General features: G+C 40.9%; 9 protein-coding genes across 14 annotated transcripts; 3 read left to right on the forward strand and 6 right to left on the reverse strand.

Annotated features, from left to right (window-relative positions):
- The first annotated feature begins 13,495 nt into the window (after positions 1–13,495).
- Positions 13,496–32,375, forward strand: mbd6 (methyl-CpG binding domain protein 6). The gene is made up of 13 exons (XM_072684762.1): positions 13,496–14,010; positions 16,554–16,751; positions 17,527–17,666; positions 18,227–18,329; positions 19,859–20,027; positions 20,328–22,391; positions 22,909–23,744; positions 23,926–24,085; positions 25,215–25,354; positions 27,199–27,921; positions 30,028–30,077; positions 30,170–30,233; positions 31,165–32,375. The coding sequence occupies exons 3-13, from the start codon at positions 17,551–17,553 to the stop codon at positions 31,222–31,224; spliced, it is 4,485 nt and encodes a 1,494-aa protein (XP_072540863.1). The 5' UTR covers positions 13,496–14,010; positions 16,554–16,751; positions 17,527–17,550; the 3' UTR covers positions 31,225–32,375.
- A 2,074-nt stretch (positions 32,376–34,449) lies between these two features.
- On the reverse strand, positions 34,450–52,186 carry dctn2 (dynactin 2 (p50)). 2 transcript variants are annotated; one of them, XM_072684763.1, is made up of 15 exons: positions 52,013–52,186; positions 50,527–50,596; positions 45,460–45,473; positions 42,769–42,865; positions 42,596–42,657; positions 42,392–42,490; positions 41,057–41,217; positions 40,564–40,714; positions 39,689–39,754; positions 39,434–39,472; positions 39,179–39,256; positions 38,733–38,804; positions 37,288–37,390; positions 35,373–35,464; positions 34,450–35,256 (listed from the first exon to the last, which is right to left on the reverse strand). In XM_072684763.1, exons 1-15 carry the CDS (start codon positions 52,046–52,048, stop codon positions 35,170–35,172), a joined length of 1,227 nt encoding a protein of 408 aa, XP_072540864.1. In that variant the 5' UTR covers positions 52,049–52,186; the 3' UTR covers positions 34,450–35,169. The 2 variants fall into 2 exon arrangements, with proteins under 2 accessions (XP_072540864.1, XP_072540865.1); XM_072684764.1 differs by lacking the exon at positions 45,460–45,473 and having other exon boundaries at positions 50,528–50,596.
- Positions 52,187–58,129: 5,943 nt separating this feature from the next.
- On the forward strand, positions 58,130–122,603 carry kif5ab (kinesin family member 5A, b). The gene is made up of 29 exons (XM_072684766.1): positions 58,130–58,611; positions 77,722–77,809; positions 79,876–79,949; positions 80,039–80,143; positions 81,826–81,874; positions 84,289–84,344; positions 84,716–84,803; positions 86,256–86,380; positions 87,603–87,707; positions 87,829–87,977; positions 88,171–88,319; positions 89,049–89,230; positions 92,683–92,751; positions 92,878–93,084; positions 93,826–93,972; positions 94,252–94,440; positions 98,020–98,137; positions 98,731–98,780; positions 98,937–99,031; positions 99,115–99,216; positions 112,677–112,737; positions 112,857–112,928; positions 114,551–114,655; positions 114,997–115,213; positions 116,138–116,312; positions 116,428–116,504; positions 118,266–118,293; positions 118,423–118,550; positions 119,592–122,603. The coding sequence occupies exons 1-28, from the start codon at positions 58,483–58,485 to the stop codon at positions 118,535–118,537; spliced, it is 3,126 nt and encodes a 1,041-aa protein (XP_072540867.1). The 5' UTR covers positions 58,130–58,482; the 3' UTR covers positions 118,538–118,550; positions 119,592–122,603.
- A 1,329-nt stretch (positions 122,604–123,932) lies between these two features.
- On the forward strand, positions 123,933–139,444 carry soat2 (sterol O-acyltransferase 2). The gene is made up of 16 exons (XM_072684768.1): positions 123,933–123,968; positions 127,663–127,805; positions 128,695–128,753; positions 128,909–129,060; positions 129,345–129,395; positions 129,984–130,091; positions 130,193–130,475; positions 132,547–132,622; positions 133,300–133,384; positions 133,504–133,549; positions 134,277–134,406; positions 135,471–135,568; positions 135,715–135,813; positions 136,948–137,083; positions 137,189–137,334; positions 139,186–139,444. The coding sequence occupies exons 2-16, from the start codon at positions 127,706–127,708 to the stop codon at positions 139,234–139,236; spliced, it is 1,620 nt and encodes a 539-aa protein (XP_072540869.1). The 5' UTR covers positions 123,933–123,968; positions 127,663–127,705; the 3' UTR covers positions 139,237–139,444.
- A 5,689-nt stretch (positions 139,445–145,133) lies between these two features.
- On the reverse strand, positions 145,134–159,849 carry igsf8 (immunoglobulin superfamily, member 8). Its single transcript, XM_072684767.1, has 6 exons — positions 159,335–159,849; positions 153,764–154,144; positions 152,058–152,510; positions 149,929–150,342; positions 149,366–149,791; positions 145,134–147,520 (listed from the first exon to the last, which is right to left on the reverse strand). The coding sequence occupies exons 1-6, from the start codon at positions 159,384–159,386 to the stop codon at positions 147,387–147,389; spliced, it is 1,860 nt and encodes a 619-aa protein (XP_072540868.1). The 5' UTR covers positions 159,387–159,849; the 3' UTR covers positions 145,134–147,386.
- A 23,510-nt stretch (positions 159,850–183,359) lies between these two features.
- On the reverse strand, positions 183,360–186,347 carry sp7 (Sp7 transcription factor). Of its 2 annotated transcripts, XM_072683153.1 has the most exons (3): positions 186,206–186,236; positions 185,482–185,489; positions 183,360–184,697 (listed from the first exon to the last, which is right to left on the reverse strand). In XM_072683153.1, exons 1-3 carry the CDS (start codon positions 186,234–186,236, stop codon positions 183,360–183,362), a joined length of 1,377 nt encoding a protein of 458 aa, XP_072539254.1. The 2 variants fall into 2 exon arrangements, with proteins under 2 accessions (XP_072539254.1, XP_072539255.1); XM_072683154.1 differs by lacking the exon at positions 185,482–185,489 and having other exon boundaries at positions 183,360–184,700; positions 186,216–186,347.
- A 19,537-nt stretch (positions 186,348–205,884) lies between these two features.
- Positions 205,885–228,480, reverse strand: helz2a (helicase with zinc finger 2a). Of its 4 annotated transcripts, none has more exons than XM_072684769.1 (21): positions 228,344–228,479; positions 225,115–226,191; positions 224,821–225,004; positions 223,944–224,051; positions 223,647–223,782; positions 221,644–222,037; positions 219,238–219,876; positions 218,335–219,127; positions 218,154–218,229; positions 214,618–218,071; positions 214,444–214,529; positions 214,217–214,360; positions 213,843–213,998; positions 213,347–213,491; positions 213,071–213,187; positions 212,700–212,892; positions 210,268–210,402; positions 209,381–209,593; positions 208,342–208,495; positions 207,316–207,483; positions 205,885–206,167 (listed from the first exon to the last, which is right to left on the reverse strand). In XM_072684769.1, exons 2-21 carry the CDS (start codon positions 226,185–226,187, stop codon positions 206,055–206,057), a joined length of 8,481 nt encoding a protein of 2,826 aa, XP_072540870.1. In that variant the 5' UTR covers positions 226,188–226,191; positions 228,344–228,479; the 3' UTR covers positions 205,885–206,054. The 4 variants fall into 4 exon arrangements, with proteins under 4 accessions (XP_072540870.1, XP_072540872.1, XP_072540873.1 ...); XM_072684772.1 differs by lacking the exon at positions 205,885–206,167 and adding an exon at positions 208,118–208,184 and having other exon boundaries at positions 207,390–207,483; XM_072684771.1 differs by lacking the exon at positions 213,071–213,187.
- A 4,102-nt stretch (positions 228,481–232,582) lies between these two features.
- On the reverse strand, positions 232,583–238,651 carry stmn3 (stathmin-like 3). Its single transcript, XM_072684774.1, has 5 exons — positions 238,536–238,651; positions 235,389–235,484; positions 233,635–233,813; positions 233,270–233,461; positions 232,583–233,032 (listed from the first exon to the last, which is right to left on the reverse strand). Exons 1-5 carry the CDS (start codon positions 238,552–238,554, stop codon positions 232,973–232,975), a joined length of 546 nt encoding a protein of 181 aa, XP_072540875.1. The 5' UTR covers positions 238,555–238,651; the 3' UTR covers positions 232,583–232,972.
- Positions 238,652–242,774: 4,123 nt separating this feature from the next.
- arfrp1 (ADP-ribosylation factor related protein 1) lies at positions 242,775–247,251 on the reverse strand. Its single transcript, XM_072683155.1, has 7 exons — positions 246,850–247,251; positions 246,382–246,469; positions 246,195–246,277; positions 245,444–245,525; positions 245,264–245,334; positions 243,925–244,025; positions 242,775–243,416 (listed from the first exon to the last, which is right to left on the reverse strand). Exons 1-7 carry the CDS (start codon positions 246,940–246,942, stop codon positions 243,329–243,331), a joined length of 606 nt encoding a protein of 201 aa, XP_072539256.1. The 5' UTR covers positions 246,943–247,251; the 3' UTR covers positions 242,775–243,328.
- Positions 247,252–276,571: the final 29,320 nt, after the last annotated feature.

Consider the following 276,571-nt stretch of genomic DNA (forward strand, 5'->3'; position numbering starts at 1 on the left):
AGAGTGGACTGAAAAGAGTGGAGTGTTTTTGTTGTAAGCTAACCTTTCCTTTCTTTTCCTGGACTTTATTTACGGGCTGTGCCCCAAAACGCTGCGTTTGGCACTGCTGGATTGGCTTATCCGAGTTTTTTACAGTTTTGCAGGCTTTAACGCACTTCACGCGGCTTGATCTGGGGCCGTGCGGGCTGGGTGGGGCGTGTGATCTCGGGCCCCACTCGAGAATGACCTGTAAAGCTCCTGGCCCGCCGCGGTGACCGGAGGATCATCTCGTTAGTATGCTGAAACTCGTCCAAAAATCCCTGAGAGTTGGTTTTTTTGGAGCGCCTCGGCACGCGCGGCGCGGCGCGGCGCAGAGCGGAGCGGAGCGTGCGGTGTATTGCCTAGCAACAGCGCGAGTGGAACGCGCGCGAGCCTTTAGCGAATGGGAGCCTCACGTACTGTTTCCAGGAGCTCGCGAGCAGACGCGCCGTCCACGTCACGAGCGGGGAGGCTGTTGCTGTGTGTCCGCGCGCTCTCTCCCCGCCGCTAATGGTTATCACCTCCGAGCGCCGCACGCGATTGGCAGCTTAAGCCTTTATTCCCCAAAGTTGCGCGCGCTCTCTCACGCGCGGCGCGCTCTGGGCACTCCGGGCGACTCCTGCATGTATGTGTGTGTGTGTGTGTGTGTGTATGTGTGTGTGTGTGTGTTTTTCGCAAACTTTGAGGACACGGTAAAGTAGCGAGGTGCTGAGTGAACACCTACACTGTATCCAAATCCAGCTGGACACAGTGTAGAGTAATAAACGTCCCCATGTCCCGCAGCAAGGTTTCCATATAGCTGAGAGGAGAAATGCCCCAGAGCATGTTCTGATTGGTCTAACGTGATGAAACGGGGTCTAGGTTTCCTCTGCATGCTTATTTGATTGTTTTTATACTTTTATATGAGTCAAATCCTGACTTTCTGTTGCTGTGTTGAAAGTCAGTGGCCCCATGCATAGCCTAACAGACTGCATTCTTAGCAAAGAGAGGGTGGAGGCTTAGTACAGCCTCGGAATTTGGAGTTCACTGCAAATGACAATGGTCCTTTAACCATATAAAGAGCAGCTTGAATGCTTACATGGTTCCTCATACCTGTTTACACGGGATATGACTGTATAAAGCCCTGGGTCCTGCAGTGTACTGCAAAAGGGGTACGGCTTGTAACAATAGAGGAACCCGTTTTGGTGCTGTACAGGACCATTTTAAAATGTTCTTTAAAAATCACATGCAACAGGTTTACTGTCACAGAAAATAAACATTAAAGCAATGGACGGGTTCTGCGGGTATCATACAGCAGTCCTATACAGCATAGAACCCTTTGTTGCACAGCGGGTGCGCAAAAAGGGTGCCTGTTCTTTGAAGTGTGTGTATCAATATTAGAACCCATCTTTGATGCTATTTTAATGCACCTTAAAATGTTCTTTAAAGAACCGAATTCAACAGTTTCTCCACCTTGGAGAAGAACCTGCCCAAGAACCATATAAAGATGCTTCATGCTGTTATGAAACCATTGCTTTTACTGAGGAACAGCTGAAGAACCCTTTTTATAGCACTGCACTATGTAGAAGCTTTTTTAGGAGATACGATGTACAAAAAGGGTACAGGTTCTGAAAAAGGGTCCGTCTTGTAACAATAGTGGAACCCATTTTTGGTGCTGCTATATTAAACCATTGTAAATGTTCTTTAAAGAACCTATTCAACAGGGTCTCCACCTCGGAAGAACTCCTAAACGTCAAAGAAACACCTAAACATGCTTCATGCTGTTTGTTGAGTTATGAGAGTCATGCTTTGATATGAAACCATTGCTTTTACTGCAGAACAACTAAAGGACCCTAAAGGGTGCCATATTTTTTGACTCGACAAATAATAGAACCCTCTTGGTTTATTAGAACAATTTAAAGAACCATACATAGCAGTTTCTCCATCTTAGAAAAGAAGCCCCCAACTTATGGGTCTGAATAGAGCCCTTCTCAGGACCTAAGCACAGAAAAGGGTACAGATTCTTTGACGTTTACAATAGTGGAACCCTGTTTTTGTGCTCTACAGAACCACGTTATAGAAGTGTTATATAGAACCTATTTAAAGAACGCTGAACAGCAGCTTCTCTAATGTAGAGAAGATCAATCAAAAGCAGTCATGCTGTTCTTTGAGTTCTCATGATTCTACACAGCGCCATTGCCTTTACTAAAGAACCCCTAAAGAACCCTTTAACCCTTTTTATTTAATAATAACTGGTAATAAAACATGATAAAAAAGCACCCTTTAGCCGTATGGGTTGATTGATTTGAGAGACCCGTATTTGTACTCAGCTGAGCTCGGAGAAGGCGTGCACTAAAGGAAAGGTACATGCGCAGATTTGGGCATTAATGGGTTAAACCCTGTAGGTGTTCATACGGTATGTAAGGAACCTCTGGGGGATTTGTTTGTGTCCGCCTTTTTCTTTCCTTTGTTTCTTTTATTTTCTGAATCAGTGCAGTTTACGGTGTGTGTGTGTGTGTGTGTGAGAGAGAGAGAGAGAGAGAGAGAGAGAGAGAGATAGAAAGAGAGATAAGTGTGATTTTAGGTGATGATACTTTCTAACCTGGTCAGATTACTGATAAACAGCACGTGCCAGGCGATTTACCCACAGCTTCATTAGGGTTTAGCAGACGTCTGCATTCAATGGCATCACTGCCCTCCTTCTCCCCCTCCGCTTTTCCTCTGAGTTGGTTCATGCGGGCTGGAGAAAAACATCTCAGTGGCACAGAATTCCAAGACAGTGGAATTTATATGCATATAGTTATATATAAATTGATATTAGTATTTAACAAGCAGACAAGCAGATCCATTATATAATACACATAATATACTGAGGAGAGGGTTTAGGCACCTAAGCACATTATTGAACCCCTCTCTCGCAGCAATACGAGAGTTCCTTCTGTAGAAGCTCCAGATCACATTAGAACAGAGGCAGATAAACATAAAAACTGTCAGAAGGAGCAGGATTAGTGAAGACAGAGATCTTGGGAGCTAGTCTGAAGAACAAAGCTCTGTTGCAGATTTCTCCTGGACGCCCCCAGCCCAGCCAGCTCACCTGATTTACCATCATTAAGCCCTGATTTACCAAACCAGGTGTTGGATGATGGCTGTAAATAATACTACACCTCCACGAGGAGAACTTTGGAGACTTTCTGAAGGAATGTTATTAGTATTTATTCTAATATTAGTGTTTAACGGAGTAATTAAACACTTACTGCCCAGATAAGCAGATTTTCATGCTAATTTATACAGATACCTACAAGGTTTGCACAGTACTGTATATGCCTGTAAAGGGGGAGTTGCCCTAATATGGAACACTGCCTAATGTGGGACCCCTAAGCTGTATGTGGTGTAGAGCTTCCTTATAAATCTATAGGTTAGCAAGCTTAGATTGTCCACGTATGGCTTCATTTTCTCCCTTAGTAAAAATATAATAAAAAAATAAAATAATAATAAAAAAATATAATAAATAAATAAAATAATAATAAAAAAATATAACAAATAAATAAAATAATAATAAAAAAATATAATAAATAAATAAAATAATAATAAAAAATATAATAAATAAATAAAATAATAATAAAAAAATATAACAAATAAATAAAATAATAATAAAAATATATAATAAATAAATAAATAATAATAATAATAACATTCAACATGGCCTGGAAAAAAGCCCAAGCTCCCAAGGCTGGTTTTACTTCATCAGTGAGTAACTTCACTACAGACGACGAGCCCGCACTGTGTCGCTTATCTCCATGTGTTTGATACCCTTCCTACACTGTCTTATACACACTGAAGGCCTGTGTGTTTCATTAGTCGTGTTTTTATTTTATTTTATTATTTTTGCCGTGACCCGTGTTTTCCACCTCGCTCCTCTGGAGTCCACAGCGACGTTACACTCGTAAGCGAGTCGTTCTTTTGAATCGATTCAATGAATCGATTGTTTTGTAGCGTCCACGCGTTGTTTACGTCCCAGCCAAAGCACAAACAACTCCCCACCGTGTTCAAATCTCCTCACACCCTCAGCATCAGCCTGGGTTACCCTTAAGGTACGAGTGAATCGATACTGAAATATTGATAAATATTGATACATACTGGGAAATATTGATAATTGATTAATTAATGCATTTTAGCAATAACTGGATATATATATATATAGGTCTACATATCCATTTAAATTAAATTGCACAAATATGTTTTATTTCTACTGATTGTTAAATTTAAAACAAATATTGTAATCAATACACTGATCAGCCATAACATTAAAACCACTGACTTATCTGGTTACAGTGGCATCTGTCAAAGGGTGGGATCTACGTATCAGACAGCAGGTGAACTTGAGTCAGTACTTGAAGGTGATGTGTTGCAAATAAGAAAAATGAGCAAGTGTAAGAATATTATGGCTAGACAACTAGGTCAGATCATCTCCAAATGTTGTCAGTGGTCAGTACCTACCAAAAGTGCTCCAAGGAAGGACAACCAGTGAAGCGGTGACAGGGTCATGGGCACCTAAGGCTCACTGGGGAAAAGTTAGCCCGTCTGGTCGCCTCCGACAGTCACGACAAGTGCTGAAAAAGGTCATGCTGGCAAAGGTCATGCTGGCAAAGTCCAGGCCTTCACGGGTCAGAGCTGTTTTGGGTGCACAAGGGTGACCTACACGATGCTAGGATGGTGGTTTTAATGTTGTGGCTGATTGTTGTGAATGTGTAGAGTAGGATCTACTTTTCCTACCAGCCGCTCCCTCTGCCACACACACACACACACACAGAGACACAGACACACACACACACACACACACACACATCGCCATATGAGACGCAGTGAGGGCTCTGTAACGGCAGATCTGGTGAGATTGTTTCACTGAACAGTCAGTTTACATGACAGTAATGTAAAGGCATTCAAATGTACATTTTAATATCTGCATTTTTACTGCAGTTTTACTCTAAAAAGCCTGAAGAATTCACCTTTTTATGTCCGCAGAAAGGCTTTTAGAAGTATTGGAATTGCAATATTTGGTATTGCATGCAATTGGATCAGAAAAATTGTGGCGTTCCCATTCCCACCACCCTCGACCATCTGGGAAGCGTTACGGTACCGGAGCACCAGAGCCTGAACCACCAGACTAAAGAACAGTTTCTACCCTCGTGCTGTGAAGCTGGTCGCACCTGCATCATCACTCATCTGACTGCGAATAGACAAACACACGCACACACACACACACACACACACACACACACACACACACGCATACACACACACTGCTTTTTCCTCCTTGAATGCCCCCCTAATAACACACACACATCAGCAAGCCACATAATTGACTGTTTGTCATGTTTACACAGCATACTGTGAACATACCACACTGCACTGTACCTATTAATCTGTGTACAGGGGTGATTGGACACCCCTTATCAAATAAGATGTACATTTTACAAGTAAAGATAAGCAAACAAATACAAGAAATACATTAAACTGAAATATTTTGCTGCTGATCTCCATTTTTGTCTGTTTTTATTTGTCTCCATGGGTTGAACCCTGTAGCTGCTTCTGTATACTGTGTGAATAACTCTGGATGAATGGACCAATAGAAATGCTCTAAATGACTTGGAATAAATTCTTATTTTACATTGACCTCCATTTAAAGTTAAGGACATTTTTGCCTTCTCCTGTAAAGTCACTGTTTTGGAGACACATGTTTTTTATTGGACAGCAAAAATAGGTTCCTGCTTATTTTGCTATTTTAGGGAAAAATGAACTGTAGGACACATTTTTGGTTCCATTTAAGAACCATGTTTGTATGTAAATGTAACAATGTACAACAATGTAACAAACAAATGTAATGTTAACATGAAAAAATGTTTACTTTTAGTGATAGCCTTCACTTGATGTGAAGGTTCTTCACCTGGTTCTTGTAAGCGGTCCTTCTTTAACTTTGCGCAAAGTGTGTGATAGAGTGTATGCAAATAGAGCTGAAAAATTTACAGAATCTGTGGAAATGTACTGTATTCCCATAGAAATATATCAGATTGGTGTGAAGAATGGAAGAATGATATATTGTGGAAGATACACTATAAAAAAGGACAAAAGTATTGGGACACCTACTCATTCATTGTTTCTGCCAAAATAAAAAAAATAAAGTTAACTATCTCTACTGTCCAGGGAAGGCCAATTTTCTCCCTAATTTAGGTGAGCCATTTAACCCACCCACTTACTAGGACTCCCACTATCATTTGCAACAGCATGCATGCAGCAGCATGTTCAAGGATTTGAACTTGCGAGTGTCAGCCTCTTAGTCTGCTGAGCCTCTCTGAGCCCCTTTCTACTAGATTTTGGAACATTGCTGTGAGGATCTGATTGTATTCAGCAACAAAAGCATTAGTGAGGCAGGGTTAGGTCAATATTGAGCTCAATGAGCTCAGTACCTCTAACCCAAGCCTGGCATTATTCACGGTGCCAATAAGTTGATGTTTATCTCCTCCAGAGTCCTACTCTATTGGCAATACTACTCCACAGGGACTAGACATGCTGTGTGTATGTGTGCAAAACATTTCCAAAGTTCTCCACATGGGAGTACAAGATTATTTATTTATTGGTTTGGTAAATCAGGTCTTAATGATGGTAAATCAGGTGAGCAGGAGAAACCTGGAACCAAGCTTTTTTTTTTCAGACTAGCTCACAAGATCTCCACTACTTTCTTCCGAATGAGAAACTCTTCTTCCTTTTTACTGTATTAATGTTTACCTGCATCTATTCTAATGATATCTGGAGTTTATTTACTTCTGAGAGAAATGCTTGAAATGAAATAATGTATCTAGGTGCCTAAATCCTCTGCGCAGTAATGTCACAGTGATGGAGCAAAAGCTTTCCAGCATTGCTCTTGGTTTTGTACGTAAGCCTTTATTTCTTCATCTACAGTTTCTCTGACACAAGTTAATAAATAAATTATAATTGCATTATAATAAATGTGCAGAAAAAACAAACATTTAAATGCATTTTAAATATTTTGTTGTTCTATGGATGATGGCATTCTGTGTTACAGTTAAGTAGTTTATCTTGTAGTGTATATGATAACATCTTGCCAGCAATATCTTGTGTATAAAGTGTGTTTGGTGTACTGTTTAACACTGTTATGACTGTCCAATGGTAAAATCTGGCTTTCTGCAGCAATAATTAGCTGCAATTCAGTGATGTTTAACATTTAACTGAAACTTAGTAAGGTCGGGAGTAAGGTCTATGTTGGAGTTCTGTATTGATTGTAATGAAAATAATATTAGATTAGGCAATTACACTACAGTGCACTCTATAAGAAAGTACAGTATTACCACCTTAAACTTCTAATACCAAAGAATAGCCCCACAAGTTTGTACAGAAGTCCCTGTAGTTAATGAGTAATGCACCTTAGTGTGTAATAAGCCTTGTTGTGTTAAGGGGTTAACACTAGATTGTATAAACATAGTTATGTACTTTCAGATTGTAAATTTAATCTTTACAGCATCACTTTTAACAGAATGCTGCTATCACTGCTTATACCATTATTATTTCTGTGACCTCTGTAAGAGAGATGTCATGCAAGATGTCATTGTACCTGAGTATACTGAGAACTGAGTATACTGCTTTCTGTTCTACAGCCAACCATGTGCTGTATTTACATATTGTAAACATGTAGCTAAAATAAACACCACTATATTAGAGAAACTGTTGCCAGTGATTTACTGTAACTATACAGGCCTTATTTTCCAGTCTATTCAGTGTATTTCTGCACAGTACTGTATATCTGTCCACTTTACCCTGCGAAGACACTGTAGTTCTAAGATGACTTCCAAACTGTACTCTTTACTGCATTATCTTCATTGCAACTACTTATGACCTTCGGTAGTCAGACAGATGTTTCTTAAGATTCAGCCTGAAGACTGAATATTTTCCATAATAAGCGTTTTTGATCACTGGCTTGTGTGTATAACTCATAGAATTCCCTCCTATATTATTTATAACCTCTCTCTTGGAGGCTGAAACGTAGTATAATTCTAAAGCATGTTAACAACTCTCAGTGAGAGCTAACCAGGCTCAAACACAGCCTCCACACGGCAGGGTTGGTCCATTCCACCAAATAAACAATCAGTTCAATCAATATCCTCCCACATAAATTCAGACAGTTTGAATTCAGACTTTTTGGATGTTTTTGGCCTCAGATTCACCAGAAACACATAACTGGAGTCACTAATTAAACATGTAAAAAATGTGATCATGCTGACATTTCAAATGACAGTGTTGATCAGCCTTTTTATATAAAAGTTATTATAGTATGTATATATATATATATATATATATATATATATATATATATATATATATATGTGTGTGTGTGTGTGTGTGTGTGTGTATATATATATATATATACACATATATATATATATATATATAATTTTATTGTGATTCAGATATTTTCATGTAATCAGTTTCAAATAACATTGGGCCTAATTCACCAATATCTTATTATTATATTATTATTATTTTCTTTTATTTGTTCTTCAGAAAAGTCCTAACACTCTACGTCAGATTAATGATGTGTTTTTAAATTGCAGAACTGTTCCCAGCTCAGCTCTTATAATGATGGATCCCATTGTCCTCCTAAACTGAACAAATCCCACATAAGAAACACTGGTGAATGTCAGAATCTTCGGAAAAACTGTGCAAGTGGGATTTTAGGAGAAATTTCTTCTTAAGAACGGTTGGTGGGTACGGCACATTGAATTGTACTGAATTATGTGTGTTTTGCATCATTTTACCCAACTTTTAGCAACCGGTACAGCGAGCTCTTCAGTCTGTTCACTCCCCCTTTTGGCACTCACTCTGCTTCCGAGTGAATTGTTCATAAATGGTTGATGCTGTTATATTTGTTTTAGAGATGTGCACATTCTCATACAGAAATAAATATATTGGCATATTTTATAGTAAAGAAAATATCTGATAAATATATGGTGAAATATTCACAGGTATTTCAAATACATTATTTGGATTGCAATGTATTCCCAAGGTGGATGTGTGTTTCCCATGAAATCCATTTTGGCATATGAGTGATTCTTTAATTAGGGGAACATGTATGTCCCCAGATTATAAATTAATGTTAAAAATACTTTAGGTTAGGTATTAAATATATTGTTAATTGTAAAAAAAAAATGGACCAAAACCATTAAGATTTCTTTGTTTTAATAGACTTTAAATCTTCTCTGCTCCAATAAATGATCAATTAATTTAAATAAACGTGTGCTTTTATAATTAAAAAACAGAATGTATTTTTTGTATGTTTATTTATTTCTAACCTTTGTAATATATCCATCACCAATTATTCATCTAAACAGATGTTTAGTGTAGGGATGCACCGATCCGTTATTATGATCAGATGTCGGTCCTGATATTAACAAAATTAGCTGGATAAGATGGATCTGATAATTCAGCTGATCCATGGAACCGATCCTTTCACTTTAATTGGTTGCTGTGAGACTGCACTAAATGTTTACATGTTTGCAATTTTTGGTTGCTGCTTGTATGTTTGACCAAGTTATTTATTTATTCTCAGCTTCAGCTGCTAGATTTTATTTCAAATAATTACTGTTTACGCTAAATATTTAAAAATAGGAATGATTACAGTTTGTGTGTGTGAAAGTGAAGCTACTTATTTTCATTTTGGCTGATACATTTTATGTACTTTAATATAGTTTGAATTTGAATGCTGTGTCCTGCACAATTGTTTATTTTAGTGACAAATAAATAGTAATTAAGTACATTTATAACTATGTATTAATTTGTTATATTTTGTAAAGTAATGTTTAACATTACATGGTGAGGTATATGGTTTATTAATTCATCAATGGTATCGGATCTGTTTCGTGTATCGACCAACGCGCAAAGTTTATGCATCTGTTTCGGATTTGGAACTGAAAAAGCCGGATCGGTGCATCCCTCGTTTAGGGAGTCATTTAATTATGTATCTCTCCTGATCATGGAGTAGCTTCATGCAACATCATTACCAATTTATTATTTTAGAGCAATATTAATTATCTTAATTTTAGTGTATTGTATACTAGCTGTTGAGTAGTGTAAGGAAGTCCATGGCCCAGGGTCTTTTCCTAAAAAACAGAAGTGATATCATTACCACAACACATCATTACCAACACAAAACTGGCTGTGATGGTAATGAAGTTTCATTCTTTCATTCATTTCATTTTCACTATGATACTATTATTTAACCATGCTAGTATACTACTTTCAGCATGTATACTATTATTATATGTTTTGAACTGTTTAAAATTATTTTTCTTACTTCATAAAAGAAGGTTTCACTGTTTTTCAGAAAGAAAGAGAGAGAAAGGGAGAGAAAGAGAGAGAGAGAGAGAGAGAGAGAGAGAGAATATACAGAATAAAGTAAATAAAGACAAAGCAATCTAAGTGACCCCTTTGGAATTATCTGGATTTCTGCTTGGCAAATAAAATAAAAAATATAAATATTAAATATGTGAATTCTATGTGAGTTCATTTCTGGTCATCACTGAGTGTTTAAGGCTTGTAAACACTATAATTGCCACAAAACTATTGCTAATTTTATTTTTACCCCCAACTGAAGAATCCTCCATATTCACATGTGTAAAACGTTCAGTTCTCACATTCAGTAACTGCAGGACACGATTCTGAGTTGAATATCTCAGCAACATCAAAATTCCACAAGGAAGGAAAAGAGACCAAATATGTGGGGGAGATCGTTGGGCACAGCCTTTAACTCATGAGCTGTATAGGAACATGTAGTCCATCCCATTTTTCTGTGTTGCTGAAAAAAAAACAAGCCTGACTAGCATAAGCTGGTCCAGCAGGTTAAGCGAGTTGACCATCTTAGCTCTTGACCAGCATAGGGTCTGCTTGTTTGTTTTAGTTTGATGGTTTAGCTGATCATCCTGCATGACCAACCTGACCAGGGTAATCAACTGGAATTACCAAACTTATTGGCCACCATGATCGTCTGACCTGTACTTGGTCAAGCTGGTCATGCTGATAGACCAGCTAGTCTATTAAACTCTAATGAAAACATATGCCATGCTGGTTAGGGGCAGTGGTGGCTCAGCAGTAAGAGCTCTGGGCTATTGATTACAGGGTTGTGTGTTTGATACCCGGGCTTGAGAAGCTGCCACTGTTGGGCCCTTCACCCTCCCTGCTCCCAGCAATGGCTGCCCACCCCTCTGGCCATGTGTGTTCACCGTCCACTGTGTGTGTTTCACTGGTGTTCATGTGGGTGCAAGGATAGGTTAAAGGCAGAAGCCAAATTCCATCTGTGTCCAACCCCAATTGGGTAATATGGTTGTCTTGTCCTGTCAAGACCTAAAATAATGAAGTAGCTTCACCAGAACATGATATGTTTCAGTGCAGTGTTTAGTAGAAATTGTATTTTTCAGTTCATTTACTTCAAACAATCAGGCTGTCTTTAATTTCCTATTTTTTTTTTTACAATTTTTAAAGCATGTTTACAAAAATATTTGTTTTTAATCCATTTTAATATTTGTTTTCAGAATGTTTCTGCATACCTAGCTAGCCATCAACACTGATAGAAGCAGATATCTGGTTTAATGTGACGTTAAAAATGACGTTATTTGACCAAAATGTAATGTCAGGGTAACGTCCACTTCCAACAATAATTTGACATAGCCAACATCATATTGACATAAAATACAAATATTAGTAATGTACATATATATTATGTAATGCATACATATTAGTAATGTATGATGACCAAAACCCATCGTCTGCTAAACTTCATAATGTGAACCAGGGGGGCCATATTTGAGCATTTTAGCTTTGGTTATGGGGTCCCTGGTGTTAACATCCACACAACCTGAAATTCTAATGTTATAAAGTGCTTTTATATTGTTTTTTAAGTAAACTAAATTGAATGTCTGTCTAATGGTGAAGTTTTTAATGGATACATAACTTCCAACAAAAAACAAAAATCAGCGTCAGTATGGTGTTGGGTTTTGACATTGACGATTTTCATTTTCAAGTATAATTCTGTCTGAATGTCAAATTGACTTCCGGTGACTGCTGGATACATCTGACTGACATATTGTGGGATAACTGCACATACTTCTCACATGTTAGAAGTCCTATTTCTTCTTATTCTTCTTAAGTCCTTATTTCTTCTTTCTTCTCTGTCTCTGTCCTTTATTAAGTACTAGCTTTATTAACTTTATTAAGCGCTATACAAATAAATCTGACTTGACTTGACTTGACTATTTCAGATGTCTGGTCCAACGCGACCAGACTCTGCAATAGCTTCTTCCCCCAAGCCATCAGACTTCTCAACTCAACTCAACTTCTGAACTGATGTCTTTTTTTTGTTACATGCACACACACACACACACACACACACACACACATACACACTCTCTCTCTCTCTCTCTCTCTCTCTAACCATTTACCCCAGATAATATGGGAAGCATTTTTACACAAAGCATTTTGCACAAATAACTTTACTACCTCACTGGACTCAATATTTATTGTACACTGCATACTTTGCACACTACCCCTAATTATTTATTATTCTCTGTCTGTACTGTACTGTGTTGCACTTGTGTCTGTATGCAGTGTCTATGTTGCACCATGGTCCTGGTGGAACGTTGTTTCGTTTCGGTGTGTACTCTGCATGTAGTTAAAATGACAATAAAACCACTTGACTTGACTTGAAAAATTCTCCACTAGCGTTATTAACTTTATTAAGCGCTATACAAATAAATCTGACTTGACTTGACTTGACTATTTCAGATGTCGCGACCAGACTCTGCAATAGCTTCTTCCCCCAAGCCATCAGACTTCTCAACTCAACTCAACTCAACTTCTGAACTGATGTCTTTTCTGTTACATGCACACACACACACTCTCTCTCTCTCTCTCCCTCTCTCTCTCTCTCTCTCTCTCTCTCTCTCTCCAACCATTTACCCCAGATAATATGGGAAGCATTTTTGCACAAAGCATATTGCACAAATAACTTTACTACCTCACTGGACTCAATATTTATTGTACACTGCATACTTTGCACACTACCCCTAATTATTTATTATTCTCTGTCTGTACTGTACTGTGTTGCACTTGTGTCTGTATGCACTGTGTCTATGTTGCACTGTGTGCACTGTGTCTACTGTGTCTATGTAGTTAAAATGACAATAAAACCCACTTGACTTGACTTGAAAAATTCTCCACTACATGGAAAATAGACAGAACACTTTTATTATAACATGCACTCGTGTGTGTGTGTGTGGCGATAATAAACTGGAACTGAATTGAATAAAACTCCCCATTGCATTAAAAACAACCGCACACTCGATTCCCTGAATCGGACACTTCTACTGAATCGGTTCGCGAAAGCTGAATCGAGCTTCCCATCACTCCAGCCAGAGTGCATTGTGGGTACGGAATTCCCTGGGCCGAGGGGCGCCAGTGCGCAGGTCCGAGAGGAAACTCCATGATTTTTTTTGGCACGGAATCCTAAGGAAAAAAAAATAGGAACTTGAACTAGGGATTAATTGAAACGGCGCATCACAGAACCGCGATCCGAGTCCGGCTCGTCTCCAGCGGTTCCGCGGGCGAATGGCTGCGTTCGAAGCGCTGGATTGAAGAATCGCGGTCTGCTCGGCCGACGGCGGAGATCCGCTCGAAATTAGGATCATTTCGGGGCGACAATGCAGCGGGCGCAATAAAACCCAGCTAGCGTTATTGCTCTTTGTTTTTTTAGGCAGGACGGACAGAGGGAACCTAGGAAAAGGAGGGGGGAAAGTGACCAAAAATCGTCCGGCGGGGTGGACAGCGCTCGCAAACAATCGGCGGCACTTGCGGGGAAAGTCTGTCAGAAAGCCCTCCGTGCTCCCCGGGTCCTGAGCGCTGCAACGCGGCTGAGAAGGAGCAGGAAAGCAGGAAACTTCATAAACACAGAAGGTAGATAGATAGCTAGCTAGCTATGTGGTTAGCCTGCCCTGCTAGCGCTAACACGGGCTGGCTAGCGGGCTGTGCAGCTCAGCTCAGCCCAGCCTGATACTAGCTAGCTAGCTAGCGTTATGGCTAGCTATATCCACCTCGGCCTTTATCACACCTTATTTTACACTTTTATTCCCTCACTTTCTTCCCTTTGTTTACCCCACACTTTACACCCCACACCGCCTTTTCATTTCGGTCACCGTTTCTTCTGTAGCCTCTTAGTTAGCATGCTAGCTAGCTAACTAGCCAGTAGGCTACTTGTTATGGGGGCGCTAGCACTCTAGCTAGCCAGCTAGCTCCCTGTTTTAAACTGACTGATCCGCTCCTTCTCCTTCACCCTCTCCTTCCAGACAGCACCAGGTCCCTCCCTGGAAAGGCGAATTCCTAAAAGCACGTTCACCCCTCGGAGCAGGATTTCAGCTGCAGTTCAGCCGCTTTTCTGAAGTCTGGTGGAGGTGAATCCTCCTCTGAAGGGAGTGTGCTGTTTGTTTTCGTCCAGGCTCTCCGTGTGTTAACTCAGCTAGCCAGCTACTTCAATCTCATGTCATGCAGTGTTTTGGTCTTCAGATTGGGACATTTCCAGCCAATTTAGTGAGACCTAAAGAGTGAGCTTAGTGGCTGAAATGAGGATTTATTAAACAGAGTCTGATTAAAAACAAAAAAAAGTCAAAATTCAAGTCGGATGTATTTGTATAGTGCTTTTTACAACCAGCTGTAGCTCCTTCATTGCTGTGTTTGGAGCTCCTAATTCAGATCTGTTTACTCTTCTAGCCTCTGAGTCTTTTGGTTTTTATCTTCTAGGGTTTGAAAGCGTGAGCTCACGTTGCTGAAATGTCCTGCCAGGAAAGTATCAAAGTATCAGAGCCTGACTTGGACTCCAAAAAGTCCAATTTCAAGTGAAGTTTATTTGTATAGCTATCATACTTGGTCACTGTATGATCACTGCAGCCAGGGCTGTAAGTGCAGTTCTGCAGTTCGGACTATCATCCTAACTAAATCATCCCAGGGAGAGCAGTGCAAGGAGAGAAAGGGCGAGAGATGAGGAGAAAGAACTGAAAAGTGCTACAGCAGTCAATTATTAGCAGACTAATAATAATAATAATAACAACAACCTGATTCTCTCGCAAAGCAGCATGACAGAAATCTTAAGACGAAAAGAAGCCAGATATGTAATAAAACTTGTAAAACCAAGTGAGCCAGTGACGAGGACGGACTTGGGGGGGGGGGGGTAACTCTGCGAGGAACCAAGGTGCACCCATCCTCTATAGAAACCACTTATAAGTGATATTAAGTCACCTTAACACCACACAAGTCCATTGTTACACACAAGAGTACCGGTATAAGCATTGATGATGTCCAAACTTGTATCTCCAAAATGTCAACTATGCAAAAATGTAACTTTTAATGGAAGTCAGTGTAAAAAGCTTTTATTCCAAGTCCTTTTTTGAACTTTTCTGTTGGTCTCTTTGTCGTTAACATTTCACACAGTGTAAAGGAATGGAGATACAAGGTTTTTGTGTGCCTGTATATATGCTATGCGATTACTATTACTACTAGTGGTAGTAGTAGTAGTAATAGAAATGCTAATTCAGGCACAATATGAACCCAAGTGCTGGTGCATCAGAATGCATCCGAGATGTAATGTGGAGTATAGCAGATGCTGGGAATGGTGGGCAGGCAGCTGGTGTTGGGGCAGGTAGAAGGAGACCCCAAACCATCAGCTTTCCATCAGCATCAGATTGGACAGGTGGGCAGTTGTTAACTTGGTTCTGTTTGGATTTCGAGGGCGTAAGACACTCCCTGTTACTGTTCTTAGGGTCTCTTTCTGCATTTCTCCCGACTCTGACATGTAACGTAATCATCATCCTCATCCTCATCATCAGTTCACCAGCGTTTGCACTGCAGCAAATGGAGACCGTCACTTCTTCCTGCACTCCAAACAGGAAATTCTGTGACACATTTCACACCTTCGTTTTGCCACACTTCTCCTCACGCTCTTCCCTGTGTTCCTTTGTGAAAGCAGCCGCTCCTTAGAGTGACAGCTCACAAGTCTTTTACTTTTCTACAGCAAAGCACTTTCCTCTTACAGATCCAGTGTGTTTTAAACAGTTTGTGCTTAAGAAAAGGTGCCAGTTTGATTCTTTGAGGAATGGTTCATGGAAAAATCAGATTTCACAGTTCTTACCGCACTCCAAACTTTGTCAATTCACAGACTTTTAATGACCCTCAGATTTGGTGTCCCAAAAGTCTGTCACCCAATAATTTGTACCCAGAAACTTTGGACACATCTTTGACATTGGGACGTTGGTAACATCTTTGTGGATGTCCTGCGTTTGGAGTAAGGAGAAATGTCTAGAAATGGGGTTTTCAAAGAACTAATGCCTTTCTAGTCATCTTTTTATAAGAGTTACAAAATCCCCAAGAATTTACATAATTCGATAATTCCTCTCTAATGTGAAATCAATTATTATGTACTATAATGAAGTTAATTCTCTTTGTTTCAGATTGCCAATCTCAAGACCTCATTTCAAAACCAAGACGAGACAGAAGATCCTGAGCTCCGAAGAGAAGAGAAGAGAGGAGTTGTTTGTTTGGCTGGATTTGTGTTCAGTTGTCTGCAGCTCTGGTAACGCTATTTGAGATGTCCTCACAGGGGTGGATTTCATGGACGGTGCTGACCCAGGCTGTATAAAGATGAAAAGGTACTGTAGGAAGTAAACTACGCTGCTTCATAGTTTACTTATTCAGGTTGAAGAAAGGATTCAGCAGATTTGCAGAATTTTGAGTCTGTAACTAGGTTTTGTCTCCACTGTTGCAGTATATATGTATGTATGTATGTATGTGTGTATGTATGCAGGCAGGTTTCTAATCAGAAGAGTTGGGGTGAACAGTGCTGTTTTCATTAAGTTAACAGCCAGTTTAACAAAAACTGGGTTTGAAAAAAGACAACCTTCCCTTTAAGACTGGAATGCGGGACTCTGAAGTGGTGTTTCTCCGGTCTGACAGTTTGGCATTGATTGATTTAGCTTGAGGTCCCATACTTGGACACAGGCGTTTGTGTGTTGCTCTCGTTGCGTCTCGAGCTGTTCATTTTTGACTTTAGTGCAGGCTGAACTGAGCCACAAATTAAGTGTTTGAGTTACTGTTCGTCCGGAGCATTCATGCACATGTATCGTATTAACCTAGGGTATCATGTTGTAGCTCATTGATTTGGCTGCTGTTGCACATTTTAGTGTTATCAACATGCTTTTCTGATGAATTAAGACCTCTGCGTACTTCAGAGTTGATTTGTGTGTGTTGATCTTTTAACATGTGTGTTTTGTGTGTTGCTTAAAGAGACCCTGATCATGATGAAACGTTTATACTATTCACCACCTTCACTGGAGTCAGTGTTTGCAGTCTGCATAGCTGCTGATCTCAGAGAGGGTTTACACATATTTGGAAGACTTCTGAGTTGAATATGGTTTGGATCTGCAGGAGCTGGATGCGAGGTAGCCGAAAATGACGGGGGGCAGTGAGAATGCAGCAGGAGAAAAAGATGGTGGTCCGACGCTCACCGCTCAGGTCCCTGTTGGCTGGCAGAGAAAAGTGGAGGATGGGGCCGTCGCTTACGTCAGGTAATTTTGCACTTCTGTTGCCCTTCTTTCAAGTTCTTTTTGTGGCATCCTTCAGAGAGCATGTGAATTGGCAAACAGATGTGTGTGGAATTGTATGTGGAATAATTTCCATTAAATTATTCATGGAATAATCATGAACTGCTGAAAATAGAAGGGCAGTTTTTAGTACAGCAGCAACAAAGTGTTTTGCATAACAACAGGGTGCCCACTAACACACTGTCTGTATATATTTACCCAGCCTTCTGTTCGAGAACTCTTGAGTTCTTTACAAATATATTGACTTTACTAAATACTAAACACGATTCAGAAAGGACTGCAGCTCTGAAATATTAGTCGCTTTGTTCTGAAATTGCCACCAGTCAGAATGAACTATTTTCACTCTCAGTACAGCAGTGGTGTTGCGAGGCAGCTGTGATTACACACAGATGTGTGTGGCTGTTCAGCAAAGCAAACTTCAGTCACACATTCAAATGCATTCACTGAGCTGTCAAACTGACACACTCTCTGCGATCACAGCCGTCCCAGCTAAACATCTGTGCCTTTCTTTACCCGTCTCTCAGCCCAAGTGGTACAGTCCTGTGCTCTGTGGAGGAGGTGAGGGTTTATCTGTTGACAGACAGCACCTGTAAGTGCGGACTGGAATGCCCACTTGTCCTCCATAAGGTGAGATCCCTGTTTAATTTTTTAAAACGTTGCAAAAGTCAAGTCAAATTTATTTGTATAGCACTGTGGTCACAAAGTGGCTTTTTAAACAAGCAGTAATTAGTAAAAGACAAAAAAAAGAAAAATAAATAACATAAAAAGACATGAAAAGACCCCCAGTGAGCAAGCCAATGGCGACAGTGGCAAGGAAAAACTCCCTCAGAGCTGGAGGAAGAAACTTTGACAAGGGGGACCCATCCTCCTCTGATTAAAACTATTTATAAATTATTGATAAAAGTTACCAAACCATCTATAATATAACATCAGTCATAATATAAGAACCATGGTGTAGTATAACTTAATATAGTCATGGCATTGATGGTCAGAGTAATGATAGTTAATAGTGGTAATATTAATAGTGACAGATAGTTAAGAGTCCATTCAGGTTTTAACACAGTCATTAGGCAGGTAGCAGTGGTACAAAAAAGGCATAAGACCCCCTAAATAAATCTACACAAACCCCTTACTTTAACAATCCCTTTGTACTCCCTTTGTAATCCCTGTGCACAACAGCTGTGTGTGTATTCCAACAACACAAATACTGAGGTTAAGCCAGCTGACTTTTATCAAATAATGGCTAAACTGGCTAGAAATAGAAGAGGAGAATTAGCTGAGATTTCCCTTCCTTAAATGCAAAGATATTAACCTTAATGAGACATAATGAGGAGTTCTGGTATTACTAACTGAAGTTTTACTTGGTAATACCTAACCAACCCTCTTTTTAAACCCTGTGCCTAGGCCCACACTTCTTCCCACAGTTCTTCACTCTCATAACTACATTACTGCTACAATTAGCATAATTTCATAGACCCTAAAACAGAATCCTGTAGGACTCCAGAAATGTGCCAAAAAGACCAAATATTGATTTCTGCATAAATATTAATGGGTGAATAATAAATATAGGGTTTAGTGTATTTATTAGCTATTAGCCAATCAGCCTGTAGTTCATTATTGTTTTGACTTAAAGCACAGACTCGACATTTCCAATGTAGACATCCTGAATCCTTTGTGATGCTGTGCGGTAACTAAAAAAAAAAAACAACAGATACAGAGAGGTAGAACTTGCCCTCTTCCTTTTGTGTGTGGTAAGCACTGCCAAACAAGTCTGTGCCAAAGGGAAATTGTACCAGATCCAGGCGTCATTGTTATTTTATAAAGGAAGCTCTGGAGCACACACACAGCTCCAATCGACTTCCAGTAGTCATCAGGTTACTGCTAGTTCATGTCTAAAACAGCCCTGTCGAAACAGTACTGTAATTGGATCTTTGGGCCAAGTTCTACTACGTATTTTAACTGATTCACCCACCTATTTAATCTTAAGGCAAGTTTTCAAGCACCAGAAGCTTCATTGCCAGATGTAAAAAGTAACGTGCTTCAGTGTGTTCAATAAAATTTGTTCTTCGACAAGTGTTTTGGCCTAAATAGCTTTCAGAATAAATGTGTTTTTGCAATGTTTTGCAGCCTTTATATAAATCTTCCTTTATATACAGGTGTTCAGCTTTGACCCTGCTGCAGTGGTTCAAGCTCCAAGTCACCAGTCAGGGAAAGTGGAAGAGGACATGACGAAACTTTGCAACCATCGTAGGAAAGTGGTCGCCATGGCTGCTTTGTGCCGGAGCATGCAGACCTCCCAAAATCCACTGTCTGCTTATGGCACAGGTACGCCAGGCAATTCTACCTCAGTCCTGAACTTATGTTTTCCCTAGTAAGCTGACTATTGTGCTGTAATGTGCAACAGCTTAGTATAGCCCACAGCAACAGTTTATTCCTTACATAGGCTGAAAATGTAGGTTATAGACTAGCAATGGGTCAATTAAGGGGGGGTTGGTTGAATTATCCAACATTTTTAAGTAGTAATGGTCTGTAGGATTCTGGCAGTTCCAGGAGTGTTTCAGGGTGCTTCTGGACAAGGACTGAAAATCTGTTCATTCATCGATCTATTAAAACTGTGTGTTTTAGGGAGTGGTGTTTGCTCAGTGGATGGCAGAGAGCCGAGAGGATCCATAGCGGCTCGTGGAGACATTGGCCACTGCACTTACCCAAGCCAGCCAATACTGAACCAGCCTAGACCCGGCAGCAGTAGCAGCTTTCCTGTTCCCTCCCCTGTATCTGTTCTGCAAAATGGATCTGTCTCTCACCCTACCTCTGTACTGGCTGCAGATCAGAGCTCACCTTTAAAGAGGCCTCCCTCCCAGTCACCGGGGCTCAGCATTGCTGCTTATGGGAAACAGCAGTGGAGCCCCCATCTTGCCATTACCCAAGCCATTCTCCAAAGAGCACCTCACAAGCCCCCTTCTCCCAGCACTACAAAAATAGACACACATCCACATGCATACCAGCAGGATTTGCCTATTTCATTTTCTTCTCCCCCTTCCTCGTCCTCACCTGTGATTGGCAGGGCAGTGCAGCCCCATCTGCATGGAACGATTGTGAAGTCTCCGTCTCCTCTTTCTGTCTCTTCATCCCCTTCTCGTGCTCTGGACTCCTTCTCTCCACGTCAGCGATCCCGTCACTCCTCCACCTCCTCTCTCTCCGAGGGAGGTATAGGATCTGTTCTCAGTCATTCTCAGGGGGTCAAACCCCCTGCATCTCCTCTGCACTCCAGTCAGCCATCTGCCTCCTCACCCAAACTTCTTCTGCCCCATAGTAGTCCATGCATCCGTCAGGAGGGTGTTTTGCAGCAGTATAAAGAGTGCAGCACAAACACCAACATTAACTCCACCCAGCATCATAACGCACTCAGCAACCAAAGCAACCTTCACGCGTCGCAGAACCCGCAGCTGGCCCATAGCAGCCACTGTGACAGGAGGAATGGGTCGGGGGCCAGTACCCCTTCCCCAGGTCTGCTAGGTCTCCCTTTGGGTCAGATCCTCTGCCAGCAGAAGAGCCAGCAGCAGCACATCAGCAGCTCTTTTCCAGCCAGCAGCCTCCTGTCAGCAGCCGCCAAAGCCCAGCTGGCCAGCAAGAAAAGCCAGAACCAGTCCAGTGCTGCTGAAGCAGTGGCTGCACTCCCTCTTCTGGACAAGGACCAGCAGTCAAAGGTATTGATTAGCACTTTAAACAGTAGCCTCCACGCCCCTACAGGCCGAACTCAGTCTTTGACGGCCTTTTTGCTCCCCCACTCCTCTTCCCACATTGCCCCTCACACTTTGACGGATAAAACATTACGCCGTAAGCGCCAGCGTCGCTCACCTACCGTGCTTAGCATGCTGAAAGAGTCGCAGATGAATCGGGCCACAGGAGACCCGCCTGCTTCTTCTTTGCTTGTTCCTTCCCCCTCTTCGTCTTCCTCCTGTAGTTCCCCTCCTCCCGTCCTTCTTTCAGAGAACCACCTCCAGAACCCACGACTTTCTGGTGCGCTTCCGGCCTCCTCCAACAGTGTTTTGAGGCAACCAGAATGGGAGGAGGGCAAGAGGACAGTACTTGCCAACTCCCTTCCCCTCTCTTCCCCCTCTGCTTCTTCCCAACCTCTATCTGCCCTGCTCCAGCTCCTTAGCATGCAGAGTGCCCAGAATGCCACCCAGTCCAGCAGCACCACAACGCCTGCTGTGCCAAGCAGACACACAATCGCATTGCCTCCTACTTCGCCCACTCCCATCAACTCGCAAACACCCAACTATGACAGCCAGCCTGCCCCACATGCACACATCCACATGCAGCAGCCCCCGCACCAAAGCTTGGTGCCTACTCTGGATCCTCTTGCTCAGCTGCCAACTCCTCATCCCATTCCTCTGATGTGCGAAGACTCGGAGGGAGCCGCAGTAAACCTCAAAACAACAGTGAACAGTGCCGTTCTGAACCTGAGCCAGCCACACGCAGGCAACAGTGCAGGAGCCGAGCCTTCCGTTAGCAGCCAGACTCTCAGTGCGATGAGCCAGCCTCCCTCAGCCAGCTGTCTGCATGTGTCCACCCACCCAGAGAAAAGCTGTACATCCAAACTGGGGGAGACGGGTCCAGATCACAACATTTACCAAACAAATCAGCCAAACCAGTCTTGCCACAATCAGCCTATGGAGAATGAGGGTAAGTGTGTGTTTTAAGATTTTAGAGAATTATCAGTTGACATCAGTTTAATATTACATGCTTTTGAGTATGCCACTTGCAGACAGTGGTGAGACTAGAATACTAGACAGAAGTCTTTTGACTTATAGTAGAAACAAGCAGTTACAAGACAGCCATTGTTTTCTTAAGATGCCCTTATCCTCAGCATTGCACTGAAGGTCTAGTGCTGTGGGGAGTTTAAATCCAACAGAACTGGCTCTTACATTCAGACCTTGATTAACTGGGTGAGATGTGTTTATTATGTTTGGAATTAAACATTGGAAACACTCCCTCCCCTTCACCACATTAAATCCTAAGAGCCCACGCGTCAGCTTCTCCCTCTCATAACTTAAATTAGATATTGATTGAATAGTAGATACCACACTGTTGACGATTCTGAATGATACATCTTAATTGTAGTTACTGAATTATATGCAATATAATGTGCCTGTGGGCTCAAGAGAGTGAACTGAGCAACTATATCTCATCTCCCCTGCAGGTCCTGTACTACCAGAGGAACCTCAGGACTTGGAGACTAGACTGCTTACTGGCTGTGAACCAGACTCTAGCCTTCCCCACCCCCCTGCCCCTACTGCTTCCTCAACTGACCTCCCTAGCTCTCCTACTGACCCCACGAGTGCCCTGCAGTTGGCTGAGTCTTTTCCCTTCATGACGCAAGAACAGTTGCTCCAACTGCTCTCCTCCACTGCGGGCCTGCCCTCGCTTCTTCCCCCTTTCTTAGGCTCTCTGCCTCTGGGACTGTGGACAGGCGGTCAACCTCCTACCACGGGAAACGGCACCCAGCCGCCGCCACCAAACAACCTCCTTAACCAGGCTTCCCCTCTTAACATTCTGACTTCCACTCTCGGAGCTCAGGGGGAGTTCCCGTTGAACCTCATCAGTCTTCTCAATCCGCCTGCGCCTGCTCCACCAGCTCCGGCCCCAGGGCTCGAGGTTGGTGAGAAGAACCCCGGGCTGCAGGCTCTGCTCATGGCGTCCTTGCTCCTTGGACAGAACCCTGCTGCCATACTGCCATTGCCGGGACTCAATCTGGAGCTTCCTCCCCCGCAGCAGGTATTTGGGGAAGGAGTGTCTCTAGAGAAGACCCCTGCTCCTCTGCTGGACTCTGTACTAATGGGGCCAGGGCTCCTAGAAGCTCTGCAGGCTCTAGCGCCCTCCGCAGATGGCCAGTCACTTCTGCTCTCCGCCCAGCTTACTCCTCCTCCCCCTCCTCCTACTGCCTTCTTGTCCCTCAACCCCACCTTGCTGGCTGCAGCTCTCGCCCAGGCAGAAACCCTTCCCAACCACACACCATCCCCCCCGCCTCACACTCAGGTACACTCATGCGTGCACAACTGCTGATTGCATGCCCCGTGTACACGCACACACACACACACACACACTGTTGCACGTTTGTCTGCATGCTGTAGGTATCTATGGTATCTTTTTCAATGTGTAACCTTTTATAGGTCTAGTGCTTCATGATAAAATGGATCTGTGTGTTTGTGTGCTATAGGGGAGTCTTTCCAGTCCTGCTCTGGTCTCTACCTCGGTGTCCTGTACCCCTCTGTTGCCTGTCTCTGGGCAGGAGGTGTGTGACTCACTGACCGAGCAGGAGAAGACCAGCACCCAGACACCTCCGTTTCTGCCGCCACTACTCCCTCCAGGGGTCCTGGGTGAGTGCTAGGGATGAAGCTAGGGATGTGCACGCACAGCTTGTCTATTCCCTTGAGAAGTATTGCTAATAGAATAGGACATTACACAGATAACCATGAAACTATTGATACCATTCCTGATGCCAGGCATGGGCCAGAGAGGTATAAATCCTCTGAAATGATGGTGCTCCATCCAGTACTTTTGGAGTGAGTTGGGTTGGTGGTGATCATCCAATATCCTGACCTCACGAACGCTCTTATTGCTAAATGCAATCATATTTAATTAATTTGATCATGATGGCAGCAGTTCTGTTTCCAGAACTCTGTGGCTCATATTTTATGGGCAGTAAAGCCTTGAAGATACAGTATCTCAAGATAGTCTAGTGGTCTGATTTCAACAGCAAGTCAACCCTAACGGTTCTGTAAAACCAAGTGGGATTGACTTTTTTTGCCCGAGATGTAATGTGGGATGTGAGCTTGGCCAAAGGGTCATCAGATGGAAAGATGTGGGTTGATATGTGGGAACTTGGTGAGCTTCCAAGTTTTTCAGCTTTGATATGAACTTTATTTTATTTGACTCCCGCTTCACAGTGCCAGTTTCAATACTGAATACTGTCAGTTTTGACATGTTCTTGAAATGACGAGATTGCCCTTTCAACAACGCTGTCAACAAAGAGAAACTCACAGATTTTGCAAGTAGTTTGCTCAGAAATACTTATGCAGCATAACTAGTTTTAGAGGTTTGGTGTTCCTCAGACAGAATGCATTGCTATCGAAAAATAATGCCATAGGCAGCTAATGCAACTTTAAAGACTTTTCAGGCTTTGCTATGTGTTCTGCTTTCAACCCCTGTTCGTGCTCTGTAGAAGTCATTTTGGTTTATTTATTTTTTCCTTTTTCACTGTAAAAAGCAAAACAGTTTGTCAAGTCAGTGAAATTCTTTAGTATTCTCTCAATTTTATTGGACAATTTTGAAACGAGGGAGTAATGTAATAACAAAGAGAAGCATGGCGAATGTTGCTTTGCGTGTATTATAGTCATGTAAGCACTTCTGCTACTCGAGCAGTGAATAGAGCAGTCTGCTTTACATGTTTTAATGTTGGTAAACATCATTGCATTAACTTGCTTTCTGTTTTGCTCCTGTGTACAGGTGATCTGACTGCTCTGGGCAATATTAATAGTCTTCATGGTTTACTTGGAGCAGGACATTTACTGCTGCCCCAGGCTCCCTCTCTGGGCATGCCACTGGCACAGAACCAGGCTGGCCTCAACCCTCTCACCTGCCTGCAGGTAAACCCCTTCAATTAATGTTATATGCACAACACAGGCTACATGAACAGTGCTTCAAATAGCTGCCATGACTTGTGACTGTACACAGTAAAGAGATTTACAAATGAAAAGGAGAAATTACGCTTTCGGAGTTGCTTTAAAATTTGACTGACTATTTTGAAGACCTTCCCAATATCCTACACTTTGGCGACGTCTGCTGGTCAAATGCATGTAAATTCAAAGTCATGTGCAGTGAGATTTGTCCGCCAGTGGGATTTGTCTTGGTCGGTTCCTGGTAAGTATGGTCCCACCCGTGGGATTCACGCGTGACGCAGCAGTTATCTTTAACTCTACTGATTCATCAGATTTGCTGATTAGTTTTCCCACAGAGAACAGCATGTCCTAAAACACAGCCAAAACACAGCATTGCCTGCAGTCTGTGTTAATCAGTGTAAATTGCATCTCATACAGACAGCATATGGCTGCTCTACTCGTTTGAGCTACCTTTGAAAAAAGCAATGCTTAAATTTCACTAGTCAGGTTTAAGGTAAAGGTGCACGTATTTGTCACTGTACAGTGTACAGCGAAATGTGTCCTCTGCATTTAACCCATCTGGTAGTGAACACACACTCACACACACACACACACGTGTTAGGGGCAGTGAGTACACACACACACACCCAGAGCGGTGGGCAGCCAACTCCAGCGCCCGGGGAGCAGAGAGGGTAAAGGGCCTTGCTCAAGGGCCCAACAGTGGCAGCTTGCCTGCAGGTTTGGGCTTCTGGTAACCTAACCGATCTGGTCATATAATCTGTGTGAATTTGCCAATTTGAATGCAGTGTTTTTATGACACTGTAAACAAACAGCTTGGTTTGTTATTCACTAGTTTCCATAACCCTTTAAATGATTATTGATTAGTGCATGGTTTTGTATTTTTATAATGTTATTTTAAAACACATCATCAGTTCCAGGGAGTGCGCTGCTTTGCAGCTGACCTAGAGCTGAATCAAGACAGAAAAGGGGGACCCATCCTCCTTTAGTCTAAATTACATATACATTATTGATGATAAGCCACTGTACCACCACATAAGCCCATGTTCTTCTGCTCAGGTCTGCTAATAGTTGTATAATATAATCATAATGGTAAGAGAAGAATGGTAAGAATACTGAAAGTAATGATTATGGTTAATGGTGGTGGTGATAAATTGTAGCGATTAGTCCATGAACACTTCATCATAGTAAGTAGTGGGGGGTGGGCAACTCGTCTGAAGCAGAGCCTGGCGGTCCTTCAGTCTTATTGGATATTTTCATGATCCAAAATATTTTCAGAATATTTTAACACACAGACAATATTCATTGTGGTGGATTTAAAAAAAAAAATGCTATTCAGATACTTTCCTCCAGTTAAACATGGCTAATTACATTCTCTGTAATAAAACAAATTTATCACTACATGAGCATTTTCCTCATTGCCTCAGTCCTAGCTTAAACTCTGCTCAATAATATGAATGTTTGTCAGTGTGAACCTGTGTTTGAATACTAGCCATGCGTTTGACAGCAGGTATGTCCCTTACCCATGTAATAAACACATGATGCATGCCTAGAAGCACTGTTTCAGAGAGTTTTTAGATAACTGTTTGAAATGTGCCCAAGACGGTGTTGACATTTTTTTTCCTCCATTTGTTCTGCTGTTAAGCATAGTGTAATGCATAATAATGAACTTATGAATCCCTTGGAGGAAACATGTTCGTATTACATCATATCAGTAACTTGTTTCTGTCAGGAACGTGTGCGGGTGTGTTTGTTCCAATACTTCTTAGCAAAATTTCTAAATTAGTGAAAATATTGATATTTTTATATTCCAGCTGTCTATGGCTCCAGCACTCATGGGGGAGAAACCACTGGCTCTACACGAGAGCCCCCCGGCCCAGGAGGACCTTCCTCCCTCTCAGCTGGGCCAGGACTCCCTGCTGAACCCTGGACACATTCAGACGCCCACTCAGCAGAGGGATGAGTCAGCGGGGACGACAGATTCTGGACTGCTGGACCCTTACGGTTCCTTCATGAACACCATCTACACATCCTTTCTCCAGGTGAGTGGGCGTAGCTCTGAGGGAGGAACGGACTCCACCCCACTCTCGTACCCAGAGCTCCCACCCCTCCTGCAGCAGCCCAGTGCCCCACCTTCCCTCAGTCCACGGCGAGCGTGCTCTGTGCACAACCCCGACCTGTCCCGGCTCAGCATGGAGGCAGCCCAGTCACCGGCTCGTGGAACACCTAAACTCACAGAGGACCCCTCCACCCCACCGCCCAGTAAACCTGCAGGAGCGGACGCGTGTCCTGCAGACGCACCCCTTCACCTCAACTTTATGGAGGAGGCCAAGACCGACGGCTCTTCTAAACTGTGCGTCTATAGTAATGGGATCGGTTCAGGTGCCGGAGCAGCAGGAGGAGGAGGAGGAGGAGATGATGATGAAGAGGATGATGATGAAGAAAGGCAGCCACAGGGCTACTTAAGCCCCAGAGACAGAGTGACTGGTGACACAGTGGACGAGACCATGGGTAACGCAGACACAGAGCAGGGCAGGGTGAGTATTTGTGTGGGGATTTAACCACAGGCAAAGTGCTTTAGGGCTGCTGGTTCACATTATTTACGTATTTATTCATAAGACGTTTAATTTTGCAGTGCTGTGTAGCGATGTAGCCTAGTGATGCAATTAGACAGTGGTGTTTTGGGCAGACACTTCTCCTTGACATGCCTCTCCACTGCTTCACAGTTTAACATTTCAGATTAAGCCGATCAGATGTGTTTAACGTATACATTCACTATTTTAGTTTAAGGATATTTGCATACACTTCTAATATTTGCAACAATCACTTTTTTGCAAACAGTCCCTCTCACATCAGGGCACCATAATGTTTGGGACATTTTGGCTTCACAGGTATTTGATTATTCAGGTGTGTTCCATTGCTTCAGTAGCGAAGGTGTAAGTTACCTAGACTTGCTTCTAAGCTTTCAAAGTCCTTTGGGGCCTGTAGTCACCGTTGTACAGTGTGAGGGCAAGAGCTGTGCCAATGAAAGTTAAGGCTATTATGAGGCTGCTAAACCATTAGAAACAGCCATTAAACCTTGGGATTACCACAATCAACAATGTGAAATATCATTTAGAAGAAAGAACACACCAGTGAGCTCATTAATCAGAAGGCCAGGGAGGACCTCCACTGCTGGTAGCAGAAGAATCATCACTAATCTAAAGAAAAATCCTCAATTATCTGCCTGTCAGATCAGAAACAACTGCTATCCGCAGAAGACTTCATGAACAGAAATAAAGAAGCTACAATGCAAAATGAATACCACTAAACAATTAATCCACTAATCAAGGAAAATTGTGTCTTTGTCCTAAAAGTTATGGAGTGCACTGTAAATTTCCAGGGGTTTTGGGGGTTATTAGATCATCTTCCTGAGGTAAAGAAAGGTCCTGGGGAAGAAAAATGGTTGTTGCTCCCAAAACACCTCAATTCAGTTTAGATTGCCTCACTGTAAAGTCTTCTACAGGCATTCGTAATATGCTTTTTTACTAATTAAATATTTGGTCACCTAATCAAAGTGTTTTTCATCAGCCGCACAGCATTGCTCATCTTAACCTTCCCAGTCTAAAAGGTGCTGAAACCCTGCAACAGTTGATACAGAACTCTTCACTCACATCAGAACCGGTCCTCCCATCTGTCATGGTCCTTTTTCTTTTCTTTTATTTTATTTTTTACTTGGTAATTGGAAAGCAGCCTTGAAGATAAGAATTAAAGTGGAAAGTATTACTAATTATTATCATGATTATATAATTAGTCTATAGACTATAATGATGAACTTGATCCTGAAGTGTCAGTAAAAGTATTTTAATAGGTAAAAAACTGTAGAAAAGAGTAAAAGCAGCAACACTTGATGACTAGAGAATTGCACACTATTTACACACATATTTATTTATTTATTTACACACTATTTAGTAATCACACTATTCATATATGTTTTTTAAATTATTAATTTATTTGAAAAGTTACACTTTATAATTACGCCTTCATAGTAACCAGGGGCGCTGTACAGTCAACACACTCAACCAACACACGCCGGCCTAAAGCGGCAGTGACTTGGGCACTCATTCAGATTCATTTTTAGAGTAACCAGTTTGTAGGAGGAAACCCACGTGAACACATGGAAAACATGGAAACCCAGATAGGCACTCAAATACAAGACCGCAGCGCTGAGCGTGCTAAACCTCTGAGCCGCCCGAACTAAACCGGTGAAATCTTTTCAGTGGTATTAAGACATGGTTGCTGGAGCTATTTTATTGGGGGTTCTTCATGTTCTTTGTGTGTTTAAACAATACAACCACTGATTGTCCTCACCCCTGACAAAGGCCCACAAACAGAAACACAGTGGTTATTAATATGTGTGGAATTCTTCAGTCAGGTGTTGCTGGTGTCACTCTTTTCTACAGTGTTTCCAAACTTGCCTGCTTTAATTTGGTCATTCAGAGGTTATACCGACCCCGTACTAGTTAAGGTACTAGTAGTTGATTTGACTGGTCCTGTCCTGTCTTGATAGACATGTTTAAACCGGATATTCAAACTGCACAGTTGATTACTAGCTGATCAGTGAGCATTCACTGTAACGGACCTCCGTTTTCCCTTTGCCACAGGCTACAGAAATCCGTACAGGCGCCAGAAGGGGGAGAAAAAGAAAGCAAACGTGAGTGTGATCATAAATGAGGACAAGAAATCTTTAATTGAAGTTTTTTTTCCCGCTCTGTAACATTTGTCTCTCTCCTTTTTTTTTGTTAGGCTGCAGCGAGGACCAGAGATTCCAGCCGATATCGACAGCATCATAGAAGAGCCAGCAGCTACGGTAAGCAGCAGCCAAGAAACACTGACATTGTGTGTGAATGAATGAATTCATTTGTTTAATGATTGAAAATACACAGCACCGCCCAGCAGCCATTAGGCATACTTTAAATCCTCGAGGATTAAAACATTTATTTGTTTATCCTGCTTTTGTTGAAGTTACTGTCTCTACTCTCCAGAGAAGGCTTTCTGCTAGATTTTGAAGCACTACTGTAAGGAATTCATTGCATTCATTGTCAAGAACATGAATGAGGTCAGGATGTTGGATAATCACCATCCTACATCACCCCCAACTCCCCATCTTGTCTCAAAAGTATTGGATGGAGCACCATCCATCATTCCAGAGAACACCGCACCTCTGCTCCACAGCTGAATGCTGGGGGTTCTTACCCCTCTAGCCCATGCCTGGCATTAGGCATGGTGCCAATAGGTTCATGTTTATCTGCTGAATGCGTCCAGAAACATTTGGACATGTAGTTAATATCAGGCTGTGTAAGATGTTTGTTACTCTCACGGATGTTCTTTCTGAAATAAATAAATAAAAAAAATAATTTATATATATAATATAAAATCTCAACTTTACAGGAGAATAAAAAAAAAAAACAAGTCCAAGTCATTTTGGAGCATTTTTATTGATCCGTTCATCATGAAACTTTGACACAACTGCCAGATTCACATAAAAAAATGGAGGTACAGGGTTTTTGCATGGTAGTGACTATAAGCAACTCTATCCTCCACTGTTAACCAACAGAGTGTGCCTATAATAAATAGATAGACACAGTGGGAAGAACTCCTCAGCAGAAGCATTTACATGTAGCTGTATGCATGTAAACAGGATGCATCACAAACGGTTTTGACTTGAGGGGCTGTTTGTGGCTGACAATAGCAGGTGTGTCGTGATCCATTTCTAATCCTGTTTGTTTTCTGTGACACAGATTGCACTGCCAAGGCCAGCGAGAGCTGCGAGAGGGAAAAGGCGGCGCGTAGTCAGATAGACGCTCGAACTGGAGCCCTTATCCTACTGTACTTTACCCGCCAACACCAGCACTGTCACTATGGCAACACCACAAGGGCGCGTCAGGGGCGACTGCGCCGCACTGTGAGGACCCGCAGAACAGAGTCTATGTCTCCAAAAGCCCTGTTACCTCACTTCCATTCTCTTCCTGCCCTCCTTCTCTATCCTGTTACCATCCTGTTTCTGACCTCTGCCTTCTAGTTACACGTTCGTAGTGACGGTGACGTGAACAGTGCTAGTTATGGAACTGGCTTGTGAACACTACTACATGCAGATTCACTCCAGCTAACCTATAGTGTGGCGAATTGTGTGAGAACATCTGTGTGTATGGTATGTATGAATGTGGTAGTGTGTGTACACATTTCATTTTCAGCAGAAATTGGAAATTGGAGTTCAAAAATGTTTATTATGGGCCTACACCACCCTCTATCTGCCAATCATTGTTACTGCACTATAGTGTCCTTCCTATTAGCCATTGTGCTGCAGTAGGTTAGGGTTCCACCTAAACTTTGACCAAAAGGATATATGAATAACTGGCTTTTGCTTTTGCGATAATCTTCAGAACCTCACACTTCTCAAAGGACAAAGACTAAAAAAAAAAAAAAAAATACAAGTCAAACAACCTCATGAGTCGAATTTCAGTCCCACATGGGAGTAATGTATGTACTGTATGCGTGTGTGTGTTTGTGTGCGCATGTGTGTATGTTAAGTTGCGGGGTCGGAGTCTGATACTGTGATCAGTGGCAGATTCTGCACGTATGGACAGAGCCGTAACTCTACCGCTCCGTTGAGTCTGAAACCCGGCTGCCACTTCATCAACGCAGGCACAAGAATATTTAAATAATGGTTTAAAGTAATAATGAGGATGATTATGCAATTTTACTAATGAATTTTATGTAAATATGTACAGTTTTAGTATTTTATTTTGTACACTTTTTTAGGAAAAAAATGATCAATTTGTAAAGTATTTCTTCCTCTGAAAAACTCCTTTCCTTTCCCATATTTACGTTTGATTTGTAAAGAGAATACTTTGTAAGTTGTGAGCAGTAGCATTTCTTTTCTTTCTTTTTTTTTTTATGGGAGTTGACTTTTTATTTAACAAATTAAAACGTTTACCAAATTCTGAGAACATATATTGGTCCTGAGTGTTTGTATGAACTACACTGTGTGCAGAATTATTTGGCAAATGAGTATTTTGATCACGTCATCCTTTTTATACATGTTGTCCTACTCCAAGCTCTATAGGCTTGAAAGCCAACTACCAATCAAGTAAATCAGGTGATGTGCATCTCTGTAATGAGAAGGGGTGTGGTCTAATGACATCAACACCCTATATAAGGTGTGCTTAATTATTAGGCAACTTCCTTTCCTTTGGCAAAATGGGTCAGAAGAGAGATTTGACGGGCTCTGAAAAGTCAAAAATTGTAAGATGTCTTGCAGAGGGATGCAGCAGTCTTGAAATTGATAAAATTTTGAATTGTGATCACCGATCAATCAAGCGTTTCATGGCAAATAGCCAACAGGGTTGCAAGAAACGTGTGGGGAAAAAAAAAGGTGCAAAATAACTGCCCATGAATTGAGGAAAGTCAAGTGTGAAGCTGCCAAGATGCCATTTGCCACCAGTTTTGCCATATTTCAGAGCTGCAACGTTACTGGAGTATCAAAAAGCACAAGGTGTGCGATACTCAGGGACATGGCCAAGGTAAGGAAGGCTGAAAAACAACCACCTTTGAACAAGAAACATCAGATAAAACGACAAGACTGGGCCAAGAAATATCTTAAGACTGATTTTTCTAAGGTTTTATGGACTGATGAAATGTGAGTGACTCTTGATGGGCCAGATGGATGGGCCCGAGGCTGGATCAGTAAAGGGCAGAGAGCTCCACTCCGACTCAGATGCCAGCAAGGTGGAGGTGGGGTACTGGTATGGGCTGGTATCATCAAACATGAACTTGTGGGACCTTTTCGGGTTGAGGATGGAGTGAAGCTCAACTCCCAGACCTACTGCAAGTTTCTGGAAGACACCTTCTTCAAGCAGTGGTACAGAAAGAAGTCTGTATCGTTCAAGAAGAACATGATTTTCATGCAGGGCAATTCTCCATCACATGCCTCCAAATACTCCACAGCGTGGCTGGCCGGTAAGGGTCTAAAAGAAGAAAAAATGATGACATGGCCCCCTTGTTCACCTGATCTGAACCCCATAGAGAACCTGTGGTCCCTCATGAAATGTGAGATCTACAGGGAGGGAAAACAGTCCACCTCTCTGAACAGTGTCTGGGAGGCTGTGGGGTCTGCTGCACGCAATGCTGATCATAAACAGATCAAGCAACTGACAGAATCTATGGATGGAAGGCTTTTGAGTGGTCACAAGGTGGCTATATTGGTCACTGGTTTGTTTTGTTTTTGTTTTTGAAATGTCAGAAATGTTTATTTCTGAATTTTGTTATATTGGTTTACCTGGTGAAAATAAACAAGTGAGATGGGTATATATTTGTTTTTTATTAGGTTTCCTAATAATTCTGCACAGTAATGGTTACCTGCATAAACTGACATCCTCCTAAGATAGCCAAATCTAAAAAAAAAAACAAAAAAAAAACACCCCAACTTATAAAAATATTAAGCTTTGATATTTGAGTATTTTGGGCTGATTAGAGCATAGTTGTTGTTCAATAATAAAAAGAATCCTCTCAAATACAACTTGCCTCATAATTCTGCACACACTGTAGATGCCCCGGTCCGGTGAGTCGACAGATCAGTGGACGGTCAGGGCATTTGCATGTAGTGCTGTTCACTTTCTATCCTTGGGGTTGCTGTGGCAGTGCAGTGCCGTCTGGCGTCCTTTGGGTGCCATTAATCCTCTGGTTGTGTTCATTTTTTAGAAAATGAAGACTTAATCTATTATCTTTCTACCTGCTATAGATAGATATATAGAAATATGGAGAAATACATAAACACCAGTAAAATCACTTTTAGTAAGTTACTATTGTGGATAAGCAAATCTTACCTAAACTTAGAGACCTGATTTACTTTGGTAGCAACCTATCTCTATATACAGACAAATATAAACATTAATGATTTTACTGCTGTGGATTAGCACATCTTACCTAAACTGTCTAAAGATTTGTTTTATTATTTATATTAAAGGATCAGACTGATTATCAGGGTTAAAAATCAAACAAATAAAAAAAAAAACAGTACAACAATCCTCAAAGCATGTTAAATTTATTCTCACGTCTGGAGAAAGACAACTGTAAGTCGTATGCATATGTCAAAAGCTGAGTAACCTGTGGAGATCCATTTCATAATACAATAACAGTTACAAGCAACTGAGTGTGATAACAGTTTAAAGTATACAGGCATTTATATATATATATACAGCATTGTTCAATGAGGACACATCTTCCCATAGACATTAGCCAAAGGCAGTGGCTCTTATGTGCATTTCATTCATGGACTCTCTTGGAAACTACCGTTCATAGAAAAGTTTAAACTAACATTTAAACATGGAGAGGCTTCCTACTCAAGGACGATAAATTACCACGGATCAACTTCAGTCGTTTAAGCCTAGTTAAAAATGATTTCCATGAATTGCAGAAAAAAAAATCTGGAATTGATTCTTTTAAAACTCCATCAGGAGTCAGGAGTGGAATTTAGGCAAGTGGTTGAGATGCATTGCAAACCACCTCCTCTTAAGAAAGAGAGCCAGAAAAAAAAGGGAGGTGCAAACAGTACTAGGTTTCTGTAGTGTTAAGGGGGGCATTTGCTCTCAACCTTCAACTACACCTTCATTTCCAACTTTATTTCCAACATTCAGCGTTGTGGAAGAAAAGGCTTACGAGGAGAAAAAGCACAAGATTTAAAATAAGGAAACAACCTTTTTGCACATCCCTCTATCTCTCTCTCTTCAGTTGAGGAAAAAAACAACTTATTTTGAGACTTTCTTCATCCTCTGTTCGAGTGCAGCGAAATTCTCTTCCACTGAGACCAGGTTCTCCTTCATCGTTTGCTGCACCTGTACACGGAGATGAAGAGTAGACTAATTACAGCACAGGGAAACAGGAAAGGGTCTCTGTGTAAGCTGGGGAATAAGTCATTACTAAATGCAAAGACAAGGAAACATGCAAGCACCTGTGTGAGCAACGTGCTGTTGTCCTTCAGCCCGTTGTTGATCATCTGCTGGGTGGTATCCAGATGGGTCAGCAGCTGCCCAAACTGCATAGCTGAGTGGAGCAAATGAAGTACATAAGAATCTCAGTAATAAACAACTATGAAAGTCAATGTAAAAAGATTTTATTCCAGGTCATTTTGGAGCATTTCTATTGGTCCATCCATTTACATTCCACAATGTAAAGAACAACTGCCAGATACACATTAAATCAAAAATGGAAAAACAGATAGACAAAGTTTTTGGATGACAGCGACTAGATTTTTACATAAATAAATAAATAAATAAATAAGCGGACGATGCCAATACTTAGACATTTTCATGATATACAATACACATCATCGCAGACAAAATGCATTAGTAGCACCACATTTTTAAAACTACGGCCCCATTATTCGAAACGTGCTGTCCTGTAATGAAACTGCATTTCATTGGCTTTGTACCTGTACCTGCACGCTATAGCCCAATCTAATCTAATGTGCAGCTGCTCAGTGTTCCTTAAGCACTGACTATATCCATGTTAATATATCCCAATACAATATACTGTCCTACTGGCCAATCATATATATGTATATATAGAACATCAAAAAACTCCATTACAATTATGGCATCCTGTGGCACCTGGCACCAAGACGTTAATAGCAGATCCTTTAAGTCTTGCCATTTGTCCATGACCCTTTGTTTACCAGTTGTCCTTGCTTGGACCACTTTTGGTAGGTACTGACCACTGCATACCTGGAACACCCCACAGGACCTGCCTGATGTTTTGGAGATGTTCTGACCCAGTCGTCTGGCCATCACAATCTGGCCCTTGTCAAAGCATCTCGGATTCTTAAGCTTGCCCATTTTTCCTGCTTTTTACATGTTTATAACCTTCAAGAACTGACTGTTCACTCGCTGCCTAATACACTCTACCCACAGAACGATGCCACTGTAGATAAAGATAGTCCAGCTTTTTTACTTTAGCTGTTAGTGGTGCTAATGTTAAAGCAGATCAGTTTATATTCAGTTGACGTAACAAGCATAACTGCTAGACTACACCCACATTAAGGCTTGTTATGAAATTATCAACCTGCACGCTTTCGAGACCCCTAATATGAGAGCATATTTACACTGTTAGGCTCTCAGGGCTGTTTAAAGAAGCGCCTGCCTATCACTGCCCACACACTTGTCTTCAAATGACATTTTATTCAAACACCACAAATAAAGGCAGTATCACTTGCGGCATGTGTGTCTTGCTGATCTCCAGCTACAGTGAACGCATTTCCATGAGTTAAACAGTAGGATAGATGGTTCAATGCAACTCCTTGTCCTTTTGTTTCCAAAACCTCTTTCCATGTTGCCTACTCGAACCATTTTTGCTCACACATCTCATTATCAACGCCCACGGCTCTCGCGCACGCTCTCTCTAACTCCAGGGAAGCGACTGCAGAAGTACATCATCATGTCACACAGGGAGAAAAATCCTTTTTAAAGTTGTTCACATTCTCAGTTTGGCAACTAAAATACCTACTCTAGCAAAATGTGGAGGTTTCTGTTAGGGGCAGATGTGTAACATGAGCTCTAGCCTTTATTTATCAGATGTGTTGGGTCGTAAGTTTTAAAGATAATGTCCAAATTGATGTGGACTCTCAACTTCAGCAACGTCAGCCCAAGGTGACTGCCCACTGCTCCAGATGTGGGTTCTCACTGCACTAATCACACGTGAGTGTATGTTTACTGCCCTTCCCTTGTACTGCTAAAAAATGGTGATGAACGTTTAAATTTAAAATGTTGCACATTTTCCATCAGTTGTACCCCGAGTATACACCGCACAGTGACACAAAACCCACATTATGATGAGACAGGGAAATAACCTAGAACAGGGAGGAAGAATACCTTGCTCATGCAACTCCTTAACAGCTATCAGTCTTTGGACCACCTGAGGGAGGGAGGTTGCCATGGCATCCCATTTCTGCACCACATCATATAGCTGGGACACCTGAATGAGACACAAACGATCCAGGCCCCGAGAGGGATCAGCAGGAGTTACACCTCTAAACATTTATTCATCATTCTCACTTCATAACATTTGCCTTACGACTCAACTTCTACTCAACATTTCTAACATATCTGCATCGAATATATCATTTCAGCCTCATCACTGCAATGTGCACAGTAGTCAGATCGCAGGATGTGCAATGTCAGACTATATGACACACATCATTTTACAATTATTGAAACATTCTACAGTTTAGCTGCTTGAAGGAAGACGCACACTGTTCTCATTTTCCATGCCTCATCTACTAGAGGCAGATTATATCTGCCCAATATCATTTATTTTACTCCTATATTGGCTACACAGAGTGCAATTTCTGCGTTTAATATCATAATCTATATCACTGGAAAAAAACGCAGCCTCATTTTTCCTTAATATTGTGCAGCCCTAGTACCTAATCTCACCACCTATACCAATTGTAGCCACTTTCATATTTCACCACTTCCGCATTCCCATATTTCCCGCGCCCCCCAAGACTAAGTGAAGCTGCACTCAGAGAAGTAAGACTATAAAATAGGAGTATTACATTTGTGAATTTCATGACAATAGACCTATTTTTCACGATTACATATAATCACTGATCAACTAGTAGAATTCTATCGGCGGACAAATTTAATATGTGGTAGAGAACCAGCTTTTAGAGTCTCCTAAGGAAATGTTAATAAACCAAGCTTTTCTGGAGTGTAGTGGGCGGTCATACTAACACTACAGAAGCACAAAAACATGGAAATACACCTAGTTAATTCATCCAAACACCTTCGCCTGTTAGTATACAGAGCAGAACCCACTTAATCTTATTGAATGGCAAGCAGAATCTGTAAAATATGGTAATCAGGCATAAACGCAGCTGTGGATTTTGATGATCAGCGAGTGATATTTCATAATGAGGCACATAATTACCTCGTACCCTTCTCTTTTTAAAAATTAAGATTTTAACGTACATGCTGTGAAAAAAATGGCGAGATTAGGCACAGCTACACTAATGTTTACAACGCAGATTAACACTTCGAAACACTGAATATTAAATATTAAGTGTGCAAAACAAATTCTCTTTCATTTTCAAAGCCAAACAGCAATCTGAATTTAGGAATTGCTGATGCCAACCAAGTGGAATGGAATGGAATATTCTGCAATATACACTAAAACATTATTGGACATTTAAGTCAAAAGAAGTAGCAGTCTAGATACCAAAAGACATAGTGACCTAATAATGTTATATTTTACTCTTGCTCACTTAAGTAAGGCTACTAGACAACATGTGCTCTGTTTGAGAACATAAACCCACCTTGTTTTGTGTTTCAGCATCTTCAATTGCAGCCTTGTGCTTCGCTATTTCATTCATCTTCCCCAAAACACTCTGCAACACAAGCACAGAAGCAAAACTCCATCACTCAAACAGCACACTCAGATAAACAGAAATAAATAGACTCAAGCAATTCAAAGCCCACATATCTCTACATACAGGAATTCACCTGCTCAGAAACAATCAGCGGCCAGTATATGACCACTATTCTCATATCCAACTCCTCATTACAGGATGCTTTACTGAGCCGCACACTGCGCCTTAGATGAGGCACCTTAGGTCAATACCAATCAATACCGTAGTAACTCTTTCCAGAACCTCCCAGCAGTTTCTTCCTTTCTGTAGGCAAGGTTAATCGGCAAAAGCTCTTACGAAGGATTGGGCAATTGCCCTTGTTGGGGTAAATCACTTTTAGTAGTCGTGATTACCTGCAGCCTAGCTTCAACCTGGTCCAAAGTGGCAGCGTCCAGAGCACTGACTCGAGCTTCCAGCAGCTCCATAGTCTCCTATAGGAAGGGAGAGAATGAGGACGGGTTAGAAAGGTCCCGCAGTTGTAAATGTAAAGAAACTAAAATACACCAAGAATGTGGAGACACCCCTTCTCAAATTAACGGGAGCCAAACAGAACAGTTATAGGTCACAAGTTCTGTACTAGTAGTAGTAGTAGTAGCAGCAGTACTCACCATTACACTTGCTCCCTGAAGCCCAGCATTGAGAGGACCCTGTCAGAGAAAACACAACTGTTCACAGACAAATACTTGAAATGTGCTTAATATAAAATTTGCTTAGTCATCCTTTTAAAACGCAGGACGAGGATTTCAGATAATGGTCCAGACATGACCCAAAGTGATGAGCAAGTACTTATCAGAGCGATGCTACTCAGCTTGAGAGCAGACGGAGTACATAGAGAATGCGTGTGACGAAGAAAGTTAACGCACCTGTTTATCTGAGCCTGAGCCCACAGCAGTCTCCAAGTCCGCCAACCGCCTCTCCAACTCAGCTATCTGCTCACGGGGGGGAGAATTAATGAGACCAATAACATTATTTAACACGGCTGATAAAGTTAGAGCATCAAAGCAGGGAGGCACAATAATACTGAAAGCATATCAATATAAAACTATATGGCTTTAATAATAATAAAAAGAATAATCAGCATCAGACAGTCATTGAAATTTGACCAATATTTCAACTGACATTCACCAATGTTTCCAATGATTTGTTCAGTTTAGGAGGATAACAAGCTCCATCATTATAAGAGCAGAGCTGTGAACAATTCTGTGCTTTAAAACCACAATGAATCTGATATAGACACCTGGTGAGGACTTTTGAGGACAAATCTCAGAATGCTGATCCTAGTAGACGGCCTAAATTGTGAATTTTATAAACGTTTATATTAGGGGTGGCACAGTGCCACTTTTTCCATCTTCTAAGCCAATACGGCAACCTGAAGTATCTGCCAATACTGACAGCAATCCGATACCATCTTTGTCCCTTCTCTTAACCCTTATGCTAATTTGTTGTCATAGTTTTTTTTTTATAGTTTGCTGTAACTTTATTCGCCTAAAGATCCCATAGAATTAATAAGAAAAAGTGTCCCATATATATATATATATATATATATATATATATATATATATATATATATATATATATATATATATATATATATATATATGGGAATATTGGTGCACCTCTACTTTACATACAGACACATAAGCAAGGATGAACTAATAAATATTGGCAAAAATATGATCAGCGAATCCCTAAATGCAGTTGCATTAGTTCTAACATTGTAGTGAAATTCGTGTCTTACCTTGGCAGACTCAGTGAACCGTTCATGTTCAGGCCGGCTGTGCAGTTCGTACAGCACAACTCCATCTGGCCCTTTGGGTCCTGATCCCTTCCCCTCTCCCCCTGAACCAGTACGGATCCCTCTCGCCACCTCCAGCTGAGTCATCAACCGCCTAACAAACACACACGCAGAGGTTTTTTAAAAAACATAAATAATAAAATATCAAAGGAAAGACTCAACCTTGTTGAACACAAGCAATCACAATCAGCAGTGATAAACTCAAGTGAATAAAACACCACCTCTCAGTTTCTTCCCTTTTTCAAGCATTCCATTTTTTTTATTGTTTTTTTGCTTCATTTGCTAGCTCTCAGCCATCCTCAAACATTCCCACCTCTACTCATGGATGGTAAGAATTTATTTTATAGTGATCCGAGACCAGTGTGTCCGTTTCTGAAACGATGGCTAATAAAACTGTTCCTGGATTACCATAAAAAACCCACCCCTAGGTACTCACTTGGCGAGTGCTCCATCTGGGTCAGCCAGGTTGATGTGGGCATTTGGTCCCAGCAGCGAGTCCAGGTGGGCTGAGACTAGCTGCTGTTTGAGCTCAGCAGCTCGCTGGGCCAGAACCACAGGGGTGAGACGCTCTTCAGCACTGCTCTCCTTAGTGCTTACCTGAAAAGATGCAGCCACACACAGAATGGTAAACACAGAGCACTCGTTCACACAGACTAGAATATGTTTTCGGAGAAGAACTCCCAGCAATATACAGCTAGGGTGGAGTTTTTAGGTAAATTAATGCTGTAGATCCAGTGGATAACAGTTAGTTCTTTTGCACATTTTTCTTGTGTTTTAATTTTTTTCTTGAAGTCCACGTACACCACTTGTTCCAAATACGGTTATTCTTTCTAACACCAACATTTTTCAAGCTCCAGAGCTGAAACACTACAGACGAACTACAATGTATAAGGATAGGCTACACTACGGTAAGCTGAATAGGTGGAGATGTGTACATTAGTGAAAACAGGCTGTTTTTGCAGCTTAGTTTCCATGTTTGTAGTTTCTATATGCACTGGGGAGTGAACGGCTTGTTTTGAAACTTAACAGAATTTACATACTACAAACGTATTTAAAAAAGCAAAGGACATTCAGTTGATAGGGGCTCCTTAAGCAACTAAGTACAGAATGTGTAAACACTATGTTTCAGAGTTTAAGATAGATGTGCGTAAAAACCAGAGTTAATAATGTTCTCCTAAATCAAGACTGTTTTGGGAGGATCATACCGTATCATATGTTTACCTGAGAATGAGTATCTGTACATGGTAGTCTAAATGTGTGTGGGGGTGTCTGTATTCGTGCACATCAGAGGTTCTACTTTTCTTGCGCTCAGCAATTAGACTTGAGACAATTGGATGTTCTATCAAACACATATACTCAAAACAAAAACTCTATTGGGACACCTACAGGCACATCCCATTTTAAACCTTACTCTGTAACTTTAAGTGGTCTGCCACTTTGTGCCTGAGTTGCTGTGGTTCCTAAACGCTTCCACTTGGTTGTTAATAATACCACTCACAGCTGATGGTGGAATATCTAGCGAAGACATTTCACCACTTTTACATCCTATTACAGAACCATGCTGGAATTCAGTGCGCTCCTTAGAACCACCAATTGACTGTCTGTCATGGTCAAATTTTTTATAAATCCCAGTTTTCAAAAATAGGTGTGACTAATATAGGGCTTTGGCCCCATATAGTCCCAATACTATCGGATCCACAATGAAAAATGAACAGAAAAAGCAAATGATGTGGAAAAGGTAGTGTTGTGCATTCATGTGTTGAACCCCAACCTGAATGTGTTCCACCTCCTGTGTGAGCTCCTGAATCTCGTTAAGAAGCCGCTGGTACTTTTGCTGAGGAGTCTCCTTCACCCCACAGCCCTCTGCTAGCTAGAGAGAGAAAAAAAGAATAAGAGAGAGAGAGTGTTAATGAGAGGACAAGCTGCAGTCTAACAGGGGTCAGCTTTAATAGTAAACACTGAAAGGTAAACTTACAAGCTCATATTCTCCAGACTCGTAGCCCACTCTGCGAGCCTTGCTGATGCGGTCCGAGAAGTCTGAGGCCAGACAGGTTACAGTAATGAGACGGACACAGGAAACACAACCATTAAGATTTATGATTTCACATTACTAATTAGATGTGGACGTGCAGCAATTATCTTTCTTACCGAGGCCCTTTGTGCCGACACGTTTGTCTTTGAACTTGTCATAGGCAGCGTTGGGGTTGACCACAATGCGCTCCACGCTGTCACTGCATAGCTCTTCCTATTAAAGGATTGAAGGGGGGGGGGGTCATACAGGGATGGAAAAATGTGTGTTAAGAGTTGTTTCACAGCAAAAGGAACCCCAAAGACCATTTTACACCAGGAATTAAAATGCCTTTTAGAGAGTGTATATGCTACTGGAGTGCCAAGCCACTTAAAAGTGGTTGTGACTACAAATAAAATTACCTACATCCATGCCAGCAGTCACTATTGTCCTTTTGTTAAGCACAAATACACAGAGAGGCACTGATGATCTCATCACAAACCTGTCTACCTCAGGAGAAGGCTAGGCACAGTGTGGATCACATTAAGAACCTTAATACTATTCTTCTTGTTCAAAACTGGCATAACCATGTTATTAACGTTGCTGTTTTTTGTGCACAGGTTACACAACTCATTTTAATTCCAGATATAAAAATGAGCCCAAAGGTACAGGACACGAACACACACACACTTTCAGAACGATTTGAGCATGCAGTGGTTAAGCCAAACTGAATTTCACATAGTGATTTTGCAGAGATCACTGAGATTATGTAGTAATTGTGTAATGAGGACAACTGTGTAACCTAAGCCTGGGAATACTGATTTACTAGACAAAGGTAACCCTAATCAAGATGCTGGTCTCAGCTGATTTCACCTGAAATAATTATAATAAACAGCTGATTAGTTGATTTCAACATCCAATTCCCAATCATTCATTCCATGTCTCTCTCACGTTTAGACACACACTGAGGCAAAGAGACCTGTGGGAATACAAAACTGGATTCTTGGACTTTATCACTTGATACAGGGTTCAGTTTACTACTGCCCCACGCTGAGCAGACCAAAGGCCCTGTTCACACCTGGCATCACTATATGTCCTGGGTGATCCGATCATAAGGGGCCAGCACAAAGTACAGATGTGAACGAGGTGCAAAGCGTCTTGAGGACACACTGCAATACGATCACTCAGAGGTGGTCACAGACGCACCTGACCACATTATTCTTGTACTGCTAGTCATTTCGAATGGAGAGTGACAGCACTAACGTGCACCATGCCTCTCTCCTAGTGGAAATAATATGGTGAATCCCGGTCCAGAGGAATAAAGCGTGTAATAAGGCGTTTACTAGTTCGAATCCCGGTCATACTGCTTGCCATAGGCAGCTGGAGCCCTGAGAGAGCACAAATGGCCTCGCTCTCTCCAGGGTGGGTAGATAGCACTTCTACCCAGTTCGTAAAAAGGGCGATGACTGGCTGGAAACCTGTCGGAAGAGGTGTGTTTTGGTCTTCACCGCCCCACTGTCGCGAGCAATGAATGTAGTAGGGGATAATATGAATCGGTTGGGTAACTGATGATCCAAATTGGGGAGAAAATGGGTAAAAATCTTAAACGTAATAAGCGGCCACATGAGACCCATTTGAAATGTCAGATGTGAACGGCTATGCCCTCGTCTATGCGATCACTTGTGATCAGATCACCAGAGATGCAGATACCAATACCAAGTGTGAACGGGGTCAAAGCTACTTCTTAAAATAAAATGAAGCCGATCTACTTAGTTGAGGAATCCAGTTTTACATAGCCCAGCAAGGACAGGCGCTGGAACAAATCTCACACACACACAAATTTAGGGCTCAGAGAAAAATGGATATGGTGTGCAAGGTGAAGACACTGACTGCACAGGTATTATGAGCTTTGGCTTTGCACTAGGGATGGCAAGATACCACTTTTTTCCTCCAGCAGTATAGGTTTTCTGTTTTGTCTTGCTTTTGTTGTTTCTACTCGATTTTGGAGCACTGCTGTCAGGATTTGATTTCATTCAGCAACAAGAACTTTGGAGGCAGGATGTTGGATGATTACCACCCTGCTTCATCCCATAAGTATTAAACGGAGCACCATCATTCCAGAAATTGCAGTTCCACTGCTCCACAACTCAATGCTAAAGGGCCAGGTGTGGGCCACTATAGCATTAGATCAGGTGCCAATAGATTTGTGTTTATCTGGTCAAGAGAGTCGGTATTGGTAATATTTCTCTACAGGGACCAAACAAGCGTGTGTGCATTTGCACATCTGTGTCAGCAACGGGCACAATTTCAAAGTAGCTGAAAGCACTCATTAGAAGGGCTGTCCACAAACATTCACTTTAGGTTTTGTGGCTCCGTTCTATTATTTTTTAATGCCAGATTTGTTTCAGAACTACAGAGTGCAATCTCCCCCCCGCCCTCATATCTGCTGATATTGACCAATAAGGATATCTGTTACCTGATCAGTGCCATCTCTAGTTTGCTCTCAATTACAGGTTAAACGGTGAAAAAAAAAAAAAAACAGCCTTATTTTACTACAGTGGAAAACTACAGATGCTGAGCCAAATGTGCAGTATGTCTTGGTTAGCACTGAATTGGTAAAATGAGGAAGTTTGGAAATGTGGGTGACAAACAGCTTCACAACAAGCCAGCAAACAGTACAATAATGATAGAAAGATGCACTGATAGCAAAAAAAAACAAAAACAAAAAAACAACAACTTGTACACAGGCACTCAGATAGACATAGGGGCTGATTTTGATTAGGCTGTGAGGAGTAGTTAGATGTTAGGGTTAGAATCACTCAGGCTCTTACCAGCTCCTTGGGTTCCCAAAGACAGTTAGAGAAGGGGAAGAAGAAGGAGAGGAAAAAAAAAGGAAAAGTAAAAGAGGGAGAAAAGACATAAGGGGAACATGGGGAAGGAGGGGGGAGGGATAAGGAGGGAGAGCATTTGAGGGAGAGAAAAAGAGAGATAGATAGATATTAATGTGGTTATCACATGACATGCACAACAGGAGCTGGTGACGGCGAGAAAGAGAGGGCTGCTTGTTGTAAGCATCACTGTTGTTAAGTATTCATCTATTCATCGTGTGGCCTTTCTTCCTTTCCCCACCCCCTCAGCGCAAAGAGGCATTAGTTCCAGTAGCTTCTCACACCACAGAACAAATGTGTTTGAGATTACATTGCAGCCGCGTGTCCCTTCTCTGGTCCTGGAGCAGCACTGGCCTGCATATATTCTCCTCGAACAGACCCACTTCAACTGGAGAAGGGCTTTTTAATTAACCTATTATTTGGATCAGTTGTGTTAGATCAGACAAAACATAAAGAGGTTTACTCCAGGACCAGGTGTGTGAATGACTCCGTCACAGTAAGCCGCATCCGCTCAGGGAAGTGCTTCACAAAGCAAGATTTCTCAATAAGCTAGACAACTTAACCCAAAAGTGAGGGTTGACCAGTCGGAACATCCCTAACCATCTCCTATGAGTTAGAATTGACTTTGTGCTTAAAGGAGGGGTCATCGATTTTAGCAGAAGTTAGCTCAAGCTGCAATATATGGACAAAAGTATTGAGACAATATTATATTTCTTCTGAAATCAAGAATATTAATAAAGAGTGTATTCTGCTTTTTTGTTGGAGTAACTGTCCAGCAAAGGCTTTCGACTAGATTTTGGAGCACTGCTGTGAGGATTTGCTAGCATTCAGCAGCAAGAGTGTCAGTGCGGTCTGAATGTTGGATGATCACCACCCCACCTCACCCCAAAACTCATTCCAAAGGTACTGGAGGGAGCACCATAATTCCCGGCATTACGCATGGTGCCAATAGGTTTAAGTTTATTCACTCCAGAGAGCATCCTATTCTTTTGGCAATACGTCTCAACAGGGACTAGACGAGCTGTGTCAGAAATAGTTGTAACTTATAGTAGCTGAAAACAGTGTAGCTAAAGAGATGGGAATAATACGGGAATGACATCAATATCAGCAGATTAATGATGTTTAACGTTTAATGACAGACACTGTAAAGATTACATATTTGACTAATATTTAAAAGCAATATTTTATTTAAATTATTTTCTTTAAGCAACAGCGTCGTGATGCTCGGCTGCTACACAAACATTTTATCAAATGTATTTGTAATAAACACTGCATTTATATATTACACTTACTCATTCATGCAATGAACTAATAAGCCAATCTTGTGGCAGCAGTGCAATGCATAAAACCATGCAGATACATGCCAGCAGCTTCAGGTAAAGTTTACAACAACCATCAGAATGAAGGATCTCAGTGATTTTAAGCGTGGCATGACTGTTGCTGCCAGACAAGCTGGTTTGAGTATTTATAGACTTCTTGATATCCTATCTCCTCTGACAAGAGAGGCGAATAGCTAGACTAGTTCGAGCTGACAGAAAGGCTACTGTAACTCAGATAACCACTCTGCACAACTGTGGTGAGCAGAAAAGCATCTCTTGAGGCAGAAGGGCTACAACAGTAGAAGACCATGTGGGGTTTCACTTCTATCAGCCAAGAACAGGAAGCGGAGGATGCAGTGGGCAGAGGCTAACCAAAACGGGACAGTCGAAAATGTGATATGTAGCCCGCTCTGATGAATCTTTACTTCTGCTTGGTGCCAACAGCTGGAATCCATGGACCCAACCTGCCTGGTGTCAACAGCCCAAGCTGGCAGAGGTGGTGTATTGGTGTGCAGATTGTTTTCTTGGTATACTTTGAGCCTGTTAATACCACTCATCACTTGACTGCCACAACCTATTTGAGCACTGTTGCTGACCATGTGCATCCCTTCATGACCAAATTTTACCCATCCTCCAACAGCTACTTCCAGCATGATAATGCACCATGATACAAAGCAAAGGTCACCTCAATCTGGTTCCCTGATCACTTCAGGGTTCTTCAGTGGACTTCTTTCCTGGTCTCTAAATCTGAATCCAATAGAGCACCTTTGAGATGGTAGAACAAGAGATTCACAGTGTGAAGGTGCTCCCAAAAAAATTGTCAAGATCTGTGTCTCAAATTAATGTATTCAACATCTTGTGGAATCCATGCCATGAAGAACTTAGACAGTTTTGAGAGCAAAAGATGACCCTACCCAGTATTAATATAGAGTTCCTACTAAATATGTACTATTGGTGCATTCCTACCTAGCTGTTAAAAACTCAAGAGACCAACAAATATAGCATCTTCCTTAAGAGTTCCCTTTAAAGTCTGATCTCCAAAACACCCTGTCTAACAGATACAGAGCAATGCCAATCTCCACGCCCTTCAACTGCCTTAGCTCTCTTCAGCACTTGAAAGCCACACCAATGATCCTTCTTGTCTGGTATTGTTCTTCACTGTCTTTTTTGATTTGCTTCGAGGTGTATCCAGGTTCGAGGTTGTGGTAAAATTATACTAGTGTTGCTGTTTCTGCCTTAATTTCTTAAAGAACTCACCAGCTGTTGTAATACATCACCATAATCTTCAGCAGTAAGGTTACTCTATGGCTCCTAGCTATGTGCTGTGAACATTAAATTATGGACCAGCAGGCAAGTACCTTGTCCTCATTAGTTTAATGTTGGGAGATCCACTTAGCTTGTTTTCCACTCCGTTTACAGAGCCTGGGGCTCTCACCGAGACCATGTTTTTAAATCTCTGAGCATATATTTTATTGATGCAGCCAGAACATGAAGAGAATTTTGCAGAAAAGTGTTCGGACTTAAAATGCAATGACCCCTGCCGTTAAGACAGCCATCTAGCTGAGAAATCTGTGAAACACTCCCCAGGTACGCAAAGCATAGAAGGTAAAAAAAAAAAAAAAAAAACACATACAGAACAAACAAACAAACAAATACAGGCTTCAGAAAATGCAGCAAGTTGTAGGCCGGTCCATGTTAGAAGGAGAGCCGAGGAACCTTATGTGCTGTTAGATGCAGGCTAGGCGACAGGAGACTGGATGCTAGTCACAGACTTAAACAGCTGTGTGAGCTGAAAGAGAAGGATGAAAGGACTGAAGCACTATCCCCTTCAGATCAGAGAAACAGCAGGTGCTACACATATGGAGCTTGCACTGAAGGCATGAGGCAGTTAGTGAAAGAGCATAAACACACACACACACACACACACACACACACACACACACACACACACACACACACACACACACACACACACACACACACACACACACACTCTCGCTTTTTTTTTTTGTTGTCGTTTGTTGTTTTTTTTTATACACTCGCGCTCACAAAAAGCATTCTGCCTCTGATTTATGACATGGTGTCTAGACCTATCAGGAGATGGTATCTTAGGTTTATATGAGAGTATCTCTACATCAGGTAGGCATTAAAACTGTGAAAGAAATGGTTGTCCTCCAGTAATACAATCTACATGTGCATATAATCTAGCTAAAACACTACAGCCGTTTTTTTTTTTTTTTTTTTTTTTTTTTAATTGGACAGTGCGGTGCGAAACAGTATGGTTACAAATTCATTCTGTATTGCCAAGTAACTTTGTTGGCTTAATTTGGTAAACTTTTATGCCATGGTACCACACAAACTGCCAAACATGGGTAAAGCCAAAAATAGAGAAGACCAAACATCACAGAACTGCCATTACTGAGGTAAAACCCTTTAAAAATATATATAACAGCAGCTAGTTATGTCTCTTTACATAAGACTAGATATGTCACTGCTTTAAAACCATCTAATTCAAAAGTACTCAACTAGTAAACTCTTAACTTTTTTAGTTTATTATTCTTTAATTAATTACAAACCAAAATCAAAACTGAGTATGGGGTTCTGTAATGGTGTGTTTTCTGCTTGTAATGGATTACAGACAATTACAGGCAATACAGAAGCTCTGAGATTATTAACATGCATACATGCATGAGTAAAGCCCAGCTCAGAGGACCATTTTAAAGGCCAGTAGTGGCTCTGTGATTAAGAGCACTGAGGTATTGATCATACAGAGTTGTGGGTTTGATACCCAGGTTTGATATGCTGCCACTGTTGGGCTCTTGAGCAAAGTCCTTAACACCTCTGCTCCTGGGGTGCCATAGCATGGCTGGCCCTGCACTCTGATGCTGGCTTTGTTAGCTGGGATAAGCGAAGAGAAGAATACCATTGTACTGTACATGCATGAATGACAACAAAAGCTAATTTTATGAATTAGTTAATGTATTTATTAATTTAGAAAGCCAATCGACAGGATAGATTTTGGAACAGGCATGCTTATTGGGACAGTAAATTATTGATTTTTCTGATACAAGTCCTGACAGTGTCACATTATGACAGTAGTGGGTTTTCAGGCCAGTAATGCAAGCTAATATTCAGCCATATATAAACCAATTGAGGAAAAGATGGATCAACATTGCTGCTACCGCACGGCACTGTTTACTGTTAACACAAGTGTCGCATGAAAAAATCATATGATCACCAGAGGACCGTACTCTACTTTCACAAACGAAAGGACACGGACACTCAACCAGAATACGAATACTTCTAAATTTGGATTAGTAACCATACTGTGCTGCACTGTCCGATAGAAAAGCACCATGAGTTGCACAGAATGAGAACTAGAATCAAGCACATTAGAAGAAATCAGGAAGAGATCAGAAAAGTCAGACAGCTCCACGGCTCTACGATTGATCGTCCCCGATTGAAAAACAGGAGGGAACAAGATTACAACCCATGCAGTCACTTCGGCAGAAAAGGAGGACCTCTTACTTGCACAAACTAGAGTCCAGGGCGGATCAGAACAGGGAGGGTGGGTGGGTGTTGTGACGAGGAGGGAAAGTACTTATTAGGTTAGCTGTGTGTCAGGAATGAGCATACCTTCAATAAAACAGCTCAAACGACAGCCCTGTGACTTTTAAGTGTTGATCACTCACCGACTCAAACTGTGCCTGGTCGTCCTCAGGCAAGTCGCTGGTCTCATACACATCAGGCTCGTTGAAGGCCTGTGGGAAGATGATGATGCCATTCTATTAGTGGGTAAAACTCTTTCTAAGAGATTCAGAATAAAAAGAGAAGACGGTCAGGACTTATGAAATGCCCAAAAGTACCCAGACATGCCTTTTAATCAGTGATTTAACTAACAATGTAACTAAAGTGTCACTATAACCTCACTTAGAGCTGAAACGCTGCTACCGGAAATAGGGAAATCCACTGAATACATTTGTACAGAGCCGAAAAAGGTTAAAAAAAATTATATTCAGAGAGATAACATGATCTCTTGATTTAATTATGAATTTCAATTAGGAAGTTTAGAGGAGACACTTTAGTTAAACTGAGGGAACGGTTTATCAAATGAAATGAATCATTTATAATAGCAAATAATTCATTAATATTTCCTAATAATGCTCTAAATATTATTTTCCACCTTGATACTTCAGGGACATCATGCATTTGAGATGAATAGGAGTGGTGTTTATGGTGATATGCCAGATGCCAGGTGATAAGGCCATTTCTGGAGCATCTACTCCAGAGTCACTAACGCTCTCCTGACTGAATGCAATCAAATCCTCACAGCAATGCTCCCATCATCTAGTTTAAAGCTTTCTCTAAAGATTAGAGATTGTTACTAGAGCAAAAGAGGGAACATACTCCACGGTGATGTTCTATATTTCAGGAGAACCGTTTTTTTGGACATGCAGTGTGTGGATGTTCAGCTCTGGTGAAGTTGTTGACCTCCGGGGCCGCCGCCCTTCCACAACACTGCCTGCCAGCACGGCAACTGCAGGGCCGAGAGGAGGGCTCACTTACCTTCGTGCTGTTTTAGGAATAAGGGCCCTAACTCAGAAGTTAGCAGGGAGCTTGGTTTCACGGTGTGTGTTTTATGGCAGGTACTGTTTTAGCTGGCTAATAAGCTGCTTGACCGAGGCCAAATGTACCCCCTACCCCCAGCCCTGCCAAAACAACAGCATGCTGGTTAGCTAGCTCGCAGCTATCCAAACTAAACCCTGGCACTAACACTACCACACGAGGTGATATCCGTACATTTTTAATAGGAATTTTGTGCATAATTTGATTATCATTATCTTTAATAGGTGAGGTTATCCAAGCGCTTGTCCCACTGCATTGTCTTCAGCCGGCTTTTCAGGGAGCAGACGGGCTGTCGGGCTAACGCCAGCGCTCTATTAGCTACCCCTTTTTAAAGACACCGTCTGCAAAATAACCCCCCAAAACTGCTGTATGTGTCCCAACGATATCGCCACACGCATTACGTTCATTAAACGTCCGTCAGAATTTAGCTAGCTAGCTCAGAGTGTGGGTAGCTAGCTAGCTAGCACCAGCTAACAGTTCCTTTAGCCAAACGGAACAAGGCACCGTTAGCATCATGCTAACACTGTGCTGTATTAAATGATAAGACTTACGATGCCTGGCAAGTTGGCGTATTTCGGATCTGCCATCGCAACCAAGAAGAGAGATTAGGATCGCCAGTGAATGACTCTAATATTGCTGTTTCTGATAATGTCCAGCTTTAAAAAGGGCGTTTATTGTTGCAGAGAGAGAGAACTGAGTCAGCGACCTGCTGACAGCAGCGAGAAACCCGTGGAAGTCTCGCGCGAACTGCAGCCACAGCCCACCTCGGCAAAGGCGCTGCCCAGTTTAACCAGGCCAGTCACACACACACACACACACACACTGCCCAGTTTAACCAGACCAGTCACACACACACACACTGCCCAGTTTAACCAGGCCAGTCACACACACACACACACTGCCCAGTTTAACCAGACTAGTCACACACACACACACACACTGCCCAGTTTAACCAGACCAGTCACACACACACTGCCCAGTTTAACCAGACCAGTCACACACACACACACACACACACTGCCCAGTTTAACCAGACCAGTCACACACACACACACACACACTGCCCAGTTTAACCAGGCCAGTCACACACACACACTGCCCAGTTTAACCAGACCAGTCACACACACACACACACACACACACACACACACTGCCCAGTTTAACCAGACCAGTCACACACACACACACACTTCCCAGTTTAACCAGACCAGTCACACACACACACTCCCCAGTTTAACCAGACTGTTCACACACACACACACACACTGCCCAGTTTAACCAGACCAGTCACACACACACACACTGCCCAGTTTAACCAGACCAGTCACACACACACACACACACTGCCCAGTTTAACCAGACCAGTCACACACACACACACACTGCCCAGTTTAACCAGACCAGTCACACACACACACTCCCCAGTTTAACCAGACTGTTCACACACACACACACACTGCCCAGTTTAACCAGACCAGTCACACACACACACACACACTGCCCAGTTTAACCAGACCAGTCACACACACACACACACTGCCCAGTTTAACCAGACCAGTCACACACACACACTTCCCAGTTTAACCAGACCAGTCACACACACACACACACACTTCCCAGTTTAACCAGACCAGTCACACACAAACACACTTCCCAGTTTAACCAGACCAGTCACACACACACACACACTGCCCAGTTTAACCAGACCAGTCACACACACCCAGTTCAGTTCAGCTGAAAGTATATTTGTCACATACACGGTACAACTACTGGTAGTGAAATGCTTTGATTACTGTCCAGTCACATGAAACAATAAGGATGAAAACATGTAAAATATAAGAATTTTTAAGAAAAGTAAAAATTAAATAACAATATTATACAGAATAATTTTCTGTATATATATATGGGGGGTTTAATATATTAATCTGTATTAAAGTGTCCAGAGCAAAGTCCTGTGTGTGATGTATGTGCATGGGGTAATCCTAGTTTCAAGGTATAACTGGTAGTAATAAAATGCTTGATTACTGTCCAGTCCAAGGAACCACATACCACATAACCAAGGAATAATGTATATAATATGTATATAAAATGTAAAAATGTATATAAGAATTAAAGAGATTAAAAGATTAAAATAAAATAAATGTCATATACAGGATAACTATATATATATATATATATATATATATATATATATATATATATATATATATATATATATATATATATACAGTCATGCCCGAAAGTATTCATACCCCTGTCAAAGTTTGACTTAAATTTACTTTTATTTAACCAGAAATTATATTTTTGCCTGGAAATGACACAGGCATCTCCCAGGAGATAACATGATGATGTACAAGAGGCATCATTGTGGGGAAAAATATTTCTCAGCTTTTATACACATTTGAACAAAAAGTGGCATGTCCAAAATTATTCATACCCTTCTCAATAATTAATAGAAAAGCCTTTATTGGCTATTACAGCAATCAAACGCTTCCTGTAATTGCTGACCAGCTTTTTGCATGTCTCCACTGGTATTTTTGCCCATTCATCTTTAGTGATGAGCTCCAACTCTTTGAGGTTCGAGGGTCTCCTTGCCATCACCCTGATCTTTAGCTCCCTCCACAGATTCTCAATTGGATTCAAGTCAGGACTCTGGCTGGGCCACTGCAAAACATTAATGTTTTTGTCTGCTAACCATTTCTTCACCACTTTGGCTGTGTGTTTTGGGTCGTTGTCGTGCTGAAATGTCCACCGGTTCCCAAGGCCAAGTTTCTCTGCAGACTGCCTGATGTTGTTGTTGAGAATCTTGATGTATTGCTCTTTTTTCATGGTGCCATTTACTGCGATCAAGTTCCCTGGTCCATTGGCTGAAAAACACCCCCAAAACATTAGGTTCCCACCACCATGTTTGACAGTGGGGATGGTGTTCTTAGGGTTGAAGGCTTCTCCTTTTTCACGCCAAATGGTGCACACATCATTGTGGCCAAACAATTCAATTTTTGTTTCATCTGACCATAAAACAGAACACCAGAAGTCTTTTTCTTTGTCCAGATGAGCATTTGCAAAGGTCAAGCGGGCTTTTGTGTGCCTTTTCTGGAGAAGTGGTGTCCTCCTTGGCCTGCGTCCGTGGAACCCAGCAGTGTGCAGTGTCCGTTGAACTGTCTGCCTTGAGATGTCGCCACCAGCAGAGTCCAGATTCACCAGGATGGCCTTGGTGGTGATCCTTGGATTTTTCTTCACCTCTCTCACTATTCTCCTGGCCAGCACAGGTGTCACTTTTGGCTTCCGACCACATCTTCTGAGATTTTCCACAGTGCGGAACTTCTTGTATTTTTTAATAATACTTTGCACTGTAGCCACTGGAACTTGAAAACATTTTGATATGGCTTTATAGCCCTTTCCTGACTTGTGAGCGGCCACAATGCACAGCCGCAGGTCCTTAGTGAGCTCCTTTGTCTTAGCCATGACTGTCCACAAATCAACTGCAGAGAGCTGCTGTTTTTCTCCTGTTGAGTTGATTAAAACAGCTGTTCCCAATGAATCAGGGTAATTAGGATGCTTTAAAACAGCTTGGACTATTTGGAATGGTATAGAACTTTGGATTTTCCCATATACTGTGACAGTTTTCAAAGGGTATGAATAATTTTGGACATGCCACTTTTTGTTCAAATGTGTATAAAAGCTGAGAAATACTTTTTCCCACAATGATGCCTCTTGTACATCATCGTGTTATCTCCTGGGAGATGCCTGTGTCGTTTCAAGGCAAAAATATAACTTCTGGTTAAATAAAAGTAAATTTAAGTCAAACTTTGCCAGGGGTATGAATACTTTCGGGCATGACTGTATATATATATATATATATATGGTAGAAATGTCTATTCTTTAGTAATATACTGTCCAATGCCCAGTGCAGAGTCCCGTGTGTGATGTATGTATGTGTGATATGTGTGTATGTGTGTTTGTCTTCAGGGAGTGAAAGCACTTCCCTGACCGCAACAGAGAGGAGTCCATTGTTGGGAATGTTGAGATCAATCTCCCTTGCCTTGGTCCTGGGCCGCTGGTATTAGATGGTTCGCAGGTACCCAGTTTAACACACTACCCAGTTAACCAGGCCATTCACACACACTGCCCAGTTAATCGTTTTACCATGAATGTTTTTTTATTCCTAATAAAATATAATCCCCTTGCTAAACTACTAAACAAGAGAGTGAAATAGTAAGTGAGTTACAACCCTGCAGAAGAATCCAGCTGGTTTTAGGAGTCTTGAAAAGCTGGTCATACTGGTGGACTATCAGGGACAGGTCGGTTATGTTGGTGGACTAGCAGGCTGCATCGTTAGGCGGTGGGTAAGCGTGGCTCCCCAGCTCCGATACAACAGACGCCTGTGCTGACCAACATCACAGCTAGGAGTGATTTGAGGAGGAAGTGCCATCAACCCAGCTCTGAGAGAGCAAGGCCAATTGTGCTCTCTCTGACTCTGGTTGCTGATGGCAAGCAGCAAGCAGTACCATCTACAAGTCACCTCACAGAAACACACACACACACCTATACAGAGTAGGCCAGATGTGGCCTCCACACATATCACATGTTCTCTCTTTCACAAATAGTTCTTTATTCTCAATTGTGTGAGAAGCTTACTTGCTTTTCAGACATCTCGGAAAGCATCAGACAGAGGGGAACAGGAACGTGAGGCAACACAGGGAACAACCACAGGGTGTCCACCTAGCCTTTAGATCTCAGGGTGCTGGCCTCTTACTCGTTCCCAAAATTCAGAAAACCTCAGCAGGGGGAAGAGCCTTTTCTTATAAAGCCCCCCAGCTCTGGAATAACCTTCCAGATAATGTTCGGGACTCAGACACAGTCTCAATCTTTAAATCTAAGCTGAAAACTTATATGTTTAGTTTAGCTTTTGGTAATTAATGTTTCTTAGATAAGGGCTGCAGGTCCAGGGGTTTGTGGACCCAGGGCATTGTAGTACACTGAGATGCTGGAGCTGTCGTCTCGCTGCTTACACGCGATCACTCAGGTTTGTTGACGGTGGAGCAGATAGATGCTGGTGTTCTCAGGGTGTGCCCGTGTCTGTGTTACCTTCTGGCTCTCTCCTTTTAATTATGCTGTGATAATCAGACCTGCCGGAGTCGTCAGACATACCCAGATGCTGATTCTCAACATTCTCTGCACTCCATAAAATTTCTCTTAGAACTAACTTTTCTCTCTTTACCTTCTTCGAGTAAATGGCCACCCAGCCCGACCTGCAGGAAGATTGCCCGCTGAGGTCCCCTCTACCTGCATCTAACCAGCTGCCACCTACCAGTCCGGCCAGCGGGTCCCCCCCAACCCGCCACCACCCATGGCTCACCCGCCTGCCGCTGCTGCCTGTTTGTTGGCCGTGCTGAAACCTAGATGGACTCGTGCCTGTCTGACACTATTAATATCACCACTATCAACTTTCTGTTGTATCTGCTTTGGTAATTTTTTATCATTAATGTTTAAAATAGTCTGGCCAGAGGAGGATGGGTCCCCCTTGTGAGTCTTGGTTCCTCCCAAGGTTTCTTCCTCCAGCTCTGAGGGAGTTTTTCCTTGCCACTGTCGCCGTTGGCTTGCTCACGGGGGTCTTTGACCCTTCATGTTATTCCTTCTTTCTTCTCTGTCTCTGTCCTTTATTAAGTACTAATTATGTAAAGCTGCTTTGTGACGACAACAGTTGTAAAAAGCACTATACAAATAAATCTGACTTGACTTGACTTGACCTTTATAGGATGTTTATTAAGCACTAAACACAAACAAATGTTATGTAGATGTCCAGTGCAGGTTGTCTAACATACCACCTTTAGATACATGATATGGACAAAAGTATTTGGACACCTGCCAAATCAAGTTCAGGTTCAAGGTTTTTATTTGTCACATACATAATAACACACTGTAATGAAAATGCTTTGATGTGTTGGAGTAACTTCCTCTGCTGTCCAGGGAAGGCTTTCTGCTAGATATTGGAGTATTGCTGTGAGGATTTGATTGCATTCAGAAAGAAGAGGATTAGTGAGGTCAGGATGTCGGATGGTCACCACACTACCTCACCCCCAACTCCCAACTCCTCCCAAAAGTATTGTAATTGATGAAGCACCATCAATCCTGAGAACACCGTTCCTCTTCTGCTCCACAGCTCAATGCTGGGGGCTTTACACCCCTCCAGCCTGTGCCTGGCATTAGGCATGATGCCAATAGGTTCATGTTTATCTGCTCCAGAAAGTAGATGGCAGTACTGCTCTACACATACTAGTCAAGCTGCATGTGTGTGCATTTGCACACCAGTGTCAGCAATGGGTGCAACTTAAAGTAGCTAAATGCATTCATAAGAAGTGGTGTCCACAAACATTTGGACATAGAGTATAGCCTACTCTACTCTTTTTTCTGCAGTAGGCGCCCTCGCTCACACCGCCCTCGTTTACCACACCTTGGGATTTAGGGCTAGAACTGGAGCATCTCCAAGATCCGGCTTGCTGACCACTGCTCTGTCCTGCCACGCGGCAAGCTTTTGTTTTCCTGCCTTTTGTTTTCACATACGAGTCTTCAGCATCAGTGGTCCTGATGCAAGCATCACGGTGTCGTCACGGCGCCACGGCGCAGGCCCCGCCCCCCTCGCAGATAAAGGCCAGTCAGCGTGGACCTGGGCCGAGCGCGTGCGTCCGGACTGCTGCAGCACCACACACAGACCCCACACATTGCTCTGCAGACTGGAATAGGTACAGCTGCAGACCTTCCAGGAGTAAAACCCCGTTTTACCAAGCAGTAAACAAAGGTACCGATAGCGCACGAGTGAGCAGAGAGAGTTTGCGCACGGAGAGCTGTTTTGTCTGTTGAATGTTGGAAGGCTCCTGAACTGCGCATCCACCTCACCCAGGCAACTCCTGCGTCGAGGTCTGCTTTGAATTCAGCGTCCAGGAGCGCTTTGCACGCTGAGAATCGACCGGCGTTAACGCAGTTGAGAGCTACTTTTTTACGAAACGTAGCGCAGGGCGCAATGGCTGATCCTGGCGCAGAATGCAACATCAAGGTGCTGTGCCGGTTTCGTCCCTTGAATCAGTCCGAGATTATTCGTGGAGACAAATTCTTGCCTGTTTTCCAAGAAGATGACGCCGTCATCCTGGGGGTAAGTAGCAGATTCTCGAGTATTATCTGACTTTTTAAGATTTCTGGTTGAATGTAAGCGGATTTGCCAAGAGTTCAGGTATAAATTGACGCAGAGAGGCTCACAGCACTCCCTTAGCTCTTCCCTAAGAAGTTGCCTACAATCAATAAGGGGCTATAAGTCGTTTAAGAAAAGCTACACTCAGTGACTGCGCCTCATCTCACTGGGGTATGGCACCAACGATTAGGCTCAGGTGTTTATTAAGGACCCTGGAGGCATAAAACGCACTTATCTGCACCTTAGAAAGAAATTAGAGGCTTAGAAAGATGATCTGGCTGCATTGATGGGCTGTAATGATGGGTCTTACCTAAGCAAACACAGAGCGAGAAGATGCCACAAGGAGTGTGATAAACAGCAATTGGATCAAATCGTTTCGTATTGATCGGACACTCTTACACAGCAGGCCAGAGTCACCCCTTACTGCCAGGGGTTCGGACCAATTTGCAGTGTCAGGTCAGAGTGCAAGCAGTCCACTTTGTTGCCCATCCTTAAAGCATGAATAATATAAACGGTTACAGTGTGTTATATGATGGATTGAACAATACAATAGAAGCAGCAGCATGAACAATGCTGAGGATAGGCTATTATACTGGGATGGGCTTTAAAGGGCCCACGTAATTGTTTTTTTTTTCCATCATTTTTTTACATGACCATTTTGCAACCTTAGAAGGAAACAGGATGCTGTTGTTACAGTGCTTTCAAGACGTGTATGTGTAAATGACCGCAGCTCTGACTGGCTGTCATGTATTGCACCTATTAAAAACAACACAGTAGCTCTGTATGAATGGGCAGCACTAAACTGCTGTAGGTGGTCGTATGTAAATGGCCTGGTTGTGACATCACAAAAACGATAATTTCAACATGGGCTGTTCTTGGACCATATTTGGAGTGTTAGGATTAAGAAGTGCACAGTATAGATCAGGCTTGCTGACCACTGCTCTATCCTGCCACCCGCCAATCCTCAGCTTCAGTGGTCCTGATGCGACTAGGCTTCAGCATCAGTGGTCCTGATGCGAGCATCAAGCTGTTGTCACGGTGCCATGGCTCATGCCCCATCCTTTGCAGATAAGGGCCAGTCAGGTGGAGATGGGCTGAGTGAATGCGTCCAAAACTGCTGCAGCATCCTCACACACACACACACACACACACACACACACACACACACACACACACTGCTCTGCATTTTAGTTTTTTTTTCATTTATGATATTTGTGTGCAGATATGTATGATATTTGTATCAGAAAATGTATAATTCATTTTTACATGACTGTTTTCCAACCTCTTTTCACCCCTTAGAATAAAACAAATATTTTTTGTTACTATGCTGATATATGTAAATGACCTAGGCACTGATTGTATTGTCAGTGGTTGTCATGTATTGCGCTATTTACACTATTTATAGCTCCATGTGAATGGGTGTAGCTAAACTACGGTAGGCTGAATAGGTTAATGTATGTAAATGGCATGGTTGTGACATCACAAAAACGACAAATTCAGAATCGGCTGTTCCTTCAACTTAGTGGATCATATGCGGACTGTATGGACTGGGGCAATTCTGGTTTTGCAAAATATGGCCCTTTAATGAGTGCAAATGTGCTCTCTAGGAATACACATACACACAGTGCAGCTAGAGGACAGAATGTCAGTAGTCAGTGATAATTAATTCTTTTATAAATGCTAAATGGAAGAAGTATCACAACATCTTGGCTATGTGTACAGCAGAAGCTCGCTTGGTCATGCTGTTCCTCTAGGAGTACACATACACACACACATGCCCACAGCTTGGCTTGATAATGATGTAAGCCCAGCACCAGAACTCTTCAACACAACAGTGTCTCTGTGCTGCACTGGCAAAACCCATTAGTGTCCAGAACTGGCCTGACCTTGTGTGACGTCTAAATAGATTAAGGTGCATGGTTTGTTTGTTAGTTAAGTTCAGTTGGTATTGATGGTGGTGTGTGGGGGTAGAGGTGTCTCTGTGTGTGTGTGTGGTTGTGAGAGAGAAAGAAAGAGAGAGAGAGAGAGAGAGAGAGAGAGAGAGAGAGATTGTAGGCCTCTACAGATTTCTATAGATGCAGTAAGACAGAGGAACTGACATAGCAACCTGAGACTGTTTTCTAGTGACAGGTTCTTAATGACTCTCTACCTCGTTCTCCCTCTCTCCCATCTCCACTATTTCTGTCTTTTCTCTGAGTCTCCAAGGATATATAGGTTTTTCATTAGTGTCAGTATAAAAATGCATGCGCATGCAGTGTTCTTCCACGAGCCATTAAGCTCACATACAACTGCCTGGCCTTTGGTTCACCTAGTCATGCAGAAGCAATTCCCCATTTGTTAACAAGGGCAGCAACAGGGCTGTCCGATTAAATTAAAGCAGCACTTTGTGAGAATTGGAATTTCTTGCTCCTGGGCTCCCCCTACAGTTGGGATGTGAAATTCACGCTTTGAGCCACCCTTAAAGGACATGTTTTACACATGCATTTCTGGACTTTTGAGAGATACAGGACCGTCACTGAGAGTGAAAGGGGCATGTGGACTGAGGCTATTCTCCTTATGTGTCATCAGACTTTCATCCATCAATGTCTCGCTTCATCTATCAATTAATCCACCTATCCATCCAGCTGTTTATTTATTCATCCATCCAACCATCCATCTACACTGTATGTCCAATTATTTGTGGATACACCTTCTTATGAATGAAATATGCTACTTGAAGTTGCACCCACTGCTGACACAAATGTGCAAATGCACATCCATATGCTTGTCTGGTCCCTGTAAAGAAGTATTGCCAAAAGAATAGGATTTGCCAAGAGAATGAACGCAAACATGAACATATTGGCACCATGCACAACGCCAGGCGTGGAGCGGTGGAATGAACTGTGTTCTCTGGAATGGTGGTTGGTGCTCTATCCAATACTTTTGGGATGAGTTAGGGAGTTGGGGATGAGGTGGGGTGGTAATCCTAACATCTAACATGTTGACCTCACTAACACTCTTGTCACTGAATGCAATCAAATCCTCACAGCAATGCTCCAAATTATAGTAGAATAGTCCAAATTCACAGTAGAGGCAGTTGCTCCAACAAATGCAGGAGAAACTCTTTATAAAACCCTTATGGTTCCCGGAAGAACAATGAAAGAGCAAGTGTCCCAAAACTTATGTCCATATAATGTATCTCTATCTTCATCCTGCCATTAATTAGTCTACCTGTCCACCCATCTATTAATTCATTCATCTATACATGATTCATCCAACCATCCATCTTTACATCCAGTAGTCCATTGTTCCTTCTGTAAATCTGCCCATCCAACCTTTCATCCATCCATCCATCCACAAAAAAGGCATGAGGTCTGAGGCCGTAGAGTAATTTTTTGTGCAGTTAGCAGCTTTCCAAGCACAGTTCGGCAGTGACAGAGAAACTATTCTCCCTATTACAGTCAGTGGATCATCATCATGATTCTGATGATTCTAAAAATTCTACATAATGTTGCTTTAAATTCAGTGACCGGGTGCACCGCATGGCGCGAATAACTCTCTCTGTCACTCAAGCCTTTGCAAATTAGTTTCCATGTGTGTTTCTCTGATTGAGTGTAAATCTCACTGGTCCAGTACTGCAGGGAACGGCATTTTTCCCAATTAGTTTAGCAGATCCAAACATATGGCTGGTAGTAAATAAGTGCCGAGATCAGCTGCCCATATGTCAGCACTGCTGCTGCGAGAGCAGGTCTACAGATGTTAGTGGTCGTGTTGTGGCCAGTAGGAAGAGTTAGTGTGTGTGTGGTTACATGGGCGAGGCAAAAGGTCTCTTGTTTCTTTGTGACAGTACAGAGGAGGAGGGGAGGAGAGGAGGTGCCAGTCACAGTTTAGCACAAGCTTGCCCCCCCTCCCCTCTTTTACATGACCAGCATGCGAGTTTGTGAGTCACATCACTCCCACAGCTGAGAATGAATCAGATGGATTGACCGTGGGCTTACGTGATTGCAGTCAGTCCATACCTCCATACGTTTTCTATTCATCTGTCCATCCGTCTGTCCATCCATGCTTTCATCTATCCATTCATGCCTCCATCTATACATCCATCTATTCATTCATCCAGCATCCATTAGTCTGCTCATCCATTTTTCTGTCTGTCCATCCATGTCTCCCTTCATCTAGCAATCAATTAGTCAACCTGTCCATCTGTCGATCTGTACATCTATCCATCTATCTCTCTCTTCTTTCAGCCATCAGTTTTAGTTTACCTATTAATCCATCTATCCGTCCATCCATCTGTACGTCATCCATCCAACCATTTATCTTTACATCCATTTGTCTCTCTCTCCATCTGTAATTCTGCCCATTTGTAAATCTGCCCAGCCATCCATTCATCCATCTCCCCCCTCATTCAACCACCAATTAGCCCACCTATTTATCCATCTATCCATATGTCCGTCCATCTGTCCATCTATCTGTTCTTCAACTTTAATGGTTGTTTATCTGATCATTATCCATCTAACCATTCATCCATCCATCTCTTCTTTCATTCTGCTGTCAATTAGTCCACCAGTCCATCCATCCATCCATCCATCCATCCATCTCTTCTTTCATTCTGCTGTCAATTAGTCCATCCATCCATCCATCCATCCATCTCTTCTTTCATTCTGCTGTCAATTAGTCCACCAGTCCATCCATCCATCCATTCATCCATCCATCCATCCATCCATCCATCTCTTCTTTCATTCTGCTGTCAATTAGTCCATCCATCCATCCATCCATTATCCATCCATCCATCCATCCATCCATCCATCCATCCATTTATCCATCTCTTCTTTGGTTCAGTTGTCAATTAGTCCACCTGTTCATCCATCCATACATCCATCAATTCTTCAGCTTCGAACTACATGCTCCCATCTATACATCTATCTGTTTATTCATCCAGCATCCATCAATCTGCTCATCCATTTTTCAACTGTTTGTCCATCCATCTTTCCCTTCATCTAGCCATCAATTAGTCCACCTGTCCAGCCATCTGTCGAGCTGTACATCCACCCATCCATCTTTTCTTCCATTTGTTCGTTTGTCAATCTGTGATGTATATGCCCATTCATCCACCCATCTCTCTCTTCTTTCAGACATCAATAAGTCTACCTATTCATCCATTTATCTATCCGTCTATCTGTACATCATCTATCCAACCATTTATCTTTACATCATTTCTCTGTCTCTCTTTTATCTTTTATCCATGTTGTAAATCTACCCTTCAGTAAATTCCCTCATTCAGCCACCTATTTATCCATTTATCCATATGTCCATCCATCTGCCCATCTATCTGTTCTTCAACTTTAACTATCTGTTCATCATCCATCCAACCATCTATCCATCCATCCTTACATCCATCTGTACAATCTGTGAATCTGCTCATCCAACCATTCATCTTTACATCCATTCTTCAACTTCAACTGCCGTTCATCTGGAGTTCATCTGCTCATCTATCTGTCCATCTATTCATCCGCCCATACATCCCTCCATACATCCTTCCATGCCTCCCTCTGTCTGTCTCTCTTTTCCACTTTAAAACACACTCTGTTGAATATGCCTCAGCTAAAGAAGCTCTTTTATTAATCTTCTCTTCTAAACAAAATGTTCAGATAAAACCGATAACAGCCTGCCAGACTTTATAATAACACCCCCCCCTTCTGCTTATCTCCTCCATCTCTCTTTTTCTTTCTGTGTGTGTGTGTGTGTGTGTGTGTGTGTGTCTGTGTGTCTTTCACTGAACCTCAGTTCTCTAACTCAGAATATGAATCAATAAAGGCCGCCGAAAGGGTTCAGCAAAAAAAAATAAAAGTTTATAAATAAATAAAAGTGCGTGAGCACATTTGCATGCATGTCCACAAAAGAGCAGAGCTACTATCAGAACTGAGCAGGGCAGCCGATGACTATCTCACACAGCGCTGAAAATGAGCAGCGGCCTTGGATCCTGAGTGATCGAGGGCAGCGGAGGAGCAGAGGAGAGGAGGCTGTGGAAATGAATGAATCTCATGAGGCTGGAATGATATGTAATAAAGCAGAGCCAGACAGTGGGAGATCAGAACAAAGATACGATTTCAAAGGCAGATTGGTGGAGATATGGGTTTTGTTTTCAGAGAGAGAGAGAGAGAGAGAGAGAGAGAGAGAGAAAATGAGGGTTAAAAAAAGAAAAAGAGGGGGGGAGGGAAGTAGAAGAAAGAAAGATGAGAGAACAAGAGAGAGAGAGAAAGGAGAGACAAGAGAGGGGCGAGAGAGGAGAAGAAGACAAAGAAAGGAAATGTGGAGAGAGGTGCGGGGGAGAGGGAGGATAGAGACAGAGAAGAAAGTGAGAGAGGAGGACAGAAAAGACAGAGACCGGAGGAGATGAAAGGCGAGATAAGTAAAACAAAGAAAAGTGAGAGAGCGAGAGAGAGAGAGAGAATGGAGAGAAAAGGGGTTGGGGGTGGAGTGGTAGAGAGAAGAGAGGGAGAAGCGGGAGAGAGTGAAGAGATGGGAAGGCGAGAGAATGAAGAGATGGGAAGGCGAGAAAGTTGGGTGGGGAGGGGGTTTGATGTGTGTGTGAATGTATGTGTGTGTTCACTGCACGGATAAGTTAATGGTGGAGACCAAATTCCACCTGTGTCCAACATAAATGGTGAAGGTTGTAGTTGTTGTTGTTGTTGTCCTTATCTTTAGAAGAAAAGGGGACAAATACAGAGAGAAGGCGGAGGAAAGAATTTAGAGAGAGGTTAAGAAAGAGACGAAAGTGAGAGAGGGGGGACAGAAGAGAGAAAGAGAGAGAGAGAGAGAGAAAGAGAGAGAGAGAGAGAGAGAGAGAGAGAGAGAAATGGAAAAGAAAGAGTGAAGGAGGATAACAGGGGAGTAAAGAAAGTAGTAGAAAGAAAGAGAAGGGAGAGAAAAGAGGGAAATTGAGTGAGAGAGACTGAAGGAGAGAAAAAAGAGATGGACAAGAGAAGAGAAAGAGGCAGAGAGAGAGAGGGTGGAGAGAAGAGATGAGGGAGAGGATAGAGAGGGGTTATAAAAAAAGCGAGAGAGAGGGACAAAAGAGGGAGAGACCAGAGAGGAGATAAAGAAAGAGGTAGAGAGAGGGAGAGAGCGGGGGGGGGGATAAAAAGGGGACAGAGAAAAGGAAAGAAAAAATGAACAGGGAAATGGAGTGAGAGACTGAGGGAGGGAAAAAAGAGATGGGCAAGAGAAGAGAAAGAGACAGAGAGAGAGAGGGTGGAGAAAAGAGATGAGAGGGTAGAGAGAGGTTATAAAAAAGAGAAAGGAAAAAAAGCGAGAGAGAGGGACAGAAGAGCGAGAGACCAGAGAGGAGATAAAGAAAGAGGTAGAGAGAGAAAAAGAAAGAAAGAAAGAGAGGGGGGGGGGAGGGGGCAGAGAGAAGGAAAGAAAGAATGAACAGGGAAATGGAGTGAGAGACTGAGGGAGGGAAAAAAGAGATGGGCGAGAGAAGAGAAGGAGATAAAGAGAGAGGAGAGAGAGGGCAGAGAGAGGTTATAAAAAAGAGACAGAGAAGAAAGTGAGAGAGGGGGACAGAAAAGAGAGAGACCGGAGAGGAGATGAAAGGCAAGATAAGTAAAACAAAGAAAAGTGAGAGAGCTAGAGGGAGAATGGAGAGAGACTGAAGGAGGTAGAGAGAAAAGAGAGGAGTGAGAGAAGAGTAGCGGGAGAGAGAGGAGAGATGGGAGGACGAGAGATTGGGTGGGGAGGGGCTGGCGATGTTGCAGAGGGAGCGCTGCATCTCTGCTCAGCAGCTGAACGCTAGCGTTGCCAAACTGATTTTGGAATGAGGCGGCCTGGACTGACCCAGATACATCTGAGCACCGGACACGTTCCAGAGAACACTCTTCTGACAGCATTCTGGTGCCTCAGATTAGGGTTTGATTAGCTCGTTAGCCGAGGAGGGTCACATACGGGTATGAGATCTGTGAAGCTCTATATAAGTAGACTAAAACATTAGAAATCCCAATCCCTAAAACAGACTGAAGCTGAGCATTGCGTAATGAGATTACTGCTTACATAAACATATTTTCCTATGTGTGTGTGTCGTGTGTAGTTGTTAGCCCACCTTTTTAAGACACCACCTATTTGCACACTGGCAGAACACAGAATTCACTGATACACACCAGAATATCAAGTGTGTCAAGAAACTCATTAGCGTGTGTATCAGTAGCGTACAGGTCCTCCTCCAGCCTTGTGTGGTAATGCCTCACACCACCAAACCCAACATTTTCTTAAATCATTTAAATGAACCACTCAGTCCCACACAGTCTTCCCACACATTTATCCAGTGGCTCTAGACCAGGGGTGGGCAGTTCCAGTCCTGGGCTCGGTTACAGCAGCTGTACGTAAGTTCTGACGTAGAGTAGTTGTAAGGTAAATGTTTAGTAAGATCAGGTTCACACATTACTGAATCAAGAAGGGGTTGCACCAGGCAAACTAGTATTCATGTAAGAGCTAGGAGGTGCTAGCTACCTAGAGTACACCAACCCCTAAGCAGGTGTAAGTTGCAACTAAACTGACGGCAACCAAAACATGGCTTGTTCTGAGGTCTTTGAGTGGGATGACAGGAATCACTTTCGCCGCCAGGTGTTTAGAGACAGGCTAATGGTACAATCTCTAGATAAGTTTGCTGAGATAGATAACTATGATGACGCGGATTTAAGATTTAAATTAAGACGAGATTCTACTAATAATCATAATAATCTACTTCTTTCCGACTTGGAGCTCCAGTCAGCATTAAACAGAGCTCTAAGCCAAGTGTGGATCTATAATGAAAACAGATTTTAATATAAAGTATGGGTTTTTATTTTTCTGTTTTATCCAAAAGGCATAACACTATGGCAGACATGACCTGACATATACAAGACATCTACGTCAATATAGAAATGTACTGATAATATTGCATTTTTACCTGTTTGCTCAGGTTTTATTTTCAGCCCAGCCCTATTTCCGACACCACAAAGCTACTCTAGGACCTATTAGTATAAGTATTAACACTCATAAAATAACATTAACTAATTTATTATCCAACAAGACATACCATACCCTGCTCTGGACCATCTGAGACCCCCTCAGGTGACTCTGAACAACTCATCATCTCACCTGTTTACGTAATATGACGTGTAAGAAAACAAAATACATATAAAAATGCATGTACACTCACTGTGGAATTTATTAGGAAGACTTGTACATCTACTCATTCATCTCCATCATCAGCGTCAGCTTCTAATCCATGTGATTCAGCCTCAGTTCTTCTCATTCATGCAATCTAATCTGCAAATTATGTGGCAGCCGTGCAATGCATAAAATCATGCATATATGGTCCAGCAGTTTCAGGTGATGTTCACATCGGGCATCAGTTAGAGAATTTTTTCTTTTTTTTTTTGAGCATGGCATGATTGTCGATGCCAGACGAGCTGGTTTGAGCTGGTCTAGAACTGCTGATTTCCTGTGCTTTTTAGAACAACAGTCTCTAGAGTTTACTCAGAATAGAGCAATAAAGAAAAAGCATCCAGCGAGTGGCAGTTCTGCGAATGTACACACCTTGTTTATGAAAGAGGTCAACAGAAAATGGACTGGTTGGAGCTGACAGGAAGACTTTTGAAGGTGTCCTGTGGTATCTGGAACTAAGACGTTAGCAGCAGATCTTTAAAGTCCTGTAAGTTGTGAGATGAGGCCTCCATGGATCTCAGGTGCCCATGACCCTGTTGCTGCTTCACCAGCTTTCCTCTCTTGGACCACTTCTGGTATGTACTTACCATGGCATACCAGGAACACCCCACAAGACCTGCCTGATGTTTTGGAGATGCTCTGACCCAGTCATATAGCCATCATAGTCTGAGTCATTGTCAGAGTGGCTCAGATTCTCATGCTTGCCCATTTCTCCTGCTTTTAACTTTTACCTTTATCACCTTCAAGAACTGGCTGTTCACTTGCTGCCTAATATACAGTATCCAACCTCTTAACAGATTCAACTGCAGATGAAGATAGTCAAAGTTTGCCAGTGCTGCTAATGCTAATAGGTAAATCGGTACTGTGTTTACACAGATGCACCTTAAACACAGAGATACATGACTAAATCAAGCACCTCACTGATCTGAAACTGACTCACACGTGTTCAGCATGCTGAAGTTTCTCCATAAGGGGGTGCACTCTCAATTAGCTTTACAGTGAATCTTTGAATGAGGGAAGGTTCATATCATCAAGATCTCAGGAATAAATCTGTGGTTAGTTATTAACTGTAATACTGCTCCATACCAAATACAGAGCAGTCCGCTTAAATATTTGACCATTTATGCAGAACTAAATAAAATATTGTATTTTGGGATTATGCACACTAACACACATGCCCATATGTAGTCTTTATGATCGAATCTCATCACAGCCTGTTTTTAATTCTGCTGCCTTTACTTTCCTCTCTCTGTTAATAGCCAACACTACATGATGTAAAGGGGGATTCCGCCATTAGGGTTCAGTTTGTGTAATACCAATATTACACTGAGTGTCAGCTAAAGGAAAAAGACATAATCAGAGATAAACATACACTGTGTGTCCAAATGTTTGTAGACACCCCTTCTGACGAATGCATTCATTGCATTGATCCACTGGGTGTGGGCTAGACGGGGTATAAAGCCCCCCAGCATTGAACTGTAGAGCAGTAAAACAGTGTTCTCTGGAATGATGGATGGTGTCCCATCCAGTACTTTTGGGATGGGGCACATGACCTTCCTAAAGCTTGTGTCGCTGAATACTAGTGGAAAATCTAGTAGAAAGCCTTCCCTCGACAGTAGAGACAGTTACTCCAACAAAGGCAGGATAAACTCTTTGTTTAATACTCTTGATTTCAGAAGAAACAACGCATAAAATGGTGTCCCAATACTTTTGTCCATATTATGTACATAGTGTTGTTTATAACAATGTATACATGTTTTAAATAGAGAACATTAATAAAACCTCTGTACAGCACTTGGGCAGCATTCACAGCATTTTTGCTTATCCTATCCACTAAAACAATTGTAGCTCGAAATTTAATCAGTGAAACACTTCAAAATGACTGAAAGTAAATTATTCATGGAATCGCCCAGACGTGATTAGAAGAGCTGCACTTTTGCTGCCAGTTATTAATGAGGCAGGGACTTCAAAACACTGAGAAGAAATGAAACCACACCAAGTAATGTGACTAATACAGCAGCTTACATACTCCAGGCTCAGCTCCCTTTATTTATCATTTTGCAGCTCCTGTTTTTTGCGCTGTAAAGCTTCCATAGAAGGCATTTATTATTGTTGTTTAATCTGTAAATTGCTTTTATATTTAAACCCTTGCTTTCATTATATGGATACATGACATAGTGCAGCATAGCATTAAATAGCTTTGTATATATTTTTTAAAATTTTATTAAAGTTTTTACATATAATTACATACCATATATAATACATATAATTCTCCCGACACCAGGAAGATGAGGCCACTGCCCATTTTCGCATTGCTGCCAGCGCAACATTACTGGGCAACTAGCACACTCGGATGAAAATACCCAGTACCCAGTTCTCATCTCTGATGTCTGTGATGTGGGGAGAGATCCACTCACCCCGAGAAATCAAAACCAACAGTGCTTTCTCTGGCTCCGACTGATGATGTCAGGCAGCATGATCCGGGATTCAAACTGAGGCGATCCTCGGTTCATAGTCCCCCCATCGCACACGATGCCCCCTCTGATGCGTGTGCAGTCAAGCCTCTCATTTTTCAAACTGCTGCCGAAGCCACATTCCCAGGCAACCAACGTGCCTGGAAGGAAGCGCTGCATACCCAGCTTCGGCGCACCAGCACACAGACGTCAGTGACGGCCAGCACTGCAGCAGAGCAATGTGGGGAGAGAGAGCCATCTACCCACCCTTGAGAGGGCAAGGCCAGTTGTGCTCTCTCTGGGCCTTGGCTGCCGATGGCTAGCAGCATGACTGGGATACGAACCAGTGATCCTCTCATCATAGTGACAGCGCCTTAGTCCGCTGGACCACTCAGGACCCCAGTCTTTATGATTATAAACTGACACATTTTACAACGCACTTCATATACCAACCTCTCACTGTTCAACAGTTTTGCATCCTAGAGCACCTTTGATACTCTGTGCTCTGTAGGCCCCATCATAACATCACAACGCACCAATATATAAACTTCAACTGGAGGAGGAGGTGCCTTGTTCTATGCAGGTCTATTAGTTCTCGTTGTATATTAAGAAGGTGAACCCCACCTTGAATCAGATGACCAATATAACCAACCAGCTTATCCAATAATAAAATGTATGTTTAATTACTATTTTTATTGATGCAGAGCAATAATGTGGAGGTCCCTACCAATTTGAAGGCCTTCGACAATTCCCTATTCCACCTATAGCTGGTGCCGACCTTGACTCTATTCATTTTAAAAATAAGTCATTCTGCTTTGGTTTGAGTAACTGTCTCTACTGTCTGGGAAATACCTTCTGCTGGGATTTGGAGGATCATTGCTGTGAGGATTTCATGCCAGGATGTTGGAGGACCACCACCTCACCTCAGCTTAAACTCCCCAACTCAAAAGTACTCACAAATATGTTGGATGGAGCACCATCTATCATTCCAGAGAACACAGTTCTTCCACTGCTCCACAGCTCAATGCTGGGGGACTTTATTCCCCTGTAGCCCACACCTGGCATTAGGCAGCATGGTCCCACTAGGTTCATGTTTATCTGTTCCAGAGAGTCCTATTTTATTGGCAGTACTTCTCTACAGGGACTACACAAGCTGTGTGTGTATTGCATATCTGGGTCAGGCACTTAAAGCAGCTGAATGCATGAATTCATTAGAAGGTGTGCCCACAAACATTTGGACATTTAGTGTATGTGCATCTGAGCAGTTGTTTTTGACTGCTAGTGTACAGCATAAAACGCTGCATAATAGTAGTAGTAGATCAAAACATGTTTGGTGTTTTAAATGTGCTTCTTTTAGCTTTGCTCTGGAGCTTCAGGGCTAATATAGCTAACAAGTAACTGAAGATGCCCTTAGCAATCAGCATCATGGAAACTGGGTGCCTAAATCAGCACACGCTTGCCTCAAACTATGTGGCGTAGTTACGTCATCTCAAACAGATTTGCTTATGCCTTCTCTGACACTGTTCTGTCAAATTTAGACTTCAAGCTGTCTGCTACTAAACCTTTTTAGCTATGCAGCACACACTTCTACATTTCTATACAGAACTTCTTCTGAGAGTCTATTTTAAAAGACAGCGAAAGCAAAACCTGCTATACACACTTGAGTAAAAGTGTGTGTGGGAGAAGGAACTGTCTATAATCCAATGTGATTTACTCATTTGAAATTGTACAAATTTTACATAGGGTGCATATTTCTCTCCATCAGAAGCATGCTTTAAGCAGTTGAGCCTCACTACTCGATCACTTTGTCTTAACTGTGAAACAAAGACAAGCTCCCTTACCTACTGTTTTTGGTCCTGTAATAAGATTCCAGCCATAGTGGTTGTGGATGGTGTTGCGTAGTGGATAGCAGAAGCGTCTGCTCCTTGTGGCAGACTAGGGTTTGATTCCCTACCTGGGCAAGCACACTATACTGTACTAACCCCCAGTCCGAATCCACTCCCTACACCCTCCACCTATCCACTCTGCCTTCATTTCCTTGTTCACATGCCAGGCTCGCCACATTGACCCTTTAAACAGCCTATGGCCCACCGGCGGGCAGAATGTGTTATAATAAACTTCTATTGCCCCACCAGTTTGTACAGAAGTCCCTGTAGTTAATGAGTTATACACTTGTGTGTAATAAGCCCTACTGCGTGCCAAGGTAATTAGTATAAAGTGGGAGTGGGCTCTAAAACCCACCACGGAAGTGCAGATCAGACAGCAGAATGGCGGAAACACCTTACAAAGGCAGGTTTTGTTAACATTTTCAGGAAAATTTTATATTTGGTGTCCTGAGTCAGCTGAGAAGAGCAAAATGCTGATTAGGCTGAGAGTGGTAAACAAATCAGTCTAGCCTGCATTAATCTCTAGCCTTCTCACTATTACAATCAATTTTTTGATTTTGATTTTGAAGCTGCTTTTTTATAGAAAAAATCTACATATTGTTGCTTTAAATAAAGTGCTTGTGTTTTAAACCCCTGCTCATTTTAAACCTCTGTAGTTGTTGAAAGCTGAATTAACGTCGCCGGTTTCTAGACTGGCTTCTCAGCTTTAGCAGAACAGTGTTATGGGGAGGGATTGCTACAGAAAGCTCTGAGCCTCTTCATTTCTCCCCTTCATGCTTCTATCGAGAACCTTCAGCGAGTTTACCCGTCATGCTTTGACGCTCGCTCATTAGGCCTCAGTGCTGTGCTGGGAGTGTGTGTGTGTGTGTGTGTGTGTGTGTGTGTGTGTGTGTGAGCATGAAAGTGCACATGCCCCTGCACGTGCAGAGTCCAGTGTGTTCCAAATGGCTTCAGGCTCTTCACTGCATCTTGTCTCGGTCTATGTTTGTAGCCACTGTCAGTTCAGCTTTTTCACGTTAATCGCTCCACCACCGTTCCTCACAGTTGGGTGAAACTGGATGTTGTGTTCCTGCTGTGTTGTGGTCAGCAAAATATCCCCCCGCAGGTGGCCGGAGAGTCACACAACTGGACTGTTCAATCGAGATTGAGGTCAATGTAGGTTTGAGTTTGTGAATGTGTGTGAATGTGTGTGTGTGTGTGTGTGTGTGTGTGTGTTTCTGCATGCTTGCTCAGGATCTGTCAGAATCTGAATTGCTGTCCTAGCAGTTCTAACCTCGTCTATCCCCATTCTTTCAGTCTCTTTTTCTCCTTTCTTGTTTTTTCTGCCTTGTTGCCGTCTCTCTTCCTTGCTCTTGTTTGGCTTTGGGTAAACTCTTAAGCCCTATTCAGACTGGATTGGTTTATCAGGAGGACGTCTGGACGTCAAGTGTTTAAAGTAACAATATCTGGCATTTTTACTTTAATGTCAACACTTACACATTTGCAAAAAAAATATTTATTGCTAAAATTGTGTTCCTGGAGCCTCATTTCAGTTTTAGTTTTACTTTTTTCCCCCAGATGACCCATTCAGGAATCGGATATGCAAGTCAACCAGCTGGTTGACTTGCCCAGTTAGGGTAATTCTAGACATGAACTAAGTATTACAGAACAGTCATTGTAATTAAATATAATTGTAAAATAAATGGAATATAATCTATATTAAAACAAGAGATTACTGTTTAGTAAGTTTAGTATGAAAAAACAGACAAATACAGTACATGGACAAAAGTATTGGGACACCTACTCACTCATTGTTTCCTCCAAAAGCAAGGGTATTAAAAGAGTTTATCTTGCTTTTGAGTTTAAAGAGTTTAACTGCCTCTACTGTCCGGGAAAGGCTTTCTACTAAATATTGAAGCATTGCATTGTATTCAGCGGCAGGACCATTCATTTTTTTTGTGTTTGTTTTGGGTTTTTGATTTACAGCTTTAGTGTGAATCATAAAATATGTATGTAATATCAGCAGTCGGTACAAATCAAAGTAGCTGAATGCATTTACTAAAAAAGGGTGTCCAAAACCCCTTTTTTTCCCAACAAGAGGCAATATCTGCCTGGAAAACACAGAGACGTCAATCCGGACATGTGCTGTGTTAAACCACCGCTGAGCTCAGTGAAAAAAGAAATCAGGTAATTCTGCTGTAATTTTCTCAGAGGAGAAGGGTGGCATCCACAGACATGGCTGATCTGGACAAAAATATAGGCACAGAGGAGCCACAGTGTAAGAGAGAATTACCCCAGGATCCCATGTATATTCAATCCTGTCTGATGAGAGCTTTAGAGTTAGAATGAATGACAAAACTGAGAATTTACATTCTTACAACACAATCTGGTCACACTGCAAATCACATTAGTCTCTCTCTCTCTCTCTCTCCCTCTCTCGTTTTCTCAGTCTGGGTCTGATTAATAATACAGCGTGCTCCATATAGATAGGGAGCTAATTGCTCTAGTTCTGATAAGAGGCATTGAGAAGTAATTGTGGCACATTACTGGTGGAGCTGCTGGTGGTCGAGGATTATGTGATTATTAGGACTGATGATCTTAAGGGGCTTTAAAAACAGACAAGCAAGAGACTTCAAACAGAAAATTGAGGTTGTGTAGTCAGGGCATATGGGGAAATGGGAAAGAAAATCCGTGGTGTGTGTCTGTGTGTTTGTGTGTGTGTGTGTGTGTGTGTGTGTGTGTGTGTGTGATGCTGAAAAGAAGGATGAATTCTCACAGGAAAGTTGTGTTGGTCTGAGGCTATTAGAGCATGTCCTCCAATCCCCCAATCTCAGCTCAGCTGCCCTCTTTTTTTTGTCTGCCCCCTCTCTCTATTCTCGTTCTCTTTTTCCTCTCATTTCCATCCTCCTCTCCTTCTCCCTCTCTCTCTCTCTCACACTTGCTCTTTCTCTACACTCGTTCTCTTTTTCACTCTTTTTCAACTCTGTATCACCCTTTCCTATCTCTCTTGCTCTCTTTGTCACCTCCTACTTGGTCTTGCTCTCTCTCCCTTTCTCTCTCACTCTCTTGCCTCTAACTTTGCCTTGTTCTCTTTCTCCATTTCTCTATGCTTTTTTTATTCTGTCTATCCTTCTCTCTACTCTCATTCTCCCTCTCTCCCTCCCTCTCTCCCTCTCTCTCTCCATCTCCTCTACCAGCAGTTCTCACTTTGTTCTTGTCTTAATTGTGCTCCTTCTCACAGCAGAGGGAAGAAAGTCTGGCCAAATATTGATAAGATTACACCCACAAGCTCAGGCTTTCAGTTGTACAGCACTGAGACTGAGAGTGAATGTGTGAGTGTGTGTGAGAGTGCGTGTGTGTGTGTATTGTCCCGTGACAGTGTGCCTGGCTGGTACAGTTGGATTAGCATTACTCTCTCTAGCTTTGCCCTTACGCTGCGGTCTAACACACTGTGCATGCTAAATACAGACCGAGCACTTTCTCCAGATTACACAACAATACATACCCCCCCACTTAACAACAGAGCTGGACCCCCAGAGTCCTGCTGTTACACAGGAGACATTAGAGGACTTCCCTTTAACAGAAAGCCAGGCAGAGAGAGAAAGACAGACTTAGAGACAGACAGAGCGAGCGAGAGAGAGAGAGAGAGAGAGAGAGAGAGAGAGAGAGAGAGAGAGCATGTGAAAAAAGAGAGACAGGCAGAGAGAGAGAATGAGAAGGGTGGTAGTGATGCAGAGAGGTAGAAAAGGCAGAGAGAGAGAGAGAGAGAGATAGAGAGAGAGAGACAGACCTATATTGAAAAACAGAGAGAGTGAATGTGAGAGAGTCAGTGAGTGAGTGAGAGAGAGAAAGAGAGAGAGTAAAGTAGTTTGAAAGTAAAAAATAGAATAGACAGTAGTGACAGACAGAAAAAACAGAGACTGAGAGAGAGAGAGTTCCAGAAGAGAGCAAGAGAGAAGTCAAGAGCGACAGAAAAAAAGAGAGATTGTGTGGGAGTGAGAGACAAAGACAGAGAGATGGTAAAAGAGAGAGAGGCAGAGAGAGCAAAAAGAGAGACAGGAGGAAAAGGAGGGAGAGTGATAAAGAGTGTGAGAGTGCGCAAGAAGAGAGAAAGAGACTTAGAGACCGAGAAATATCGAGAGACAACAGGGAGTTAGAGTGAGCAAGTAGAGAGAGAGAGAGAGAGCGAGAGAGAGCTTGCCCTGTAGCTCAGCTGTGATTTTGCTTTAGTAAGGGCGAGCTCAAAGCAGCTTTCCCTGTGGAGAAGGAAGTAGAGGGACTAATTAATGAGTGCGAAGCAGCTGATGAAGGGACTGTGTGTGTGTGTGTGTGTGTGTGTGCTTAGCGACCTTAGAATTATAAACACGGAGCTTCTGAGTGACACAAGTGTTTTTTTCTGGAATAATAATCAACACTGAAAATAACAGCAGTAATGGGTAATTTTATTAAGGCCTGATGTGTGTAGCTCATATCTGATCAAAGCACCAGTCTGAATCGCATGACTCTGAAGTCTGATGTTTACGTCTTCTGTGTGTGTGTGCACAAGTGTCGCCTGTCTGCTAAACTGACCCAGCAAACCCGGCAATTACCGGGAGCCTGCTTTTTTCGAAAACCTATCCATCCATCCATCGATCCTTCCTCCTCCCTTTCTTCACTTGCTTTCATCTATCGCCTTCTCCCTGGTGCTACACTCCTTTCTCGTCTTTCAGCAGTGCAGTGCCCTCGGCTCTGATCTCTCAGGCAGCAGAATCTGTGACTAATTGTCCGTGTGTTGTACAGTGTAAAGCAGAGGCTTGTCTGTGGCAGGGCTTATTGTACTGATCAGCATTTAACTGAGACTTTAAGCTGAGACTAATGTCAGAGATGAGCGATATGATGATATTTGATCTTTATCATAATAGATTTGGTCATAATAAGCTTTTTTTTGGATTGTCAGCTCTTAATGGACACTTACTGCATGTTTTATTACAAAGAAGCCTGATATACTATATGTCCAAATATTTATGGACACTGTTTAGGCTGCATTCAGTTTCCTAGTTGCACCTTTTGCTGATACAGATGTGCAAATACAAACACACACACATACACAGCTGGTCTAGACCCTGTAAAGAAGTACTGCCAATAGAATAGGAATCTCTGGAGCAGATAAACATAAGCATATTGGCACCATGCCTAATGTCAGGCGTGGACTAGAGGGGTATAAAGCCCCCCAGCATTGAGCTGTGGAGCTGTGCAAATGTGGTCTCTGCACTGATGGATGGTGCTACATCCAATACTTTTGGGATTTGTTGGGGAATTGAGGATGAGGTGATGTGGTGATCATCCAACATTCTGACCTCACTAACGCACTTGTTGCTGAATGCAATCAAATCCTTGCGGCAATGCAGTCCAACACCGAGTTGTAAGCCTTTTACTGTCCTTCTCCCTGCACAGTAGAGACAGTTACTCCAACAAAAGCAGGAGAAACTGCAGTTACTGCACCTTCAGACTGATGCATTACAACGCCCTGATGTGTTTTACACCCTTAGACTTCAGCACTGTAACCATTTCGTCTGTGTTTCCTGCAGGGCAAGTCCTTTGTGTTTGACCGAGTCTTTCCAACCAACACCACCCAAGAGCAGGTCTACAACAGCTGCGCCAAGCAGATTGTTAAAGGTGAGTGGGTAGGCTATGTATAAGGCACTGTATGTGTGTGTGTTTCTGGCCACTTCTTGTATCAGCCTCTCGTCTTGGCAGCCTTGGCTGATGGTGTAGCTAAATTATGGATTTAAAGAATGAGGACATGTCACTCACCATCAAATTCTCCTCTTTTCTCCAGCTTTTTTTTCTTTCCTGCGGAGTTAGGAGTCAGAGGGACACAACTTTCTTTTTTCCACATCCCCATATTCCTGTCTTCTGTCTTTTTCAATTTGTCTGTCAGACAGTGTTGTGCAGAAGCATATCAGTCGGAGCATGGCTTCAGCTCAAGAGAGAGAGAGAGAGAGAGAGAGAGAGAGAGAGAGAGAGAGAGAGAAAGAGAGAGAGAGAGAGAGAGAAAGAGAGAGAGAGAGAGAGAGAGAGAGAGAGAGAGAGAGAGCTTTATATAAAATAGCTTTTATAAATCCAACAAATAAAAGCAACAATGTTAGAATATAAAACCATGAAAGAGAACAGGAGTGTGTGTGTGTGGTGTGTGTGTGTTGACTGGCTGGTTAGGGGAGATAACCTTAGCCAGGATTTGCTGCTGTGTTCCACCATTATCTGTCCTTTCTTCTCTCTCTCTCTCTCTCTCTCTCTCTCTCTCTCTCTCTCTCTCTCCCCACTCCTCTCTCTCTCCCACCACTTCTCTTTTCTCTTTCTCACCCCCCCCTCTCTCAGCTCTCCTCTCTACTGCTTTCTGACAGGCTGGTTTAGCTTAAACCTCAGCACTTTAGCCTCTCCTCACTTTCTTGCACACACACACACACACACACACACACACACAAGCAATGATCAGTGTTCTACAGCCACACTGCGCAGTCTGAGCACAGCAGAGAAAGGAGCTTTCCTACACTTTATTAGCACTGATGGTTTTCTCGTATTGGCTATAAGCAGCAGTTTGTTCAGAAAGCAGTGTTTCTTTCATGAGAGCGAACAGATGTGTTTTAGAAGAACAAATTCTTTATAAAACTACTTTCCCCTTTAACTTTCATTCTTCAGCTCAGTATGGGAATGTGAGTGCTGCACGTTTCTAGGGATTTCCTGTCTGAAAAGAAATGTTTCCAATTAGGCCAGTTATTACACTCATAATCGTAACATATGGCGAATAAAGAGGTTCTGCTTTCTTATTTGCAAAATTAGAGTCGTTCAGTGAGAGCCACTGATTTGCACAATACAGTCGGCCCAGAATGTATTACAGCGCTTATCAGCATAATGAGAGGAAAACAACTAGAATGGTGGCATACATGCAGGCAGATTGCCTGTACATAGGCCATATGCCTGTCAAAGTTCTATAAGCTGTACATGGATTACTCAGATTTGTATTTTTATGTGGTTGGGATCTCAGAAAAGTTCAGACTGCCCTGCAGAACATGTGGAAATGCTGACATGCTGGGTTTAACAGCATGTTAACTGAAGGTGCCCTGTGGTATCAGGCACCAAGACATTAGCAGCAGATCCTTTAAGTCCTGTTAGCTATGAGGTGGGGCCTCCATGGATCACATCAATGAGCCTTGGCCACCCATGACCCTGGTGCCAGTTTGCTGGTCATCCTTCCTTGGTGCACTTTTAGTAGGTACTGACCACTGCATACTGGGAACGAAGACCTGCCTGATATATTTAGGAGATGTTCCAACTGAGTCGTCTTACTAACACAGTTTGGTCCATTTGGTCAGTGGCTCAGATTCTTATGCTTGCCCATTTCTTTTGCTTCCAACACCTTCCATCACCTTCAGGAATGGAGGTTCACTTGTTGCCTAATATGTAGGCAAGACAGGAGCCATTGTAGATAATTAGATGCTATAAATGCTATTCACCACCTGCCAGTGTTGTTAATGTTATAGAGGCTGATGGGCCTGTTGTCATTTTTGCTTTGAGAATGGGTCTCTTGGCAAGTGGGAACCCTAGGCAGCTTGTAAAGTTTGAGTTTTAAGAGAACTTCTTTAGTGGATTTCTCCTGGCCATTTTGCTGCCTAATCTTTCTCTATATATTTGTAATTGTTTCAAGTGTAACATGTAATTGTTTCTCTCCTCCTTCATTTCAGATGTACTGGGTGGATACAACGGCACCATCTTTGCATATGGACAAACGTCCTCAGGCAAAACCCACACCATGGAGGTAAAGAGTATGTCTATCCTTATTGCCATACTTACCCTCAAACATTTCTAGCATGGCTGAGGCATCTGTATTGTCTTTCTCTTGCTCAGGGGAAGCTCCATGATCCCAACAACATGGGCATTATTCCGAGGATTGCTGACGACATCTTCAACCATATCTTTGCCATGGATGAGAACCTGGAGTTTCATATTAAGGTAAGGAGAAATTCAAAGTCAAGCGCCAAGTGTAAGAGCCTGTTTACACCTGGCATTAACATGCATTTCGTAATCGGGAAAGTATCTGAATCCACTTTGATCTGTTTACACTTTACTAACTAAAATGCATCCCCAGTGCGATCAGATGCGATTGGATTTTACCCGCCTGCACAAAAACAACTGTTAGTTGTCACATACAGAGAGAGAGAGAGAGAGAGAGAGAGAGAGAGAGAGAGCAAGGGGGACAGGGCAAGAGGGAGAGAGAAGCCAAGATTCCCTAATGAATCCAATCACAGAAAACGCATTTAAATATGCAGAGATCTGTCTCTGACCACCGTCTCTGACCACCGTCTCTGACCACCGTCTCTGACCACCTCCCAATCTGGTTGGAGTGATCTGATGGTAATCTGATCATAATGTGACCTGTTGGTCCCACCCATCATTGTGAGAAAATGCCCAGCTAGTTTAGAAACCTTCCCTCATGCTGTGTGTCACTCAGAAATCCATTTCCAGTTGAATAGGTTTAGATTTCTAAATGAACTTCCTGCTTCTGTGAAACATAATGAAAACTGTGCAGTTGGCTTTATTTCTAGGCTCTGATTCATGGACTGCATCTAGTTTTCCACCTTCTCATCTTCTGAAGTTGGTCAGCGTTTTATAAAGGTTCATTATTTTGTTTTTTTTTGTTTTGTTTTTTTTTTTAGACAGAGAAAGACAACCCTTGCACCTTGAAAATAGTATATGTATTATGTATAGTATAAGTATATGTATATAGTAATTTTAACACAGCTGATGTTTTTCAAATAGTGTAAAAAAATGTTACACAGTGCACTCATTGCTTTTAGGGGCTTATGATAGTTTATATATTAAAGTTATATTATTGATATAGTCTGATTAGTTATATTATTAGTTGTGGTGCCAATCTATTGGCAATCAAAAGTTTAACGGCATTAATCACAATAATATTCTGTGATTAATTCTGATTAGTTAAAATGCTACCTAGCACATCCATTTTGGATTGGAGAACAAATAAATGTGAAATCCCTAATAATTCTTTTCTTTTAATATCTCAGTGTAATTTTGAGAACTTTAGCCCTGAACATGAAGAAGCTTGGACACCGACACTTTAATAGAGAAACTACTTCGACAGCCTTTTAAGAGATAAATGGATGATCAGTCATTGGGTTAGTTATGAGATTGAATCCATATTTCAGCACATATTTAATCTACCCTATACATCACTAGGCTCTGTAAACAAAGAGACCTATGGGAGGAAGTTGGAGACAACCTTGGTAAGATGATTAACTTTTAGTAAAAGGTTTGGCTTTTTAGTCAAAGCAGCAGGGAGTTAAACTAATCAATAATAAAGAGGCAGAGCTCAGGAGAAGAGAAGTTTATGGTTTTGCATTGATTGTTACGCTGGTAGACCCAGCAGATTTACACAGTATAGCAAGACAGCTAGACAGTTCCTCAGACTGCATGAAAAAAAGGTTGGGCCACAGCCCAGGTTACCATGGGAGTGCTCTCATTAGTAGCGATTAGTGAGGCTCGTAATACTGCTAATAATAACAACCCTAATTAATAAAGCACTTTGCATTACAGTCACAAACTCTCTGTGTGTGTTTGTGTGTATGTGTATTGTTTTATGCAGAACACTGACCTTTTCCCCCTCTCTTTGGCAGGTTTCTTACTTTGAAATCTACATGGATAAAATCCGAGACCTGCTGGACGGTGAGTTTGTGTATAAGAGGAGAGGGAACTGTTGAAATACGAGCAGCGGTGAAAGCACACTTCAGATTAATCCAGTTAAGCATGAGAGAGAGGGAGGGAGGGAGAGAGCGGGAGAGACATGGAACAGAAGGAAATGCGGAAATACAGTAAACGTTCATGTTGTATTATGGTAATAATGAGTTGAGATAAAGCGCTGTGACAGAGCGGAGCTGCTCATCTGCATTCTGGGTGGAGGCTTGGCTTCGAGTCACACACACACTCACTGGCAGCAAGGGAGCGAGAGAGAGAGAGTGCCATCAGATGAGTGGGGGGAGAGGGACGGGTAGGGTTGTTATTTGGAACTCTGAATCAGATTAAGATTTTAAAATATTAAAATATGTATATTTAATTCAGCAGAGGCCGATGTTCATATGCATTGCTGTGTGGCCTGATTCTGTTGAGACACAATTTTGAGGTTTAATTATTTAATGTGATGACTGTTTATGGTTTATGTGCAGAGAGAAACGTGTGAATGTCAGACGTGTCAGGATGTGCAGTTTCATCATTTATATTAAACTGCTAAGGCTTAAGGCTTCAGGGAGTGAGGATGTAGTCTGCAGTCCAGAGCTGTCACCGTCCTTTATTTCAGTAATTGAGTAGTGTACTGAATCGTTTAAGGAACATATTAATATTAATTATTGTTAAGTAGTATATTATCGAATAATCAGGGTTTAAAGTTAAACCATAAAAATAGACATAACTGAACAATAATAAGCCACACATAGCCACACAAAGGTTAATAAAAAGTCTAAGACTAAAACCTAAGCAAAGAATGCATTTACTGAGTAACTATGTATGTGACTTTGGTTGTGGCAACAAAATGCTCAGACATGCTTTACTAATCCTGTTACATGCTGATTTTCATTTTACGAAAGGCTTGTAGAATAAAATTGACTCATTTGCTCATTTACAGCACTAAGACAAGCTCACAGAGCCCTCATATTATAGCATGATTTAAACACTGTAACAAAAACACTGTAATTATTTCAGTTTCTCACAGGATAGAGTCGCTGTCCTCTCATTGTGTCCTCTCAGTGCGATGTGCTGTCAGCAAGCTAAAAAGATTGTAGCTGATTAACTTTTAGACTTGCCCCCATTCGCTTCTCCTGATTTGTCTTTGTCCTTCTCTTTCTGGAAAATAAATCTTGTGCTTTTGCTTCTGATTGTTTTTTCGAGGGTGCAGACGATGGAAAAAGCTAGGGTTACATACATCAACAACACCATCACTTTCATGGTTTAGTTTCACCAGCTTTGACGGGGGTTATTGCTAGTGAGCTGGCTTTAGGTACATTTTGTTTTCCAGCCCTGTTTTGGTAGGCTGGATTTTCTGTTGAAGGAGGAACAACAGTGTTTAAGGGTTCACAGTGTGTCAGTGTGTACTAAACTCGATTATTCAACTGTGATAGATAAGTCCAGGGGCCCTTTTATATGTGCATGATCATAATTATGCTAATAAAAACTGACAGCCATCAACAAAGTATATTTCAAGCTATTTATTTATATATTTATTTATGTTTTTTGAGGGAGTAAGGGTAAGACTAGGGATGCAACATATGGCAATGTTATTGTCAAAAATCATTGACATTTTCACAGTACCCTATATGTATCACACAATTCTTTAATAAGTTAGCTACAATAAAAAAACACAATCACCCCATTTATTTTCCTTGCTTTATATTGTATTGTATGTTATTGCAAATAAAGGAGAATAAAGAAAATAAATAATTGATCACAAAAAAGCAGAACTTTAGAAGTGTTCTTTAAGTACTGTTGATACCCATTATACACTCAAAAAAAACTGAACATGTGGCGATAGAATTTGTGATACAGCTGACTGGTGTGCTCGCTTATTTATACCTGCAGCAAACCCTGACACGTGGCGTCCGTGACTTCCTGGGGCGAACCAGGGGTGGTCATAATATTTAGAAATGACTGTGACAGTGGGCAGAGGGTGGTAGCATCTCGAAATTGAAATGCAGTGTATTGTTTTATGTTGTTGTGTCATGTTTAGTGTGTTAGCTTGAGACCAGAGTGCTAGGTCAGAACCCTATAAACCACTCCTTCTTTTTGCTGTATTGCTAAAAGGTATCCTATGAAGGTTCAGATGAAATCAGTTGAAATTGTTACTCCCCAACTGCTGTGATTCTGAAGCCTCATTATTTCTCTCTCCTTTTCTCCGGATGTTCTGTCAACTCCATTTTGTTTGCTTATTGAATTTCCTCTCCACCTCTTTTGCCTGATTTATTTTTTTCACTCTAATCTAACTCTGCCTATTTTCTCCGTAGTATGGTTGCTGTGTTTTTCTCCAGAGACTGTCAAGTGCTGAGAAATCTGATGAGTGTTCTTCCCTCTACATCTTTCTCTCTCTCTCCTAGTGAGTAAGACCAACCTGTCAGTGCATGAAGATAAGAACAGGGTGCCGTACGTAAAGGTAAGCTGGAACGAGAGGCGACAGGCCACAGGGACATTACGGACAGAGAGCATGACTAGCATAATAATGAAAATAACAACACGCATATGCTGGCTTGACTCAAATGTGTGACAGCACACACATACATACATATCAAATTCAGTCAAGCATCTCTGTGGCTGAAGAGACTCGCAGTCGCAGTCTGAGCAATGACATGACCTGACTTTTCAAGCTGTCAGAGCAAATCTAACGGCTAAAGCCGTGGCTGAGACGGACAGGTATGACCTAAGCTTGTGTTCACACTGCTCTATGGAATTCAGTTGACCTCTGAACTTTGGGTGTGTTTGTTTGTGTGTGTGTGTGTGTGTGTGTGTGTGGTTGTTAATGTGCAGGGCTGCACAGAGCGCTTTGTCTCCAGTCCCGAGGAGGTGATGGATGTGATAGATGAAGGGAAGTCTAACCGCCACGTGGCTGTCACCAGTAAGGTTCTTCATGCTCACTCATCTCATTTATAAAAACGAATCTTTAAAGAAATCCATTGAAAGGGTTTTCAGGGAATCAAAAGTGGTTCTCTAGTGCTACTTTTTCAAGTTTTTCCAGTCTCCTCAGTTTACTCTATTCCAGTTCCCATCTGGTAGCTATCACATGATGCTACCAGGCTAGCATGCACTTGCACCTTTGAGTTGTGTGATGCCAGCCAACCTCCCTCTTTCCAAACCACCACTAATGCAACCTCACTGGGCAGCAGAACACGGAGCATGGAGGAGAACAGCTAACAGAAGCCTGCACTGGCTAGCATCACGCTGAGGGATGAGATAGAGGGCCATCCTACTCACTGGGTGCTCTCTGGGATTCCTGGCTATGTATCAATTTTTAATATGTCAAAATATATTCATATCTAAATGTTTTTGTAAAGCGCTTTTTACTAACTGGTGTTGTCACAAAGCAACTTTACACAATTAGTCATTTGTAAAAAGACAAGAAATGAACAACATAAGAAAACATGAAGCCAGTATGCAACAGATAACATCACTACCTGCAGTGAGCTACCACTCCATGTGGGAGACTGGGGTTTGACTCCTGGTCTGGGTGACTATGCTGCGCTACACCAATAAGAGTCTTTGGGCAAGACTCTTAACGCTACATTGGCCCTCCCTAAATGTAAATGTATGTATGGTTGTGGCTTTACCAGGGACCTATCAATTAGTAAATACACATCAACACAAATGGCTAGATTCTACTAAACAGGTGCGGTTTCTTCATAAAGAAACTTCACAACACGTTTACAACAAAACATAATCATTTCCCTAAAATCCTATAATGTCACGGTCCTTTATGTGATTAAGTTCCTGGCCTGGCACACATGACAATCAATTTGTCAAATATAATTTTCTTTGTCAAAATAATGTACACATTTAAAAAAAATATAATCAAGAACAAACATATTTTTGTTCTAGATATGTTTATCCCCTCCAAAAAAACATATTTCCCACATCAGGCATAAAATCCTTAATAAGATTTTTTTTATTCAGACATAGGAGCCTCAAATGACTTCCTCGTAATTATGCCATTTAAAGCAACAATACAGTTACACACAAAACTAATTAGTGTGATGGGGTGGTAGATTAAACTGAGGCATACATACAAATCATAATTACTTTTTTCATTTACATAGAGGCACACATATAGGCCTGAGAGCAAAGCTGTGATATTTTACATGCAGATAACATGAACATGGAAATCATCATGTACTAATGAAAGTATATTAAAAATATACTGCTACTCTTTAATAAATTGCATTTTCTCATAAACCATGTTAACAAAAAGACTTGAGTTAATAGCTTTAAGTATTGGAAACACACTGTGACACTTTTTGGTTTTAGTTTGTATTCAGTGACTCCAGTGATGTGAGATGGGTCACTTTTTCCTCAGATATGAATGAGCACAGCTCCAGGAGTCACAGCATCTTCCTCATCAATATCAAACAGGAGCACATCGAGACAGAGCAGAAACTGAGTGGCAAGCTCTACCTGGTGGATTTAGCTGGGAGCGAGAAGGTATGAGGGGTGTTTGTGAGTGTGATGGTGTACAGAGATACACAGAGGTTCCCAGACGGATTATTGACTAGGCCTGTGGGACCAGTGCCCAGAGGCCTCGGAGCGCCTCTAAGGACCGTGGTAGCTCAGATACTCAGGACAGTCCACTGCTCGTAAACAGCAGATAAAGAAACAGCCCTTGAGTGTTTCCAACTGACTACACAAATAGAATAATTTCATGTTTTAAATGATGTGTGATGAGATTATTAAGATAGTTAAATGTGTTTTATAAAGCAAACAGCTTCTAGAAATGCACATAAACAGATACACACTGACACACTGATACACAACCACACTGATACACACTGATACCAGAAGCTGTAAAGATTCTACTAATCAAAAGTAGTTATCTGAGTTCTTACCTAATCTAACCTTGTCTTATCTAAGACAATCCGATAATCTAGCCCTTTGATATCCAACCACATTAAGGCCCTAATATACACTGCATGATATCTCTCTACACTGTAAGACACTTTTGGAAGTCGCTCTGGAAATGTGCACTAAGAGTCAATAGGACATTTTAAATACTGCAGATGTCAAGCAATAAAGACCTATGTATAAACATTTCTATGTTTAAGAGGGTTTTACGTTTTATCATATATAAGGTTTTCTACAATTCACTTGATCCACCTGACACTGCTGTTTAGTGACACAATCAAAGGAAAGACCTGACACTTGAGCTTGGAGCCTGAAGTATCAGCCACTGTTGGCTAATTTGAATACAAATGTCAATTTATTGTACTACTTTTTGGCAGCCTTGGGCTTGTTGAAGGACTAAAGGTGCACAGACTGCAGATTGTATGTGTTTGCAAGGCAAAAGCTAAAAAGCTTGCAGAGCAGTGCTTAAATACAGCCACTGTCATGCAAAAAAACTTATATCGACATTTTCTGCAGTTTTCCACTGGCAGCTGTACTTTACATTGTGTCCATTTTTTTCAAGATGAATGGGCCTATAGAAATGCTCCAAAATGACTTGGAATAAAATCTTTTTAAATTGATGTCCATTGAAGTTTTTTTCTTCTCCTGTAAAGTTGACATTTTTGAAATCTGACATTTTTGCACACTGTATATTTGGCCCTATTGTAGTTAGGTTTTTATAGATGGGTTGTTTTTTTATGCCAAGGTGCTTTTGTGCTAGTAAGCTTTTATGTGGCACATTAACTTCTCTCTCACACTCCCTAAGGTGAGTAAGACAGGTGCGGAAGGCTCTGTCCTGGACGAGGCCAAAAACATCAACAAGTCCCTGTCTGCACTTGGCAATGTCATATCAGCTCTAGCCGAGGGAACGGTGAGCTCATCTGTATCCATTCATCAATACATTCATCACATCTAAAATATCCATAATAATCCAATAATCAGTGATAATTAAAAGATTTATCTAACACTTTTTTAAACCTTTCTCCCTGCAGAAGACCCACGTGCCGTACCGGGACAGTAAGATGACACGGATCCTGCAGGACTCCCTGGGGGGAAACTGCAGAACCACCATGTTCATCTGCTGCTCCCCGTCTTCCTTTAACGAGGCCGAGACTAAATCTACGCTCATGTTTGGACAGCGGTGACTTTCCCGGACACATACACACACACAGACACACACACACAAACACACACACAAATACACCATACATACACAAATAGCTGAACATTCTCATCTTAATAATTCATGTACAGATCCTCAAGAGTACATACACTATAACCAAAGGTTACATTAGCCATTAGTGCTTAAGTGCTCTCTCCCTACCCACCCCCAGTGCTAAGACCATCAGGAACACAGCCTCTGTGAATCTGGAGCTAACAGCAGAGCAGTGGAAGAGGAAATATGAGAAGGAGAAGGAGAAGAACAAGAGTCTAAAGGAGAGCATCCAGAGACTGGAAGCGGAGCTTAATCGCTGGCGTAATGGTGAGGCCTTTAGGATCAAATGTGTGTAAAATGCACATTCCCTTAGTCTTGCTTTGAACATTACCTGTGTTAGATAAGTCACGGCATTACCTGCATTGATGAACGGAGTTGCACAGGCATGTCATTCATTGTTTCCTCCAAAAACAATAAATCAATGGTATTTTAAAAAGAGTTGATCCTGCTTTTGTTGGAGTAGCTGTCTCTACTGTCCAGGGAAGAAGGCTTTCTACTAGATTTTGGAGCATTGCTGTGAGAATTTGATTGTTTTCAGCGTCAAGAGTATTAGTGAGGTCAGGATGTTGGATGATCACCACACCACCTCATTCCTAATTCCCCAACTCATCTCAAAAGTATTGGATGGAGCACCAACCATCATTCCAGAGATCACAGATCCACCGCTCTACAGCTCAATGCTGGGGGACTTTTAGAGAAGTGATGCTACCTCCCGTAAATGAGTTTTTGCATGGTGGTATGTCTGTATACACCATGAAGGTCCAACGTGTCTGCATTGCAATATATCTGGTCTTTATGTGGGAAAGTAACTACATTGGAGCAGGCTGGTGTGGTTGTATGGGTGTGTAATGATGATATGTTGGTGGTGTTGGCCATGCAGTCTCCCAGGTGGAGCACACAGGTTTGCGTGTAACAGAAATGTATGTCTGTTATATGGAATTCGGTCTGTGATGTAGTATTTATAGATTATGTTTTCGTGATAAATATTTGTTGTAGGTGAGGCGGTCCCCGAGGTGGAGCAGGGCGGTGCTTGTGGTGAGGAGTGTGAGCTCATTGAGGATGCTGCCTTAGAGGACAACAATAGCAACAGCAGCAGCAGCATCACTGCTCCCTCCTCCATCCCTGTCACAGCCACAGACGAGGAGATGCGTGAACTCTACAAACAGCTCGATGACAAGGTGAGAACACACAGTTGTTTCTGTGAGAAATCCTCAACGATGCAATTGGTCTTCTCCTTGTTGGGTGAGAAAGATGGCACGTTTCATTCCTCCCGTTGTCAAGTGTACAGAAAGTCCCTGTTTAAGTGACCTGAAAAAATGCATAACTTTTGTTATTATGTGGACAATGGGCGCCTAATCCAGATCTCTATAACGAACAGAATTGATACTAAAATTGGGCCCAGACTTTAGTATTGACCCCACAAGACTACATCTTTCACTTTAAAGGTGCTAAGAAATGCATTTATCCAGTATTTTAGGTTATTTGATGTATAAGTGGTAAGTATATGACTTTGGTTAGAGAGAAAATTGCTTAGCTGCATTTTTACAACCCTGTTTTTAAACCTGTTATTTTGTTTTAGAATGAAACACACAGATTTTCCTTTTATGGTGGGCTGACAAAAATGATAAGCTCTGCTTTTAATGGCTGGTTTACATCACCAAGACCACCAACCTCACCAGACGCATAGCCTAGCCCAGCATGCACCATATGGACAAAAGTATTGGGACACCTGCTTTATCCTAAAGAGTTTATCCTGCTTTTGTTAACAGTCTACTGTCCCAGGAAGGCTTTCTACTAGATTTTGGGGCATTGCTGTGAGGATTTGATCATCAAGTCTCTGACTCATCTCAAAAGTATTGGATGGAGCACCATCATTCTCGAGAACACAGCTCCACTGCTCCACAGCTCAATACTGGGGGGCTTTATACCTATCTAGCCTACGTCTGGCATTAGGCATGGTGCCAATAGGTTCATCCTGATCTGCTCCAGAGAGTCCTATTTTATTGCCAATCGGTGCAGCTGTGTTCTCTGGAATGATGGAGCTCTATCCTATCCCTTTAGGATGAGCTGGTGATGTTTGTAATCCAGAATCATCCACCATCAGTACTGACCTCACTAATGCTCTCCTGGCTGAATGCAATTAAATCCTGTAAAGCCTTCCCAGAAGAGTAGATGCTGTTACTGCTGCAATGGGGAACATTTAATCCCCTTGATTTTTCAGAAGAGACATTAGATCAGTCTTTTTAGACTTTTGGACATATAGTGTAATTATACTTGCCAGGATATGAGATAGAAACTGTGTCTCTGAGCTGGAGATTACTCTTAATTCTGTATGTTCTCAGGCGATAGTGCTTGTATTAACAGATGGGTTGTCAAATGAGCTAGATCAGGATTTTTTTCCTTCAACAGTATCCATCTATTGATTTTTTTTTTTTTCAAAAGCGGACAGCAGCATTTGGTTCTGTCAGCCATGAGCTTGATTTGATTCATTGTAGTGTAACTCACTGCCTGGTGTGTTTGATGCAATGACAGGATCGTCTGAAATGTACAACAGCAGTGACATTACAGAGGAGATCCCTGCTCTTTAATGAGTGGCTGTGATATTAAACACTAAAGTTCTGACCAGAGAAACCATATTTCCTGAAAGAGAATTGAGCCAAACCAAACGCATGAGTCAGCATGCACATTTAGATCTCTTTGATTTATTTATTTATTGTTGATAATAAAAGCCTGTCTCAGTATTTTGACATTGATCAATTTGATCACTGTTTTAGTTTTTAACTGATGCTCAGAATCACCCCATTTCTCTCCATTTCTCTGCCTCTCCATCTCCTCCTCTCTACCCCTCATCAACTGTGGCTTTTGTGTCTGTGTGACTTTGTGTGATGTTCATCCATGATGCTGATGGATCTGTTACAATTCAATAGTTTAACTCACTGTACCAGGCCTAGCAATACAAAAAGTCCAAAATTACTTATAAAATCTCAGTACAATAAGATACATTAAGTTAGATGCTTTGTCCTTTTATGTAAATGACTACACATTGTGCATGCATAAAGTTAATGTAATACTATTGATAATAATATATTTATTTTTGTTATTCCTTTTTTTTGGTTCTTTATGCATTATACATTATGGTTCTTGGAACATTTTGATGCCAGCAGAGACACAGGGGCCTGTACAGTCTGTACTGCACCTGACTGTGCTTCTGAGAAATGAACCTGCATTCATCTGTTCCAATTTAAAATAATGAATATAATTACTTTGTTTTCTGCATCAAAAAAACTGCACAACAGTTTTCTAAGAATAGCTCATTCAGTTTTGCTTGAGGTCATACCAATCTTAAAGGCTTAAAATAATAATAATAAAAAAAATTATGTAATTATTATAAACGGAAATAGAATGCTAAAATAAAATAAATGAATTATCAATTTCCAGTAGTCACATTTTAATACTGTTTTCTCCACAGCTGTAAAAACTATATGGGTGAATTAACATTTATGACATTTAGCAGACACTCTAGTCTAGACACTTTTGTCATTCCCTCAGAATATCCAAAGCTAGACTCTGAATTTAAAGAACGTCTGTGGCCAGAAATGAGCCACACAATATCTAATACATACGATAGATATGATGAAATGTAGAGAGACATAACTATACAAAAACCTGTAGAGAAGAACAAAAACAAGACGCAATAAGTGCAGTTAGAGGTAATAGATTTAAAATTGGTGCTTGATTAAAGGAGCTGTATATTATTACATTCTTATGGTTTGCTACCTCTCAGTCTGGCTGTGTGCTGGGAAAAAGTCCAGTGTTCACACTCAGCCCTGGCTTTCTTAATGGGAAACAAAGACAAAAACAAAGTGTCTCAGGTCAAACCACACAAGGGGCACACAAGTGTTTATCTGGCACTTGCTGGCTACGTGCAACTACATGCATTTTCAAAGAGAGATGGCCGAAAAACAGTCAGAAGTAAAGGTCTGAAGAACAAAATCCAAGAAGAACAAAAGCAACGAAAAGGTCTTAGATCAGGCGAAGGTGAGGACACACGTTAACACAGGTGAGGTGGTTTATGGCTGCAAGATCTACCAAAACGTTTGCTAGCACAGTGGGATTATTTGGCTTTAGGCATAATTTGAAATGCTATGTTAGATAACATTAGTTGGATGAGGCCGTTAGCCAGCATTCTAACACTGCAGAAGCCAAACACAGCATCCAAATCACACCAAGTAATGGCCTCATCCAAAATTGCTACTGTGGTGTTAGCAAGGCAGCAAATTTACATCGTTCAGCATTCCTACCCAGACTTTTAAGTGTTCTCCAAAGACGTTTGGACTTCAGTTGATGTTTGAAGATAGCAAACGTGTGGTACTGTGCTTATTCAGACATTATTTTATCATCAATTTGCCAGACTAAAGTGTCCTCCCAGGAGAACCTTTTGCATAGTCTGGTAAGAGACAGCTGAGCATATGTCTACAGCCTTCTCTACTGCTGACTCAGCATTCCTGGGACTGGGATTTGGTAAAGGAACTGTGTGCAATGGGAGCAGCACATTCCAAGCAATGTCTTATAAACCAGTGTAGACATCTACCACATCTCTGATTCATGTGCTCTGCTGCCTCTTTTTCAGGATGATGAGATTAATTTGCAGAGTCAGCTGGTGGTGAAGCTGAGGAAGCAGATGCTGGATCAGGAGGAGGTGGAGAAGTTTCTTGTTACTTTCTCTCATCACTGTTTTGAGATCTTCTCTTTTTTCTTTTTTCTTGCTCTCTCTTTTAGTCTCTCCTCTAAATATTGAAGCATAAGCTTATGTGTGTGCATGCAGTTACTGGCGTCATCACGTGCGGACAGTGAGCGGGTGCAGAGTGAGCTGGGCCGCCTGCAGGCCGAGAGTGAGAGTGCAAAGGCAGAAGTCAAGGAGGTCCTGCAGGCTCTGGAGGAACTGGCCCTCAGCTACGACCAGAAGAGTCAGGAGGTGCAGGACAAGAGCCTGCAGAACAAGCTGCTCACAGAAGAGCTTACCCAGAAAATGGTCAGTCCTTTCTTCCTTTCTATATTTGAATTTAAGGCATTTGGCAGACGTTCTTATCCAGAGCGGAAAATAAAAAAGTCAGTATGCATAACACAGTACTCGGCCCTACGCTTTGCCCAAGTACTCTTGGAAGAAATGGCCCTACACTTTGCCCATGTCCGCTTGGTGTGATCCCACAGAAAAGATACTGTAGCACAAATTGCTGTCCATGCCTGAATGAGTCAAAGCTGTTTATGTGGCACAAGAGGGATTAGACAGGTGGTTTTAATGATATGCCTGAATGGTGTATGTATACACAGTGGGACATCTGCCAATTAATTGTTTGTGTGAAATTAAGAGTATTAAAATATGTTAGTGTCTCTACTGTCCAGGAATGGCTGTTTACTAGATTGCTGTGCATTGCTGTGCGGTTGTGACTGCATCAGTGACAAGACCGTTAATGAGCCAGAATGTTGGATGATCACCACCCCACCTTATCTCCAACTCCTCAACCCATCCCAAAAGTATTAGATGAAGCACCAAACATTATTACAGAGAACACAGTTCTACAGTTCCACTGCTCCACTATCTCCTTATACTTGATTAGCCCATGCCTTGTATTAGGGATGGTACCAACCGGGCCATGTTTATCTGCTCCAGAGAGTTCTATTCTATTGACAATGTATATGTATATATGCAGATATACAGTATATACAGTACATGACGGTTTGAGTGGTGGTGTATTTTATTTTTATCTCTTAGACGGATCTGATGTGCTTGGAGACGGAGTTCTGTCGGCTGAAAGAAGTGAGCGGTCAGCAGAAGAAACGTGTCACTGAGGTTCTGAACACCCTGCTGAAAGACCTGAGTGAATTCAGCATCATTCTGGGCAGCAGTGACATCCGACTGGTGCGTGTGTGTTTTTTTCTCGGTGCACAAACCTAAGCAGGACATCAGCACCAGCTCGCAGAAGCTCAACCGCTTATCTCATTGTAAAACATCTCACTTCTTCATTAAGATTCAGGAGACTGTGTGTGCTCTCGGAGCCTCATTTCGTTCGAAGCATCTGCCGGCTGCCGACATTAACAGTGATTTATGTTCGCACCAATGCACACACAGCTCATACTCCCTCCATCTTTTATGCTTCTCACTTCTTATGTCACTTTCTGTTTCTTCACTGCTGTGTAGCCCCGTGATCTCTCCGGTGTGTTAGAGGAGGAGTACGCTGTGGTGTGTGTGTACGTGAATAAGGTGAAGTCAGAGCTGAAGTCGGTAGTGAAGCGATGCAGGCAGCTGGAGAACGTTCAGACCGACTGCCACCGCAAAATGGAGGAGACCGGGAGGGAGCTGTCGTCTTGCCAGCTTCTGATTTCACAGGTGAGGAAACATGCACTCACACACACATGCTGTGTCTCATATGTATACTTAATATGAACTTTAGAGTACACTGTATAGTACACTCTCATAGATTGTAGGTTTTTGGGAGCAATGCTAAAAGGAAACACTTTTGGATCCTTTCAGAGTTTTTTAGTGGAAGGTTCTGGGACCCCTTGAAACCTACACTTAGTTTTTATTTAAGACTTATTATTCCATAACTACTCATTTGAATGATTCAGAAACTGCTATGAAACCAATATGTAATTTATATAGTCTGAGGTTGAGGAATTTGGCCTTCATTCAGTCCTTCAGGATTGATCATAAAATACTTTTAATAACGTTTAAGAAAAGTTTAACCTCCATATCAGATTCTATAAGGTTTACCTAGAACCAAACCAAAAACCAATGAAGAACTTTTTTTTTTTTTTTTTTAAAGAGTGTACACATTTGACAAGGGCCAGATTGCAATGGCTAGACGACTGGGTCAGGGCACCCCAGTGTCTCCCAGTATGCAGTGGTTGTATGTAGTATACAGTCCTGAAAAGTATTTGCCCCCTGCCTGAATTCCTGAATTTGTGCACCACTGACATCAAAACCTAAACCAAAATCTAAAATCCACAAAGGAGACCCAGAGGGAACAAAAACACAAGTGTGATAGACATGTTATGTATTTATGTAATGATATTCAACACTCAATCCCCTGTGTGAAAATGTTATTTCTGTAGTTGTTAATTAATCTCAAAACTCCTCCTCACAGAACTGCTTCAGCTCAGTGTTATTTGTAGGCTGTCAGGTCCTGCCACAACATTTCAATAAGTTTTAGGTCAGGACTAGACTATTCCAAATTTAGAATGTGTATATACACTTTGTACTGTTCTGATGAACACTTCAGCTTTAGACCTCCAGCTCATGGAGAGATGAAGAATTGCCCCAAAAACATATTTTTTTAATTTGTTACTATGAAGGTCAATAACATATCATATTAATGTGCCAGTATGATATCGGAATCACAATGTCTGCTGTACAGTAATATTTAAATCATATCAGTGCACTGTATATAAAAAAATTGTTGAGGGCTTAAAATATTAAGAACATAGTGCATTAAGATTTTGTGGTTATCTAAACAACTGCATACAGTGGGGAAAAATATTTAGTATTTAGTCAGTCACCAATTGTGCAAGTTCTCCCACTTAAAAAATTAGATGATTTACATCATAGGTAGACCTCAACTATGAGAGACAAAATGAGAAAATGAGAGAAAAAAAATCTGAAAATCACATTGTCTGATTTTTTTAAGAATTTATTTGCAAATAATGGTGGAAAATAAGTATTTGGTCACCTACAAACAAGCAAGATTTCTGACTGTCACAGACCTGTAACTTCTTTAAGAGGCTTCTCTGTCCTCTCATTACCTGTATTAATGGCACCTGTTTGAACTCGTTAACAGTAAAAAAAGACACCTGCCCACAACCTCAAACAGTCACACTCCAAACTCCACTATGGTGAAGACCAAAGAGCTGTCGAAGGACACCAGAAACAAAATTGTAGACCTGCACCAGGCTGGGAAGACTGAATCTGCAATAGGCAAGCAGCTTGGTGTGAAGAAATCTACTGTGGGAGCAATAATCAGAAAATGGGAGACCTACAAGACCACTGCTTATCTCCCTCGATCAGGGGCTCCACGCAAGATCTCAGCCCGTGGGGTCAAATTGATCACAAGAACAGTGAGCAAAAATCCCAGAACCACACAGGGGGACCTAGTGAATGACCTGCAGAAAGCTGGGACCAACGGTACAAAGGCTACCGTCAGTAACACACTACGCTGCCAGGGACTCAGATCTTGCAGTGCCAGACGTGTTCCCTTGCTTAAGCCAGTACATATCCGGGCGCGTCTGAAGTTTGCTAGAGAGCATTTGGATGTTCTGGAAGAGTACTGGGAGAATGTCTTATGGTCAGATGAAGCCAAAGTAGAACTGTTTGGTACAAACACAACTCGTCAATGCTGAGTTGCATCCAAAGAACACCATACCAACTGTGAAGCATGGGGGTGGCAACATCATGCTTTGGGGCTGTTTCTCTGCAAAGGGACTAGGACGACTGGTCCGTGTACATGAAAGAATGAATGGGGCCATGTATTGTGGGATTTTGAGTGCAAACCTCCTTCCATCAGCAAGGGCATTGAAGATGAAACGTGGCTGGGTCTTTCAGCATGACAATGATCCCAAGCACACTGCCGGGGCAACAAAGGAGTGGCTTCGTAAGAAGCATTTCAAGGTCCTGGAGGGGCCTAGCCAGTCTCCCGATCTCAACCCCATAGAAAACCTTGGGAGGGAGTTGAAAGTCCGTGTTGGCCCACTCCCTTTTCCCCAAAACATCACTGCTCTAGAAGAGATCTGCATGGAGGAATGGGCCAACATGTGTGCCAACCTTGTGAAGACTTACAGAAAATGTTTGACCTCTGTCATTGCCAACAAAGGATATATAACAAAGTATTGAAATTAACTTTTGTTATTGACCAAATACTTATTTTCCACCATTATTTGCAAATAAATTCTTAAAAAATCAGACAATGTGATTTTCAGAATTTTATTTTCTCATTTTGTCTCTCATAGTTGAGGTCTACCCATGATTTCAATTACAGGCCTTTCTCATCTTTTTAAGTGGGAGAACTTGCACAATTGGTAACTGACTAAGTACTTTTTTTCCCCCCACTGTAGGTAGTCAATTTTAAGAAAATCTATTTAGCCAACTTAGATTCACTTGTTCAATACTTATTTTTGTTCAGTCTGTTAAAATGATGTTAAGAAAACTACAAAATTCCTGTCATGCCAATGTTTTTGTGTTTATTGACCAACATATCTGAAACAATGAAAGTCAAAATCTTAATGCAACATGCATGCATTAGGATTTTTAGTTACCCTAAACTTAACTTATAAACTTATTTAGCCAAATTATTTACTCAACTCAAATGTTAACTGTTAAGTTGTCAAAATAATGTTTTATATTAACCCAAAACATTCAGTTCACCAAACAATATATTTGGCATTGTGTAAGCTACACTGTAAGCATGAGAAGTTCACTTAACTTAAAAACTAACTGCCAAAAAAAGTATGCAGTATGATCAGTGGCACTGTAAGAGTGAATGTAGCCTTCAGCTTGCATTGTCCCTCTCAGCCATACAGAAAATAGTAACTTGCTCTTACAGTCTTCAACACTGAGGCCTGGCAGTCAACATTTATAATAAAAAGACCTGCATACCTAAGAGAAGGTGGCATGGCGGGAACGAGGGACAAAGCTAGTATACGCATTTATAATATCACCGTGGATAATTGCTTACAAAGTGTTTCAGTGATGCTGAGTTACCACATTTTACTGCATTTGTAACTCTACATCCTACCCTACCCTGAAAGATACATGCTTGACAGCAACAATATCGGTTTCTCTGCAATGTTGTTCCATGTAGATGTAAATATTAGATATCGGCATTGGCCAAAAGACTTGGAACAGGTGTGGAATGTGTGCTTAATAATACGGATGAGTGGTTCTAATGTTGATCGTATTGTGGTTTATCTATGCTAGCATGAGGCGAAGATCCGTTCCTTGAGCGAGTACATGCAGAACATGGAACTGAAGAAGAGGCAGCTGGAGGAGAACTATGACTCTCTGAGTGAGGAGCTCTCAAGGCTACAAAATACAGGTAAGTTTTCATACACAAACATTGTTAGATTCTATTAGATCTGTCTAGTATTCCACCGGGCCTTAATTAACAGGTAGCACCGATTTAAAACTGGTCAAACCATGTTTGATTAATAGGGACACTCCTGTAATGTAACAAATTGTAAAATGTGATACATGCCTCAGCCAGAAGACAAGCGTCCAGGCTTTTTTGTGTCCTGGCACCAAAGTGGTGGAACGAGCTTCCCCTGGGTGTCCGAATGGCAGAGTCGCTCGCTGTCTTCAAGACCCACCTCTTCCGAGAGTACTTGGGCAAATAGCAGAGTGGTCACCTTACTGACTTGTGTTTAGTAGTGTATAAGCTTAGAGGTATCTTTAAATTATTAGTCTATTCAAACTAGCAGAGGTTTTTCTTGAGTAAATAGCAAAGTAAGGAAGTAAGTCGCTCTGGATAAGAGCATCAGCTAAATGCCTTAAATGTAAGCCTAATCAGCAGAGAAACTACATTGGAAATTGGCAGCCATTTCAATGAGCTTATTTAAAAGTGCTACGTCATTCCTGTACTAAACATAGTAATGCCATCTGTGCTGAGTTCAATGGCCTCTTTATTTACAGAAAGCCTTCAAGACAACCAACACGACTGTGAGGAGCCTGGGAATATTAAGGTAAACATAGACAGCTGTGATGGGCAGCTGTTTACTGATATTGGTTCGACTATGCTGGCAGGGATCTGTATGCTGTGCTCTTTACTAGTGCAGTTAGGTAAATTTCTGGTACTGGTTTCAGTAAAGCAAATAATTCTGATTGCGTCTGTGAAACAGCAGCGAGAAAATTATCGTGAAACGCAGCACAAGCAGCTCGGGCGCCTACGTGATGACATCAACCACAAACAGAAGCTAATCGATGAACTCTCAGAGTCAGTAATTCCAATGCTCTTTTTTCCTACTTACGTCTCACACAATTTCAGGGCATTACTGAATGCTTTCTGTCTTTCTGCAGTAAAAACCAGCGGCTGGTGTTAGAGCTGGAGCAAATGCATGCCGAGTTTACTGGATTGAAAAGCAGAGAGCATGAGAAAAGCATCCAGTTGGAGGAGCTCAAGTGAGTTTTTCATCTCATAAAAGTACTGCAGGCACTGAAGTAGTGTTTTGATCCTCTTGAGGACATTTGTTTTAGCTGGAGGTGGAATAATAGAGTAAAACAGTGGGTTAACTAATGGAGTTATGTAATAACCAAAAGTTTGGGAGAAGGACCACACCCAAACTCTTCCTCTCCATTACGCCTCTCCCCTCTTCTTCTCCCGATGGAAATTTACAAGGTAAGGTGGGCTGTGTTCTGGCTTCAGGGCCCATCAACTGTTGGATAGAGTACAGTCATTCTATAGAACACTGTTCTACAGTCTAATAGTGCAGGGACTACATTTTATGTCAGCAATTTGTACAACAATGCATCTCAGTTCATTTATTAGAAGGGGTGTCCACAAACATTGACACTGTACATGCATTATATTTTGAGTTTACTTGTACTTCAGAGTGGTTTGAGGTGCAACTGCAGACCCATCTAGGAGATCCTAAAACACCATTTCCCCCTCATTTACAGACATTAAAACTCCAATTAGAAATCACTGACACACAGATGGTAGTGGGGTAGATAGAAAATGCATTTTGCATGGTTTAGTACTCACAAATCAGCTTCCCACTTTTCTTCAGGGGTTCTATATAAAATGCAGTTGTGGCTTTTTATGGAAAATACAGTATCTTATGCAGCAAGACACATCTTGCTATTCTTTTGCTGGAAGCTGACAAATTTCTGCTCATTTCCATTTCTGAGATACCAAACACTGCAGACTTTTGTCCACCATGGAACACTGTCCTGCATTCAGCATGTCTGCATACTAGCTCACTTCGTTACATTATGAAAAATTGGATCTACAAAAAAAGTGCCCATAAATATATTCCCCACTTAAAATGCCAGGCCAGCCACTTCGTGTTTCAGCTACACCAATTCTCTCCCTCAATCTTTTTGCCACAGGGCTACATTTAACCACTTATTGAAAACCCAACTTAAATCCAAAAGCCACAACAACCACTTAATTTGACATTTATTTGCAAGTCTAGCCCATCTTTATCTGTACAAGGAGAAAACGGAGCTTGAGGTAGGGTTTATGGTGACTTAAGCCCTACATGTTAGATGGACATAGGCCTCAAAAGGTAAGACCGTAACAGGGTTAGACATTTTAAACCTCATTTGCTGTCATTTACTCTTGTAAGAATATCAGATTACTTTAAATAGTAAAGTCACCCAGGTAGTTATGGGGGAAGCATTGAATAGTTGTACTGCTACTGGTTAGGTACTGATGGTTGAGTATGGTTCCCCATCACCATTTTTCCTGGTTACTTGTCAATTGTTAGGTTGAGTACAACCTGTGTACCATCTTGTACACCAAAAGGCACTTCAACCTGCTGCAGCAAAACACAAAAGGGCACCTCATTTGTTCGACCATTTTATTTGAAAGAACCTGCAAGAGTTGGCTAATAGGTGACCATTTTTATTGGCATCTATTCCAAAAGGGCATTTTAGTACAAGGTTGTAGGTTTGATGTTTTGTATGAAGGTGGTAATACATTAAAGGGGGCTATAATGCACCAGAAAAGAACAAAGGCTGTTGATTGTCACTGCTGGAGAAGGGATGTTTTGCACCATTTGAGGTAGACATGGATGCATCTGCAGGTTGCATCCAAGGCAAGACATACGGGTAAAAAGGATGCCTACGATGGCTGTAAGCAAGTGGAGCATAAGGGTATCCATGGTGTTGAGGGTCACTGGCAGGGACTGTAGGGGCTGTTGAGGTTGTTGTGGTAGGGGCAGGTGTTGAAGCCGCTGTGCTGGGTGCACTTGTGGGGCGATGCCAGAAATGCCCATATGGGTAAAACGGACGCATATGATGGTAAGGAAAAGGGTCGAGAGGATACCAATCCTGTTGAGGGTCACTGGCAGGGACTGCAGGGGCTGTTGAGGTTGTTGTGGTAGGGGCAGGTGTTGGAGCCGCTGTGCTGGGAGCACTTGTGGGGCGATGCCAAAAATGCCCATATGGGTAAAACGGACGCTTATGATGGTAAGGAAAAGGGTCGAGAGGATACCAATCCTGTTGAGGGTCACTGGCAGGGACTGTAGGGGCTGTTGAGGTTGTCGTGGTAGGGGCAGGTGTTGGAGCCGCTGTGCTGGGTGCACTTGTGGGGCGATGCCAAAAATGCCCATATGGGTAAAATGGACGCTTATGATGGTAAGGAAAAGGGCCAAAAGGATACCAGTCCTGTTGCGGATCACTTGCAGGGACTGCAGGGGCTGTTGAGGCAGCTGTGCTAGGGGCAGGAGTTGGGGCTACTGTAGGGGTGCTTGTTGGGCTATGCCAAAAATGCCAGTCTGGGTAAAACGGATGCCCATGCTGGTAAAGAAAAGGGTCAAAAGCAGGCCCATGTGGTTGAGGGTCACTGGAAGGGGCATCAGGCTGGCCATTCGTCACATTTGTAGATGAAGCCACAGGGCAGCATATAGTCATGGAAGTACCCCACAAACGTAATGGCAGAATATAGTCATCTCCCTGTAAGGGGGGGGAGGGGTCACTTCTTACAACACCATAATTAACCCAAATAAATAAAATCAGATGTTGCAAATTCAATTACTCCCTACTCCCAAAACACCTGATTCAACTAACTAAACTAAGCCCTTTTAGAGTAGCGGGGCTGTGCTAAAGCAAGGCGGCTACTAAAGTGCACAAGCCAGTGTGCCTCCAGGACAAGGCTTGACAAACACTGCCCTACAAACCTAAGCAGGTACATGCAAACAAAGGGTACAAGGGTCTGATGTCAAAGGACAGAGGCTTTGATCTGACTATTTACTGAAGTGCACCAAATCAGTGCTTACTGAAGCTGCAGCATAGGGTAATAGGGGAAGCTTTGATCAGTGGCTGAATAAGAATAGCCACCCCAACAAGTTTACCTAAAGAAGTCTTTAGGGATAAGATTTTACTGCTCACAGCATTTTACAATGCCAAGAACCCATTTTCTTTCAATTACTGCCGCTTTTCAGAAACTACAATGAAAGTGCCACATTGAAATATATACAGGACATGCAAGCTTATGCTAAGGCTGCAGACAACTGACTACCAAACTGAAATCAGTCCACACATGGGGCACATACCTGTTGCGTAACGTGACATCCTTCATACTGAGCAATTAGAAGTACATCCCTACGGACCCTCTTCATTGAGATGCCACAGTGGGCAGGCATCTTTGCCACAGGAACTGCACCTTCTTCACCTGAAGACAAACAGTAAGGCATAACGTGGCCAACATCACCAAACTAACCAGTTATGGTCAGTTGACTATAAACTCACCTTTGTCAACCATGAAGTTGGGCATTCGATTTCCTTGAACACGCAGGGCCATGGAATCATTGCCACAATGCACAGAAGGATTCAAGCGCTGTAGCTTTGACTCTGCTGCCCTGTTTGACCCTATGTACAATATAACAGAACATGTAAGAGCAGACTTTAGACAAGTCTCAGATTAAACGTTACCATTAAACCATCTTCCACTTTGACATTAGGTAGAAAGTTAGTTACTCCAGGGTAACAGTTAAAGTACTATATCAAACTACATAGCACTCAAGTATCTATCCAGCTGAATACACCTCCTTACATTTTCTCCTTTGCCAAAGCAAGCTCTAGTCAGATTAGTGATACATGGTCACATCTCAAATAGCTTGTCTAGACAATGACAGCAGACTACCTCACACTCCATTAACAAACAGGTGCAAGAAGACTTCAGCATCTTTACAGAACCAAGTACAAAGCTTGAGTCAACTTTAAGCTCTGGATTCTGAGAAATAGATCCCCAGCTGCAAGAAATAACATATATCCAGCTTTATTTTTTACCTTCTGATTCCTGTGAATCAGACTGATATCCCTCTGAGTGGTCAGCAAGTCCATCTTGCACTTTATTTTCCTCTGCTTCACCTGGGAGCAGCCGCACACCTTTCTGAACAACCAGCCGCCCTATCCGGGCTGTTACAGTGGACGATTCAGAGGGGTCAGTACGTAGAGCAGTTTCCAGGCAAAAAGCTAAAGAAACCAGCATGGGTAACCACAGGAAAAGCAGCTTGTTCCTCATCATTTTGTGTCACACTAGACTGGACACAAACATTCAGAACAGAACCAGCAACAGACCAGGCAGTGCAGTACAGAGCTCCTGTCTCACAGAAGCACACAGTGAAATACACTCCTGGCTGCTGTTGCTGCCTTTGAAGCCTTCCTGTTAATTGGCTGACCAATGACATCAGTGGATTGGTCACCTTGTCATGTCACACCTGAACCGGCACACCAGCAGCATGTTAGTTCATTAAAGGGATTAAATTGGATGTGCCAGATAAGGGAAAGCACAAAAGTGCTGTATGGGTTCTCCATGAATGAGAAGAGTATATGCACGTTAAACTAGGACCACTTTTGGACGTTTGCAGACATAAAGAAAAGGGTCAGAATCCAAATGTCTGATTGGTTCATGATTTTCTATGTTCCAGTGCTGGTACTTTGACTGTTGTTTAAAATCCTCTTTAATTAAAGCCCATTGTGGCCTTTTATGAAAACATATCTTCTGATGCATGGAAGCATGACTTGCTATTAATTTGCTGGAAACTAAGGAAATAAATGCTTATGTATTTCTGTTCCAGATACCCTCCTCTGCATAGACATTTGTCAATCATGAAAGACTATTATGGCCTGCTATACTTCTGAAACATACTTGATGCAAGGATGCAAATACAGGCGCTTTGAGCTGCACAGCCTGGGTTTGACTCATAACTGTAATAGTAATTGTAAAATATGTCATGATGCTTTTCATAATGCAAGCTGCTTTCTGAGCGTTACCACAAGGGCACTACAGCACCAGCCAAGTTGTCTTGTACTGCTGGCATGCTTTTATCCAGCTAACTGTCATGACAGGCCAGTTTGAGGAGTCTCTCTCGATCACCCCCTGAGTACCAAGTGCTTAACCACCATAGCAATGTAGGAACACATTGAGTATGTACAGCAGAGTCGCGCATTTACAGAGCTTTGGCTGGGTGTTGGCATTTGCATACTTGCATTGAGCACATTTCTGGATGTAAATATTTTTACATGCTTTTTAACATAGCATTAAAGAAAATCTGTATTAAAGAAAGCTGTAATTAAAGAAAGCTTCTGCCCGCTCAGAATGTCCTACTGAAATCCAAAGTACAACATTACATTTTTGTACATTTTGAACACTCCATTTGCAAACAGTCCCAGTCATTGTTGTATTCAATCCTTGCCTTAACCAGGTTGCTATGGTGCCAGCATCTGGACTGGTTTTGATTCAGACAGCTGGTACAGATTACTACAAAAACATATTACTAACAACCAGTTAATTCAATGGTTGTGAAACTTACCAACCCATATCTTTACAGATGTACTTACAGCAGTAACCAGGGTTTGTGAGGTTTAGACTGTACAATATAGCCAATTTATGTACTGTCCAAAACCACCCATGAACCTGCAAATCTGCCCATTATGGTCAAATTCCAGATTAAATGATGAACATAAGACAGCAAAAACACATTCTACTTGTTACAGGTCACTATAATAGTTGTTTTACCACCCATATTAAAGGCAAACAATCAAAAATGCTCAGAACAAACTTGAGAATGATGGTTCTGTTGGAATGGGAGTTGGACTGGAGGACACGGTGCACCAAAATAGGTGAACTCCCAAAATACACTTTTCTTTTTTTTTTTAAAATATATAAACAGTTTTTCTACAATTTTCCAATAAAGGCACTTTTGTTTAAATCACTTTATTGAAAAGAAAATCTGCAAACAATTAACAGCCTGTACATAGAGGACTGACTAGTAGCACCTTGTCCAAAAGGGCACCTTTGTACAGGGTGAGGTTCCAGGTCTTGCATGATGGTGGTAATACATTAAGGGTGTCTGACCCCTTCTGTAAGGCACTTTAAGAGAAGGATGCGCAGGCTGTTGAGGTTCACTAGCAATGACTGGAGCCGAGGCACCAGTGCTGGGGGCACTTGTGGGGCTAGGCCAAAAATGACCAAATGGGTAAAATGGATGTTTATGATGGTAACGAATAGTGCCAAAAGGATACCCATGTTGAGGGTCACTGGCAGGCACTGTAGAGGCTATTGAGGCCACTGTGGTAGGGACAGGAGCTGGGGCCCCTGTAGGGACACTTGTGTGACCAGGCCAAAAATATCTATAAGGGTAAAATGGATGCCTATGATGGTAAGGATACCAGTGCTGTTGAGGGTCACTGGCAAGGACAGCAGGGGATGTAGGGGCTGCTGTGCTAGGAGCAGGAGTCTCTGTGGAAGGGACAGGAGCTGGGGCCCCTGTAGGGACACTTGTGTGACCAGGCCAAAAATATTTATAAGGGTAAAATTGATGCCTATGATGGTAAGGATACCAGTGCTGTTGAGGGTCACTTGCAGATGCAGTAGGAGCGGTCGAGGCAGCCGTGCTAGGGGCAGGAGTTTGACCAGGAGTTGGAGCCTCTGTAGGAGTGCTTGTGGGGTGATGCCAAAAACGCCTATATGGGTAAAATGGATGCCCATGATGGTAAGGAAAATATCCAAAAGGATACCATTCCTGTTGAGGGTCACTTGCAGGTGCAGTAGGAGCTGTCAAGGCAGCCGTGCTAGGGGCAGGAGTTTGACCAGGAGTTGGAGCCTCTGTAGGAGTGCTTGTGGGGTGATGCCAAAAACGCCTATATGGGAAAAATGGATGCCCATGATGGTAAGGAAAATATCCAAAAGGATACCATTCCTGTTGAGGGTCACTTGCAGGTGCAGTAGGCGCAGTTGAGGCAGCTGCGCTAGGGGCAGGAGTTTGAGCAGGAGTTGGAGCCTCTGTAGGAGTGCTTGTGGGGTGATGCCAAAAACGCCTATATGGGAAAAATGGATGCCCATGATGGTAAGGAAAATATCCAAAAGGATACCATTCCTGTTGAGGGTCACTTGCAGGTGCAGTAGGCGCAGTTGAGGCAGCTGCGCTAGGGGCAGGAGTTTGAGCAGGAGTTGGAGCCTCTGTAGGAGTGCTTGTGGGGCGATGCCAAAAACGCCTATATGGGAAAAATGGATGCCCATGATGGTAAGGAAAATATCCAAAAGGATACCATTCCTGTTGAGGGTCACTTGCAGGTGCAGTAGGCGCAGTTGAGGCAGCTGCGCTAGGGGCAGGAGTTTGAGCAGGAGTTGGAGCCTCTGTAGGAGTGCTTGTGGGGCGATGCCAAAAACGCCTATATGGGAAAAATGGATGCCCATGATGGGAAGGAAAATATCCAAAAGGATACCAATCCTGTTGAGGGTCACTTGCAGGTGCAGTAGGCGCAGTTGAGGCAGCTGCGCTAGGGGCAGGAGTTTGAGCAGGAGTTGGAGCCTCTGTAGGAGTGCTTGTGGGGCGATGCCAAAAACGCCTATATGGGAAAAATGGATGCCCATGATGGTAAGGAAAATATCCAAAAGGATACCCATCCTGTTGAGGGTCACCGGCTGGGACAGTAGGGGCTGTTGAAGCAGTTGCACTAGAGGCAGGAGTTGGGGCCTCTGTAGTAGCGCTTGTGAGGCGATGCCAGAAATGCCCATGTGGGTAAAATGGATGCCTACGATCGTGAGGAATGAAGCCAAAAGGCTGTTGAGGGTCACTGGCAGGGACAGTAGGCTGGCCATTTGTCACATTTGTAGAGGAAGCCACAGGACAGGCCATACTTAAAGGAGCACCCCACAAGCGCAGTGGCAGAACATAGTCATCTCCCTGTAAGAGACAGTCACAGCTTAATCTTACATAGCCCATGTCAGTAAAACCAAAATTTACATTTATGGCATTTAGCTGACGCTCTTATCCAGAGCGACTTACAAGGTTACTTGTATTACAGAGGAGGGCCAATTTAGTGTTAGGAGTCTTGCCCAAGGACTCTTATTGGTGTAGCGCAGCATAGTCACGCAGACTGGGAATTGAATCCCAGTCTCCCACGTGGTGTGGTAGCTCACTGGCAGGTAGTGGTGTTATTTGATGGGCCACACCAACCACACCAAAATATTACACTAAAGTGCACTCAGTGCTTACAAACTGCAGCATAGCATAGTGAGAAACTCCAGTCAACAACTGAACAGGAATAAGCCTTATGAATGTAATGCACCTTTACATTAACCAGCTTGGACATGTATACACACTAAAGGAAGGTTGTGCATGGCCAGTGGGCACATACCTGTTGTGTAACGTCACAGCCTTGATACTGAGCAATTAGGAGAAGATCCCTACGAGCCCTCTTCATTGAGATGCCACAGTGGGCAGGCATTTTGGCCACTGGAACTGCACCTTCTTCACCTGAAGACAAACAGTTGGCAAGGTTATGCCATACCATTTGCCGCACCAAACTACTAGACAACCAGTTTGCTCTATAAACTCACCTCGGTCAACCATGAAGTTGGGCACTCTATTTCCTTGAACAAGCAGGGCCATGGAATCATTGCCACAATGCACAGAAGGATTCAAGCGCTGCAATTTTGCCTCAGCTGCTTTGTTTGACCCTATGTACAATATCAAGTAGCATCAGTTAGGTTGAACATGCAAGACCAGACTTCAGACAAACAGCATTACCATTACAATGGTTATTGTCTTCCACTTCCCTGCGTCAGATAGTAAGCGGAGTGGCTACTCCAAGGTAAAATTGTTAAACCACAAGTATCTCAAACTACTGGTCATTTAAAAGAAAAAAAATCTTTCCAGCTAGCCAATTATCCATAGGCTCATTTTTACTTGCTTATGCTTTCTCCAAACAAAGATCTAGCCAGAATAGTAATGCATGGTCTGCAAGGTGACTTCTCAAACAGCTTGTCTAGACAATGGCCGCAGACTAGCTCACACTCCATGAGCACACGGATGTAAGAAAACTTGAGCATTTTGTTTATCAGTAGCATCAATTGGATAGAACAGCCAGCCCGCCTCACTTTACTCATAAGCACTTCTGGTTTCAGAGATGAACATTTGAGGACAAAACTACTCCACCTCAGTTTTCCAAAATCTTAGACCTTTCTTAAAATCAGGTAGAAGGAAGGTCCGCATTTCTCAAAATACCAGAAAACATAGAAATCAGTTATACTGAGGGACCTTTTCCTCCTCAACTGCACCAGCACTTTCAACCAGATGTTGCCAGAGTGGCAACACAGATCACAAGCTAATCTACAAATGACAATTTTACTTGCCTTGTGCAAAACAAGATATAGCCAAATCTAAGATAAATAAACTAGATATATTGATGCATGAGGCAAGGTCACATTTCAGACAGGCTGTCTAGACAGTGACAGCAGACTAGCTCACACTCCAAACACATCTGTGTGGAACTGAGGCCACCCTAATCACTGGAATCTGAGAATGGACTCTTCAAAATGATCTCCTAGCTTTAGGAAACAATATAAAAGGCACCCAAATTTATACCTCACCTGCTGTTGCCCATGAATCAGATTGAAATCCTTCAGAGTCATCAGTAAGCCCATCCTGCACATTAGTGCCATTTTTTTTTTCTGCTTCGCCTCCTATCCGGACAACCAGCCGCCCAAGCCAGACTGTTCTGGGTGATAGTTCAGAAGGGGAGTCTGTTGTTAGATCAGTTTCCAGGCTAAATGCAAAACACCCCAGCATTGCGGAGATCATTAGCAGAAGGAGCTTGTTCCTGGTCATTGTGTGTCGTTTTGTTAAAGGTGCTCTCAGAATCAAAATTGGTGGCAGACCAAACAGCACAACTTGATTTTTGTTGTCCCCTCTCCCTCTCTCTCCCTCTCTCCCTCTCTCCCTCTCTCCCTCTCTCTCTCCTTCTCTCTCTCTCTCTCTCTCTCTCTCTCACTAGCTATCTTTTTTTTCTTTCTCTCTCTCTCTTTTTCTTATTCAGAAGTGCACAAAGAAAAAATACCCTCCCATTGCTACTGCCTTGGAGCCTTCCTGTTAATTGGCTGACCAATGAAATCAGTGGATCTGTCACTTTGTCAGATCACACCTGAACCAGCACAGGAGGGGCATGTTAATTGATTGGGTGAACTGGGTGTGGCAAGGATAAGCGCATATGTATATTGTGGGTTTTCACAAGAATGGGAACCCTAATGTAATCTAATCTATGAATTCACTCATGCTTGATCTTCTGCCTTCGTCGTGAACAGAGATCATAATAAAATATATAAAATTATATAATTAAAATATATAGTTAAAATAAATAGTTTATATCTGAATATTGTTTGGTGAGGTCTGTAGTAGTTTTAGTCCGTATCTGGATGTTTAGACATATCCTAAATAAGATGTTGTAGTATTTGTAATATTGTGATATATGTTATTAGAACTAGTAATATGCCTTTAAAAAGGAGTCATTCCTCTTCTTGACTGGTTAAATAAGCCTCATTTAGTTATTCAATCAAAAGCTGATCAAGTGGCCAGCCTAATTAATCAGTGATCACCTAATGTGATCATTCTTTTATATTTACAGTTTTTCACTTTCATATAATGGTAAATGACCAAGCTAATATTTATTAAACTACAGATATATTATACTGACCTGTCTTTATAAGCACAATTCCATCTGCTAACATGGTTAAAGTCATCTATGAGCAAATACACTTGTGATTGGTGAAGTGTTGAAAACTTAGTGTGGCCAGGCTAACTGGTCTATAAGGCTAATGTTAGCTTAGCTAAACTAACCTAAATCTGTTCTCACAGCAATGCTCCAAATTTTAGTAGAAATACTTTCCTGGACAGTAGAGACAGTAAAGTTAGAGACAGTAGGTAGTAGAGTTACTGGAAAGTTTAGGCAACTTAAACACTATAATTATATGAACATGCTGTAAACGCATTTCAAAATTCAAATTCAAATTTTATTTGTCACATACATAGTCATACACAGTATAACTTGCAGTGAAATGCTTTTTAGACAGTTCGCCCACATCAAAGCTATACAATAAAGATCTAAATTTAAACTTAAACTTAACCTTAACTTAATGAAATAAAGTGCAAAAGTGCAAAAAATAAAAAAATAAAAAATAATTTAAAATAAAAAAAATAAAAGTTACATTTAAGTTAAATTTAAATAAAAAATAAAATATATAGATATATTTATAAATATAGAAATATAGAAATAAAAGAAGTAAGAAAATATACATGCTGTGAACTGAAGTATTTTCACATTGTCTTTGCATATTTTTTAAGGAAGTTTTTTTGTACCAGAAGGTGGACACAGACAAGCTACTCTAGCTGCACCTTCCTGAGAGCCATACATGTAATGTCTTGCATGTAATATATTGACTTGGCTTGACGATACATTTAAAAGAGCTGCTAAATAAAGCTGATTTTAAATGAAGACAGTGTAGCACTCTGCTGATTTGGCCTGAAGTTTTACTGTCGGTTGTAAAGGTTATCTTTCTAGAAGGGACATTTATAGTGATTCTATTAAAGCTTAATTTGGTAGACCATTTGGCTAGACTATTTTGTGTTGTATTGATGGAGGAGAACTGCTCCAGTGTTCACTTTAGTGGTGAGAGCAAGTTTAATTTAGTTGGGTCAGATGGTGTTTGACATCACACTGGGGGAAGATTGACCCTCCATAGTGCAAGAAGAAGTAAGTTAAGAACGGTCTGGTATGTGTTTTCTGCAGCAGGAGTAGGGCCTTATACAACTACATGGCAAGGCGAATTCCAATGCTCATCAGTCCCTCCTTCCCTGCCGGCAGTTTCCATAAGGCTGACAATGTTAGGCTGAAATAATGTCCAGAGTCCTGATCTGAACCCAGTCAGGGTGCTGGATGATCGCTGGTCTTACAGTAATGGCTACGAAACCCATTACAGTTACTAAACTCTGCGAGAGACTGGTAGAGGTGTGGAACAAGATCAAACCAGAGCAGTGTATGAAACTGGTGATATTCTGTGGGTCAAAAATGAATGTGTATGGTTCTTTTCTATTACATCTCTATGTTTTTCACAATATAACGTTTTTTTATTAATCTTCTTAATTAATTAAAATAAGAGAAAAGAGGTATGCCCACAGCTTATATTCCTTTAAATTTAGAGCGATAAAGGTCATCATTATTTGATCACTACTGTAGCTGTCATCAGTCTAAGGAGTCTTTCATGCCCTTGCAGACCTGTTTCATTTTTGCTTAGTTTGGATCTTAGTCTACCTATAACTTGGGCTGTACTTAAACTGCCAGCGCAAATCTGATTTTTGACATATCTACATTGTATCCAGATGTTTTCTGGACAGCAATAAAAAAATCCTTTTTTGCAAATCGGATCCAAATCGGAGGTGGGTTGAATTGTGATTACATTGCTCTGGATTCCCAAATCGAATTTTAAAATGTCATTTGCGTCACTCACAATGTGACAAATCAGATCTGATCACTTGGCAAGCTGAATTGGGGAGTTGAAGTCGCTGTCATTGTGATAGACTGGTCTAGACGAAAGCCCAAGGCTGAATTTAGTTTCCAATTCTGCCCTGGTTGTGGAGTGCCCCTGTGCTGCATGTTTTTGTGTTTTTCTGCTCTAGCACACACACGTCAGCTCAGGATGGGCTTGCTAATTAGCTGTTTAGTTGGAGCAGATGTGTTGACAGCAGGGAATACTCCAAAATGTGTAGGGCAGGGGGTCCTCCAGGACCAGGGTTGGAAAGCGCTGGCATAAATGAAGTGGAATACTAAGAGAAATAACGGACTACAATTGGTAAAACAACCTTTACCCGGCAATCTTTTCCCTATATTTTTTGTTTATCCAATACAACATTAACGACTCTCTTTTTGCAGGCCTGAAGTAACATCTGTGACTGGTGCACAAAGTAAATCTGATTTAGCACAAACATCAAGCTTTTTTCCTAACAAATTAAAACAGAACAGCTATAAAGATATGCATTGTCTAGGCTGCGTGGGCTGTTGCTAACACTTGCGGTCTATTCTGGTTGAATGGAATATGGGAATATCATACATCAATGTTGTACGCTGGACAACACACTGTGTAAAAACAGGTCCCATTGACACACTTGAACAAGTAAAATGAAATAGTTTAAAAAACCAGAAAGTATTGGGACACCTGCTCATTCATTGGTTTTTCCAAAATCAAGGGTATTAAAATGAGTTTATCCGGCTTTTACTATCTCTACTGTCCATGGAAGGCCTTCTACTAGATTTTGGAGCATTGCTGTGAGGATTTGATTATATTCTGTGAAGTCAGAATGTTGGATGACCACCCTACTTCATCCCCAAATCCTAAATTCATCCCTAAAGCATTAGATGGATCACCACCTTCATTCCAGAGTCCCGTTGCTCCACAGCAGAGGGTTTTATATCACCCAGTTCAGCCCATTGGTACACCTTAAAATAGCTGAATGCATTTATTTGAAGGGGTGTCCACAAACATTTGGACATATTTGCACATAGCATATTTAAAGTTAGAGCTGCAGAGCTGTTTTTTTATGTGATGGACATGTCTGGGATGTGCTTTCTGTGTATAGATATCTCAACGAACGCCACGAGCAGGCCAAGCAGGACATGAAGGGGCTAGAGGAGACCGTTGTGAGTATTTCTGCTTTGAAAGCATCTGAGACTGGAATCTAAATTTTGTGAAGAACAGTGAAAAAGTCTGACTTGTGTGGCAATTCTAATACTGGCTTACCTTCTGTCTTTATACCAAGGCTCGTGAGCTCCAGACCTTGCACAACTTGAGGAAGCTTTTCGTTCAAGACCTCACGACTCGAGTTAAACGAGTAAGTAGTGTGAGGTATTGTTGAATATATCTCTGATGGAGTTGTACTGATCTCTTGTTCTCTACAAATAAGAACATCGGACAAAGAAATAAGCCGTATCCATCATGTCTAACTAATACTTGGGGATTCATCCTACTTACCTTAATGTCAGATACACACAAACTCTTGATAGTTCTTCCCTATTTCACACGCTGTGTGTGCCGGTGTCACCATTTTACCAGCTGTTCCAAATTGAGATTGAGAGCTGGTGTTTTTGGTGGTCAGGCAAAGTATTTCAGTGTTCCATTATGTCTGCTGAACTGGTCACACACAGACTGTGTACCCTACAGTGAACTCATCCTCATCATCCTGGAACATGGGAGTGTCTGTGTTGGTTTCAGCTTGGACATGAAGCACAAGGTTAATAGAAGAGTGGGCTAAAATGGACAAGACCTACCTTGAGAGACTGGTGTAATTCTTACCTGACTGGATTAGTTTGTACACAGGTTTGCACATTGCTCTGTACGTAGCCTGGTGAAGGGAGGTGTTGCTCTATATTGTACCAGTATAGTCATAGGGGAGTGTAATTTTGCTCCATTGTATACAGTTGTAATGAGAAATTACACTTTTTGAATTGACTCTTGAGTTGAGAAAAAGGACAATATATATATATATATATATATATATATATATATATATATATATATATATATATATATATATATTAGTGTGTGTAAATAAGTAGAAAAGTGGACAATATGTAAAACTATTTTTAAACAATATGGAAACGTAGTTTCACCCAAGGTTATCAGTCAGTTTTTTGCTGAATTATGCCCACAACATCTCCCGGAAGGCTCAGCAGTGACCAGTTAGGTGTCCCAGACCCACTCCCCTCCAAGCTCACTTCACAGGATTTCACAGGTTTACTTACAACTTCGATAACACTAACCCTACCAACAGCATATGCACAAAGCAGCCTATATCTCCCACCATGCTGCACCTTCAATCACACTCTGCCCTAACTCACCTGTCCTCAGCCCTTCTTCTCCACAGCCACTGGTTAGCTCTTTCAGCTGCTTCTGACAATTCCTTCATGGATGCCCCTTATAATCCTGCCACACATCACATTTCTGCCCACTATCGTTTATTTTTCTCCAAGCTTGCACACATGAAGTGCTTTATTAATAATATGACCCATTGAACAATTGACTTTTTTTGGTGCGCTCTGTTGAAATCTGATAAATTCTTGTGTTTTTTAATATCAAAATATATATATTGTAGTTTTTCTCTCCGCCAATATTGTGCAGTCCTAGTTTATATGCTATGCTATATATGATTGGTGGCAGGCAGACAGTGTTGTGTTTGAACCCCGACCACTAGACAGCAGTGTTGTCTTCAGATCCCACTGTTCTGAATTGTTCTCAATTTTGTTTTACTCAGATTTTATGCATATTATGTTTTTTTAATACAAATTCTAAAATACTATAATTTATTATTTTTTTTTATTATATCGACTTGCTAAATGTTTCACAGTATAATGCAAAACAATACATATTGCATTGCTAGGTTCTTGACAATACACAGCCCTTTAAAATAATGCTTGCAACTCCAGGGAACTTATCTGTCTTGTATTCTTTCTGCAGAGTGCAGAAATGGAGCCTGATGATAGTGGGGGGTTTTCCACCCAAAAGCAGAAGATTTCCTTTCTTGAGAACAACCTGGACCAGCTTACAAAAGTGCACAAACAGGTCGGTGTGTCAGTTGTGAAATGGTTTGGTGGTAGCAATAAAATTCTGCATAGTGGTAAAGGTTTAACGGAGGCAATGAATGGAAAGATTGCTTCCCATCAGCATAAAAAAGGTCTATTATTTCGAGATGCCCAAAATACTCTCACACCAGCACGCACCATAATGCAGTGTCTTCAGTGCTCTCAGATATGAAACACATGCACATCAACATCCTCTCATCACTTCACCTCAATTTCTTTTCTTTCTCTGCTCCTTGGTAATTTATTTTCTCCTTATCTCGGGCACAACCCAAATTGATCTCTCTATCTCTTTCTTTCTCTCTCTCTCTATCTCTCTCTCAGCTTGTCCGTGATAATGCAGATCTGCGCTGTGAGCTTCCTAAGCTGGAGAAGCGTCTTCGCTCTACGGCTGAGCGAGTTCGGGCGTTGGAGGGTGCGCTGAAGGAGGCCAAAGAAGGCGCCATGAAGGACCGGCGCCGCTACCAGCAGGAAGTGGAGCGCATCAAGGAAGTCATGAGAGTCAGAAACCCCTTCCGCCGCCCTCACGCTGCACTGATTGGTCAGTAGAAATCCTGAAAAGAACTTTATTTGGCCATTTTACCCAACTCTCGATTACACTGGATTACATGGTTTAATATACCTGTTGATAAGATAATAAAGGAGCAAGTAATAAAAGAATAGATAGTGACCTGTTTTACTTCAGTTATGGGAAATTATGCAATAATGTCCAATACAGAATAAACATAACATAACATTACGGAATCATGAGGCTGTTTGAGGCTGATTTAGTCATCTGGAAGGTTAGCGTTAGCATTAGCTAGTGCTTTATGTCAGGAAAGGCTATACCTTATAAACAACAAGCCATATATTTTAACCATGTTTGTGTAAAACACACACACACACACATATATATATATATATATATATGACTGTTCACAATTACGCTATGTGTCCAAATGTTTGTAGACAACTCTTCTAATATATGTTGCACCCATTGCAGACACAGATGTGCAAATGTGCACACACACAGCTTGTCTAGTCCCTGTAAAGAAGTATTGCCAATAGAATAGGACTCTCTGGAGCAGATACACATAAACATATTGGTACCATGCTGCCTAATGTCAGACGTGGGCTAGAGGGGTATCAAGCCCCCCAGCATTAAGGTGTGAAGCAGTGCATCTGTGTTCTCTGGAACCACAAATGGTGCTCTATCCAATACTTTTGGGATAAGTTTGGGAGTTGGGAATGAGGTGGGGTAATGACAAGCCAACATCCTGACCTCACTAACGCTCACTGAATGCAATCTCACAAACTCTCACAGTAATGCTTATCTTTACAACATCTTGTAGAAAGCCTTCCCTGGACAGTAAAGACAGTTATTTAAATACCCTTGGAAGAAACAAGGAATGAACTAAATAAAGAATTGGTATTTGTGGAGTGGTGCACTTTGCTTTATGCTTTATGCTTTGTTTTCTGTCCTCAGCCAAACCAGTTCGGCCAGGGCATTACCCTGTCTGCACTCCAGTCAATCACATGTTTATGCGCAGCAGTGATCCATCAATCACATTTAGCAATGCCATGTTCCAGAGTGCTGTTCAACCACTAATTCCACCCACTGCATCAACCCACATGAAGACTGGCTTAAGTCAAACTGACAAGTGAGTTATTTACCCTATTATTCTCCCTAATTAATATTTTCTGTGCATCTATATACATTAATTTGTGTTGTGTGTGTGTATTTATATTGCCTAGCAACATTTTTACATTTTGCAGAACTCCAGAGGACAGACACAGGACAGCAAATGCCACAGAGTCTCTGGACTCCACTCACAAGCTCAACATAGCCAATGGTAAAGTACCTCTCACACTTCCCCAGCTCCTTGTGAATTTAGGTTGTATTTCTCCGCAAGTGCTATAAGTCACTGCTCCCTGGCTCAAATTAAAGCAGCAAGCCACAAGGGGCTGTGCATTACAGTGATGTTATCATGGCTGAGGGAATTTAAGCCAGCTTCATAAAACTTGGCAGTAATGGCGCTACACCACACAAAATGTGCAGCATGGTATTTAAGTCGTTTTCATAAAGTCACTGTGGCTGTTCTCAGCGCGCCAGTATCGTTTTATCACCACAGTATTAATGACGCATGATTTTTTTTAAATCATGACAGAGCAGCAGGATCTTTTATCTGACTGGGTGAGCCTTGTTCAAAGTCTTTCTGTATTAATGAGCTCTGAAATTCCTCTCAAGAAACTGAAGTGCATCTCAGTGGCAGTTGTGATGTCTTTTAATATACACTATATGTTCAAATGTCTGTGGACACCCCTGCTAATAAATGCATTCAGCTAGTTTAACTTGCACACGCAGCTTGTCCTGTAAAGAAGTACTGCCAATAAATTAGGACTCTCTGGAGCAGATAAACATGTACGTATTGGCACTGTGCCTAATGTCAGGCATGGGCTTGAGCAGTGTTTCTCAACCCTGGTTCTCTGAGCCCTGATTCCCACTGCCCGGCACATTTTAATGCCTTTCCTGCTATTAATCAGCTGAGTAGTTGGATTGGGTGTGTAGGAAGCAGGGACAACACAAAAAATGCAGGGCAGGGTGCCTCCAGGACCAGGGTTGAGAAGGGTATAAAGGGTATAAAGCCCCCCTGGCATTGTGCTTCATCCACTACTTTTGAGATGAGTTGGGGATGAGGTATACTGTGATGGCCTCCAGTAGTCTCAAAAACAGATTTCCAAATCTAATTGGATGGCAAGAACAGAAGTGAACATTTACAACGTTTTCTGAATAAACTGTATTTTTATCACCAGTCTGTTAAAACAGGTGGGTTTCTTGAAATTAAAGGGGGGGCTTTATTTTTATTTTACTGTTTTGATTTAACTGCAGTGCCCAAATAGACAAAGCTGAAACTGAATTTGACTAAAATAAGTAACTTAAAGTAAATTAAAGTCTAAGTGAAAAGAGAGAAACAGATTATTTGTGTTAATCACATGTTCTGGATATATTACCATTGTTTACCATTATTTACCATCCATGAACTGAATATGATAATGGTTAGTTTTAGGTTCTGCTATAAATTAAATTAGAAGCTCTTTTTAAAGAATTACATTTACTTTACATACATACTTATGTTTTTACTTCAGTAAAAAATAGAAATCACACTTTAACTATAGTACTGTTAAACTGGAGTATTTGTACTTTTGCATAAGTCTGGAACTTTTACTTCTACCACCTCTGAAATCGTTTATTTTTCTTTTTATTTAAAAGTCTTCCACCAAGCAATGGAGGCTATTAACAGTAGGCCAAGGCTGCCAAGCAACATAACTTTTATACATTTTTACTGTTGTGTTTAAGAGATGTTCAAAGGAGACTCTGTCAGTGAGTCTGGTTTTGGAACCAGAATAATCCATTTTAAAAGTCGGGATTTGTGACCGAATTAAAATCTGGAATGGTTGGGTGTCCTTAAGGGCTGATTTGGGAATTACATAATAACAGAAGATCCCAATGAACAGACTGCAGTTATTTATTGATCGTTTAATGTATATAACCAAAGGCTACCCATAAACTTTCAGGAAATATCAGATTTGATATGCTGGTGTTTTATTTACAGGTAATGCCACAGACATCAATGACAACAGGTAAGCTCTGAATCATGTGAGTAATTCACTGTAGTCCTGTACTACCTTGGACAATTTGTTTTTGCTGCTGAGCTGTTCTGTGTGGTACCCATTAATACTTGTTTGTGCCCTCTATTTCCACTACTCCAGTGTGCCTCTCAGGGACTGCGCTGTCTGCAGCAGTGATGGGCACTGCAGTGGCCCGTCTGACCAACTAAAACAACAGCAACAACACATCATTCAGCAGGAGCCTGCAGCCAGCTAATTACGTAGTGCAGGTAATCACATGGTGCGCTTAATACGCACAAAAGGAAAATACAGCTTCAATACGGTCAAGTCAAAAATTTGGGCACACATGCTTATAATATATATCATACTGTTTTTACAGTTGTACCGAAAGTGTTGGAACACCCTCCATTTTTTCAGGTTTCCACCGTCAGTGTGGCACGGTCCACGCAAGCCTGCTTTGCATGTTTTGTCATCGTAGCGTTGACTTTCTTACTGCCACTCCACCTGTCAGATCTGCAGCCTGGTCCAGTGATAATATGTCCTACCAGGTGTAGTCATGTGTCACTGCCATAACACAGTTCCTACACTAATTTTATGTAGATAAAGGGGTTGTAAATGATAAATTGTTGCCTAATACCCGTTGGATCTTTTTTTCCAACAAGCTACATCATTTAGATAAAAGTTTTTAGTTCATTTTACTCGAAATTCTAGTTCTTTTTCTTGAGTAGCGTTCTTTATGAGTTTTGAAACAGGCTTAATGAAATTCCCACATTTCAGATACATTTCCCACATTTCTTGTTTCTAACTCAATTCACTATTAAATTGAATGTATATTGTCGCTGCCCAATGAAAACCATGTATTTGTATGAAAATGTTTTTAACTCTGAATGAAGGTCAGAGCAAGGGAAAAAAGACAAGGGATAAAAAGGTAGATACATGTTTTTTCAGCTGATCAGCTGTGTGGTTATGATTTTATAATTCTTCTAGAACTACTTTCAAGCCTGTTGACGGGGCTTTTTCTGAACATTTGTCAGCCTCTAAATGACAACCTAGTTGAGGACACCCAAGCATCATAGTACATTGTTTACACAGTACAGTACTTGGGTCCTGATTGTGGCTCATGGGCCCTAGGTGACTACTTGTACCACTAATAGAAACACCAACATTGCTTGTAAACATGCTATTAAAATCATGTGTGCCCAAACTGACTGGTATGATAAACCCCTAATTGACAGGAGATGATCATTAAAAGTCTCGTAATCTTGAGGGTATTAAAGGAATAACTGCTTGTCTCTCTTGTCTCTGTGTAGATGGCACATTGTGAATCCTGTTGTGTATATGTGCATGCTGCCTGCGAGAAATCCTCAATGAAGCCCCTCTGCCTACTGCCCATTAACCCATCTCCCATCACGGTTTGAGATTTCATGTAGTGTGATATTCATTGAGAGGTATTCACTGTGGTTATTTGCTGAGTGACAGATTAGAATGGGATTTTACCCTCTATTACCTTGTTATGTTATTGAAATGAGTTGAGCTGGAGTTTCAGCTCTACAAATGACTGGGAGGTGCACCAAAAGGACACCCAGCAGGCGGCACCAGAAGTACAGCCCAGAAGAGTCATTTTCTAATATTTATTTATTGCACAACAAAACCAGTGCAACCAACAAATCCTCACAATTTTTCTTTTGTTTGTTTTCTACAGAAAACAGGAGTAGCCTGTTGAGTATCATGGAGCTCATTGGCTGAGTAAAGTGGTTAAGACTGACTGATGTCAGTAATGTAAAAAAGGCAGTGTTGCTAAAGCTCTTTTACTAGAGCAGTATAGCGTTTAAACATTTGGTAAAGCTGAACAAAAGATTATTTGCAAATTGATAACTGGGTAAAAAACAAAAGGGGTTTGCAAAGGTTTAGTTTATTTAAAATTTCAATATTTTATTGTTTTAGTATCATTTTCATCATAAAATGAGTCAACTCTTAAATATAATGATAATAAATAAACACTCCTAACAATGTTAAATCTTCTGGTTTTCTAATAATAAATCCCTGGGTCACTTTATTAGAGGATGCACTTTTACGTCAGACTGTGCACGGTTTCACCTTTCAATTTTAGTCCTTTAGTTAGGATTTCCAAAACAACCACAAAGCTAAAGAAAGTCTACACATTTCTGAGATGCAAAAGAGCATGGAAGTCCTAAGTCCTGCATTAATTTTGGACTTGTGTTCTAACTTCTGATCAGGCTAGAAGAAGTAACCTTTTTGCTCTGTAACTGTTAAAAGTATAAAATCCTTGAAGAACTTTTGGAGGCTTTCCAATTTAAAACTGGAGGAACCTTTTAAGATGCTTTGATGAAGGTTTTTAGAAGAAAATGGTTTCTTGAAGGTTCCTCCATAGCTGCAAACTGAAGAACGTCCAAAAGTTTCACAAGGATCTTAAACCTTAACAGTGCAGTCTTGGAATTAGAAGCCTGCTCTTCACCTACACAAAAAAATCTGGATCTAAAATACAGAGAGCACAAAGCGCCACCTGCAGAATGATCTGGGTCAGTGACTCATTGTTTTAAAGAAATAGATGTTTCTAAAATGAGTAGAAAACTATTCTCCATATGAAAGTACTTATTAGAGAAGTATCACAGGTCATGGTAGAACACTTGGAAAATTTGTGTAAATGGGGCACGAATACGTTGTCCTGCTGAAAAGCAACAGTCCGAGATTATAAGGGGGGAAAATGTGTAGCAACTATTTTTATACGTAGACTTAAATGAATACGTCAAATGATTTTTATGTACATATATATATATATTTAGTGCGTGTAAATTTATATGAATGATTTATCTTATTTATTGTGTCATTACTCTCGTAGAACATTCATATGATAGTGTTCCTAAAGTATGATGATTCTTAGATGGCTGAATAATTTAAGAGGAGTTCTGTATGTTTGTAATATTAAAATGAAAAGGCGCATGAGTGAGTAATGAATGTATAACGAGAAGAAAAGTCAGAAACATATGAAAAAACATCAACATGGCCATAATAAAACCTTTCTCTATTCTTTAATGTACGTTATTGTAGAAATATTAATTTCCAGATATTTTTGGAGCATTTCTATTGGCCCACACAATGTAAAAAGAAGAATATTAAATGAAATAAGTAAAATCTAAATTAAAACTAGAAACATAACAGGTGACACTAGCATGGATCAGGCTTTAGAGAGATAAACACCTGGGAGGCTCAGTTTGTCTGTAGCCTTGACCAGAATCTCTGCACAGAGATTAGACACATCTAGACAGTTATGATGAGAGAATAATAAGTAGGCCACAGTGCCTTACAGTCATGTGCAAAGATTTGGACACCCCCTGTTAAATGCTTTGTTGACACACCTAACTTAGCTATATATTTTTCCTGTGAAGTTTAGAGCACACTTACTATTTATTTGCTGAATTTTATATCATGGAAAAAATACAACATATGTAGCATATACAATATTCCATGATCCTTCTATATTTTACACACATAATTAAGCAAATAAACCATAATTGTGCATTAAAATGAGCAGAAGTTTGTTCTCCATAGATAATTTGTGAAATGTCCACTTAGAAAATCAGAAAGACATTTTAGTTTTATAATTTGGTTCCATATTCATTCTAAGTATTGCACATGAATGTAGTTAAGCTCCAGAAATCCAAGCTGTACATCTTGAAACACAGCATGCAAATGAACCTGAGCGCATTTATGATGAAAATAGAGTGCAAAAGGCTCAGAGGCACTTTTATGTGCAAAGCAAATAAACAAGCATTTATTTTGCTTGGTCTGTTTGGGTATTGGGTATAATGATGTAACTTGGCTTGCAGTCTGCTAAAGACATTTCACAAACTTCAGTGAAGGCTATGTACTGACCTCTGTTCTGTGCCCACAAACTTTAACCCATCGGCAAAAGTTGAGATCAGACGATTCGACTGTTTTATGAACTACATGCTTGTTTTCTTGACAGAGATTGACCTTATTGTGGGTTTTTAGGGTTTTCAATAGAATCTCAGTAACTGTAGTCCAGGACTAGGCTCTGCATGCTGATAACTGACCCTACATGTATTTTGCTAATATGATGCTAATACGCAGTAGTCACGCAACATGGGCAAATGTGATGTAGTGAAGACATACGAGCAGATGCATAACATTTACACATGTGAGCCAGTGGTTGTACAGTTGTTGTGGGGTTTTTTTGCTGTTGTTTTGTGACTAAGTGTAGTGCATGCTGCACAACATGCCTCTGTAGCAGACAAAGAAGTGCTATTCAGGTCAATGTGTCAATAAAAGAACCCTGTCTATGTGCTGTGCCTGTTTCTTCCCTTTCAAAAATGATCTGTGTGACTGGGCATGCATTTAATCAGAAGGTTAAGGTTAATCTTCTTTTGCTATTGAAGTAATCGCTCTCTACACTCCGGTTCGGTACCCTGACTGGACAGGACGGGACTGAAGTGCCCTTGGGCAAGGCACCTAACTGCTCCCAGCTAGCCTACTGTATTCACTGGACCGGATGCATTAAATGTGGAGGACAGATTCCAATGTGTGCAGCACAAATGCAGATTAGCGAGGAGAGGTCATGCTGGCCATGCTAGTCAACCAGCATGGTGATGCTGGTTAAGCTGGTCAACCAGTGTGGTTAAGCTTAGTCATGCTGGTTGTCTACCATGGTCAGGTTGGTCATGATTGTAGATCAGCTAAAGTATCAAACTCAGATCAAAGCATACCTTATGCTGGTCAACTAGCTTAAGCAGGTTGAGCTAGCCAGGCTGTGTTTTTTTCAGTAGGGGTCTTATACATTTAAAACTAATAAGTACTGACAAGAAATCTTAAAAATAAAAGCCATAAATGGTCTTTTAGAGTTAACCTCATAGAAGTTTTCTTTGAGTAACTTAATTTTTTCTGAAAGAATATTTTGTAGAATATTTTAAATGAATCAATTGCTCACCAAGATCCAGTTGTGGTACATCTAGTGCATAGGTAAGGAATGGAAGGACAGAGAGATAACAATAGAAAAATGTAGTTGGGTCATAAAGGGCAGTAACTAAAGGGAGATAACGAGCAATTAAAGTTACCATAAGTTTACAGTCAATGGCACTAAAGTCCAATGCATCAACAGCAGAGAGAGTCTGGCCTAAAACCAAACAAATATAATCCAACTTGATCTCGTTCTGTGCTCTCTTTAAAGCTTACTGCAGATAAGGCTCCTGCACAGAGTTCACATTCACATGCAGCACCTGTTCCCTTCAGCGCAGATGCAGATAGCGATAGATAATGCAATCAAGCCCTGATATCATCAGCAATCTAAACCTTAGTGTTACTGTTTAGAGAACGAAGGACTGAACAACAGAGAATGAGAGAAGAGGCCTTTCTTTCTGACCTAAAAAATGAAGTTCAGAAGCAACAAAGATCACCGAAGGGGAGTTTTGTGGTCAAGCAGATCAATAAGAGAGCACATATAACACCTGAGCCTGGAGAAGACACGGCAGCTGGAGTTTGGCTGGGATACTGGACAGCAGAGAAAGCAGGGCAAAGTTGAGTGGAGGCAACAAAGGGACAGAGTTCTTAAACACACAAGTACATCTGGGAGACTCCAGGCGGGACGCACTCCTGGCCCTCAGAGGGAAGGATGTGGAGGATCTGAGCTGCAGAAGAAGTTCACGAGAAAGGTGAGCTAAAAGAGGACGAGGTTTACCTTCATGCAGGTCTGTGAATCATGCAGTTGTATTAAGTATTAAGGGCTTGAAGTATAATCTTGAAGTTGGATTGCCATTCTTCTGAGTAGCTGTATGAGTAGCAGTGGTTTGTTTGTTTCATTAACCGTAGGTAAAGTATATAGCAGTGTAGAATCAGGAAACGTAGGCGGATTCTGTTGTAATACTAAAGTTATTAAAGGTAAAATTGAGTCAAATTGTTCTAATAATATATAACAAATATAATTTTGTAAAAGTTCCTCAAACCTGAACTGAAATGACTACAGATGTTTAATACATTAGTGCAAATGCACAAGCCTACATGTATGTAAAATATATATTCACTTAAAATGGATTACCTCTGGATTGGAGCATTCTGTTCTGAGAGAGAAAGAAAGGGTATTTCATCAGGTCAAAAGGTTTACAGCTACACAATAAACAAAGGTTTATTTATGACTGACTAAACAGTGATGTCCAACATGTTGCCCAAAAATAATAAGCTCTGACCAAGACTGTTTAAGTCATCTTTTAATTAGAATGCATTATTACATATTGTATTATTATGTATTATATATTTCATATTATACAATAGTATATAGAATAGAAGTATATAGAATTCAACTTTCAATTTTTAGGTTTATTTGTCATTTGCACAACATGTCAGAACATTTATGCATTGAAATGCTTGTGGTGAGGCTCAGGTTGATACTCTACATGAGGACAAAACTATATACATACTAAACATATTAAAATAAAGTTATAAAAATTATATTAAATAATACAAAATATACACAAATATACAAAGACAGGAGGGATCTCTAGAAATTCTCTGATATGTACATTTATGAGACAGGTATAGTCTGAGAGGGAGTGAAGCTAACTATAAATATGTATGTTTATGTCTATTCCTGTTCTTCTTATAGACATCTATTGATGTTTATAAGAAAAAGAAGAAGGAATAAACAAATACAGACAAACAATATTGTCAAAATGCCAATTAATGCTAATGAAACTTGATACATAAACTAAACAAAGAGCTTAACTGCTTAACTTTAATAATAAACATACAGTAAAACCAAATAGAAAAGATTACATATTTATTCATATTTACATAAAGCTGTTAATGTAGTTAGAAATCCATAAAGACATATTTTGTGATTAAAGTGCAGATGTCCAGATTTACTTCAAGAGCTTTAATAAAAATATTGCATGTTTTGGAACACTTTCATAATTACTGCCATTTTCACTGTGTCTCTGTTAAACAATTACTTGATAAGCAGTTAGTGTGGTCAGGATGTTGGATGGTCAATAGGTGAAACGTAAAGTAGCTGAATGAATACAGAAAAAGCTGCCAATGGAACTGGGCCACTGATGATTACTGAGCAGACTGATAGACACAGCAGGCTAAATTCTGAAGTGTGTAGAGCAGTGTGCTCTTCGCTCAGGTGTGCTCAAATGCTACCAAACCGATAGGACAGCATTTTATTGTACAGATGATAAAGGCAATGACCCATAAACATAAATGAAGGTCAGGGTCAAGGTTTTTTTGGGTTGAAGTTAATGTTAGAATTAGGGTCAGCATGAGGGTTAGGATTAGGTTTTGGGTGATATTAATGTTAGAATTAGGGCCAGCATGAGGGTTAGGATTAGGTTTTGGGTGAGGTTAATGTTAGAATTAGGGTCAGCATGAGGGTTAGGATTAGGTTTTGGGTTGGGGTTAAGGTTAATGTTAGAATTAGGGTCAGCATGAGGGTTAGAATTAGGTTTTGGGTTGGGGTTAAGGTTAATGTTAGGATTAGGGCCAGGTTGAGGGTTAGAATTAGGTTTTGGGTTGGGATTAAGGTTGATGTTAGGATTAGGGCCAGGTTGAGGGTTAGGATTAGGTTTTGGGTTGGGGTTAAGGTTAATGTTAGGATTAGGGCCAGGTTGAGGGTTAGGATTAGGTTTTGGGTTGGGGTTGAGGTTGAGGTTAATGTTAAGATCAGGGCGAGGGAGACAGTTAGGATTAGGTTTTGGGTTGGGGTTAAGGTTATTGTTAGAATTAGGGTCAGCATGAGGGTTAGGATTAGGTTTTGGGTTGGGGTTAAGGTTAATGTTAGGATTAGGAGGAGGGTAAGGGTGTTAAAGGTTAAATTTAGGGTTAGGGTTAGGGTTAGGATGAGGGTTAATGTTAGGATTAGGGCCAGGATGAGGGTTAGGATTCGATTTTAGGGTGAGGTTAATGTTAGGATTAGGGGGAGGGTGAGAGTGAGGGTTAGGATTAAGTTTTGGGGTGAGGTTAATGTTAGGATTAGGGGGAGGGGGAGAGTGAGGGTTATGATTAGGTCTTGGGGTGAGGATAGGATTGGGGTTAGACTGAGGGTTATGATTAGGTTTTGGATTGAAGTCAAGGTTAGGATTAGGAACAGGGTTAGGGTTAGGATTAGGTTTAGGATTAAAGTCAAGGTAAGGATTAGGGTTAGGTTTTGGGTAAGGCTGGGTTAGGTTCTGCTTAATAGAAGTACCATATTAAGTCTAATTGATGAACCAGATCAATAGTACAGATCAATCTACTGAATGTCAGTAATGCATCAACGGATCATCTTCATTACATTTACCTCAGTGTATGAAGATGCTTCTGGCACTGCACTGATATGCTGTTGATGTGTTACTGATGCCCTGTTGATAGTTTATTAATCATCTATAAAAGATAGAAAGTTACCACAACATTTGTCATGTATGTTTTTGCACTAAAATGTCATCAAGTACAAAAACTGAAGAAAATATCATTCAAATCTGAGGTGAATTCCCTTCTAACATTAGACACTCTTAAATGTATTAAACTCAGTTAATATGAGTGTTCTCATATTGCACTTTTATAGACTTATTTATTGTATATAACAAATGGTTTAACAAATGGTCCCTAACCTGTAAATCCTCAAGAAAAGCACAGCCTTAAGTGATGCTGTGTTCTATTGCTCTCCAAATCAGTTCTTGCTGAAGTAAAAGATGGCAGACTATTCAAGTTACGTCATTAGAAATCACAGCTGCAATAATTTAACAAAACTCTGCCAGTGGTCTCTGGCTCTGCCAGTCTACAAAATGATACATTAGATAATATCAGCTGTTCTAATATTAAATAATAAATAAAAAGACACATACAGACACATACAGCTCAAACCTAAGAATAACCATCATGCTCAATTTAAAGCAAATACAAGCTCATTAGTCAATTGGTTTGTCTTGAAAGACAAAAGTATGAATTTAAAATGAGTCATAAGATATTTCTTCTCGTTCAGTATGAGTCAGCCATGCACACAAAGACACCAGCATCACAGACTCAGGGATGGACAGAGGTTACTCTCAGTCAAAGACCCCTTTTACCTGTCTGTAAAGTCTTGTACACTCATCTATATGTTATCTGGAATGAAGAGGCAAACTAATCATTGTTTACATTGTGTGGTAACACAACTCAGTGAATGGGGGTGATACCCAGGACAAACACCACAGGTAACTGGAGGTCAGTAGGACTTTAAAAGAGTCTACAAAGTGTAGATGTTGATGCATTTGGCTGCAGGTACTGTTCTCCTAGTTCTATTATGTTCTACACTTCTCTCAATGTACTGTATAATACCAATGAACATTCATCTGTCATCTCTCTCCAACGTCTTCTTCGTTTTACCTCATCAAGAATTCATATACAATAGCTGGAACATCCTGAAGCTGTAACAGCCATGGCAACCAACAGCACAACCAGCAATTTGGTGCATCGGAAGAGTGGCAAGACGTCTCACGCTAGCCCTTCTCCCAAAGAGAATGGCTCTGTCAGACAAGGTGGGTGTGAATCTGTACATCCTGTCTGGATGAATGTGGTGTGTTTTAGTGTGTATGACTTTGTGTACTGGCAGTTCTTCTGATCAAGTGGTAGTTTTTTTTTATATCTCCTTGAGATAAAATGACGTTCTTATGACCCTAAAGTTCTGTAACCACTACACATAAACATTAACGCATTAGAAGGTTAGGGTCCTGGAAAATGTTAGTTCAGTCAACAGTAGCTGGACCTGTGGACTTGTGGGAACTGTAATGTAAACCAATTATGCTTAAATATGCCAATGCATGTCTGTTTGTGTGTCAGAAACTGTACTTAGGTGAAAGTATAAGTACTGATCTTCCAGTAAAAGTATATAAATATAAAGGCTTAAATATACTTTTAAACATTTAAACACTCACATATATAAAACTAACATGTTATATTAACATTATTTTATATTATTTTTTAACAATATGTAATTATTTAATATTACAGATTTTTTATTAAATCACATTTTTGGAGGTTTGATGCAGAAAGACACAAAGAGTAATTTGAAATACTAATGGGCATCTTTTTACCCTGATATGAACTTAGTCTGGATTTTCTTTTAAAATAAATGTAATCAAATAAGCAGCAACTTCACTGATTGGCAGGGGAGAAAATTAATTTCTGGTTTTTGAGATTTGGAGAAAATTAGAAATTTCAGGAGTATATATATATATATATATATATATATATATATATATATATATATATATATATATTAGAAATTTGAGTTTAACTAGTTGAGTATGAAGTATTCAGTTTCAGTTGTATTTGAGTAAAGTACAAATCTTCCTACATAATATGTAAGTATAGTCACACTGTACAATTACTTGAGGATTTTAAGTATGTTAATCTGCAACCTTCCAGAATCCAATAGCACAGAGTTTCATTCCGAAGACATGGTACAATGGGCAAGACATGTTGAGGTAAGCAAGACCTTCTCTTCTAGGCTTGAGTTTTGGATGATTTAGATCTGTTAGTTGTTAAATAATCTTCATAAACCTACCAGGTCACCATACACTGCTTTAAAAGCAATCAATGTGCTGCCAAACCTGACATGATTTCACTGTTCCCTGAACAGAGAATAAAATCAGAGGTCATTGAGCAAGTGAAGGCCCAGATGAGTGTAGTCTTGGACAAAGCACTGACAGACTCCCTGAGGTCCCTCTCCCAAAGCACACAGTCGAACGCAAACGGGAATACACACTCACACACTGATGAGAAAGCAAGGAGGTGAGAGCGCTCAGGCTGGAATGGTGATGGAATCTCGTCCACAATAGAAAAAAAAAACAAAAAACATTTCCACATTTTTGTAAAACCAATGGGGTAAAAACACAGGTGCTACACATTGTTCAATGGAAAGCGATGCCAGAGAAGATCCACATTTGGTTGCAGAATGAACCATGCTTTTAAAAGAGACATTTGAGTGTGAATAACCTTTTAAAAGCTAAAGGAACCTTAACATGATGAAAATGTTCTTTGCTAAAACATGCATAAAAAATATAATATAATTTCAGGCACAGAATGGAGGATGGGAAGGTGTTTGTGGCCAGACGATCAATACTCGAGTAAGTCTGAATAGAAAACAAAATTATGTCCAAATATTTCTGGACACCCCTTCTGAAGAATACTTTTAGCTACTTTAGCTAAGTTGCACCCATTGCTGACACAAATGTTAAATGCCCTCACACAGCTTGTCTAGTCCCTGTAGAGAAGTACTGCCAATAGAATCAGACTTAGTGGAGCAGATCAACATGAACCTATTGGCATCATGTCTATTACCAGGTGTGAGCTAGAGGGGTGTAAAGCACTGAGCGATGGAGCAGTGGTGTAAGGTGGGGGAGTTGGGAATGAGGTGGGGTGGTGATCATCCAACATCCTGACCTCACTAACACTCTTGTCACTGAATGCAATCAAATCCTTACAGCAATGCTCCTCCAAAATCTAGTAGAAGGCCTTGCCTGGACAGTAGACACAGTTACTCCAGCAAAAGAGGGACAAACTCTTTTGTAAAACCTTGGATTTCAGAAAAAACAATAAATGAATGGGTGTCCCAATACTTTTGTCCATATAGTGTATGAAGCACTGTTTATTTGTAACGAAATAATTATTCAGACACGCTTGTGGTTCTCTCTCTCCCCCTTTTCTCGCTCTAGTGAGCTGTTTGAGATCAATCACGTCAGGACTATCTATCACATGTTCATCGCTGCTCTTTTCCTCTTCATCATAAGCACACTGGTGGTGGACTACATTGACCAGGGAAGGTGTGCATTATTCCTATTCTAAACAATTGGGATTTTTCAGAAATGCTGGCAGCTATACTACTAGTGTGTTCATCGAACCGCTTGTTGTGTCCTAATTTCAGGCTCGTTCTAGATTTCGACTTGTTCTTCTATGCCTTTGGACAGCTGGGAACTGTCATATGGGCATGGTTCATCATGTTCAGCTACACCTTCCTGGGGCCGTACCATGTTCTGAACCAGTGGGCTGACTTGTACCACCACAGCAGCTGGAAGACGTCAGTATCAGTGGCCACAGCTGGGATCCTGTTGGTGGCTCAGATGGGCGTGTTGGGGTATTTCCCAGTGTTTGTGGTTGTGCACTACCAGCTGCCCCCAGCATCACGCCTTATCATCATCCTAGAACAGGTACTTTATTTCAGTAGCCCCCTATAAATGATCTGTTCAAACTAATCTGGGGAAACCCTTTCTGTTGAGCAGCATTAGGCCTAAGGTTTGGAATTGAACCAGGCTTAAGATCAGAATTGCATTTAGTCTTGAGGTTGAGGTTTGAATGTTGAAGGTTTAGGATTAGGGGAAATTAGGGTGTTTTTAATGCGTATAAGTGATGTCTTAGTAGTTAGAGCTCCGGGCTATTGCGGACAGGGTTGTGGGTTCGATACCAGGGCTTGTCAAGCTGCTCACTGCTGGGCCTTTGAGCAAGGCCCTTCATCCTCTTTGCTCCCCGGGTGTCGCAGCAATGGCTGCTCACAGTCACTGTGTGTGTAAAAAAAAACATTTTTAAAAACTGTAAAAACTGTTTTTAAAAATGTTAAGTAATTTTGTAATGTTAGTAACTAATGTTACTAACTAATGTTAGTAACTTCTTATAGTAAGTGAAAAGAAGTTATTGATTATTGTTTTGTTAACTATGGTCTAAGTCATTGTGCAATGCAAACTACAAGTTTACTTTGGCTAGTGTAATCCTCCTAAATCTAGTCTAAATACCTGCTATTTCTCATTTTCAGATTATTATAGAAATATTATAAGATTAATAAACTCATTATTAGCTTATGTTCAATTTGTTTTGAGTGACTATATCTACTAAAGGGTCTTATTCCTTTTGGAACATAATTTTGCCTCATTTACAAAAAATCATTTGGCGATACCGATTGTCAAGAGACTGAAACTGAAAACTGAAACAAGCAAAACGCCAGTCATTGGAATAAGACGCTTTTAGAACATAAAATGTTCTATCTATCTATCTATCTATCTATCTATCTATCTATCTAATGTTTTTAGAAAAATCTAAAAAGGAGAAATAACAGATATTTAAACTAGATTTAAGAGGCTTTCACTTGCTATGCTATATTTTCTGCAGTGTAAACACTGTCTAAAGCAAATGTTGTTGAAAAGCTGTTGTTTAAAACCTTGCTGACTTTTGCTCATCCTGGCTGGCTCACTGTTTGGTCAGGAACTACAAATCATATCAATGATCAACAAGCAACAATCACTCACCTGCTTGCATCATGCCCAGGAACCACTCTGTGCCAGCATCCTTCATTTACTGTTGGTCCAAAGTCCACTCTCGTCACCCACCCTGACACAAAAGTGCAACATTACTCACTGTTCTTTACACAGATAACGCCGGCGCCTATAGCCACCTATTACAGTACTGCCACATGAGTAAAGCAGCTTTCATCAGACATGGAGATAACAGCAAGGGAGGGGCCAAAGGTCAGCAGGGTACTATTAAAGACAATCCCAAGTACCCTTTAGATTAAGCTGCCTCCATATGTGGGTTCATTAGCTTAAATGTAGCTTGTGGTGATGTTCCAGTTTTTGAGTGATACAGAGAAATTGGATATGAAACAAAGTGAAACTGGTTGTTTTCTCTCTTGGGAACAGAATGTGAAAGTACATTGAGACGAACTAACTCACAAACCACGAAGATGAAACTTAGCAGCCAGATGAAATTTTTATATTAAAAACTTTTCTGGAACTGGGAGAAACTGACTGGAAAAAAGGAGTCACATATTTAATATAGTGTGAAAATACTGGAGAGAAGGCTTATTACAGACTAAGGTGATTTACTCAGTAACTACAGGGACGTGGTGGGGATATTATTTGGTAATAGAAGTTTGTAATCACACTTTCAGCCCACCGGCGGAACATAGGCTTTTTAAGGAGATCTGCTATATATTATAAATATGACAATGTCAAAAGTAAAGAAGCTTGGGTGATTCCAAGTAGTAGCCTATAGTTTATTTTTTAAGCCAAATCTAGCCGATAGTTAGTGTGCCAAAATGTTCTGCTGAATCAAGAAATGCAGGCATAGAGAGTATTTATGTGTCATATTTGCTGATTTCTATGTGGTTTAATCCCACATAAAACTATTGTTTTTGTCCAAAATGAAAGCAATAGATAGTAAGGTTATAGGCTATACAGACATTTGTCATGCTAAAACAATTGCTAAAAACCCGGTCTTGCAATTCCACAGATCCGACTCCTAATGAAGAGCTACTCCTTTATCCGGGAAACAGCTGTGGTGGTCCTCAGAGCCAAACCTGTGAAAGGTAATTTCACCAAGCTTACTCATTTGACCTATACACATGCTCATACTGACCGAGCCAAATGACAACTGAAAAATCTGCTGTGGAAATGTAGGCCAAGCATGCTAAGACATACACTACATGGACAAAAGTATTTGGACACCTGCTAATTCATTGTTTGTTCCAAAAAATCTGGCTTTTGTTGGAGTAACTGTTTCTACTGTACAGGGATTTCTACTAGATTTTGGAGGGAGCAATGCTGTAAAGATTTGTTTGCATTTAGCTACATGAATGTTAGTGAGGTCAGGATGTTGGATGATCACCCTCTCACCGCCTCCCCAACTTCTCCCAAAAGTATTGGGTGGAGCACCATCATTTGAGAGACACAACACATTTTCACTGCTCCACAGCGTAATGCTCCCCTTAAGCCCACGCCTGGCATTAGGCATAGTGCCAATAGGTTCAAATTTATCTATTGGCAGTACTTCTCTACAGAGGCTAGACAAGCCATTAGTGTGCATTTGCACATCTGTAAAAGCAATGGGTGCAACTTAGTAGCTTAGTAGCTAAATGCATTCGGTAGAAGGAGTGTCCACAAACAGATATATGTATAGGACACATAGTGTACGTGTGTTTGGACCCTGAATGCTATTTTTGGGTGTGTGTATATATATATAAATGTGTGTGTCTGTGTGTTCCAGGTGAAGCTTGCAGATTTCCTACTCTTTCCAGCTACCTGTACTTCCTGTTTTGCCCAACTCTTATCTACAGAGAGACATACCCACGGTAAAAACCCTTCACTCTTAACATCACCAGCCCACTCCTCTCCTCTTAGATCACTGCCATCATGTAATGAGGAGCTAATCTGCTGAGCAATTTAGTGTTCTTGCTCTCTTTATTAACAGAAACCCATACATAAGATGGAACTATGTGTGGAGGAACTTTGCAAAGGTAAGTCTGATTGATTTATCTCGCTCCTGCTAAACTCCCTAACTTTGCCAACAGTAGCCTCCTTCTACAGTCCCCCTAGTGGCCACTTTGCTGGCAGAATGGAAATCAACACAGAAAGGTGTCATTAAAATAATCCTTTAAAATAGTTGTCCATGTATTTGTATTTACAGCATTTGGATGATGCTCTTATCCAGAGTGATTTACATAGTTTAGCTGTCTTCGCTTTCTGACATAATGTGTGCTTTACTTTGTGTCCAATGTTCATGATGAATGGACCAATAGAAATACTTTAAAATGACTTGGAATTGAATCTTTTTACATAGACATCCATTAAAAGTTAAGAAGGGTTTCTCCTTCTCCTGTGAAGCTGCTATTATAAAGATACAAGGTTTTTGCAAGACAGCAATGAATAAATCATGTTGCACAGGCAGGCAAATGTAGTGTTAGGAGGCTTGCCCAAGGACTATTATCAGTGTAGTGTGGTGTGTTTGCCTGGATGGAGAAAGGAACCCTAGTCTGCCACTGGCAAGGCAGTGTTGTTACCCACACCCTACAATCAATCACGCGATACCATGTAACTCTGTTATCATATTAACTGGGACAAAGTTAGCAGTCTTTGTGCAAAATGTTGTCATTGCATTGAGCAGCTAAGGAGCGTAGTGAAAAGGCAGGGGTGAGAATTGTGAAAACCTTGTTCTGACCTTTTTGACCCTTCTCTATGTTGTAGATATTGGCCAGTCTGTTTTACCTTTACTTCATCTTGGTGCGTCTGTGTATTCCTGTGTTAATGAACAAGAGCAATCGGCCATTCAGCACACGGACTCTGGTTCTGGCCATCTTCCATTCAACCTTACCAGGTACCTTCCACAATGGAGGCTAATACATTCAGTTGTCATATTACTGGGATTTCCAACTTATAATAGCTACAATACTTACAATACATAACAATTACTGACCACATCAAAAGCAACTGTTTGAAATAGCAGAGAAACAGAGCTCCAAAAGTGACCAAATTCAGAGAGCAGGCCCACTGGCCCTTTAGCATGAACTGTTTTTATATTGCTTATAATGAGAGCAAAATATATTCCTAAAATAAATCATAAAAAAGAGACATTTACATTTAAAGTATTTAGCAGGGTCAACCCGAGCCATACTTGAAGCTCAAAGGGCATGGAGGCGCTGGTCCATTCTTGGCCAGAGTCAGGGTTTTGAATCTGATGGAGGAAGCCAGTGAAGAGAACGCAGCAGCTTAGTTACATGTGTAGTTATAGACAGTATTGATCTGTGGGAAATGAGATCCGGAATCATTTCAAATGTTCTGAATTATTGATAGATTCAATTTGTGAGTATGTTTGACAAGATTGTAACACATAGACATGTACTCTCATGCTTCCATTTATACATAATTCTTTCTGTCTCCCTCACCCGCACAGCCTCACATTCTTCGTAAAAAACTGAGCCTGAAAATATTCACCAGTCAGAAATATTAATAATAATTATACTGCCATGTTGTATTTTAGTCTTTTGTAGGCCCTTTTCACTTATCACAGTGCTCAACACCAAAAGATACTATGGCAAAGATACTTGATCAGAGAAATGTCTGTTTTGATTCAACTGCATTTTTAAAAATCAATAACACTCAATACCAATTCTCCAAATAGCAATATTGAAAAAGTACTTGAGCTATCAATACCTTGTGCAACTGTACAGAAGTGAGGATAGACAGATAGACAGATGAAATAGGGAGTGGGAGTGTTTATGTACTCGTCCAGATTAAATAGCACTGTTTAGACTGATTGCACAAGGCACTGAGCAGAAGGTGTATGTTTGCGGAGGGGCTTGGTTAAACGCCAGTTCAAAGTCCTGTAACAGCTTCCTTTCAACAGCTGTGTGGTGGTGTGTGTTTGTGGCCCTCTGTCAGGTATGCTAATGCTGTTGCTGGGCTTCTTTGCCTTCCTGCACTGCTGGCTCAATGCCTTTGCCGAGATGCTGCGCTTCGCTGACCGGATGTTTTACAAAGTGAGCGCCTCACTCCCTCACACAATCTCTCCCTTCTTTTCTTTTCTCTCATTCTAACTTCATTTATTCTCAGTGGGTTAAAGCATATCAGTCCATTTCAGCCCATAAAGCTAATCATCTATATATTATCCATTCCCTTTGATCAGGATTGGTGGAATTCCACCTCTTTTGCCAACTACTACCGCACCTGGAACATTGTGGTGCACGACTGGCTTTATTATTACGCCTACCGGGATTTCCTCTGGGTAAGATGCTGAATTCCACCCATGTTAAAATCTATTGTCAGTAAGTTTACCAAAGAACACATAGACAGAGACCAGGACTTTGGACAGAGGAATCTTGAGTCTACCCCTGAATTTATTTTAGTTTTTGACCGCAAGGTTTTCCTCCTTGTTCACCTCCTATGAAAGCCAAACTTGTTCAGTCCCTTTTTGATGGTAGATGCTATAATTTGCTATAAAACGTATTATCCAGTCTGACTCTTCTCCCTGACCAATCCTTTACATTTACATTTACGACATTTAGCAGACGCTCTTATCCAAAGTGACTTACAAAAGTGCTTCGCTATTTACTAAAGAATAACCTCTAGTTTGAGTAGACTAAAACTTCTAAGATACCTCTAAGCTTAAACACTACCAAACACATGTCAATAAGGAGACCATAATACTCTACTATTCGCCCAAGTACTCTCAGAAGCGGTGGGTCTTCAGTCTGCGTTTGAAGACAGCGAGTTACTCGACACCCAGGGGAAGTTTGTTCCACCACTTCGGTGCCAGGACAGAAAAAAGCCTAGGTGCTTGTCCTTTATAAAACTCAGCTCACAGCTCCTTTACAACTACTGATGTGAAATAACTGGTTTATAGTGGATGAATGTGCAGTGTGTGATTTGGGTTTCTATAGCGTGTGTAGGTTAGCTTTAGCGTTAGCCTCCATTCAGTTCTGAATGAGTTCTTCAGTGCTGGTTTAAAAACAGAGAAATGTGAGCGGTTCTCCCGCTGGTAAAACAGAGCGCTTCATTGAGAGTTTTCTAAAGGTTGTTTAAAAATGGCTCTCACAGTTGCGAACACAGTGGTTAAAATAGACTCGGAACTGGATTGGGATTAAAATAGCTGATACCCCATCAAATACCCCATCATTAAAATATGCCTGGACAGCCCCCAACCCCAATGAGGACATCAGGTTTAGCAATATTACTTCTGTCTCTCAGTATTGTTCAAACTAATGTCCATATAGTTAAACATGTTAAACATGCAAAGGCCTTCATGGGGTGTCCATGGCTTTTTTTTTTAACATGACTGTATGATCTGGCTCAGATGGGTTTGTGTAGGATCCCCAGGACTGTTACTCCCCCACTCAACATTCTCTCCTCTCCTCTTCAGCTATCGGGCCATCGTCTCCGTTCAGTCGCCACAATTTCTGTGTTTGCAATTTCGGCTTTTGTTCATGAGTATGCTTTCACCATGGGCTTCGGCTTCTTCTACCCTGTGATGTTCTTTCTGTTCGCGATTATTGGAGGTAAGAGACCCCTTCTTGAAAGGGCAGCTTTGTTAATAATGTGAGTGAGTCCTGCTCTCATTAAATTTCAAAGAAGGAAACATGGTGTCATTTTTACTCCGTCAGGGGTGTTCAACTTCACTCTGAACGACAAGCGCAAGGGTCCTGCCTGGAACATCATCATGTGGACATGTCTGTTCATCGGCCAAGGTGTGCAGGTGTGCCTGTACTGCCTAGAGTGGTACGCCCAGGTGCACTGTCCTCGTACAGGGGTAAGAGTCTCGACCTCTTCGTTCATGCGGGTGTTTCCACTGAGGCTATGTTGACATTGCAAGCCTTATTAATCAATGAACATTTTTTGATGGTTCCTGATGGTTCACATTTATAAATGTAAAAATGAGCTGTATCTGTTTCTGGGAACACTGCCTATGCACGGACTGATGCGTTTATGTATATTGCCTCTGTCAGCTGTTCCTCTCCTCCATTGTTGTTTTGCCACAATGCCGGTGCTGGCTGATGACAACAGCACTAAGTGCATAAGTACAGGCAAATAGACGCGTGAAACCTCATCCAACATTGAATTCATGCCGCACGCCGGATACATATACAATGTTGAAGCACATATGAAAGTGACTCAAATCTGATTTTAAAAGATTGGATGTCCAACCCTGAAAACGTCAGATCTGTGTCACATATGTAATAACACAGACACTTCAAGCTACGCAAACTGGGTTTAAAAAATGTGTCACGGTGCATCTGATAATGCAACACAATCATGAGCTGCAGTCTGAGCGATGCCACAAGGGACACTATAGCAACAGTCAGGTGGCCTTGTACCGCAGGAGTGCTTTTATCCCAGTCTACTGTCATGGCGGACCAGTTTTGATTGATTTGTCCTCTATCGCCCCCCTGAGTGCTGAGTGTTTAACCACCACAGTAACATAAGAACACAGGTTCAGTTTGTACAGCAGGGCCGTGTGTTTGCAGGGCATTCTTGCATTTGTATACTTGCGTTGAGCATGTTTCTGGCCTAAGACCAAAAATCTGATTTTTACAAAGTGTGTTTTTAAAATGCATTAATACACTGTGGGCACACCTATATATATATATATATATATACACCTATATATATATAATTTGAATCTAAGCAAATATAAGATATAATAATTATTTGATATATTACTAATTAGGTATTACCAAAGGTTTTTGAAATACTTTCTCCATTGAGGTGATAGATTCAACTTTATTGTCTTTACTCAGTAAAAGTACAAGGCAACAAAATGCAGTTAGCATCTACCAGAAGTTCAAAGTAGCACTGTGAAAACAACAGAGTGCGAGAGTACAATGTGCATAAATATGAATACTAGGAATATGAACATTTTACAGAAATATGCACAGTGTTTCCAAGTATACAACGTACAATTCACTGTGTTTTAATAAATGATGGAAAGACGTTGGTTGTGGCAAGGATGCTCCCATATATTCTCCCAAAACTTTGAAGGTCACACAGTGTGGCACAGAACAGGATGAGTCCCTGATGATGCTGAAGCTGTGTACCAATAATGCGCTTAGCATTCTCCACCACTTTTGCTGGAACTTTCTGTCAGCCACAGTGGAGCTGCTGTATAACCCTGTCGCACAGTTGGCTAGGATGCTCACAGTGGTGCAGCGGTATGAAGGTGTCGTCACACAGTGTATTAATACATTTACCGTCATTCTGAAATAATAAAACACCTAAAATCTTTGAGAAGGTGTGCCCAACCTTTTGTTAGTGTAGATCAGCTCATGGTAGATTACTCAACCAGGGTATAATGTATAATGTTCTGCTGAGGATTTAGTCATGCTTTAACTCTTTAAGACCAGCTAAGCTCCAGCTGTGAGCTGTATGACTGAAGTGACAGATGGTGTTAGAAGTACTTAAAGCTCTGATGGAGTTCAAAGGCCCAGGAGCCAGAGAGTACAGAAAGCTATAAATAGACATGAGCGCTCCTGTAGGAGAAGTTAAACTTAGAGCCATGTTGGCCACTTGGTGGAGCTGCTGGAGCAGAGTTCCTTTGGAAATATATGAAGAAGCATCTGTTCTGATGTTCTGATCCCTATATGTATGTTTTCTCTACATGCAGACTGGATTCTGGGAGTTGGTGACGCCAAGATCCTGGACATGTAATTTATGAGTGAAGACATTAAGCGCCACAGTGTTGAGGTTTTGAGAGTGCTGTCTGTGATCTATATACCTCGATTGATATAGAGGTGTTCCTCTCATTTAAAAATCATGTGTCTGTGCTGTTCACCACACTGGACACACCACATAAACATGAGGACCAAATCAAGACTGAATAACAGGCCCAGTGAGTCATCAGGATCACTATGGGCAACAGCGAGATGAGCTGGAGTTTATTTATAAGACTGAAAAGCAGCGTTACGTGTTGAACTGTTTGCGTAATCAATGCTTAGAGCTTTTTTATGATATTCTCTTATATATAGTATCTTCTTTTTTCAGAATTGTTTATGATGTTGTTTATTGTTTATGTGTATCTGTAATTAAAATAATAATTTCACTTCTGAGAAATCTGTTATTTTTAGATTGTTGTGAATACAGTTGGATCCAAAAGTCTTAAAATGCCTCTATTGTGCCTTTTTTTCTTTTCTAATGTAATATGGTTTTATTTATTATAACTGATATTATCGGGGGCTCCCAGTGGCTCCGTGGTCTAATGCACTGCCTCTATGGCCCAGGGGTTGTGAGGTTAAATTCAGAGCCATGCCATTTTGCCATCAGACGAGAGAGTCAGAGAGAGAGAGTCAGAGAGAGAGTACAATTAGCCGTGTTCTCCCCTGGTGAGAAGATGGCGCTCTCTCTCCTTATCAATCCTAAAGTGATGTTGGTCGGCTTAGGTGTTTACTAGCTGGTGCGGTGGAGCTGGAGACCCAGCGCTTTCCTCAGAGCACGTTGGCTGCCCAGTGATGCCACATCGGTGGCAGTTTGAAAAGAGGCAGTGGATGGCTTCACATGTATTGGAAGAGATGTGCCTTACTCCTTACCCTCCTAGTGTTGGGAGCATTGCTTGTGCTAGGGGAGCCGCAAACGGGTGGGTTAATTGGCAGTACCAAATTGGGAGAAAAAAAAGCTAACACCATAACCATTTAACTATTTGAACTCGTATTTAACTCAAGTATTTAGTGGTGCCCCCTCCCCCGCCCACCCTTTTCCCTTACTGACAGTGTCCATTGCCCAAACATGACCTTAATATAAACAAAGGTGATGGGCAATGGGCAGTGTAGGCCACACACTCTGCACAGCCTCATGGGTCACTCTGGCAAGGGTACGGGGTTGTCAAATGTAACCTATAATCTACTCTCATCTGTAAGGGAGGTCAACATTTAAAAAAAGATTCTTTTGCTAATTTAAAGGGAAAATCTCACTTGAGCTGCATGGACTCAATGAAGATTCTGATGAGCTGGTCAGATCCACCTGGGTTATCTGACCATGAGCTTCAGTACAAGAGATCAGACTCAAAACACAGCTGCCCTTTAGTACAAAACGATGCCTTAACATGGTCAATGTCTGTGTAGATTTGAGCACTAAAATATCAAAATATGGGAAAGAAACTGACAGGCCATTCAGCGTTTTATTGATTGACAGTAAATTACTAACCAGGATTTGTAACCATTTTCTATAAGGCATCTCAATACTGCTCATGCTATGGCCCACATTGACAGTAAGATAAGGACTTTGATCTCACTAACTGGACCAACATTTGTGGGATCATTAACACTAGCTTCTTCAGTTCGATCTGGAGCATCGACCCTGTGATATCTGTATATGAGCACAGCTGTTTAATTTTAAATGATTAAATCATATGATCCTAAGAATATTAACAATCCAGAGGCTACAAAATATCTCAATACTATTACAGTCACAGCCAAGCTGGCTGCGGTTTCATGCTGCAGTGCTGTTACTTTATATTTAGCAGAGCATTTAGCATTTATGCAAGATGAGGCAGGGCAGGATAGGGGCTTTGGAAAAGCTGATTTAGCAGGCTGATTTAAAATGTTTAGGTCAGTGACTATTATCTTTCATTTTTGTTTCTTAATGGGTTCCTCACTATATACACACTCGTTCTCTTGCACTGTTAATCCAGTGTTTACTATGAACCACACAGGAATGAGTACCTGGATATGTGACTGTAATGTGGGTTAGACAAAGGTGAAGGGGAGTGGGCTGGGCTTGGCAGCATAGGCCGCACACTCTGGATAAAACCATAGTCCAGAGAACAGCTCAGCCTCATGTCAGTCTGGCAAGGGTACAAGGCTGCCAGACGTAACCTATAATCTACTCTCATCTGTAAGGGAGGTCAAGCATTTATTTTTATTTAAAGCTACATTATTCACCTTAAAACGACAGAAATCAAATAATTACAGTTAGAATGTACTGACTGTAACAGGGAGAACGGTAGCTCTGTTATTATATGCTACTGCACTATTGAGCTTTGGTGGAGCTGCAGGAGTTCTTTCACCAGAACTGTGTAAAGCTGTGTAAGCAGAGTCATATTTTTGTAAAATATTGTAATATTACTCTACCGCCTCAGTCCACATGCTTCTTTCATTTTAGATGCAGATTCCATATGTCTTAGCTTGTCAACAAATGTATGTGTACAGCTGTCCAGGAGGGAGAGCTCAATGTTTTTTTAGCAGTGGTGTAAAAGTGAATTACACACTCCAACTGTAGGGGGAGACAAAGAGCAAAGAAATACAGATTCTTGCATAATGCTGCTTTAAATGGCTAAGATGCAAACAGTAATTTAGGCTGTTTTGGTGTGAACCTCCATTCTAAAAAAACTCACAGTGGTGATAGACTATGATGATAAAGCATAGACTGATGCTTCAAAAAGTTACTTCATAAAACATTTTCTTTTAAAAATACATTCTCTATCTAGAAATCTGATCATATTGTAATTTTTATCATTAATGTTTAAATAGTTCTGACCAGAGGAGGATGGGTCAGGTCCCCCTTGTGAGTCTTGGTTCCTCCCAAGGTTTCTTCCTCCAGCTTTGAGGGAGTTTTTCCTTGCCACTGTCGCCGTTGGCTTGCTCACGGGGGGTCTTTGATCCTTCATGTTATTCCTTCTTTCTTCTCGGTCTCTGTCCTTTATTAAGTACTAATTATGTAAAGCTACTTTGTGACGACAACAGTTGTAAAAAGCGCTATACAAATAAATCTGACTTGACTTGAAATTGGTAGGCTTGGTATATGTCCAAATGTTTGTGGACACCCCACACATAGTTTGTTTAGTCTCTGTAGAGAAGTACTGCCAATAGAACAGGACCTATCAGCACTGTGCCTAATGCCAGGCAATCTGCTACAGGGGTATAAAGCTCCCCAGCATTGACCTGTGGAGCAGTGGAACTGTGTTCTCTGGAATGATGGTTGGTGCCCCATCCAATACTTTTGGGAGGTGAGGCGATAATCATCCAACATCCTGACCTCCGTAACGCTCTTGCTGCTGAATACAATCAAATCCTCACAGCAATGCTCTGCTCTTCAACCTAGTAGAACGCTTAAATTGACAAAAGAGACAGGTATTCCAACACATGCAGAAGAAACTCTTTTTAATTCCCTTGATTAAAAAAAAACAACATTGAATGAGCATGTGTCCCAATACTTTTACCCATATGGAGGATATATTGCCATATATCAGGGTTTATTATGGGTCATGGTGGAGGGGTGCATGCATGGTGATGTAGAGCACAATAGAGATAAGTGTAGATTCACTGCTGGGTCCTCGCTTGTTTTGTTCTAGTCCTCTAGTAAATCCTCTAGAATAGGGAGAAACTGGTATATGGCTTTAGTGATTACCACAGATACGTTTTAAACATCTGTAGATGAACAACAGATGACAAAAAAAAACTAAAACTGGGGGAAAACATTATTCAGACATTTATCTTAAAATTGTAGTCTGTCAGGATAATAAGATTAGGTCCCTTGAGCAGGAAATTGATATAAGCATGCTTGTATAGCATGAGTTCCTTAATAATAGGCCAGTCAGTTTATGCAAAAAACTCAGTGTGACTATTTACAATGCAAATGTGCTCCTAAGCCATGATGTCACTCACGGTTGTTGGTGAGCCTCTCCAACAGCGAGTATAGATATGCCCTTCTCTCCTCAGCTACAGTCAGAAAGGCCTTCGTAATAACCCGCTCTTCTAGATCCTGTAAGTGAAATGGCAAATCCTCCTTCTCCTCCTCATCACCCTCAACACTCATCAACATCATCCTACCCACTAGGTTGGGAGCAGGAAGTCGCTATCGCCACCTTCCTCAGTTCTACCCTGGGACCATGGGCCTGACTGATTAGCCCAGACACATTAGCTTACAAATCCACCTGAACAACAGATAACAGGCTAATATGTGTGCAGTAATTTCGTGCAACACTGGAGCCCACTGATGAACACTGTCCTTTCACTGTCAACAGACTGCAGTAGAGGGGCCAGAGAATCGCAGACAGCATTTTTTATTTGGTATAGCTGAATGAGAGTTCAGTACATGGAAGTGACATACTGTGAACACTGTTGCTTCTTCATTTACAAGAAAATCCAGCAGAACCAAAACAGAGCTGGAAAACAGCCAATTAAAAAACCCTCAAGCTGTTTCGCTACAGTCTCGACTCTTTAAGTTACTTTACACCCCCATAACTGACAAACCCAGCCCAGGCAAAATAACAGGGTAGTGAATAGGCCTGATAATTGGCATCACAGCAACTTAAAATACTGAAAATGCGGAAATATTCTGCAGCACCTACTACAGCAATGCATGTAATAAACAGTGCTTAGAATTTTATTTGTGGATTTTTCATCATTGCATTTGATACACTACAGCCCCTTTTATTAGCTGAGGAAATTTCTAGACTTTCTAGACTCATTTCAGATTGGAGGAGGATAGGCCAACACCTTGGATCATGGCTTTTTTGACTCAAAGATCACAGTGTGTGCTTGTAAGTGAAATTCTCTCAAGAATTGGATATACACTACATTGCCAAAAGTATCCACTCGCCTGCCTTTGCACGCATATGAACTTCAGTGACATCCCATTCTTAATCCATAGGGTTCAATATGATGTGCTAATCTGAAGGCCACGTGAAGTTTGGAGGTCTGTAGTGATATACCTCTGCGGTACCACGCTGGAATTGACGGAGCTCCTGAGAGCGACCCATTCTTTCACATGTTTGTAGAAGCAGTCTGTATGTGCTTGGTTTTATACGCCTGTGGCATTGGAATTGACTGGAACACCTGATATACAGAACATACTTTTGGCAATATAGTGTACGTACGGTGACCTCACCTTAAGTTCAAGTGTTTAGTCTCCTTTATTTTTCATCTTGTCTACAGACAGACAAATAGTAGCAAAAACCATCACATTATAAAATTCACTGATGACAGTTTTATTGTTTCTGCTCTCTGGTGCAGATCAAGATCATGGTCCAGCTCTGAAAGATAGTGTGATTACTCACTGATGGCTGTAACCATTGAACACAGGATGGGCTGTAGAGAGTTAGCACTATTGTGTTGTGCACCACCTGCCATGGACTCCACAAGACTCCAGAAAGCGTCTTGGCACCAAAATGTTAGCAGCAGATCCTTTGAAACCTGTAAGTTGTGAGATGAGGTCACAACAATGAGCGTTAGGTGCTCATGATCCCTTTGCTGGTTCACCTGTTGTCCTTTCTTGGAGCACTTTTGGCAGGTTCATAGAAGGTTCAAGAAAACCTCCACAAGACCTGCCTGATGTTTTGGAGATGTTCTGCTCCAGTCGTTCGGCCTTTGTCTGGTTTGATTCTTCTTGTCTTAGGCTTGCCCAATTCTCCTGCTTTTAACACCTTAAATCACTTTTAAGAACTGACTGTCCACTTGCCGCCTAATATACCCACACCTTGACAGAAGCCACTGAAGACGAAGATGATGTTTTTCACTTCAGCAGTCAGTGGTGCTAATGTTATGGCTAAACCATGCCTGTTCAGAGTTAAATGCCTTTACACTGGTATCTTTAATAATTAATTCACTGATCCGTTGAGGCTTTATTGTGGCGTTATATTGATTTTTTATTCATGACTCTGAAGCACCATCACACAGTACAAGCGGACACTGAATAGAATTACAGTTCACTGTCAGTACTAGTAAAATGCAAAATGCAAAATGCAGTGGACTGTGGGCAACTCCTGAACATACAAAATAACACAAAGCACAGAGCTTTGGAAACATGAACATGGCAGTCTAATAGTTATAATTTTACATAAAAAAATAAGGGAAAAAAAAAAAAAAAAAAAAAAGCACTTGAAGCATTTTTCACAGGTTAGCTAAGAGAGTGAGTCTGAGTCTGTCCATGCACAGGACCACACACACAAACAGTACCAGCGCAGGGGTCGGGAACAAAATGGCCACTGAGCTGCATGGGACAGCTGAAGTCAGCAGAGTGGCTGGTAAATTTACTGAAGGGAGTGGAGTATCTGAAATGTAAACATACGGATTAAGAGCCAGCGAATATTGCGCTACTCTCACTGACTTGGTCATTCCACTCTCGGTCACATGGGTCCGCCGCGTAAGAGGATAAATCCGCTTTCGCAAGCCAAGCGCTGTAAATAAGCGTTTCAGCACATAACAGCAAACAGGGCTTTTTTCCCCTCCCTCTCTAATGTATCAACCACATTAACAATCAGAGGAGAGGCTGTTACCCTGACAAATCTAAATCACAACAGTCCAGCAAAGCAATCAAATAAATGATGCTGTGACTCCAAACAAGGGACTGAGCTGTCGTCCTTTTCCGCCTTTTTAAGCTACACCCACATGCCAAGTCCAGGAAACAATAAATCCAAAGGAAACACTCGAGTGCACAGTGATCTGCCTTATTCATACAGGCTACAACAAAGGGCACAGTTCCTTCTAAAAGGGATTCATTGCACAATTACAAATCAACAGGAGTGGAACATGGGCAAGCCATTAAACCAATCAAACACACATTCAGGACATACTATTTAAAATAGTCTTCAACAAAGGGATCTTTTTTAAAGACCACAAAACTAAGTTTTTAAGGAACGCTTTGGCCCTTGTCCCACTTTGGTCCTGCAGGCTTGGTTGAAAAGCTTGGCATCTATTTGACGTTGGCCTGATTTGGCTCAGCTGTCGCGGAGAGCAACAGCATTTCAAGTAGAGTCCCTGCATTTCAAGCTGTCTCTGGCGACAGCTTAAGTGATGTTTACATACCGACAGTCCTTCATCGCAGTGTGAGGGGAGCAGCCATCAACGTTTCAGCACCAGAACGTTCTGTGTCCCTTATAATAAAGTGGTTGACTTTCATTCTGGTGGTTAAGCTTATTTTACAGGATTATTTTACACTGCTAGCCCTTATCCTCTATACTTCCTAACTGTACTTCTACAGTAGCTTAGATCTGTTCTTTAGTGTTTCTAAAGAACAGGGCTGCCACACATACAGTATTTAGTCTATTCCACCCACTGGAAACTAGTATCTACCACTGAGGGGCTGCTTGATTACTGGATACAGTGTGTGAACAGTGTGTGGGCTGAAAGTGAATAAGTACCTGGAATGGCTTGTCTTTAACTTCACAGAGTTCAGTGCAACAGTTTGGGAAGTTTCATAAATACCATAAAGAGTGTGGTGAAACATGTATGCTTTGCTGTATAGGAACTCTCTATAAAGGTGTCCTATACCAGAAAACAAGGATTTCAAGATATCAGAACACATGAAAAACAACACAAAACACATTTGATAAAGTGGTTCTTCCTTGGAAATGAAAAGAAGAAGGGAAAAAAATAAATCACTGCAAGGTGCTGACTTAAGATTTGGCCCCATGTGCATTCGGCAACAGCTTGACGTTCATAGCCAAATATGGTTAGGCCATCTGTGGCCTCCAAACAAAAATGGAAAGGAGTCGTACGCATGTGGATCTACCCTTACAAACCAAGGGTACTAAAACTACTTACCCGCTCGGTCATCTCCTTTCCTTACAGACAGTGCTTGTGCACACTTTGTGTGAGCTAATGTTCAATCCAACAGTCAGAGTGGTGCTGGTGTGAGTGAAATAATGCGGGCGTGACAGAGCTGTGTCTCACACACATACGGTCAGAACAATGGTTGTGGTAGCGGAGACGCAGAACAGTTCTGTGTACCTCTCTTTTTCTCTCCTCTTCTCTGTACACTGTGAACTCAGACTTGCCACCAGAATCCAGTTCACTTCACTCAAAGGTCCATCAAAGTACAGACTAACCTTTACAGGTTTCTCAGTACCTTCTGCAGTCAACTTATAGAAACGTCCTACTTTCTTATCTGGGAGCGCTGCCTGGCCAGTCGTTTCATGAAGCAGCATGTGACTGTGGCGATGATGACCACTCCCACGAACAGGGCAGAGGATACTCCAACCACCAACGGTATAAGCAGGAGGTCAGCAACTGGACAGAAGAGAGAAAATATATGCAAACATCAGTTACACAGTAAATTTGGCCATGCTCGGAGATGCCTTCAAGTTATTTCCTGTTGGGTAACACCACCATTCTTCATGTGGCAGACTAGGATCTAATTCCCTCGATGGGGGAGCCTACCAAGAGGGCACACTACACCAAGAGAAGTTCTTGGACAAGCCTCCTAACAATATATTTGCCTACCTGTGTAACATGACTCATATGTAAGTCAGTCATAAATACAAATGTTTTTTTATTCATGCTAGTAAACCACAGCACTCCTTTTCTACTAGTAAAGCACATTTTTGGGAGGCCTGTTTAAATGTTCACTGGAATTTATTTAAACACTGGAAAACTGATCCTATTCAGACCTACTTATAATTTAATAATAAAAATGCTTTTCATGCTTTTATTATCAGTGATGTTTGTCTATTTTTCTGTGTTTCTGTAAAGCACTTAGAATTCCCACTGTGTATGAAAGGTGCTATACAAATAAACTTGCCTTGTCTTGCCCAAGGACTCTTATGGGTGTGTCGTGGTACGTCCCACATGTGTGTCTAAACCCTGTCTGCTGCATGGAGGGTAAGACTGTTCCCACTATGCTAACTAACCTTAAACTGAGGCTTTCTGTAATTATAAAACTTAAATCCTTTAAAGGAGAAAAGAGGTAAAGTGGTACAGGCTAGACCGTATTTTATCAAATCCAACTGGCCTGCCAAAATTCAGTCAGGATCAGTCCTACTTTTTTTTTCTGCATCTTATAATAAAGTCATAAAATATCTCTTCAGTTTACAAACTAAAGTATGATATGGACTAAAAGTGTGGAATCCATACACTTTTTTTATTTTTACTTGTTTCATTAGTCATTAGTGAGAAATGTAAAATGTAAAAAGAGGTGTTTTAACCTTTTAAGACTTCCAAGACATATTATTCAGTAACTACAGGGACTTCTGCGACTTCTTCTGCCTATTTTCTAATAACAGAACACTTTCGGCCCGTCGGGAGACCACAGGCTTTTTAAGGGGATAAAGGAATAATGAATAGGGGTACAGTAGTATACATTGGTTGTGTTAGCACATGTAATGCTCGGTTGGCTTTAAACAAAACCTGAACTGAATATTTAGGGATAAGATGCCATAAACACACTTTTCCAATCCAGCAGCATGCAGTAAATGTCCAAAAGCTTGTTTAAAAAATATTAAGAGAGAGTTTGTGCCCCATTTGCAGCTGCTAAAGCCTCTACTCTTCTGGAAAGGCTGCACACTAGATGTTGAGGCACTGCAGTGTGGATTAGAGCATTAGTGAGATCAGGTTCTGTGGACCACAAACATCACCCCATCATTCCACTGCTCTATAGCCCAATGCTGGGCAGCCTTATGTCCCTCTTGCAGACACTTGACATTCTGCATGGTGACCTCAGGCTGATGTGCAGCTGCTCTAGAGCATCTCATTCTAGTGGAAGGGGTGAACTTAAAAGCAGGAGGGGTGTGTGGACACACAGTGTATAATTCTCCACTATATTTGTTCGGACAGTGTGCAGAACTGACAAATGCTTTCACCTGAGGAATAGATAGCACAAACATCTTGATGAAAAAGTTAGCTAGTCTTCCTTTTTATGCTGCAATCTAATTTGTCACACAGATAAAAGCAAGGCCAGCTCACTACAACAGTGAGAGGTAATGAAACTAAAGTGATTAAAAATACAAGTTTAAGTGGAAGAAGCAAAAAAGAAGAAGAAAGAGGAAGAAACAGACTAGGCAACACAGCCACATGTCCATTTCTTCTTCTCTCCTGGTATTGTCTAACCATAATGGTTAGGTATGTCTTGTAGCTTACCTCGTGCATACAAGTACACACGCACTATGGCTGACTCTGCCTTTGTGCCCGTGCTGTACCAGCCTCCATGCGGGTCCTGTGCCCACACTTCTGCCTGGCACTGGTAATAGCCCTGGTCTTCCTCACGTGCTGAGAAGATCCGCAGCCTGTAGGTGCCGGCAGAGATGCGGTCGACGCTCAAATCACTTCCATTACTGTAGAGCCGAGACATTCCATCGTAGGTAAGAGTCGCAAGAACAGTGCCTTTGGTGTCGACTGGGGGTGTGTCCTCTTTACTTTCAGGCTCCTCCTTCTTGTGCAGCCACCGCACTTCTACCTGGGCTGGACCTGTGGTCACCACGGAGATATTGCAGAGCAAGGTAGCAGTGCTTCCACGCTTCAGGAGCGGTCGCCGTGGCAACTCGACGACTGCCGATGCACTGACCTCTGAGCAGACAGAATAAAATGTAAAGGTGCACGTATTTGCAGGTTCACATGACATTTCCAAGACGTTTCATATCTAAGCGCTAAAGATCCAATTCCTACAGTCACTTAGCAAACCTTCAGAATCTACACTGACTGACCTTTACTCCTGAGGCTGACTGTTGCTCCCTCAGACCTCTGAGTGAGGGTGGCAGGACTAGATGGTCCTGGACTGGGCCGCCCGGCATACACGCTCACTGCGCAGCGGTAGACTCCGGCATCAGCTGGGTGGGCTGAGAAGCGCCGCAAGGAGAACCTTCCATCTCCCTCCTTCTCCATGCTGCCTCCTCCTCCTCTGCTGGTGTCATCCCCCCAGCTCACCACCCCATCAGGCCCCATCCGGGCCACCTCCACCTCCACGCCGCTCCCTGATGGGCCACGCCGCATCCACTGGACCAGCAGGGCTGAGCGGTTCCACCAGCCTGCCCCCGAAACTTGGCACATAAGGCTGAGTGGAGAGCCAGGCTGCAGAGACACTTCACCAACTGGGGCCACACTCACAGACAGAGTGTCCGCTGGAGGAATCAACAGTTATTACTCAGTTACTGTGCAGTAATGCTGTAAATGTGTTATGACATATATAACAGTATTTGCTAGCCTTGACATAGACAATTTTGTGTTTCCCTGCTCAAGCAAATCCACGTCACCTTAGAAAAGACAAATAAATATCTGATTAGTTGGATTGGAATAAATATTTCTTAAGGCAGATTCAGGGTCAGGACTAGAAATTAGAAATGGTATGAAACTGGAAGTGTGTTTAGAACTATCAAATTACAGGACCACAGTTTGGTGCACACAATCACACAGAGAATACACAGTAGACACTATTACGGTAAATACGGCCATTCCACAAGTCTGGGCCACCCAAAAACCTTAAGCTATACACCATTAGGTTTGTATGATATTGTGGCAACTGTAGTGGGTTTAGAAGTACTTCTATACTAACAGTAGTCTTGCCTTCCCCCACTGCCTTTTCCATGCCTCCCTCTCTCTCTCGCTCACCATGTGTAGAGCAAGTTACTCCTCAGTTTTGTCTTTACCCTCATTATTCATCTGTGTGTTTTAACACATTCAACATGCAAACATTTACATTTCACTGCTTAATAAAACAGGTGGAACTAACTCGCACGACTGCCGGTTTAAAATCAATGAAAACCTGGACAGGCCTAAAGTTTTTTTTTGCTTGTTTGTTTCCTGTTGCACCGAACTCGTACCAAACTGTGAGGTCTTAACCAGAGTGTGTGACTTCTGTGTACTATTACACCCCTATTTAACACCAATGACAAGTCTCTTTTTGATATGAATTGCTCAAAAGCTTGAAGGTTTTTCTTGAAGGAATTTTTAGTTTGCTTTGGTTTTGGGTTGCTCCTGGCAATATGGGTTCTCAAAACATCGGAAAAAACTGACACGGACCCTCAGGATACCCAAAATGTGATTAAAAATTTAAGTAAACTTTAAATTGCTACAAATGTTTTTTTTGGTTGTTTTTTTTTTTTTTGAGAGATGCCATAAAAGACTCATTTTGGTTCAAGAAAGATCAACGTTTAAAAAAATAAAAAATAAAAATTTGCTTTTCAAAAGATTCACCCCTTAACACTCCAAAGCTTATTACACACTACGGTGTATTACTCCGTAACTATAAGGAGCTCTGTACTTACTGGTGGGGCTATTCTTTGGGAGTAGAAGTGTGGAATAACACCTTCGGCCCATTGGCAACCCATTGGCTTTTTAGGGCTAACCTTGAAATTATATTTCTTAATGGTTCTTGAAGGAACCAAAAGTGGTTCCTCAATGGCATCACTCCAAGGATCATTTGTAGCACTTTATTTAATGTATCTGACCACACTAACCTTTAAATAACATTTCTTTTATATTTAACTTGTATAAAGCATGATAACACCAAATATGTCTCATTAAAACAGAAGTAAAAATCAGCTTATCAACACACTGCAAGCAGGGAGATAAGAAGGCAGATCTCACTGGAGATATCTGTTTCTGACTGGACGCTTTATTAGTTTTGTCCATGTTCAAAATGTGCATCTTCCTTTATAATCTACGCTTAATCCTAATCTGTTGTTTTAAAGTCAGTCCTACACCTACATTCCAGCAGACTGATTTTAAGAAAGCTTCCCCCCACCAAGCCAACCTGCTAGACTACCAGCACTGTTTGTAAGTTTGCATGTTCACTACTAACAAACAAACCAAAAGAGCTAGAGTTACAATATCTGACCTAGTGGTTGGACAGAGAGGTTTCCCAGCTCCATGGTCCTCTGAGCGATACGTTCCCATTGGTCGGATGGGTCCAGGATCCATTGCGCTGCCTCGCAAAAATATGCGCCGGAATCCTCCGGGGCCAGCACACTGATCTTCAGGACATACAGGTCCCTCCCTCCATCTCCACTCCTCTTCTCCAGAGAGATCTCGCCATCTTTGTACCTCTTCTCGTAAGAGCCGCCTCTGCCAGGGATCACACGCAGCTCGCGGTCAATGGAGATGATCTCTCTCAGGTTGTGGCCCAGGGATCCGGAATCAGTGCTGCTGCGCACCCCAAACGTCACAGACAGGTGAGTGTGTTGGGGTGACTGGACAGACGCTGCACACGTCAGTTGAAGCTCTGTCCCCTCTGTGACGGGTTGGCCACTCAGAATGCGAGAGTGTGTTATCAGCAAGGTGTCCTGCATTACTACATGAGACAGTGAAGAGGATAAGAGTGTGACAGAACAAACAGACACATTTACACAAGACACTGTGTCACTGAATACTGTATTGCATATATACTATTAACAATTAAGGTGCTACAAAGGGTTCTTTAAGCGATGCCATAGAAGGGCCATTGTTGTTCCATAAAGAAAAATTTTGTTAAATAGAAATGTGTGTGAAGAATATTGACTTGGTCAACTAAAATCAACAATAAAATTAGTTGGAAACTAATTTAACAGTTTAAAAGTTGATGACATAATCGTGCATTTCTCAAGAGAGACGGTTCTCAACTAGAGAGAGTTTGGGACGCACCTGAACCTCATATTAATGACCAAAGTTTAACCAGAACAGTGTGCAGAACTGGACCGCTTTTTACAGTAATAATACCCTCAATCTGGACGCAGAGCTGCAGTGAAAGCATACAGATTGAGCAGCTTTCTGTCACGTGAACAAAGCGCGTGGATAAAACCGGTACGGACTATATCACTGAGCCACGAGAGCCAGAAGGGAACTGAGCACGGCCACATATTTGCAGCTACGTCTCTCTACTGTGTGAGTGAAGAGCAGAGTTCTACTAGTGTGAGGCGTGGAAGTCTCATATGGACACAGGCTAAATGGAAAAATTGTGAACTCTTCAAGTAAGTAAACCTCAGAGTGACAGACTACACTATTAACTTTTCATTTAGTGAAATGAAAGAAGAAAAAAAAATGTGAGAGCGATTGTGCCACTTAAATGCTATATCACAAACAGACCATGTCAAAATAAAAGACTAACACTAACAAACTGTGACAAAATATGTTACATCGCTTAAAGAATCACTTTAGCATCTTTATTTTTAGGAAAGCATAATGACTAGCTTGTTATATATGAAGTTAGCTTTTGTCTGGTGTTTGTGTAATGCTAAACTAGCTTGTGGATAACAGAGCAAGATGGAGACACTATAAAGCACAGCTTTTGTTTCCACATACTGTACTTATATACCATAAAAACTCTAATAATCTTTAACTCTAACTCTTTAAGCACTGACGATATTCACAATACACTCATGAAAGCATATTGTGTACCACAACAAAAAATAGTCATATTGCCCTGCTCTATGCTGGTGTATTGTGTATAGTCACAAGTGTGTATTCAGTTTAGTTTTAAAAAATAATAAAATCTTTGTAAAATAATTGTTGTAACTGATGAATTGTGAGACCAGAGATCTGCATCCCTAATGAATATGTATCAAGTACCTTTGACAACCACAGAGGCGCTATAGTTGCCTTGATATCGCAGATCGGTGCTTGGTGTGTAACACTCGTAGCGTCCCTGATCTTCTGGACGGAGCCTCTGAATAACCAGTCTGGCTTGATCACCGGAGTCCCTCTCCACCCGAACCTCGCCTGAGCGCACTCGCCCCTGGAACGGTGCGTAAGGAAACCCCTGGTCTCTGGTCGACACCACCCCAATCTGCATCGCGCCTGCAGCCTCTCGGTAGAGGAACCACTCGAAGTCCTGTGTTCGTGGACCCTCATAGCCAGAAACAATGCAGGGCAGGGACAGGGGGAACCCTGCAACGCGGTACAGTGGACCAGTGGGTAGAGTTACCTCACGGCACACAGCAAGCTGGAAGTCTATTAGAGTGATGAGAGGGGGTTGGAGAAGGGGACAAAGAGAGGAGGGGTATGCGAGATAAAGAGGGAGAGAACAAACAAGCACCACATTAAATATGTCAGCTGTGCACCCTTTACATATTCACCACAGCAATCAATAAGCGGAACAAAACTAATTGGTTTTCATCAGGCAATCATTGAACAGGCCTTCGGTACAGTCAGTGTCAATGTAAGCACAGCAGTCGCAAACTTTCCCAATGTAACAAATAATAGGCTTATAAATACTCTAATACATCAGATATCAGCATGGACATTTGGCATTTTCCGTAAGAGCTCACTAAATAGATTATCTAATAAACAAATGGACAGTCTGTTGAATCAGTGAGGTTGAGAATGTACTAAATTTACACTATCTATCAAATGTTTGCGGACCTAGATTCACAAAATGCTCTTCATTTATTTATTTTATTTTATTTTATTTATTTACCTACCTACCAGGGACAGTGCACATTAGCACATTTTCATCTGTAGTCCCTGGGCAGATGCAGACTAAAGGCCTAATGTCATGAGTTCAATAAGAACTACAACACAAAGACAACACTCATTTAAAAGCAGTGCCAAAGAGAAAAATAGTCCGATTTCACAACTGCTAATTTGGTTAGCTTCAAGCCACGTCTTAAGTGGCATGAAAATAGACTATTTTGCAGAGTGTAAGATAGCAATGAGCATCACAATGTGCCTTGCGTAGGGTGCAAGACAGGGGGCTGTATGTTACATAAAATACAATCATAGCATGCAAATAAGGTGGACAGCCTCTGCTGTTAAGCATGGTCTTATGTGTCTAAAATGATCTACATTCAATTTGATAGTACTTACCACTTTTTAACATGCTTTTTAATAATAATAAAAAAAACTCGAGGTTTGCTCTTCTAAAAAATATATCAGGTTTATTCTGAGGATCACATGTTACTTGTGACAGTATCAGTAACAGTGCTACTTTTGAGATGCTTTGCCAGGCTTTTATTGCAGCCGCCTTTAGTTGCTGCCTGTCTGTGGGTCTTTCTGCCTTCACCTGATTTGAGGTCAGGTGACTGATTCTTGGCCTTAAGAAGCTCTTGGGTAATTTCACAGTATGTTTTAGGTCATTATCCATCTGTACAGTGAAGTACCAGCTTCTTCTTGCTATTTCTACCAGCACCCACATCATCAATAAACACCAGTAACCCAAGTGCACTGGCAGTTGTACATGCCCATGCTATAACACTACCTCCACCACGTTTAACAGATTATGTGGTTTGCATCAGATCACAAACCCCTTTCTTTCACAGTGCCTCTTTCCTTCTCCATACTATTAATTTAAAGTTAATCTTGGTTTTGACCCAGAACTTGCCTGGCTTTTTAAGGATGTTTTCCATCAGATTAATCTGACCTTTCTGTTCCTCAGTGTCACCAGTAGTAGTATTGCTACATTGGTTCAGCCCTAATTTTAACTACTTTTGGGGCAATTCCAATACGTGTTTTTGACAGTACAGAAGAGAAAACTGTTGAATCAATATATAAACAAAGCCTAGTGTTCATACAAAGAACAAAGTGAAACTTTGCAAATTCTAGCTTTGTTTCACTTAACAAATGACTGATAATTAAGCATGAAGTTAAAGCAAAGTAAAGCAGGTATGTTACTTCCCTCTATAAAACAGTAATCCATGCTGTATCCATGCTGTGAATGATGTTTTACGAGCGTGTTTAGTAGAACAGTGTTAAACTAGATCATATGGACTTTGTTAAAGGATTCTCATGGCCTGCTTCTCCGTTCTGGGCTTAAGGGCATTGTTTACTGATGCTCACCCCACACTCAGTACCCCCTGCTTAGTCGCCCAGCCCCCAAAGCAATCTAAATAAAAGAGCTTTATCCAAGTACTAAATAGTGCTACTGTAATGATGTCAGAGCTGTGAACTCTGTAGCCTCTCATAGCACGTATAGAGTCTTTTCCAGCTACTTTTCATGTTGGTATGTAAACCGGTCCAGATTCAAGATGGCATTCATAAACTTGTCAGAACAGCAACAGCATGTCCTCAACATAGGAGATCTTGATAGACATGAGAGCCAACCATGCAGCAGTACAATGCATAAAATAATGCAGATACAGGCCAGCAGATTAAGGTAATGTTCAGACCAGTTATTAGAATTAACGAAAAACAGGATCCCGGGTATTTTAAGTGAGGCATTACTGTGTCAGACTGATGTCAGGCAGGCTGGTTTGATCATTTCTAGAACTGCTGACCCCCTGGGAATTATTTAAGCACAATATTCTCTAGAGTTTATTCAGAGTAGAGCAATAGAGAGAAAACATCCAGCGAGAATTGATTTAGCAAAAAACACTCTCTTGGTGAGAGAGGTCAAGGGAGAATGGCCAGACTGGTTGGAGCCGACAGAACAGAAAGGCTTTGGTAACTCTGAAAACCACTCTGCACAAATGTGGTGAGCAGAAAAACATCTCAGAATGCACAACAACACGTTCCAACCTTGAGGAGGATAGGCTACAACAGCAGAAGATGGGCTACAACAGCAGAAGCTGTCCATAGCTAGCATATCCAGAGCTAGCGGAGGTGGTGAAATGGTGTGGGGAATGTTTTCTTGGCTCACTCTGGCACACTGGTTCATACCAGTCAGTCATCGCTTGAATTGCACAGCCTATTTGAGTACTGTTGCTGACTATGTGCATCCCTTCATGGCCAAAGTTCTCTCATTTTCAGTCAGCCACTTCCAGCATCATAATATCACAAAGCAAAACATCCCAAACAGGTTTTATGAACATGACAATGAGCCCAGTGATCTGAAAAATCTGCAGGAACTGTGTGACGCAATCATGTTAACATAGAACAGGTTTCTAACCTCTTGTGAAATCAAGGCCACAACAAATTCGGCCTGTTTTTAGAGCAAAGACACCCAGTATTGGTATAGTGTTTCTAATAAAGTGCTGATAAGGTGCCGAGTGTAATAAAGCATACATTCAGAAATCTAATCCCCAGTCTTTGATTCAAAAAGCCTTCAATTGGCTTCAAATAAAAACAGACAGATAATGTGAAAAAACACTAATTATTTAAATCTGCCTAATACAGACACCACTGGTGAGGTGTTAAACGCAGGAAAATGGGCAAGAATAAGAATCTGAGCCACTTTGACCATGGCAAAATCCCTAGGTTAGAAATTCTCCAAAAACATCACACAGGTCTTATGGGGGCTTTTCTGGTATGCAGTGCTCAGTAAAGACCAAAAATGGTCCAAGAAATAACAGCCTGTGAACCAGTGACAGGATCATGGGCAACTAAGGCTCACTGATGTGATCCATGGAGGCCCCACCTCTCAACTTACAGGACTTAAAGGGTCTGCTGCTAACGTCTTGGAGCCAGAGATACCACACTGCTTTTCCTTTAGAAGAGAAAATTCAACTAAAACCACCAAGAAACACTGTAGCGTTATTGGGGGACTGCTATTTACATTATTTAGGAAGAGATACCGTTCTATATCCAATCCTGATACAGATTAAAATGACCTGTTTTTAATCAAAGTACTAAAAGTGGGCTACTCAAACACTCCTCTAATCCACAGGAAGAAACACACAGCTACCATCACAGTATTCAGCGTGGGTATGTGCTATTTCAGGATAGATATGCTGCAGGATTGGATTGGATACACTTTTACTTGCCCTATGATATCCCATCCAGTATTTTCAATAGCAATACCCACGTATACTGATATGACATCTCTACTGAACACTGGGTTCAACCCTGTTTATTTTTGAGGTTTAATGTAGGAACTGATGAATGGGCCCACATATCTATAAAGAACCACCTACAGGAGGCTTTTCTGGTACATGAGAGAGGTTAATGGAGAATGACCAGACTGGTCATTGGAGCTGACAGAAAGGCTACAGTAACTGAGATGACAACTCTGTACAATTGTGGTGAGAGCAGAAAAGCATCTCTGAAAGCTTAACAACATGTCGAACCTTGAGGCAGATGTTGTGCTACAACAGCAGAACGACACAACAGACTCCACTTCTGTCCGCCAAGGACAGAAAGCTGAGGCTGCAGTGGAGATCTCCACTTTCTATATTGGTTTAAGTTAGGAACGTAATTATCCAACAACTACTTACTACTACTTATTTAATAATTACTAATTAATTCATGTGTACTACATGTACTACATGTTATTCAGTAACTGCTATAAAATTTCAACTATTATACCAGGATAGGAACTGATGTATGGGCCCACATATTTATAAAGAACCATCTACAAAAGGTATCCCTGGTACATGAGAATGCTGGTAATGGAGAATTGTGTGATTTAAGGGGTTAGGAAGTTGACCAAGAGAAGGGTTTAAGCAAAACCAATAAAGTATAAAACAATAACATCAGCTTATCTGATTTGTAGTCCATTAAAATCCAAGGTTTCAGGCATAAACTGTTCCGATCAACCAGGCCCTGATTACCTGAACCTTTCCTTTAACTTCCCTTTACCTGTGACCTTTACCGTACCTGTTCATCAGGTGATGCTGTCTGTACTTGCATCCTGTAATTACCTCTTCTTATTTGGGCATGCAGCTCAGACACACCTCTCTGTTTGTCTGTGATTACATGGTGATGAAGAGTGTGTGCCTTTACACTCACCCACTTCTCAACAAGCATAACCTGAAAAACGAGGCAGGTGTTTCTGGAGGTCAGTTTGAAGTGGGCGCTTCCCCCCATACCAGCTCTGGGACAGGCATTAAGCGGATCATACAGGCTCAGTAAAGGGCCACGGGGGTGCTGGAAAGCTATTACTCAATGAACCCTGCGTATATGTATATAAAGAAATAAGACCATATGATCTGATTAGTGCAGCAGTATAGGTCAACAACAAGTCAGTGAAGCCACCAATGCGTTTCCAAGGACTTCTGCATACAGCCCTATTGACTGTAGTGTGACATTTAACGTGTGCCATAACTCAGCTATAGCAGATTACACGACTTATCCATTTTCTTTATATTAGACATTGCTATAAAACGTAATTATGGATTTTAGCTTAGACTCACGAACTGAACTCAGTCAGAGGATCAATGAGACACACTGCCCACCCCATTACGAAGAGGTGATGTTCCAGTTTCAGACTATAGGCAGCAATCCGACTGTGGATTAAAGGAACAGATGGGTGCAGCAGGCTGGACTCACCCCACACAAACCCGATGATGAGCAGTAATGTTAGCCGACTCGGTGCCATCATCCTCCCGCTGTGGTCGCCAAAACACGGTCGTCCGCCCAGTCACGCCTTTAACTCTTCTTACAGCGTCATTTGACACACATAGCCACTCGCTTATTTTTTATTATTAATATTAACGCAGTCTTTAGTATTTTAATATAAATAAGCAATATTAAATTACACAATTAAAAAGAAAAAAACATAAAAAAAAAACATTGAACCATGGCTACCGTACCGCCTCGCCAGCTTGTTCATTCAGTCAATTGGAATCGTGTTAGTCAGCTTAGCCAACTGTGCAGCTCACTAGTCCCTCCAAACTATGAACGAGCCTCGGTGTGTGGCCTATCACTGCGGTTAATGTACAAATACGACATGCATCTACAAGTAGACATCCTAGTCAAATATATAAGGCTTTCTGGTTTCAAAGCAGCCCGCCTGTTTGTCCGTGCAGCGGGCGGTTTGTCACCTCCGGCGGTAAAGCAGAGCTAAAGCTGCCCTGCTACGGACTGCGAGCACTCTCTCACCGGATTGGTCCAAAACATAAGCGAGTCTCCGCTTAGCCAATGAGAATCAAATGCGATGACACGACGGCGCATCGACGTGTGTGTAAACCAATCACGGCTGTCTTCGGTATCGGCACGTCGTTGCCGTTCACAATGTTTGTTTGGTAAATTGGAGGCCTGCGTCTTGTATGTGGATCAGATGCAGATCCATTAACTCTCATTTTTACTGTTTATATCAGGCGAAATGTTCATTTTCCTTTATATTATAAATAATGACAAATTATGCAAATATAAATAAAGGTGTTTTATTGGTGTTCTGCTTAGTTAAATCCCCTTTAACAAATAATTAACTAAAAATAATTAACAATTTCAATAAGCTCTCAGTATGTAAGACAGGACTGTCATTTAAACCCTCTTCCTGAAATAGTAAAATTCTCTCTCTCAGCCAGCACACACTCTCTCTCTCTCTCTCTCTCTCTCTCTCTCTCTCAGTAACATAACATATACTTTTAATAAACATCTGTAAAGGCATGTATTATTATTATTTTTTTTTTACATTATATTATATTTTAAACCCTTATTCTGCTTTATCATCAGAAGGACAGCCTTAGCTGGAAGTGACTGTCTGCAGGACCTACAATCGCACCCTTTTTGTTTATTACATGGAGTAGCTGAGCCGTAGTCGAGCTGTCAGAAGACTAGCCAGTTATAATATACTACATGTATTATATTTTATTACATTCTGGCAAATTGCAATGCCTGAATAGTCTCAGTGATGACGTTTAGGTAGTAATGGAGAGTGAATTCCAAATTAATACAACATTTGGGGAGACCATGAAGACCACCATGAAGTTTTTACACCATAAACGTATCTGTTTAAGGGTTGTTGGATCCTGACTCACACTGAAGTCACACAAACCACTGCTATGTTGTTTTAATCTCCCTCATGATGGCTCTAATAGCACACAATTTAAAGCAGATAAACAACTCACAGTGAGAGTTAGCCAGACTACCCAGTACAGCCTTCACATGATGGGTTAGTTTCGCAGTGGTACTGTACACACCTCCCAAAGTGAGAGTCCTTATTCCCCATATAAATTCTCAGTAAACTGTATTTGCCACGTTTGCACAACCTCTTTTTCAATGATCAAATGTTATACCGATGCATTTTTTTATGCATTAAGGTCGACTTATCTGTATCAAACAATACAAAATTATAAAATTATGATTCAATTTGCTTGCAGTAATTTTTAGATATACCGTATTATACTGACTGATACCACTAGCCCCTCCATCTATGGAATGAGTTGTAAAGTTTGCACACATGTTGCTTGCAGCTGAATATTTTTTTTTTATGCTGGAAAGTATTTATAGGCTTCAATTTTTAAACTTTATTAAAAAAATACTTTTGCTTGCATATATTGCAATTAATAAATGCATATATTTATCAAAATCAAGAAGAAAGGGGTTTAAATGGCAGGAGAGGAGGAGTCAACAAGATGTATGTATGTCATTAATGTATATTCATAAATCATAAAAATGATCGTTAATGAGAAAAATGACAGAGATGAAAAACCTACTCAGTGTGTAAGTCACATGCTTTCTGCCTTCTGGTCAAGCAGACCATGTGGCGTCGGCTGGCAGGCTAAGAAGCTCAAAGCAAACCAGGCCTCCATGGCTGTATATAGCTAGACATCCAGTTGCAAACCAAGGCCTCTAGTATAGACATGCAGTTTTACCAGTAATTATTGTCTACATTGTTTTGAAATAATAAGTCCTGCCATGGTCTGCAGACTCGGCTAGAGTATCAACCTGATTTACAATTTCTGTTGCAAGCAATTATTGTCCAATTATCTCTCTAAATTTAGGACCATTACCTCAGCTGAAGCCTACACCCAGCCGCTCATTGCTTCACCTGTGTAAAGGCCCACAAATTGTTAAAGTTAGCATTGTAATTACTGCTAAAGCACTACAAGTGTGACCTGAGATAGCTGAAACACACGAGAGACACATATATTTACGCTGTATGTATAAAGGTATCCAGACACCCGTTTTAATTAGTGAATTAAGTTGAATTGGGTGCTTAAAGCAGCCACATGTGAGCTGAAGGTCACCACCACTGGGCTGTGGAGCAGTGGAACTGGAGTGAAAATCTCCATCAGTTGGAGTTGGAGTGGCAAGATATGTTAAAGATGTAACAAATCATCTTTATCATCAATGTGTCGGAATAATAATATCACAATATTTGAAGACATCTTCAATATAATGTTTCTCATAAAGTTACAGTGATTTTTATTCAGTAGATTTGTTTAATTTATTTAATTTTACCAGAACTACTTATAATTTGCATTAAAACAAGAATGCAGTTGTTGTCCAAATGTTTGTGGACATCCTTTCTAATGAAAGCATTTAGCTACTTTAAGTTGCACTTGTAATTGCTGTCAAATATGTGCACATGCGAAATACTGCCAATAGAATAGGGCTTCTGGAGCAAATAAACATGAACCTTTTGGCACCATGCCTAATAATGCCAGTCTTGGGCTAGAGGGGTATAAAGCCCCCATGCATTAAGCTGTGGGGCAGTGTAACTGTCTTCTCTGGAATAATGGTTAGTGCTCCATCCAGTACTTTTGGGATGAGTCGGAGAGTTGGGGATGTGGTGAGGTGGTGACCATCTAACATTCTGACCTCACTAATGCTCTTGTTGCTGAATGCAGTCAAATCCTCACAGCAATGCTACTTCAAAATCTAGTAGAAAGGCTTTTTTCATGGACAGTAGAGACGTTACTCCAACTCCAACTTTTAATCCCCCTAATTTTGGAAAATTTGAGGAGAATGAGCATTTGTCCCAATACTTTTGTCCATATTGTGTATATTGTGATATATAGCATGATTTCTGAAGAAATGCTGGATGAACAGATGTCTACAAACATTTTGAGATGGTGTGTATCTTTAAAACAATATATCTGTGTAGTTTTTGGGCCCCATGGAAAGATATGACACTGGGCCCCACAACTACAATTCCTACAATTCCTCCTAAAATATGTCAGTCACAGACCCTTAGAATCATCATAACTCCCCCAAAATGTGCTTGTTTTATGATAATATGAAAGTATGAAGCTTGAGTTTGAAATGTGAACTTGGAGCTGAGTACAGAAACATGTTCAAATGGTCCTGTGAGAGAGAGATAAGATACTGAGAGAGGAAGCAAAACTCAAAAGAGGAATATATCTCTTTTCAGTTGACTCTTATAAGTAAGTCTTTATAATTCGCTAACTTCTGTCAGGTGTCAGGAGGAAAGAAGATAACGGTGAATTTCTGGCGTTTGAGGAGCTTTAGGGGGCAGTGGTGGCTCAGCGGTTAGAGCGCCGGGATATTGATAACAAGGTTGTGGGTTCGATTCCCAGGCTCGGCAAGCTGCCACTTTTGGGCCCTTGAGCAAGGCCCTTTACCCTCTCTGCTGGAGTTGGCTGCCCACCGCTCTGTGTGTGTGTGTGTGTGTGTGTACTCACTGCCCCTAACACATGTGTGTGTGTGTGTGAGTGTGTGTTCACTACCAGATGGGTTAAATGCGGAGGACAAATACGTGCAAATACGTGCACCTTTAGCATGAGGGAAAAAGCCCAGAAATCGGCCTTGTGCTGCCACACAGATAGGCTGCACTTAGGAATGTGGCTGATTCATAAAATCATAAATAGAGGTTAGGTAGATGTTTCAAGGTAGGAAATACATGGCTTTGTCACATGTATGACAACACAAACACATGTGTTGTCATACAGAATTATTTCTCAGCACTTAATTAATAGCAGAATTTAATTGATAGCACTTAATAATACCCTTGTAAACTCTCAGCACACAGAACAACACCTCCCTTGAGGTGAAGATGTTTTACATGTGTTACAGAATATTTCATAGACGTTACTGGATAATGCATCCCTTAAAAAAAGGGCCCCAAAAATCCCATGCAAAATTAAAAGTAGCACCATCTAGTGGGAGAACAGGTATTGTGCAAGCGTGCCCAAACAGCTGTGCATTTTAAAGCATAGTTACTGTTTATTTACTTTATTTAACATATTGCAAAACCCACATTAGTAATTATGTCTGAAATGTGCAGAATAACTATTTAAACATTTATTTAAAGTTTTTCAAAATGTAATTATTTTCTTAGTTAATTTCTCTTAGAAAATAAACAAAAAAGTGTCCTTTGACCTTGAGTGGACCTGTATCAATTGTCCCCCTTGGCCTTCTCTTTAGGCTCGCTCAATACAGAACTGCATCACTGTAAAACTTCAGTTGTGGCAATTTCATAAAATAACTGACTTTTAGCTGTGATATGCACAGAGAGGTGTCAGTCCCAACACTTTAAACAGTGGAGTGGATTTGTGAAGGCTGAAAATATACACTCCAACCCATGATATAACCCTGTAGCGTCATCATTACACCAACATTACATCACTGTTGTGTCACTGAGAAACTGTAAGGATGAGCCTGAGTCTTATTAACAGAGGCTTCATCAAGCATCTTCTGTCAGGAAACTAGTGGTGGCTCGGTTAGAGCGCCGGGCTATTGATAACAGGGTTGTGGGTTTGATTCCCGGGATTGGCAAGCTGCGACTGTTGGGCCCTTGAGCAAGGCCCTTTACCCTCTCTGCTCCCCGGGCGCTGGAGTTGGCTGCCCACCGCTCTGGGTGTGTGTGTACTCACTGCCCCTAGTTCACTAGTGTGTGTGTGTGTGTTCACTACCACAGATGGGTTAAATGCAGAGGACACATTTCGCTGTACAGTGACAAATCTGTGCGCCTTTAACACCTTTTTAACTCATCTGATCACCTCTCTATGCTGCCATCTAGTGGAATGAAGTCCGATTTAGAAAGGAGAAGCCGGCATGTATGGTAGATAACACAGGCTACCCCTAAATGCATTCATTTCTTTATAATCAGGCCAGGCGTGTGCCTTCATATTAAACAAGTAACACATGTCTGGTGGCTTTGAAAGGATTGTTGGCTATTATAATGAAGTACCCAAGAAACTATGCAGAAGCCTCTTAAAGAAAAGACTGCCAGAGAGGGGCAGTATTCCACTACCATGAGCTGTCCTGTGTGCAGTAGTCCTTCTGTCCCACCACTGAAATATCTTCACCACTAGTTAGCCAACTTCAGCTCTAATGAGTTGTTTCTCAGTCATAATTTACATCCCCAAAGCACAAAAGCATGTGGAGGTAGAGGAACCCTAGACAAAGATATATTTTGTACCGAGGCTTGTTTTGTTAATGGAATCTGTTACAAAAAAAATATTTTGTGAAAATCAGTTTTGAACGGACAAGTCAATGTGCATAATAACTCACCAGAGCAATAACTCACTGACGGTAATTATCACTGTACTATTACCTGTGTCTGCCAAATCCGTAGTATGTGTTTTCATGTACATAAGGATCACTACCCTTATTTCATATTAACTCTATAAACTCTTATATTTACAGAGGTAATTGGTAGCCAGTCACTTTTAGCTGTCCACATTTGTCTCGCATTCATTTTAGTCCATTACTGAATGACGTCCTATTTTTTTATGAGTTTTAATTCATTCAGTAAGTTGGTGAGGGCATCTGTACCATTGTGTGATTGGTCCTGTCTTTTTTGAGGGTTTTTTTAATTTAGTTTTTAAACAGTGATTAAAAGTGTTTGATATGGTGTTGTCAGATGGGGTTGCCAAACATTTCCAGATTTCACATTTGTTTGGTTGCTAGTGTATTACTAGATGAATGCCAGGGTGGTTCCTATGGTGTTTCAGGCTGTTGTAAGCATGTTTCTGTGGTATTCTAATTAGTTGCTTGGGTGAAAGGTGTTTCTGCAGTGTTGCAGTGTTAGGGTGTTGCTAGGTGGTTGAAATGGTGTCATAGTGTTTAATATATATATGGCATTCATCTAGCTATACACAAGCAACCAAACAAATGTGATATCAGGAAATGTTTGGCAACCCCATCTGACAACACCACATCAAACACTTTTACACAAAAATATATATATATAAATATACAATGCTAATTAAATTATACTGGTCTATGGGTTTGTGCTGCTCTACACGCCTTTACTCGTGCTTCAGGAGAATAATCTTTGCATCGCTTTTGTTACCGGAGCTGCTTTAAAACTTGTAATAGAAAATGAACAGATCAGCCTACATTCTGATAATCTACTATGTGATCATATATCAGTTAACTTTACATGTTCAAATAAAATCAGTGTTTTTTTTAATGCCAAAACAGCAGATGTTACACATATCCCTGCTTCTGGTGCCGTCCTCTATCCATAAGCATAACCATGAACACCAGGAGGAACCAGTGTGTGCTTTACATTTCAGGCCTGCTGTTTCTGTGGCCTCCAGCAGTGTGGGTTCCTTCACCCCACTGCTCACTCGTCCACTAATGCTTTCAATCTGATGATTTGGTGAAAATCCTCGCTGCCTTCTGAATTATGAATGTAGCTGCCACTGCTGAATGACTTGCTCTGAGAAGAACCACCACCACTTTGGGCAGTGTATTTCATCAAATCTCCATTCAGCATGCACATACACACTCACACACGTTGCACGTTTCCTCTGTTGACTTGGCCCGGGCCTGTAGATTCGATTCTGTGGGTTCGCTCGAAGCCAAAATCATCAGCAGATTCTGGGTATCTTATAAGAAGTGGAGTAAAGTTATATGAACAATTTTTTCCTTCCCCCCCGATCCGCTGTGTTTCCTTTTTTGTGTGTGTTTTGATCCCGGCTCTTGCGGCGGGCTGCTCTGTGGTCAGGCCCAGGCTGGAGTGGCGCTGGCGTGTTATTTTTGGCGGCAGCGGCGGTTGGTGGCTCTCGCGGAGATGGAGTGGAGCACTCCGGGTCCAAACCGAGGCTGTTTAAGGGATTTCTCGTCGGAGACAATCACTCTGTAATGATCAGAGTCATTATGGGCTCACACTAAATGCAGGACGAGCTCTCGTGCGCAGCGTTAATTTTCGGCGCTAACTCTGAGCTGAAGAACATTAGCGATGCCTCCGGACAGAGCGGAATGGTTTAGCTAAAAAATCTAATGTGCTCCGTTTTTCCCCTCAGAACAAACGCCAAAGGTTTTGCACTGGAACTATGAGACAAATGCGAGAGAAGTCTATAGACTTTTTTCTTTGCTAAACCAGAGATGCAAACTTTAGCATCAGCAAACATGGCTTAGCCTGTTGACTCTGTTTGGGTTTATCTAAAATCTATGAAGGCCATAAAGAAGTTCTTATGATGAACAGGTTTTCTGGTGATCTCAGGATAAAATAGGTGTTTTTCTCATGATAATTTACCTTTCTTGTGATCTCAACTTATTTTTTTGATCTCAAGACACCAAGTGTTTTCTTGTAATCTCAAGTTGAAAAAAGTATTTTTTTCATGATTATTTGTGTTACTTGAGATCTTGAGATAACTGGTGTTTTTCTTGTGATCACAACCTAATCATTTATTTTTATTGAGAAAAGATGTTCAACAGAAAATAGATACATTTTGTTTTTCTGGCTAATGAACCATCTTGAGAGCTCAAGAAAAATACAGTTAACCCATGGCCCGTCTGGGCGTCCGTAGGCGTAAAGGGGAAAAGTGCAAATGTTTTTCAGTAAACCATTTTTTTACTCTTCCCCTGGAGACCCATTGTCCTGCAAAGGTTCACCTACTCCCTGATCCAGACTTATAGGGTTTATAGGGATGGCTTCCAATGGCTTTGTTTTGTGGAATCAAACAAACTGGCCTAGTAAACCATGGATATCTTTTGAGTGCGAGGCAAATGTTATTTCGCTAAAAGAAAAGGCACAATATGAGATATAATAGACATAATAGATTACAGAAACCAGCTACAGCTACAACCAGCTAGCATACCATGCTATGATAAACACTTAACTTCATGTCACATATTACTTTCATAAAAAAAAGGCATATAAGCGAATAAACCAATGTGCAGGGTAAGGGCAAGGCTAGGCAAGTTTATTTATGCAGCACACTTAAAAAATGCTTTAATTATATTAATAAACATGAAACTAAAAAAAAACAAAATCGTTATTTCAAGCAGCCTGAGGGAGAGGAGGGTCAAATAAAAGGTACCTCGTTTTATTGTAGCTGTAGCTAAGTTAATCTATAAAAAATAAAACTTCTAGGCTATTCATCGATTCTTGGGATAACAGTGCTAGTATCTGACCTCTATGAGAGTAGATTGAACTTAGGACAACCAGTGTTTTACGTCATTACAGCTCATTGACTACTTTACTGTAACATGATGAAGCCATAGACAGTTGTTGTAAGCCTAGCATAACCATAAGCCATAATATTAGTACCACTGACAAGTGAAGTGAAAAACATTTATTATCTTTCTCTCTACAGTGACATCTCTCAAGCGGTGGGATCTACAAATTAGGCATCAAGTGAACAGTCAGTTCCTGAAGGTGATGTGTTAAAAGCAGGAGAAATGGGCAAGCTTAAGAATCTGAGCCACTCTGACAAGGGTAATTATGATGGGTAGAAAACTTGGTCCGAACAGCTCCAAAATAGCAGGCAGGTCTTGTTGGGTGATCCTGGTGTGTGCAGTGGTCAGTACCTACCAAAACTGGTCCAAGGAAGGACAACCAGCAAATCGGTGACATGGGCACCTAACGCTTATTGATGTGATCCATGGAGGCCCTAACTCACAACTTACAGGACTTGAAGGATCCGCTGCTAACGCTTTGGTGGGAAATTCCTCATAACGCCTTCAGAGGTTTTGTGGAGCCCACAGTTCGAATGCTCAGATCTGTTGAGGAGGGACAATGTGGGCCTGTTCAATATTAGGTAGGTGGTATTAATGTTATGGCTTTTTGGTGTCAGCCCACTGACTTATTTTCTAGACCTTTATGAAAGCTATAGCATAACTGCACTCAGTTTGATCAGACTAGTCATAACATACCAGGAACAACTCATAGCCTCATGTCTGAAAGTATTTCCCTGCAAAAAAAGACATAAAGCTTTTGACACATATACAGACGAGCCAAAACTTTAAGACCACCTGCCTAATATGCTGATGGTCATCTGCGTGCCACCGAAACAGCTCACTCTACAAGACCTCTAAATGCCCTGTGGTATCTGGCACCAAGATATTCCAGCATGTCTGGCCTTCATGAATTAGACTTGGTTGTTCCAGTATGTCTCACAGGCACACATACCTGGCCAAGATGTAAAAAAAAAAAAACAGGACTCATTGGACCAGGTGACCTTTATCCATCGCTCAGAGGTCCAGTTCAGATGCTTTTGTGCACACGGTAGGCATCTTGACAGTGGACAGGGGTCAGCATGGGCACTCTCACTGCTCTGTGGCTATGCTACACTGTCTATTTTGACACAGTCCTTCCAAACCAATAACTTAACTCATTTTAAATAAAGACTTGTCCCACACTAGCCTTCACTGCCGCCACACATCAGTGAGCCATGGGCACCCAATGCCCCGTCACCAGTTTTTGATTTGTCCCTGCTTACTCATTACAACTGACAAGGAGTCCCCACAAGCCTTGTTGTTTTGGAGACGCTCCGACCCAGTCGTCTGGCCATAATGATTTGGCCCCTGTGAAGATTGGCTGATCCTTTCTTCTGCATACAACAAGAACCGACTCTTCAGCTACTGTCGAATGTACAAAATGTTGAGTCTAGGATTATAAAGAAACCATGCAGCTAGTAGTGTAAAATATAGCAAATTTTTCTACTGGTTTCCAACTAGCGAGCTAATGCTAGCAAGCTAGATCCAGCTTGTGGTAAACAACCTGTGCAGATACAGAGACACTTTAATGGTGGTAAGTGATATGACTTTTTAAATATATTGCAGATATAAGTTAGCTGGTTGTTGAGTAGACATTTCCCCCCAATTTATAGGTAACAAGTCCCTCTTTTTATGGACTGTAACAATCCCATAATGCACCGTCAAATAGGACATGGACATGGAAAATCCATAATACATTGCATTGTTTGGTTTAAAGATTTACACACAGGTTCTCTGAAGGAAGACCAACTTTTCAAATGTTCATGCTATGCGATTGCATGAACAGAGCTCACTTGCTAACAACATGTCCAAAATCATCATTCACTACCTTATCAAATAGTGCTCTATACAGTGATCTGGATTTTCGCATGTAGGGGATAGTGAGTAGGGCACAGCTATGGATAGCTAAACATCTCTCAAAAGTGGCACAACCACAGGTCTAGTATCTTTGCTGGCTGGTAGCAGCAGTATGATGTGTAGCTCGCCCGTCCTCCTCTACTACAATAACAAAACAGTTCATTTTCCATCTCATTTTATTCCGCTAAACTTTCTTTCTGTCTCCTGTGTTTAATTCCAGCAGTTAGTTTCCCCTGTGCAAATATTGTCAGATTTTTTTCCCCTCAGAAATCAGTTTTCAACCGTTTTTCTGCTATATCGTAAGAAGGCAGGGTTACATGCAGGAATTAAGTGATTGACAGCCTTGGCTGCAGAGGATCGGTAGTCTGCAGGACCTGTGTTGTGCCCCTTCTGTTCATTACATGGAGTAGTAGTGAAACTTACATGACCTGCTCAAAACTGGGAATCCATGGGAAAATTCACTTTGCTTCAGTGCTGTAAGCTCAATGAAGGCGGTCTGAGACACGCTTGGTGTGGGAGAAGGGGAAGGGTCTACCAAATGAGTAGGGGAATCTGGATCTGCCTCCCCCTCTTTTTGAACCGCCGCCATCAGCACTGTGGGTGGTCCAGCGCTTTCCTCAGAGCATGTTGGCTGCCTAGCGATGCCGCGGTTCATAAAGAGGGGGAGGCAGATCAGCTAAGGCCTGGCTGACCAACATTACAGTAGGAGTAGGAGTGATGTGGGGAGGAAGTGCCATCAACCAACCCCTGAAATGGCAGGGTCAAATGAGTAGGCCAATGGTCTCTAGCGCTCAGACTCTTGGTGGAAATATGACAACATTTCTACAGAACAGGAGGAAATGGAACCATGGCGGCCATGCTTTTTTTTTATTACAGATACTAAGGTTGCTAGTGTTCTGAAGAAGTTCTTATTATTCAGGTCAATTTCACTTCATTTGTAGCTTGTTTTTTTTTTGTTTGTTTTTTTTAAATAATAATTTAATTCTAATTTTTCCCATTTGCTACCCAACTTGGAAGGCCAAATCTTCCATTTCCTGTTAATGTGAACTTCAATCACTAGCAATGCCCCCAACACTAAGAGGGTGAAGACAGTCACTGCCTCTTTTTGAATACTGCATCACTAGGCAGCCAACGTGCTGTGAGGAAAGCCCTGGACAACCCACAGCTGACAGCTAAGGCCTGGCTGACCAACATCACAGTAGGAGTAGGAGTGATGTGGGGAGGAAGGCAAGTTGAGTAGATGCAATCACATTCTTAAGTTTTAATTGAGGAGGGACTGTATGTATATATTTTAGAGAAGAGTTTGTAATTACTGATTAAAAAAAATAGATTATTAATTAATGTTAATTCATCTGTAAGGTCTAAACAGGCTTTAAAAAATACAGTTAAATTTCTTTTTTTTTTTTTTTTTTTTTGGTATAGATCATTGTGAAACCACACTTAAGAATTCCAGTATCATGACAACTCTACTTTTGGCTTGTGATATTCACAGAGGGAAAGGGACAACATACAGCCTAATAATACAACAAATAACAGCTCACTGATTGAGCTCTTCTTCATCACAGATACGACAGACCATGAAAAACGTGGCAAAATGAATGCCCCTATAAAGAGACATAGGCTAGACAGAAGGCTAATATAACCACAGTTATAATGATGTACAATACATAATGTAAAAACAAAAACAATGGATCAGCACAGTTGTGTCTTCAAAACACAGTTCTTGTGTTTTCTGCTGATGTGGATATTATTCATGTGGAAGTGATGTACACAGTTTCTCAGAACTGGCATCATGTTGCTGTTCTTGCTCCTGCTTTATCTGGGCTGAGCTCCTGTGCGTGGATTCCTAGACCAGAGCCTGTTTACTGGACTGAGGGACTGAGGGAGGACTCTGCCGAGCTACCGGTCATAGTATATTTTTACTCAAAGCAAGAAAGCCTCTAGGATTCAAATAAACAGAAAGCTGGGGGGGTTCTGAGCAGCACGGCACATCGACTGGGAAGTATGTCAGCTGTCTGAGCTGAGGCTCCCCTCGCTTTATTGGGACTCGGAGCAGTTTGTGCAGAGTAAGACATTTTTCCTCTTCCCATTACACTCAACATCATGCAGAAGACCGAGAGGGGCTTTTTAACCAGTCTTGGCAGCAAATAAGAGAATGAAATTATTGAAGTTTATATATTTATTTTCAGTGGTGAGGGTGTGTATGTATTTGGTTGAATGTTTGTGTGTCTGTATATGTGTGTGTGTGTGTGTGTTAGCTTGCATATGCATGATGGCACATTTATGTGTGTATAAGTGTGTGTGTGTGCGTGTGTGCTCACCCACAAAGATATTTCAATTGCTGCAGGATATTAAATAAGCGCAGAGTGGCAGCAGCTCTCTGCCTGCCAGTGGCTTAGTTTGGGGGTGGTGGGGAGGTGTTGTGGCCGTGACTCCGGGGGAGGGGGGGGAGGAGGGACGGGAAGGAGGGGGGCTCATGGTCAGAGCCCCCGCCGGACACACTGGCGCCTCTTTCTGGAGGACTTCTGAACCACCACACTCCTCCGCCAGAACCCTGCCAACCCTCCAGCAGGCCAAGTCAAATCACTCACTCTTAACATCCCTCTCTCTCTCTCTCTCTCTCTCTCTCTCTCTCTCTCTCTGATTCCCCTTCCATGTTTCTCTGTAAATCCTTATTCTTGTTGTTTTTAATATTCCTGCACATTTTTCCCTCCTCTTTTTTTCTTTCTTTATTCTTTTTTAATTCTGTTTCTGTTTCACCGCTACCACACAGCGAGGCGGCACATATTAAAGTGTGAATGACTCTACACTGTTAAAAGTGTAAGGTTGAGGTTCTTTCATTTGAAACTGCGGAGGAACCGTCAAGGAACCATTTTCTTTTAAAATAAGCAATTTATTATAATATTTTAAAACATTTTACAAACCACATCAAAATTCTTTTTTCAAAGTGAGGAAATTTTGGTTTCCAAAATATTAGGCCTGCAATGGAAATGGAAAAGTTGAAGTGCCAAAATCCTTCTAAAGAACCCTGAATAAAAACAAGCAAACTAAGAACACCTACCCTTTAACTAAGAGGAGCAGTCCAGACTCATGTAAACTTACCCCCTAAGTATTTAACTGAAAGCTTTACAATATTTTTTACACTGTTAAAAGTATCAGAGGCTTGAGGAACGTTTGGGGGGTCTTGAAAGTTTTGAGTTTGAAAGTGACTTTTAAGGTGCTTTGAGGAACCTTTAAGGAACCTTTCTTCTATGAACTTCAGGGGATCCGTAAAAACACAGTATCAAATTGAAGAACCTCCAAACGTCCCTCAGGGATCTTATACTTTCCTACTACTTCCGATGGTTCTTGCAGTTGTCATTGTTCCCCATAGACCCATTACCTTTTCTAAAGAACCTTCGAAGAACCCCCTGTTTAAAGGGTATAAAGGTTTTGTCGGATAGTTTGCAGATCATTTGAGCATCTGTAGATAAAAATTACAAAAAATTAAATATGACCACAATTAACCTGCTGTCTCCATTAACTCTCAGGAGTGAAGATAATACACTCCTGCTTTAAATGGTCCCGATGCCAAAGAAGAGCCACTTTGGGTTTCATTGAGAAACATGAGTGTGAAGAACCTTTTAAAGGTCTGAGGAAGCATCACTTGATGTAGATGTTCTTTAACATTTTAAAGGTCAAACTCATACTTCATACTCTTTCACCTTTATCACAAACATGGCTCTTTATGGAACCAAAAGTGGTTCTTCTATGGCATCACTCAGAAATATTGATTTTTAGGAGGGTATAATAAATGTAGGTTGTTGATAAAAAATACACCTGAACATTTTTTGAACAATTATTCTTTCTCTTATTATTATTAGTTCACTATTTATTAATTTTTTTTTAAATTGAGAAAATACTTTATTTTCATCTATATCTGCTCAAATGACTATCAAATCTAGTTTGTGAACGTTTTACATTCTTTAAAAACTTTGGGAAATGATGGGAATTTATTGGAATTAATATGAAAAATTGGATGATTAAAGGAACTATACTACACTACTACTACTACACTATCATCATGATATCATATCTAATTATTTTAGCCAAGCTTCAGTATATTTTACCAACTATATGTTTCTCACCTTTAGCTACAAATATTCTGAATACTTCAAATATATTTATTCCCAATAATTACAGTTAATTCCCATAAATACCAGTTTATTCCTGTTAATACCCATGATACATTTTCCAACTTTGAAAATTCCCAGAATATTGCAACCCTATCAATACTACGTCGAACCTATGGGTTTTTTGATGTTGGTGAAGATATAAAGTCAAGGGTAGAATGTTTTACAGTAAACCTAGAGCAGAGTTGCATTGATATTGAAATGAGTAGCATTAGTATTAAAAGTATTTGGTTGAATGCTGGTTAAAAACAAGTGGGTACCTAGAAAACACCTACAAGTGGTGTCTTAAAATAAAGTGTTGAAGTCTTTTACTGAATTTACTGGCTTTATGACTGTAATATAAGAAAGCAAATGGTAGTTACAGCTACATAAGTAACCTTAGATACTTAAATACAGGTCAGTTTAATTTCCTGAATGAATACAAATATATATATATAATCAAATGGTATAAAAGACATTTGATATATTGTAGTGATAAAAGGACACCATCAGGAAACAGGCATAAAACATTCCTTACAGTTAAACACTGTAAAACACAAATACATTCAGTAACTCAAATACAGTGATGTAACCCTTTAGTTTTAGTAAATTACCAACATGATCATAGATCAAGAACAATTTTATATTTTTAGAAAAACTGAATGAAAGTAATTAAAAGAAAGCATTTAAAAAGCAGAGCATTGAGAGTGCTGAGCACAACAGGGCAGATGCAGGATGTACTGTATATACAAGGGGCTATGAAAGAGGACGCAGACTCTAAAGGTCGTTGAGGAGCAGAACTGTGAATTTGAGGAATTAAGAAGAGGATGTCTATTTTGAAGTGTCACAGCCCATTTCCTTAGCTTCCATTTTTTTCTGGAAGCAATTTGTCATCCGGGGGACATTTAATAGGGAACATATTATCTTTTTACAGGGATATGGAGCCTGCCACAGCCTGCCCACAGTTCCTATAAACAGAATTGGTCCATTTAGTGGTGTGTTTGATACATTTCAGAGCAGAAGGGAGCTCAGTTACAGAAAGGGGCCCATAAAGGCAACTGTGAAAGCTTTAGATAAGTATTGCTAAGCACCACCCTGTTGCCAACGCAGTTAATTTAAATGGACTAATGATGATCAATCTTGGGCCTCTTTTGTGGGCCTGAAAGCGTTCTTCCTTTTTCTTCATCAGCGAACATCTGACCTTTCTTGACCTCCTGCTGTTGTTTCAGGTCACCTATTTCTCTCTTCTCTCTCTTTTTTTAGTTGCTGTTGATGTGGAAAGATTCCCTGAGGCTAGGTTTCCCACTCACACCCCCACCCCCCCACACACAGCCTTAAAACAAAGGTCACCTGCACACACCTGAACCTTTTCCTGTTGTAATGCACCCCTCCCGTTCCTCAGGGCATGAGGAAGAAGATTTAGCACCAATAGCCTGATAAAGATTTGAGGAAGGCCCATTGTTTCTGCTGGGACTGACTGTAAAGGCAAGGCGAGGCCATTCAGACAACTTGTGTTTGGGTTTGAATGGTCTTTGAGTTGGGAGCGTTTATAGGATGTGTTTAGTGTTTCAAATAGTGCTATAGTGCTTGGCAATATACAGTCTGTACTGGTACACAGCTATTAGTGCCTCACAACATTGTTTTTTTAATGAGAATCAAAAACTTAAGTTAACTTTAATGTGTGTCAGTTTGCTTCACATAAAAAAAAAAAATAAAAAAATAAAAAAAAAATATATATATATATATATATATATATAACAAAACACACTTACAGGAGCCACTTTCACAGGCAGCAGATTACCAGGATGCAGGATACAACAGGAACATCAGAATCAGAATGAACAGGTAGTGTGTTTTAAACAGTCACAAATACAGATATATATTGGCACAATATTCGATATATAAAAGTATTTCTTTTATTTATGAAAACAACTCAGGATTGTTTTAAACCCTTTCCATGTCAGACATGACCTCAATATTCACCCTACCTGCATCTGTATGTAATAAATATATTGAAATAAATAATTATATGTAAAATATATATTAACTATAAAGTTCATCACGCATGTTTTTAATTCTTCATCTTTTTTTTATTATATTGGCCTAATGAAATGCTGCTTAACCCCTTAAACACAATACTTAAGCCTCCACTTCATTAGTGTCATAATTTATTTCATAGGCCCTTAAACTGAACCCTGTGGGACTCCACAAAATATGCTAGCTAAACAGCTCCCATTTACTCAGGTTTTTGAAAAGAGTCTGCACTGGGAGTGATAAACTTATGGTGCAAGGGGGTCAAAAGATTTATTAAATATGAAAAGTAAACTTAATCCAGATTTTCTGGGCGCTAAACAGATTCAATAGTTATTAAATATACAGTAGATAATGGTATTCTGTTATATCTCTACCATAGAATAATGTACATAATACACGTGTGGTGTTTTTTATTCACAAAACTAAATTGAATTAGTCGCAGGATGATTCCACTTCGCCTGCTGTAAAGTAGACATTACTGTGTATTGTGGTAATGCACAGTGGATGTTCCACTGGTAATTACATTCATTACATCTCAAGTACATGAAAAAAATGTAGGTGAGATGTCTCAGTTTTAATAGAGAATATTAGATCTAACAGCCACTCGTAGGCCTACAGAAAGAGGTCAACCCCTTCCTGTTTAACTAGTGGTGAATACCCACGTATGTGTGCATGTGTGAAAGGAGTGTAAATAAAGCAGTCCTGTCTGTAAATGTGGTTTAGGTCTGGTTAAAGTTTACAATATAGAGCAAGGTTGTGTCATTTCACAAGAAGCAGGACCTAAGTCCAATCAAAACAAGCTATGTCAGGCTTATAAGACATTCTTTCAGCATAGAGTAGCGGTAGCTTCAGTAACATTATTAACGTTATACTTCAACATGACCTGATACCACGATATATTCGACAAATGCTTCTGACTACTTTAGGCAAAACCTCGCTGAGAACAGGGACGGAATAAGAGGCGTCAGGATTCCATCGTTTTCTCACTTGTCTTTTTCTCTGGTCTCTTTCCTCCTGTCTTGTCTTCCCCCACTTGGTTTGCTTCGCTTCTCTCACGTCTCTGAGTATATTTATCTTTTTACTGCCTCACTTGAGGCTCAGCTCTCTCCTAAGTTCTTCTTTTTTTCCCTTTTACTCCTCGAACATAAAGTTTTAAAAATAAAGCAAGGTTACCACCACCACAGGGGAGTATAAAAAGGCAAAAATAATAGTCACGCTGGAGTCAGAAGCCACGGACCCTCCCCTACCCCCCATATGTCCCCCAACAGACACATACACACACACACATACACACATACACATATATATACACCCCACCCAAACCCTCCGCCTGTGTCTTTAAAGCTGTGGACTCGACCGCGCGCCCACTTCAGACCTCCATAAACATGTCAGGCCCTGATGACAGACTCGGCCCCGGGACCAGCTGACCTCAACTCCAGCTCATTAGAGTCGGTAAATTAGAACCATACCCGGCCGGGGGAAGAGAAAGAGGAGGAGAGGTGCGGGAGGCCAGCGTGCTGTCACAAGCGTGTATGTGTGTGTGTGACAGGGTTGGTGTGCATACGGTGCTTCTGGAATTTACCCCTTATGTAAGCCGTGATTGCCACCGCATTTAGGCCATGTAAACTTATTCCGGATCAAAGGGTGGGACACAGTGTGATTGGTGGGTTGTCAACTGAGGACGACAGCATGTTACTGATAGGGATTAAAAACTCAGTGATTGGGAATATAAGGGTATACACTTATTGTAACATATTATAAATACATACACCATATTTTACATACAAAAATATTAGGGAAAAAAAACATGGCAGCATTTCGTCACTGTCCCACAAAAACGTTGAATTTTAAATACTGCAACTTTACAGGAGAGAAGAAAAAAAGTATTTTTGAAGCATTTCTATTAGTCTATTTTAGCGGAAATTGTGGCACAGTGTAAAGAACAACTACCTGTTTCACATTAAGTCAAAAAGTGAAAACCCCAAAACATGTAAAAAGATGAAGATGCACGACAGTGAAGACTTTTAAAGCCTACACAATTTTAATGAAATTTAATTATATCAGACTTATAAAGTCTTAATAAATGACTATATAGCTTATTGTCAGTTGACATGAAAGACCTATGTAGGTGTCTTGTAGCCTTATAAAAAAGTAGTGCTATTAAAGTCTAATGTTTTGAATTGACTACATTGAAGATCTGATCTGAGTTATATTCTTAACCCATACAGATATTCTACATAACTGGCTCAACATTGAATCATATCTGTTGTGTCAACAAAAGAAGGATGGGTTTCTCTTGCTTTGAGGTTTGTTTTTCTTGCTAATGTCGCCACTGACTTGCTTATAAGACGCTTGGACCCCAACCTTTTTAAAGCTGCTTTGTGAAAAGTGCTGTAGAAATACATTTGAATGTAAGCACATCTGTGACAGGGGAAGATGATTATGACTCATGGAGTTATACACATGTTTAGGATGTGGAACAAGTACACCTGTGAAGTGCTAATCAATGGAAAATGAAAAAAAAGAGATTCTACTGTAAGGAAATATATGGAGGGATGGACGCACCAGCAGATCTTGGCCATTTAGTGGGTAAAATCTAAAGTCTTTGTGACTCTGATAGGTTACAAAGGAAATGGACTTCAAAGATCCAGTCAGAGCATCACACCCAGACGTCTTGGGTTTGGAAGACTTAAACAGTAACAGTGTTCAGAGGGACTGTTGTTTGCATTTGCCCTTGAATTGACTGCTTACAGCATGTAATACAGGCAGCCAATCACAAATCAACGTTTTGGATGCTTATTGGCTCACTGGGATGCACAAGACTGACTCGAAATTTGGTATCAAATGACACAGAAACGCAATTTGGTTGGTACCTTAAAAGTATCCAAAATCAGTACCCAGCCCTACATACCACTGCACACATTTCAACACAGGCTCTGGTCATTTTGGCTTACCAGACTCACAGTGTTTCGTCAATAGGGAATAACTTTTCAGAAAGGTTGCTCAGTGACTCATTACAAAGCAGGGGGAAAAAAGCCCTCTGCTTACACTCAGTTGCTGCAGTGCTCCCTGTATTTGGACGCCGGCAAACATTAGCGCCAGAGAATTTTGTCTTTGGTTTCTGAAGTCTGTTGTTAGTTCACTGCCACATGGACAGGCCACAATTCTGTAAACAGCGTAGTGCCTCTACCAACCCCCCCACCCCCCCGCCACCATCTCCTCTCCTCTCTTCTCCTATCCTGTCCTCTCTTCCGCTGCCCAGTCTGCTGCAGTGATGTGGGGTAATTGTCCAGTAGCAGGGCTGGTGGGGGTAAATTGGTGCACGCAGACAGCGGGGGAGGTTTAATTTTCTCGAGCGGACTCTCAGCGGTGCTCTGTGAGACACATTGTGTCAACTGAGAGCCCCGCTTTGTTTGGGCTGCGAGAACTAATTAAGGCATTTGTTCAGCCATAAGATTGCAAAGACTGACAGGCCAGAGCACAGGGGATAGAGTAAAACGAGGGGAGTGGGGTCAGAGAGTTTTGGGGTGGGGTGGTGGTGGGGGGGTCTCAGTAGAAGAAGATGAGAAGGAGAAGAACGGAGGAGAGGAAAGAGTGACTTGAAGATTCCAAAGGAGAAACGAAATATGAGGAGAGAAGCGCTCCTCAACTCCTCAGCTGTCTGAGCGCATGACAAAACCTGACCGAAAAGTTGAAACCACTTGATAGTTGGAGTGAAAATAAGGCTTAACTCCCACCACATGGTCATCTTTTCTTATCACCTATTCATTTCTTTGGTAAAGAGGTTCTCTCTATTGTGCGGCCTTGTTCCCTTTGTCTTGCTGATTTCACAGTGCTGAAACTGTAGAACTTGTTCAGGCTAAATTATATGTCAAACTGACTGAGCTCTACTCAACTTGAACATGTAAAAACAATGTGTCTGCATTCTGATTTAGAGACTCTTACTTTAGAAAATGCTGCGTTAAAGTCATCCAATTTGGGTCATTTCTACAACCCAGCATGAGGTCACTATATAACAGAACACATACTGGTTTATATGAGTTGAATGATATATATAAAATATGATAATTTAAACAGCTTGACCCCTTAACACAGAAAGACTTATTTACTCACTATGGCGTATTACTCAGTAACTACGAGGACGTCTGTAGAAACTGGTGGGGCGACTCTCTGGTAATGGGCGTTTATAAGAACATAGGCTGTTTAAGGGATTAAACCATTTAAACCATTTAAACCAGTAACAGAGGTGACATTTTCCACCTTGTGGACTTAACTCAACTATATTTCACACAACATGTCAAAAACAGAATGATATGGATTTTAAACACATTATTATTTATTCAAAACTAACAGGGAGATTCACTCAATATCACAATACAAGATCTGACCAATAATTAAGACACTGTTCATTTATCCTCAAATTTTATACAAAATAATGAGATTAAAAGTTTCAAACATCTCACTGTCTTCCACATGTTTCTCACCATAGGAAGTGACAGGCCACTAAGTGCAGTTTATTGGAACTGTTTTGATTTTATGCTGTTTTATGCAGTTCAGAGGTAACAAAGTTTTTAATGAGTGAAATGACATGTTATAGAGAAAATAGATATTCTATGCATTTGACATTTATATATGATAATAGAAGCACAAAACCTTATTTAATTAAATATATTTATTTAATTAAATAGACTTATTTATTTTGTGTAAATTTCGAGTTGTATGGATATATCAGGGGCAAAGACAGTCAATAATGTGTGGACTGGGAGTAGTTTCGTTAAATCTTTATGCATAAATTGTGGCTAAAATGTGCATCAAGCTCTATTAATAGTTTGTATCGTTACTTAACTTACTTTGGTAAAGTTTTCAGAAAAATAACCTGCAATTTTGGGATTTTTAAATTAGCTGTTGGGTTATTTTATTTTACCCAGCACCTGAGAAACCTCACCCCACTGCCTCTAACTTCACCTTTTGTGCACACACAACTTTAACATTATATTTCTAAAGGTTTTAACAAAGGTTCTATTAGCTAGCCAGCAACACAACAAATTAGTTACCTCAGCTAAATGCTTGGGGCCCGCCGCATATTCTTACTCCCACTGCTATTATATGTTCTTAATGTTTTTAAAACAGAATGACTGAAGTTAACATTTCTTATTTATCAGCTTGTATCTAAATGTTCTATTTCCACCTTAAATGGTCCAGCGGGTACATGCATTAGAATAGAAGCTGGTGAATAAGATACACTCGTTGGCTTCGATTAACAAGCTTAGTCAACCTAAATATGATAAAACTAGCACATTAACTCCAAGTTCTGACCCGTTTGGTTTATTCCTGCAGAATCTGTGTCGCCCTTTGACTTGGAGCTTCTTACTGGGAATTTTGTTGCAGTGAATCAAGAAGCTTTCTCATGTGTTCATGTTTTGATGTTCTGATCATTGAATTGTAAAAAACATAATTATTAATTTATTAGGATTTATATTGTTGGGAAATTGCATTTACTGAAGAAAATGCAGAGTGGTTACACAATATAAGCAATTCCCATGTGGTTGCTAGGGTGTTACTAGGTGGCTGCTAGGTTGCTAATTGCTGTTTTGGATACTTTTTCACTTGCTATGCAGTTGATATAGTAATAAGGTAGCTGCTATTGGTTTGCCATAAAGTTGCCATGCTGTTTTAAGTGGTTGCTGTGGTGTTTCAACCCAACACAGTGGTAAAAGTAAACTCAACCAGCTGGTTAAAATAAACCAGCACGTGTCCAGTTCCTACCCAGCACTGAGTGCCAAATAACCCTGGTTGAATTGTTTAAACTCAGCATTTTTAAAGTATAGGCCATCATACTCAACCCACTCAAACACTCCACTACCCCACAGCAAGAAACACACAGCTGTGAGTGTGAGTGTGTGCCATTTCAGGCTAGATCTGGTACAGGATCAGCTCAGATGAATAATTTTCCCCTTTACATTTCCACAAAAAGTAGAAAATGTGCTTAAAATGTTTAGAAAAATGGCCACATTTAGATTTGCTACCTGTAGAGGATTTGTTCACTTATTTTTTAAGTCAGAAATCATAATCAAAACATAACTTGAACTTAAACAAAGTATTAAAAATGTCTTATTAAGACTCTTACACCTAAGTGTATGTGCCACATAAACAACGAAAAGAACACATCAAGCCCTACGCAAGAAAATCCAGAGAACGGAGAACTGAATTTCACTTAATTTAATTATTGGCTGGGGAATGGAAACACTTCATGGTTCGAGTCTCATATGTACATAGTGGTAAACAAAAAAAAAATTCAATTACGACATTTCATAAAAAAAATCCACTTTAACCTTACAGCTCAGCCTATAAGAGTTGTACATAGAGAGTTCATAGAACAGCCAGAATCTGAAAATCAAGTGTCTAAAAAATAAATAAATAAATCACACAAAATGAAGTCTTAATGTCTGGCTTTGATTCATTGTCTGTTTCTCATTTTGCCAGTAAAATGCAAGATTGTCTCTCAAATGTTCATAATTTAAGACATAAATTAAATTTTTATGTAAATAGGACATTAAATAAGACAAGCGACGGATCAACATGGAAACTCAAAGGAAAGACTAAACTGTACACCTGACTCCCTTATTACAGCCCTGATCTGCTAGGGCCTTCTGAAACAATCATTTCGCCTTCAGAAAGGTTTGTGATTAAAAACGAGAAACTAAAAAGTCTCTACATGAAATAAATGTAATGTAATGTCTTGTAAAAGGAACTGCTGGTGAGGCCCAAAATGTAGGGATAATGACAAATGACATAACACCGGTCTGTGTATAATGCTCAGAAAGGACAGAGAATAAGAATTCGACTGAACATCCTAAAGAAACATCAGAATCTAAAAAAAGCTTTGCAGAAACGTAGGCCTCACTAGATGGCCATCTAAACGCCTGCCTAATTAACAAATGAAAACCTGCTCATCTCCTGCTTTTTCTTGTGTTCACACAATGTCCCTTCATGTCACACAGGAGATTAACTGTGTTAGTGGTACACTGCTTCCCTCCGAGCCCATTAATCAGTCTTCTAAAAGACAAATGTCACAGAAACACAACACTCGTCATTTTCATCAAGACTCTTTTTTCATGTTGATTAGCACCGATGTAACAGTAGCTCCATCTGAAGGCAGTTCAGACAGGTTATATCTCCAGCAGGCCACTGCTGTTCTCTACCACGTTCCCTGTGGTGTTCTTCTCCTCTCCATTAGTCGTGTGGTCCTGCAGGCCGTTCCCTGGACCGGACGGGGCCCCATCGCTGCTAGGGTCTGCGGATTCCTCCACTCCCCTGGGCTCTGCTTCGCCCTCTCCTCCCCCAGCCTTTCCCTGCAGGCCAGCCTCTGCGTGCGTCTTCTGGTGCTTGCTGAGGTGGTCACTGCGTGTGAAGCGCTTGTTGCACAGCAGACACGTGAACTTCTTCTCACGCGTGTGCGTGCGCACGTGGCGCTCCAGCTCGTCAGAGCGAGTGAAGCGCTTGCCGCAGAAGAGCCAGTTGCACACAAAGGGCCTCTCGCCCGTGTGCCAGCGCAGGTGGGCCTTGAGGTGGGAGGCCTTGCCATAGACCTTCCCGCAGCCTGGGATGTGGCAGCTGTGCACGGGCTTTTTGCGCAGTGAGGCAGCCGATGCTCCCAGACGCTCCAGCTCCTGACAGTTGGGGCAGTCGCAAGAGGACCTGCTGGTGGCAGCCGTGCCGCCCGCATAAGCCCCCGAGCCACGGGTTGGCTTCAGGCCCATGGGGTTCTCGATGAGGCCGGTGCTGGGCACCGGTTTGGGCTTGTACATGTCCTGAGGGAGCATGTGCTGGGAGGATTGCAGGAGGTGCGAAGAAGAGCCCAGGCCCACGGAGGGGTATGGAGCTGGGTTCAGGGGGGTGAAGTCGGAGCTGTAGCTGGGCATGGGAGGGCTGAGCGAGGCCTGTGGAGCCACAGGCTGCAAGGACGCCTGGAGACCATCCGGTTGGGTCTGGCTGGCACTCAGCCAGTTGGAGCCCGGGTGGACGTCCCACCAGGAGGATGTGGCGTTAGCCGGCGCCGCCGTGATGCCGGGGTGGATGCCTGCCTTGTACCAGGAGCCGTACGGGTGGGTCATGTCCAGCGAGGTGTAGACACTGGTCAGGCAGTCAGCCGTGGCGTGGGCTTTGGTCACCAGGAGTGAAGGGTCCTGAGAGGCTGTGGAGGTCTGGAACGAGGAGAAAGGGTTGTAGTCGGAGCCGTACGCTCCTGTGGGCGGAGGGGGGCTGCCGGTGGGGGTGAGCAGACCTCCTCCTGCGCCAAAGGAGCTGCTGTAAGAGTCCGCGAGGCCCTCGCTGCCTCGGCCATTCTTGGGTGCCTGGAGGTCAGAGGACATGCCGTAGGGTTTCTTCACTGGTGCCACGCTCCCTGTTTTGCCTGGTGTGGCCGTGTCGCGAACTGGACTGGTGCTGCCGAACTTGTTGCAGGTGGCGGTCAGCATTGCCAAAGGACTTGAGCCATAACGTGTTTCCTCCTGAGAAGAAACAGAAGGACCCTGGTCAGACCTTGTTTACCATTGGATATTTTTTGTTTGTTTCTGTCTGATTATTTCAACAGCATTAACAGTAAAGCAGTTTCCCATTTTCTATCATCAGCAATAGTCGCTCAGCTATATACAGTAAACAAGAGTAAACACATAAGCAAACAACATTCCTGATGGTTTCCAGACAGAAGTATGCAACAACAACCTTCAACTCAGTGATTAACATGTCATCACATACAATTCCTGTTAAACACGTTTGTCACTTCACGGTTACAATCAGTGCCGAAAGAGCAACTCATTGTTTCTGAACCGTCGTAGAGACTTCAGAGGCTTTATAATTGTTCTGTCAATCACCTGGTCACTGAGCAACTAAGTATGCGACGTTTAGCCCCCAGTTACTACAATGGATATTAATAACAGGATGGAGAATTTAGAAATGTCTGTAGAACTGCTGCTGGTGATTAGAGCAGCTAATCATAATCTTTATTGGCCACTAAAATGATTTTACAGCAGTCAGCACTCTGTCCTTCACAGCCACTGTGCAGTAGAACTGTGATCCTCTGGAGAGTTGTAAGCCCCAGATATAAAAAGAAACGCATCGTCTGAGGAGGTCAGAGGACCTTTTTTAGTTGGGAATAGATGACTGGAGAAACTGGAGACATGCAGGACAGGTAAGAAGGAGCCAGTCCATTAAAACAGGTGTCTGTGTACCAACACCTTTAGCCTTTTATTTCCTTGATAGATTTTAGGTCACAACAACATAAGTGTTAACCTCCACCACTGGAAAAGTCACTACCAGCTTGTTTCCCCTGGATGAAAGTTATCTGGCCAGGGGTGCACTAATGGACCTCTCGCTGCGGTTCACCCTGGCCCAGTCTGCTGCTCCCCTTTCCACGTTCTCTGCTCCCTATTACCACGTGGGGTTTGAAGTGAACTGTGATGCCTGCACCAAAGCCACCACCGCAGCTTTATATTCCCCATTTCCTTCAGTTTTCAAGTTCAGTGGGAGGGCTATAGGAAAGCTTGCCTGGCCAGAACGTGTGGAGCTCTATAATTATCCATTATTACCCATTAGAATATGCTGCTCCAGTACCATTGGGGTCTGCTTGCAGCCCATCTACTCTTTAAAACAAGACTCTGTCCAACAAACTGCTCTCAAATCAGCCATCCTCGTTCAGCTTGCTGCTCTTCCTTCAGCCTACATCTGTGCATCAGGCAGCTCAGCCTTTTCCCCCCTAAGTACAAGTTTATCTCACGAGCTCCGGTAAGACCACCAGGCGGTGCTTGGAGTGAGTCTAGGGACCTTTCTAAAAAAAAGCACGCGCGAATTCAAAATTCAGTGAAGTCAATGTTGCTGCTCGGGCGCGTGCTCTGTAAGAGCCACCAGCACTTTAAAGAAGTGTCAAGTAGTGTGTATATATATATATATATGTGTGTGTGTGTGTGTGTGTGAGAGAGAGAGACATAAAGACAGAAAGAGAAAGCATGCAGTTTGCAGTTCCCTACCTCCAGAACCGAGGCGGCCATCCCTGAGGAGCAGATCCCAAAAAAAAAGTTGAGCTCGAGACGGGCAAGGAGTGAGCTCGCGGGCCCGGGACGCTGTGTGAAGTCACGGATGCACCGATGACTTCTATGTGGATTCAGAGACACGCCCTCTAATGACAGGGTCGGAAACGACTGAAGCACGGCCAACGGGGGGGGGGGGGGAAGAGAGAGAGAGAGAGAGAGAGAGAGAGAGGGAGGGAGAGAGAGAGAGAGAGAGAGAGAGGGAGGGAGAGAGAGAGAGAGGGAGAGAGAGAGGGAGAGAGGGAGGGAGAGAGAGAGAGAGGGAGGGAAAGAGCGAGAGAGAGAGAGGCCCACTCCCCCCTGCTAGCCCAGGCCAGCCCACCAGTGACACTGAAAAGTAGATAATAGTGAGAATAAACTGAAGATATAAACGGCCTCATGTGCTCATGTCCTCGTGCTGTTATGGAGGACACAGTCTGTCATTTAGCAAAGCTACCACTAAGGCCCTTAAACATCCAAACTGTAAAACGTTTTAAAAGCTATTCCTGACTTTTATTTTCACCAAACTCTGCTAAAAAGCTGGATGGCATTGATCAACAAAACATGCTGTGCGAATATATGCATTTAAAAAAAGGCCAGACCAAGTAAAATCGCCTCATAGCTACAAAAAACAGAATAAATAAAAAAGCAAACGCTGCCATGTTAGCCACGTTTGCCACCAGTCTCATCCCAGTGCAAGCGCACAGGAGAGAGGAACCCAGTGAGGGAGCAGAGGAGGCTATATCTGATCAAAAACGGCAGGGAGTGGAAGTCTGTGGTTGTTTTAGCCTTATTACACAGCCCATAAAGTTATTAATATGCAGAGCTATTCCAGGGCCTGTAAATTAGTATGATGCCATAAAGGCCTGCCCCTTAGCCCTCGTGTTATTCCAGGTTTCACTGTTTTATGGGGCTTGATTATGATCCAGTCCCTTTCTCTCACTGTAGGGAATATTCGTGCTTCTGATAGATTTTATTCAACAGAGAATTACATTGTATAAATGAATATTGGTGTGCTGGATCATAACAGATACTTTTAATAAAATTTGATATACAGTACTGTGCCAAAGGGGTAAGCACTTGTGTGCGTATAGAATTTGAAAGCTCCTTATCTGGTCAGTAAGTGCGTATTCGCTCGGTAAAAGACTAATGTGGGCAGTGGTGGCTCAGCGGTTAGAGCTCCGGGCTGTCGATAACAGGGTTGTGGGTTCGATTCCCGGGCTCGGCAAGTTGCACTGTTTGGCCCTTGAGCAAGGCCCTTTACCCTCTCTGCTCCCTGGAGTTGGCTGCCCACCGCTCTGGGTGTGTGTGTGTACTCACTGCCCCTAACTCGTGTGTGTTCACTACCAGATGGGTTAAATGCGGAGGACACATTTCACTGTACAGTGACAAATATGTGCACCTTTAATATTAGAATAGACATGCAGTCTAGTATTATTCATAGTCATCATTCAACCCCTGGTTTGGTAAATCAGGCCTTAATGACGGTAAATCAGGTGAGCTGGCTGGACTGGGGGCGTCCAGGAGAAATCTGGAACCAAGCTTCGTTCTTCAGACTAGCTCACAAAATCCCCACTACTTTCTTCAGAAGGAGAAGCTCTTGCTCCGTTTGACACTGTTTATGTTTACCTTCATCTGGTCTAATGATATCTGGAGTTTCTACTGTAAGAAACTTTCTTACTGCTAAGAGAAATGGGTTCAATAATGTGCTTAGGTGCCCAAAGCCTCTGCACAATGTATCTCTAATATCTACAGATGTTTTAACTGTTAAGAATCTGGTGAAGACGTCTGTTTAGATCTCTATAGGGTTGGGGTTATCGCTGGGGTTAAATTTAGATTTTGAGTTGGGTTAAGTTTTAGTTAATATAATTTGTTACAGTCAGCTGTGTTTAGTTAACCGTCACTAAGCTGAACATCTGCAGAGCATTTGCAGCCGTAAAATGAAGTGTTACCCAAATAAATGATTATCAATGAAAGACACAGTACCATTAAAACACATAGGCTACATGAAGTACTCAGACTGCAGGTCTAAAATGCAATTAGCAAAGACTCTTTGTAATGGACATCAAAAACCTATAATGAACACTGTACTTAATTCACACCATATGCAGAAAAACTCGCCACTGAATTCAAACTGAAATACATTGCTCCTTTTTTTAATCCTCAAGAGCCCAACATGCCTATGTTTATAATAATATGTCTTTCAGGCCTAGTATGCTAAAGTACAATAAAATGCATTGTACCCTTTTAAAGAATATGCACATTAAAACTGCATACATCATTCATATTGTATCAGAGGGATCAATATTATACAACTATACAATCAGAGTTTGCAATTAGACTTGAACCTTTCTCAGATATAAACTACTTCAGTTATGCTGTATCACGTACAGTTAGACTGTAACATAACCATTCAGTTAAATGACATAAAATTACATGGGATTTGCGTAAGTTCATTATTTTTCTGAAAAATACAAAACAGTCTGTATCTCACAAAATATTTGTAGTCTGACTTATAACATATAGACATATAAATAGACATTTAAATAGACCTAAACAAACACATATAATACATTCATTCTGATGACCAGAAATTATTAAAAACATAACATAGCATAGCATTTAGTGTGTATTGAAATATACTTTGTGCTTATAGAATTGTGCTAAAGAAGATCATGCTTTATGCTTTTATCTGCAGTGTATTTTCATTTAAGCTGACACCTTATGGACTATAATGGAATATGAAGGAAATAAAGAGACACTTGTCCTTATGAAGGTGCTACAAAGGGTCCTTTAAATGATGCTTTGAGTGAAAATGAACCTTTACATGAAAATAATTGTTTTAATAATAATATTTTTTTTTCAACATTTAAAAGGTTCTTCACTCTCACACATCTCTTGTACAAGTAGCCAAAAGTGGGTCTTCTATGTTCACCTTTATTTTAAAAGAGTGTATGGAAACCATAGACATAACATGTTAGTAGGTTGGTCATTTGATTTCAGATGCTTCTACATTAAAACTATAAAATATTAAATGTTTTTTTATTTGTTGAATCCAACTTATGAAAATGGTCAATGTTCTAACCAAAACAAAGGAAAATGGACTGATTGAAAGGAAAGGAATCAGTGTGAATGTGTGTGTGTGTGTGTGTGTGTGTGTGTGTGTGTGTGTGTGCAGTGCATCCAATCTTGGGTATAATTTAGCGGAGACAGAGAAGTGTAAACCAAAAAGAGAAAAAAAACAAGTCTCAGAAGGATGAAAAAATGATCGGATTCGGAAAGGGCCACTTTTACAGTACATTCAACCTCTAAACGATAGCAAAAAAGAAGTGGAATCTATTCTTTTTCAGAATGATTTTATTTTGTGTAACAAATAAGAGTCGAAGTGTGGCATAGCTTTAACAATATCTGTATTCATAAAAAAAATACATGGGTTAGAGTAAAGTTTTCACCAGGAATTAAAAAAAAATCTGAGTAATGCTAAACACAGCTAGACCCCATAAATGGTCCCCAAACAGCAGCGCAGAACCAGCCCTACCAATACAGACTGAAAACTATCTGTATTTCCAAATGGGCGCACAACAGACAGCAGCTACAGAGCACTGAATCTGGTAACCTAGAAGAAAGACACGGTCAGATACCCTGACCCTGATACCCTGCAGTAAGCAACCAATCGTAATGAAATATGTAATGTACACAACTTCATGATTTCTACAACCTAAAACTTGATAAAAGGCCATCCCTCCTGTGTTTACAGGAACGGAGACCAACGTCATGTAAAGCCAGTAGAACTGAAGGAGTGTGTAGGCTTGTGTAGGCTCAGAATGACTTCAACCTATGATTAAAGGTCTTTAAAGGGATGCTCCAGAACCTTGCGATAGCAGGTTCATTAAGCTGAGTATGATGCTAATGTCAACATCTGAAACCTGCATTCTTTATATGGTTTGTGATTCATGAGATAAAAATACAGTCATTAGGAGGTATTTTCAGATCTGCAGCAACACTGGAGTAAAGTGAAACAAGGACAATCCAGGTTGCTGTATTAAAAAAAAAGCCCTGATGAAGTCATTTCATTAACCCACTGAACATCTCCTAAGCTTTTTCTTTTTAAAAACAGACTTCAGTAAAGCCTGTCCAAACATGGATAATGTTCTATCAACCTTGTAGACCAAGTTAAGGTCATTGCAACTTTTCCTGCAGACGTTTATCATATATCCGTATTTCTTTCAAGCTTACAGGAACACGCAGTACGCTTTTCCACTGTGTGTGAGGCTAGCTTACTGACATTTATCAAATAAATAAACAGTTAAAATGGTCTTCCGGTAGCCCATCTTGGTTTTGAGTGTCCTTGTGGGCGTCTCTTTTTTCCAAAATGAGGGGAGAGAAGATTAAAATTGTTTTCAAAAATAAACATATAATTTCATTCTTTATTTTTTCCCTCAATTACAAGGCTTGGTCAGAGCAGGCTTGTAGTTTGTGAGAGTTTGGCCCTCACTGTAACACACAGACTATATTTAGCAGTCTGCTCTTCAACTGACCCTCTCTCTCTCCCTCTTTCTCTCTCCCTCTTTCTCTCTCTTTCCTTCTTTCTCTCTCAAACACACTCATTCACTCACACACACACACACACACTCACACACACACAAAATCAGTCATTTAATCCTTTATCATAGTTATGATGGGTACTACGCTGGCTCCTGATGAGGTTCCATTAGAGAGATACTGTCAAGTCCAGTGGAAGTTTACTTACACCTTTACTTTACACGTTACACCTAAAATATCTGAGAAATGTAAGCTTTTGTTGTTGACAATATTAAACCGCATCATGCATCATCCCCCTCCCTCAGATAGAGAGCTCTCCACATTTCTGGCACCCTTGTTTAAGGTAGTGGTGTTAAAATGGGTTATCAGTAAAGCTGGGCAGTATGACAATATTTTATTATAGCGTGATACATTTTGTTATTGTGATGCTTAGCATATAGAGGATACTGTGCTTAAACAGTATCAGCTTAAAGTGCTTAAACAATGATCAACTGCACGTTTCTTTATGAACAGTGTAATTAGACTGGTTTAACTGGATGAAGTGCAACAGATTTTGAATAAAAATCACTGATCTAAATATGGAAGAGTATCTGAATAGTAGTTTTTTTTTAAATGTCACTGATGCATTTTCTCTGTAATCTTGTCTATCGTGATTATTATTGTGTATTGTGAAAATGTCTTTAAATATTGTGATACAATTTTTTTTACCATATTGCCCAGGCCTAGTTATCAGTATATATATATATATATATATATATATATATATATATATATATATATATATATATATATATATATTATCATTTATATATGAATTCTATATTTTATAATTTTATATTATATGCTTTTAAAAATATATTTTAATATATAATATATATATATTTTTTAAAAAATGTAAAATATTAAAAGTTTTAGTTAGTTTTTCATATTAATTATTACATTTCATAGATTTTTTATGTTTATTCAATTCAGTATTTTACTGCAAATATCTGTTCAGAAGAATGTTTGATAGAGATTTAAGCAACTTTTAATTTAACTTTTAATTTAACTTTTAATTTAAATGTAATTTTTTAAACTTTTGTTTTTGACAACTTGCTCAATAGTTTTCATTCCAAATGTTAGTTCCATTATCTGTCATTAAATGAACTTTCTAGGTTGACGCCACTGCAAAACCCTGTTTCTGTAATCATTAAACAGTTGGTATATAAGAGGGATGTGATTTTTGACTGCTTTTGATATTCGCATTACTATACGAGTAGGCCTGTATATTGGCAAGCACCTGGCGAAATGATACATATCAAGATACAGAGGTAACATTTAAAATATAGTGCGATATGTTGTGATACTGTAAGCAAGAGGCTACCTCTAGAAATAGAGGCTACCTCTACATGCTCTTTTCTAATGCTCTTGATTTCAAAAGAAACAATTAATGAACAGATGTCCCAATACTTTTGTCCATATAGTGTACTTTGAAAAAGTGAGAGAAATTTACATTTGCAGGATTTGGGAGACATGCTTATCCAGACTGACTTGCATGAATGTAGAGTTAGGAGTATTGCTCAAAACTCTTACTGGTATAGTGTGATGTGCTTGCTCTGGGGCAGTTGAACCACATATACCACGGGGGAGATGGGGGGGAGGTGCTGGAGTGTTATCCACTTTGCTATTCCAACCTCAACAATTACTTAACCTTTACTTTTTTCATTGGAGCTCCAGTCATTGGAAACGTCTTCTTTCTAATACCTTTTAGTGCATGTGAGAAGGGCTTGGAAATGAACCGAAAATGAATCGAAAACGACATTCTGAACTTCTAATCGATGAAATCTTTCTCATGACGATGATTTAATTTTTTATTGTTTCCTAACTGTGTGTATTCTTGTACTTATGTCGTTAAAAAACACAATACCGCATGTCATGTGACTCGACCTTGTCCAGTCTGCGACATGTAAGCAGTTTGGTGGAACTCAAACACTAGCTGAGTTTAAAAGCCTAGGCTGCAACCGAGGTAGGGCGTGTCACTGGTAGAACTGTCCTATGAAAACTCCTTCTTAGTAGCCTATTGGTCAAATAATTGGAACAGTTTGATCAGGCTGTGTTGTGACATCTCCAGAAAGGTCTTATGTCTTACAGTTTTGGCACGAAACTGAATTATAATGATGAAAACTAACATTTCCTGGTGCTGTTTTTCCAGTTTTGCCTGCATTGTATGAGCGCAGAGAACTGTGCGTACTGGAGGGCCGGGATGGATACATCAGTTGCGTCCCCCAAATTGCTCAGAACGTAGGCCGTATTTCTGGGCTTCACTTTGGAACTGCCTTCTATGACGTAGCGGCAGAGAAATGCAGCCTACCTCGGCTGCAGCCGAGAACCAACTGAGCAACTCGAGCAGCTTCTATACTTGTTCATTATTCATAATTGAGGTAAAATGTTCAGTTAATGGTGATTTTGATGTCATAGGTGGTCATATCGGAGGTCATATCGACCAGCACTGAATGTGGGTATTTTCAAGTATGAAGCAACTTTCAGCAAAATTCTCAGAACAGCATTGAATATTAGAGCTGCCAGGTCAGCTCTTGCTGACATGTCCTGGGCAGAACAGATGGGGTTATTAAACCCAGTATTTACCCCCTGTCTTTATTCAATAACTTCTAAACTGAAATCCAGACAAGTGGCGTGTTTAAGGCGCAGTCCTAAGCATGGAAACATGTACTGTTTAAATTATGAAGAGCAACATGTTATATCCAGCCTCTGTTTTCAAAGTAAACACTTTAAGTCAAGTATGTCATTTGGATTGAGAACTTGGGTGGTTCCTCGTGGTATAATTTACACTTCAGAGCAGAATTCAGATTTGATTAGCACTACATTGTGGCAAATGGGTAGTATAGATGAATGGAAGTGGGTCTAGAGTTGACTTAAAAAACGTAAAAATGAACGATTCTTACCAGTTGGTTGATATGCTAGACACAATGGGCCAAGAAGGTTAAGAAGGTTTAGTTTGTGAAGAGGACTGAAGTAACAGCATGGGTTCAGTGTTGGGATATGCATCAGAGAAAAGGAGCGAACAGACCGAGAGGGGAGACGCAGAATAGAAGTGTGCAGATGGCCAATTCACGTACATTTAATGTACATGGCAAAGTATGGCGCCACATGTGGAAGTCTTGATTGATGTAGTTTGAGGAAACTGCTCTCCTTGCGATTTACATGTGGTTTCCCCATTTCAGCTAATAGCTTTGCTATTTCCCTTTGATGATCAGTAATAACACATCCTGAAAGCGTGCATAAATTGAAAGGAGAGGTGTAGAAGTCATAATACAGAGCGCCAGTGGATGTAAGCAGTTTATTGGGATGTTCTTTCTGGGCCTATCCCCACCAACAGTTCTCTTCAAAGGCAGAGAGAGTCTACATCTGTAATTAGAGATTTAGTAGGAAACTGGGGGAAATCATTTTGCGTCTATTTTTGAATTTTGACATTAAAGTTTCGGCACGTTTGGGCAGGGAAATGCCTTGTAAAAAAAACAGATTATTGCGTTTTAGGGAAGAGTGTGATTGTGTGCATGTGTGTGAAGAAACTGAGGGGAAGGGGGAGAAAGTGCGAACAAGAGGGTATCCTTCGTACTCTGCTCATACAACTGCTTTAGCATTGCTATAGAGCAGTATGAGAAACTCTCTTACCATTGAAGTAGCTTTCATAACAGCCTCATCTGAAAGCTTTTATTTGAAACCCCAAACAAATGGTATAATGGGTCGCTCTTTATCACTGGCACATGGGGTCGTTGGGACTATAACATTAGTGCAAGTAGTTCTTGGATTGAACAAAGATTACATTACAATTCCAGAGGCATTTCATAGGAACTGTAAATCTCCGGAGTGAGTGATTGTCTTGGACTGCCTTTCAGGGCCTTTTATTTTTTCTTCTGGGGTCAATATGCTTTCATCATCAGCCTGCGTGTCGTCAGCGTGGCGAGTTCTCCGGAGTGGTTAAATGGGAATCGGTGGAATCAGGTCTCGCTGAATTCCTCTCCCCACTGCAGCCCTCAGAAAATTCAGCTTCTTAATAACGCTGCCATGCAGGGAAAAAAGTGAAATGATTAGACGTGTGTGAGTCGCTCTGGAGATGGAAATGTGGTGAGGGAGAGATACAGGGTCAGGGACAGACTCGCCGTGCAGCATGACTGCTTTTTCCAACCCGTGTGGTCACAAGAAAATGGGAATTTCAATGGAAAATGAGGAAGACAGACAGACAGACAGACACAGTAGCGAGTGAAAGAGAGAAATTTAATGAATCAACTAAAAAAGAGCCTTCTGCTATTAGGGTCTGTTCTGGAGAGTGGGAGAAGTGTGGAGCGTGTACATTTCAGCTATAAACCTGTGGTTTTGACACACTCCTCCACTGATGGCAACAGTATGGGTCTTAAATGGAGCCTCGATGTCTTCAGTGAAACTAATCAAGTGAATGAAGGTGCAGTTTAAAGGGAAATGGTTCTAAACTACACTCTTATAACAGTTCATCATGTTTTTTTTTTTTAGTAAAGACAACGGTTCTGTGTAGAACTGTGAACACAGTTCACAAAGAACTTTTAGAATGTATGAAGGGGAATTTGCATGGTCAAAATGTTTTAATCTCAGTTAGAAATTAACTTTTTTGCAAGAGTGCATGGTTTTGTACACTTATTAAAAAGGGGTCCTTTAGGAAAGGCAGTGGTTCTATGTAGAGCTGTGAACACCCAAAGCACCATTGTAAATAATAAATGCTTCTTTGCATGGCCAAAAGGTTCTTGTCTCTGCTGGAGAACATATTTGTACATAGTTCTTTAAAGAACTGGTTCTGTATAGCACCAAAAAAAGGCATCGCTGTTGTTGGACAGTGGTTCTACATCAAACATGACAACTCCAATAACTTATTATATCCAATAAATATTTAAATGGTTGTTTGCTTTTGTTTTTTGCCTGGTCAAATATGAAAATATATGCTTATGAATCTTTAAGTATTTTTTTTGTTTAAGAATGGTTCTATATGAAAGCCACCAAATGAAGAGTTAGTGTTAGAAGTCAGCTTTTTGCAAAGAGTGCATGTTTTGTTTGCTCTTACAAAGGCAGTGGTTTTATGTAGAACAGTGAACACTATGTAGAACTGTGAATAGTGGAAACATGGGTGCTGATCGGCTTTTGACCACCACACAAGCTAACATGCCTGTGCCGGCCAACATCGGTTTAAGAGAGACGAGAGAAGAGAGAGCCATCTTCCCACCCAAAGAGAGCACGGCCAATTGTGCTCTCTCAGACTCCGGCTGCTGATGGCAAAGAGGCATGGCTCAGGCTGCAAATGTGTGACCCCCGGACCATAGTGGCAGCTCATCACTGCCTATAAAAAAAAAAGCTTTGACTATTCAAAGTTCTATATGATTTTTAATTATTAAAAAATGGCAAAAAAATGGGTTCTTATATTGTTCTTTAAATAACCTTAAAAAAACCATGGTTCTATGAGCTAAATAATTTTTTGGTACTATATATTTCTTGCCACTGCAGATCATTTTCTGGCTAACAATGTACGTTACTGTGGGTTCTTTAAGGGTTTTAGTAAAACTAATATTTCTATATAGAACCCTATATAGGGTTTGAATGCTTGAGTGGTTCTGTGGTTCTTCTCACTGACCAAAACCCTTTTAAAAGGAGGAAAGGTTGCGCTATTGTTCCATGTCAAAGAACCCTTTTTCGATACTACATAGAATCCTTTTTGTAAGATTGTATGCTAGTCAGTTTGTGGTAAGATTGCAAGTAATTTCCACACTTTATATCCTGTAGGAACAGAGAGCAAGTTCTCCAACCACATCCTCGGCACAAGCAGATGCACTAAGGCAAACCTAGAACAATGCACGTCCACCAAGAGAGGAAGAGAGTGAGGAAGGAAACCGAGGAGAAATAAATGAACCAAGACAGAGAGGGAGCAAGAGAGACAGAAGTCTTTTACATCAAGGTAAAAATAATAATGTTGTACCTAAAGAGAACCTTTCCTTTAAACCCCAAAAACAAAACAAGAAAGGCCAGAAAGCCACACCATATGTAAGCTAGAGGAGCCTCAGACCACCCAGTGCTGCTCCCACACCCTGAAGCTAAAAGAGGGAAGTTGCAGCATGTAAAATATAGCTGTTACAAAGGAAAACATTAGAGTCCTGAGTGTACCACTGCCACCACCTTTAGCTTTGTGCCTGTTAGCTCTTATATTTTTTCAGATTTAATTAAGAGAACCACAAATGGAAGGACCACCATAAAAGCAGGGTGTAAAACACAGTGTTTTGTGTATGCTAATGTAACTGTTCGCTAAGTAAACTGGTTCCGATAAAAGAGCAGCTTTTCCAGTTGCTGTTGTTGGTGAAGAATCTGTGATAGATGCAATGCATGTAAATGCACAGAAAGAGCGCTTGCCATGCAGTCTGGGCCTGAAAATAAAGCGGGAACCCTTCCCTTCCCCTGGCTGAGGCGTGCGGTCTGAGACTGCCTCTAAATCGGGCGGCCTGGCTGGGCTCGGCTCAGCGCGGCATCCCCCACAGCGAGCTACAGCGGTGGGTGTGGCCCCCGAGGAGATGGTTTTTGAGGGGGCCCCTCCCGAAACACTTTGCCTCATGCCAGCGCCCAAGGGCTCCAGTCAGCCTGACCAAAGCCACCACGAGCTACCCACGCCACGTTAACAGCACAGCTTGAGCGAAGAGCTCCCCCTGCAGGCGCTGAGCGATCACTCCGACCTCCAGAGGCTTGCCTTGCAGGAAGGTTCCCTGGAGCCCTGAACAATTCCATGCACTGATGCTTACAAAATAGGAAAAGTATGTATACACACACACACCACAAGGAGCGCGTAGCAAATTACAGTACAGGAACAATGGGATTTTGTAGATATCCATCTACCTCTCTTGCTTGTAAGTGAATTTTGCTGCTCATTTTTTCCAAAAGACAGCATTCAAGATATGTTATTATGCTATTTTCATAGACGCCGCAACACTACACCCCACCCTGCCAACTGACCAGTGTGAGGTTTGGGACACCTCCATTGCACATAATAAAACAAGAGGCAGAAATAATACGCCATCAATAATAGGAAACAGTAGCCGAAGCCTTTAGTGCTTTGTTTTGAATCTGTCAGGAATGGAACTACAAGTATTCCAGGCTGATTTTGTGATGGGGTCATTTTTCAGGAGGCTGCCGTCTAGACCCATTAGAGTTTGCCCTTGTGTTCCTCCGAGTCAAACATGGCAGCTACTGTTCCTCACTCACTGACCCGTAATCATTTGATGGATTTTTAGAGCTAACTGTTATTTAGCAAGTTAATAAGTGCTTCCTAAACAATCAGCTCTAATGTGGCACTAATTTGAAAAGTAAGGGAGTCGCAGTTCGAGCGGGGCGGCTGGTTTGAATCAGCGGAGGCCCCTGCCCGGGCTCCGCTTTACAGCTCCCCGCCCTCCCCCTCCCACCCTCGGTTTTAAACTGATCTGCGTGTTTGTGGAAGTGCGGCCGGCGGTCGGCTGCCTGGCCTGCGAGGCAGCGCTGTTTAATTGGCCTTTGTTGTGGTCAAAGGAGGGGGAGCTGCGGTCACATCTGTACAATGGTGATGACTCCTGCCAACACACACACATATATGCACATGCACATACACACATGGAGACATCTACACGTGCATGCACAAATGTACACACACACACGCATTGATCTGCATTTATGCGGGCGGTTGTGATTAATGACGCTATGAAATAAGGTGAGTTCACTGAATGACAGTGAGGGCCAAATCACAGACCATGGGCAGTGAGTGGGGTGGGGCGGCAATGGGATGACTCAGTGTTAAAATACTATGATATATTTCCTCTGTGTAAGGGGATTTTGAGAAGCGTATAATTATCACATTTACAAAGGAGAGCTTCTGAATAATAAGATGGTGCGTTGTTGTAGAGTTTAGTAGTGTGGTGTGTGGCCTGTCCTTCTCCTAACCAATAAGAGGAGAGAGGGGGAGAGAGTGAGAGAGAGCGAGAGAGACATACCCATACTCTGATCTCGCTCACAATCGCCTTTGTTCAGTTCTGGCTCCATCTTTGTTTTTTTTTCTCTGTTATTTTGAGCCAGAGAAAGTTCATAGTTGTTCATTCAGGTTCATCCATAGTTGTTCATTACAGCTCAGTATCAACTCAAAACTGAATTGCTATGAGTCTGTGATTCCTCCAATATATCACTGCTGAAATTAAAACCCTATAAGTGAGTTTTTAGTTAATTTAAATAAAAATGAACACTGTGTTCAGGCTCAGCAACAGCAGGCTCTGCCGCAGAACATGATATATGGTTCATTCTAGATTTGGGAGTACATTTTAGTTCAGTCCAGTTTTATAGTCTGGACTAATACAGGGTTGTACAGTACAAGGACTGCTAACAGTAACCACTGTTAGACTAAGTCTCTGGTGCAGAGAAGGTAAGAACGTGGTACAGTACAGTGTACAATAGAGGACAACAGACAAAACTCGAGACAAGGTGCATAGACAATAAGTACACAGACAATAAATACAAAATATATAAATCTGTACATGTTCAAATGTGTGCATGAAGACTGGGTGATGATGGTCCAACTAAGTTACTATACTAACAGTAAAATGGAGTAAATATGTAGAGCAGTGATGGATGTGTTGTGTGTAAATGGAAGAGTACGGGAAGTTCAGGAGTGCTTGCTGAGGTAGACAGCAGCAGTCTCGTATTACAGCAGCATCACGTATGTAAACAAGGTGTTTGGTGCAGTAATGAGTATAGCAGCTAGTGTTTAGGTAGAGGGAACAGTACACAGCTTATGTACAGAAAGGAAGGATCAGAAGGATCAGGGTAATCACTGTGTGTGTATGTGTGTGTGTGTGTGTGTGTGTGTGTGTGTTCAGGCTAAGGTTGGTGTTGCTGGTAAGACCAGTTTAACAACACACAGGAAGAAGCTGTTATTGAATCTGGTGATTCTCGCTTTGATGTTCTTGTACCTCATTTCGGATGGCAGGGGTTAAAACAGGAAGTGGTTGGGGTGAGTGGGGTCAGAGGAGATGTTGATGGCTTTCCTCCGACAACTCTCGTTGTAGTGGTCCTGGATGGGTTGGTAAAAGGGCCGCTGTAGTGATGGGCAGTTTTCACCACTTTCTGCAAGGCCTTGTATGCATTTCATGTCTCCTAGAAAATGTTGTTACTCTTTATTGACTCGGCATTTAATAATAATAATAATTATGCACAGCTTTCACTATTAATTATGCTTCACATTTATTTTAGACAATTTATATGCACAACCATGCCACACATTATTGACAGTTTTTTTTGTGTACTCACTTTACTAACAGTTAAAAAAAATCAATTGATCAACTCTGTTACCTCTGATAAAATAAACGCATACAATCTGTAAACTGTTCTAATAATAAAAAAAAAAAGACCTGCACCAGTATCCTATATAGGTATATAAGGCTTCTTCTTTCATTATTTGGTAAAAAAAATATTGAGAATACACCAGCAGCTTACACCATACACCATCTTAATTATTAGTCAGATTGTTTTTTTTTTTTTTGTGATATTGAGATTTGAGATTTGATCTCTTATTTAATTTCATATAAAAAAAGATAAATTGTAAATGTTGGAACATTCGTGTGAATTTATATAATTAATAAAGCAGAGTTGACAACGAGTACAGTCTTTCCATATTTAAAATGTTCCCCCAATTCTACAATGGGCCATATATAGACCATACACACATTTTTTAAGCTTGTTTGCGCTAAAACAGTAATATCTAACACAAAAACATTTTTTTTGCTCTGTTTACATGTTAATGCCCCGTTAAGAATGCTAACTTCTGCTAGCCCAGTAATAGGGATGTTCCTGTGATGTTAGCATTAAGCTAACAGTGGCATTTCAGACATCTTTGAAAAGTTTAGTTTTAGCAAAAACATTGGGGGCAGCTGTGGCTCTAGTGTTAGAGAAGTGGGAGTAGGACCAGAAGATCAATGGTTTGATCCTTTGGACTGGCAGGAAGTGGGGATGGGAGGATTATAGTAACGGTGCTTTCTTCTCCCTCAACATTAATGGCGGAGGTGCCCTTGAGGTGCCCCCAAATGCTCCCTGAATGTGTGTTCACTGCCACAAATGGTTTAAATGTGGGGAGCATATTCTGTTGTACTTCTGTGCAATGGTAAGAAAGAGCCCTTCCCTCTAAGTGTAGCAGCTTTCCGGATTAACTGCAGACATTTGAACCTTATTACAGACTTTTAAGTTGCAGTGGCAGCTGTGAAGGTAAAAGCCTAAGATCTGGCTGAGCGTGTGGGCTCTTGCTTGAAGTGACGTAGTATTGAACAAAAAAACAGTCGATATGACCTCATGCAAAATGGCAGAGACTTCCTGTATAGTAAATACAATGACATGTACAGTTTCTGTTGGTGGTGTAAGTAACTGTCCTCACCACACTCTGGCTTTATCTGGAATTAGAATGATCTATCTGTGTTCGTTAATGGACTTTTTTTAGCCATGAGATCAATCCAGATGTGCGGTGTTGTATAAACATGGGGTATAGAGTGAAGTAACACAGTCTGTTACAACACTGCTATTATACAGACATAAGGATTTTAAGTAAGCAAAATTTTGGACATCTAAATGTTCAAAGCCTAATTTACTTCCATTGCTTCAAATTGCTGGAAGTTTTCAACCTTTAACCATTTAAGGACACTGGGCTTTGTACCATTCAGTATATACTGTCAATAATAACTGAAAAAAAGGGGATGTGGGATGTGGGGATGTGGGAACTGAAAAAATGGGGATGAAAACATTTGACCAGTAGTGTATATATATATATATATATATATATATATATATATATATATATATATATATATATATAAATATACTATAAATCATATTTATCTCTTTATTTTTTACATTTATTTTACATACATTGTTTACTAGGTTTCCTTTAACATACATTATGTTAAGAAGGCTTTTAAGGCTTTTGAGGTTGTGATTTTGCAGAGGTTTTTACCTACTACCAGCAATGCCACCCAAAAACGTAATTTACAGTAAATTCTCATCTCTCCTGTTATTTCTACTGCAGTGTTTTACTGTAGTACACTTTTAAATCTAATACTACAAAAATATATAAAAAGAGACCATCCCCCTCAACCCCTCCTTTTCCTCCCCCCCAGTCCTCCTTCTCCCCTCTCTGCTCCATCTCCCTCTCTCTCTGTCTCATGTGGGACTGATTGAGCTTGTGGATTGAGCCTCATCAAAGAAGGCTGTGGCTGAGTGGAGGCAACCCACTGCAGCTCCGATCTCCCCTGCCCTAATGAGGCTGCACGCACGCACGCACGCAGACATACACACACACACACGTTAAGGCAGACAGGCAGGATGCCAGCAACACTCTTAGTAGTATGCATTCCATTGGGTTGTCGTGTCACCCATCTGTCGTAATCTACATGGCCTCCTCTCTCCCCCTGTCCTGCATATTCTTTCTCTCCTCTCCTCTCTTGTCACGGAAGTCTCCCCGTGCTCCCGCAAAACCACAGCTTTCTTCAGAGTCTCTCCCAAACCCACCCAACTGCCATCTGTCTCGCCTTCTCGTCCACAAGCATATTTTACAGCTGTGTGTACTTGTGTGTGTGTGTGTGTATTTGGTCATACACATTAGCATGTGTGTTAGAACTGAATTTCAAAGTAGAATTGGCAAAGATACAAAAAGCAAAACATGAAAGTTTCCCCCCTAATCGAGTTAAGCTTGTGAAAAGGAGAATAATTCAAATGGCATCAAAGGTTTGACCCAAAACAAAAAAGTATTATGAATTAATAATAACTGATATACAACTGATAATAAATACTATTTTTTTTAATAAATTAAAGTCATGTACAATGGTTTTGGACACCCCTGTTCTAATGACACATTTAGTTGAAAAGTTAAAATAAGTGATTCTTGACAGAAAATGTAAATGTAGCGATTTTAAGGCTCAATATGTGCCAGTTCTTATTAACGTTTTTTTTTTTTTTTGTTTTAACTTTTAAACATTTTGTTTGGCTTTTTAAAACATCCCTTAACTTATTTATTAGTTAATTAGTTCATTTTTAAACTTGAATTCTGTTTTCTTTTTTTTTAACTTCGTATCTCCTAACTGGTTCTATAAGTTTCCTTTTGGATAGTTAATTTTATTTTATTGTTTCTTATACTAAATAATATACTAATAAATCTCAATTTGCTTGTTGTATGCCCTCATAATCTTCTATCATCTTGGCTGTTTTATTTATAATGTTTTTTAATTAGTTTATCTATTCATGACTTTCACATGAGTTTGCAATGGTTAAATATTACTTTCCCTTTTCTCTTTCAATCCCTTTTTCATGTAAATGCTTGGCTACATTGAAAATGTTGGGTGTTCCTCAAAATAAAGATTGATTGAATGATAATCTTTATGTGGGCCACATTGTATATTTGATTTTTGACAATATGTTAAATTCAACATATAAACAGTAATAGTGTTATAAATAATGTTATCTGTAGAGGATCACACACAGTTTAGTGAGACATATAAATGGCCACCCAGCCCGACCTGCTGGAAGATTGCCCGCTGAGGTCCCCTCTACCTGCGTCAAACCAGCTGCCACCTACCGGTCCAACCAGCAGGCCCCTCACCCACCACCACCCATAGCAGACCAGCGGCTCACCCACCTACCACTGCTACCTGTTTAATGATCATGTTAAAACCTAAATAAAAGGACTCTTAACTATCTGCCACTATTAATATCACCATTATTAACTATCTGTTGTATCTGGTTTGGTAATTTTTATCATTATGTTTAAATAGTTCTGACCAGAGGAGGATGGGTCAGGTCCCCCTTGTGAGTCTTGGTTCCTCCCAAGGTTTCTTCCTCCAGCTCTGAGGGAGTTTTTCCTTGCCACTGTTGCCGTTGGCTGCTCACTGGGGGTCTTTGATCCATCATGTCTTACGTTATTTCTTCTTTGTTTCTGTCTTTTATTAATCACTATTTATGTAAAGCTACTTTGTGACGACAACAGTTGTAAAAAGCACTATACAAATAAATCTGACTTGACTTGACATATCATTTGGTTGGTGTAGCATAGTGGGAAACCGCATTGGTTTATATCACATCTAATAAAAAAGGCTTCTCACTTTGGTGGGAAAATATCTCACTGTATCAGTAAAATACCTACAAAATGTCCCACTCACTTCCTGTAAGACTGTCTAAGCTTTGGTTAGATCTACATTCAGTGGGGCTACCAACTCCATGTTCCGTATTGTGTGGCTTATGGGTACCATAATTTTCAGATATACACAAAGGAACTCTTTGTTTGCCTAAGGTGCAACAGGCAACCACCAAAGTTGATCCTCAGGAAGTGTGTGTAAGCACTGGATTATCTAATCAACATCGGGTCAAATTACATGTTTTGTGCAAATACATGTGCAAGTACATCCCCTACAGAGGCTGCACAGTGTAATGTATTGAGGCAAATACATAAAATGTGTCATGTACAAAGTTTCTGGCATATTTTATATGCTACGTTTTCCCCCTATATGTTGAATTTAGTAAATAAATAGAAATGAGCTAATGATTATTTAAATAGGCAGTCCAAATAGCATCCTTCTGCTTTGTTCTGAGTTTTGGGGTCCAACAGATGGTGCTGTTTAATAAGATCTAGCAGACTCTCGTTTCCGTGGCAAGCTGACACTGGAGTTTTTATTCCTTTAATTTTTGTATGTGACAGTTAGTCTGATATATACGCACTGAGCATCTTATTAGGAAAACCTGAACAGTTATATATCAGCTAATTCAGCTAATTCTAGCAGCAGGTACAGACCAGCAGCTTTAGGGCATTTGTTTGTTTGTTGGTTGGTTTAAAATAAACAAAAATGTATATCTCAGTATGATACAAATGATTGATACACCCATTAATGTATGCAGTTATATAGCATAGTGTATAGCAGCTAATTCTAGCAGCAGATACAGACCAGCAGCTTTAGGGCATGTTCACATCAACCATCAGAACAGGGGAAAATGTGATCTCAGTGATTTTGAGTATGGCAATATTGTTGACGCCAGACTGACTGGTTTGAGCAGATCTTCAGGGATTTTCAGCTCCTAGAGTTTACTCCAAATATTGCAATAAAGACATAAAAACATCCAGTGATGTAGCCAGACTTCCACACATTTTTGATGAGAGAGGTCATGTTCAAACTGGAGAATGGTCAAACAGGTTGGAGCTGGAGAAGGAACATGGTGCACATTAAAATTATAATTATTTAATAAAAATATTGCCTTTATCCATTAACTTCATTAGTTAGTCGATTAGATACTGTACACTCTTGAAAATAAAGGTGCTACAAATGGTTATTTGAGTGATGCTATAGAAGAACCACATTTGTTGTAGAGATGTGTGAGTAAGTGGAACCTTTAAAAGACCAGAAAATATTATCTTGATACAAAAGATTCTTTATCAATTTAAAGGTCACATCTGTAGTGCAAAAATGGTTTCTTTTTGGAACCAAAAGTGGCTCTTTCATAGCATTCAAATAATGTTTTTGCATCTTCATTTTTCAGAGTGTAGCGTGCTCAGCTAACTTGTGGTCCTGCCGTTATGTACTTTCCGGACAAACTGTGGCGCTTCTGCGTTCACATTACAAGAATAATGTGGTCATATGCTTCTCTGACCACCTCCAAATTTGGTTGGAGTGATTGGATTACAGCAGAAAACAACATCGGGTTACACTTCTGTCAGCCAAGACCAGAAAGCTGAGGCTGCAGTAGGTACCGGCTCATCAAACTGGAAAGTTGAAGACTGGAAAAACATAGCTAACAGATAGTGTGGTCAGAGTTTGTCACCAACAGCACGAGTCGTGGGCGTATGACATATGTAATGCACCATGTTACAAAGCAAAAGTTTCAGACTGGTTTCATGAGCATGAGAATGAGTTCAGTCTTCTTCAGCGACCTTGAGTTGAGCATACTGAATTCAATTTCATACTGAATTCAATTTGCTGTTTAGTCCTAAATCATGCATATTTTCAGTATCATGCATATTTTCAGAAACTGAAACTCCTCCTATTAATAATTCTCTTTATTACAGTAATTACAACATCATTAAATACAAATGCATAGCACTGTAACCGACAATAACAATATTAACAACAATAACATATAACAATAACTATAAACCAACACAATCAGTATTCATGCAACAATTGCTCATTCTGTAGCCAGCCACCCTGTAGCTCACGCAAGTGTACACTGGATGGCCAGTGGAGAATTCACCACACAGCCTTTCTCTTTGTAGTGGCTCAGGAGTTTTTTCCACAGAAAGCTGAACTGCAGCAAGTCCTTGTTACCTACGAACATATATGTGTTTGTATTTTCATCATTCTTATCAGTAGACCAGACTTATCTGATTCTTTAGACAAAACTGTTTTGATTTTGAGGCTAATTTTAATATAACTGAGCTGAAGCACATGTTTTATTCAGGTGTTTTATTTTTTGCATTAAAAATGAAATGTAATTTGAAGTGAATCTAGTATTTAGATGGAACTTTTTCCATACTTCATTTTTCAGTAGTTCTAACAGTATTCTTATGACTGTATCCAACTTTTTTGTCATGGCCATTTTCAAGAGTTTGTTTCTTCTGCTTTTGTGTAGAATGTATGGTCATATCGAATCAAATGGTTAATGATCGTATCGAATTCAAAGTGAATGCAGTCTGAAATAGGCTACTGCTGTGGACACTGCTCATAAAGTAGGTAGTTATGCTAATCCAACATTCCAACAGGCTATTTCATATTATTTTGAGCTGTTTAGAGCAGCTTCCAACGCCTTCCAACATCTATAGGCACCAAATTAAAAACATCCACCGTCCATATGTCTGCTCTTACCATTTTGTAGGGGGGTGAAGCTTCAGTGAAGCAGGCGTATTGGGTGCTTGTTAAGCAATCAGGTAAGATGTTAGCCTTGAAGCTACCCTGAGAGCCTCACATGCACCCGACTGAGCCATTTCTCTGGGTAAGGATATTCTTGATTTGGATTCTCCTCCACAAAATGGTAAAGCCAACATCAGAACATCCCTAACCAGAGAAATGGCTCGTATGGACATATGAACGTATGAATGTTTGGGTATATGTTTTAAATGTAGGGCCTTCAGCCATAGACGCAGGTCCTATTCTTTGGAAGGCAGTGGATAGTTATATGGTGCTCCACAACACTAGACCTGTTTCCCCTTTTAAGCATAATTTCCCCCCTTCTTTCTATTATTGTGATGCCCTCTAACTGAGCCTATTACTCTACTCACTGTATTACTGTAACAATTAAGGTGGCCAGTACACGATCTGAGAGATCAATTAGAATTGGAGCTGAGGTCTACTGGAAGGCATATTTTCAAGAGCAAGGTTGGTGACCGTTGTCCCTAAAATGTTTGCTATAAATAAGGTCTCTAATTCAATTTGTATTCCAGCTTAAATTTTGAAATGTCTGTGTTCATAACACTTACCAATAATGCAAAGTCCTTCTTGGGCTCTGGTGATGCCCACATTGACTTGGTTAGGGTCCATGACAAATCCCAGTCTCTTTTTGAGCCAGGCCTTTGTTGGCTGTATCTCAATGTCCGACATAGGGAAAGAGCGTACAGTCGACAGGATGACATATCGCCATTCACTTCCTGTAGTTGAAAGAAACAGCAAGCCCTGTTTTGTGTGATTGTTCTTTCAAAGGCAAACAGGAGAACATCATAATTATTTGTCAGTAGATCTTTATTTCTCTTAGCACCATTAAATTCAGTGATTAGGTGCCATTATGTGATTCCCTTTGATTTAAAATGACTGAAAATAACACTGATAACTCTGAAGGGGTCATAGAATAGAAAACTGTATTTCTGTTGGCATAGTTAAATAAGGAGAGTTCGGTAAATGGCAGTGACATGTTGTGAAACCTCCAACTCTGATGTGTCATCTTTCAAAAGCAAAACATGTAAGTTAAATGAAGCTGTAAAACTGGCCAATTTCAAAAAGTCCAAAAATACACATACTCAGCTCACTAGCGAAAGCGATTCAAGGCTAATCTATATTGTTAGTTTGGGAGAATATGGAAGTGAGCAAAAACGGGGCCGCTGTAGCTCGACCCAGAGTTTAAAACAAGACTGTCTGGTAAGAAACAATGAAGACAATGTTAGCGTAAACCAGCCAGGAAAAGCATAGCAAAAGCAAAAGTGTTTCATACTGAGGCTGAATAACACAGTGGTAAATAGGCTTGTGAAACCATTTCTAAGCAGTTTCACCCCAACCAAAGTGACATACCTGTTATTTATGAAAGAACAATGTAAAATACTCAGTAAATGGACCAGTTCTGGGAAGTAGCAAAAACCTGAGAAATGGGAATACAATTTCCACTCCTCAGACTTTGAAATTTAATTGAATGTGTACAACATTAGTTCATTTTTGAGGAAAGACTGATCGGTCAAAGAAAACATGTAAGTCAAAATATACGTCACTACAGTTCTAGAGGATTGATCCGACATTACCTTGACTCTTCATGATGGTGTTCACTGTGATGTTTCTAATGCCGTATTTAGACAAGATCTCATTGATTTTTGAAACCTGGGCATTGTATGGTGTCAGTATAGCAGTTTCCTTAGGGTTTATTCCAGATTTCATCAGCTGCCTGGCAATTCGTACCTGAAGCAAAAGATTCTTGTGGTTAGTGTCACACCACAGTTAAATGTTTATGCAATGGCCTAAAGTACCTAGGCCCCATTTACACCTGGTCATCTCATGTGAATAGTATCTGGATTGTATCCTGATAAGCATATACACTCTGTAGTGGTTTGACTCACCAGATTTCTCATTACACCTCCACCCCATACAAACTCACTCTGCACCCTGCACTTACCTACTTACTGGAACTCTGACCTCTGCTTAGTCACACTGCACCACCACAGACTTCTCCCCACTCACACTACACTCGAATTTACACATTATCTAGTGTCTTTATGTAAATAGTAATGTAAACATTTCAAATTATTTATCAAACCTGTACATATTAGGCAGTACAATTAAACAGTACAATAGTGTGTGCTCAGTGTTTTTCTAATATGTGTATAATGTAAGTTAATGTGTGTGTATGTGTTTATATTGTGTATATATTTGTGTTTTTACTACCATGCGGGATTATATACCTCACCTTCAGTTTTTTACCCAATCTTCCTCCCCAGTTTTACATAGCCAATCATCCAACTCACTTGTTAGTACTCTCCCCCTACCACATGTAATGCTCCCGACACTGGAAGTGAGTGAGGAGTAACACATGCCTCCTCTGACACATGTGCAACCAACCACCGCCTCTTTTCCAACTAGCGCCGATGCAACCTCACCAGACAACCAACACACTCTCAGCAAAGTGCTGGGTACCTAGCTCGATCTAGCAGATGCCCGTGCTGGACAGCATCACACAGAAGTGATATGGTGAGGCCAATGGTGCACTTTTGGACTCTCTTGGGCTGCCGATGGCAGATACAGATGAATTTTATTAAAACAGCTGTGAAAGTCAGTTCTTTTTCTCACCACTGCCTCTGCCTCCTCGATGTTTGCTTTTGAGTTCTCATTCCCTCGTTCAGTCGAGACCACCAGACTCAGCTCCTTTCCGTCCACATGGCCAAAGATGATGGATGTTGGCTTTTGATAAATGTTCAAGAAAACACTCATCCTGTAAGGTATTCCAGTCTTCAGTTTTCCTTCATAAAACTCTTTAGAGGGAAATTCACAGATGTCTTCTTGCTAAAAAAAAAAGACATAGCCATAGCATCTGTTTAAGACATGCGACTGACCCCTACAGTTCAAAGTACAAAACCTACAAAGGTCATTTCCACCTACCACTAGGTATACCAACTACATGCCAGCCCCCCTTGACCCTGTTCATCATTATGAAAGACAATGGATATAGGACTACTACTGAATTTGGTCCAGACCAGACCATTCTCAGCACAGCAGTGGGACAGAGTGTGTGTTAGACTTGTGTGTCAGACACAGTTGTGCTGCTGAGGTTTCGTACAGTGTGTGCACTTGCAGGCCATATGAATGTAGTTGACACACATTTGACAAATTTAAAGACAATGGCTCTTCTGTGTATTGAAGAATCTGTGGTCAAATTCTGATCACAGGGCAGCTATAGACTACATGTTTTTGGTTTAGGCCCGCTGTGCCTGGTGCACTTATACTAGGACAACAAAATGCTCCACCACCAATTTGTGGGTGGTTCTGTTCCACTGATTTCACACAAAATTAACAAATTCATCCATATTTTGCTGATGTTTCTTTTCTAGAAAACTCCCAGTGCTAAGTTAACTCCCATAGAAATTGATTTTTTATGGGATATTGGCATAGCCTACATAACATCTTCACACTCAGCGAGAGCAGAGTCGGATAAGTAAGTTAATGAACACTTCTCTTACCATCCGGTACTGGGTGTCCAGCATTAGTGCTTTGTTCATGTAACGCTCAAACAAAGATCTCCTCATCCCCAATCTCTGCAACAAGTCAGTGTGGACCACCGGCTGCAACTGCTTATGATCACCTATGAGGACAATCTGAACAAAAAAATCAAGTAATCACAGTTCAGTAGATTCAGTACTTAGTCTACTTCTTTGGTGTGACTTTGACATTTCATATGTATATAAGAGGTGTTCTTTAGCTTCTAATAAATTGAGTTTTTTTCTAAATAATATAGGACCACGATGGAAAAAAAGAGAAAAAAATCCAACCTTTAACTCAAGTGAATTTATTCAGTAGGAAAAAAATCCCACATTAAGAAACAATTGTTTAACATCAAATCATGTGTGCCACAATTATTGGCACCCCTGATGTTAATACTTTGTACAACCCCCTTTTGCCAACAAAACAGCACCTAATCTTCTCTTATAATGTTTCACAAGATGGGAGAATACAGATAGAGGGATCTTTGAACATTCCTCTTTGCACAATCTCTCTAAATCATCCAGCGACCTGGGTCCTCTCCTCTGCACTCTCCTCTTCAGCTCACCCCACAGGTTTTCAATGGGGTTGAGGTCTGGGGACTGAGATGGCCATGGGAGGAGCTTGATTCTGTGTGTGGTGAACCATTTCTGTGTAGATTTGGCCATATGTTTTGGGTCATTATCTTGCTGAAAGACCCATCTTCAGCTTTTGGGCAGAAGCCACCAGATTTTGTTTTAAAATGTCCTGGTATTTCAAAGCTTTCATGATGCCATGCACCCTAACAAGGTTCCCAGGGCCTTTGGAAGAGAAACAGGCCCACAGCATCACTGATCCTCCCCCATATTTCACAGTGGGCATGAGGTGCTTTTCTGCATACTCAGCTCTTGTGTTACGCCAGACCCACTTAGAGCATTTGTTGCCAAAAATCTTAGTTTCATCTGACCAAAGCACACGGCCCCAGTTGAAGTTCCAGTACTGCTTAGCAAACTCCAAACGTTTCCGTTTATGATTGTGAGTGAGAAAAGGTTTTTTCCGTGCATGCCTCCCAAACAGCTTGTTGGCATGCAGATAGCGCCTGATGGTTGTTTTGGAGACTTTGTGACCCCAAGAAGCTACCATTTGTTGCAATTCTGTAACAGTGAGGTTTGGAGACCTTTTTATTTCTCTTATCATCCTCCTCACAAAATAAACTTGCGTCCTCGTCCAGGCTTGTTTACCACTGTTCCATTTGTTTTAAACTTCTTAATAATTCCTCTGACAGTAGATATGGACAGGTGTAGGTGAGTGGCTATTTTCTTGTAGCCATTGCCTGACTTGTGGAGGTCAACACACATCTGCCTTACTTGAATGGTATGTTCCTTTGTCTTTCCCATGTTGAAGAGAAATGGCCTCTGTGTCACGTCATATTTATACCCCAGGGAAACAGGAAGTTGTGAATTACTAATTAAATGTTCCTACATACTCTGATCAACTTCATAAACTACTGTAGAATTGACAGAAATACTTTAATTACATTTATATCCTAAGAAATGTTAGGGGTGCCAATAATTGTGGAACAGGTGATTTTATGAAGAATAATTATTTCTTAGTCAGGGATATTTTTTTCCCCCTTAAAATTCACTTGAGTTAAAGGTTGGATTTTACTCTTTTTTCCATCGTGGTCCTATATTATTTAGAAAAAAAAACTAAATTTATTAAAAGCTAAAGAACACATCTTAACCAGGGGTGCCAATAATTATGGAGGACACTGTACATACACTTTATGAAAAGGAAAAATCGTAAATGCTACACTATATGTCCGAATGTTTGTGGACACCCCTTCTAATGATCAGCTAAGTTAAGTTGGACCCATTGCTGAAACACATCTTGTCTAGTTCCTGTAGAGAAGTACTGATAATAGAATAGAACTCCTTGGAGCAGATAAACATGGAACTATTGGCACCATTTTTAATGCCAGAAGTGGACTAGAGAGCTCTAAAGCCCCCCCCAGCATTAAGCTACGGAGAAGTGGGACTGTGTTCTTTGGAATGATGGATGGTGCTCCATCCAGTACTTTGGGATAAGTTGGGGAGCTGGGGATGAGGTTAGACTCTTGTCACGATTGGCAATCAAATTCTCACAGCAGTGCTCCAAAACCAAAACTTCCTGGACAGCAGAGGCAGAATAATTTTTAGCTTTTTAGAATTTCAATTTTTATAATACCCTGATTTTGGTTGAAGGAATGAATGAACAGGTATCCCAATACATTTGTCCATTTAGTGTATGTAATCTGAATAATGTGCTTTGCTTTAATTTGTTATTATAATTCATAATTGGACGTTGATATTCATGCCAATGGGGTTACTTTATTATGCTAACATGTGCTTAGTAGTTAGAATATGCCCATTATAGTATATAATAGAATGGCTACCTGCTTAGGTTTGTGTGTGACCAAGGGAATGAAGGCCTCGGGCTCTGTTGCCATGGCACACTCATCAATGATGATTTGTTGAAAGTTGAGAACATCAGCCAGGACAGGATGTGAGGCAGCAGTGCAAGTGCAGAGGATGACATTATGTTGCAACAGCTCATGTTTACGAGCTTTCCTCAGGCAGTCCTTGTAGCTGTTATAAAAATGCAAGATAGATAGCAAACAAACAAACAAACAAATGAATAAATAATCCTTTTTAATTGTGCAAAATTAAACCAGCATATCACTTTCAGTGTTTCAGAAGCTGCTAAAAGAATAATAAGAAATAAAGAGTGATATTAATGATTAATTCTGTTAGTTTTGTTAATTACCTTTTCATTTCTTCTTCAGTGAGGTACTGGTCTCTTTGAATTTTCATTTCAAATGCCAGAATTTGAACTGAGAATGGGTTACTTTCCATGCGGATCCTGTGATGTAATGTAATCAACCTAAAAAATTGCATTTCCATTAGTTGAAAGCAAAGCGGTGCAAAGTCGGCTGTTTAAAATAGCACACAAGATGTGGTGATATTACACACAACACTACATGTAGCACACAGCGTATCTGTGTATGAGGCTGCTCAATACTTCTGAAAGGTAGAACAGTACCTGAGTTCTTTATTGGGTTTTTCCACTCTTTGAGAATGACGGGAAAGCTTCAGATTGCTGCCTGGGTAAGGAAACTCCAGAATCTCCATCTGATCACTGTAGACCCTCAGTGGTTTTAGTTTCTTCTGAAGTTTCAGGAGTTGACCTACAAAATTCCCATAATCATAAATCACATAAAGGCAATGTTGCTGTCACACAGAAACCTTGTATCTCCATTTTGGCCGCTTTTCACTTTCTGTAAATGTAAATCTGGCAGATGATCTCTACAGTGTATTAAAATATCATGATGATTTGACCAATAGAAGTGCTCCACAATGACTTGGAACAAAATCGTTTACCCTGGCTTCTATTGAAAGTTATCAAGGTTTGCTGTTTGGGAGATATAAGGTTTTTGCCCAACAGTGACAATAAGCAATGTATAGAGAAAATGCTCATGTAAATCTTTGTGCTGTAAAACAAATGAGAAACAGGGAAGTAAAATTAACAGAAAAATTACCTGCTACTACGTCAACAGATTTATTAGATGGGCCACAGTACAAAATGCCTCTCTTCTTTGGTTCTTCATCTTTAACCTTTTGACAAGGGGGAAGTTTTTGGTTTTCTTTGAAGAACCAATACACGATGTGGACGCCAACTACAGTTTTTCCAGTCCCTGTCACAAATAAGACGCTCTTTTTAGGTGACAGCTTATCACATGTTGTAAAACATACTTCTCTAATATTCTGATAGCAACTTATATAAAATATATTTAAAACTGAATGTTGTAATAGGTCTGCTAAACAAATAAAATCAGGAGATTTTTACACATTATAAATTATTTAATTTAATTAGATTCTTTACACTTTTAAATATTAAATGTTTGCCTCTAACCTGGTGGTCCTTGGATAAGGGTAAACTCATTATTCAGTGCTTCCTTTATGGCTTTGCATTGACTGTTGTTCAGATGAGGGAACCCCAAAGAACGATGATCCTCAATCTCAAATCTGGATTGTTTACATGCTTGGATTGTGCTTCCTAAAGGTGGAATACAACAGCAAGTTAAATTACTTATAAAAACACAAAAGGCAATCTACACATAGGCAGTAGAAGGTTCTTACTTTCATGATGTGTCTTTTTACCAGTGGCAATGGTCTTCACAAGCTGGTTAGCCGTTGTCAGATTGTTAATAGCATTCTCTTTGCGTCTACAGAGGAAATGAACAAATTAATGGAACAATTCTATACAAAAATGTTGGGCAATTTCTGTCATAATTGCTTTGTGACCGTACTTACACATCTGGCAGAAGCTTTGGGATCAGCTCCACTGTGAACCTAGCTTCCTTACTGAACACAGTCTTTGGCATGTTTGTCATTGGCATGTGGTTGACACGGAAATTTATCTCCATGTAAGTCAACTTTTTCGACTCTTCTTCTCCTGAGACTTTAGTGACTACTCCATGAGCTATCCAGATGAGACCAGGAACATCCATGAGATCTAAATCCTGAGAATCTTCAGGAATGGGACTTAGATCCTTCTGCTGCATTCTCATCCGGATGCATAAGAAACAGTTCCACAGGTTTCCCTCAATAGCCCACTGAGCTTTTTTTTCGAGAGGCAAGCGAAAGGATCCCTGAAGATTCGTATTGGACTTTTTCCAATTCAGTGATGCATCTTCAATGACGATGCTCTCATTTTCTGCTACAGCGCTACAGGCCGACTCCATTTCACACAAAGGTTTCCATATTTTCTGATAATCCATGTATGTGTTGTATGATAGCTTCGAGGAGAACAACGCATATTTTGAAAAGCACATGATTGGATTTCTTGTGTGCTCCAAGCAGATCTCAAATTTGGGGGTCACAACAAGCAGCTGAACGGATGGTACCAGAAGCCCCCGAGCAGTGTCCGTGCCTAACTGGACCTCGACCATTTTTCCCTGCTTCAGTTCCAATGACATTTCAATGTAATGCTCCTCTTTCAGATTGAACATCTCTATCCCTGAAGCCTTCACTGGCTGCATGTTTGTGTGTCTTCTCGCAACTTGTAAATGTTCAATCTCCTGGACCATGAGGTCCCAATTTTCCTCTCTGATAGCTGACACCAGGTGCTTCCAGGACTCGAAAGGCACGTGAGCTATGACAGATTTCGCTTTTTGTTGTTTCAGCTCAGTATGGATGCTGGGACTTGTAAAAGAATACACCCTTCGCATCCATCTCAGTGTCATGCAGTCATTTGCTTCATCATACCTTGGTTGATCCACTAACTGCAGATCTCTGTACATGATGCCAACTGTATCTGGCATGGAGGTTCTGTTCAGTGGAAAGCTTACCTGGAAGTTGTTTCCAGTAGGACTCATTTCAACAATGTAAGCCACCTTTCCTTCATTTTGGGCAGACAGCTTTGATGCAAAACTCAAAGAATGTGATTGCTTCTGGCATACAGACTGATTGCTGTTCTTCAGGGTAAAATCAACACAGCACTGATCAACTTCTTGGGCAGTGTACGGTATTTTGCCATTATCAAGTACAAAGTGAAGAAGCCGCTGCACAATGACATCTACATAACGACGGATGGGCGAAGAAGCCCAGGTGTAGCAGTCCAGCTCCAAATCGTAGTGCCCAATTCGTGAGAGGTGTGTGGAGTTGGCACGTAATACATGTGACTTGTAAAGGAGCCTCCTCAAGTTAATCACAAGAGGGAGAAGAAGAGGATGAAGGTCATCGGTTGTGATGAGATCAATTATTTTGTAGACATCTCTGTCCTGCACAGCAAGCTGAAGTTTCCTCAAGACTGACGTCAGTACAGGAAAGGATTTAGAATCAAAGGGTAATGTCTTCTGTTGGGTCACACCATTCAGTTCATTTTGATCAAGTTGGGATGACAAATGAATGGACAGTGGAAGCATAGAGACATTTTTGTCAAGGAATTTGTGAAGCTCATCCCTATTTGGTCTGTCCTGGCACCTAAGAGGAGTTAGGCTCATTGTTCTTTTGTCAGACAGAAGCCGATCAGCAACAGTGTGGTTGAACATGATCATCAGCTCCTCCACCAGCTTGTGAGAGCGCCTACTTCCAACAGCTATATCCTCGTCAGGTGATCTGTAGCACCAGTCATCCTGTTTTCTGTCTTTCCTATGAACCTCAGCAAAGCGGTTTGCTGCAACGAGACATCCTTCCAGGGTGTTGAAGTCATAGTTCATTGTATCGTTGTCTGAGGTTCTTAAGATGTGCTCAGCATCTTCATATGACAGTCTCTTCTTGGAGCAAATCACTGATTTGATAAATCGTCTCTTTTGTATGTGGTGTGTCCGCTTGTCAACTTCCGTCATTAGGGAAATGCAACGGCGCTCACAGTTAGGGAGTAAACTGAAGTCTTTGGTACTCAAGTTGTTTGGGAACATATATGTAGGTTCCCCCTCTGACACATAGAAGGCAGTTCCTTGCTGTCTTGCGTATTTGTCCAGTTCACTGTCTTTATTCACAAAGCTTGCAACATCAGCGATGTGAATTCCTATTTCATAGCAGTGGCCTAAATCCCTCACACTAATGGCATCATCAAGGTCCTGAGAACTTGGAGCATCAATGGTGAACGTCAGTAGGTTCCGAAAATCTTCACGGCCATTTGTGAGTAAAGGAATTTGTTTGAAATTCTCCATTTCTTTTTCAACAGGCAGAGGAATCGTTCTTTTGAGTTGGTACTCCTTCTCAAGTACCTTCAATCCCTCCTCTAGTGAAGTGACTTTGGGAAGTACATTAACCACGATTCCTAAAGGATTATAGAAACCCTTCCCCCATCTCAAGAATTTGACAACAAAGAGATTGTTCCTGCGGGTGTCCTCGTTAATCCTGATGAATCTCTCCACAGTCAATTTCTCAGGATTTCTTATGGCGACGTGGTTCGGTTTGTCCTTCCAAAATGGCGTGAACAATTTAGGAATGCATATGTTAATTGGCGTCATCACTTGATCGTCATTGCTGTCAATAGTGCAGACAAAATCTTTGGTGAAAGCTGCATGCTTAAGCACTTCGATCACTTTTCCTTTAGGAGGGATTGTCTCTGAGTTCACAATCTCTACTATTACCACATCTCCAGAAAATGACCGCCCCACATTCTCTCTGCCTTTGATGTCTATCTGTAAGGTGGGCTTATCAAGTGGCTTGGCATAGCCTGAGTCATACCTCTCCAAAACTAACTCACATTTGTGGATGTTAGAGTTGCTCTGCCACATTCTGTGTGGTTTGGGAGATTCGCTTTCCTTCATATGCCTCACCAGATTGTTGTCAAGATTGTCCGACTGAAGAACAGGAAACAGGCCTTCCTCGGTTAAGTTGATCTGCAAGTCATGGTGTTCATCCAGGAGCTCTTTCAGAATGGGGTCCTCGTCGATGTCTGGTGTTTCGGAAATGATTGATTCATCATCGCTGCTGTCGTCATACTCGGTATTGATCATTTTTGAGATTTCCAGAAGTTCTTGCTTTAAATTGTCCCAAGTGAAGTCTTGAGGATGAAAACTACTGCGGTCGAAGCAATGCTTTACATAAGACGTCCACATTCTCCAGCACTTCCCAAAGTGAGAGCAGCAAAGAGCTGAAGCATCTCCGACTACAATCACTTGGGACTGAGCTCTGGTCATGACTGTGTTCAACACACGCATGTCACTGAAGAATTCAAGATAGGTCTCCTCGGTCACCTTCAGGCTGTCCTTGGTGTGCACAGTGCTTATAATGATTACTCTGAATTGCTTTCCTGTGAAGAAGAGGTATTTAAAAGAGTTGTCAGCGGCATGTTCATATAATTCTATCATTGGAATTCAGAAAAAAAATATTACCTTGCACATTTTCTGCGTTCTCTACTGTGACATTATGGAGGCACCACTGCTTTAGGCTTTTCCGAATTTCAAACACCTGTGGAAAGAGGTGAGTTACAGCAGAGCATCATAACAAGCTAACAATATCAGTATATAGTTTTGATTGTTCCTTATAAGGGTGAATAACATTGCATTGCATTACCTGACTGCCCTGTGAAACAACACAGATTGATTTTGGATCCGGCTGTTGCCACTGCTCTGGCCATTCACTCAACACTTCCAGGACAATACCAACAACACTTTGAATTTCTACTGAATTGATCCAAGTCAAGAAACTTGTGTCCAACTGGCATTCTCCACGAACGTGAAAGAACTGTAGAGCACATTTGTCTGGATGAGAAGATACATTTCCTTTGGCCTTGATCACATCCTTCTTTCCAACATAAAAATGTGTGGACACAAAATCCACAATTTCTTCTGTGGAGCGGTAGTTTTCATTGAAGATGATTCTGCTATTTTTAGCAGTAGTGGTGGTCTCTGACTGATAATAATGGAAGAGGCGATTTAATATAGTATAGTCTGAGCGTTTGTCCTCCTCCACAGAGAAAAGCCTAGGTCCCATCTGCATGTGATCCCCGGCTAAAACTACTTGAGTCTTTTCTCCTGCCAAGCCAAGAGCCATCAGTGCTTCACACTCTAGCATCTGAGAGGCTTCGTCAATGAGAATGTGACTGAAGTAGTTAGGTGGAAGCTGCATGTCGTGGAAGAATCGTGCCAGTGTGGTTGTAATTATAATGACTCTTTTTGCATCCACCGTTTCTCTGTCTGGGAATTCAAAGGACAATCCATCTTTTGATAAATGGCAGTAACGTAGAGTGTCAAGATGAGTTGTTCTGAGAGAAATTTCCTTCGCTTTTATCCTTAGAGGGCTGATTGGATCGTCAGCAGTTGTTACACAACTGTGGAAATGATCTTTGACATAAAGATCAGCAGAGCTATAAGCAAAAAAAAAGAACATTCTGATCAATAAAGCAGCCTATTAAATTCTTAGTTTGAAGGAAATAACAGAACACAAGAACATCAACTTAGCACAGACTGGATTTACCTGTTTGTGTGTGTACAGATCAAGATTTTGTTTTGTGGGTTCGATGCAAGGGCCAGTGTAATCTTTGCAAGAGTGAACGTTTTGCCAGTTCCAAAAGGCCCATATATCAGAAGTGGTGCCATGTTACGTCTTTGGTCAGACGCTCCCAGGATAAAGTCCATAGCAGCTTGCTGCTTTTCATTTAGCTCACCTGGACTTGATTTCTTTGGAACTGGAGCATTGCTGTCTCTCAGGTCAGGTAAGACCCTCCTAAGGTCTGGCAAGATGTCGACAGCCTTGTGCATCTCGCAGAAGCCTATGCGGTCTAATTGGAACTGGATCTCCATCTCAACTGTTGTTTCTGTTTGAAGTTTCAGTTCAGCACAGCAGCTGTTTGAGAGCATCAAATGCACTTTTGTCTCACCAACCATATCTTTAAGGACTGCAGCTTCATACACACGCTGGTGGTCATTTTTTGGTTTTGACAGGCCGACAAGGGCCGACCTAACATGTCTCTTTAGCATGTGGCCCTCTGGTGTATCAGGAGTGAGAGAGTGGGAGACAGACATGCTTCCAAAAAGCTGCCCTGGAATGGCATATTTCGTTTCAAACCATTCACATAAGCAGTTTTGAAGAGACATCTTCCCTCGTAGATTCAGCCTACAGGATGAAAGACAGAGAGAAAGAAATTCCTTAAATGGTACAAAGGTAAGCAGTCTGGGGTATTTGAGGGAAAAATGTTTTTGGGTACTTAATACTGAGCCTAATAGTTAGTTAATAACGTACAGCTGGTCTGTAGAAATGGAAATGAGCTGCAGGCTTGACAGGCCGAGTGGAAGTAAGAAAGCAGGCTTGCCTGGGCCATTAAAGCACTGCCTGTGGACTACTGAAAAAATTGAGGGTGTTCTAAAACACTTCACTGATAGTGAATTTACATAGAGGAGCAAATAATAGAGATGCACAAAAAACATTTAAGCACTGAAATGTATCCATTTAATCAGCAAAGGACTATTAAAGCAGTTGCAAATTAGTTTTATTAGTTACGTTTCATCAGACTTTCATCTGTTTGTAATAAACCAATCAAACAAGACGAATTTAAATAGCTCAACAAAACTAATAGAACAAGTGATTTTTCCAGATTCAACACTAAACTCCACTTTTAATGACGACTGCAGTCTCAGAATTATTCAACCCCTTCATCACAAGTGTCTTTAGTACTTAATAGAGCACCATCTGCTGTTATGACCTGCCACAAACGTGATGCATAGCCAGACACCAGCTTCTGGCAGCATCTCCTGAGGAATTGTAGCCCAATCCTCATGGGCGGTAGCCTCCAATTCTCTTTTAATCATGGGTTTGCTGCTGGAACCACCCTCTTCAAAACCCACCAAAGATTTTCTATAGGGTTCAAGTCAGGTGACTGAGACATCCATTTCAGAATCTCCCAGGACTTCTTCTGAAACCAGGCCTGGGTGGACTTCTCAGAAGGCATGATGTTTTCTCCTAGGAATTACTGATACTTGATTGAATCCATCATGCCCTCCATAGCGCCACAGAGGAAGCAAAGCAGCCCCTGAACTTCACAGAGCCACTGCCATGCTTCACTGTAGACAGTTCTTCATAACGTATGTGTCTGTCTTCCTTCTCCAGACATACTGCTGATCCATAGACAAGTTCTGTTTCATTGCTCCATAGAACAGAATCCAAAAACTTCTATGGCTAATTTATAGCAGACAGGAGCTGTGTTTTCTTGTGCTTTTGGGCCAGTAGAGGTGTACAGGCATGGTGACCTTCAGAGGTTTTGTGTGCGCCATACTGTGCAAACTGAAGCCTCAGTGCCTGCTGCCACCAAATCTTGCTGCAGGTCTTTTGCAGACACTCAAGGCATTTTGACCACCCGTTTTGACTACCGCCTCCTCAGGAATATGGTGGTAGCCAGTGATCGCTTCCTCTTTGCCATGTCCAGGTAGCGTGGCCAGTGTTCCCTTAACTTTTAACTTGTGATCTGTGTTTTCAGCTGCATCTCTTGGAATAATCACTTCCTTTGCTCTCTTTCTGTATCCTCTTCCTTGTTTGTGAAGGCAGTGAGCTCTTCTCTGAACTTTTTGGACTAACAAAGGCCTTGATTTGTCACCTGATTTGCATACGTGTGCTCTTATGAGGAATTATATTTAGTGGTTGAATAATTATGAGACTGCAGTCGTCATTAAAAGTAGCATTGTGTGTTGAATTTGAAGAAGGTGCTTGTTATATTAGTTGTGTTGAGATATTTAAATCGACGTTGCTTAATTGTTTTTTTTTTTTGCAAACAGCAAGTTTGTGGAATTTGCTAATAAACCTAATTTCCAATGGAGGTGGAATAATTTTGATTGCAACGGTATATACACAGTTATACAGCATGTATGAAAAGCTGAATTGAAAGTTTACCTCCTAACCAGCCGATCTTCTTCCATTTCTTCTTGGTAGAGAAAACTGTGCATTTTCTCCTTGTAATTCTGGTGGTTAATTGAGAAGAGTCCATTGGTTGCAGTGCTCAGGTGTCTTCCTGTCGGCCTGTACCTTTTTAGCAGTTCTTGCTGCTCCTCTGTCCTTTCCAAGCACGGGACAATTTCTACAGTGTCGTCTTGCCAGACCTGCTCATTGTATTTTGCTTTTCTGGTTGATTCAATTCTCTGTTGAGCAATTGGAAGGTCTTTATAGGCCTCCCCTACTCTGACTCTGAGTTTTTGCAGCAGAACTGGCCTCATATCAAAGTCAAACACTAGCCATTGTTCATAGAGGCCCAGCTGGTCCGATGTGAAGGACACTATAATTTGATAAACTAGAAAAAAAGGAAAAAGTTGTCATTATTGAGGTATCCTGTGAATTGAAAGATACCAGTTCAAGGAAAGCATGTCATTGCTGTCACCTTCTTCAACTTTTTAGGAGAACATAAAAACTTTCAATGGAAGTCAATGTAAAAATATTCAATTCCAAGTCCTTATGGAGCATTTTTATTGGTCCATTCATCATTGATCACAGTACATGCCAGTGACTTAACTAGATACTTGCCAATCAGTCAATGACAAAGGATGTAAGAGTGAAGTTAATTTTGGGTTAAGCACCATTTTGGAGGTATTCTGCATCAAGGCTGTTCTGTAGTCAGCTCAGATTATTTACATTTAACTTTGCTTTCTGTCATAGGTGATGTGGTATGGTTATATGGTCTGGTGTACTGTCTTTTAAAAAAGCTAACCTACTTTATACATTATATCCATGTGTTGTTTTGGATTACCCATGCTAATAATCCAGACAGGGCATCAGAAATTGGTTTATCCGATCTTTTTAAGACTGTAAAATGTCCTACGGTCCACTTTCTACTTTACTTTAGAAGTATCAGACGTTGTTGCATGATAATGATATTTGTAATATATTTGTAATATCTCACTTTACCGGGAGGAAAAAATTATGCAAATGAAGGCTGCTATGCTAAGCACATGTTTCCTTGGTGTTAAGACTGTGCTGCCAGAGTCCTTCGGTCAAAATACAAACAAATCCAGCACCCATAACATGTAACTGGGCTTTAGTGATTTATAGTTTTTAGAACTGTGTATAGGTAAACACACAGATAGCTGGTAATATCCAAGTACAAGGTGGGAGCAGCAATGACAGCATTCCAACTTTTAGTGGTTGGATCATTTGGATCAGTGTTGATAAAAGTTCAAGCTTTATCCGTATAAGAGTCCTGGTTATCCTTGCTGAATTTGTCCTGATATGGTATCCTCTGATTTTACTTCTGCTTCTCCAGTTTTATTGCTTTCCCAAAGATTACAAAAGTAAGCTAGTTTCTGCTTCTTCCCCACACCTCACCAGAACAATACCCCCAACATGGTGCTGTCAAAGACCAATAGTGAATTTAAGAAACCACTAGTAAGCTAGCTAGGCTTGGCCAATAATGTTAGTTTATACAAATAATTATCTATAATAATTATATTATTATATTTATTATAATAATAAATGTATATATTTATAAATATGATATTCATTATAATAATTGTATTTATTAATACAGTTATAATAATAATTGTATTAATAATTTATCATTATAAATAAAAAAGACTGCAATTTTATTTTACATTTTTATGAAGCATCACCCTATCACCCAGGCCTGAAAGTAGCCTGCTTGATTGTCACTTCCATAAGTTAATTAGCAAGAAAAGCTAGTAAAGTGAGTAGTAGCTAATGCTAGGAAGAAGCACAGCTTAGTTTCCACAATTAGTAGAATTAATGAAGCAGGTTAATTACAATTTGTAAAATGTATATTGCCATCCAATCACTATTATTTAAATAAAAAGAAATCCTGGGAAGTCTGACTTTCAAATAAGAGGGTTGCACCCCCCATGATTTATGTTATTACTCTATAGATGCTGCAAACAGAATGAACAATTTACCATATTTAGAGTTGGTTGTTTCTCTACTTTTAAACCAATCGCTTTTGGAGTAAGAACGTTCTTCACCCACATCCTTTCCAAGGGTAAACATTGCCCCTACGTCCTGCCTAATTAAAGCAACCACATCCAACACCATCTGTAGGGGCACATAGAATGTCATTCCATCATCAACAAAGTTTTCCATCATCAACAAAGACTACAGAAGTAGCTTATCACAAGAGTAACAAATTGTAAACACTTTAAATGTAATAATAAACAGAAGGTAATTCATACTGGTTTAAGTGGGACAAAACAGACCTTTGATGTTATCGTGAATTTCCACATGTGTGAGATTTTTTCTTGTCTTACAAAGATGTTGAGATCAGAATCACAGCTAACAGATACATCCGGAAGAGTTTCCGTCATCTGTTGGCAAAGAGATGCACAGATATGCATTAATTTTACCATTGTAAATTAACATCTTAACCCTTTAAACCCTGAAGGTCTGTATGTAGGCCCCTGTCCTCAAACCAAATCAGTTTCTGAATCATTTATATCAGTTATTCAGTCATTTATTGTAGGTACTGAATAATTTATAGTAGTAACTGAATTATTAGTAGCAGAGACTGAATCATTTATAGCAGTTACTGAGTCATTTATTGTAGGCACTGAATCATATATAGCAGTAAGTACATTTGTAGTAGATACTGAATCATTTATAGGAGTAAGTAAATTTGTAGCAGATACTGAATCATTTGTAGTAGGTGCTGAGTCATTTTTTAGGTACAAAATTACTTACAGTAGATAGATACTTAATAATGTATAGTAATTATTGTTTATAGGAGATACTGAATCATTTATAGGAGATAGTGAATCATTTAGAGTGGTTACTGGATCATTTATAGGAGACACTGAATTGTTTATAGTAGATACTGAATCATGTTTTGTAAAAACTAAATTAATTATAGCAGATAGATACTAAATCATTTAGAGCAGTTACTAAATCATTTTTATCAGATACTGAATCATTTAAAGCAGTTACTGAATCATTTATAGTTGATACTAAATCATTTTGGAAGAAAACTAGAAGTTTTGCAGCTTAATATTTTCACAATTTCACAATATACCTACCAGTAAAGTCTAGTTAAACAATTAAATACGGCTTGAATTAAACTTCAATAGAAAATAAACTTACAATCATGTCTTTGTTGATGCTTTGCTTGTACTCTTCTAGTAGAGAGTCCTGGTAGGACAGAACACCTTGCTCTTCTGCTGCTCGTATTTTTTTCCGTGCAAACTTGTATCGATGTTGCCATTCCTGGAGTTCCTCCTTACTGTGTGCATCCATGCAGCTATTTCCATATTCACAAGTAGATCGCCTGTGGCAAAACGCAAAGTTTACCCCAGTGTTCAGTAATCTCAGAGCGCCCTCTGTGTGATATTTGAGCTTACACAATACAAACACATAAGAGTCAGGCGTGACTTATACCTTTCACACAACTTGAAGACTCTGCTTGTTAGTGGTGGGTCACGGTAACTCCATGCAGAGGGTCTGTCTTCAAAAATCAACTTTCTGTGTTTCACAGTGAAACAGTGATTCATAAAGTCCTCATTTGTTGGGAACTGGCACTTACACACATGACAGTAGTGCTGTCGTTCTCGCTCTTGCGATGCTGGGCGCGAGCTTTCACATGAACTTGTACGCGAACCTGCACACGAGCTGGCCCTCGAACTTGCTCTCGAGCTTGGAGCTTGGAGGAGAAGTGAACGATCTAGACTTCCTCTACTCTCTTTTTCCCACACAGTCTTCTCTATGCTACTATGAGCAAACCAACAGCGATTAGCACCATGCCAGCACGGCTCTCCCTTCTCTACGTACATACAGTACTTCCACTTCTTGAAAGTTCGCTTTGGCAGGGCCCTGATCTCGTTATAGGCCACCCTTTTCCGCTGCCCTTTCTGGCAGAAGACCAGAGTAGGCCTCCAGCTGTGCCCAGCACAGCATTTTTGTTGCCCTTGCTTTCTTGAGGAAATCTTTCGAGGATTGTCATGGAAGCAGGTCTTGCAGAGTTCTACAAATGTTCCCTGAAACCCAGATAGGATCTCCTGCACTGCACTGGGGCTTCCTGATGATGGTGGCAGGTTTTTCTGACATGTTGAGTGTGTAGAGCCATTGAGTAACAGATGGAGGAGCTGAGTGAACTCAAGGCATTCGTTCTTCATGAAGTTCCACACTGCTGCTTCTTCTGTGCTTCTTGCATAGGAGCATCTCTGCCCATGCACTGTACATCCTAGCCCATCAAGAAAGTACCAGCAAACTTCATATCTTGCAGGTTGTGGAAACTTTGGACGTTGGGCCACTGGTCTCCATGTGTTACTATTTCCCTTTTGTCTGGCTAGTATAAGGTCTTTTGAACACTGGTGAGCACTGTCCACAATAGAATATGATATATCAGTCTTTACTCTGCAGCACCCCCTACATCCTACAAAGAGATCGTGTGTCGCTTGTAATTTGTGTAGGTTATTATTTCCAGCAAGTGGCATGGTTTTATTACAGGTCATTTACCTAAACAAACAAAAGACATAAAACACAATGTCATTAACCATGTGACAAGCTATCCACACATTTATTGTAATAATATTAGTCAACTCCAAATGTTTAGTAAAAAAAAACTTCTCTTGACTTTCACTGGACATCAGTGTTAAAAGATTTTATGTCATTTAAGTCATTTTGGAGCATTCCTATTGGTCCATTGCAAGTTTCAAATCATATCAGAAAATGGCAAATGTGGAGATCAATTAAGGGTATTACAAAAAGTGTTTATCCTGTTTTTTGGAGTAACTGTCTCTACTGCCCAAGGAGGAAGGCTTTCTACTGCATTTTGGAGCATTGCTGTGGGGATTTGCTTGCATTTAGTGACAAGAGTGTTAGTGATGTCGCTCATTAGCCCAGCTCGTCTGTGTAAGAGATCTGGCGATCTTGCCCATCCAACTTTGTGTTATTCAACGGTATTACAGAATCAGAAACATAATCATTAAGAAGGGTGTTATTAAAGTTGATATATATGCCTGGATCACAATATGCCAGTTAGTGGAACAGGATAGATTAGAGTTTTATTTGCCTTGGAATTATCTTTATGGTGTTCTTTTGCCAGAATAATCTGATGTTTATATCACACACACACACACACACATATCCATGTCACATAGCACACACACACATACACTATTTCAAACTTCTCATCTCAAAGTACTTTTTTTTCAATGTTCAATGTTCTATGTTCTACGATTCCATATAGGGGCTAAAAGCTGAGTGTGTGATGCCGAATGCTGATTGGGCTATTTCAGATACGTTAGGGTGTTATAAATTAAAAAATTGGAAAACATAGTTCAGGCTGGAGGAAGGTCAGATGTGCAGACTTTGAGAGATAAGCTTATTTTGATAGTCAGGGAAGTTGGGAGTAAGAACAAAGGAGGGAAGTCGCTTAGTTTTTACTGAGGTGAAAGGCTCTTTAATTCATATTCAGATTTATATGTTTTCATCACTATCACTATCACTGTTTTGTCCAGCGGTTTCATCCAATAAACTGGCAAAACTACCTTGGGACTCAGTCTGGATTGTTTCCACACCACAACAAACATTTTCCACTTTTCATTATCTTACATCCCCAACTCCCAAACATTTCTCTGTAGTATTGGTTGGCCCACCATCATTCCAGAGAATGCCTACATTACACATAGTGTAATGTTTATGTCAGTATGTTCATATTTATCTGCTCCAGAGAGTCCTATTCTATTGGCAATACTCATCTACAGGATTAGACAAGCTGTGTGTGTGCATTTGCACATCTGTGTCAGTGATATTTGCATTCAGCGACCAGTGATATGTATATCACATACATCGCCAGTCGCTGAATGCAAATATTGCTGACACAGATGTGATCCTACAAGGTTGAATTGCTTACTGGTATAAACTACCATTCCCAATTCCCAAGTAATATTTATGCCCACAGCTACACAAGTCTCCTTAACATACACAATATCTTCATTTTTGGCAATTTTCATAGTTTTAATATGTAACTTGTTAATATTAACATGTAACATGTTGTTCTTTACATTTTGATGCAAATTCCACAATGAATGGACCAACATGAATACTGTGTTTGTAAACATTGACTTCCTGATAAGCGGTGTTCCTAACTAGACCTTTGGAACTTGGTACTTAGAAAAGATACTTTTTTGACAGTGTTATACATGTGGAACAATTTGACTTTTAGTTTAATGTTTACTTCCTCTAACATCTTGCAAGTACTGACATTAGCTGTTAATAAGTATGTGTAAATACATATTAACAGTGTTTTTTAAGTGATTTATTTATTCGGTTTGTCCAGTCTTACTCAAAAGGTTGGCCACCCCTGTTCAAATGACACATTTTATTGATTTTACAAAAGTCAAAGTGAGCAAATTCTCTAAAGGAAGCAAACATAATCCTTGCAGTGACTGTAAATTTGTTGAAACTTTCCTTTTTTAAAGAGAATGTGTATAATAATATCTCCACCTCAAAGGTCATTTAAATGCATCACAGTATCAGTTCCTTATTTACAGTGGAGCACTAACCAGTCCAGTAACTTTAATGACAACATCAACTGTAAGAGCACAAACATCTAATGCTAAGAGTGGACTCAGAGCTTCTGTGCAAGTAAAATATCAAAACTTACCCTTTCCTCTTCTAAAGAAGATGTCTTGGGCAAGATGTCCCTTTAAAGCCCAAAACAAAAATACAAAACACTCCTTGTTTTTCTCCAGCAGAGCTGTCTGTGTCTCAGTCATCTGTGCCGATCAGGAAGTGTTGATGTAATATTTATAGCCTTTCCCCGCCCTGCTCATGTCGTGTCCTGCCTAGCAACCCTGCCAGACTCTTGTTGGCTGCACATCTGTTACAGTTTCCTGAGAACAACAGGGCAGTAATGGTGCAGGCTTAGGTTTCAGTTTCACTTTTGTGAAAATCCAGAGAAAAAGAACAGGCACTCCCTCCCTCCCTCCCTCCCTCACTCACTCACTCGCTCGTGATGCTGGCAAAAAAATAGGATGTTCGAGTTTACTTGGAGTTCATGCATGAAAAACACTTGACTGATTAATGTTCACACTGTGTGGATTCATACAATATGAAACACTATGAGCTTTCAGTGTGATGCCTGCCTGAGAATTTAAGAATCCTCTTTGTGGTAAGATGGATCCGGGAAACCCTGGGTGTTTTTGCATATATATGAAACAGTTTAATCAATGGGCGAAACCAAGCTCTGAACAACCCCGAGTGTGTCCAAACACCTGAGATTACACAGTAGAGGCTGAGGTGTTGCCTGGGGGTGTTTACACTTTGTCATCACAATATTTGCTCATACTATTTACCCTCTGAGACATTCCACTGAGTAAAGATGGCTTATAATGATCAGCTGATGTAGCCTGTCAACAACCACCATGTTCAACCTCTTGGTTAGAGTGAGCTCTTGAAGATATAGTATCAGTTTGGTAGTTTTGGTTAGAGCTTTTTTTTTTTTTTTTTTAGAAAGAAGTAGAACACACCTCATATCTCACACCTCATCAAATATAGGCCATGGTTATGGGCTAGCCTGTGGTCTAACACAGAGGCATATTTGTCTATGGTACTTCAAGATCATCCAAACAGATTTATTCACAATTAAGAGGAAATACTGCATGTTGTTTACAGTTTTGGGTGGGTGGGGGTAGAATGTGAAGGGAAACAAGCGTAAGTCCATGTCATCAGATTGGTTACACAAGATCAGGCAAAGGTGAAATGAAAGCTAAGCAGCTTAGCACAGCCTTAGGTTTCGTTTCCTCGTAAATGCAGACTAATTTATTCTGACCAGTGCACAGCCTGCGCATAGCACACTTCTCACTCCCTCTCTCTCTCTCACTCACCCACTCACTCCCGCTCTCTTTCATAGGACATTTTTCTACATTAATAAGAGGAAGACCATAGGACATGCTGTAGATAAATGTTGATTTATTAATTGAAGTATCCCTATGTATAATCACCTATAATCATATTCTGGACACCACATTACGTAAAGCCGACCCTGTAAGAACCTTGTAAGGCTGTTTTTTTAAGTAGTGGTACAAACTAAGATGTCTTAATGTCTGACACTGAAATGTAGCAATAAGAAGAAGATAGATGCAACAGTAAGTCTTTGTTGAATATTCTTGTGAACATATCAAGTGCTTGATATCAGAAAATAGATTAGACCCTAATTAACAAAGGGTTTATTTTCCTCTATTAAAGGGCAAATGGGGGCCTTCAGTCCAGGCTGCACTCATGGAGGTTTTAATTGGTTTAATAAATAGTACACTTATTGACAAAAAAAAAGAACGTACCCAGATGACATGCAGCCACCGTTGGCTTATTTTACAGTGATGTTGTAAACAAGAACAAGTCATTAGCAATGATGCAGTTTCTATTCAGGGTCAGACAAAAGTCAGGTTTGAGTATAGAGACCTCAAGGTAAGTGCTTTCAATCCTACCTTTGCTGTGGAGCGACACACTGTGCCAACTCCTGGTGTGATGATCTGGGGACCCCTAGTAGTGGTAGAGCCTCTAACAGCTCAGCGATATGTGCAGGACATCCTGCAGCAACATGTGTAGCTTTTTAGGGCAGGGCTTCCAACTGGCATTTTTCAGCAGGATAATGCCCACAGCAAGGCTTTCCCAGGAATGTCTCTGCTAGGTTGCTACACTTCTAGGCCTGTCCGTTACCTTGTTTGATCACCAATCAAGCATCTATGGGACCAGGATGCCATGTGGAACCTGTATGCCTTCATGCCCAACTGTATTTCTTCTTGTATCTAAGCTAGAGGTGGCCCAACTAGCTCCACCCTGTCTCCTCCCTTTCTTCCATCACTCACCACATCAATGAGGTGGTACAGCTTCACACGCAGACCACAGGAAAGCCAACCTGAACTCCAAGCCATCGATTATTTGATGGGGTATTGTTTTAAGCTGATTGAAAGATTACTAAGCCTATGATGTAACATCTCTTAAGGATGTGGGACAAAATAGTGTATATATGTGTATCTGAATTAAAGACAATTGTGTACTAATCAAGGTAAACCAATGCATTTGGTGGGCAAGAATGGGCATGGTAATGGCCACACCTTGCCTATAGAAACTAAAGTCATTAATCAGTTGAACCCGGGAATCATAGAGCCTTAATCTTCTATAATAAACATTATATCATTAATATATTTTGCCACGTCTGGTCCCTGAGCTTTATTTTTATTTTGTTTAGGGGGTTGTCAGGAAGGCTAGAAAAACTCGTTGATGTTATTTGTGACGTTATAGAAAACTTGTTGAGCCAGATTAGTTCACAATGCTAGTGACAGGAACCAGACAGCCAGACAGTTTCTCTACGTACACTAAATGGACAAAAGTATTGGAACACCTGTTGGTTGGTTGTGAAGTCACATGAGCCATACTTAAAGCTTGAAGGGCTCTTGGTACTGATCAGCTTTTGACCATTGCCAAGGGCTGGTCCATTCTTGGCTTTGTAGGCCAGCACCAGGGTTTAAACCAGTGAAGAGAACACAGCAGAGGAGTAACATGTCTGAACTGCATTCTGGATTAATTGCAGGTGCCTGATGGTGCGCAAAGGGAGACCAGCCAGAAGGAATTTGCATTAATCAAACAGAACAAGCACCTGGCTGGCCTGTCTAGAGAAGAATGTTGATTTCTTTGGGTGTGGAAAAGGAGAAATCTGGAAGACCAAGTTCACCCACTGTTCTTTTGCTTGTAGTCAAAGGGAAGTGGAATCTGCCAGAGGATACACAGTTCTCCAATGTCTGACTGGCTCTGGCATGAGGGACATAAAAAAAATCAGTGGTAGAAAAATAAATAGTGGATATCCAGTAGATATTTAACATCAGCTCACTTTCAGATGAACTACTGGTGCAGTTAATGTTATTGCCTGATTCAGTGGTAGATTCAGTAGCTATGCTTCCTCCCCTTCTGATTGTAGTTTGAGGACAATATGTCCCTTACCATGCTTACTATTTCTATAATACCCATTTTAATGAAGCAATTCAGTGTTTTATAATAATGTCACTTTATAAATCTTCTCACTTTAGGACCTATTGGTTAGTGTTGGTAGAGTCACGTCATCAGGAGTCTTTCAGGCAGTGCAGTATCAGATTCAGGTTTTCATAAACCTGTTTTGGCACCTCTGTTTTTTCTATTGTTATTCCGTTATTTATAAGCCATGCTCCTATCATAATAGGTTAAGCGTCTCTTTTTTCTGGTACAATTGAACAGATACGCTATATAAGTCCAAATGTTTGTGGACACCCCTTCTAAGATAAGATAAGATAAGATAGTCCTTTATTAGTCCCGCAGTGGGGAAATTCTAATGAATGCATTCAGTTACTTTAAGTTGCACCAGTTGCTAAAAAGATGTGGAAATGAACATACACACACACACGCACAGCTTGTCTAGTCCCTGTAGAGAGGTACTGCCAAAAGGATAGGGCTCTCTTGAGGCATGGACTAGAGAGGAATAAAGCCCCCAGCATTGAGCCGTGGAGCTCTGGAACTGTGTTCTCTGGAGTGATTGTGATGATGCTCCATCGAATACCAATACATCTAATAGAAATTCTTTTTCCCTAGACAGTAGAGAGTTACTCCAACAAAAGCAAAAATTTTGTTTTTAATACCCTTAATTTTAAAAGAAACGAATGAATGAGCATGAGTCCCAATATTTTTGTCCACATTTGAGAAAAATCAGAAAATAATTAATAATAATTTAGCATCAGTTCTAATATGATGCTGATAACAGTACAGTTGTTTGTATTCTACTCTCCAGTAGTAGCAGCGGAATTGTTCATTAGGTATTTTTTTATGTGCACATACATAATATTTTCATATCAGAGCCAGAAATGACAGAGACATGTTTATATGAAGCTGCTACGCTTCAGGTTTATTGTTCTGTAGGGGTCTTCAGCATTCGGTTAATGGCCATATTGCTTTGGCACACTGAAAAACTGGCATTAATCACCCATGAATTTTCATTCACTACCAATGTGAACAGTAGCAGTACTCCAGGATGTGCAGTGTAAATGTGAATACCAAGTTGAACGTTTGTGAAGTTATAAGATATGCAGAGGTACATTAGTAGATGTTTTGATTTCGTTTTCTGTGGGAAATGAGACTGGTACAGTGAGTGAGAATCGGATGACCTCTTAAGACAGAGTGGCTTTAAAAAGTGACATTTTTCCAAACCCAAACTTGACAGGTTGGGATGAATAAGGAGGCAGGCTTTTCGAAGCTGGTGTTTGTGTCCTTAGCCTGAGAGATCAGACTGTAGCACCTTGTTCTTGCGCACCTCTGCAGCATGCAGCTCCTGGAGAGAAGGCAATTTAGAGATCACTGATTTATAGCCATGGACATTGATTCATACCACACATGGAGTATTTAATCTATTATTTATGATGCCCTTCCTTCCCAGTGGAGCTAACAATGCTGTTGCACCTGAATCCTAGCAGCATGTGCCTCTACACTGCTTACTGAAGTGCTTGTATGCGTAGAAAACACAACATAACTAAAATACTGCAGAAAAGGAACAAAAATAAAGGCTTACCTTTTCTTTCAGGCGCTGCTTAAGAGCGCTGAGATAGGCCGTGCGGTTCTCAGTGCTCACTTCCATTTTGTGATTGAGCTTCTCCTCTGCCATCTTGCTGTAGTTGTTGTTGACCTCCTGGGCTTTGTTCAGAACCTCCTTCTCATGCTCCCGCTTCTCAGCCAGCTGCTTCAGAATCTGCTGCTCCTGACTCTGTGGCCAGATGGAGAGAGTAGAAATTATAACTGACCATTTTGGTTTGGAGTTTAGAGTTGGAGCTTGGCTATGACCACTAAAACTACTGGTAAACTTCCAGAACCTTCCTTATTTTAACCGATCGTCCGTCTCCTCATTTATACAATGAATTTCCAATTGGTTCTCCTCACCCTTCTCCTTTCCTCAGCGGCCTCCAGTTTCTTCTGCAGCTCTCCCAATGAGGGCTCCTTCTTGTGAGCCCCCAGGGACAAGATCTGGGGCCGGTCCGGTGACAGATCAGTAGGGCTCTTTAGGATGACCTCAAAGGCCTGGCCAGAGGTTCGCTTATTCAGGGACTTCACTTCCATATCTGCTGAAGAACACCAAATATGATGAAGTGTGAAGAGAGAGGTTTACTCACTCTGTTAACTTAAGAATAACTCAACCAGTTTGCTTACAGTAATCTATGCCCTTAACTGAATTCTCAAGTTCAGGCCTTTCTTCAATAAAAATAATTAAAACATCTGTGTTAAATATGTGTTGCTTATATTTAAACCTACATTGTGTTTTTAATGTAATTAAACAAGAAAACAATAAAATGTTAACTATGATGCAACACTTTTTAACATGATTTTTCAGAAAGAATGGAAAATCTCAATTTACATCCAAGTGATTCATTAAAAATGCTTTATTTATTAGGTTGGCCTTTTGGATAGTCAACTACTCAACCCATGTATTAGTTAGTACTCTTCCCGAGTACCTCCTACACTTCCTACAACACATGCAAATCCAGCCACCACCTCCTTGCGAACTGTAGTCGATGCAACAACATCAACATTAGCGATCTAAGGAAAGCTTGGAGGAAAGCATTGGCTAGCAGCCAACCTGTGCAGGCCTGTGGGGAGAGAGAGAGAGAGCCATCTACCCATTTGGAAAGAGCAAGGCCTTGGTGGGCTGGACCACTCAGAGCCTAGGTTGGCCTAGGTTGGGTCAGACACTTCATTGTTATGTGTGTGTGGGTGTGTCTTACTCTGAAAATAATGTAACAGTAAGCCCTTAAAGTTATCACCTTGAAGTTGTTCTTTTTCACACACACACACACACACACACACTTGTGGTACCAGATGCAGGGAGCATGACCGTTATCCTCACCCAAAGATGTTGTTATTATGGTATTCAGGGTGAATGGTAGGGCCTGTGGCCTGGATCTGTGCCGAACCTATAAAGTGATTATTATTTTTTGAATGTAATGCTCTTTACTTTAGAGGTAATCAAAAGGGTGAGACCCCTGAAGAAATGACACAGCACTTCTTAAACAATTAAATAAATGAAAACATTGTATTCTGTGTATCAGAATTTACTGTAATGGTGTTCAAATCTGGGAACTGGGAAATTATTTGTCATTTGTCATCCCAGTTATGCCATTTTACATGATTTGTAAATCATTTTGTTCAATTCAGATATACAGAAGAGTATGAACATCGTTGATGCCTGCTTGTCAAATCAGTTTTATTGTATCCTGGGTTCAATGTCATTTTTGATATATATTCTGCCACTCCCGGTTTGTGTGACTTAAAGCAGCATTGTGTACACTGTAAAAATCTATTTACAGTACCATTTACTAGCAGCTGTGGTTGCCAGATTTTCACAGTACAATATATGCAATGTATGAGACATTATAGTATAATTTTTGTCAACTTTAAATATAAATGTCAAATAATTACTGTTTTGTTTACAATACACTACTGTGGAAAAAAAGGCACTGTAAAAAAATATGTACGATTCCTTATGTATCCATATGTATATTTTTCGACATGTCTAGCAGCCCAAAGGAACTGTAGGCAGACGGGGCCTGGTTATTTGGTAAGTAATCCTCCATTAAGCCTGTGTACACTTAGGCACTTATCTGCAACACTACTGTCACACCCAGTGAAGCTTCACATACCCTCAAAGAGGCCAAGGGTTTGGGGATGAGGCTTGGAGTGCAGACAGGAGCAGATGAGAGACAGCACTGACATCTCCATCAGCTTCTCGGAGTAGGCTGGAAAAAAAAGACACGCCCACAGAGGTTAAGCTTTTAAATGTATTCTGTCCTGAGAACTGAAAGACGGTTAAACATTTATACAGCACAATAAAGGTGCTGAAAGACCCACTTTATGTTACCTTAGGAAACCAATGAATTCATTTCTAAACAAATACCCCAGTGATTTTCAACCTCTCAACCTAATCTCCATCTGTTGTATCTCCAGCTGTATCTTTTCCTTCTTTGAGTCAGGAGGGCCTCTGTTTCCTTTGTTTAACTAAGGGAATCTAAATTATGGCATTTAAAATATTGGTCATTGTAAGTAGATAGTGACTGAGTAGTGGAATAAAAGATGGTTCTTTGGTGGAATTGCTCCAGAGGATCCATTTTAGTACTGTAACAATTATTTTTACAGTAAAAAGAAATGGCCCATGTGCACAGTGTATATATATATGTAGATTAAAAGCCTACTGTCACACCCAGATGCTTCCTAGTGAGGAAAGGCTGGATTCACCTTAACTAGAGCAGAATTAGATTTGTGGCTAAGGGCTAGTTTAAGAGAGAAAATGTGTGTGTGTGTGTGGACAGTAAAAGGGTGGACTGGACACTGCTCTTATCTATTATTCAGTTACATTCTGCTCTTTCCTGTCCACTCAAACCTCAGCGCAAGGAAACTGTGCAGACGGTACACACGTTTTGCAGCCCACTTTCAAAAACACTAACCCCGTGATTCAAAACCAACGCTGCTGTTCCAGTGTCCTGAAGTGTTATGCCAGGGCTGATATAATGTTGCCTTCCTGTCACCAGGCTGGAGAAGAGTCACTCTTTATGTGTCACAGCAGAAGCAGCCAATCAGAACTAACTCTGAATCCTCACATGACCCAGCTCATACATTATTGACTGACTCCTGATAAGATGAGAGCATAAAACGTGTGTGTATGTGTGTGGGTGTGTGTGTGAGGTCAGGAGGTTCATGAGGATGAAACCTTGTATCATCAAAATGGTGACTTTACAGGAGAAGGAAAAAAACCCTAATGGATGTCAATGTAAAAAGATTTGATTCCAAGTCATTTTGCAGCATTTCTATTGTACACTTCTCAACTGTAGGGGGAGCCAAGGAGCAGGAAATGCCAATTCCAGCATAAGGCTGCTTTAACTATAAATAACAGAACGATTGCGCTGCAGTTTTTACCAGCTACAACATCAACAGAACATTGCATTAGTCTGGGCTGACCTGGTCAGAAGATGATAATGCAAACAGGCTAATAGGCTCTTTTAGTGACATTCAGAGATAAGGCCTCTGCAAGAGGTCACTCTAAAACTATGATATGCACAGTAAAATCTAAGCTAAATATAATCTAAATGTCTAAAATATCTTTTAAAATGCCTATTAAAGGCTTCAGCTCTTTATTCATTCCACTCATCATTGGATTTTGACACAGCGTAACTACCAGATTCAAATGATGTCAAAAAGAAATAGAAAATGGAAACACAAAGAGATAAGATGTACAAACATAATAAAAATTGGTTTATCAAAAGTATTATTACTTTTACTGTAATGCAGAGCTATTGCCAGTCTCAAGAGTCTCAATACAGTGTAAGGGTCAGCTGAGAGAAGAGGGCTTTATTTATCATCCTCAGTTTGTAGGTGACTTTGCAGAATAGATGAGACTGCAGAGATAACTCAAGCGCCCACATTGCAATAATGTACCCTTGGACACATTCTACACGCAGTGTTTTAGCATGCTAGGGTCTGATGCAATATAATGGAAATTTTACAGGAGGCGGAAAAACCTTCTTAGATATTCATGGACGTCAATGTAAAAGGATTTTTGAAGCATTTCTATTGGACCAATTATCTTAATATTTGGACACACTGTAAAGAACTGGAACCAGACTCAAAAAGATGTCCAAAAATTAAAAAAATGTTGATATGAGGTGGTTGTGTACCAGCAGCAATATGAAAATTAATGAATTATTAATTTTGACTGTAGTATCCCTCTGAACACTTCAGTCAGTGTCGACACCTAAAACCAAGGGTGCCAAAAGGTTTTTTTTTGAGTAACAGCATTAATACAGTTTTCTAAAGAGCATTTGAGTGAAGGGATCTTTGGATCTTCATCATTCATCTAAAAATGGGGGGTTATATACAGCATTTTATCAAAGAACCTTTTGATGCACCTCAATTAGTAAGAGTGAAGCTTCATGTTTGTACATTGCCTTTATTGAGGCCTGTTCGCAGACCTGTAATAGGCTCCTTTGCCAGTGCCATACTCAGTGCTCCAAAACTGCTGTACAAGTCTAATATAAGGATTTAACATACGCCTCATAACTGGAGACGTAATGAGATTCCAGTTTTATGAGTTGCAGCTGCTGAATAAATTCTAGGGAGATGACTCTCCCTAAAGGCAGGTTGAGTGTGTGGGTGGCATTGCTAGAAAGACTGCATTTCATATATGTGTGATATGAGCAAACTACTCTTTTTTTCCTTTGTCAGGATGCACAACCAAGCCCATGCACACCCCTTTGAATGACCACAGGAGGAGTCAGATGGGTCCTGTCCCAGAAAATTGCAACGCAAACATGCAATCTGCCGCACTGCTACCCTCTAACTGAACCTGCTTTTTTTGTGGCATAAAATCTGCAGTGGTGAGTGGGCATGAGCACTGTCACGCCATGGGTTTCTAGCCCACTAGGAGATACAACACACACACACACACACACACACACTTTCAGTGTGTACCAAACGTGAGAAGTATCCACATAACATGTAGAACATGGGCCTTTTCACATTGTATTAGCTGTAAGTTAAGCATTATGATAACACAGCCAAACAATACTGGCTCGGATCAACTCACACAGTGACCAAGAATAGATGCTAGCATGAAAACAAAAGAGCATGCGTCATTTTTTCATCTATATGAACATCCTGCTATTCTAATGCAGACTGGCTGATAGCAGAACATTCGCAAGTAATACAGCATCCTTTTCCAGAAGCATCTGCCAAGCCCTCAAGCGGCAGAGCTGTTGAATCCCTGCCCAGGAAAAAGAGGCTATTTTGGGCCTTACCTGATACGGTGCTAGCCATGATGCAGCCGGACGTGGTCAGATGAAGGACAGAAGAGTGAAGAGGGATGAGAGAGAGAGGATGATAGGAAGAAAATGCTGGAAATGCTGGAAAGGGAAAGGTGTCGGTGCTCAGTGCTGAGCTGTTGTTCTTTACTGGCTGGAGGAGGATGATGGAGAGAGGTATGCAGCAGGAGGCAGAGGGAGGGAGGGGAGAGGAGAGAGGGAGAGAGAGAGAGAGAGAGAGAGAGAGAGCAAAAGAGAGTGAGAGAGAGAGATGTAAGGTGGGGGAGGTGGGATATAGGGGACTAAGGGAAGTAATTAGTGACAATACAATTGAATTTTGCTGAAGTTGTGTGTGAGTGAAGACCAGGAGGAAAAAGACTGAGAAGAGGGAGGGTAGCGCTGTTGTCTAGGAAACAAAGAGCAGATTTGCTGCTTATGCAAGCCCACACACACCAAAAAAACAACAACAAAATAAAATTGTCTATGCATTTCTATTTAGAGTGTGTCTTAAGGAAATATATTTCCCAGCAGATTTGCCAATGGTGGGCGGTCACATATCTGTCACTTCTTTAAAACGCTTTGCTTCATACATCCTTCTCCTTATTGAGCAAAAGCAGATCTACATCTTGTCTTCAGAAGGACTTCCCAGCATTGGTGCCTTTTGTCATTCATTTGTTACATTTCCAGTCCACACTCGGTCAAATCAAATCTCAATGTTGTCAAGATGTTGTCACTATTGTCACCGAGTGTGATATATGTCCATATGTTTGTGGACACCCCTTCTAATGAATGTATTCATGCATTCAGCTACTTTAAGTTGCACCCACTGCTGACACAGATGTGCAAATGCGCACACACAGCTCATCTAGTCCCTGTACAGAAGTACTGCCAATAGAAGAGGACTCTCTAAAGCAGATAGACATGATCCTCTTGGCACCATGCTGCCTAATGCCAGTCATGGGTTAGAGCGGTATAAAGACTCCCAGCTTTGAGCTGTGAAGCAGTGGAAGAACTGTGTTCTCTGGAATGATGGTAATGGTGGTCCATCCAATACTTTTGGGAGGAGCTGGGGAGTTGGGGATGAGGTGGGGTGGTGATCATCCAACATGCTCAGTGCTGGGGGGCTTTATACCCCTCAAGCTCATGCCTGGCATTAGGCAAGGGGCCAATTTGTTTATCTGCTCCAGAAAGTCCAATTCTATTGGCAGCACTTCTTTACAGGGACTAGACAAGCTGTGTGTGTGTGTGGATTTGTGTCAACAACGGGTACAACTTTAAGTAGCTGAATGCATTTATTATTATAAACCCTGTATCTTTTAAAAAGAGTGGTGCACTCTTTAAAAGGGTTCTTTAAAGACAGCTCCCCAACTCATCCCAAGTATCACTGTCATTTTAGAGAACGCCACAGCTTTATACTCCTCTGGCCAACACCTGGCAGAGGTGTCCACAAACATTTGGACATTCTCATCAGGTTGTGTTGTAGAGCACAGTTTGCTTAAAGACAAAAAAAGCCCTAAAATGCTTAAAATGACCATGCATGATGAAGAACTGCATGGATCAAGGAGGATGTGTTTCAGGCCCAACCACCAGCTCTAAAGGCACAGTTATATAATCTGAGTCTTCATACACAATTTATGTCCTTTCAGGAGTTGCGTGCGAGGGAGCTTGAGTTGTCATGCTGCTCTGCATAAGAGAGACATGCTCTAAAAGCTAGCTCAGGTCAACTGCCTTCGCTACTTCACCTACAGCAGCAAGTTACGAACCGTAAATGAGTCCAGAGATTGTGTGAGGTTCGTAAATCATATACAAACATATTGAAAGGTAGTGTTTATGTTTACAGGGTTTTACAAGGTTCGTTTAAAGCTTGGGGTTAATGCCAACTGTGATATATCATTGATCCATAGTCCAAGGTACTTACCCCGTAACATTATCTCCAGCTATTTTTAGTGACATAATCTTGTGTTATCATGCCATTAAAGTCATATAAAGGGAGTGTTGGGCCTGTTTTATTGTTTGAAAAGCATCATTTATGTGCTTGTATTTGTTCTGAAGGGTAGTGTTTCATTTATTACGCCAAATGATTTTTTAATATGGGGTCATCTTAACCAAGTTACTTGTCTCAAAGACGATGGAGTTTCCATTATAGGGGGATTTACTTTGCCACATTGGTCTTAAGGGTGCCCTGGAATGGAAAACTGTGTTTACCTTTTGACGTAGATGATTAATGAGAGTGTGTTACATAGAACTGACATGCTGTAACCCTCAAACACTGTTGTCTGTTCATTCAAAAGAAAATGGTCCAGCTCCAAAACCCCCAAACTGTGAGCCTAACAGTCCTTATTTTTACATCCCCACATAATGTACATACACCCAATCCATAGCATAAACACAACGACTGCTTCAGAAGAATATGGAAGTGATGCTAAAAAGGCTAACTGCTAATGTCAGCTGACCAAGTGAAGCACCAAAGCTCAAAGAAGTGGCTGACTAGAGGAAGTGCTGCTATAGGTATTCACACAAAGGCTGCGAGGGGAGCTCAGGCCCCACGCATTGGCCAGGGGAAAGCCGTTAAAGCGAGCAGCTGCTAGCTGCTAGGCTTCCTACCAATAGCTACTACAATGTCTTCAATGTCTTCAGTTAGCCAACAATAATTACAATGTTCTTGTTATAAGTCTAGAAACAATGCTAGGCTAGGCTAAACTAGGCCAAGTGCTATGCGACTATGGCACCTTTAGAGTTTGTTAAGACTCTGGCTGAGACTTGGATTTCTGTCAGTGTAGTGCATTGGACGCTGTTGGTTTTATTTCATCAACACTGATACTTGTAGAAATAGGCTCCTGGAAGATGCTGCTAAAATGAGATTTCTATCCAAGACTAATTGGATTTTCCTTCATACTTTGATGTATGTTTCATTTTAAAATGAAATGTAAATGGTTTGGACTAGATGAGCGATACTGGACAAAAAACTTATTGCAATTTATATACAACATAATACTATAATAAATCATATAATAGGCAGATATAATATGCCTCTGGTTTAAATGTCATGGAAAATAACAACAGTGTAGAGAGGGGGGAAAAAAGTCCTGCGATGTGACCATTGCGCATGCACAAGTTGCAACGATGATGCTGATACTATATATTGTACAGTCAGGGTTTGGAGGGTATCCAAGCTAGCTTTGCTTTTTCTCTGAATGTTAGGAGGTGGTGGTTGGAGGGGAAGGTGAGTACACATGATGTTATTGGTTAAAATAATTTGGCCAAGCCCATTGGTGCGTGCAGGGTGATATAATCAAAAATCTTAGACAGATTTGACAGTAAAGGTCATGCATATACAGGCAAGATTACAGGAGACAAGAATGTTAAAAGAGATTTATATGAACAGGGACAATATTTGTCTTGATTTTAGATGGACTTTATTTTACACTATTATTATTTAGAATTTTAGTCTTTGTCTTTTTACCCTTTCCGATATCACCAGTACAGAAATTCTGAATGTTATTAAAATGATTTTTCCACAAATTTCAAGCTCATTTTTATCTTAGTCATCCTTACAGTTCAGCGTAGCTGAAGCTGGGGAGCGGCTGCAGCACACAGCCCAACAGGTTCCAGGGGGATGGGAAGCTTTCATGCAGTCTGGCAGGGAGGGAGGCAGGGGGAGGGACGCATGCAGCAAGGAGAAGAGAGAAATAAATGCAGGCTCATGCCCCTGGGACTTTGACAGAGCAGGATAAAACGAGCACCAGTAAAATAACGTGGAGAACTTGTGCGCATGCAGATGGCCACACATGGACACAGATGGGAGCATGTGCAATCGCAGACGAGGAGAGGCTCCCGTTACATTAGTCAAATTAGTCACACCTATTGATTCACGCCAGCAAGCTGGTATCAAGTGTATAATTAACCCTTTACATTCTGCATGTTTCGCATACATACATAGTGTAACATTACTGTAATAACAATCTACTAATAAGATTCTTTTAAATAATATAATATAATATACCAATTGTGTTGAAACTTGGTTCTTTAACAAGCATTTTGGAGACCTAAATGAAAATATGAGTTTTAAAAAAGTATGTTCATCTTTTAGAAAGGTCCAATAAGAAGAATGCTTAGAGAAAGTGTACAGTGTATTGATAAAGCATAGTTACTTACATATTTTCCATCCTTCTCATGCATGGGTTTAGAATTTCTTCATGAACCTGTGCTTCGTAAACAGAGCTCACAGAGGCTTAATTAGTTTTCCACTTCATTATTTATTACACAATTTCTAGAAGTCATTAAAAAAATGTGTTTTAGGACTCAAAACAAACACACAAAAAAAAACCCAACATATTTAAGTGGATAAAACTTTGTATTGTCAGATCTGACCTCACTCATCAGGGTACTCAGAATTTGATCAAGAAGAAACGGTAGATAATTCAGCTATAATAAACAACAACAACCTCACCAAAACACTTTTGAAGAATTGTGCATGATTTATCACCTTCACATCCATTAATGAATTCGCTCATAACTGAAGAGTAATTCAGACCATCCCAAATTTGTATTTTTAGGAGCGGGGGAGAAAAAAATCCATAAAAAAGCCATTTAAATACACAAAGATCAAACCTCAGAGGTCTGCTGACAACGCGTGCACCAAAATGAGCCTCTACACCACAGCATACATCTCATCTCACCAAGTAAACTGTCTTTCCTTTAATGTGTAGTCACAACCTACATGTTAGTCCAGTTCAGACGGCAGCACATGCTTGTCATACATGGCTGGTGCAAATGCAAGCACAGTAGGCCTATGTGATGTCTTTTTGTCGAGGTGGGCGATGTATGTTGCGGATCACACACTTCACCATCCACTCAATTCCTTCGTTCACCCCCTGACTGGAAAAACATCAGGATACAAAAATATATGACTGAATACATTAGTACAAAGCTGCAGCATTGCAATATATTTACTACAGTTACTACAAATGCCATTAAGTATTGTAAAGTATATTGTTGCTGTCATGCAAAACTCCTGCATCTTTAAAATGACACCTTTATATAAGACGGAACAAACCTTCCATTGAAAATATTTTCAATGGAAATTAAAGCATAAATAATTTCTTTATTCATTATTCAAGCCATTTTGTAACATATCTATTGATCTGTTCATCTTGACAGTTTGACACAATTTAAATACCTATTTCAGATTAATTAAACAAATAAACAATTAGGCACTGCAATATACTGATAAATGTTAAACTGCATTTTTAAATACACAATTTATCCTTATAAAGAAAAACAACTTGCATTTTTTTTTACAAAGCTGTAGCACAGCAGGTGGCTTCTATTTTCATGCCCAAAACTAAATAATACATGCGTGAGAGAGCAATGCGGCTAAGCTTACCCTGTTAGAGCAGTACAAGGCTGGACCAGGCAGTCCCGTTTGCCAATTTTGGGGGCACAGTCACTGAATGCCGTCTTAATGTCCGGAACAGACAGACAATTCTAGGGGAAAGAAGCACATAAATAAGCATTACAGCCATAATCATATATTCATTCTGACATTTGTTGAGCCTTGTCATTATGGATGGTCATGACAGGGTAGTTTGCATACAAGGTCAAAAAGGTGTCAGCAGAACAAGCCCCATTGCATTGATTTGAGACCAGTGTGGTGGAGGGGTCCCTTCTGAGTCACTGGATAGTCCAGGTAGCAACAGTCTTAGTGCTGGAAGTCTAATTGTGTAGTACACTAAAACTGTCGTTTTACCTGGGCAGGTGGGGTAAAGATTTTAATCCCGTCCAAATCTGCTATGAAAGTATTTTTTACAGACTGTTGACAGACTGTGGCTTTTCACTGCTAGAAAATGAACCGAATACAAATGACAGTTTTAGCAAATATTACATTTTTGTTTTTTCTTTTGTCTGATCATTAAAACATCTCAAGTCGAATTACATTTATTTGTGTAGCGATTTACAATCTAATGTTTTCAGAATGAAATTTGGAAAAGAGGTAAGAGTGTGGTGAGTATTACAATGACAATTTTTTTAATAATTAGCATACTTTTCCATAAGGAATAATGACCATCAAGACAATAACAAAAGAGTTTATTTTCATACTACAATGAAACAATCCTGGATCTGTATCTCAGCTGTGACTGATCTGTATCTCATGTGTTATCCAACCAGAATGTGCAAAAACAACTGCAGAATAAACATAAATAAAGGATACAGAGTTTTTAGCACAGCTGCATCTCTATATGCTAGTATGTTCAAAGAGTATCGGCCCTGTAGATCACCTGCAACAACATTTTGTCAGTGGCTACTACTGCAAGGTAGCACTACCGCAGTGATTTAGAACTATTCTTACTTGTTTGTTTTTTTATTGACTTGTTCATTTTTTGATTCTTTAATAGAATTACAAACTTTGGGCTAGAATGTCAAAGAAAGCTCACTTTACTTATTAATAACAATAAAGCCCAATTAAGTAAAACTGTGTTTAAATATGGATAAAGAAAAGCTGTTCGATTTAAGGCCAAAACCCAAAACTGCATTAATGTGTGACTAGGATCACTGAGCGGAGGAGTGGAGGAAAAGTGGAGGAAAACTAGAACAGCATGCAGGGTCAATTCCAAACCAGAGCTATTAGGAAACCTGAAAGTATAGCTCCACCTAGGGACTGCATAATGAAATTATTCCTACAATTACATTAGAAGAAGACAAAAGTCTGATAAATGAGTGTTTACCTCTACATCCTGCTTATTTGCAAGCACAAGGAGAGGAACCCCTTCAAGAGCTTCACTACTAATCATTTTTTCTGAGAAGAAAACGAGATCAGAACTCATATGATTTCCATTAACACATAAAATTAATTTTCAACAGATATTGGCACGTCTACATGCACAGGCTTTGAGGCAAACACTCACCAAATGCATTCTTTGATTCAGTCAACCGCTCTTCATCGGTGGAGTCAATAACATAAATGACTCCATGAGATTCTGCATAGTACTGAGGGCCAAATAATGCAAATGTTAATCAGAAGAAACATCACATGACCCGCCAAGACTGTTGATTTTAGACTTTCTTTAGGAGTTAATGAAATTAAACATATTTAAGAAGGTGACAAGAAGTGAAACCTCACAGCAGGTCCATGAATTACACTTTTCCTTTAACATTAGGGTAAACTTTTCATTTCTATGACAGCTAGAGAGACTCTATATTATATTATATTATATTATTATATATTCTATACGTATAATATTACATATGTATGTCAGAGCAGATCAGAACCATGATATTTGGATTAAAGCAATATTGGCAGATTTCTTTATTTCACTGGCATTAAATTGATATTTGATTATATATTTATTGTCCTCAAGAGGAACCGAGCATTTAGGCTGTGCTGAGCTACTTCACTTTATTACCTGCACAATATTTTACAGCATAAAGAAACAAATGCTACATTTATACGTCTCCACAATTCAGATCCAGGTTAATTTAGAACCATATTCGAAATGTAATATATGTTAATGTATTGTTTCATGAAAAATGTCAGAATCAGCCTTCAACTCCCACAGCAACATATTCCTAATAGTTTCCTTATTCAACATGGCAATACTGGTAGGACGTTATATATCTGCATTAAAGCTCTAAAGCTTCTTTGAAACAATAACTCACTTTGTCCCATAAGGACTGCAATTCTTCTTGTCCTCCAAGATCCCAAAACATCAGGCGTGCTTTCCCTACATCGATGGTGCCAACTGTACAGGGAGGCAAGTTGTGTCATATTTATACACATGCAAGACAACCTGTTTTCCCCCATTTCTTTTTCTATATATTCAGTAAAGAACATGGTGTTGCTTACTGTTCAACCCAACAGTGGTTGTGATTTTGGAAAGGCTCATTCCTTTGTAGTTCTTGCTGAATTTAGTTTTTGTCTGCTCCAAAAAAGTCTAGGAAAGGAAAGAAATGATTCTTCAGTGCATTCATCATCAGTAACACGGTCAGTGGAGTTGGATGACCAGGGGAAAGGTGCTGTCTCTCTGTTTAAGGCCATCATATGGAGGCCATCAATTATCAAGGCAGAAAACAATATTTAGACTATATATTAAATCATTGCCTCAATTTATTAATCAGTTCAGTCATTCTGATCATTGTTTTTAGAGGGGATGCTTTGGCTAAACCGATGGACCAGTTAATTAAATTGAGGGAATGATTTATTGAATAATTGAAGTCTCTTATTTGTCTACTTTGATACTTCAGCAGCTCCACACTGTCATGCTGTCTTACACAGGAGTACATTCATATGAATAGGTTAGTGTTAAATACGTACCGTTTTGCCTGCATTATCGAGCCCAAGAATCAGAATACAGTACTCGTCCTTCTGAAACATGTACTTGTAAAGGCCCGATAATAAGGTGTACATTCTGGCAGGCTTTATCCGCTCACATCACTTCATTTCAGGGAAAGTTAGGGCTAGTGATGCTAGCTAACACACTAGCAGAGGAAAGTAAACGAGCTCCCCGCCAGCAAGACTACACTCACAAGCCCCGACCTGTTTCCGGATAAAGACGACAACGGCAGAGAACACGGGTACACGGGTCAGATTATATCAATTAAACCGAATATAACCGATCAACATGTATTTTTTAAGATAGCTGGCTAGTTAGTGAGCCTGTTAGGTTCCTTCTTCATCTTTAGCTTCTTACAGCTTGTAAACACGTCCTAGGAAGTGGCTGACGTTACATGTTGGTGCATTATGGGAATTGTAGTCAGAGGGCTACGTTGAGCCGCAACGTAAAGCTACCTATAACATTATTTAAAAAGGGCCATTTATGTTATGTTATATGTTAAATTCAGCAAATAATAAATAAATAAATAAATAGAAAGAAAGAAATAATACAATTAATTTATGTTTGTCACCTGTAGAGTTACGTTAATTTAGAAAATCAGCAAAATATGTAATTTCAACAAATGTGTGCAATATAGAAGATAGAATAATTAAACTAAATTAAAACAAGTAGCTAAAAAAACATATTTCCTACGTCAGAGTGCTTATTTATTTATTTTTTTATTTTTTAATTTTTTATAGAGGCTAATGTAATGAGGTTGAAATACAGATTCAATCATTTTTCCAAAAAACCCTGTAACATTTTGATCTAAAATGTGAACTTTAAATACGAGTCTAACCCATAGCATGGTGCTAAAATAATATGGAAAACCTCACAGAGAATATAAGCGGATATAAGAGCTATTTTAGGATGAATAACAGGATTTTATGTGATAAAAGCTACGTAGCTACTTATATGCTCAGCTCCCATTATTTAAGTTAATGGTCAGTGTTAAATCTATATTAAAACATGACATATTTCGTACAGAGAAGGAAAACGCTAATATGTGATATACGCAGTCTAATATTCAGAGTGTAATTTAGCGGTGAAATCAGTTTGTTCGTTTTGAGGTTGAGAGGGCTTCAAGAAACGTGGCTTCATAGCGTTTGCAGAAGAGGACATGATCATCCAGAGGATCCACAGAGATGTGGAAATTGCTGCAATTGATTTTTACTTTTAAACGACGGATTGTTTGAAGGCTTGGAGTCTTTGGAGGCTTTTTTTCTTTTTCTTTGTTTTTTTCATTCATTTTCTACGTTTGTAAATCTGCTATTTTTTCGTGTGGCCAGTGGAAATAAATTTCATAAAAACTAAGACATTTTTATTTAAACATAAAGAAATATATATGCATTAAATTAAACTGAATTTTAACCTAAAAAGACAAGGCACCGATCCTTTGTTGAGTTTTCTCTTTCCCACAACAGTTCCTGGTGTTTTTGGAGGACTTTTATTTTGAAATTAAACACCACAGAAGCGTAAACGCTATTTTTTGCAACCCAAATCCATCAATCAATTAATTGGATTTAAATTATTATTATTATGAAAGTGTGAATGTGGGACAAATAGTAAACAATCTTTAAATGAACTCTTTAATTATAAACATCATTTTAGAGGAAACATCAACAAGGCTTCAATCCCTGATTGGCTACTGGCTCTGGTTCAGTGCAGGTATTTAACCTGAAATAATGCAAGTACATACATTTTGTTCCTACTAGAATTACAGCTACAATTTTAAACATTTATCTGACTTTTTATTTGTATAAATGTAATTACAGATAAGAGTGCAAATGAGTAGTCAAATTTTAATTAATAAAGTGATTAATAGAAATAGCTTTATAGATCTGTGTTTCATAGCTAGTATTATTAGTAATCCAAAAATCCTAGTTGTTGGCACTTTAAGCTAATAAGGCTTGCCAAACAAATAAGTACATGTGTTTAATGACCCCTACTGTACACTTTTAATGAATCCTGTGGACACAATTGCAGACCAGTCTAATAGAAACAGCAACAGTAAATTCTAGTTAGTTAATACTACAGATTAAATAATAATAATAATCATTATTATTATTAAATCATAATAATAATAATAATAATAATAATAAATATTAAACAGCTCAGTAGCTCATTCCCAGTGGTTATCCTACTGGTGCTATAGCTAAGTGGTTAGCTGGTTGGCTAGAGTTAGTCTACACTAGTTTTTCATAGCCAGTTCATAACGTTTTATAAAAAGGCTCTTATAGTTAACTAACTAGATAACTAACTCAGCAGGCAAGTGTATTTTCTGTGCAGACTAGTGTAGCATGTTTTTGCTACAGACTGGGACAGTTGCTAGAGCTAATGTAGCTTGTCACTGTGTTTACTACCATAGGTTGGCTAGACATCCATCTGTAAACTCACACACAGCTGTAAACTGTGTAAACATCCCAGCCCAGAGCTGATCATAAAGGACCTCTGCTCTGCATGGTTTTGCACCATGGCTGGAGACCACATAAGTCACCCTGACACTGCAGCCAAATCAGGGTATTACACAACACAATACTTGTTTAAAAACTGGTAAAAAATACTTGATAGACACAAATAAATAAGCAAATTGGAAAACTCCAATCTAAACAGTTTTATAAATGAATAATTGTGAATTGATTTCTTTCTCCTGCAGAATCTGAGTGTCTCTTTCAGCAGGCATGCGATTAGCTGGTGGCTGTGGGTCAGAATCCTGTCCTCCTGAAACCATTTGCTTGGAGTGGCTTGGAGACTGGGGTGAGATTACATTTGGCCTTAGTCTAAAACACTGCCACATTTGTACCTCAGTGTGTTGGACTGGGACACTAATATTTCTCCTTTTTCTAGGTTCACCACGTCAGCTTTGTAATCATAGTCTTTGAGTTGGTGATGCTTGAAGTGTTTGGAGGAGTAATGGCTCGGTTTTCCCTGATAAGTGAATCAGTTACGGTCTGCACGTTACTAAACATCTCAACAACTCCTCATGCCCTTGTATTCACATTAAGCAGAATTTAAAGACTGAAGTTTATCATAAATAAACGCACTTATATATTATTTTCTCTGAAACTGTCTCAGAGTCCGGGAGGGTTCCTCGAGTGCCTGTTGGCAATGCTGCAGTCATTCACTGCTGACAGAGAGGAGGCAAGCCCCAGGTCTGAGAAATACCCGATCCAGCTCCAGGTAATGTGCACATTCATCACAACACGGCTGAACCCTATTGGAACTATTGTCTAACCATTTGAAGTCAAATGATATTTTATTATTATTCATTTTCTTTATTATTATTTTTTATTATTTATTTTGATAGCCGCCTTGTTCCCTCTCTTGATCAAGTGATCAGGTGGTGCTCTTCCTGAAATCCTTCCTTTCTGGTGCTGATCGTAAAGGACCTCCACTCTACATAGTTTAATAATCTACCTTTTTCAACAACACCTAACATTAATATTTCTCTAATATTTCTAAGCAGACAATAACAGTATAAGCTAGTAAGACCATTCTCTTTCATTAGCACTAATTTAGCTCTATTCTTGCACTTGTGTTGGGTATGTAGGCATCAGCCTTGAGTTTTGAGTTTAGCAGTATCTAAGCTCAAAGATGTCTTCAGAGTGGACAGCTAATCCATACATCTACATTTACACCCTGCAACACAGAGTTATTCCACACCCTGATTTTAGCGGTGTTGTGAATGCCTTTGGTTGTTAATCTGCAGCAACAACGTTCTGAGAATATGGCACTTTTGTTGTGTGCATCAGTAACACTACAACAGCACATCACCACCAGATTTGCTACTCTAGATATCAGAAAATATACAACCTTAGGTCTTGTGACCATGGCTTTGCTTGAAGGCACTAGTCTGTCAAAAGCAGTGTGCAAGAAAGCAAGACCATTTTCTGGGAGGGAAATGCATTGTGTAGCACCTTTAAAATGTAGTTCACTCAAAATGTACATGTTTTTAGTCCTACAAGTGTAGGACACTCAAACAACAATTAATGAGTCCATCCCTAAAAAATCACAGTTATATCAGTTGCAACTCTGTTTTTGAAGGGAACAGCTGGAAAAATGAACACTCAACAGGCAAGAACACTGTGATCAACTCTGGAGATGTTAACAGGCTAATAATCTCCTCCAGTATTTAGAGCTCAGTATCTTATGTTACTGTACAGATGTGAAGGAGACTTTCCAACCACACAAGAACATAAAACATTAAAACGGCCTTCTCTCCATCAACAGATTTTCACTGTGTTTAAACAGCAGGTTCATTAGTCTATTTTTTACGTTTAATTTTATACGGTTTTACTACTTGTGGATGAGGTACTCCGGCAGCACTCTGGTGAATCCCCTGGGAGAAGAGTAATGGCTGGAAGCTCGTCCACTGATTTAGAGGCTTAAAAAGGTTCAGTGGGTAGTGAGGGTGCGAACGACTCTGCCTGAAAATTAGAAAGTGTGCCCCGTCATTTTTTGATCCATTTTTTTCAGTATGGATGGAAATAGTACCGATTTCCTCTTCTGCATTTTAAACCTCCTGCAGTTGTTCTTGTGGACCACAAGATGGTGCTGGATGAACACTAACAGTGGGAAAACATCAAGACCCTGACCTCTGGGAAGAGCATAGATAGAGAGATAAGCACAGGTACACTCACTGTCTCAACACCATCCAAGGGCAGGTATATGGTCAGCCAGGTAGATCGGGCAAGAATAATAATTTAAGAATGATGACATATAAGATTAATGGTACAGAACAATGACAAGCTTCAGGTGGATGATGGAGTGTGTATAATTATCACATGCTTCAGAGCAGCACTGATACTTCTTTAGATTATATTGTAGTTGCCCACAGTTTTCACAATCACCCATATTGTTTCAGTAGTCCCATTTGATCCGTGTGGGCAACCATTATGACAGGTCTATCTTACCACAGTTGTAAGTCCAAGAGCCAAATGCCATGGTGCAGTTATTTTGGTTAAAGGGGAGGAAGATGACATCAGTGCTGCAGGAACTGGCAGTGCTGCCAGGTTAAGGTCAACGCTAGACTAATCAAGTACCAGTCTGTATGCTTCAATAATAAACATGTAGGATCTGCTGCCTAAATAAAAGAGGAGAGATAGCATTGCTAGACTTTAGTACCATGGGTTGTTTTGTGTCTGCTGAAGTTTTTCTCTTCTGTGAAGAGACATATAAACTGTGTGCCAGCTTCCTCTAATAGCCTTATTCTTCAGTTTAATGTGCTTTTATGTGCCTTGCTTTTTCTCTATGCTGAAGGAAGTATGCCCTCAGATTGCTCAAGTAAAGGGCAGATGACTTGTCCACTTGGAACAGGTGAGCTTCAATCAGTTAAAAAAAGGTTCAGTGACATTTATTATTGATATGTGTCCAAACCATTGATCATGTCTGTTGATGGTTGATTGCACTATACTTACACTATATGGACAAAAGTATTGGGACAAGGGTACACCCTTCAAACAAGGGTATTAAAAAAAGAGTTTATCCTGCTTTTTTTAAATTAATTGTCTCTACTGTCCATGGAAAGCTTGCTACTAGATTTCGGCTTTGATTGCATTCGGTGACAAGAGCATTAGGTCAGGATGCTGGATGATCACCACCTTACCACATCCTGAACTTCCCAACTCATCCCAAAAGTAATGGATGGAGTGTCTCATTGTGTATTTAACAGAATGCATCCATTTAAATTACATTAACGGGTACATATCATGGCACCAGCCACACATTCTGTAACCTGATGTACTGGCAACATGTATTAGTTATAATTCACAGCAGATAACATGACTAGATGAGTTACAGCTATAACTCTTTACATGCTTTAAGCGTAGAAAGATGGAGATAGCATAGATAGTCCATAGCATCTTGACAATATTTTGGGAAAATCACCAGAGCTATTTGCAATGCTTTTACTGGTGTTATTAATGCACAGACCGCAGCAGATGGCAAGAGTCCCTTTAGAGGGGTATGTCTTTGTATCTTTGTAATTTACAGGATATTGATTTTAAAGGATATTGATTTAAGATCTGAGCTCCTAATACTGATTGTTCAGATCTATCAGCAGTCTTCGGGATGGTTTACCAGAGTTTTGAATAGATATTTTCCACTAAAAGGAAAATGTAGTCCCAGATTAGACATAATTCCTTTTCAAGAATCTGTGATTTTATGACTCCCAAGTTATTTTAGACATATCTATTTTTATTTATTAAAATGCATGTTGCACAACGCAATATCATATGAATTGAGCTGGTATCCTAATAGAGGAAATATTCATCTCCAGGATTCCAGTGCATTTTGTAGTCATTCCATTTCTGTAGGAATCTGTAGGACTATGAGTCATTGGGTTCAACAGAGAGTCAGTGTCAAATAGGGAAACACTCCCTTGATCCACCTACATGCTGTCAGTCATCATTATTTTTTTTTTTCTCTTGCTGGAAAACAGTTTAATTTAATATATGTCTTTATTGTAATGGTTTGCTTGCAGGGCTAGTCACCACAAAGGGAGTGGCAGTAAAAAGCCTTTGCTGCTATAACATTATACCACAGTTAGATCTGACCACGCAGTGTAACTGCCTGTGCAGATTTCTTGGAGTCTCACTATCTAACAGCACTCCAAAAGCATCTCTGTAAGTATAAAATTTCATCAGTTCACCAATATTGGCACTGGTGTGCTGATCTATATAACTGCTTACATGTTTTCTGATATTCATCAACAACCAGACTTGTGCCATAACACTATGTAATTGTCCCTACATAATCGTCCACCGATCCTGTGCGGAGAAAGCCACTGTAACTCAGACTACGATGCACATCTCCTAAAGAACAGCCCCCTTATTGGTATAGTGTGATGTTCTTGCCTAAGCAGAGGATCAAACCCCACACTGTGACACTTAGGATAGTTGTGTTGCCCATGATGCTTTATCACCTAGAAAACCTGGGGCCTGTCCTGCTAAGCCTGTTCAACTTGGAGCCTGTTTACAGCTGGCATGAACATGCGTTTTGTTTCCAGATAGTATCTGGATATACTTGGACTGGATTCTGGTTACATTTGCCACTAAAATGCACCCCACTGTGATCAGGTGAGATCTGATTTGACTTTTTTTTCAGCGTAAAAAAGTATCAACATATGTACCTCATTCCCATTCCACTTTCTGTAAACAACGATTTCTCATCAAAATTGTCCTGCTTTGGGAGACTGTGAACAGTCTAGTGGTCAGTGTTCTACAACACGGTGGTAGAACAATAGATGGTTCTCACATTCCCGTAACAAATTTCACATACACAACGTGATCCGAATCCTCCTAATGTGGTTTGAGTGATCCGACCGTAATCCGATCACAATGTGTCTTGGGGCTGTTTACACCTGGCTTTTTGTGTGGACAAGTGGAATCTGAATGTGATCTGATCATGTGACCAGATAAACATCATGAATGTAAAGCATTCACTTTTGAACAATTTGTGTTAATCAAGAGGTTTAGACTGTACCATTCTTCCTGTAATGGCTCGATTTTATGTGCACTATAAATCAGATTTATAGTGATGTCATGAAGAGTGTTGTTAACGGGCAGTGTTAAATGGACAGAAAATAAAAGTCTGTCTTCTTGGAACTAGAGATGAGATTGAGCAGTGTAGGCTAGTGAAATAGCATGTATCATATTCACAAAGCACACTTTTCCAGTCTCTCTCTCTCTCTATCTCCCCATTTACCCTTTTTTTTCTTATTTGTGATGGGTAGCACTTGTAGGCTAAATAGTTAGACATGTATTTGCATCTTATATTGTAATTACAACTTTAATTAAGACAGCCCATACATTTCACATTGTTAGAGTATGATACTAAAGAGACGTGTGGTTTAATTAAGGTGTGATTAACTTATATTATTAGCACTTTAGAGCCTAATCTAAACCCACAGTTGTAATTCTGCTACCTCTGGTGACACATCAGTCATATTTAACTTTAAATGTATGCACTTTTGCTGTGAATTGTTAAATGAATAGAAGGTAAAATTATTTTATTCTTTTGAACTGTTTAAGTAAGATCTGTGTATTATTATGTTTTTTTTGTTTGTTTGTTTTTTTTGACAATTATAGAGAGTAGAGTAGCACCATGCAGCATTTTTGGGGCACCCCAGGAAATTTAAGATGTCAGATAACCTTATTTAGCTTGTTAGGGCTATGGCTTGTTCAGAATCAGTGTTAGGACAGGCCAGGTGATAAACTTACAAAGAGTCCTCAAACCTTGTCCCAGCAATCAGCAGCCAGCCTTGAGCTCCTCTAAGCAGCTGCTTAGCACTTCAAACATTTAAGTAATCAATGCCCATAAAGCAGGAAAAAGCACTAAAAAGTAAAGGTAGCAAAGTGTGTTAAAGTAGCTGTTTCCTCAGTTCAAAAGGTAATTAAGAAATGGCTGTTAAATGGAACAGTGTGGGAAACAAAGAGAAAGAGAAAACAAAATTGTTAAAAGACTCTGGAGTGGTGGTACACTGTTCTACTGTGCAGCAACACCTGCACAAATATGAGCTTCATATAAAGGTCAACAGAAGAAAACCTGTATCATGTTCTCACGACAAAATTCAATGTTGAAAGTGTTGAAGTTGGTGTAAATTCCCCAAACAAGAAATGGACGCCAAGCTGGGATACTTAACAAATCGAGTGTTATTATTACTGACTAAGCACGGTGCCCAATTTTTTTTTTGTTTATTATGAAACATATGGAAATAAAAATATTGCTTACAAAATTAAAGAATAATAATATAATAATATACGTAATAAAACAGAAACGTTGACATTTTTATTATGTAATATATAGTCTTTTTTAAATAAACATTTATATTTTAATATAATAAATGGATTTATTAGTAACAATTATATGTGCCCCACAAAGGTAGTGTGTTCTGTAGAGTAACACTGCAATCAGATAAAGCTTTACTTCTGCAGATGGAAAAAAGCCATAAAAAGGCCCAACAATATCAGGAATGATGACTCAAGCTTTCTATTCCTGCAGTCTGTAAAAGCTTGACAGCCTCTCTCTTAAGGGATTGTTCAGAGGCAGAAAAGTGCTCAGATTGTTTTCCTGTCCTCCTCAGAAGTTTCACATTAGCTTCCGTTCTGAGCTGGTTTTCTCAAGAGCCTGAAAATGTTCATAAATCATGGAGAGATGTGAAGTCATGGAGACAGGGGTCATTTGATGCCACACTTTAAAATAGAAATCACTAAAGCATCAGCATCCCTAGTATCCTTAGGAGAGTTACATTTGAAACGTGAGCATTGTGTCCTTGTCTTGCATGTAAAGCAGACCCCTCAGTCTTCTCAAAGTCCCTGATAAAGTATTTGCTCTCTTTCTGATTTTCTCTATTATTGCATGTTTGTCAAAGTGAAGATAATTTTTATCAAATACAAAATTAGGATGTCATGTATTTTTGGAGAAAAACTTCCTTCATCAACCTTGTGGAAAAGTAATTGCCCCATCACAATGTCTCCCCCTACTGGAGAGACTCCCAGCACTCATCGGCAGATTCCCAGTTGTTCCTATTTGATTCCCAGTTGTGCTCTTTTCTCAACCCTTCTGAATATTCTTTTGATAGTGTGTCTCTAAAGCCCTGCGGTGACCATCACTCAGATGATTGCATTCACGCTTGGCTGGGTTCAGTTTTGTTTAATGATTTGAAATCATTTGCTGTATAAAATATGCAGTACTGAAGAAACACATTTTTTCGTGTACTTGTGTGTGCTATTACCTGCTCTTATTCTCTTCCACCCCCCCCCCCTCTTTTTTCTTCCTAGTCTCATGACAAAGTAGTACAACCATACACACTCTCATGCAATGAAGCATGTCCATTAGAGGACTGCCCTAGAGAAAGGGTCTGACTTTTAACACAAAATAAAAAACACTCCCACAAGGTCCATTCAGTTTATCTAGGATATCCTGACCCCCTCAGCAATGAATTCACATGAAATATCTGGCTCTTGCAAACCTTTGTAGGCTAGTTGTGTCTGCCATACAACTTTCATCAGAATTGGACATTCATCTGGCACGTACTCTCTCACGTACGTTTCTTTTGGTGTATTTTTGATGGAGAGGGGGATGTCTTAAATCTTTTGTACAAACTTCTTGAGGAATTCTCTGTTGTCCAGTTGACACAAACAATAGCAAAGTTTCATAAAAAACAGATTTATCATTACGCCCCATGGAAATATCACCTGAGCCAGTTCAATGGGACATTTCCCAGTAATTAGAGTATATGTCAGCTGAATCTGAATCTGGAGTATCAGGGTTGCGGGTCTTTGGGTCTTAATTAACTCTGAAGTTTCTAGGGTGCGAGTCTAAATCAGGTCTTTGGGGAGTGAGTCCGAATCGAGCCTTAAGTATCTGGGGAGTGAGTCTGAATTGAGTTTTAAGTTTTTTAGGGTGAGTCTGAGTTGAGTCTTAGGTCTCTTAGGGTGAGTCTGAGTTGAGTCTTAGGTCTCTTAGGGTGAGTCTGAATCAAGCCTTAAGTATCTGGCGGGTCGAGTTTTAGGTCTTTGGGAAGTGAGTCTAAATTGAGTTTTAGGTCTTTGGGAAGTGAGTCTAAATCGACCCTTAAGTACCTGGAGGTGTGAGTGTGAATAGAGATTTAAGTATGCGAGGGTGAGTCTGAGTCGAGGCTTAGGTCTCTTAGGGTGAGTCTGAATAGAGTCTTAAGTCTTTGGGGTGTTTGTCTGAAAAAAAAAAGAAAGAATTTTGTCTTGCAGAAAATCCTGCAAATCGAGTCCATGCTATAAGGCACCAGTAATAAAGCTGATGTTTAGACTCTTTAGACTAACCGATTTGTACTTTGCTATGGATGCATTCTCTAAATAGACAACAGAGTATGCCACTCTGGATAAGAGTCTGCTGTAAATGTAAAGTGCTATTGGATTATATGCAACTCATTACAACTGTTTATGCTTCTTAATGGAATTGGTTTTCAGCAAGAAATGTGGTCAGCAGGCACACGTGTCAGACCTTAATTATTTATGTTTATCTTAAATGTATAAACCAGGACCATTTACACTGTAAGGCCTAATTTATGTAAAGCACTTTTGTGCGCTAATGTACACTTGCATGAAAAGTAATCATATAATAATAGCCACTTCGATTCCCCCGCTTCCATGCACAGAGGAAACATCACTCTGAATGTCAATGCAAGTGCAAGTTAGAGTGATGCCATTTAAAATGCTGTTAACAGCAGTGTAATATTACTCTTCTCTCAGCTGCAGAGACAGAGAAAAGGTTTCTTCGACGGATGAAGCTGTAAAGTGAAAGCAAAGGATAAAAGGACAAGGATGAAAAGGTGTCACATGTCAATACGCCTTCTTGGGTTCCTCAAAAGCAGATTACCTGTGGGACTCACAGTGTAGCAGAGCATAAAACTCAACATCAATAATGTTCATTTCAGCTTTCCTCTGTAGATGTGTAAAGGACAGATCAGCTGTCAACTGTCAGAAAACAGTCATGTACATGTAAGAACAATGTGTTATGATGATGTACTTGAAGATGTATTGTTCTCCATCGATTGGAAACCGGAGGAATGTACTCTAACCGTGGGTGACCATATTTTGGTTTTCAAGTAAGAGGGCATCTTCAGTGCTCAGGATGTTGTGGCCAAGAGGGATTAAATTAAATAGCACCAAAAACATGCAAGTATGTTAATGAATTTTCATACATAAGCATTTACTCAATTACCAAAACTAATAAATAGCCTTAATAACAAGTATTTCAACATTAAACCACCTTTTACATAAAGTTTTCTTACAATTTCCATTTTTTTCTATTTTATTTGCCAATAAAAATAAGACCGTCTGTTGATAGTCTGGTTCTGGGGTTCGACCTCAATACTAGAGCTGTACAAGCATGAAGCCCTCGGCCTTCCCGATCCTGCAGCCAGCTGGGGGGAACTCAAAGAATGACAGAGACAGGTCTGTACTCAAATGATTTCCAGTTTATTGGTCAGAAAGGCAGAGTATATATACATTAAGAAGATGAGAGGCACACATAGTCATTACATAATCATGTGATAGGATAATAGAGATAATAGATAATATGTTCTGAGCCCCAAAGACGGTCATGACGTCTTGGGTCGACGAGTGTAAACAACAGATAAATTGGAGACTTGTTGATCTTCTAACACTGTCACTAAAAGTAATGGCCAGATCATATAAAGCACAAGCTACGGCCTATGTGTCATACAGGCCTAAATCCCATGTCTATCCCACGATCATGGGTATGCACTGACACAGATTATAAACACACATAAATAAGATTAATTATAAAGATGCATAAATAAATAACTTTTTTGCCATAAAAGAAAATCCAATCAAATTCAAAAATTACTACTTGGCTATAGACTGGTGTGTCTGACAGGATATGACAGTGGTTGTGATTGATTTCATTATTGATTTGAAACCTAATCCATTTGATTCCACCGAGACGAAACCACAGGATTTGTGATAATAATAACTGATTTGTGTTCATTTACATTTGCATTTTGTGGGCTGCAGTCAATCGCCATGTTCTGCATATTCTAACAACAATCACCTCCACCAGACATTTCCTGCGACCTCAAAAAAATAATAATTTTGGGCCTTTCGGTTGTCAAACTAGTTGACTGTACATTATTCACTGTGTTAGATGCAACATTCAATAGGATGTTTGTTAAGAAATTATGTCATTATTAAGATGTGGAATGAAAATATTTAGTAAAACAATTCTCTAAATATAATAAATATTAAATATGATCATAAAAACAAAAACAAACATCTTTTAAAAAAACAATAACAGTGAGAGATGTGATGTGTTTGAGAGTCCTGATGTTTTTTGAACTGCAGCTCTCCACCAATAGGGAGTCTGGCATTGTGATGTTACAGTGTTTGGTCATGGATGGTGCTCAGAGTCGTCCCAATCAGAAAACTGCTTCAGCTCAGAGCGTCGGCATGTTTCAGCAACCTGTGTTCAAACCTGCCCATCTGTGGCCAGACTTTCTTTACCAACAGGCTGCCTATCTCCTTGGCCAGCCCCCATTGGTTGTCTGTGAACCCTCACCACCAGTGGACTGGTACAGGTACGAACTCTCACACCTTACCAGTGATGATGATATTAGAGCTTGTCTGCCGTTCCTCTCCATCCCTCTGTGAGAGCGGGTTAACAGATAAAACCTTGATTTAATCTCAGTTTAAGGGATTTACCCTTAAACTACATCCCTACCCCCCTAGCCCCCAGATGATGAGAATGATCCCTCAGCAGCATCTGCAGTTTGCCAGTAACTTTCGAGGTCCAGCACACTTTATCCCAACTGGACAGGTATAGAAATGTCTATAAGATTCAGCTGTGCAGCAGTGGTGGTATTCTTAAACAATAATAAAACAGTGTCTCAGGCATCAAGCTGTGTATTCATAACCGTTTAGTGTAATAATGTCCTGTAAGGGAGCTTCTTAACATCTGGTTCTGTTCACCACCACTGTGAATAATTCACAGCAGCGTTTTACACCAAACCCACTCTGTATTACAGTCAACAGTTGCCACCCTGCATGTGATAAACCCTGCTCAGCAGCAGCAGGCCACTTCTCCTCAGCTAGCCCCGCCCCAGCAGCACAGGAGGGAGCGCAAGCTGGTAATGAAACAAGTAGTTTAACAAACTTTGAAATTTACACAATTTTCACCTCAGAATGCAGACTAATCCAACACCAGCCTCCACTTAATCCCTAATAGAGTTGATTATGTGGTTTCTGACACTGACAATTCAGTTTGGCCTAATGCGAACTCTCCTGCATGTCCCCTACAGATCAGAATATGTGACCCCAACCAGGGAGGGCGTGATTTCACGGATGAGATCATGTCCAGTGAAAGAGCCGCATTTACACATACGCTGCCTTAGGTGTGTTTGCTGCTGTACTGTTTGTTTACATTACTCTGCAGTGTTTAACTGTTACCAAACTGACCCCTCTGTTCTGTCTGAAACACGTCACACATCGTTATGTGATTTTCCACGTCACCCACCTTTAGACGGCAAAGACTGAGCCCGAGTCATCCGCCACACAGCTTGAGCACTTCCCTGTGCCCAAAGGTCTACCTAAGGACCTCAATGAGCTTCCTGAGGAGAAGCCTGGGGTCAAGGTCAAGTCAGAAGAGGTACCTGCTGAGGAGAAGACTGTGAAAGGTGAGGGGCCTTTCATTTCCTCCCACTTTTCACAAATAATGTAATTCAGTGCTGGGTGGTGTTAAGTACATACACTGTAGATCAAGTATATCAGCTATATGAGGAAGATCACACTCAGAACCTGGTACACCTTCACCACTGATCTTCATGTTCTGCTTCAATAAACAGTGTTTAACCCATTTCAGAGCCCTGGTTTCAGTGTAGGATAGAAATTGTGCTTGTTCTGAGAACTTTTATTGAAGTGGATTCTGATCCTTGTCTTTCTCAACTGCAGAGCCCTGGAAGCCCATCAGTGCTGTGGAAAAGAAGCGGTATGGAAGGGACTTTCTGCTGCGCTTCCAGTTTCTGAGTGCAGTTATGCAGAAACCTGAAGGCCTACCACACATACCTGGTGCTGTGTTGGAAAAGGTCAGGATTACCCCTAGATCGTGTTTTTATATTGTGTCTGTGTCGTCCACCCTGCACACCAGACTTCATTGTCTTTGCTGTACAGCCAGGTAAAACTCCCTTGCAACCCTTGGACCCCAGTTGGCTGATAACCTGTGGGCCCGACACCACACCCTCATTACTTAATCAGGACAGGCAGGCTCTCAGAGGTGGATGTGATCCAGTAAGTTGCTCTTTCTTCTAAATTATATTCATGAAGTTTTATCTCTGTATGAATTTGATTGGATGTTTTAACGGTAATGGTAATTTAATGGTAGCTGGATCCACAGCGCTTTCTGAGTGCGCTGGTTGGCAATCCAAATAAAAAAAAGATAATCCTTTATTAGTCCCACAGTGTCACAGCAGCAAAGGGGTAGCAAGATACTCAGATACAAAACGTAGATAAATTACCAATATATATATAAATATTATTTACAGATAGGTATACAGGGGGTATTGCACATTGTTTTTTTTACATTGAGGGACCTTTATTCCCTGAACGTGTGTGTGTAGTTTAAGTGTGTGTGTATGTGGTTCACTGAGAGCATTGCTGGTTGTGGAAATTGAGAAGAGAGTGGATAAAAATCAGAAATAAAATAAATAATAATAAAAAAAAAACATTAATTCAAGCGTTTTAATGGATGGTGTTCGTGTGCCTCCTCCACAGCCTCCTGGCTCACTCCACTTTCAGTTGGCTCCACGCAAAATCATCACCGGCGTGTTGCTGAGCAACAATGTCTAACTAAACAAGGCAGAGAAGCTGTGGAAGCCTGGAGTAAAGAAGGGCAGAGAAGGAGAAGAATGCCGGCAGGGAAGAGAAGGATGAGCAGGAAACAGTGAAGACACAGGAGCTGTTATAACTCATCCGCAGCACACTTAACAAGCTAACTCCACAGATGTTTCAGCCTCTGATGAAGAAGATAACTGCCCTGACCATTGACACAGAGGAGAGGCTGAAGGGTGGCGTCAGCTTGGTGTTTGAGAAAGGCATCTCAGAACCCAGCTTCTCTGGAACGTATGCCAACATGTGCCACTGCCTGATGGGGTGAGTGACCCTGCTGCTCTCTCTCTCTTTCTTTTCTCCTTTCTTTTTTATGCTCTTGCTTTTTTCCCTCTTTCTTTTCTTGTTTTGTTTTTCTCTTGCTCTCACTCTTCTTCTTTTTTCCTTTCTTTTTCTTTCTCTGCTCACTCTCTTGTTTTATTTTCTCACTCCTCTTTTCCTCTTCGTTCTTTCATTTCTTACTTTCTGTTTGTTTTTCTTTTCTGTCTTTCTTTGTTCTGTTCATATTGTATGATTTAACTGTACTGAAATCTTCCATTTGTTTGTTTTCCTGTCCAGCTAAAAGTCCCGAATTTTGATAATCCAGAAGTGACTGTCACCTTCCATAAACTGCTTCTCAGCTTCTGTCAAAAGGAGTTTAAGGAAAAGTGCGGCGGGATCGTTGAGCGGAAACAAATGGAGCTGGAAGCAGCTACCAAGGTACAGTGTCTGAAATGTGGCTGAGGTTGTGCTTTAGGGTGGGGTAAAAACACTAAAACTGAATGATGCTCTTTTCTCCAGGAGGAGGAACATCAGCGACTAAAAGTGGAGGTGGAGGAAGCGGTGGGTAAGGCCTACCGCCGTTCTCTTGGTAATATCAGGTTCATTGGAGAAAGCGGTTCATGGTGCAGATGCTGATGGACAAGTTTTTGCACCACTGCATCCTCACGCTGCTCACGAACAAGGATGAGGAGAGTCTGGAGTGCCTCCGCACCTTCCTGTCCACTGTTGGAGAGGACCTGGACTCTGAGAAGGCCAAGGTAGTGGTAGTTTCTCAGCTTTACAAATACATTTCTTTATTGAAGCTTACGGTATATATATATCTAATACATATCATTTGTGGCACTTTTTGTTTTAACAGTGTTAAATCTGTGAGAGCAGGAAAATACAACATACTCAAAAACATAACTTAACTGGAGCTGTTCCTGCAATGCCAGTGGCCTGAGTAGCTGATACGGCAAATTGTAAAGGAGAGAAAATTGTCCTCCAGAATCCGCTTTAAGCTGCAGGACATTTTGGACCTCAGAGAGGTAAATACTTCATCTTCAAAGCCTATGAAGAGCAGTGTCTCTTCTCCTCCAGACTCTGGACGATCAACCACTAGAATCCCAAACTGTTTCTCTGCTCTTCAGCAGTCAGAACCTTCCTCTCTGCCCTCCTCATCCTATACAGGGTGTAAAACAGCAAAGCCAGCAGCAACTGCAGTTCCCATTGCTGCAGAGCCTACAGCAACTCCTGATCTCCATCCAGTTTCTCTGCTTGAGAGCAGTCGTGGTGATGATGGAGCTTCTCTGTCTCCTCCACCTAGTTCTCCAGTGGACAACCCTGCTGTTCTAGCTAAGCAGGGCAACCAGCCTCCCGGATGTGGACATGTACCAGTAAATTGCACTAAATTATAAACATGAAGTATTATCTTTGTATAGATTTGATTGGATGTTTTAATAATAAATTCAGTTACAAGGTAAATCAGCTGACTGATACTCAGTAATCTTCCACAGGAATACTTACAGTGCAGTTTACTGTTAAATTATTAGCTACAAACATTTTATTGGGTGGTCGTTGTGCCTCCTTCACAGTCCCCTGGTCCATTCCGCTTTTCATGACGTTGGAGCAGTGAGCTGCGTGAAACCACCAATGAATCCAGACCAATCACCACCAGCAGCAAGATCACCAAGGTACAGCCTCCAGAGTTTTGAGTCGTGAGTGAACACTGTTAAAGTTCCCAAAATATATAATTCACGATCCGGTTCCTCTTCTTTAGAACATCAGTGCTAACAGATAGGGGGCCCCCTTCCAATACTGTACAGATACAGTATCACTGAACGCACGTACAGTAATACATCACCCAGGTGAAACCTTAAAATCACTCAACCACCCATTGTTTGCTCTCTCTGGCACGTCGCCTGCTTGGTGGTAGCCGAAAGACAAGGGGTCTGTAATTCCTTATCGGTGGACAACAACGGTCTTTGTTCTGCACTCGCACCCTGTGCGCTTAGACTGAGAAGAGAATTGCTAAGCTCCTCCGCTCCCCCCCCACCTCTCTTTTGTTCTTATACACCCACACACACGCAAATACACATACATACATACACACTCCTACAACCACATGTGCGGACTCCCACAGTTGTAGACACATACCTATACTCCTAAGCGAAGTTTGACCAAAGATTTAGCTTTATACATATTTTCTAATGCAATTTTGTGTTCCTGTTGACTGTCTTTATTATTTTGGATTAATAAATGCTATTCTGTTTGAACCGAGTTGTTTGTCTTATCACTCAGATCAAATTGAGGCCAACATACTGTTCCTGAACTCCCAACCTTCAGAGTCACCATCAATGATTAGAACCCTGATACAGTGATCTGCTTATTAATACATTTATACTATAAACTGAAATTTTAATGTTAATTAAAATTACAGTATTTATAAGGTGTAAGTAATTTTATGAGACTGATTACTTAATGAGCTTTATGCTGCCCGCACCTACACTTGTCTGACTCCACTCCTGAATCTACAGCTTCTGCCGCTTCAACGCCCAGTCTGGACGCTTTTCAGTGAGAAAGATCCTTTTGAGAAAAACCCTACTGCGCCACCTAAGCTAATAAGGGTGGGCACTCTGGGTGGGACACTTAATCCAACTCAGTATTTCATTTTTGTTCGTATTGACATGTTCTGTCTGATGCACAATGTCATGATTCATGATGTGGTTTTCTGTCACCCACCTTTAGATAGAGGAGCCTGACCTTGAGGCCTCTACTGCACAGGCTGAGCAGGTCTCTGCGCCCAACGGTCTGCCTCAGAACCCCAAAGATCTGCCTGCGGTCAGTGTCGAACCTGTGGCTTCGGAGGTACAGGAGGAGATTGAGGTAAAAGCAGAGGAGGTTCTTCCAGAGGAGACGACTGTACAAGGTGAGGGAGCCTTCATTTCTTCTCAATCTTCACAAATCATGCAGTAATAAAGTTCTGGGTGGTGTTGAGTATGGTGTCGAGATGGTCACACTCATAGCTTTGCACCAATACAACAATTGTGTGATTTCTTCTGGTGGTGCTCTTATGTAATTTATATCCGTCATGTATAGCTTTAAAAAAAAATAACTCAGGTAAGTCCTCAGCCCCTGAAAGTAGTGCAGGCATTAAGCATGCCATGTTATTTATTCACCTCTGTTTTAATATAGAGGAAGGTGTACTGCAATTGCAGGATGCTCCAGTTTAATCACCACTGCTGTTGCTATACATTGAGTAATCTGTGTCTGTATTCTGTAGGGAAATGTGAAGCAGCTCCAGCACCACCTCCTGCTGCAACCAGACCTCCAACCTCCAATCTCAGTGAAGACGAGGTGGAGAAGAAGCCCACAACCATCATTGAGGAGCCTCTCCACGTCAATGACCTTAAGATAAGCAGCAAAACTGGGGACTGGGCATTTTTCAGACATTTGGAAGATTAAAGTTAACCTGCACTCAGAGCTTTTCCACAATAACGATTGCACATGTAATCTTAGTTTGGGTGTGTATGTGGTTAGGTGTACTCTTTCTTTGGCCTGTAGGAGGCAGTGCAGGAGCAAAACGGCACCTCTCAGCTCTTTGCATTTGTGCAGAACAGCGTGAAGTCCACTCGGAAGCACAGCACCATTGCTGTACTTCCTCTGCAGTTGATCAGCGCCAGGGTCCTACCCAACGAGCTGTAGGGTTGCTATTGTATCACTGCATTAAACAGATAGTTTGTTCTGAAAGCAAATGTGTCCAGTTTCTTCTTTTCCTGTTTTTCTTTACAGATAGATCGGTATTCTGCCCTTAATATGTGCTGCATGTAATTTGGCAGACAGATAAACGCTCTACCGCCATCAAGACTCAGAAGACAGTTGATCTTTGGTGATCAATTGTTCTATGAATTAAGTCTCTTGCTTTAAGCTGTACCAGTTTTGTATTTGCTGTATAATTTTTATCAGAACTAACTTTTATCATGGAACCAACATTAACCAACATGGAACCAAAACTTTTACTGAATGAATTTCCAAGCTTGGAGCAGCTGTTAGTACTGTTACCTCAATGGATTTTAAGCATCAACTTCACAGAAAGTAACCTTATTCCAAAAATAATGATCAGCAATTGCAGATAATAATAAAAAGTAACAAAATATACCCACAATGCTTTCAAAATCATAAGATGTTTGCAGATATCTCTGGATTAGCACAGATTCAATGACCCACAGCACAGCTTGCAGAGGTGTGCTCTCACTGCCCCACTGCAGAACACATGACCTAGCTTGTTATTACTGCCACCAAGTGGTTTCCAAATGAATTGCAACTAACTGCAGAGACATACAAATGCCCCTTGGAAAAAAGTCTGACAAGGCTGTACGTCACTCAATCTGTGACGCTTCATACTCCTAGGAATTTAGGGGGAGAACAAGCACTATGTCAGTCACAGGCCTAAAGTTCCTCTGGGCATAATGACCTTAATTTCCACCCGATGCACCTTCTCATCACTGCTAGGGAAGGTCTGAGTCCCTAGTCCAAGTGGCCATTAATTTCTTGGTGCTTGGCTGTTCTTGAGGAGAACAATGTTTCTTGGTTGGACATTCGGCAGATTGGAATGCCACTTCTTGCGTGTCTGTAAATGTTGGAAGGTACTGCTTCTGCCATCTGTCCCAGAAAGTGTTGGAGAGGTGCTGAACTTGCCTCCACTGCCGCTTGATAAGGTCTGAAGTTCCAAACTCTCCTGCCGGAGCACAAACAACATTTTTTGTGTGAGTAGTACTGCCGGAGTAAGTATGATTGGATCATCAGGGTCAGTCACTACAGGAGCAAGAGGCCTAGCATTTATAATGGCCGCTTCTTCTGCCATGAAGGTAAACAGGTTTTTCAGTTGGAGGAACATTGATGTCCAGAATTCTCCTTGCATAGATAATCTCCCATTTCCCACCGAAATGAGAAGGACTGAAGGTCCAAGAGCAGCCCTGGTCTGACAGGAAAGTTTCCATAGCCCTGGTATCAATGTTTGGAGGTATCTTCAAGTCTCAAGTCTCAACAAAGTTAGTGCCATGGTCCGAATGAATGTACATGGGCCAATGAAGCACAGCAAGAAAACATCTCAGTGCACTGATGACGCTGGATGTGTTAAGGGATTCTTTGACTTCAATATGATCTGCCCTTATGCTCATACATGTAAAGATCACAGCCCACCATTGAAAGGCCTCCTCTGGTCCAATGTGAGGAGACGTTCCAGAAGCCAAACACATCTAATCCAATATTTGTAAAGGGAGGATCTGTAGAAAGACGATCTGCTGGAAGGCTGGCCATTGTTTTGTGCCGAGTGGAGCTCTAAGTGGTCTGCAAGTTACACATTGATGGATGATGCTACTTATTTTTCTCCTTCCAACAACTATCCAGAAGCCAGCTGAACGGATAGCCCCCTCTGTAAATAGTCGACCTTGATGCTGGGTCGGTTCGTGGTGCTGTCTAATGAGTAAGGTTGCCGGGGATAATCAAGGAAGTTTTTTATCTTGGTCAAGACTGGACTGGTGGAGATGGCCTCCGACTCTCATAAGGCCGTGGGCATCAATAAAGGTGTCCAGATCCTTGAGAGGACTACTTTTAGGGATCTTTTCATGCTTTTGGATGCACTTGATTTCTTGTCCATATACAAAGTATTGGGTTGTGGACATGGACGTAAAAACACCTGGTTTCTGGCTGTAAGAGTAATAGATTGTGGCATCAAGCTGAAGGTCAAACTCGGTTGAGATCAAGTCAGCTAATTCAACAGCAAGTCTGGTCAGGTCGGGGAGCCAGCTTAGCTTAGCACTGGGGCACCCCAGGGCAATGTACTGAGTCCTCTGTTGTTCACCCTGCTGACTCATGACTGTGTTGCGAAACACAGTTCTAACAGCATCATAAAGTTCGCCGATGATACAACTGTGCTGGGTCTCATCAGCAAAGGCGACGAGTCAGCATACAGAGAGGAGGTGCAGCAGCTGACAGACTGGTGTACAGTCAACAACCTTCACTGGAATGTAGAGAAGACCAAGGAAATGGTTGTTGACTTCAGGAAATCAAGACCGGACCACTCTCCGCTTAACATCAACGGCTCCTCTGTGGAGATCGTTTAGTTCCTTGGTGTCCACCTAGCGGAGAACCTCACCTGGTCCCTGAACACCAGCTCTACAGCCAAGAAAGCCCAACAGCGTCTCTACTTCCTCCGGAAGCTGAGAAAGGCCCGTCTCCCTCCACCCATCCTCACCCTCTTCTATAGGGGAACCATAGAGAGCATCCTAAGCAGCTGCATCACTGCCTGGTTTGGGACCTGCACAGCCTCTGACCGCAAGTCCCTCCAACGCATTGTGAGGACAGCTGAGAAGATCATCGGAGTCTCTCTCCCCTCCGTTATGGACATTTACACCACCCGCTGCATCCGCAAAGCAACCAGCATTGTGGATGACTTCACCCACCCTTCACACAGACTGTTCTCCCTCCTGCCATCAGGAAGAAGGTACCGCAGCATCCGGTCCAACACGACCAGACTCTGCAACAGCTTCTTCCCCCAAGCCATCAGACTCCTCAACACAACTCAACTTCTGAACTGATATCTTTCTGGTACATGTACACTCTCCCTCTCTCTCTCTCTCTTTCCAACCATTTTACCCCAGATAACATGGGAAGCATTTTTTGCACAAGCATTTGCACTAATAACTTTACTACCCCACTGGACTCTATTTATTGCACATTGCACAATTTGCACACTACCGTCATTATTTATTATTCTCTGGTCTGTACTGTGTTGTGTTGTCTGTCCGCACTTGTTTGTTTGTGTTGCACTTGTGTCTTGTATGCACTGTCTATGTTGCACTGTATGTTGCACCATGGTCCTGGAGGAACGTTGTTTTGTTTCACTGTGTACTCTGTATGTAGTTGAAATGACAATAAAACCCACTTGACTTGACTTTCCCCATTACAAAGACTTTCCCCATTACAAAATTACAATGTGACTTTTAGATATGCCACTGCAGCAACAGCCTTGGCTGAGGTGTCTGAGAAGACACACAATTCTCTTTTGACAGCTGCTGAAGATGAAGTTTTAGGATAGGGTCTGGAGATGGTAAGATTGGACAACTCTGACAAAGATGTTCTCCATGACACCCAGGACTCCATTTCTTGAGTTAATAGTGCACTCCAGTCATTGTTCTCAGCAGTAAGTTCTCTGAGAATAGCCTTGCCTTGAACAGTAACTGGTGCTACAAAGCCAAGAGGATCAAAAAAGGCTATTGATTGTAGGTATGACACCTCGCCTTGTGGAAGGTTTTATCTTATCTGAGTCGCTGAACAAAAAACAATCCGTTTGGAAATTCCAAATGAGTCTGAGACTGCGTTGCACCGGCAGCATGTCTACACCAAGTTCCAAGTCTTTAATGTCACTTGCATGATCAATGGATGGAAATGCCTCCATGACATCTTTGCTGTTTGCTGCGATCTTATGCAGCCTCAGATCTGATCTAGAGAGAATGTCCTCTGTCTTTCTTAGCAATTCTGTGTCTTTCTAAGCAGAAGCCTTGACAGTAGGCAGGGACTTCAACCTGTCATCTACATAAAAGTCATGTGTCACAAAGTGCTTAACATCTGGGTCTACATAAAAGTTAATACTGACCGGTGCAGGCAATGAATAGCTACTGCAGGTGAGGGGCTATTTCCAAAGACATGGACCTTCATGCGATAATCCACAATGTCTTTGGGAAGGTCATTATCTTGGTACCAAAGAAAACACAAAATTCCTGTCATCATCTTTTACCAAAAAGCAATAGAACATCTGTCCTAAGTCTGCTGTAAAGGCAATTCTTTACTTCCGGAATGAATCAGTGTATTATTCAGGTCAGGCCCAGTTAACAGTAAAGGTGCACGTTTTTGTCACTGTACACTGTACAGCAAAATGTGTCCTCCGCATTTAACCCACACACACACTAGTGAACTAGAGGCAGTGAGTATACACACACCCAGAGCGGGGGGCAGTTGTTGAGTGTTGAGTGACATGCTGTTGTATTCGGCACTAGAATCAAACACCACTCGGATTTGCTTTGGTTTCCTTGGATGATGCACTCACACACATTGGCAAGTACTATCGTCCTTGTTCCTCTCTGAGAGATGAGAGGTGGGGCCAGCTCAGCATGGCCATTTTTAAACATCTTATCCATAAAGCTAAGGAAGTGGTCTCTCATTTCAGGCTTCTTTTCAAAGTTCCGCTTTAGAGACATGAGATGCTTCAGTGAATGGGGCCTGTTATTGGGGAGTCGTTGCTGTGGAGACATAAAGGGTAGTGGTGCTATCCAGCTGTTGTTTAAGTCTTTCTGTAGTCCTATATCCATTATTTTCATGCCGGACGCATCCTGGATTGAAGGAGTGATCTTATTGTCCTCTTTGGTTCTCGTAAACACAGTACATCCCAGGTGGTCAGTCTCACAGAGAAGTTTCTCCTCAGATAATGTTGGAAAGTGTTCTAGGCCCTGGCTGTCTCTGTATTTTTCCTTAATGTGGAACATGTCAGGGACATGGATCAAAGAAAGTAGGACGTTCGAGCTCCTTGGTGTTTGTGAAGAAAATGTTGAAAGTTTGTGGACGTTACTCAAACATACATTGCTCACAATGACCCACCCAAAATCCAGCCTCTGAGCATTGGGTAGGTTGTGTGGACCATTTACGTGCTTGTGGACTTTATGCACTCTAATAACATCCCGACCTAAGAGAAGCATAATTGGGGCTTGTGGGTCAAGATTTGGGATGAGGTGCGCCACTGACTTCAAGTGTGCATGATGAAGAGCCACATCTGGGGTTGGAATCTCTTCTCTGTTATTAGGAATTTCATTACATTCTATGAGACTGGGCAACGAGACACGGACAGATTCATCATCATAACCACTGGCTCATCCTCCACATTCTCAGTGTATAAGCAGCACTTGGACTCTGGTCTCTGAACATCTCAAAGAACTGTGAGCGAACTAGTGATCTGTTGCTCTGCTCGTCCAGAACTGCACAGTTTCACTGCTTTGTTTCTGTGTCCAGAAGGATATACTTTTACCAGACATATTTTAGAGCAGGAAACAGCCTCTCAGATCACCACCACAGATCTTTATGCATTTGGTGGTGATATGAGATTGAGGTTTCGCTTTCTCCTCCTTCCCACCATGCTCTGGAGCAGGGTCCGTCTTTACTTCACCCCGGACCATGTATCATAATCCTCAACTGTCCGTTCTCTGAATGCACAGCATTCAGCACTTATCGAAGTCATCAGATTTTCTGAGTCTCAACAGTATCAGAAATGGCTGTGGTAGATACTTCTGTTTTATGGACAGAGAGGTTTTGTGATTTGTTTGGCTTCCAAACTGCCTTCTCTGACCCAAGAGTCATGTCTGTGTGTGAAATGAAGTTGAAGCTTGGGTCGTTTCCAATGCTAGCCTCCCAGCTAACAAAGTCTACGAAGTAGAAAACACACTTTTGGCACTTGTAGGTTGCACCAACTGATGCCCACTTTTCCTGCAGATGAAACAGGAGTTTCTGTACAATTGCTGTGTCAAGAGAAGCGAGGCCAGGCAAGTCTCCTTCTGCCCTGGTTGATTAAGCTACATTAGTATATCACTTAACTTTGTTAGTTTGGGGTAATCTTGATTTGTTATTTTTGGAAAGACATCGATACATATAACCAAAGCATCTTCTATCACTTCTGTTGAGCCATATGTCTGGTCGGGTCTGTCCCATAACATAGCCAGTCCTGCTTCTGGATGGTTGATGAGTATTGCTCTTATCTGTTCTGATGACTCCATGCCTAACCACTTTAGCAGAAGATCCACCTGGTTCCATTAGGTTTAAACCGCTGATAGCAGTCCGAAAAGAACGTTTCCAGGCTCTTGACGTTTCACGCCAAGCAAGATACCCTACAACGTTCTGTATGTTTGAGCTGCTATCAAAGGAGTCTTGAAATATTCACAGAGAGGAGGTATCTGGGAGTCAAAACGAGATAACTAGGAAGTAGTATCAATTTGGCCTGGAAGGAATGGTTTGGCATCAGGTTTGAGATGTGAAACACTGTGACTAAGAACTGGTTCAGATTTTACACCATCCTCACCTAGCTGGAAATCTGTCTCTCACACACACACACAGTAGTGAACTAGAGGCAGTGAGTATACACACACCCAGAGCGGGGGGCAGCCAACTCCAGCGCCCGGGGAGCAGAGAGGGTAAAAGGCCTCCTCAAGGGCCCAACAGTGGCAGCTTGCCGAGCCCGGGAATCGAACCCACAACCCTGTTATCAATAGCCCGGCGCTCTAAACGCTGAGCCACCACAGCCCAACATTTAAATCAATAGCAGCTTCAGGTGCTTCTGCTCTCTTTCATATAATTAAGCAATTCCATAGATGCTTCCAATCTGGCCTTTTCTACCTTTAAGTTAATTTCCTGTTCAGCATAAGAAAGATGAGCCTTTGCTGCTTCTGCTCTTGCCTTGGCTGCTGCAGACCCCGTTGATGATGTACTTGATCATACTGAAGAACATGAAACAGGAGAGTGCGTCTTTAGGGAAGCAGTTTTCTCCATCGTGGCGTAGGTTGGTGGTGAATCTTTGTCGTTCAGTCATTCACTGACTGTGTGATGCTGTTATTGTTGTCTGCCGGTTTTACTGCGTTATCCTGTCTGCCACAAAGACGTGGTTTCACTGTTCTCCCAACATCAAGACTCCAAAGATGGATGATCTTTGTCCACAGGTTTACTGATGTTGCAAGGAAAGGTGAAACAAAAACATATAAGAGACACAAATCAACACAATGCTGTTGAGATGAAGGAATGTCCACAATACAAATACACAAAGTTACTTGTTCTCTGAATTAGGTCTCTTACTTTTAGCTGTACCAGAACTTACATTTATCATGGAACCAACATTAACTTTTACTGAATGAATTTCCAAGCCTGGAGCAGCTGTTGGTACTGTTAGCTCAATGGACTTTAAGCATCAACTTCACAGAAAGTAAACCTTATTCCAAAAATAATGATCAGCAATTGCAGATAATAATAAAAACTAACAAAACTTACCCATGATGCTTTCAAAGACATAAGATGTATGCAGATATCACTGGATTAGCACAGATTCAATGAACCACAGCACAGCTTGCAGAGGTGGGCTCTCACTGCCCCACTGCAGAACACATGACCTAGCTTGTTATTACTGCCACCAAGTGGTTTCCAAATGGATTGCAACTAATTGCAGAGACATACAAATCCACCCTGGGAAAAAATATCTGTAAAAAGTATTAAAAAAAAATACAAAACAGTCTGTATAGTGAATCCACAATTACACCAAGAATACATTTCTAATGTTCATTCAGTGCAGAATGTGCAAATATACATGTGAATATATTATAGATGTATTGTAAACATAATTATAGATGGAATAAAAGGTACTATAGACATGATGTACAGATGGAATAATTTACAGGTTATGTTACAATGGAAATGTTGGATATGTGTAAATTAAATGTATATGCAAAATATGTAGAAACTATGATAATTTACAATTTATGTACAATGTAATAATGATACATAAAAATAAAGTCAATAACCAGACTATGTGTGTGTGAGGATTAGCGGTGGAGTTCGGTAAGGAGACAGCTCTGAGGAAAAAGCTGTTCCTTAATCTGCTAGTCCTCGCCCAGAGGGTCCTGAATCGCCTGCCAGAGGGCAAAGGGTTAAAAAGACTATAAGCAGGGTGGGAGGAGTCCTTAGGAATCCTGCAAGCTCGACACAGACAGCGTTTCTGCTGGATGTCTTCAACTGATGGAAGTGTAGTGGTCTGGACTTTTCTCACTACTCACTGTAGTGTTTTACAATCTGCGACAGTGCAGTTCCCCTACCAGCATGTGATACACAGGAGGGGTCGGAGGACAGCAGAAAGTCTGATGTTGGTAGCCGTCTAGATATATATGTATGTATGTATGTATGTATGTGTATATATATATACTATATATAAAGTACACTAACGTTAAGTTTTAGTTTCGCCATGTTGAAATGACAGCACTGCACCTCATTTTAAGACACCTTAAAATATCAGCTTCATCATAATGCTGATGCTCCACTGACAGTCCCAGGGAGAACGTCTCTGTCATTGCCTCTCCAGGCTGGAACGCTGCTACTGCACTATGTAACTTTGGTAGAGCTCCCTTCACTTCAGATATCAGCTCTGTTTGTCTCAGCTCGTCTACAAATGCACATGTAACACAGTGTAAGAAGCAGTTCATCCGTTCAACCCAAACCAAACCGAAATTAAACTGGGTTTATTAAACTCAGTTAAATTCTCGTTACGCTCAACATGCCGTCTGTCCCCCCGATGTGCATTATTGTCAGATTACTGTCAGATTTTATCAGTGATTTATATGGTTTTTAAATGGTAATCTGACCTTAAATTTAATTTTTATTTTAATATAATTTAATAATAATTTATAATTTAATATTTTAGTCTCTTCTCATTCATACAGAGAGAAGCTTGGTCTCATGTGACTGAAATTAGCTGCCCAGCGGTGTTGCATAGATGGCCACTAAGTGAACAGACTTTCTCTCCCAGTTTGGTATCTCCAATTAACCCACCCATCTGTAGCGTCCCCCAGCACTAGCAATACTAGGATATACTAATACTATGCAGTATTAGACTGAAGGAGGGTAAGGACATAATGCATCTTCAGATACATGAAAAGGTCAGCTACCACCTCATTGCCGGCCAGCAGACAGGGTTTCCAGCTCCACTGCACCACCTATGAGACGCCTGTGCTGACCAATTTCACTTCAGGAGTGATAAGGGGAGAGAGCACCATCTACCCACCCAGAGAGAGCTCGGCCAATTCTGACAATTGATTGTCTCCCACCACATGTAGTATTTTTTAGGTTGAACAGACAAACCACTTTTCACAGCATGCAGCTGTCCATGAGGGGATTAGACTCCCCAACTGTAGGGGGAGCCCAGGAGCAAAAAAATACTAAATATTGTATAATGCTGCTATAAATATTTATATTTGTTATTGAGTGATGTTGGATTCTCAGTACTCAGTTCTGAGGTAATCTGATCAGTACTGTAAAAGTATTGAATTGACTCCCAGCATAAGCTAGCATTTAGCCTGATTAGGAAAAAGCTACAGTTAATTTGATAGATTTTAGCAATTGTCTTTTGTCACATAACATGACAAAAGAATAACAAAAATAGTAACAAATGAATCCTGGTGGTGTTTATTAACCTGCTGCTGCATTTCTATGTGTTGTCTAGTTACTGTAGGGAGGTGTTCAGGCCCCTGCTGCCTTTAGGAAGAGCTGCTCTGTGAAGGACTGGTAAGTGATCTGGTTTCTCCAAACCTGGTTATTTAACTCCCACACCTGAATGGATCTGTCTCTGATGGTCTTTTTCCTTTGAGTGTGTGTGTGTGTGTGTGTGTGTGTGTGTGTGTGTGTAGAGCTATACTGGAAGATTTCCTTCTGGAAGATGAGGGCGTTAATAAGCATGTGATGGAACAGGTACTAAAATCACTATTAAAAAAAGATCTACTGCATGAAATAGTTTTGCAGTAGGTTTGATTGATAAAGTTCTCATCTCAAAAGTAGCTCCATCCTTCCAGAGAACACAGCTCCACTGCTTCACAGATCAATGCTGGGGGCCTTTATACCCCTCTATCCCACGCATGGCATTAGACATGGTGCCAGTAGGTTCCTGTTTATCTGGACTCTTACCAGCTCTTACCTGGAGTCTTATTCTATTGGCAATACTTCTAGCTGTGTGTGTCAGCAGTGGGTGCAATGTAAAGTAGCTGATTGGATTGATCAGAAGGGGTGTGTACAAACATTTAAACATATGGAGTATGAACTAGCTGTGGCTGGCGAGATGGCAGGACTTTGAAGTGTTTTTAAAGCTGTGATGCAAAATCTTGGACAATTGACCTAATTTAGAAACCTTGGCTGGATGCAGTTTTTAGATCCCAAAAGAGGACATGTCCAGGAAAATGTCTGTACAAACTGGTGG

This window comes from Salminus brasiliensis, chromosome 7 (assembly GCF_030463535.1).
Source record: "Salminus brasiliensis chromosome 7, fSalBra1.hap2, whole genome shotgun sequence".
Classification (NCBI taxonomy): Eukaryota; Metazoa; Chordata; class Actinopteri; order Characiformes; family Bryconidae; genus Salminus; species Salminus brasiliensis.

What these genes read in the sequence shown, in the direction of transcription:
- mbd6 (XM_072684762.1), top strand. Translation starts at nt 17,551, where the DNA reads ATGACGGGGGGCAGTGAGAATGCAGCAGGAGAAAAAGATGGTGGTCCG. An exon ending in GCCCACTTGTCCTCCATAAG is followed by an intron (nt 18,330 to 19,858) that starts GTGAGATCCCTG and finishes CTTTATATACAG; the next exon opens with GTGTTCAGCTTTGACCCTGC. An exon ending in TAGAAGAGCCAGCAGCTACG is followed by an intron (nt 30,234 to 31,164) that starts GTAAGCAGCAGC and finishes TCTGTGACACAG; the next exon opens with ATTGCACTGCCAAGGCCAGC.
- dctn2 (XM_072684763.1), bottom strand. Translation starts at nt 52,048, where the DNA reads ATGGCAGATCCGAAATACGCCAACTTGCCAGGCATC. An exon ending in AGTCTGGAGAATATGAGCTT is followed by an intron (nt 42,491 to 42,595) that starts GTAAGTTTACCT and finishes TTCTCTCTCTAG; the next exon opens with CTAGCAGAGGGCTGTGGGGT. An exon ending in TAAGGAGTTGCATGAGCAAG is followed by an intron (nt 35,465 to 37,287) that starts GTATTCTTCCTC and finishes TGCTCCACTCAG; the next exon opens with CTATGCAGTTTGGGCAGCTG.
- kif5ab (XM_072684766.1), top strand. Translation starts at nt 58,483, where the DNA reads ATGGCTGATCCTGGCGCAGAATGCAACATCAAGGTGCTGTGCCGGTTT. An exon ending in AATCCGAGACCTGCTGGACG is followed by an intron (nt 81,875 to 84,288) that starts GTGAGTTTGTGT and finishes TCTCTCTCCTAG; the next exon opens with TGAGTAAGACCAACCTGTCA. An exon ending in ACAGGGTGCCGTACGTAAAG is followed by an intron (nt 84,345 to 84,715) that starts GTAAGCTGGAAC and finishes GTTAATGTGCAG; the next exon opens with GGCTGCACAGAGCGCTTTGT.
- soat2 (XM_072684768.1), top strand. Translation starts at nt 127,706, where the DNA reads ATGGCAACCAACAGCACAACCAGCAATTTGGTGCATCGGAAGAGTGGC. An exon ending in GAATGGCTCTGTCAGACAAG is followed by an intron (nt 127,806 to 128,694) that starts GTGGGTGTGAAT and finishes GCAACCTTCCAG; the next exon opens with AATCCAATAGCACAGAGTTT. An exon ending in CTGACCGGATGTTTTACAAA is followed by an intron (nt 135,569 to 135,714) that starts GTGAGCGCCTCA and finishes CCCTTTGATCAG; the next exon opens with GATTGGTGGAATTCCACCTC.
- igsf8 (XM_072684767.1), bottom strand. Translation starts at nt 159,386, where the DNA reads ATGATGGCACCGAGTCGGCTAACATTACTGCTCATCATCGGGTTTGTG. An exon ending in CATCATCGGGTTTGTGTGGG is followed by an intron (nt 154,145 to 159,334) that starts GTGAGTCCAGCC and finishes TCACTCTAATAG; the next exon opens with ACTTCCAGCTTGCTGTGTGC. An exon ending in TGTGTACTTGTATGCACGAG is followed by an intron (nt 147,521 to 149,365) that starts GTAAGCTACAAG and finishes TCTTCTGTCCAG; the next exon opens with TTGCTGACCTCCTGCTTATA.
- sp7 (XM_072683153.1), bottom strand. Translation starts at nt 186,236, where the DNA reads ATGGCCGCCTCGGTTCTGGAGGTAGGGAACT.
- helz2a (XM_072684769.1), bottom strand. Translation starts at nt 226,187, where the DNA reads ATGACCTGTAATAAAACCATGCCACTTGCTGGAAATAATAACCTACAC. An exon ending in TGGACACCCAGTACCGGATG is followed by an intron (nt 209,594 to 210,267) that starts GTAAGAGAAGTG and finishes TTTTTTTTTTAG; the next exon opens with CAAGAAGACATCTGTGAATT. An exon ending in CACCATCATGAAGAGTCAAG is followed by an intron (nt 207,484 to 208,341) that starts GTAATGTCGGAT and finishes TTTCAACTACAG; the next exon opens with GAAGTGAATGGCGATATGTC.
- stmn3 (XM_072684774.1), bottom strand. An exon ending in AACCCTTGGCCTCTTTGAGG is followed by an intron (nt 233,814 to 235,388) that starts GTATGTGAAGCT and finishes GTTCTTCAGCAG; the next exon opens with ATATGGAAGTGAAGTCCCTG. An exon ending in AGCAGCGCCTGAAAGAAAAG is followed by an intron (nt 233,033 to 233,269) that starts GTAAGCCTTTAT and finishes CCTTCTCTCCAG; the next exon opens with GAGCTGCATGCTGCAGAGGT.
- arfrp1 (XM_072683155.1), bottom strand. Translation starts at nt 246,942, where the DNA reads ATGTACACCTTATTATCGGGCCTTTACAAGTACATGTTTCAGAAGGAC. An exon ending in TGAATCAAAGAATGCATTTG is followed by an intron (nt 245,335 to 245,443) that starts GTGAGTGTTTGC and finishes TTTTCTTCTCAG; the next exon opens with AAAAAATGATTAGTAGTGAA. An exon ending in CAAATAAGCAGGATGTAGAG is followed by an intron (nt 244,026 to 245,263) that starts GTAAACACTCAT and finishes TCTTTCCCCTAG; the next exon opens with AATTGTCTGTCTGTTCCGGA.